The following is a 229,816-nucleotide window of genomic DNA, read 5'->3' as shown; positions in this document are numbered from 1 at the left end:
TTGTACCTGTGCTGACACGTGCATTTCTTGCACATAAATGTTACTCTGGAGTTTGGAAGAGATCAGAGACTGGACTGCTAGGTAATAATTGTAAGGCTCAAGTTCAATTTGCTTAGCGCAGCAGCAGGCAGGGGAGCACAGAACTGCCAGCTAACAACACGGGGCCCAGTGAAATGCTGCACCTGGATGAAACAGAAACTTGACCAGACAGGGGAGTCAGTCATGAAGACACAGGTTCCCGGAAAGCAGTACATCATCAGAAGGTAAAGCACAGCCTGAGGGCCCCACACCGGGCTGCCAGGCAGGCAGGTGCACCTCTGAGTCCTCGAGGGTCCCCCCTCCACCCTGTCCAAGCACTGAAGTATCGATGGAGGCAAGGAGACCTCAGAGTAGGGCACTTCCGCTGGCATTTCTAAGGGAAGTTTTTATGTTACCTGGCGCCGTCTGTGTTCTCCAGTGGACGGAGTCCCACACCTCCAGAACCCCCGCCACCTCAACATTGCAAGCACTCTACCCTCGTTTTAAGTTTAGTAGGTGTGCAAAGGCAGTTCATCCTCTCAGCTCACTACAAAAGTGTAAGACAGTCGAGAACCTTGGAGCTGTACTCAAGATGCCCAGGGATCACTCCCAAGGGCCCATCACTCCCTGAGCACACACACAGATGACGCCTGCCACTGACCCATGTCCTGACTTCAGACAGACCTTGCAAGGGTAAGTTTTCATCATCTGGACATCACAGAGGCAAAGGAAAATATCATTAGAAGTTCTGCTCGGTTAAAAAATTATCTGAACTTGAAATTAGTTCATGTGCCAAATTATTATATGGTAAACATTTTTAAAAGAAAAAAAATTAATCACACTTCCTAACTTCATTTTTTATTTATTGTTATTCCAAAGCAGATATGCTAGGATGAGATAGTTCTAAAAATACAGTTATCTATTCTCAAAACCCTGGTTATGCAGGAGGCTAGAAATCTTGTCAGAAGACATTTATCAACCATTAAAATATAAAGATCAACCTGTATGCCACCAAAGGTTCAAGTGAAATTATGCCTTTACAAAACCTCATATTTTCAAGGAATGTTTTGCAAAGAAGCAGCTTTTTATAATTAGGAAGTAAATAAAAATAATATATTAATGTCTTGCGTTTGCCTACTAACAGTTAATAAATTGAGAAAACTCATAAAATGAATCATTGATCTTTTTTCTTTTTCTTTGACGAAAATAAAGGTAGGCTTTAGATTCACCTGGTAAGGCCTTAAGCAGGCAGTTCACCAATACAGTTCACTGAACTATGCTTTCTGTACAATTAGGAATTAAATAAACCCCTTTTAGAGACTGTCCTGAGAGATGACATTTAATGCTACAACCAAAATAAATAACCTAGCAAGAACAAAATTTTTTAAATTCCAATAATTTCAACTTTGGAGATATCTGTTCACCAAAATTAATCAACATTTCTAAAATATTTTAATACAAAATTATAAAAGAAAAGTGCATTAAAAGCAGAATCTTTAAAACTCTGGCACAATTACAATTATTCGGAATATATGGACTATAGCCAGGTACACACTGACATTCCAGGAAAACCTCAAGATATATAATAAGTCCAGTATCACAAGAATAAGTGAAATAAGGCTTTTTTTTCCTTAAAAAAATATACAATACACAAAGCAGTTTGGAAAAAAAAAGTAATATTATTTAACAGTTTTCTGACTTAAATATTTTCACATAACAAAAGTTTTTATATCACCATCAATATTACTTATGTACAGATGCCAAAAGTGAACAACAAAAAAATCAAAAGATGCCCTTTGAAAAAATAACAGTGAAAATGTCTTTCTTCAGGAATCTGAAATGAGCTCCTCTCTTAATATACAAAGTCCATACAATATTTATAATAAAACTGCTCTCTTCTGAAACCAGGGAGGCCATGAGACAAAATAAAGGCAATTATTTTTCAGGAAAAAAAAAAAAGCAAAACAACCCCACCTTTATGTTACAATGAAAAAGATACCCATTTATTAATATAATGAATACAATACTGATCTGAAGTGCTCGCGGGGAGGTAAAAACTCTGATGCTTACTCTATAATCGGGACTAGTGCTTCTATTTACAAAATATACTGTTCAGCCACACAGAGGCCCATATATCTGTATATGTACATATGTATTTATATATAGAACATATAAATAATTGTGAAGGAGAAATTCACATGAAGTAAAGAACCTTCTGTCTTTGGAATGCTGTAGGAGCAACGCACACTCTGCCCGGCCCGGGCTGGGATTTGGTTTGGGACGTGTTCCATGTGGCACCATTGATGACAGTAAAGAGTTCCCTGAAATCAACCACACACCTGCCTCTGCATGAAGAGAGAATCGTGGGGCTCGGACGGAAACACTGCTTGCTTACCGGGTGGACGGGGCCACGGGTCCCCACTGTGTCCTCAGCGCTAGGACACAGTTCTGCTCTTTCCTGCTCACGATGTATGGCTTGTGCTTTCTGCAACCATCTCACCCGTGGACCTGCATCTGGATTTATGAAGCAAGTGCAGCCCTCCACCCCCATTCCATGGGGACCGTTTCATCCTCATGTGTGTCTGGTTTACAGCCCCCCCATTATGCCCCGATGCTGCATTCTTGTAGCTAATGGTTCAAGAATCGTAATGCAGAGAGAACTGGTCCAGCCATCTCTCCAGGTATTATATTAACTTATGGTAGACTAGAAAGAGTCAATTTCTAATTTCAAAATGCACAGAGAAAAGACATGGAAAACACTTCCCTGTGTGTTTTAACGTTTTTCTGAACTTCATGCACCTATTTTATGTTTGTTTTATAAGCTATGCTTCTTAGAACAGAAAGCATGAAGGAGAACCTACCTTACTTTTTCCATGTTAATGTTGGTCTTTGCTAATACAAAGAGGTCACACTATAGTGATAGTAAGATCCAGTTATTTCTTTTGTAACTAGATGTACTGGCCACCAAGGAGACGGTAGGACTGCTGTAGTACCTGAGTTCAATGATTTGTAGACAAGTGACAACACGTGTTCACACTGCTCCCAGTTCTTTCCTATCAGTCTCTGAAAGACAATGATTCTTTAGATACTTTTATAGCTAAAAAACTAGTGTGGTTAACATTTTAACACTTGAAGCTTCAAGACAGAAATTCTGAGCGCTCCATTCTTCGCAACATCTAATTTCAGAAACAGCCTTGAGGGCAGGATGGGCTGTGTCAGAACACATTGGCCAGCGCTTGCCACTCATTGGCGGACTCCTGCACCACCTCCTCCAGGTGGAGGGTCCGGCTCAGCTCCTCAGCTCCGTGCTCCTGCTGCACCACGGGCTCCTGCAGATTTCCTGCAGCACAAACATCAGGCGGAGTCTCAAACACTCAGCAGCACATGAGTATTCACGTTTAAATAAAGACAATCTAAATCGCAACCAAACATTTCTGAATTGATTTGCTTTCCATCCCCAAGGAAAAAGAATAACTTGAGATGCAGGTTAATAGTGTCGGTAGCAATTCCTGCTTTTTGAACATGAACAGACGCTGCCCTTGTGGTGGGGAACTCCTGCTTACAGCAACACGAGGTCAGCGATAAGCGATTAATTAAGAGTGACAGCCAGACAACACACACAAAACCCCTCCCATGAGAACATCCCCTACAATGAGAACCACCACCACCACCACCACCACGGGTCCCTCCCAGGCTCACGTCACTTGCAGACCACACTGTCCCAAAAACTAGGGAGTCATGCATACAGCAGCGGCTCCACCTGTGACCCCCACCAGCACCCAGTGCCGCCTGGATGAGGCGAGGGGCCTCCCCTGCCCTTCCCACATGGACAGCGGCATCCCGCGATGCTGGGTGGGACATGGGAACCCTGCTCGGCCAGCAACAGTGCTGAGTGGGTGCCGTACCTGCCCTCTGAGCGTTGGGATGCACCGGCTCCACCGTCACCCAGAGCCAGCCCTTGTCCCAAGACCCTGCGGAGGGGCTGCGCCACAGCCCACTCCTAGCACTTGCTCCACCGCCACGACCACCTGAAGGCCTGACCCCTGGCTGCATGGCACACAGCTTACCGGTGTAACTGTGTGCCCGCTTCATGTGGAGCTTCATGTTGCTCTTCTGGGTGAAGCCCATGATGCAGTAGTCACACTTGTAGGGCCGCTCCCCTGTGTGCTTCTTCATGTGCACCTGCAGGGCGCTCTTCTGGTTGAAGGCTTTCTCACAGAGCGTGCAGTGGAACGGCCGCTCTCCTGGGGGTGGGTGGGGGCGGCACTCAGTGTCAGCACAGACCCAGAGCCCTGAGGCACGCACATGAGGTCACCGTCCTTCCGTCCCTCCCACTGCTAACTCATGAGTTTCTAGCAAATCTGCCCCATGGTGAGACATAGAATAAAACCTTAGTCCAGGAGGAGGGGCTCGAGGGCGGAAGAGTAGGGTCCCCACATCACCCGTCCCCAACAAATTACCTAGATAACCTTCAAATCATCCTGAAAATCTACGAATTCGGCCTAAGATTTAAAGAGAGACCAGCTAGAATGCTACAGTGAGAAGAGTTCGGGCTTCTATCAAGGTAGGAAGACGGGGAAAAAGAAATAAAGAAACAAAAGGCCTCCAAGGGGGAGGGGCCCAGCAGGGAGCCGGGCTGAGGCCGGGGCGAGTGTCCCCAGGACAGGAGAGCCCCGTCCCAGAGGAGCAGGAGCTGCACTGACCTTCCCCGCGGAAAGGGGCCCGCAGGGAGTTAGAGCAGGACCCAGGAGGGCGGTGATGCCCTCGGGCTCCCTGGGACACTAACAGGCACCTGTGCCCCGGGAGAGTGCGCCGAGCTCCCTAAGGGCTGCAGCGCTCGGCGGGACCCGGAGCAGCTCGGAGGGGTCGGGCGGCGGCTCCGCGGAGGGGGCTGTGGGGCAGGAGCGAATCCAACAGCGCAGACCCCGGAGCACAGGGCGCCGGGACACAGCCCAGGATCCGGCCTCCCCCGGGACAGGCAGAGGCCGGGAGGGCCCAGGACAGCGAGGACGCTCCTGCCCCGCGCTGAGCAGATCAGCGGCCCCGCCCCGGAGCCCCCAGGCCCTGCAGACGGAGAGCCCCGGAGCTACGGTGGGGGCTGACTCCAGGGCTGCAGAGCTGGCCCCGCCACTGCGGTGGTTCCTCCCGGGGCCTCACGGGGTAAACAACCCCCACCGACCCCTGCACCAGGCAGGGGCTGAGCAGCTCCCCCAAGTGCTAACACGTGAAAATCAGCACAGCAGGCCCCTCCCCCAGAAGACCAGCGACACGGACCAGTTCCAAGGGAAGTCAAGGGACTTAAAGTATACAGAATCGGAAGATACTCCCCCGGGTTTTTTGTTTTTTTTGTTTTGTGTTTTTCTTTTTTCTTTCTTTTTGATTTCTGATTGCTTTCCCCACCCCTTTTTTTTTCCACCTTTCTTTCTTTTTCTTTCTCTTTTTCTTCTCTTTTTTTCCCTTTTTTGCTTCTTTCTCTTTTTTCTTTTTTCTTTTCTTTCCTTCTCTCTTTCTCCTTTTCCCAATACAACTTGTTTTTGGCCACTCTGCACTGAGCAAAATGACTAGAAGGAAAACCTCACCTCAAAAGAAAGAATCAGAAACAGCCCTCTCTCCCACAGAGTTACAAAATCTGGATTACAATTCAATGTCAGAAAGCCAATTCAGAAGCACTATTATACAGCTACTGGTGGCTCTAGAAAAAAGCATAAAGGACTCAAGAGACTTCATGACTGCAGAATTTAGATCCAATCAGGCAGAAATTAAAAATCAATTGAATGAGATGCAATCCAAACTAAAAGTCCTAATGACAAGGGTTAATGAGGTGGAAGAACGAGTGAGTGACATAGAAGACAAGTTGATGGCAAAGAGGGAAACTGAGGAAAAGAGAGACAAGCAATTAAAAGACCATGAGGATAGATTAAGGGAAATAACAGCCTGAGGAAGAAGAACCTACGTTTAATTGGGGTTCCTGAGGGTGCCGAAAAGGGCCAGAGGGCCAGAACATGTATTTGAACAAATCACAGCTGAAAACTTTCCTAATCTGGGAAGGGAAACAGGCATTCAGATCCAGGAAATAGAGAGATCCTCCCCCTAAAATCAATAAAAACCGTTCAACACCTCAACATTTAATAGTGAAGCTTGCAAATTCTAAAGATAAGGAGAAGATCCTTAAAGCAGCAAGAGAAAAAAAAGTCCCTGACTTTTATGGGAAGGAATATTAGGGTAACAGCAGACCTCTCCACAGAGACCTGGCAGGCCAGAAAGGGCTGGCAGGATATATTCAGGGTCCTAAATGAGAAGAACATGCAACCAAGAATACTTTACCCAGCAAGGCTCTCATTAAAAATGGAAGGAGAGATAAAGAGCTTCCAAGACAGGCAGGAACTGAAAGAATATGTGACCTCCAAACCAGCTCTGCAAGAAATTTTAAGGGGGACTCTTAAAATTCCCCTTTAAGAAGAAGTTCAGTGGAACAATCCACAAAAACAAGGACTGAATAGATATCATGATGACACTAAACTCATATCTGTCAATAGTAACTCTGAACGTGAACAGGCTTAATGACCCCATCAAAAGGCGCAGGGTTTCAGACTGGATAAAAAAGCAGGACCCATCTATTTGCTGTCTACAAGAGACTCATTTTAGACAGAAGGACACCTACAACCTGAAAATAAAAGGTTGGAGAACCATTTACCATTCAAATGGTCCTCAAAAGAAAGCAGGGGTAGCCATCCTTATATCAGATAAACTAAAATTTACCCCGAAGACTATAGTGAGAGATGAAGAGGGACACTATCTCATACTCAAAGATCTATCCAACAAGAGGACTTAACAATCCTCAATATATATGCCCCGAATGTGGGAGCTGCCAAATATTTAAACCAATTAATAACCAAACTGAAGAAATACTTAGATAATAATACACTTATACTTGGTGACTTCAATCTAGCTCTTTCTACCCTCGATAGGTCTTCTAAGCACAACATCTCCAAAGAAATGAGAGCTTTAAATGATACACTGGACCAGATGGATTTCACAGATATCTACAGAACTTTACATCCAAACTCAACTGAATACACATTCTTCTCAAGTGCACATGGAACTTTCTCCAGAATAGACCACATACTGGGTCACAAATCGGGTCTGAACCGATACCAAAAGATCGGGATAGTCCCCTGTATATTCTCAGACCATAATGCCTTGAAATTAGAACTTAATCACAACAAGAAGTTTGGAAGGACAACACGTGGAGGTTAAGGACCATCCTGCTAAAAGATGAAAAGGTCAACCAGGAAATTAAGGAAGAATTAAAAAGATTCATGGAAACTAATGAGAATGAAGATACAACCGTTCAAAATCTTTGGGATGCAGCAAAAGCAGTCCTGAGGGGGAATTACATCGCAATACAAGCATCCATTCAAAAGCTGGAAAGAACTCAAATACAAAAGCTCACCTTACACATAAAGGAGCTAGAGAAGAAACAGCAAATGGACCCCACGCCCAGCAGCAGAAGAGAGTTAATTAAAATTCGAGCAGAACTAAATGAAATCGAGACCAAAAGAACTGTGGAACAGATCAACAGAACCAGGAGTTGGTTCTTTGAAAGAATTAATAAGATAGATAAACCATTAGCCAACCTTATTAAAAAGAAGAGAGAGAAGACTCAAATTAATAAAATCATGAATGAGAAAGGAGAGATCACTACCAACACCAAGGAAATATAAACGATTTTAAAAACACATTATGAACAGCTGTACGCCAATAAATTAGGCAATCTAGAAGAAATGGACGCATTCCTGGAAAGCAACAAACTACCAAAACTGGAGCAGGAAGAAATAGAAAACCTGAACAGGCCAATAACCAGGAAGGAAATTGAAGCAGTCATCAAAAACCTCCCAAGACACAAGAGTCCAGGGCCAGATGGCTTCCCAGGGGAATTCTATCAAACGTTTAAAGAAGAAATCATACCTATTCTACTAAAGCTGTTTGGAAAGATAGAAAGAGATGGAGTACTTCCAAATTCGTTCTATGAGGCCAGCATCACCTTAATTCCGAAACCAAAGACCCCACCAAAAAGGAGAATTACAGACCAATATCCCTGATGAACATGGATGCAAAAATTCTCAACAAGATACTAGCCAATAGGATCCAACAACACATTAAGAAAATTATTCACCATGACCAAGTAGGATTTATCCCCGGGACACAAGGCTGGTTCAACACTTGTAAAACAATCAATGTGATTCATCATATCAGCAAGAGAAAAACCAAGAACCATATGATCCTCTCATTAGATGCAGAGAAAGCATTTGACAAAATACAGCATCCATTCCTGATCAAAACCCTTCAGAGTGTTGGGATAGAGGGAACTTTCCTGGACATCTTAAAAGCCATCTACAAAAAGCCCACAGCAAATATCATTCTCAATGGGGAAGCACTGGGAGCCTTTCCCCAAAGATCGAACAAGACAGGGATGTCCACTCTCACCACTGCTGTTCAACATAGTACTGGAAGTCCTCGCCTCAGCAATCAGACAACAAAAAGACATTAAAGGCATTCAAATTGGCAAAGAAGTAGTCAAACTCTCCCTCTTCGCCGATGACATGATACTCTATATAGAAAACCCAAAAGCCTCCACCCCAAGATTGCTAGAACTCATACAGCAATTTGGTAGCGTGGCAGGATACAAAATCAATGCCCAGAAATCAATGGCATTTCTATACACTAACAATGAGACTGAAGAAAGAGAAATTAAGGAGTCAATCCCATTTACAATTGCACCCAAAAGCATAAGATACCTAGGAATAAACCTAACCAAAGAGGTAAAGGATCTATACCCTAAAAACTATAGAACACTTCTGAAAGAAATTGAGGAAGACACAAAGAGATGGAAAAATACTCCATGCTCATGGATTGGCAGAATCAATATTGTGAAAATGTCAATGTTACCCAGGGCAATTTACACGTTTAATGCAATCCCTATCAAAATACCATGGACTTTCTTCAGAGAGTTAGAACAAATTATTTTAAGATTTGTGTGGAATCAGAAAAGACCCCGAATAGCCAGAAGAATTTTAAAAAAGAAAACCATAGCTGGGGGCATCACAATGCCAGATTTCAGGTTGTACTACAAAGCTGTGGTCATCAAGACAGTGTGGTACTGGCACAAAAACAGACACATAGATCAATGGAACAGAATAGAAAATCCAGAAGTGGACCCTGAACTTTATGGTCAACTAATATTCGATAAAGGCGGAAAGACTATCCCCTGGAAGAAAGACAGTCTCTTCAATAAATGGTGTGGGGAAAATTGGACATCCACATGCAGAAGAATGAAACTGGACCACTCTCTTGCACCATACACAAAGATAAACTCCAAATGGATGAAAGATCTAAATGTGAGACAAGATTCCATCAAAATCCTAGAGAAGAACACAGGCAACAAACTTTTTGAACTTGGCCACAGTAACTTCTTGCAAGATACATCCACGAAGGCAAAAGAAACAAAAGCAAAAATGAACTATTGGGACTTCATCAAGATAAGAAGCTTTTGCACAGCAAAGGATACAGTCAACAAAACTAAAAGACAACCTACAGAATGGGAGAAGATATTTGCAAATGACGTGTCAGATAAAGGGCTAGTTTCCAAAATCTATAAAGAACTTATTAAACTCAACACCAAAGAAACAAACAATCCAATCATGAAATGGGCAAAAGACATGAAGAGAAATCTCACAGAGGAAGACATGGACATGGCCAACATGCACATGAGAAAATGCTCTGCATCACTTGCCATCAGGGAAATACAAATCAAAACCACAATGAGATACCACCTCACACCAGTGAGAATGGGGAAAATTAACAAGGCAGGAAACCACAAATGTTGGAGAGGATGCGGAGAAAAGGGAACCCTCTTACACTGTTGGTGGGAATGTGAACTGGTGCAGCCACTCTGGAAAACTGTGTGGAGCTTCCTCAAAGAGTTAAAAATAGACCTGCCCTACGACCCAGCAATTGCACTGTTGGGGATTTACCCCAAAGATTCAGATGCAATGAAACGCCAGGAGACCTGCACCCGATGTTTCTAGCAACAATGTCCACAATAGCCAAACTGTGGAAGGAGCCTCGGTGTCCATCGAAAGATGAATGGATAAAGAAGATGTGGTCTATGTATACAATGGAATATTACTCAGCCATTAGAAACGACAAATACCCACCATTTGCTTCAACGTGGATGGAACTGGAGGGTATTATGCTGAGTGAAATAAGTCAATCGGAGAAGGACAAACATTATATGGTCTCATTCATTTGGGGAATATAAATAATAGTGAAAGGGAATATAAAGGAAGGGAGAAGAAATGTGTGGGAAATATCAGGAAGGGAGACAGAACATAAAGACTCAACTCTGGGAAACGAACTAGGGGTGGTGGAAGGGGGGGGTGGGGGTGAATGGGTGACAGGCACTGAGGGGGGCACTTAAGGGGATGAGCACTGGGTGTTATTCTGTATGTTGGTAAGTTGAACACCAATAAAAATTAATTTATTAAAAAAAAAAAACCTTAATCCACAGCTACCAGAACTCCCAGAAATAAAAGTAGAGCCCCTATGCTTAAAATAGTGTTCCTAAAACACGTTGGGGCAGTAAAGCAAACCCACACCAAGTACATGAGAATGTCAAATCTACCTAATCACAAGTATAATTTATCCAATATTTTCTAAAATGTCATTTTAATTCCTTTGATGTTGATACAGAAACCCAAGAATGGAAGGGATGTTGCCCCTTGACTCCTGCCAGAAGCCCTACTCATCTCCCTGCTGCACACTCCCGGGCCTGCATTCTCTGACTTCCCCACACACTTGTCCCCTACCAAGTCGCCCTGGGCCCAGAAGGTTCTTTCCTGTTGACTCTGGACGGCTGCCGCCTGGCCAGGCACCTGCTCCCTTTTCCCATGTGGCTTCCCCAGACATGTCCGCATGAAGCCCCACGTGGTTGCCCTGAGGACACCTGCTGTGCATCTTTCCCAGGTAAACCCCCTGTCACTCTGTCTGTCCCTCCATCCAGTGGCCAAGACACAGGAGGGCTTCCTACTGTCCCCCAAGGTGGCCCCGACACGTCCTGCCCCAATCCCAGGGCATGAGCACATGATAACAGCACGCCTGCACCTGTGTTCCTGTGCCTGGAGGACAAGGATGTCATAGATGTGGTTATGGCCACTGGTCAGAGAACCTGGGCTGAGTCACAGGGAGACTTTCAGAGCAGAGGGTCCTGTGGCTGAAGGCAGAAGGGGAGCTGCAGGGACCAAAGGCCGTGCAGGGGCCTTTGCAGGCTTGAAGGTGGCATGCACACAGAGGGGGTGCATCCCGGCCAGCAGCAGGCAGGGCCCACAGCCATCTGCCATCTATGGGCTTCTCTAAACCTTCAGAGCACCTAGCTTGTTCTAAAGGCAAACAGGAGTCTCTATCTCTTAAAACCATGTTTTTGAGTAAATATATCAGAAGTACAGCATCGTTATCTTTCACTCAAAAGCTATTTACCAAACACCTGGTTGGTGCTGGGTCTATGCTGACAATACAAGGAGGCCCGTGGGCCAGCCAGGGGCACTGGGGTCACAGAGGCCTCCTGGGGAAGGGGTCCAAGCTGACACCTGCAGGTGAGTCAGAGATAGCCAGGCCAAGGGAGATGGGGCCGAGGGGCCCAGGAGAGAGGATGCTCAGTGAGCAGAGTCAGGACTCCAGAAGGCAGGCAGGTGTGAGACCCTGAGGGTCCCCAAGGCTGGACGCCGCAGGGCAAGGGCCCACTGTGCAGCAGTGGGCGTGACGGCTCAGAGGACACCAGGGTCCCACCCCCAGGTGCTTAGACAGGAATCCGAGGGTCCATCTGCCAACCTCCCGCAGTTTCCGGCTGGCTCTGTGGACATGCAGGGCTGCTGGCTGGAGCGGAGGCAGGTCCCGCAGTGGGTCCTGAGGTGAGAGGCCACCACAGAGCCACAGAATGGGGTTGGGACAGTGGTGTCTCCACGTGAGCCGCAGCACGCCTTGAAGGGTGGCAGGCGTGGAGGGTGCAAGTGAGTTGTCAGGGAGCCGGACCAAGGGCAGATGGGTGAGAGTTTAGGTCTTGGTGATCTTGGTTTGACAACACAACAGACCTGGGCAGGGTTAGGTGGTGACAAGATGTAATAGGAGTAGAGGGACTGGTGTCCCCACAGTAGGAGGAGCTGGCATCTGGATGTGGGGGGGACCCCGATACAGGCAAGGTCCCCAGAAGCCACAGCAACCCTTGCCTAATGGTTCTACTGCCCACGGTCACCAAGGACACTGCAAAATCTTTTACTTGAAAACTCAACATGATAAATTGATGAAAAATTAGGGGAAAAAACAGAATCTGTGGCCCTGGCTTTATAAATAACATATGACATCGTAAAATACGTTTTCTCATCAGCCCACCTCTGCTGCCAAGACCTGAACCTGGGAGCACACAGTTCACGGTTACCTGTGTGGATGCGGCTGTGCCGCTCCAGCTGGCTTGGCTTGGCGAACGCCTTTTCGCAGGTGTCACATTTAAACACTCTTGGCTTCTGGGAGCTCAATGAGGGGCCAGCTTGATGCGTCTGCATATGCTCCTGTTGAAGACCACACACAAAAGGAAGAAATACTCACGACCATGGCAGAGCTCTACAGACTCGCAACAGAGCTGCGACCATGGGAACCCCAGTGAACAGTACGGTTGCTGGGGACCATGTGGGATGAGCATCCTCAGGGATTCAGTCATGGGCGTCAGGCCCCTCACAACCCCGGGTACCAGCTGTGCGGCTCCCTCCCTCATTGCCAACGACCTTGATGGCTTTAGGAACACGGTCAGCTATCTGGTGGGAGGGTCATCAACTGAGTCTGTCTGGGTGCTTCTCATGACGAGAGTGGGCTCTGGGCTGAGGCAGGTAAAGCGCTATTTCCATCCACCCGTGTGGACTGACCTCCAGCACAGGGCGCAGGCTGCACTCCAGGTGGTTCTAAGGTGGCCGCAGTCTCTCTGGCCCCCTCATACACCCTCCACAGGAGGAGGAGATGACTCCGGGGCTCACAGCTAAGGAGGGGACACCTCTGATGGCAGCGTCCACACGGACTGTCGGTCCTCGCTTCCCTATTTACCAATTTCTGCACTCAGTCACACTTCCATCAGGAAGGACTCAATGGTATTTATTTTGTACTGTGGGTTATAATGCAACACCACTTAATACATTTTCCTGCTGGAATTTTTCCAGCTCTGGCCATAGGGAGCTTTTCCCGTCGAGGGCTCTCGTGTGCCTTGGACGTGTCCCTGTCACTGTGAGTGGCACGGACTACCTACTTATCTCCTGACACAACTTCACCTAAGGATGTTCGTGGATAGGAATATATATTATTAAAAACATCTTTAAAATTTTTCTTTAAAAAAAAAAAAAAAAAAATTTTTTCTTTAATCATACAGCCTCTTTGAAAGGTTTCATGCTCTATTAGACAGTATTATCATAGCTATCATCTCAGCCCTCTCCACTGTGAGGGAAGCATTATGCTAAGCACTTTATATTCCTCAAAATAACCATAAAATCTAAGTATTAATATCTTCATTTTACAAATTATAAAACTGAAGCTGTGCAGGTTACGTGACCCAGCCAACGTCACAGAGATTCTAAGTATTAGGGTCAGATTCAGATAGGGACCAGGCAGGGGAAGCCACACACACATCTCCCTTTGCAAGATTTTGCTTCAGTTTGTTTAGAAAACAAACAAGGCATCCTCTTTCCAGAAAACATGGCAGAGAAAGAGGGGAGGCGCAGAAACTGGCCACACATCAGGAGGGCAGAAGTCTAGGTGCTGTTGCACAGGAAGGCTGGGATCCATCATGGGCTACTTAATGGTCAGATGATGACAATTTTGGTTACAAGGCGCACTGGCTGGGGAGCCTTGGGGCCGCCTCCACCAAGCAGGCCACCTGACCACCCTGGAACTCACTTCCCAGGCCCTTCCTCTTCCCCCTCCCTACTGTGTGCACGTCCCGGAGTTCATCTGGCCACTCTCACAGCATGCAGACCTCTGCACCCTATCTCAAGGGGGTGCTGACCCAGCTGGTGAGGTGTCCCCAGACCCCTGTGGGAAGTCCTGCCAAGTGTGGGCCCCAGGGCAAGGGGCATTCCTGCTTCCCCCCAGCCTGGCCTGTAGGTATTTTCACCATCTGCCACTCTGAGGGTGTAAGTCACATGGGACACGCGTCAGAACCGCACATAAACATAACTGCTCACCTGTACACCCAGCAGACCTGTTAAAACTAAAATCTCACTGACCTCCTCCAAACCACAGAAAAATCTGTTACTCTTTCCCTTCTGTGAGCACGACTCAGGACTTCTACCAGATCACACACCCTCCAGCGAAGGTCTCTAACCCTGGAGCCCACTGCCAGGCCAGCACAGAGCTTACCTTGAGGTGCGTGGCACGCTTGAAGGCCTTCCTGCACACAGGACACACATGGATGCGCTCGCGGCCATGCACCTCCTTGCTGTGGTGCAGCAGCAGGGCTGCTGATGCAAACGTGCGGCCGCACTCCAAGCACTGGTGCAGCCGGCCCTCCTTCTCAGGCGGCCCCCCTGGTGCCAGGCTGGCCGATACGTCAGTTACCTGCAGCAGGTTGGAAAGCCCGGACTTTACTCAGTGGCTGCGGTTTGCAAAGGGACAAATGACAAGATGACAGAGACACACCATGCAGGTGCACCCGGTCCATGGCACTTTCATCCCAGGAAAGGCCAGCAGGGTGGGGGCGACGGCCTTGGATCAGATGGGCAGACCCGGTTCTGGCATTACTATCCTGGATGCTCCAGCCCTGTGTCCTCATCTGATAAACAGTCATTGCTGACACCACCTCCCTGTTGGGGCTGGGGTGGGGCTCCAGGAGCTGATGGATACCGGGTGCTGAGAGCGATACCCGGCTCACAGCATGCACTAAGTGCGGTGGGTAGTAGGTTAGCTTAGACAAAAGTAAAGGACATGACCCCCAAAATGCTACTGCTATGGATGAAGATCGTTTCTCAGCAAACTGCGGTATAAATCATACTTAGCAGAAGGTGTGTTACTTCTTGATTGCATGAAAGCATTTCCCCAAACTTTAAATCACAACCAATTACATTTTCAAATCATTTTAATGCGATGCCATTAACACCCTGAAAACAAATAAAGCAGGAGTTTGTGACTGAGCTTTTACAAATAGGAGTCTAGTTTTGCAGATAAAAACTTGTACATGATAACTTAAAGAAAATTATAAATAGTTATAATGAAAATTGATAGGATTTGTCAACATTTTTAACCTAGTTTATGAAGTACTTTCTCATAATTTTATGATACATAGAAAGGGATAAAACTTAAGAATATTTAATAAAATATTTCTACAAAGTGCTCTAAGATCATTAATATATGCTATAATAATAAAAAAAAGGAATTTAATAAAAAAAGGAATAAAACCAAAAAGCTCAGAAGCACAAAAATGATGCAGTCATGTCATATGCCATGAAGTGGGTATTATTCTGTGATGCTTGTGTCAGGTATAGTGTGTCTACATGTGAGGGTCTGTGTGCACAAAGCCAGGAAACAACAAACACATGAAACAAAACTATGTGTTCAGTTCAGCATGTAAAATATACTTCTTGTGAATCAAAAGGAAGTCTGAAAGGCACAGGAACAAATGCATCAGGCTGCTTAATAACTGCAGGTATAAACCACGTGATTAAAGCAGGCAACACACAGCCAGGCGCATGGGCTAAAGCCGGAGGCCGGGGCTAGGGCTCTCCAGGGGTGCTCGCAGCGCCCCCAGCAGCTGCCCTGATGGAACACTGTGAACGCTCGGTGCCCGTGTCCCTCCGCTGTGCCCGCAAGTCCACCAGCTTGCTCCGAGTCCTCTAGGCACTGCCGGGGCTGAGGGTCCCTGAGCCAAGTGTGCTAAAGTGACACAACTGACCTTCCGCTGGATGAGCTTCGGCTGGAGGAGACTCCCTGTGCTGATCTCATTTCTTTATAAGGAAGGAGGCCTCATCCCATGGAAAGACCAGTGAGTAATTTCCCTGAAACTCATTTGCTCAAACTGCACAGAACATAGCACCGCTCAGAGTCAGTAACTATTTATTATCTGTAATTTACTGCTAACTCCGAAAAGCTTTAAGGAAGTTTTTAGACTCTTCTATATTTACAACTATCATTTACTAAATGTTCTAAACCCTCAAAACATGCACCTTAAGGAAAAAGGTAGTCAAATGACAAACAGGCCACACACACACATAAGCATGTATATGAAAAATGTACAACCAGACCTAGAAGAATCAGCAGAGGTATTAAAAGAAAACCCTCAAAAAGAACTAAATGCAAATCAAAGGCCATGTGAAGTCTGATCAGCAGGCAAACAGAAGGAGACACTTGTAACTTTAAAACTAGCCTCACACATGACTGGTTTCTATATCTTATTTTGTGGCATGAAAACCCCATCGCAGCAAACCACAAACCGTGGACTGTCAGAGTCGGTATCCACCATTGGACACAGGCTGTCCCCAGGCCCTGTGCAGCGCAACACCTACTCTTCACCCCCACTGGGCCAGAGATGCCCTCCAGTGGTGGTCCCCAGCTCCCTGAGCCCTCCCTCAACCCATGTTCCCTAAACCCGCAAACCAGTGTGAATGCACATGCACAGCATACCTGGTAGGCGATTTCCTCACACGCAGCAGCGGAGGGCTGTGGAGTGTGGCTCACCAAGATGACCTGCGGCGAACCTGCTCCCCCCTGGCCTGAGAGCGAGGGGTCGGTGAGTAAGGCTGGGAACTGCTGGCCCTGCAAAGACAGACTGCTTCAGAAGGCGTTAACGTTATCAAACCCAGTGGTAACCTCAGGGGTATCTCTTGTGGTGCAGTTACTGTGGACAGTGGGCAGGTCCTCAGGGAAGTTCACCACAGAAACACCCTGTGACCCAGCATGGCATCCCCAGGCACCTGCTCCAGACACATGAAACCCAGACACATGAAAATGCTCAAAAATAATATCCCCTCCAACGCTCGCGCTCTTCACAGTGGCTACAGAGGGGGAAACAACCCAAATATCCATTAGCTGGTGAGGGATGTGCAAAGTGAGGCATGTCTGTGTGGCGGAACACTATTCAGTTGAAGGAAGCACTGGTGTACGGCACGAGCCACAGCACGGACGAGCTCGACGACAGGATGCCAAGTGAGGCGGGCTGGCCACAGACCACATGCTGTGGGCTTCCATGGATGTGAAATGCTCAGGACTGGCGGGTCTACAGACACAGGGTGGCTGTCAGGGGCCTGGGGCTGAGGGACAGACCACTAACCACTCACGGTGCCACGTGTCCTTTAAGGGTGAGGAAATGTTCCAAAACTAGATGTGCTCACGGGTGCACAGCTCTGTAAACAGACTAAAGACCGTTAACTTGTATACTTTCAATAAACGGGTGACCACTACGGTAGGTACAGTATATCTCAACAAAGTTGTAAATGTACATACAAAGAACATTTACTTGTTCAAAAACGCACACTCAGTTTTGCTATGCATACAAACTACTTTGAGTCTTACTCCCACTCCAGCCTACCTCTCACTACTGACCATGAATCTGAGACAAAAAGGGAGAATGAAAGAGTGGGGGGTGGCCAGGGGCATGCACACAGGGACAGCCGGGCCGACCACAGGCCTCAAATGCCAAGCCACACAAACTCAGTAGACATACAATGTGCACTGCAAGCCAGCGCACTTTACACGTGATCAGAACACGCACGTGAAACACAAAGATGTGAAGGGCCAACATCAACGCACAGGTAGGGAGGCAAGGACAGCAAGGATGCTTTGGTCATAAGGCACATGGCCCATGTCACTGGTGCCCCTGGCTGAGAGAGCGGGTGTTCCTCGTGTCTTTGGGGCATGCTGAGCTCGATGGGGCAGATAAGCCTGGAAGGGGTGCAGGACTGAGAGGTATTTAAAGAATTTCAGGTCCACTTCTCATGGGAAAGATACTGTGGTACGCAGACAGGGACAAAGAGGCCATGGGATAGAACACAGGGCACAATATACATTTACAAGGACAGTATCATGGATTCTAGAGAAAAAGAGCCTTTTTTTTTTTTTTAAAGATTTATTTATTCATGAGATACACAAAGAGAGAGAAGCAGAGACACAGGCAGAGGGAGAAGCAGGCTCCACGCAGGAAGCCTGACGCAGGACTCGATCCAGAATCCCGGGATCAGGCCCTGAGCAGACGCTCAACCGCTGAGCCACCCAGGCGTCCCGAAAAAGAGCTTCTTAAATTGATTTGAATTCTCTGCTTTTTATAGGCAGTTTTAAAAAAACTGAAGTGATATTTTAAGGGATCTCCTTAAATTTTTTTACACGGACTTTGGGCAAGTTCCTATCCATATCAACAAAGCTTCCTGTCCACCATCCCCTCACATAGGGGAGTTAGCTGCATATCGCTACCTTCAAACACCAGTCACTGTACTCTTCTGCACTCTTGCTTTTGCCACCACTCTTACCAGACTACACAATTTTGGAAAATTGTGCCAATCAAAAATAATAAATTTGCACTTTCTAATTAATCAGACAAATATGCCTGGCTGCCGGCCAGAAATTCTGGTGCATGTAGGAACCAGTGTTGGCTTAATACACTTACATGTTCTCAAAGGAAAGCTAAGACCTCTGAGACTGTGAGCTTATGCAAGTTTATTGGAGGAAAAGACAAGCTACAGAAGTAAGGAATAGATTAGCAACTGTCAGGGGAAGGGGCAGTAGGTAGTAACATGAGGGACCTCGAGGGATGGAATGTTCTGGGTCTTGACTATAACTACGACAATACCTGGTTGTGATATTGTATCTTCAGTTTTGCAAGATGCTACCACCTGGGGAAGCTGGGTAAAGCGTACCCAAGATCTGTCTGCATCATTTCTTAAAACTCACTGTAAATCAATAATTATCTCAAATAAAAAGTTTAATTTAAAAAACTCACAATATAATGTAATCTACTGGCTTATTATTGGTGTTTCAATTGCTAACATTAAGTATTCTTCACACATACACCTGATTTAAAAATCAAGTGTCTAGTAAAATAAATGCTCAACAATTAGCCACACTCACAGAAGTGGTGACCTGAATCTCAAAGTCCTTTATTTTCGGTTCGTGTTATTACTTGCACTGTTATTTACCTCTTTGCTGTATTTGGTTTACACTGAGATGGGAGCTGCAGGAATTCTCTGAGCCCTGGCAGAGTAAAACAGGCCCCAATGACCAGCTGCACCAGAATCACCGAAGGCGGGCAAGCACTAGCAAATTCCAGCCGCACCCACCGCTGCTGAACCAACCTTGCAGGAGGAACCTGGGTATTGTGATGTGCAACCTGGTTTGGGAAATGCTGAGAAAACATCGCCAAGGGCTCCCATCCAGACGGACGAGGCTCGGCATGACAGCCGACTTGATTCCCTACCACATCCCTGTAAACTGACCTCACTCATTGTGCCCATGTTCTAATCTCGCCAGGATCTGCTCTCAGCAACTCATCATTTCCATGCCCCAGACAACTCCGACTGAACTCAAATGCACACTGTGCCTCTGTGAGAACATCCAGACACTGAGAACCAGCCAGCCTTCACCGGGCACCACAGGAAGGCAGCATGAAGGCTTTGGAAGCCGGGGCCAGGACACCTCCAGTCACTACAGACACGACAGTGACTGCAGAACCGCCCGCTTTTCACACGGAGCGTCTTTAATCACAGCTGCCATGGTCACATGCTGATGTCTTATTGAGACCCCAAAAAACACATTTACATGCCTAACTAGTAAGTTTTAAATATTTTGTACCAGGTCAATAAAGTTAGAAAAAAACAACAAACCTACAAGAATTCATATAAAATAGAATGTGCTTCAAGGATGAGTCAGTTACTTCTTTTTGTTTTCAGAACAAGAACTGAAAAATCACTTTGCTTTCTTGAATAGATTTTTAAGTGCATGCATTTCCTTATAAAATTGTCACATTTAGTAGCCTGATTCCCACTCCCGCCACCAACAGTCCAAAATTTGGAAAGAAAAACTCATTTCAAGTTTGTAGTTGAAAAAGAAATCTCTACAATTCATCAATTTTTCTTTTAATAATTTCCCTAGTAAAGATACTACAAAGTTACCTTTTAAAAAAAAAAAAATTAGACCACTTCTTTTTGTTCTTCCCACCCTCTTCTCTCATGGACCTTATAAAGAAACAAAAAAAAAAAAAAAGAAAAAGAAAAAGAAAAATGATACACAATAAATGGATAGTACTTTCATGTGTTTTTAACATCTACAGTTCACGTCTCTGCAGTTTCCCAGGGAGGGCCTGACTTTCCACGTGCAGACACGGGGGATTGGCTGACGCATCTGCACATTGTTCTCACTTCACTTCCTCACTGAATTTAAGAAGCACATGTTGTGAATGGTTTGAAGGGACTACTGGTAAACCATGGATGCTTGTCTCTTAGTGACTGACTCTTGCCTGTAATGAACAACCATTTCTAGAACAGTTCATTTCTCATAACTGCCTTGGATTTCCAGGTCACACTTTTATGATCATGAACAATCCTAACAGTTTACATATTTATAAACATTTCCATATATGTTCATTAACCTTTTGACAATAAAATGATGGTTCTTTTGTGCAATAAATGACTATGTTTAGAAAAATAGCTCTCATAGGGGATCCCTGGGTGGCACAGCGGTTTAGCGCCTGCCTTTGGCCCAGGGCGCGATCCTGGAGACCCGGGATCGAATCCCACGTCGGGATCCCAGTGCATGGGGCCTGCTTCTCCCTCTGCCTATGTCTCTGCCTCTCTCTCTCTCTGTGACTATCATAAATAAATAAAAATTTTTAAAAAAATTAAAAAAAAAAGAAAAAGAAAAATAGCCCTCATAAAGCTAAGACAGGGTTGATCTGGTTTTTTTTAACTTTTCAGGGTATGAAGTCATTGTGAGTCCAATTAAAGTCCAGCAGCTAACAGAAGAGATTCAAATGAACCTACAGAATTTCAATTGCAGATTTTTTATACTATTGTTTTATACAATGTGTGCTAATTAATCAATTTGGGTTTAATTTTTTTAACTGATAATTTTTGAAAAGTAAACCAGAAATTATGTATCAGTGAGGTAGCCCACAGACATGCAGGAGGAAGCCGCTGTTCATCTGCAGCAATGTTGCTTCCGACCTTGGGCACACCTCATCTGCAGCAACGGTGCCCCCCGACCTTGGGCACACTTCATCTGCAGCAACAGTGCTCCCGACACCGGCCACACCTCATCTGTAGCCAACGGTGCCCCCGGACCTCGGGCACACTTCAGTGCCACCCTTTGCTGCTACTCTCAGACCCAGCTGGCCCAGACAGCAAGGCTGGGGCAGGAGAGAGGGCAGAGCTGACCTGCAGCACACCCCACCGCGGTCTGCCATGGCCTGGTACATGGAACTGGTGCAGCCTGCGATCTATGCTCGGGGTGAGCCAGGAGAAAGGGGCGGGGGCTGTTGCGTATACAGCACAGACTCCTCTAAGCCACTACGGAAATGTGGATGTGGTGCTAACGTAGCAGGGACCACAGAGGGTTTTAGCCAGAGGAGTAGCACATATACACGTGCTTTTTATTAATTCTGGCACCAGGCCAGATCCCATCCCCACCTGTGCATTCACTCTGCATAGGCAGCCTTACTTTGTCCTAGCACTAACATTGTCATATCCAACACTTTAATCTGATGCCCTGTACAGAAACTTCTCGAGGCAGCAACGCCCTCCTTGGCCCCAATCCCTGCACTCTGTGTGAGAGGCTTCAGGGAGCCAGCCTGGGAGCAGGACCGAGGGCCCAATAGCCACCCTGTGCACGAGCAAAGACATCCTCAGAAAATATTTGAATTATTTAAAAACGTAACCTAGAAGAACGAAGAACTCCTCATTGAACTTCACTGCAATTATAACAATAATTCTTGGGGACGCCTGGGTGGCTCAGTCAGTTAAGCATCTGTCTTGGGCTCAAGTCATGATCCCTGGGTCCTGGGATCCAATCCTGAATCGGGCTCCCTGCTCCACGGGGAACTTCTCCTTCTCCCACTCCCCCTGCTTGTGCTCTCTTTCCAATACTTTGAAATAAGTAAATAAAATCTTAAAAAAAAAAATTCTCAAAGTGATATAATTTAACAAACAGAAAATAAACTCATAACCATAGAAATAAATGCCTCTCTGGCTTTTTCTGATCAATCCTGACCCCACTCTGCAAAGTTATTCCAAGCATTAAAGTTGTATTTTAAATGATTTTTACCTCACAACTACTTCTGTAACTACTATAGTTAAAACTGTACCGTGAGAAACCAGCCATGGCCCTGACTGCCAACGAATATACGTGACAGGGCAGGAGCCACGTCCTCACATGTGCCTGCACCTGCCAGTACTGGTCAGCAGCAAGGTGGCACCACACTTATGTATGGCTTTGCTCGGCAACTGGAATATAAGGTTATGTATGACCATCATCGATACTAGAATCACAGGTAGGAAGTGAGGACGCACAGCAATGCATCAAGAATCAATCAAACTCCCTGCATCCTGCCTTGAGAAAGAAAATACATCATTTACCTCTTAGGTTGGCTCCTCCTGTTCCAACTATAATTTTAAGATATAATACTAACTGTTAATATTTAGAAGGGTGATAACATCCTGACAACAGGACAACAGGAATGGAGTAACACATGAGAACAAGTAAATGTTAAAATACGTAAAGAACTCAGTGAGACACTTCTCTCCTTCAGTGGCAGAAAGGCAGGTGCGTGAGGACAGCACAGCAGGATCTGGCCAGGAGCACAGATGCAGCCGCCACATGGAAGCCACCCTCCCCTGCTGTCCTGTGGGAGGGCCGACTCCCCCCAGCGCCCCGAATGGGCTTCTGCCAGCAGCACAAGGGCAGTTCGGGAGCAAGATGATCTGTGCTGGTACAGACCAATTGAGATCTGCTCAACTGGCTCCATGCCGGCCCTGGGGCAGGACAGGGAAGGGTCCCTATTTTACACATGGAAAGGACTGGAATCCAGAATCAAAACAGCCACAGCCGCCGTGTGGCTGTGTGACTGAGCAGCGAGCCTGAGTGGAACGAGCGTGTCACAGAATGTATCCTGTGCTCTGATCCTGTGGCACATTCTGCTGTTCTCAGAGCAGGGACAGGCAGAGAGAAAGGGGAACGACCAGACACGGTTGTTGCAATAGATCTTCATTGTAAGTTATCAAGGTTTCTCTAATTAAACGATTAAAGCTGCCCCGGTGTCTCAGCTCAATGCCTTACTCAGAATGCACACCCTCCGACCCAGCACACCTACCTGCAGGCACTGCCCTGAGACCATAGGTCACTGAAAGCCTGAGAATTTCCTCATTACTGAAACCCTGAGCACCCTGCCCTTCAACAAACTCCTGAAACAAAATGCTGAACAGCCATTAAACCATGTTTGCATTGCTAAAATCTTTGATGGGTGACTCATTCCCTGAAGCATCTGGCTCTGCAGTTCAGGCCAGATCACAATCTTGGGGTCATAGTGTCAGGCCTACGTGTCCCTCTCCCTCTGCATCTCCCCTCTCCGCCCCACCCTGCTCACGAGTGTGCACACACTCTCTTTTTCTAAAATGGATAAAACAAAAATCTTAAAAAATTAAATCACTGGCGGGGAAGGCACACACAGTGTAGCAAGAGGGAGTTCATACTACGTGATGTATACAAGAGCTCATTTCTGTAGAAATGTTAAAACATGTATGTGTGCCCCTGCATATGAAGGTTTGGAAGGATATATACACTAAGAGGTCAATCATAATTCCATTTGGCTAGTGGATTTTTAAATATAGTTTTCTGTCTTTACTGAACTTTCCTGTTCTCTTCTTTTTGCATTTAACATATTACACATGTTTTAATCTGAAAAAAAAAACCACTTCAATTTTCTCTTATTTTACTTATTTGATAGAGAGCGAGTGAGCACAAGCAGGGGGAGGGTCAAAGGGAGAAGCAGACTCTCCGCTAAGCAGGGAGCCTAATGCAGGGCTCCATCCCAGGACCCCAGGATTAAGACCTGAGCCAAAGGCAGACACTTCACGACTGAGCCACCCACATGTTGCAAACCACTTCAAATTTGAAAAAAAAAAAAAAAAAAAAAAAAAACCTTCAGCATATACATACATAGAAAAGAAGAAATTAAAGTGTGCCACAATCCTCCCATGAAGGAAAGGGCAGTGCTCTACCTGAGAAGCAATGTTGAGCGTGACCGTGTCCAGTCCTCCGGAGAGCAAGCCCTGAGTATCGGCCAGAGTCAGCGTGACACTGGCATCTCCTCCCACTCCTGATGAAGACATGACCAGGTTCTGAGCAGATATGGCAGATGGAGACATTGGTGTGGTCGAAGGAAGGCTGCCAGTGGTAGCATTAAGTTCTACAAAAGAGGAAGAACAAGTATATTAATAGCAAAGCTAGGTAAGTCCAACTTTAATTGGATGGGAAGAATGGTTTCTATAAAGGAACTAATCTGTCATAGTCAGCATTTATGTTTACCTAAGCTTTTGAAGTTACATCAAGATAATCATAGAATCTTTCATTCCAATTTTATGGCAAGGCTTTTACAGTTTTTAAATATATTTATGCGTAAATACACTCTGCTTAAGTATAATATCAAGAAAAAAACAGTAAAAGAGTAAAAAATGTGACCCTACAGTCCTAGTCACTACATCTACAGCAGAAGGAAACTGCCAACGATTTCCAGGACACTGTCCCGTCTAGGACCAGAGAGGAACCAAATGGGACCCACTGAGCACCAATCAGCTCCACAGCCTACACTGCACCGTATCTGCTAAGGCCCCCTCACCCTCCTCATGTCTGCTTATTCTGAAATAAACCTCATTCAACCCTTTAAATACTAACTTATCCTGCCAAGACATCCTATTTCTCTTTGGAAAAGACAACAACACATTATAGTATTTTGCCCTGATATCCAATGATAAGAGAAAGGAAGCTATCTGGGACAGAGTCAGGCAAAGAAAGGCCTTTTCTTCTATAAAACAGAAACTCATGCAGCCAGTGAGATGGGCTGAGCACGGGATTCTCAAAGTCCTGTGGCAGGCACCAACAGAATACAGGTTTTTGAGGTTTTACTTGTAAGCATAACACACATGCACATGCGTGTACACACACACACACGCATACACTTCTCACCATCTATCCTTCCATTCATCTAACAAACGTGACTTATCACCCACTGTGTCAGCCGCTGGGCTGGGTGCTACAGACCCCAAGATGGTTAACCAAAGTAAAAGGTGAAAACTCTATTTCCTAATTAGGTTTAAAAACAAAACAAAAAGAGACTCCCGTGGATACTCTGCTGTGACTCGGGCCACATTAGCCCAGAGCCTCTGCACGGAGTCAGGGGCCAACAGGGAAACTAGGTTACTTACTTGTAACTGGAGTCCTCCAAATACAATGCCTCCATAGATCCACACTCTTGGAGTCCCACACTGTGCTGCACAGACCTGGAACCTTCAAAAGCAGTATAACCATTAGGAGGCTAGGAGTCTCTGCTCTGTAGCAGCCACCGGGGCTCCATAGACCACCTCGTCAGACCCCTCCCACCTTGCTGAGCCTCTGCGCAGAGTGGACTGCTAGGACTGCTAGGACCGGAGGAGTGTGGATTTGTGGAGGGTGTATGTTCTAAGCACTCCAGTTACCAGTATATGGTCGGCCTCGGGTTCTCCTGACGCCACCTCCACACACCCTGACTCGCTCTTGCAGACTAGCATGCAGGGATGGTTTTAACGTGAGCAGATGAAGATTAAAAAGAAGAATCCTGAGAATGATGACCAGCTACGTGGATGGATGTTCAATCACCAACACTAGGGAAATCAGGGAGGGGCCATCAAAGGGCCCAGTGAGAGAAGCACCTGCTGAAAGGCTCACCAGAATTATCCTTACAAGGAGAAAAACCAAGCGCTAACAGGGCTGAGTGCTACTCAGATGGCCAGGACCTCAAACCTTCCCCAAACTCCTGAGATAAAGGGATGAGGCCTCTTCTCTGCTCCCCACCAGATCATCCAACTCCCTGATGATCATCAATGCAGCAGGGGGTCAGGACTATATAGCACAAGAAATCCGAAGAGAAAACAGAAGCCTGCATGCTCCTGACACAAAGGTCAGTGGGAACGCTAACCTCAGCCCATGCTGGGTTCACACCTCGACGCCAAAAGTGTATGAATCAATGTTCCACCATGCTCCCCATTCAAGACATTTGCCACCAAGAGGATGACAGCAGTTCAAGTAGAGCTTCTATCCTCAAATAGTCCCAAAACAGGTGATGTGAATAGGAAAGAACAAAGTTTTCTTAAGCATGCAACTGAATAACTAATTAAAAGCTATAATTCCATTTGTTCAAGATATGATTCTTGATTATAGAAAAATATTTACTTAAAGCTCTAGAAACCACAGTTTTAATTCAAACTAAATACTCTCAACCTGGAAATTAAGGCTGAATACTTGAGCACAGACTATAAAATTCTCACTTTCCGTCCTCATTTACTGGCTCTGAACCTATGAGTCCTCCAGAGGCCACATCAGAGAAATCTAAGTCCTACTTTGGTTTATGCTTCTAACTCAAAGTAAGTCATCTCTTATTAAGTCTTATTATTATTACTCATCTTAAGGATGAGTAAATCCCTTATGGTCATCAAACTACCTTAAATATTTGTTGGGAAAAGTTTTCACAGCTTCTGAGAAAACTTAATATGATAATTTTGGAAAGTTTCATAAACAGTTTAAAGGATGTGAGATCAGTTTTTCCTTAGGATAAAGGTAGGGGAGGAGGCCTCAGGAACAGAGAGAAACATTGCCTGGGCATTCATCCCCAAGGAGAAAGTGAGGAGAATGTCCTCCTTCATTATAAAATGTACCCCCACGTGGGAAATGTTAAGACCTCTGAGCTGCTGGGAAGTAAGTAACTGATGATACTTAAATCTAGAAGAAACAAAGGGTAAAATAACCTTACATAGGAAGGAAATAAAGAATTGTGGGTTGTTGTTTTTTTTTTTTTCACTGAAAACATAACTTATTCATCAAAATTCTATTAACAAATGGACAAAGGTAAGAACAAAAAGATAACACCAAAGATAACACCAATTTGAGATAAATTCCTTAAAAGCTGTGCTAAATTGTCAAGCCTCTGTTAGTGACTCCTTCTGCCACTGAAGAGCACTCACATCACATCTGACCAGGTCCTGAGAAGCCACGTGTCCGATCTTGTGGTGGATGCTGTCAGGGTCAGACTGGGGGTGGCCTTACCCCGTGTCCGACAGTGGAACACACACTCATGCTTCTCTCCTGCACATGGAAGTCTGCGGTACTTCCATTAACTTCTAAACCTAAAAGGTAACACCTGAGTTTTCAGGGCTTCCATGGAGATGCAAAGGGCCAGAGCGGTCACAGAGGCTGATACACCTCAACCACATCTGGAGACAGCTCCAGATGACAGCAGCCACGTGCACCTTCGTTGTGCTCTGATCTCAAGCGCCACTTTATGTGACTTTATGTGGCACCTGAGAACACTGGGAGTTTTTATTTTATTGTGTTTCTAAGAAAAGGCACGTGTAATCAATTGCAAGTTCAGTTCAGTTTCGATTTTTACGTGGCGTGGCTTGAAGCCAGGCCTGGGAGTGACTCTGATGCTCAGGAAAACGCTGCCTTTTTATGATGCAACCTCTTGGCCAATGTTATACCCATGGGGTCAGCTCCGTCATTATAACTAGTACCAATGGAACACACAAACCTTGACAATTATCTGCCTCCTATCCATGACTGAGTAGTGCAACATATGAAGACTCTGTTCCCATATCCAGATTAATTCAAAGATGCCAAAGGTATCTGAGGACACATACCACTGACCTGCTCACAGAACATTAACCATGTATATATAATACCTGATATTATGTCATTAAACATTTTTAATTATGAACTCAACTTCTATTTCACTAAATTCTTTAGAAAAAAATGTTAAATAAAAAAAAATGTTAAATAAAGCACCAAGTTACACTAAAGGGAAGACATATAATTGGTTGTCTCTAAGACAGTAAGTCTAAAGGAGAGAAAAAAATTAAATCAGGAAAAATGGGAACGTGTGTTGTTCTTAAGAAACATCAGTGCATCATTCAGAGCAGCCTTTTCTTTTTTTAAATATTTATTCATAAGGCACAGAGAGAGAGAGGCAGAGACATAGGCAGAGGGAGAAGCAGGCTCCCTGCGGGAAGCCTGATGTGTCTCTATCCCAGGACCCCAGGATCACACCCTGAGCCACCCAGGTGTCCCACAGAGCAGCCTGACACAAGCACCGCTATGTGCAGACTCCCCAGCAACGTGAAACTCCATCACTAGGTGTGGAGGTGAGCCACCTTGCGTCCAACCGACAAGAGGATGGCAGTGTAAAGCCCTCAGGGTGCCCATGTCCTCATTTCATCCACTTCTCCATCCCCATCACAACAACTCCCACTTTAAATGACACCATCTGCTGCACGAGCAAACATCCAGGATCACCAAAATAGCACAAAAAACACTCCCTTTAAATTAAAACACCTAAACCCTAGAAGTCTTTCCATCCATCTGCCAAGGACGCAGTAAAGAGGTCAAGCAGAGCTTTCAGGGAGACGCAGGATCCCACCACTGACAGCCAGCGCACTCCCCAGGGAAGCAGCCGGGGAGAACGTGAACTGCTAACCTTCCAGAACAGAGCCCACACCAGAGCACGACAACCACTCATGCTGGCCCACAAAAACACAGAGAGCAGAGACACAACTGAAATATCATGGGCCAGAAATCCAGAGTTTGGATCTGCCAATACGGGATTCAGACAAAGTCTTTAACCACTCAGGCACCAGTGTGTGCTTTTGTGGACAAGAGGGGGGGACAAAAGTTCCTCTTATGTGCTGAACGGCCCATGGCCCCTGGGGATGTCCCATTGAGCCTTACCACATGCCACCCTGCCTGGCTCATGGGTTCCTGTTCAGCACTGCCCTACCTCTCCGGATACACGCCCAGAGCCCCACTTTCACAGAAGCCATCCCCTCCAGGTCACATCCCCCCAGGCCCTATGATCTGCTCTCCTTATTCTTCATTACAGCCATACTTCACAATGTTTTCCAGATTCCTCAGTAATGTCTGTGCTCCATTAGTTCCTAGGAGCCAGATGTGAAGGGACTATGTGTGCCCTGTTCAGGATCATTTCCCAGATTTAGTACAGTACACTTACAGTCTTTTACTGAAGAAATGAATTACTGCGTAAGAAAGCATTTCAAATAAGCATGAAAAAAATAGCCTACCTGTAGCTACATATGTATCTGAAAATTAAATTTTTTCTCAAAAACTAGTATATAGAGTTGGAAAATAAGAGGACTATGAAATTAATAAAATATGAGATACGGAAAACGAGACAGGCATGTCATGGTAAACTGCTAACGAGTCCTTGTGAGTCTGTAACTTATTTTACTGGAGCTCATTTACTTTTATTTGTCAAAGTGTACACTTCAAAACCTCACAGAGATGCCTTCTCGCGCCGGGCACGAAGTGAGAAGCTGGCAGCTCCCCGCATGGAAGGCAGGGGCAGCCTCAATACGGAGTCCTCACAACGTTCACACGCAACAACACACATACCTGTGTACCTGCATACAGTTATTCGCTCATGTTCCTCAGTAAGAAGAGCTACCAACTGGCTGACTAGTCTACAGAATCTGTACTCAGAGATCAGCACGGGTCACCGATGACAGACATGCAGCTGGCACACTGGCCACAAGAGCGAACGGCTGCCTTCCTGGCACTGACGGTGTGCCCTGAGAAGGCCTCTGGAGGCCGAGGCGCTGGCTGCGTACCTGAGGAGTTTAGCGTTGCACCCTGTGAGAGCAGCTGGTCGCTGCTGATGGTCAGGGTGGCACCTGCAGACTGAGTGGCAGCGGGGGCTGACAAGCGTATGCTCCCATTCACTTCACTACTTCCATGAGCATTGTGCTGAATAAGATCTTGACCTAAATGGAAATTCATATTGTGATATCAGAAAGTAACACGTTCATTCATATCCTGGCAAGCAGGTTAAACATTTAACAACATCCCATTAAAATGAAAGCCCTTTCATTTATGATAATATTTACAGAAAAGAACGAAAAGACCATAAGATACATTGTCCCTCAGTGACAGTATTTGTTCACACTCTCTAAGCCATAAAGCATTTTAAGTACTTCTAAAGAGTTCTACTTTAATTCAATATTTAAGCACTCAAAGCTACGCACTTTGTTGAATAAAACTTCAACTGAGTTGCAAAGCTTCCCAACGCAGTGGACCCACCAGGGGTGGTAAACATGTTTAGTGGATGAAAGAGGCTTCATGAGTGGATCCCAGAACCTCCCTTAATGCAGTCAGGCCACCACAGGGGCTCAGGGAAACGGTGAGGCTGGGGCTCTCCCAGGTGAGGGCTCCCCGCACCACAGCCTTCGGGGCTCACTTGCCCACTGGAGGGGACCAGCCCTGGGCTCTCTACACCTGTGCATGCCAGCTGCCACAGCCAGAGGACCACACACTGTGACCAAACTGTACGGAAACAAGCAAGAACGTGAGACCTGGAAAATGTGCTGCCACGTCAGCGAAACCCAACCTGAACGCTTTGGGAAGCCTGGACACAGGCAAGCTAGTTTAAAAACATCTGCTGTCGAGTGAGGCATAAAGCAAGGCAACTAGAAAAGCACTGACAGACAGAAGGACGCCATACTCCGCTCCATCACCATTGGCATCCTCACGCCACTCTAAAGACACAGAAACAGGAAAGCAGCTGTGCGCGGTGGGCATGGGCACAGGCACACTGAGAATTGCAGTACTTTTATCAGCACAGCAGAGCCATCCTCGAAAGGCCTGTGGATGAAAGTTCAGAGTACATGGGTATCACTTTTGCCTCCCTGCTGACACATCAGGTAAGTGGGCATCAGTAGAGAGGTACTAGAGAATTTGGGGAGCTTCAGCACAATCCTTGCCTTTTACTCAAGGTTTAATAATTTCTTTTTCAATGACTTCTAAACTGCCAAAAGTCCACAAAACTTCACTGAAGCAATAACTGTTTTCTAGCAGGGACAGCATTTATAATTATACATGCTAATGGAAAAACAGACTTCCTAAAGAATAACTGAAAATCTCACCATGTCCCAGTCATGAGGGCAAGGCACACCTGTAAAATGTGTTGCGGGCTGACCTAGATCAGGACGTGCTGCGAGAATCAATGACCCAGGAGGACCACCCGATCATGAATGTGACAGCCCCAAAACAGGGATGCCGTAACTTGGTGGCCGACACAACAGGGTTAGTTTGCCAGGTTCAAGTGACTTACACTCCCAGAGGGTATTTTCTACCCGTTTATAGACTTCTCGGTGCCCCTCAGCACATTTCACATTGCTCTACACAATCTGTGCAGAAGTCTGAGAAGGAGGGAAGGCATCCAGAATGTCCTCGTAACACAGGTTATCCCAGTCACACATCTCCAGTTTAAGGGAGCAGGAAAGTGGACAAAAAAGCTACAGCTTCCTGCTCTTCACCAACCAAATCATGACCACACAATATTCACATGGAAATGACATGAGTAACTCTCATTTCTAATTTCTGGTATTAGATTTGAACTGTGACACTGTATCATTAAACTTAAGTTTCCCACACGTATTATAAACGCTTATTGAGCACTGGCTTTATGTAAAACTCAGTGTTGAAAAAAAAAAATATATATATATATATATACCCACACACATGAATAAGATTTACTCAAATTGCAGGGAAAAGGAGGTTTAAAATATGAAGTGACTAACCTGAGATGGTCAAGGTAATTTCCTGGGGAGAGCCTGAGGACGACGCAGCCGTGGGTCCGGCAGCCTGAGCCAACACCTGGCTCAAGCTCGAGTTGTTAATGGTCAGGGTGATCTCGTGGGGGCCACTGGAGGTGGACACCAGGCCTTGCGATGTCATCACCTGAGAGAGGTCTTGTGTCCCTGGTCATCATTATAAAACAAAACAAACCTGGGCTTAAAAAAAATAGTAACTTTTCCTTTTTTATATTAAAAATATTTAATATTTAATGAAATTATTATTTCAAAAGAAGATTCTAAATAAAACATCAGTTATCTCTGATTCCCTCATCCAGAAAGACAAGAGAGTCTTACAAAGAAATCGGCAGCCAACAGGACCACAGGAGCTGCATGTGGGCAGCCATCTGTGTGCATACGGTGAATAAGCACCACTTCTCAGTGGGAAAGCTTATATATGCTTAGGACATTTATTTGTTTGGTGAGCTTTCCAAAGACAAAAGTAGCACCACAGTGTCCTAAGTGCAAACATGTATCTGTCCACAAACAGCTGGGCCTCCCTCCTGCTGGGCCAGCAATGGGCGCCAAGGGCTCTCACTTACCACTGCTGCTGGTGGTCATCACTGGGTCCTGCTCGGACAGCGGGCCAATGGTCAGACTGGCAGAGGTCACTGTGGGCTGTAAGGACAGGCCGGGGATGGGCTGAATGACAACACTGGCTGGGACTGTGTTGTCCTGTGTCTGGAGAGAGCTGTTCTGTGAGGCCAAGCCGGGCTCCCCTGGCAGTGGCTGCGTAAGCAAGTTGCCCTGTTGTAATGTCTGCTGCAAAATACTTGGATCGATCTGAAAGGCAACAGAGATACTTGTCACAGAAAGTTCATGCTTCGGTACAACTCTGACCACATACAAGCCTGGAACACACAGCACTGTCGTACCTGTAACGTTATGTTATTAATGCTGGAGGCATCGATTCCAGAGATCTGGACATTTGGGCCAACTAAGTTAGCGGCCAGCTGTAATTGTATGCCCTCCAGTGTGGTCAGGCTCCCATCCGTCAGAGACACCGTCCAGTCACCACCAGCTGCAGAGACAACGTGGAGGGCTGTATATTGGAAAAACTCCAACAGGAAAAATCCTCATTCTCCTACAGGGCTTGTTATATACCCGTTTGATACATGCATCCATGTGACCTAGTTATCAAACACTAATGCTTACCTCGTACTGCACAGTACCTTATCTAACTCAATACAAAACAAATGCTCTGAAATATATTAATAACATTATCCAATTTAAACACATCCACAAACTCGGCTCCAAGAAAGGATACTGATGAGCCCCAACTAATAATCATGATTTTTCGGGCTTTAATTACTCCACAGGTCACATAAACAGAAAGAAAGCCACACAAGAAGTCTGACAGCCAGTAAGAGTCACTCTGTGTAAGTACACAATACACATAAATGGCTAAAATATAATACTTTTCAATCAGGGCACCCAAGAGCAGGAGAGAATGCCCCTGTGTCCACACACATGTTAATGAAGGGTTATAAATAACATACCTCACTATTAAGTCTGTGAGGATGCAGAGGAAAAGCACATGCAAACCAGTGAGAGAGAGCTGACACAACTGTCAAAGTGTTCTGAAGTAGATGTCGTGAAAGAAGGAACAGGGAACACAAGGGTAACTCATCTGAAAGGTGAGATTATACCTTTCCACTGTCCTCTCTGGAGACCTTCCAAGGAAAGGCTCCACACCCTGCATGCCCCTCCCCGTCTCACCTGACACAGAGGCAGGAAGAAGGGCCTGGCCCACCAGCCCCTGGGGAAGCACGTTCTGATCGAACTGTCCTGTTAGGACAGAGTTGTTCATGATGAACACGTTCGGGTCGGTGGAGGCAGGGCTGAGCAGGTTCACGGGCTGCAGGCCTTCCGATGAGCTTCGCGTCACTGGCTTCCGGGCTTTCTTGGGGTCGGGCTTGTAATGGAACTGCATGTGGGTCTTCCTCCGCCCTGACGTACGGAAACGTAGCTCACAGTGGGGACACTTGAAAGGCTTCGCTCCTGTGTGCAGACGCATGTGTACTTTCAGGCTGCCCTTCGTCGAGAAGGCGTTGCTGCACACGTGACAGCTGAAGAGCTTCTGACCTACAGAAAATCCAGCCAGGGGTCAGCAGGGATATGTCCATGTGCAGCCAGCAGATGCAGGCAGGGGTCCGCGGACCCTGGGGGCCACGGGCTTGCCAAGAGCCCCGCGCTTGCACAGGATGCCCACGAGGGAGGAGGGCTGCTGCAGAGACTCCCAAGTGTGTGTGGGGGCTCCAAAGTGAGTCCAGCGCTGTCACAGCACCCGAGCACTGCTGCCCACCCTGAACCTGGACAGAAGCCAACAGAAGGGTCCCCGAGCAGTTCAGCTCTGCGGTGCTGTCACCCGCACCTCTATGCACAAGGGACACATGCATGTCTTGGCACCTCTCCATCTTCTGCACGGGGGCACCCAGCATGCTGCGCAGGGGGACAGCACCCTAGAGAATGAGCTCTGGGCTCCCAGAGCCACCAGTGTAGGCCACACACTCACCCCTGGTACTCCAGCTCTTTTCTGGTGTTCACGCCATGATGAAGGCCATGGAGGTGACCTGCGTGCCCTGTCACCCGCCTACTCTGCCCTGGAGAGGCTCTGGGAGGACAAAGGCCTCTGGTTTTCTGTTTTCTTCTATGGCTCCCAAAAACCAATACTGACTTTTATTCCCCAAGACGGGCACACCAGGACTCACCCCAGACCAGGGAGGCCAGCTCTCCCAACCTGCTCGGGGGCCACACAGGTCACCCAAGGAGCCCAGAGAGGAGGAGGCAGCCTGAAAGCTGTTTCCCTCACAGAGACTTTTCTTTCTATTCCTCTGCATGGGAACCAACCCTGCATCCCGGCACGTGTGAGTCATCCTGAACACCACTGGCACCACACCTGGGACACAGAACAGGCCCCTCCTGGTCTTCGGCAGCTCACAGTAATCACCCAAGAGGGACCAACACACAGTGCCTAACAAAGCGACAGGAGACACTCCCCACAGAAGACACATCAACTCACATATCCATTTAATTCCAATTGTTAACCTAACAAAAAAATCATAGGCCTTTACATAAATGTGTAAAACTTCCTTTGTATGTTTTTGGTCAGTTCTGCTGGTAACCAAAAATTAAGAACATAAATCAGTTCGAGGACCATAATCCTCTACCATTTCCTGATGTTTGCTACGTGCGTCTTTCTATGCAATACCTGGAGGCTCAGAGAAGTGGCTCAAAGTGGAGACAGACCTCCATCCCGGCAGAGGTGCAGAGCCTACCCCTGCCTCCTTCCCACTGGGACAGCCTGTGCACACCAAGAAGCAAAGCCTCAATACATGTTCATGAGGACAATTCACCTTCAGTTCCCCAAATGAGATGAAGAAAAAAATGGCCACTTAAACTGTACATTGTTTTTCCTTTATGACCTTTCTTCCCCACATAAAAAGAATTATTGCCCGATAACTGCAATCAGATTTGCTCAATTATCAGATCTTGTAAAATCTCAACAAACCAAATCTCTTTGGCCTAAATGAGACTAAGAAGCAATTTTCTTAACAGAAGTGTTCAAGTCTGAATAAGAATAGAAGACAAGCTATAACCTGGCATTGAGACCCAGCTCCATTTCCAGTGTTAACTGGATCATATTCCCCAGGTCAGGAATCAAAAATCCTTCTACACCCACTTCTTCATGATTCATGATTTTTAAGCTTTCTATGATTTTGAAAGTATCTCTTTGGGCAAGATACACAGGAACAAATATAAAGCCATCGTAAGGCCCGTATATAGGATGCAGGTGCTCACCCTTACCTGTGTGCGTCTTCACATGGCAGTCTAGGGTGGACTTAACAGTAAAGCTCTTCCCGCATTCATCACATTTGTATGGCTTTTCTCCGGTGTGGATCCGAACATGCCTAGCCAGAAAGCATTTGCAATTACAAAGCATTTGCGATTAAGTGTTTTTCATTTTAATTTTACATACATTTACAAACAACCTCATAACTACCCTTATAAATGAAAATTATGTATTAGTACAGGCTGAGTAAATTTGGCCAAATAAAACCATTTTTAATCTTCACTCTACACAAAAACACCACAAACAAATCCAGAAGAAAGCAAAAAAAAAAAAAAAAAAAAAAATCTGCAAGGCCAATGAAAACAGTGCTTCCTTTAAAACCAAAGAGAAGAGTGCTGGTCAACCTCAAGATGATGAGAACAGTAGTCTCATCAGTGGAAGAACGGGCAACGCAAGACTCAGAGAAGAAACATGCACGGATAAAAGCTCCACAGAAAGGCTTCACCCAGGCTCAACATTTAAAAAAGAGCAATTTAAAATGGTAAGATATCATTTCCCCCATCAGTCTGATGAGGACCTGGGCAGGGGGCAGTCTGGGATCACTCAGACACAGACTGTCTGGAGGCCAGCTGGTGGCATCTGTCAGCATTGGCCCGACACTCACGCAGGTGCACACTCAACGCAGTACTACTCCTATAGTACTTGTTTAACACTCCTGTAGTGTTTGTGAAGTACTCATGTAGTGCATTTGGAACTCCTGCAGTGCTCACATAGTGCTTGTGTAGTACTTATGAAATACTCATGTAGTACTCATGTAGTGCTCACTCCTGTAGTGCTTGTGAAGTACTTGTGTATGCTCATGTAATACTTATGGAATACTCCTGAGTACTCATGAAGTACTCATGTAGTTCTTATGAAGTACTCATGTAGTGCTCATGAAATACACATGCAGTGCTCTGTAGTGCTCATGAAGTCTGCATGTAGTGCTCATGTAGGACTCCCGTAGTGCTAATGTAGGACTCCCGTAGTGCTCATGAAATACTTGTGTAGTACTCGTGACGTACTCGTGTACTACTAGTGTAGTCATCAAACATGGAAAGCTACATGCTCATACAGGGGTTTACTGGATACACTTTGCTGTCCCTCCACCATAGAACATGATGTCACCATTAACAAGAAAGTAATAAGTGTGCAGGTACTAACAAATATGTCTCAGACCCAATATGTAAAAATGACAAAAAATAAAATTGCAGAACTTAATATTGACATATATGTGGACATTTCTGGAAAAAAGTTCCCAAGAAACCATTGCTGGCTGTCTCTGGGGAGCAGGAAGGACTGTGTCCACTTGAAGGCCCCTGGGCTATGCTTTGGTTTTGTTCTGCTTCCCTGTCATCTCTGCCCGGCACCTTCCCACGATGTTTAAATGCAGGACTGAACAAGATCAATCAGCTGTGAGCTGTCCCACACTTATGGCCGAGCCCCCTCCATGTGGTGAAGCAGACATGTTTCTACGTGCTGACGACCACGCAGTTCCTTGCCTCTGCCTTGTGTCCTGGAGGACATCCCCTGGGTGCCATCCCCAGGCCCGCAGCCTTGCAAGGGTCTGCAGCAGAGCGTGCACTCACGCTGCGCGGCCTCCACCAGCTCCACAGCCCTGGTCCCGGTGCGGTTCTCCTCTGGGATCCCCAGCAGCCCCCACGCTGATCCGGCTCCTCCCACCAGCCGCCCTGGGTGCTCCTCTCCCGGCTCCCCTCCTGCCAGGCTGCACCCAACTCCATCACAGCGCCTGGCCCTCTCCTTGCTGTACACTCTGCTGTGTTACTCCCCGGCCTGGATCACATCCCCTGACCTCTGGGGCATGCCAAGAAGGGATGCTGCCAGCTCCCTGTGGGCTCACTCTAATCCCGCTCACCCACCTCACTCTCACTGGTGTTCTTCCCTTCCCACAAGGGAAGGCATGTGCAGGCTGGCCATCACCTTCCACTCTCACTGGACAGGAACCACTGTGCCACCCACCTCTCCCACCCACTCTGCAGTCAGGAGGGAGGCTCTGGGAGTCGGGAGGAGTCAGATAGCATCCTTGCTCCATCACCCTCCTTGAAATCCTAATTGCCCCTCCCTGCGTTATGCTGCCCTATACCTTCCACCTATTAGCTCTCTCCTCGAGCAAAACCCAAGTATCCTATATGTTGTGCCACAAAACATTCTACCTCCATGTCGTTTCCCCGGGCTGTGCCTCCCCATGGCCCTCAGGGTCCTGAGTCCATTCCTCACCATCCTGCTGCACCTGACCTCATACCAGGCGCTGCTATCGGGCTGACTGGGCTCAATCACGTGCTGTCCCATGACACCATCACCGTCTATCCCGCCAGGTGCTCCCTATGTAGACAGCACTCCTGGGGGTAGCAGGTCCTTGATGCACTCTGCAAACCTGGCACCATGTCATCCTCAATAACTTTTTTTTTTTTTTTACCTCCAGTGGCTGGCCCCCGTAGCTTCAGGAGATACATTATGACATTCCCAGGGGATGCCTGGATGCATGGATGTACCCTATGGATACTGTTTTTTTCTGCACATACATAATACTTATCATAGGGTTTAATTTCTAAAATAGGTGCAGCAAGAGATTAACGATGACTGACAATAAAGTAGAACAATTCTAACACTCGGTAATAAAGGACACATGAACACGCACTAGGCTACCACGGCCTTGTCACAAAGATCAGGAAGCGGGTCGCTCACCCAGGGATCATGGTGACCACAGGGATCTAACAAACCACAGGGGGAGGGGCTGCTGTAGACCACAGTTATGCAGACATGTGCATCTACAGAACACATGGGTTCTTTTTTTTTTTTTTTTTCAGAACACATGGGTTCTAACCAACATTCCAGATGAGCCTGACCAGAAGCCCCAGAATTTACAGTAGCTTACAACCGCCACACCAGGAACAAATCAGCCTCTCGGGAGGCACCAGCTCCCACAGCGGACCTCCCTGGCCATGGCAAAAGGACCGAGGTGCATGCACATGCTTCTTGCAAACCCCAGAATGGCGCTGGCCGGCCTCACCTCACCAGGTCACTGGGTTTCTTGAAGCTCTTGGGGCAGTAGGAGCAGCAGTTGGCATACTTGGGCTCGGCCTCCAGCTCTGCCTGCCTGTCCTTCATCTCACTGATGCGGTCCTTCTCCGCTGCCGACTGCACTAGGACCTGCTCGGACACGGTGGCGCTCTCCTGCGGCCGAATCTTGGCCAACTGTGCTGTCTCCTCCTCGGTAAAAGTGATGACCTCAGGACGAGCTTTTCGGGAGGCGCTCCTTTCAGAATTCTCCTCCTCTTCCTCCATACACACATCTAAACAAAACACAGGAAAAGGATTCAAGCCTAAGAAAAAATTAAGTTTCCACAAAACAAGTAAATTGAAATGAAACAAGTCCGTAGAGTTTAAAATGAATGACTCATGAAGCTCTATTTGGGCCCCTGGGGTTTCCTGCCCTCCACCAGTGGAAAGAAGCAGGGTCACCGGGGCAGCAGCACCGTGCCACCTTGTCACAAAAGCACCTGCCTAAGGACCAGCCCGGCGGAGAGATCCGAAATCGCCCGCATCCACATGTCACCAGCATTCATTAACACACTCACTGATGTGGGCGAAAATGGAATTATCCTCAGATAAAGAAAATCAGCAGCCCAAAACAGAAGACCAAAGTGAAAAATGAGCAAAAAGGCCCTAACGAGTTACCAAAAAAAAAAAAAAAAAACAAACCCTCAAATAAATCTGTGTAAGTATCCTCTCGGGGAGAAGGGAGGATGTATGTGCAGGGATTGAAAACCAGAAGAAGGCCTAACAAACCTGAGGAGGAAGAGAGGCTGCCTGGGAGCAGAGGTCAGAGGCACAGGTGACAAGGAAACAGAAGAATAAACCTCAAGATAAACAGCAGCCAGAGGGACAGGGGCGAGTGCCCCATGAGTGCCAGGAGCCACCTGGATGTCTCTGCTGGGGGAGAGGGACAATGACAGGAGGGAGACGGGCATAGAAGGAGTGAGAAGGAGACAATAAACCCTGGGCAAACCGGGGGGACAGTGGGGTCTGGACGGCGCCACCAGCATGGGTAACATTCAAAGCCCCAAGAGCACCATCAACATGGGGAAGCTGAGGGAGGCCAAGGGCAGTGAAGTGGAGTATGGCACACAGGGGACACTCACGGGGCCATGTTGCCCCTGTCCTCACACACAGGAGACACTCATGGGGACACACAGGCCCTGTCCTCACACACATGCCAAGGTAAAGCCCACAGTGTGAGAGTAGCACAGTGGCTTCCACTCCTCGGTGATCCCAGAGGGCAAATACCAGGACACGCCAAGGTGGCATCAATATATATGTAGCAGAGATGAGGCTGCCATAGGAGCCCCAGCCAATCCTCATGGCAGAGCCACCAGGACATAAGGTGCTGATGATGATGGGGAACAGCTCAGCAGAGTATAGGATGCCGCAACGGCTGGTTCATCACCACCCTCCACCTTGAGGGGTTCCAGAAATAGTATGTGGTGCCCTAGGTTTCACAACTCGCTGCAAGCAGAGAAGTTATTTCTTCTTGTCCTCCATTCATCACAGGACAATGGTGGAAATAAAGGCTTTACAAGGAATGACAAGATTGAGAAGTTGGCGCCACGTGAGGAAGTACTAGAGGTGAGAAACATGGACATTCAAAATTACCTACCAAGGAGGCCAGAGCAGCGGCTCGGTGGTGGAGTCAGAGTTGTTACCACCTTCAGGTAGGTTAGCCACATTTTAAAGACCTTTCCCCCAAAATATAAGATAAAGCTATAGGGCTGTCGCTTCAGCTGAGCACACCAGAGACAACCATGACCTGGAGGCCAGGTGAGCACAGAGCACATGGGGAAGAAGGCAATGAGCCATCAGCCCACCCAACGCTTACACCCTGGCCTCATCACACTCACCCCACAGACATCAAGCGCCAGCCGCATCACAGCGCTAAAACGCTGTGTGGTCAGAACAGACAACTGCACGTTCTTAATCCCAACGTTTCACTTGTGGGACATGCTAAGAAGAAAGGATATTCCTAGGATGACGGCACGTACACAGTGGAAGGTGCGCTAACCTGCCTGTCTTAACACTGCGCTAGCTCCACAGGCGTGTGGAGGGGTACGGCGCTCCCTAACTGCTGCTCTTGCTCAGGGACACACATGGATGGAGAGCACTCATCCATCAACGGGGAATTATGGAACCGAATAGGAAGACTTCCATGTCATCCCTGGAACCAAGGCAGATCTGTGTTTAGTACCATATCCGTCCACGACAAACACCAGCAGAGGGAAAACCAAGTGGACCATGACACTGTGAGGCAAGAGGCCCTGTATGTCAAGAAATTATCATCACAACCTCCACGCATGCCTGGGGTGTGGTGACTACTGAGGTAGCTTCCTTCTCTGCTCCTCCTGCATCTTTTCCCCGAGAGCACATATTGCTGTCATAGTCAGAAAATAAACTAGTTTTAAAAGTGATGTGTACACTCATCTATCAGTCCTCTAGCATCTGGCTATTGAACCTCGAATCAACGATGGGCAGTACCTCCTCCTTCGGCCTCTCCTGTTGCTGACACAGCAGAGGGGACGGCCTGGTGCCTCTTCATGTGCTTCTTACAGTGCACTGTGGTCCGGAAGCCCTGCTCACAAAACGGACACTTGTAAGGCTTCATGCTCATGTGCGTGGCCATGTGCCTGGTGAGGCTGCCATTGGTCGTGAATGAGGCGTTGCAAACACTGCAGCTGAATGCCTTTACTCCTGTGGCAACAGAAACAAGGTTAAAAAAACATATTTCATTACTTTAAAAGCAAAAGTAGTCAAATGCAAACAAAGACATTTTTGATAAGCCACAAAACTGAAGACAGTTTATTGCCCTGGTCTTATTTTAAGAATATGGAAATAGACACAGAGTCTTACTACTAATTCACTAGTGGAATTAAGGCCACGAGAGCATTGCTCTAAACAAGTGCCAGGTTCTCTCTGCCCCTCCATCACTGACACTTCAGCTACATCGCACCACCACGACAATCAGCCACGGCTCCTCATTGAAGCTGTGCAGGCTCCCCTCTGCTGCAGGGAGTTCCAGCTGGCCCTCGCCGCACCTGCCCTCCACCCATCTTCCTGTGCCTGCGACCACCAACTGTGACTAATCCTACAGAGCAGAGCCTGCCCTTGTTCTGTCAGTATGTTTCTATTTTCAAATGAAGCCTTATACGGAATACACAGGTAATGAAACATACATTACCCAATAAACATACTGAATTTAATGAACAGATAAAAGTAACAGATTTAAAACTGCAAATCCTGTATCTGATAATGTATTGAACAAATTCTTTAAACAACTCAACAGTAAGACTGCCAAGAATCTAATGTAAAATGACACAGGATTAGAAGAGCTGCTTCTCAATACACACACTGTAGGAAGTTCCAAATTGTCAGCCCCTAGAGAGGTACTAATGAAACCCATGAGTAGATTCCATGGCACACTAAGGATGGTCATGGGAGAGGGAAAAGCAACACCAAGTGCTGCGCAGAGCATGAGCTGGGAACCCTTGTCCATCACGTGTGGACAAACACAATGGTGCAGCCACTGTGGAAAAGTCGGATCAACTCAAGGGTTTACACTGAGTTACCACAGGACCAAGCCACACATGTTCACAGCAGGATAATTCCCAGGAGCCTAAAGATGGAGACTACTCAAACGTCCAACGACAGATAATGGAGGAATAAAAGGTGGTCCCTCCACACAAAGCTACACGAAGGAACGAGGTGCTGGTTCTGGCTACAGTGTGGAAGAACCCTGCACACATGCTCAGGAAAGGGAGGCCTATCTGCATGTTTCCATTTATATGGCATGTCCAGAACAGACGTTCCACAGAGATGGAAAGCTGCCTAGGGCAGGGCATCGAGGCAAAATGGGGAGTGTACCGCTCACAGGTACAGAGCTTCTTTTGGCTATGATGGAAATGTTCTAGGATGAGGTGGCAGTGATGGCCACAACCCTCCGTGAAAATCCTGGAAACCACAAGGCCCCCGTGCCAGGCAGAAAATGACCTGTGTGTGTCTTCTCGTGAGACTTGAGGACCCCGGAGGAAACAAAGCCGCGTCCACAGAGCTTGCACTTGTAGGGCTTCTCACCAGTGTGGGACCGCACATGCTGCTTCAGGTGGCTAGACTTCTTAAAGCCTTTGTTGCAGTACTCACACCTATTAACACAGCACAATTACAAGGGTGACATCGGAGACTGGAGGAACACAAACAGTCTTCACCAGTGATCACTCCACAATTGGGCCCAAGTGTTACCACAATAGGGTGTACTCGCCAACGTCTAAGAAATTATCAAATACTAGCAATAATAATTTGTTGGATCAAATTCTGCTCAAGGTATCTGTAATCTTACATATATTTTATTATTTCAATATCAGCAAATCCTACAGCAATCCCCCAGCAGGTATTTTATCTGATAATCAGATACTAACAGGAGAAAAGTTTATTATGTACTCATTTCCTTACTAAGCCATACAAAACACTGTGAAATCTTCCATCACCTCACGAGTGCAGACACTTGGAAATGCCAACTCATACACTCTTTAGGTTTATAAAATACTTGACAAAACAGATTCTCCTTTTTTTATGGACATGCACCCTCATGGCTTTAAATATTAGCCTATATACTGAGAGCTCCCAATTGCGTGACTCCAGCCGGACCTCTCCCCTTAATCCCAACCTGGTATAACGAACCTACGTGACCCCTCTTCTCAAATATCAACCCTAACGACACAAAACCAAATCTTGGCCTTAGCGCCAGGCCTGCTCCCCCAAAAGTCTCCCCTCTTTCCAGGGATAGTATTTCTTCCTTCCAGTTGCTTGGGTTGAAGTCTAAGAAGTCATCCTTAAACCTCATGTCTTCTCACACCTCTACCTGTTACAAATCCCGTGGGTCCTACCTTCTGGCCACTCCCCAGGATGGCAACACCTGCCTCTTCCATGAGCAGCTCACATAGTACCTGGCACCTCCTCCTGTTGCCTCTTCCCCCACGGCCCACAGCAATACCACATCTACGGTGCGTCTCCCTTATTCATTTTGTTCATCTCTTTCCACTAGAGTGCAAACTCCTGAGGACAGGGGGTTTTCTTCTGTTTTGCTAATACAGCCCTAGTGGTTGGCATATCATGGACTATCAACAAGTGTTGAATAAATGCATGAATGATGCAAGCCTAGAAGGCCACAAATACCTAAGCAGATGTCACAAAGGAAGAATCCTGAAAAAACATGTGATTAATTGCACTTAAAAGTATCAATGCTAAATCCTAATTAAACATTGGCAGGAGAATACTTGCTCAATAGATGAAAGTGTAAATAAAATATCAGGACAGTCGCAGAAATCCTGAAGTCCAGCTGTGTGTATCTCCCTCAGCATCCATGGATTCCCCCCAAATGAGGAACCGTGGCTCTAACACAGTTATATTTCTGCAAATTCAAGATGATCTCAGGATGACACACTTCCAAAGGTAAGATATCCGCTGCACAAGAACACCAGCCCAAGGTACTCAAGATCTTGCATGAGGGACAAATCCCATGGGCACGTGAGAAGAAGGTGACTCAGCCTCTCAAACACTGTTCTCCTCATGACATTAGCAAACCTCAGCCATTCTCAAAAACCTCAATTGGGACCACCTGTTTGAGGTAAGACAGCTCACCATTTTTAAAGGGTAACTATATAGTATTTTTTTGGTTAAATGGCTTTGGAAAAAAAAATCATTAGACTTTCAGAAGTATTTTACGCAAATAAAAAAATTATTACAATGTTATAGAGCCAAGACTATCTCCATAAAAACTTTTGCTTTTCAGATGATGTGGATGCTCGCATTCAGTTTTGTAAAACCACGTTTGTCTTATTCCCCATGTGTGTTCTGGTCCTGGCGTCCTGAGGCAGCCATCTATCTGTCAGCCATGTCCTTCCAGCGTCCAGATCACACATGGCACCTAGAAGGCACGCAGAACGCAGTGCCGAACAAATGGCTGCTTGAAAGACGAGCAGCTGCGTTTACAAACTGTCATTGCAAGCACTGTGCCTTGTGCTTGTTATGTATAAAGATGACAAAGAACCCTGAATGTGGTTTAACTAAAATATGGTAGCAAAGGCTTCCAAGGTAACAGGAGACCGCCTCGGAAAAGGTGAGTCGCACAGGCTGCGACCTCCTCACCTGGTCCTCTATCAAGCTGTAGAGATCTTGGCAAGCTCACCTCTTTGGTCTCAGATCCCTCAATGATAACAACATGGGAATGATAATGGACCTTGTTCACAGTGCTGCCCAGGCAAGGGGAGGCACACACTGCACACAGCAGTTTGTCCAGCAGCACCCAGCAGCGCCCAGACGCCCTCCTACCTGTAGGAGCGCCGGCTCTGATCCTCCCTGTCCTCCAGGAATTGTGGACGTTGACTCTGCAGCTCCAGTTCCTCCTGGGATGACTCCTGGATCAGACGAGTGGTCTAAAATTTAGCAGAAGTATAAAGCAGACTACCTGAATACCTATAAATAAATGCAAAACAACTAACAACTAAGGACATGAATGTTTATAAATGCAGATTCAAAGGAGAAACTTATTTGGTTAGGTTAATAATAAAAGTCTTTCATACCAATTTTATTATTTTCTATTATTAATTTGCTTTGATACAAAGTTTAACCAAGTATGAAATTGGTCTTTCCTTATTTGTTTATACTTCTTAGTAAGAGATTCCTCACCTGCTCTACTCTTACTGAGAGTGAATCAAAGTCCTACTACCTCACTTGTCAGAAAACCACAGGGAGAGAAAGCATGTTCCCCGCCTCGGGAGAAATAGCATGCCCGTGGGGAGCAGTCCTGTCAGCCCCATCCCTTCCTGACACAGGTATGGCGACCCAGCTGCCCCAGCGGGAGCTGAGTAAAGATCTAGTGCAGGATGTCTGACTCGTCCAGAAAGTACTGATGCTCACAGGACAGAGGGGAGCTGACCTTGAGAACATGTAGAACAGGCCAGGACTGAACAGCAAGAGCCTACCTGTCATGGCAACTTGCTCACCTGACTTCTGCCATGAGCACCCTGGGTGCGTGCACAGCTGTATTCAGAGGCTCTGCAGCGAAGGGCAAGCCACCACCACATGGCATGCTCCCCGCTGCCCAGATTCAGCATCTGAATGACGTGCTTTCTACTCTACGAAAATGTGCTCTGAGGGTCCAGGAGAAGCTACCAACAGTGGCCCTGTTCTCTTTCAATGGTGGCTTGTAAAGAATGAAAACAGTTGATTAGAGGCGCCTGGGGGGCTCAGTTAGTTAACACCTTCAACTCAGTTCATGATCCCAGGCTCCTGGGATCGGGCCCCATATCAAGATCCCTATTCAGCAGGGAGCCTGCTTCTCCTTCTCCCTCTACCTGCTGCTTTGCCATCTTGTGCATGCATGCACGTGCGTGCTCTCGCTAATAAATAAAATTTTTTAAAAAAAGAAAACGATTGTCCAATCATTTCCATGTCTATTGAAACTTTCCCAAAAATTGGAAAATCAAAACCAAAACCAAAATTTAGATGTTTCCAACTAGACTGAGTAGAAATTTTAAATCATGTGTTTGAATATTTATTTTTAGTATGTCAGCATTCTTAGTATTTTCATGCTAAGGTTCCACATATAAGATTCCACCAATAAAACCATTTAGGCCATGTCACTAAAGCAACATAATACCCTTCAATTTATTACATGATGCTTTACTGACTTCCTGACTTATAACCCAAAGGTAAAATCTTATGTCATGGAGTAAGTCTTTAAGTAAAATATAAATGTTTGAAGGGAAAAGACGTGTATGTGAGCATCTCAGCCTCCCAGATGATGCAATCACCGTGGCCACAAGAAGTCAGCACATCCTTCTACATAAGCAGAATGAGCATGAGTACAGTGACAAGTAAAACAGAATGTGCCAGCCAACGACAAGCGCCCCTCCCATGGACACTCACTACGTTCATAGCATCAGAGCTGGGGACCTGCAGTAGGTTCTGCTGATGGAAGCTGGTGGATAGGGCTTGAGATTCCAGTGTGCTGGAGTCCTGCAGCTGCTGGACGGGTGCAAACGGGGTCGGCTGACTATACGTATCAGTCACGGTAAAGCCTGAAACAAAACAAAAAATATGAGTTTGACAAAAAATACAACAGTCACACCAAAAAAAGACTAAAAAGTTGGCTTTACAGATGAAGATTTCTGCCTTCTGACTTAGAATCAGGGTTAGCTTTTCCCAGCAGGCCCTAAGAACGTGTACCCACACCCCTGTTGCACAGGCTCCCAGACGAGCCGGCCATGTGCGGCTTCCCCCACCCCTACTTGTATTCAGTCACTGTCTCAGCCACAAACGACATGCAGATGGTCACTATAGGTACTTCCAGACAACCCAAGCCCACCGCAAACAGCACACGCACATACATATGCACACGCACACATGAGCAATCCAGGCCAAAAGTTATTGGCTGAAATGATCAATTTCAGAAGGGCCTGAAAACAAACATGTAGGCTGCTATAAAATCCAGCCGCCCCTGGAGCAGCTTGCCTCAATGCCCACATGGGACCCGTCACTGACCCTGCGACAAGCCGGCCTGTTCGAAGGACTGCTGTGCTGGCGCCTGCTCCTCAAACTGGTCCATGTGCCCTTGCAGAGTGGGCGGGGCCACGAATCTGTCTGAGATAAAGATGCAGACAGAAGGGGAGTCATCGATTTCCAACACAGTGAGATCTACCACTCTGTCCAAAAGGATATATTAGTGAGTTTTCAAACACTAGCTTCCTCATTTTGAAAAGACAATAGGGTGGCAATTTATATATATATATATATATATATATATATAATTTCATTTTATACATTTATATTTTAATTTATTATTATAAATAATTTACTTACTCATAATAAATTAAATAATATTAAATAATATGACTAATAATGTGTTAAATATATGTCTATATAAAAATAAGTATATAATTTATGTTTTTTATATATGGGGTATACTATAAGGCATTATCTCTGTACTTGGAGAATATCACTTCACAGTTTATAACTTAGACATTTTTCTGTAGGGAAACACACTGAGTACAATTACATTCAAGAACTATTTAAAACCTTGTGGCAACATAGAGGATAAAAAGCACAAAATCCTGCTCACGGACTACACACATTTGGGATTTCCATCACACAAACAGTAAACTGGCCAGCAAATTGTCTGTTAGCAGGCATGTACGAGACAGGGAGCCTGTGCCATACACAAATCACTACGACCCCAGGCTCACTGTCTACACTAGAGCCGATGTCTTTCTCCACAAGATTCCACTGATGAGGACAGCAATGGTTGGATCAGGGCCTGACCCCGCTGCAGACAGTGACAAATGGCTCACACACCCGCACAGGGCTGTGAATCAGACGTGCGGTGTGTGATGACAGAATGCTAGTGACCAGACAGATGTGTACGTACTGAAAACGAAAGCTATTCTCAACATATGAAAGGAGAAGAGTAGCCTACAAAGAAAGCGTGTGTGGAAGGGTCCTATTTCTGTGATTCTCTATCACAGCAAACCCGCGCGGGCGTACACACACGGCACAAACTGTGCTTTAAAGTCAGAGAGATACCAATACAGACTGGAGTGAGCATAATCAGCTGCAAAACCATATGATTGTTGTAAAAGTTAGAACTTCGGAAATATTTGCCTTCATCTGCTTCCAGAGGTTGATGTGTCAACTGCTGACCAAGTCCCGGATCTTCCGTGCGCACGACCTGCTGGGGCTCCAGGTCTAGCATGGCCTCGGGGTCTGTGGTGCCTGCCGCCGCCGCTTGCTGCAGCTCTTCGCTCTCAACCTCCACCTGCATGTGTGTCGAGACGTGCATGCTCTGATGGTCCACAGCACTGTCATCTATCGAGGAGGCTTGCTGATGCTGCTGGAGCTGCTGGGCAAGCTCGTATCTTCAAAACATCAACGACAATCCGCACAGTTAGGTGCTGTCAAAATTTACTCCTAGGAAGTACTGTTGTGCAAGCCGCAATTTATTAGATAACATTTTAAGAAAACTATTTCATTTGAAGCCATGGTGGCAATCCAGTTGAAATTAAATGCTATTAATAACTCTAAAGGAAAATCATGTTCCCTTAAAACAGGGGCTTTCACAGATTATAGGGACATGAAAGCAGCAAAGAGAGGATGAAGGACAACACACAGCAGAATATTTAAAATTTAAAAAGAAAATTAAAAAGATATGTTTCAAAGTAAAGCTGTCCTAGTTCAAAATTAAAACTAAAATTCATTCTGCAATGAGTTAAAGTATACAGAAAAAGCACTGAACAAAGTAAGATAGCACCTTTACAGATGGATTTCAATATTATAAACAAATGTGGTGCATAGATTGGGGGCAGAGTCCTATGACCTGCTGTCCCTCACAGTCTGGGGCCACAGACACCATATTTGACCAACGATCTATTGCATGACAGAACCCTGACTAGGAGGCATATATGTGGCTACTCCTAATTTCTGCAAAACCATTATTCACATTCATTTTTTTTTCATTATTCACATTCATATTGCTGTTACATATAGTAGATATGTCCAGTATATTTCCATTGAGGTCAACAATTTCCCAAAGTGAAAAATGAACAATAAATTCAGTGAATGAATCAAAGAACTTTAAAAAAGCAGCTCAATTACCTGATTAATAGGCTGCACAGTACCTGAGACATCAACGGTCTGTTCCCCTCTTGAAGATACCAGGGTCAGACGCAAATACACTCCACCATCTGCCTGATTCCAGAATCTTATGTCTACTTAGAATTCCATTCTTAGTTCCAAACAAAATCTTTCTTCTTCATTTTCTAATATCAAAAACAGTCACCCCTCAACTACTGTTACTGAGGAAGGGGAAACAAAAATGTAATAAAAATAGCCGAGTATTAAAACATACATCGTGACACCTTTACTATGATGGTGACTGCAGCAGTGCCAAGATGTTCACTCAGGGCTTCTTCATGACTCCCCAAAGGATGGGAGGAGATTGTCTTGTGTGGTAACTGATAGAAGCTTTTTTCCTATACTTGTACTACTTTCTATACTTTTACCTTTTATACTTATTTTTAATATAAGCGTGTATGGTATTTTAGGAATTCCTAACACTTTGAACAAAGGGATGAAACACTGAAGCGCCTCGCTGCTTGCAGGTGGGTTCAAGAACACACAATCTATAGGAGAACACCCAGCAGCAGCCAATGCAACACTTCACCTAATAGAGGTGACCTAGCCAAAAACAGCTGACCTACTTCCCAGAAATTCTACTACTTGGCTGCCAAGTCCATAAACTAGGCCTTCAGCGTGGACTCCCACACTACCACGGCGAGTGCACGGGCTTAAAAAGCCCTGAATTCCTGATAGAGACAAAGTATTACTCACATGCCAATGGGCCAGGTCATGTCCCAGGTCAACCCCTCTCAGCATGTACTACTGCTCTTAGGCACCTAGTATAGCAATCAGGGAGCACAGTACCCCAAACATCTAGGCACCAGGAATTCCCCAGTACAAATGCTTGTGAAGCCATCATTTCCTCCATAAAATGCAGGAAAGTATAAACTGGATATAAAACTGGCAAGAGTCCCCCACAGTGACACCACCAATATCATACTCCAGCAGTTCCACTTCTCAGTGCACGAATCAATTATGCCAAGATCAAAGAAGACAATTCTCTGTCCTAAGTGCTTAGACATCCAGAGGGATAATACCATTCTCACAGTTAGCTTATTCTACCATTTGGGGTTTGGTTTTGTTGGTAATATCAGGCAGAGATATCTGGGTTAAAATAGTGCCTGGAAGTAAATTTTCTGGACCAGAAGGTTTAATATTCTCTTATGGCAGACCTAGTGACTCTTAGTTTCAAAGTTACCTTATCTAGGCTTTCCATTACAATACAGACTCCTGTGGCATCACAGAAACACACATGAACAAGCTCCAGATACAGCCAGTGTCTATAAGGGCTTCTCAGCTCACCTTCATTTAGAGATGAGATGGGCCTTCTAATCAAGTAAAAATGTAACTTAATTTTAACAATGGATTTATGTGATAGCTAAAACATATGTTCTTAGTTAACAACACAGAATGATCATTCAGATATGAATGATTGCCTAGAAATCCCAAGGTTGACTGACTAGGATTTTCCTTTTGGCAGTCTTCATGACCTAATTATCCCAGCCATGGTTTATTTAGCATTTCAGTTACTACTACCTGTTTTAAGAGAACTTAAAAAGCATCTAGCTCAATATAGACTACTTCAATATTATATTAAAAATAAAAGCATTAATGTTCTAGTCTGCAGCTCTTAACAGATTCTTAGACAATGACATGAAAGTTTCCTGAGCCCATACTCCTCAAGCTAGATGGAATAATACAGGAATTAAAGACAATTATTTCTTAAAAACACTGTCTACCACCATCTGGGAATTACAGATTACTAAAAAGTGACCATCAGAATTATACCTACCTATGGGTTTTCATGTGCTTTTTGCAATTTAGTGAGGTCTTAAATGTTTTCTGGCAATAGGGACACATATAGGGACGAAGGTCATTATGGATACCCATATGTCGCCGTAAGCTACCACCAGTAGTGAAAGCTCCATTACATATCAGACACTTGAAAGATTTTAGTCCCGTGTGCGTTCGGACGTGTGCTTTGAGCACTCCTGCAGAAACAAAGCCTCTTCCACACTGAGAACATTTAAAAGGCTTTTCACCTGTATGTGATCTAAAAAGAATAAAAATTTTCATGAATAAGCTTCTTACAACTTTATAATGCTTTATACTCTATTGTGCACTAGTACATTCTTTCACTTGGGCACCACTTTCTGAAGCTAAGCAGTGAGAACACCCGAGATTCAGAGAGCTCGAGTGACTTGCCTGAAGCCACACAGGGAGGGGGCACACAGCAGAGACAAAGCTGTATCGCAAGCCTGCCCCTAAGTTCTAAGCAGTTTCATGACATTTCACCATCTCTTGGGACCGAGTTTTTGCTTTCTTTCCACTGTTGCTAGCACACAGCATTCAACTTAATGCTGATGAACACAACTGAAACACTGCTAAAGTAATTGTAATGCAACAAACCAAGTACTTTTCTGACACGTCCTAGAAACTGCAAACACTGAAATATAAGAGGGGTGTACGTAAAACTCAGTGACAATTTCTGGGTAAAATATTATAATCATGACACTAAAGAATGAAAACATCAGTCACCAATAAATACTTTGGGGTCAAATGAGATATTTTAAATACCAAAAGCTGACACTACCATCGTTTAAATTTCTACAAGTCACCAGCTCACTAAGTCACTGGATTTGCTCTACATTCCCATTTCTGAATCTGTTACCTTACCTGATGTGTTGTTTAAGGTGGCAAGATTTTTTATATGCACGATGACAGTAAAAACACTTGTACGGTCTATCTGCTTCGTTTACAAAATTATTATTAAAATAACTTTGAAAAAACTGGTTTCTTGGAATGGGCTGGATAAGACCTACAAACCAAAAGAAAATCAGGAATAATTCACTGTTAATGCTACTAAAAAAGTTAAATGTCAAAAAGCAACTGCTTTCCCCAGAAGATGAAGGTTTTGAGGAGTTACAGTCTAGATTGCAGTGTTGCCGCTAAGTGCTATCTTAACTGTGTTAGGTATTGGCTATTTTTTAAAAGCCCATTGGGAAACACAGTTAATATAAGACAGATATTTTCCAACACAAGGAGTATCTGTATGCTGCAGCTACTTCCTTTGGTCTTAGAGCCAATTTTTAATGGATTCCTACATTTAATGGCATGGAATCTAAATAAACTATATCCCAAAATGTAGGTTCATCAGGATAGTAAATCCTTTATTTGTTCAGTATACTGTTCCCTAAGCACCATAATAAACTCAAACCACAAATGGTCCTAACATGATCTTTTGTCCTAAAAATGAGTCAGCTTTCCCATAGCCATTTTATTAAAGGATTATCTGTGAACGGCAAAAGTACTAAGTATTAGTATTTAATAGTATTTAAGTATTTCGGGTTTTACATACTTTCAATAAAGGAAGAATCCCCTTAGGTTGCCTATGTAATAAACATGTCTTGATCAAGCTGTTGAGTTCAAAACGCAACTCAGGACAAATGTCCACCTGAGCCATTTGAATTACTTCACATTTACCTGGAGCATTAAGAGGAAGACTTCACCATCAGCTCCCTGACAGCATGCTGCCTGCCAGGATCCAGGCCCACTCCCAACCTCCCTGCTCACTCACTCCCCGTGCCCTTACTCCCAGCAAGGATTCTTAGAGGCCCTCTTAGCATGCTGCCGGCTCTCCCTGATAGCCCAGGCTACAGCTCAATTCTTTGCCCCAAAACCTACTTCTCCCTGAATTCTCCTGTTGTATGTGAAAACAACCCTCCTCCCAGTCATACGGGGCCCGGTGTTCCAAAATTTTCCCCGTCTCATTAAGTAATTTGCCAGTCGAACTTCTCCAATGCCTAGTACACCTGTTTCCCCATCTCTATTCCCACGGCCAATGATCTCAAACAGTGGAGAGCAAAGTCACACAACTGGAGAGGACTCAGTAGCTCCACAAAGTCACCCCCATATCAGACTGAAGTTAACAGACCCACATTTCCTGACACTTGCATCAGAAGCCCATTTGGTTTTCTTTTTTTTTTTTTTTTAATTTATTTATTTATGATAGTCACAAGGAGAGACGGAGAGAGAGGCAGAGACACAGGCAGAGGGAGAAGCAGGCTCCATGCACCGGGAGCCCGACATGGGATTCGATCCCGCGTCTCCAGGATCGTGCCCTAGGCCAAAGGCAAGCGCTAAACCGCTGCGCCACCCAGGGATCCCCCCATTTGATTTTCAACGAGAACTCAGAGCCCTCTCCCTTGGGATCTGTGTTCGATCCACACAACACAAACCCTAAAATTGCCACTTTCCCCATTTCATAAGTGTCCTGGAGCAGTAGGGCTGAATCAACACTGTTCAGAAACGTCCTCTCTCCAGCAGCCCCAACGCCATCCTATGCTGCCCAGCTCCTTCCTAGTGACTCCACTCCCGCTCAAAACAAGCAGCTTGAGTCACCCTTCCCAGAACCCACATACTGAATCTGACAGAGACAAACACCACAATGATGCCAGCCCCCAAATCACTGTTCTGCTCAACCTTCTCCTTACTTATGAACTAAGCCATGTGCTCACACGCCTTCAATGGCTCACAACCACAACTGCTCAGCATGGCATCTGACACCCACTGGCTCTCCATCTCCACCTACCCACCGACCTTTCATCTCCTCCCTATCTCTGTGCTCCTGCTATGTTCTGAACAACCCCAGCACCTGTCGCTGCTCCTTCTCCTGTCCCTTTTCCCCACTCCACTGGCTATAACTTGAGCACGGGATGTGCCTTGAGCCTACAACGCCCGCCAAGGAGGACAGATAATGTGACCAAATAAATAAATGCTCCTACCCTCAGCGTCTAGAAAATTAGGGACTGACGGAAAGCAACACACACAAATCCAGTAGTTATGATCACTGGTCATCTACTGTGTTTAAGGAACTATGTTAAGTTGTAGGAAGAGAACAGAAAGCTAATGTGAGTATTCTCCAAAATGGCAACCAAAGAGAGTGACATCCCAGTCACTACTCGGCTTAAGAAGCTGTGATGTTCATAAGAGGTCTCATTGGTAAAGCACAACGGCAACTCTCAGGCACAATTATTTGGAATTTTATGCAAATAGGCTCAATAACTATTACCTAAAAGCACCACTGAATTAAAATTATAAAGTCCAAATAAATAATATCTGTTAATCCATTTTCTTGCTCTTGATCTTATCGGAATGCATGGTTTCTAAGAAAAACACCAATAAAAAAATTTTAAAGCTCTAAAATGAACTGTACAAATATGTACATTTGAGATTAATTTTATGTGCTTTATTAGATAATATATACATTAAAAAGCAACAAGAAAAATATGGGAAAATGAAAATAATTTTTAGCAACTAGTTATACAAATTACATAAATTTATGGAAATAGGTAAATTAAATGGAATTCAGAGAGTAATTTTCAAAAAGTAAAAGTCCTCCAGTGGTTGTCTTATACCTATTTTATTGGGGAAAAAGTAAGACACTTCACAAATAAGAAAACAAACTACTTCTTTTGCCATTTCGCCTACCAAAAAAGAATATGCCAGTTAATGAAGTCAGAATTTGAGGTGTGTAGAAATGCGAAGCTCACTAGATGGCACGGCTGTGTGGTTCAGCAGGAGCTGTCAGGCCTGTACCTGTGCTTGCTCCATTAGACAGATGAGCCCGTGTGGCTGGCCCACAACATCCAGCCTTCACTGAGCAGCCACCAGATGCCAGAATCTGACCGAGAGCCCTCACACTGGCTCTCTGCACCGGGCCTCAGGGCTCCCAGCCTTTCTGAGGCCCACTCTGGGTGTCACGCCCACTCTGGCACAGGGTCCCCCTCCAGCACCTGCCTCTGCAGCAACACCCCCAAGCTCCCATTGTTCCCCACACAACTCTTTCTCCCATGGCTCCTGGAATCTACATTTTCTGTCATAAACAGCAACTTCACAGAATGTCTAGTTCATCATTTCCTTTCCGTAACAGTGAGTCTAACGGCCAACAGCAAGTCCCTTGAAGCTGGCACTGTCACTCCTAGTGATTGCTTCCCTGCGTTGAAGAGCGCTAGTCCGGCACCCTGGCCTGGCTTGCGCCTCCCACCCTGACATCACTTCCTTCCCAATCCTGCTTGCAACTCCATTAGCTGGGTCCCTTCTTCCAACCGCTTGCCAACCCACTCACATACAGCCTACAAGTCCTCTGGCCCCTTCTCAAATAATTAGGAAGCTCCTAAAAAAAAGAAACAAAAGAACCTGCTCTCAGAGATAACCATAAATAACAGTTGTATATATTCTAACAAAAGAGTTTGTTATAAATACAAGCAGGATCCAGGGCCTAGTTATACCTCATAAATACATTTACCATCCTTCTAAGTCAGTACACAGGACATTATCCTCATCATCCTTCAGATGTCTGCAAGGAATTTCACTAGACCAAGATATCCAGTTCACTGCACACACTTTTGATAAATATTTCTAGTGCTTCTAACTGTCCACTGCCACAACACTGCAATAAACAAACCAGTCTACACAACCGTTTACCTTAGTGATTCCCACCCTCCCCCAACCTGTGGAATTACAAGCTCTAGGGTGGTGTCCAGGCGTAAGTATTAGAAATAGATCCCTAAATGAATTCTGAGCCCTTTGAAAGTTTGGGGGGAGAGGGGGAGGTTGCCTTCGTTTGAGCTAATTAAGGCACTAAAATAACAGGACTCATTTTTTCAGTTATTTTTTCACTTCTAGTAATTTTACAAATACGAAGCTCTGCTACAAAGTTAGCCTACCTATAAGGTCTCAATCTTTGAAGAAAGAAATTAAGGGTGAATTAAACATACATAAATGTCCTATGGTCTTAGTGAGATTATGTCATCTCTACTAGATCATTAGTCTATATATATATATGTGTGTGTGTGTATATATATATATATATATATATATATATATATATATATATATGACATGTTAAGGAAACTACTATTCTCAAAGAAAGTCACAGAACAAATTCTGGTTGATTAATTTTGTGTCTTAAAAACAAACTGGAAATGTCCTTAAAAATTCCAAAATTCCAGGGCACCTGGGTGGCTCAGTCATTTACCTCTGTTGGTTTCAGCTCAAAGTTATGATCCTCAGACCTGTATCAGGCTCTGCCCTCAGCATGCAATCTGTTTGGGATTCTTTCCCCCTAACCCTCTGCCCCTCCCCCTCCTCTCTAAATTAATTAATTGATTATTGACTGATTGAAAAAATCTAAATTCCTTCTATTATAAAAGAAGAGAAAGCTTTATCTTGTTACAGTGTTTATCTCGTTACTTAAGTCTTAGAACTTTCACATATTATAAATAGTAAGAAAATGCAAATACAGTAAAATAACAAAATGATGACAAACATAACACACATTATATGTCCTAACACATAAAATAAATTGTGAGGTTAGACAAATGTGTTTAACAAAAGATAAATGCTCTAATACCAATTTAGTTAAAACACAAATATAAACTTGGAAAATCAATCATTACAGCCCTGAGGTTTAAAATAATAATCAAAGCCTGACTTACTTGCAGAGAGAAGATACTTTAAATATTTATGCTACACAAAATGAAAAACTAGTGATACTATACTCATACACACAGAGACAAGTAGTCATACATATGAGAAAACAGTGACTTCTTTATATCCGTCTCCGATTTGAACACTGAGAACTACAGATCAGAATCTCTTTCCCCCCAGTTTTATTGAGAAATAACTGGCACACATCACTGTAGAAGTTTAAGGCCTGACATCTACTGTGACATGGTTACCACAGCTCAGCAAACATTTATCCTCTCGTAAAAGATCCATAAAAGATCCAATTCAAGGAAAAGAGAGAAGAGAAACAGAAAAAGCATCTCCTTGCAACAAGCACTCTCAGGATGTACTACCTTCCCAAGTTTCCTGTACATCACATGCTGTGTCACCATAGCACACATCCCATCCCTGGCACTTATTTATCTTACAGCTGGAAGTTTGCATCTTTTGACCCCCTGCCTCCAATCCCTCCACTTCCTCCCCTCCTCTGGTAACCACAAGTTTCACCCCTTGTTCTAAGTGTCTCTTTTTGTTTTTTCTTCTTTTTAGAGTCTACATATAAGTGACATCATACATATTTGTCTTTCTCTGACTGGTTGCTCTTAGCAAAATGCCTTCACGGTTCATCCGTGTTGCTGCAAATGGTAGGATTTCCTCATTTTTTAATGGATGAATAGTATTCCAAAATTTCTTTACCCATTCATCCATCAATGAGATTGTTTCCATCTCTTAGCTATTGTAAATAATTCAGCTGTGAACATAGGGGTGTTTCCTTTGGATATATTCCTACAAGGAGAATTGCTACGTCATATGGTAGTTCTATCTTTAATTTTCTGAGAATCCTCTATACTTTTTTTCCATTGTGGTTATGCCTATTAACAATTCCACCAACAGTACACAAACTTTCCCTTTTCTCCACATGCATGTCAACATGTCATCTTTTGTCTTTTTGATAATGGCCATTCTAACAGAGATGAGGTGATGGTATCTCACTGTGGTTCTAATTTGCATTCCCTAATGACTAGTGACGGTGACCATCTTTTCATGTACCTTTTGGCCTTCTGACAATCTTCTTTGGAGAAAACTCTACAGGTCCTTTAGTCATTTTTTTTTTTAATTTTTAATTAATTAATTGTTGCCATTGAGTTACAGGAGTTTTAAAATATATTTTGGATATTAACATTTTATCAGATACACTGATTACAGATGTTTTCTCCCATTCCATAGTCTGTCTTTTCACTTTATCGATGGTTTCTGTTGCTGTGCACAAACTTTTTAGTTTGATATAGTCCTACTTACTTTTTATTTTGTTGCTGTGCTTTAGGTGTCATATACAAAACATCATGATCATGACCTATATCAAGAAGCTTTGTCATTGTTTTCTTCTAGAACTTTTATAGTTTCAAGACTTACATTTAAGTCTAAGGGGTGTAAGATAAGGGTCTAGTTTCATTCTTCTACATGTGAATATCCAGTTATCCCAGCACCATTTATTAAAGAGACTATCTTTTCTCCATTGAATGTTCTTGGCTCTCTTGTCAAATATTAGTTAACCATATATGCTTGGGTTTATGTTTGGGCTCTCCATTTTATTCCATTGGTCTATTTGTTTTTTTGCTAATAACACACTGCATCAATGTCTACAGCTTTACAGCAGTATGTTGAAACCAGGAAGCATGACATAACCTGCTTTCTTCTTCTTTCTCATGACTTTTTGTGGCTATTTAAGTTCTTAATGGTTCCATATCAATTCTAGGAATGTTTTTTTCTACTTCTATAAAAATCATCATTGGAATTCTGATAGGACTGCACTGAATCCACAGATGGCTTTGGCTCTATGACATTTTAACAATGTTAATTCTTCTAGTCCATGAACATGGGATACTTTTCCATTTATTTGTATCTTCTTCAACTTCTTACATTAGTGCCTTTTAGTTTTCAGGTAGAGATTTTTTTCCTCCGTGGCTATATTTATTCCTGAGTATTTTACTGATTTGGATGCTACTCCTCTAGCTGGGACTTCCAGCACTATGTTGAATAGGAGTGGTGAGAACGGGTACCCTTGTCTTGTTTTGATCTTAGAGGAAAAGCCTTTATTTACCCTTTTACCATCAAGAATATTGTTAATGGTAGTCTTATCATATACGGCTTTTATTATGTTGAGACATGTTCCTTCTATGCCTATTTTGTTAACATTTGTTATCATGACTAGATGTCGAATTTTCTCAGATGTTTTCTATTGCGATCATAAGATTCTTTTTATTTCATTCTGTTTATGTAATGTATCACTTGATTGAATTGTGTATGTTAAACCATCCTTGCATCCCTGTGATAAATTCCAACTAATTATGGTGAATCTTCCTTTTAATGTGCTGAATTTGGTTTCACACTATTTTATTGAGAATTTTTGCATTTAAGTTCATCAGGGATATTGGCCTGTAGTTTTCTTTTCTAGTAGTGTCCTTTTCTGGTTTTGGTATGATGACAATGACTTTGGGAATGTTCCTTCGTCTGAATTTTCTGGAAGAGTTTAAGAAAGAACATTGATGTTAATTCTTCTTTAATGTTTGGTAAAATTCACCAGTGAAGTCATCTGATCCTGGGCTTTTCTATGTTGACAGACTTGATTATTACGAATTTGCTAAGATGTTTTGTTGTGGCCTAACATATAGTATATCCTAGAAAATATATGATGTGTACTTGAGAAGAATGTGTGTTCTGCTGTTGTTGGTTAGAATGTCCTGCATATGCCTGTGAGATCCATCTGGTTTATAGTGTTGGTCAAATCTGCTGTTTCCTTACTGATTCTCCATCTGAATAATCTGTCCATTGTTGAGAGTGGAGTATTAGATTCCTCAATGATTACTGTATTACTATTTCTCCTTTTAGCTGTCCTTTCCTGCTTTATATATTTAGGTAGTATTTCCATGTTGAATGCACAAATATTTACAATTATTGTATCTTCTGGATATATTGATCTGTTTATCATTATATAAGGACCTCCTTTGTCTTTTTTTTTTTTTTTTTTACCATTTCTACTTTCAACTCTATTTTGTCTAAAAAATAAAAATAAAGAATTAACAAAGTCTATTTGGTCTGATGCAAGTATAACTATCCCTGCCTTTTTTGGTTACCATTTGCTTGAAATGTTTTTTTCCATCCTTTACTCTCAGACTATGTGTATTTTTTCAAAGCTAACACGAGTCTCTTGTGGGCAGCATTATCACTGGATCCATTTTGCTATCCTCTCAGCCATTCTATGCCCTTTAATTTGAGGATTTAATCCATTTACACTTAATTACTGATAAGTAAGAACTAACTAACGCCATTTTGTTAATTGTTTTCTGGATCCTATGTTCTTTGTTTCCTATTTTGCTGTCCATTTTGTGCTTTAATACCTTTTGGTAACAGTATGTTTTAATTTCTTTATCATGCTCTTTTGTGTAATTCCTATAGGATTTTCCCTTGTGGTTACCATGGGGCTTACACAGACTATCTTAAACTTATAATACCCCATTTTAAATGGATAATAACTCCAACAGAATTCACAAATTTTATATTTTAACTTCTCCTCCCCCCTCACATTTTAGGTTATTGCCACAATTTATGAGTTTTTTATACTATGTAACAAAAGATTACAGTAACTACTTATGGTTATTTTTACTCTCTTCTCTTTTTTTAAACTTTTTTTTTAACTTTTAAACAAGAGTTGTAATTAAGTATGCACAAGTATTACCATATTGCAGAATCTAACTATGACTGCATGTTTATCATTACCAGTGAGATTTAGGTTACTTTTTTATGTTTTTATGATGCTAATTACTGTTCTTTTACTTCCACTCAAAAAAATCCCTTCAGCACTTCTTATAAGGTCTGGTGGTAATGAACTCTCTCAGCTTTTTATGATGGTAATAATGAACTCCCCCTGATTATTATGATCACCTTGACTCTAATACCTCCCCAGTCTACACATTATTGTATTTAAAATTTAGCTCTTAAATTAGAAGAAAAAACATTTAGAGTATAAGACAGCATGTCTAGTAAAATATAATCCCTAACATATAATAAACTTAGCAATATTCAAGTTTAGTAAAAATTGCTGGTACTTGATAACCACGATACAAAGGCTACTTGAAAATCATGGTGTGCTCTTCCACACTTCTGTGCCTGGGCATGCAGTGGTAATGGGTAGGCAGAGGAAGTGAATTTTATTGAACGCAGCCTGGGTCTAGAAGTCAGAAGATCCAGATTCTAGTTCTACCGTGAATACAAAACTTGTTATATAGCCTCAAAGCAACACTATAACTTCTTCTAGAGCCTAGTTTTTACATCTGTACAAATGAGGAATGTGGAAAAGTTTTGGAATGACTCTTTTTAAGTTCCTATACAGCTCTAAAAGTTTTTATGAGCCTATGATACTATACCACTAACAGTACTTCCTTAATATACAGACTAAAAGACTCAGTATAGTTGTATTAATGCATTCTAATACCTTCCTAAGTGACAGTCTTAGTCTAAAAGACATACTGTGTTTTAGGTAACTAGTCTGAACTAGAACAGCTCATCTCCCAATGAAGTCAAATAATTGTAACTAATCTATACTAAAACCCTGTCATGTTTTATCAAAATCTGTCCCCCCCCCCAAAAAAAAAATCTGTCCCCTAAAAATCTGTCCCCATTACTGAAGTCATATCTTTTCTATAAAGCCCCAAGGAGTTCAGAGTCTAAAAGAGACAGACACAAACATAAATAATAATGAAGTTAAGCATAAAAATAACTATTTACAGTATTTTATGTTTTACAATATGAAGCCATCTCTACAACTCATTTCCCTCATGTGTCTCATTCAGCCTAGACCAAAGGAGAATTCTGCTTCCACTAATTTGGTCCAGGTTTGGTTTCCTAGACATCTGTGAAACCAACAAGTAAAATGTACCCCATTTTAACCTTGGAAAAAATCTACAGTACCAGGATTGTAGGGTAACTCAACTAAGGCTTTACAAACTTAAAGTCAAGAAACGAACACCTGGGTGGGTCTGTGGCTGAGCGTTTGCCTTCAGCTCAGGTTGTGATCCCAGGGTCCTGTGATGGAGTCCTGCATCAAGCTCCCTGCAAGAAGCCTGCTTCTCCCTCTGCCTATGTCTCTGTCTGTCTCTGTGTGTCTCCCACGAATAAATGAATAAAATCTTAAAAAAAAAAAAAAAAAAGAAAGAAACAAACAAACCCACAGATATTTAACCTGATTCGCGGCAACCTAAAAAAACTGGGAATTTGAGAGTAACTCTCAAGAATGAAGAATAATTCTAGGGCAACTAAATAAATGTTAAATCTGTCCTGACTTTCAGAGATTTTTCTGCATTTCAAGAATGGCACAAACCACTGAGAACCTAAAGATTATAGTAAAGATTAAATACACATTAAGTGAAATTGGTTTGTTGCTTTGCTTTGTGAGCTACCAAAAGTGGACAAGGACATCAAAGTATTCTAACTTCCCATGGGAGCTTTGATCAGTTTCTAGACTTTGAACTATTAATACCCTAAGAATCACAGTTCCTCAGAAGCCCAGAAGAACTCAGACACAAAATCATTAGAAAATGATACTTTGGGGAGGATGACCTTTTACTTGTTGTCTGTTTTGGGGTTTTCATTTTTTCTATAGCCAATTATGATAAGCATATTATTCTAGGAAAGATCTATTTCATCTAAATTTTCAAATATGCTAGCTATTTGAACTATACCTAACATATTTAGCTATGTTCTGTTATGCTTTCACTGAACTATAATCAAAGATGTGTCCTATACAATACCTACTTTTGAAAATTTAAAGTTTTTCTATATCCTAGGATTTGATCAACTTTGTTTCATGCATATTTAAAAGACTATGTATTATAAAGATTCTATAAAGCTAACCCCTTGTTATATGTGTACTTCAAATTTTCTTTAGTTTCACTATTTAGTTAAAACAATCTAATTGAGTATCTTACACTATACGATTAGAATTTGAATAGTTCTCTTTTCTTCTAATTTGATGCTACGCTCCTAAAGATTCATGATTGTAGCAGATTATAATTTATATTAATCTAAAATATCTCCTTTATACCATTTAACCTTTATTTATATTAAATTATACTTTCTTGTTAATTTTGTTCACAGACTGGATTATCTTGCCTAAGATAATGAAATACAGAAACTGCATGAAAATATAAGTTTCAGTACAGAATTTAATGAAGTTTCTTTAATTTCATTTAGCACTTACAAAAATCATTTTTCTGAAGATTCTTATAAGCAGTGTTTTCTTTTTAGTTAGTTAACAAAATCCTACTTTACCTTGATTACAATAACACTGAGTCTAAAAAAAAAAGGCCTTAAAAGCTGGCAGGTTTTTTTTTCAGTTCAAATATTAAAGCAGTCATGTAATAATCTGTTACACACTACATAGAGATTTTAAGATAAAAATAACAAAGGACACTGCATATTTCACATAAAGAACACCTGTCCACTTTGACAGTTCTATTGAGGAAGAAATTTTTCTTCAACGAGAACTTACAGACATCTTCACTTCTGCACAGCATTTCTACTATAGCGGTAGTTTATACAGAACTAGGATTTTCATTTTGACTGTGGAGCATACTAGGCCATAAGGCAAAAATGCTGAACAAAAACTACACTAATACCATGCTAAAAACTATGTGGACCGTAATATTTGTATAATCTTTCCAAAGTACAAAGGAGAAGAGAATCTTACCTACGTCAGTTATGAGAATCGGCTCTTGCAAAGGAATATCAGGGACTGGAACGCTGGCCTTGCCGACTCGAACCTTTGCAGGTTTACGCTGGTGCCTCATCTTTCTTAACTCCGTGTGTTTAAAGTGAGAAGCAATGTGAGTCTTCCTATGGCCTGAGGTTCGAAACCTTTTGTCACAGTGAGGACAAGCAAAAGGTCTGACCCCTAAAAAAAATGAAAGTAGACTGTATAACTATTTCAAGAAAATACATCGCAACAATTAATGCCAACATAAAATTCTAGTATTTTAATACTGATTTGACTATTCATCATTTCATGCTTATAATCTCAAGGATATTATAAATCAGAGTTATTTTTCCCTTATTTGCACACAGTGCTTACTTAGATGCTAAGGCATGTAATAAGAGCATTTTAAGTAAAAAAGAACATCTGTTAGCTTTGTAGCGTAGAATACTTAAACCTTAAAATATTCAAATATTCAGTCCTTAAGAATAGTAAAGTGTGTGACTCTTCTCTCAAACCATCATCTGTAAACTGAAATTACAGCACCTACCTCTAGCTAGGCTGCTTTCTAGGACCGTACACACTCATGTCTAAATAGCACTTTAGCAGCTCTGAGCATGTAGTAAACAAACAGTAAACAGTAGTTGTTATTAACTGTAAATAGTGCTTGGCTGCTGGTAACAGTGATAGTGATAATTTCCTCTTAACAATTCTCCACTATTAATTCCCTTTCTTGAAGGAAATCTCCTTCACTTATAATTTTATTGGTAAATGAAACTAGAAATTCCAAAGAAGGACATAGTGCAAAATTGACTAATTTCAGTGTTTTCAAATCTTCATCCACATGGTCAGCTCAGCCCAGAAACCCCAGGTGAGTAGTGGAAGTCAATGCTAATGGGTATGGTATATCTTGGGGGGGTGGGGGGGGGGGGAAGAAAAGGATAGAAATGTTGAAAATCCATAGTTGGGTGGGCTGCACAATTTCTGAATAAAGTGAATTCTGAATTCACTTTGAAAGGGTAAATTTTGGGGCACCTGGGTGGCTCAGTGGTTGAGTGTCTGCATTTGGCTCAGAGTGTGATCCCGGGGTCCTAGGATCAAGCCCGCATTGGGTCCCCACAGGGAGCCTGCTTCTCTCTCCGCCTATGTCTCTGCCTCTCTCTCTCTCTCTCTCTCATGAATAAATAAAGTTTTTTTTAAAAAAGTAAATTTTATGATCTGTGAGTTATATCTCAATAAAACTATTACAAAAAAATTACTGCCTAAATATGAACATTTTCATGCCTTAATACTGATTACAAAATATCCAAAAGGTAGAGCAAGAGTCAGGTTTTCCCTCACTGCCCAAGGCCTCAGCACGAACGCCCCACTGAGGCGTCTCTTCCACAGAAAGGCCCATCCCCTCTACACACAAACATGTTTGCCCATAACACCCTTCCCTCAGCTCAGCCCCATAGGTTCATCCCTCAGTAATACTGTTTAATGCTTCCCCCATTAAGCCATCAGCTCCCTGAGAATCGAGGTCACATCAGCTTTCTTTACTAGTTACACTGAGAGCCTAGCCCAGAGAAGGGAATCATTAAGTACATACTAAAGAAAAACAAGCCCTGGAAGTGCTGGACTACTCTCCGCAGATTGCCATGACCTAGTATCCCCGGAGCACCCCTGTAACACCTGTGTGCAGGCGGATGTGCACTTTGAGGCTCCCCGAGGTGGAAAAGCTCTTCAGGCAGTACTGGCACTTGAACGCCTTGATGCCCGTGTGCGTTTTGATGTGAGCAGTCAGGGTGCTCTTCACAGCAAAGGCCCGGAAACACTGTGGACACTTGAAGGGCTTCTCATGGGTGTGAATGCGGATGTGGCGCACCAGGTCACTCGGCTTCCGGAACTCCTTGGTGCAGTAAGGACATACATGCCATCGAACACCGTTCTCCTCACGGATTGAACCTGCGGCCAAATGAAACACAGAAACAGCCCAGCTATTATACCAAATATTGAGGCACTTTAATGTCTTTCTAGGGTTAGATTAAAACAGCACACATACTTCTAAAAAGCTATCTACTTTTTGCCACAGCAGAAGATATATGATCAGTTATGAAAATGTTGAAATTCTCAGAATCACTGAAATTACTGAAGACTATGGCTCAATCTGACAGAAAATCTGAACAGTCACATGAGAACACAAATCACAGCCTGTGGGAAGTAAAAGAGTGCTAACTGGATAGGTGAAATGAAGTCAAAAGTACAATAACTACCTAACAGTCTTATGACAAATCAGAAAAGCAAGGTATAAAAAGGTGGGATAACTACAGTACCTATTAGCTAAACTTGGGAAATCCCTACCCCATCAGTTTTTTTCTAGGCAAAAATGAAAACCTTATTTAATTACCTAAAATGACATAATATAAAACTGTCACCAGGTTCTAATTATTTCTGGGAATGGACTGGCCAGATACAGACTGGCAGCCTGCAGATGTCTTCAAATGTGGCTTGTGTAGGTTTTGTTTGGATCACACACTGTTACAAAAAAAAGTTAAACACAGATTTTTGACCCTTTGACAAATGGAAAGATCTGGAAAACCAGATCTGCATTCCCATATGGCAACTTTCCCTGGTCTCAGAAATTGCTTTTCTCTTCCAACATATTAATAAATTTGAAAAGAAGCATATATTATAATCATCTTTAAGATGAAAAAGCAATTACTAAAATTTATATCTACTCTTAATTTTTAAAAAATTATCGAAAAAGAGGAAGAGCTGAATAAACATATCTCAACACAACCTCTGACATAATAGGAAAATACTAAAAACAATCCTATTACAGTCAGGAAAAAAAAAATCCACTGTCACTGTCATGAATTTATTGTGTTCTAGTGATACAAGCCAACAAAATAAGATAAGATATAGAAATACACAGTATAAACTATAAAGGAAAACGTAAAATCATTATTTACAAATGATATGATTATATGCCTTAAAAAAAACTAAAACTAAGAAAGAGGACCACATTTTAATACATGGAAATCAACATCCTTCATGTTTAACAAAATCCAGAAGAAAATTTTGAACTACTACTAAAATACAAAAAAAAAAAAAAGAAAGAAAAGAAAAAGAAAACACCTGAATAAATGGAAATACACACCCTATTATTTGGTACAAAGACAACAAGTTATAAAGACATCAATACTCACTGGTTAAATCACTTAAATACAAATACCAATAGGATTTTTTAAGAAAACTAGAGCTCTGGAAATTTAGCAGACAATTCCAAAGTACACATGAAAAAATAAGCATGTGAAAATGGTCAAAAATACACTTTAAAAACAGTGTAACTGGGGAGGACTAGGCCTGCCAGTTATGAAAGCATCCTACAGAGCTACAATTGTCTGGCACCAGAACACATGAAAAAAAAGACAGGTTCGTACACAGAACACAGTCAAGACCCATGTAGGTCTGCAGGTATAAAGAACGGAATGGCGGCATGGTGTTTGGACAGCAGGGTGTTCATCTGAAAATAAAAAATAAAACTGAGTCAAAGATTTAGTTTAAAATAGGAAAAGTATGAAAGCAGTGGATAAAAGAGGTTATTTCCCATAACATCAGTGTTGAAGTCTAAGTATTATACCCATCCAAAACCCGTGATACGCTGACAAATCTGGCTATAGAAAAACAAAACATTTCTCCCTTTTCACTCAAAAAGACAAATCAGAGAACATACGCTATCAAATACTGTCATCCTCAACATATTACAGCAAATAAAAGTTGACTCAGTCACATGGAAAAAATGCAGCCCTGGCTCTTTAAACAGGAAAACTTGCTCAACCTTTGATTCCTTACAAGAGAAATGCAATTAAAACAATAAGAAACCATTTTTAACCTATCAGGTGAGTAAAAAGGATCCCCAAATTTTGACAACAATCTCTTCAGAAAGGATAAGGAAACAGGCACTCTGCTATGGTGTCGTTGGGAGTGTAGACAGACACACTACAAAGAAGCAAAATCACCAACATTTACAACTGTAAGTACGAACAAATTCCTTTTCCTTGTTATTAAGCACATTAGCGATACAAATAATGAAATCTGAGTAAGACCTGTGGACTGGATCCATGTTAACACCCTGATGTTGGGCAGCCCTGGTGGCTCAGCGAGTTTAGCGCCGCCTTCAGTCCAGGGCGTGATCCCAGAGACCAGGGATTGAGTCCCACATCAGGTTCCCTGCATGGAGCCTGCTTCTCCCTCTGCCTGTGTCTCTGCATCTCTCTCTCTGTGTGTCTCTATGAATAAATAATTAAATGTTAAAAAAAAAAAAAAGAAGGGTTATAACACCCTGATGTTGACATCTGTCCAATGATTATCTAGGACAGTATATCTTGGCCTTAGGAAATATACACTCAAGTATTTAGAGCCAAAGGGATATTACACAAATTTATATTTATTATTGTTTGTATTAGCAAGATATTGCAAATGACCTAATTAATTATATATCCATAAAATGGAATAATCTCTAGACATTTTGTAAAACATCAGGTGGAAAAAAGTCAACTACAAAAAGATATATAAATATATACAGTATCCCCCCCATTCCTATTTCTGCTATAGAAAAATAAAACATTTCTCCTTTTTCACTCAAAAAGACAAATCAGAGGAGAATATAGGCTATCAAAACAATCTAATACATACAAAAAACAATCTAATACATAATATATAATATGCCCTTGCTTGTTTAAAAGATAGAGAACCCCAGTGGCAGTGGCTGCCCTGGGGTGGGGAGTGGAGGAGCGTGTGAAGGACAAGCATGAACAGAGGACTTTTCATCATACATTATTTTAGATCTTGAAATACGTGGCATGACAAGTTTCATCTATTTAAAAAATAATTTTAAAACATACGTAATTTTATTTTTAAAATAATTTTAAAACATCATATTTCTTTGAGCAGTCAGTTATCACATGTCAGGCACTATCCTACACAGCTTACGTGGATTTTCTCATTTGGTTCTCTCCCATTTATTTTGTCATTGCCCCATTTTAAAGATGATAAAGCAGACATTTTAAGTTTTATTTTATTTTATTTTATTTTTAAGTAATCTCTACACCCAAACAAGGTGCTGGAACTCACAACCCTGAGATCAAGAGTCACACACTCCAGCTCCTGAGCTGGCCAGGCGCCCCTAAAGATGACATCTTGAAGGTTAGCTAACTTGCCCAAGGTCAGCTGCCAGTCAATGGCACAGTCAAGGTACATATTGAAGTCTGTAATTCTAGAGTCTGAGTGCCATTTTCTCAGAAAAGTTTGTCCTCCCAGCTTTACCTCAAGGAGAGCATTCACTATGTGCCAAGTACTACTGAAGGCATGCTCCTGCCTTGGAAGGGACTTAGCTGTGGCAACAAAACCACGCACCTGCAGCAGGGCATCAGTGATGCTGAGATGGCAGCCTGTGCTCGTGCACAGGGCAAGCAGAGACAATGCGGGTTCAGCTCATGGGGACAGGAACACTTGGAAACATCTGCATCCCAGGGGTACCTGGCCGGGTCAGCTGGAAGAGCCCACAACTCTCAACCTCAGGGTTGTGAGTTTGAGCCCCACCTTGGGGGTAGAGATTACACACATACATATATAAAATCAAAAAAAATAATAAGTCTGCACTTGAAAGATAGCAGGACTTGGACTGAAGTACTTTTACAAGGCAGAGAAGCAGCAAAAGCCGGATATGAAGTTCTGGAAACAAAGTTCACAACGGCCAGAGTGTGAGATGCCAGGTGGGCACCAGCAAGAGTCAGAGCTTGCGCCAGCACGTAAGTCGAGGGAAACCTTCAGGCTATGAGAGGTTCGCAGTAGGTTCGTATCCGAGCGCGTCCTCCTCACTCTTCAGTCAGGTTCCACACAAGAGAAGCTACTGGGGACGCAGCCAGCTCCATCTTAGGCACCAGCTGTGGCCACAGTGGAGGACGAGAGTGACGAGGGGACAGGGACCTGGGCATTGCAGGTGGGAGGCAAGGGTGAATGATGCTGGACTCGGAGCACTCCGAGCTCAGCAGCAGGGATGGATGGACAGACAAGCTCTTCTAGGGCGAAATCCAAGTGCTGGCTCCACACAGGCCACAGCGCCCTTGGCTCATCTCTAGCAGTTAAAGATCGCCCCAGAGGCCGCGGGCCTGCAGGAGCTGCAGCCCGGGGATGTGCAGTGAGTAGCAGAACATCAAGTTAGATACAAATACTGAGACCTGACTAGTGCTCAGCAGCAGCTAATCAGGGAGACATCCATGGCTCAGGATTCAAGTTCAGGTGCTGAATCTGCAAACAGGGAAGAGTCTTCCCTTACTTTTTGTCACCAAATATTTCACTAAATGGCCCAGGTTGGGTGGTTGTTGCTATTGCTGTTGGCGACCGGGAGTTGGCCTGCACTTCTGAACCCTCAAGGCCATGGACTCAGCTGGTGGGTCGTGGTGTGACGCACACACACCCGAGGAGGCTGCAAACGTACCCTAATAAAAGCCCCTGCGGAACAGTGCCTTCCAAACCTGGTGGAGTTGTGGTGCCACATCTTACCAAATCACTCAGAAGTGCCATGTCAGTGCCTGACTATGGCATAGCTTACCCTCAGAGCTGGTGATGGGGTCTACAAGCAGCCGGCTAAGCCATATGCCCACGGGACTTCTACAGGAAGAGCCATGAGCCCACTTATTTGAAACTATACACAAACGAAGAGACTCTAATGCACAGAGTAGAAATGTTGTGTCAAGTACCACAGTCTATCGGGCTTTTCGGCATTGATCAAGAGCATGATGTTAACTTCCTAGCTAGATTCCCTAAGCCAGAAATGGAATGGGGTGTCATGGGTAGCTGGCTGGACTAAATTAAGAATGTTGAGATCAAGGATGCTCAAGAGGCAACACTGGGTACTGAAACCAGGAGTGCTACTGTCATCGTGTCATAGCTCCTAACTCATGAGGGTGATGACATCTCCTCTAACATTATTAGGATTTTTATGATTACTTCATATTTTGAAACTGCCTATAATGCTGTCAGGGTAGCAAAGCTGCCAGATCTTATGAAAAACTGACTCGTGCTGAAGAGCATGAGTCTGGAAATGAGGGTGAAGATGGCACTATGTTTGTAAAGAATACAGAAGAGCTAACATCATTGTTGGGCATGGTCACGTTTCCCCAGAGCTACTGCTAGCTTCTGAAGCTGAGCCTCAGTCTGACGCTGAAAATGGATGGGCTCTATGCTGTATGGAAGCGGAGTTGGCAATACGACTGCTCAATAGGTCGCCAGAAGCTCTTCCAGCATCTCACAGTGCTCCCTCCTCAGACGGTGTTTCAAGAGCCAGCGCTCAGCAGAATAGGACCGGAGCTTTGGAAACGTCAGAGTTAGTTCTTCTCAGAGTAGATCCGAGTTCTTCAAACTGTTGCTAGATAGATGTCTTTGCTGCTGATCCCAACGCATCTTCCATGGATCATGAGCATCTGCGGCCTTCGGGTGCAAAAGGACAGAGCAGAACTGCTTACCTGCTTCTAAAATTTGTCAAAACTCTCCACATAAAGGAATCTTTTCATTGAGAATCATCTCAATAGAATATAAGACTCTTTAGAGCTTTCACCACCTCAGAATGGTGACCAGTCCTTATTAAGCAGCTATGATCAATTCCTCATTTATGAGATAGCTGGAATGCTGGTTGTTCACAGTGAACGCCCAGCAAAAAGCAAGCAAGCATTCAGGGAGGGATCTCTTAACGTCCGCCCATGGAGAAGTTACAAATTCTCTTAGAATTGTTTATACCACATATGGTCGGTGCCTCTGCTTCATGAAATTCTGCAAGGGCTGCTCTGAGGAGAAACAACCAATCTGCTTCAGAGTCCGCCAGTGGGATGAACCAAGTCAGAGCAAACATGGCACAGAAGACGTTACTGAGGAGCAGTTCAATATCCAGACCCAATTGCACAGTGGATATGCCCCATCACACTCTCAAAGCTGGTACACCTCCAGGAAAGCAGAGACAGAGTTGTGGGGCTCACTGATTCTGTTCCCCAGCACAGTGCCCCGGCGTGTCTCCCAACACCATCAGGGTGAGCCTCTGACCTGGCAGATGCACACAGCAGAGGCCTCACCTGCGTGTGACCCTGGACACAATCACTCTGGGAGGGAACCCTCAGTGCTGGGTCTTCAGCAAGAACATCTACCCTCCTATGTAGCTCCAGAAATAATTCAGAAGTTTTGGTAAGAGCTCCAGAAGCCTGATGCTAAAGTTCTTAAAAATGACTCAAAGGTGTCCCTCCAGAGAGCAAAGTCCTAACGGCAGCTCTCCCTATGCCCACTTTATTGCTGGGAGCTCCAGCGAGTGATTTATAAAGAAGAAATGTTTCTGTGTCATTCACACTGATCTTTTTAACACTGCTGTGAGCTTACTGCAAAATATGCATTATGATTTCTCTGTAAAGTGAGTGTGATTCTCCCCAAAGACAGCTAGCTAAGTGACAACTAGGGAAGTTGCTTTACATGCCAACTCAAATTGTTGCATATAAAAATACTTGAAAGTATGAAGCAAATACAATAATCAGAAGTAATTTTTTTTCTAGATAGCAATTATATTTAAGTTGTTTTAACATCAATGTACACTCTATAAAAGAGAATGGTTTTATAAATTAACAGATTTAAAAGTAAATGCTGGCATTATCCATTTTTTTAATAAAGAAGTATATATTATTAGGTGAAGTCGAAAAAATATCACTAGCCAAGAAATTTAAAAATGTGCCATAAAGAAAAAACAGAGGGGAAGAAAGAGACAGAGGGAGACAGAAGGGGAAGAGAGAAACCAGAGTAACATGGAAGCCCCGGCAGAAGACATGGTTTGCTTTCCATTAATCAATTACTATGATTTACCACCTCAGAGATTAAAGTAGAAAAACATGTGAACATACCAATAGATAAAAAAGGGCATTTGATAATATTTAACATAAGATAGGGGGGAAAAAACCATCATAGAAAACCAAATACAGAAGACAGCCTCTCAAATCTGAAAGGTCCAATGACAACATTTGTAAAAAGATAAATTCAACGGTGAAACATTAAAACCATCCCCTTTAAAAGTCAGGATGAGGGGCCTTTGGCCCAGGGCATAATCCTGGAGTCCCAGGATCGAGTTCCACATCGGGCTCTCTGCAGGAGCCTGATTCTCTCTCTGCCTGTGTCTCTGCCCCCACCCCCCCACTCCCCGCTCATGGAAAAAAAAAAAAAAAAAAAAAAAGGCAGCATGGAAGAGGACCACTCTCCATACTTCTATACAACCCTGTGGCAGAAGTCCAAGCCAATATACCAAGAAGAGGAAAACTGCTATTATTCATACACAATATAGTATCTACATGAAAAACTCAAAATAATTTTCAAACTGCTACAATTAACAATAGAAGTTGACTGGTTGCTGGATTCATGATTAATATATAAAAGAAAATTTAATGCTAGAACGCTGGCTTTTTTTTTTTAAGATTTTATTTATTTATTCATGAGACACACAGAGAAAAGGGGGGGGGAAGGCAGAGACACAGGCAGAGGGAGAAGCAGGCTCCATTGCAGGGAGCCTGATGTGGGAATCGATCCTGGGACTCCAGGACCACGCCCTGGGCCAAAGGCAGACGCTAAACCACTGAGCCACTCAGGGATCCCCATAGATAGTTTCAAAATTACTTTTAATATAGAAAAATAAATGAGCAGAAACTGTTACTACGATCCTCGATCCTCGGAGCAGAATGCTCTCCTGCCTCACCTGACTCTCACTGATCCCTGTGGGCTTCACTCCATTTTAATGAGGACTTGGTTCTCATCCCTCCAACTCAGTCAAGCTTTTACTTTCTCACTGTGGCCCGCTGATTTCTCCCATCTCTAAACACAGGGCACATCTTTAACCAACAATCTGCCTCTGTGACCTAGAAACTGTTGTTTCTGCTGTGCAAGGCCCATGCACTCACTGTGCACTGCATCACGGACACCTCAGACCTAACTGTCCTTCCCAGTACACCTCATGCTATGATGTGTTATATGTTCTATGTTACAGGCACTCAGCTCAAAGCCAGCTTACCATTTAAAAAAAGTAGAGGTCTTAAAAAAAATAAAAAATAAAAAATAAAAAAAAAATAAAAAAATAAAAATAAAAAAAGTAGAGGTCTTAAGATAATATTTATATCTAATTATAAATGACAACTCAAAACAGAACCTAAACAAAATCTCATAAACTCTGAAAATTGTACACAAATGAGATAAATGATGAGATTTTAAACTAAATTCAACCATGCCCAAATAAATGAGTCTTTTTAAAGTTCTCTATCCTGTATTATATAAAAAGCAGGAAGTAATTCAAGAAAGTAATTCATTTATCTGAACTATGAATAAAAAAATCCTCTTTATTCACAACATAGATCCTCTAAAGGGAAAGAAAAGCATCAATAAAAAGAAAATATCAATCTTTTGAGTTATTCAAAGCAGATATAAAAATCCAAACATGTGCATGCATGTTGTTTTTAGAAAAGAACAACAGTTGCAAAAGTTCTTACCTAGAATGAATTTATACTTAACTCTCTGTCAATGATTCGAGTCATAATTTATCAGAGCTGCATGGACTTGCAGGTAACAAGCAGCAGAAAAAAAAGCAGGAGGAGGGCTGTACAGAGAACTGGAACCCACATGCAAGGAGTAACACACAGTATTTTTGAGGTTGAGAACTATAGCCCCCAGCATCCTGGAGCCCGTGCCCCAAGCCAGCTGCCAGGACACCAGCCTATCACGGCACAGAGTAGGAGTCAAATTCATGACTCAGTCGTCAGGAAGAGGCTAAGGTTTCCGGATCACACTCTGGTCCAAGAAGGTAAAATCTCTGTGGCCTCGAGAAAGATCTCCACCCAGAAGAGTTCTGCCCCTGTCATCCTTAGAGGAGTAAGTTACTGCTTTCCAAACACCTTTTATCGTGATTTCCAGAGAGCCAATGTTTGACCACAATAGATATCAAACTTTGTGAACTTTTAATAATAATTTATATGTCAAGTTTTACGATAAACATAAAAGCGCTTACTAAATTTTTAATCAATATATAAAATACCTCTTAAAATAACAAAACAAATTCTACCAAAAACATTCTCACAGTGATGCCTGGGTGGCTCAGCAGTTGAGCATCTGCCTTTGGCTTGGGGCATGATACCAGGGTCCTGGGATAGAGTCTCATATTGGGCTCCCCACAGGGAGCCTGCTTCTCCCTCTGGCTGTGTCTATGCATCTCTCTGTCTCTCATGAATAAATAAAATCTTAAAAAAAAAAAAAAGAAAAACATTCTCACAGAACTACACTGACAGCTTCAGTTGGCAGAGTGTGTACAACCTGGACATGTGATCCAAGCTAATTTGAAGCTGCTAAGAAGAGGTGATGCTCATGGTCTCCTCAGGGTGCCAAACGGCACTCAACTCCCCCTGCATGGCAAGTTCCAAAAACAGTCACTACAGTAAACGTGTCCTGCTCCCTGAGAAGTTTCAACCAAAGAAATACCTTTCTATGGAAGCATGTCCCCATCTTGCACAATATGTGAGGGATCAACTAAAAAAAAAAAAAAAAAAAAAAATGCTGGCTCTAACTTGTACTGAGGATCACATTTAATCTAAAATTCAGTAGAACTAGGTAAACTTGCTCAGTCATCTACGTGTGTGTTTATTCAGACACTTCACAAATTAGCCAACATGATCTCTGTGAACCCCACAGCAGACTGGTCCATATTCGAGTCATGTGCATGCTTCGTGGAAATCCTGTCCTGCCACCAGCTGAGGCTTGAGGATGCAGAGTGTCCTCCTCCAGTCCTGGAGCCATTCCCTCTCGGGGTCCCCTGGGAGAGCACCTGCCAAGGTCTGAGTGCCGTCTGAGGTATGACAGCAGCCAGCACCCACCCACAGGAGGTTCTACAGGTGGCACGTGTCCACCCTTTATCAGGTGCACAGGAAAAAATGCAAGGTCACTTATTCCAAGAAGATTTTGCACAGCGAATAAAAAATGCGTGGAAATGGTGCTTTTCCCCCCTTCTTTCCTCCCTGGATACCAGGAATCCCTGGATGATAAAGTGCTTCAATTCCATCATCCTGGTTTTCACTTGGGGACACGGGGGGCAGATCAAGGGAAAGAGAAGAGCTACCACATTCTGTGGGTTCACACAACAGCCCACCACATGCCAATGCTGAGAAGACCTGCTCAGAGGGAAGCCCTGCTCAGTGCTCCCAGAGCTGAGTGTTCACTGCTCTGCCTACAAGAGAGGGCTCGCTCCCCAAGACACCATGAGGGTCCCTAAGGAAACACATCTAGGGGACCACTCTCGCCCACAGGATGGAAACCCCTTGCATGGAGGAGGACATAGCTACGGCCGCCCTGGAGCAAGAGTCATCGTGAGGCCCACAGGTGCTCAGGGGCAAACAGAAGGGGTGCGGCCACCCAGCAGCCCACACAAGGGCCTGGAGGCTCAGAAACATCCTGGGCACTGTGGGCACAGGTAGCAGCAGCATGATGCTTGGTGGCCTCTGGAGGAGGTCAGCTGTGTGGCACAACTGACCAGCTGCCAGAGCTCACAGAGACAGTGGGAGGGAGGCAGGGAAAGAGCACCCGATGCAGACCAGCCTGTGGAAAGGATGGGCCTCGAAACCCGTACTGTTCAGGACCCTCCCTGTGCTATCAGTGTGCACCCCGAAGTCCAGGGTGGGGGCAGGTTGTGGGGAGGGCAGCAGCCAGAACACTGGGGAGCTGGAGTTGCAGGGACATGGGGGACACGGCCAAGGGTCCAGCCCAGAGCTGCGCTCACAAGTCTGGCGGCGGCGCTATGGGAAGGGGAGGGCCAGACATGGTCAGCACACGGCTGCAGGGAGCAGCAAAGACGATCCGGGAACAAGCCTGAGGGACTGTCAGGAGAAGACAGCAATCACAGGGAAAGATGTTACAAGTGTCATGGTTTCTAATTTTAAATATAAAACAAATAGTTCGATACTATCAGAACATTCAGCAAACACACCTCCTTCAAGAAAAAAAAAAATAGGCGTATCAACATGCCCTCCAAAACACGCAAACCTTAAAGCATATTAAAATTACCAGGCAGAAATGGTGACTTCTTCTTTATAATTTTTTTTTCTTTTTTATCCAACTTCTCTGGGCTTTCTTGTTCTTTTTCCTGCTCTGCATCTGTGGGGTGGGTCTGTTCACTCGCAGTGTGAGGAGCATCTGGATTTTGGCTCTGCGCAGAGGACGTCCTGGCGTGGCTGGTGTCGTGAGCGTGTGCTGCAGCTGGAATTGAAGACAGCCCACTGTTTTCTAAGGCTTGCTGAGACAGAACAGAACTAACAGGTTAGGAGGTGGGAGGCCCAAATCTGCCTGCCAAAATCAATTACAAAGATGCAATAAGGCTTTACCCAGAGTTCTAACTCCACCCTACCAGCAATGTGAAAACCTGCACTGCCAACAGTTACTTATAAGACAGACTTGCAACTCCTTGAATCTAAAATGTCCCTTCTGATAACTGACGTCTCACCTCCACAAAATGCGGAATGGTAAATCAAAACAAATTGGAATTAAATATTTTGACATCTAGAAATTTTACTTCAGGCTACTTTGCCTAACTCTAAACAGATCTGGGTTTAAGTTATATGGGTTTTAAGTTATAGTAAGTTTGCCCTTAAGACCTCGGCTGCCATGCTCTCTTCCCCCCAACTCATCCCCCCAATAGTACAGATAGGACACAGGTTAGTTTTTATAACTGGTAACTAAATAGGAAGGATAAGGCAGGCCAGCTCTGTTTGCAAACATAGGATCTGAGGATAAAGCTGGGCTGGTGGAGAAAAATTAGAAAAACATGCTTTGCCCCACTGCCTTCTTCTCTCCCATGTGGGCATGGACCATCCACACGCTGATAAGAGAGGTGGAAATGACTCTCTCCAATAGTTACACAGGATATAGGAAAGTTCTGGAAAACCTATTCTTCTCAAGTAAATCACTTACAGAGAAAACTAAGTTTTTAACTTTTGCTAAATTTACAGATTAACCATTTAGAACTCTGCACTGTCCGTAAACACGTCCTGTGTTCCGACAGGATGCTTTAAGTTAGGGCACATATTTAATGATGATTCCCCTTTGACAAGACCTGACGATTTATTTTTCGGTCTTGGACAAGCACGGACAAGAGCACGAAGGTGCACCTCACCTGCAAAATGTCCTGGTTGATGCCCACCGTGATGCTGAGCTGCTGGCCGGGCTGCGGGGGCTGGCTGGACTCTGCCGGCCCCGGCTCCGAGAGCTCCAGGAGCTGCTGGATGACGTCGGTCACGGCCTGTGAATTCTGCTGGCTTGATGCGGACGTGACGTGGACTTCCGTCTGCTGGAGAGGTAACGTCTGGAACAGTGTGGCCTGAAACACAGCAGCAGCATCATTGAAAATGTCAGAAGTATATTCATTTGTACTTCAATTTGAAAAAAAAAAAAAAAAAAAGAAAGACAGGAAGAGGCACATCTTCCTTATGAGCATTAAAATCTAACAATATCCCAATCATAAATTTTAAATAAAATGCCTCATTGATTTTTCCATTAGGCATAATCAGGCCCTTGAAGGAACATGCTGAACAAACTGTCGCACTACTTGTTCCAAGGATTCATTAAGTGGCAGCAGAGGCGATCAGCTCAAGGTGAGGGTTTGAGTTCACAGGCCTCACCTTCGTGCCTTGCCCAGTAAAACACAGAAGCAAACGGGTTACAAAATAAAGAAAATAAGAGAGAAACCACTGTGGCCAAAATAATTCAGGAGATTTCTGAAAGAGGGGCACTAGAGGCAGAAGCGCTCAGGAAAGCCACAGCCACAAAGAGCCAAGGAGAGAGCCACCCTGACTCCCCAGGAACTCAGGAGTCTGAAATGCCACATGGAAGAGATGGTGGGAGCCAGACACAGCATCCCTCTGATCCATGAAGGTGTACCCGGGGCGTAGGGCGGAGTGGACCTAACACCCTGCAGCCCCAGCCAGGGTGCGGCTCAGGAACTGGGGACACAGTGTGCAGGGGGAAGGGGTATAGACTGGGAGTCCTTTTTTCTCTCTGCCAACCTGAAGCTGCTCTAAGAAACAAAGTCTATCAACGATGAAGCTAAAGGTGATGGAAAAATACCTAGGGCTGACCATGAGCCCCTTTCCCCATCCACAGAAGGGATGATGGGCACTTACCCTGAGGCAACAAAAATGGGGGATCACCCCTAGAAGAGATAGAAATGAATTCCTGGGGAGCACCAGGGCACCTTTTGTGGCACTTAGTTCCCCAATGGAACAAAAAGTCCCTACGTGCTGGCACCAGGGCCCCCGAGTTTCAGAGTCGGTTCCCGGCCAAGCACAGGTCATGGAGCCCTGGGCATGCCCCTGCTCCATCTGTGCACGATCGGCTCCCACATGGGCAGCCAGCTGTCCAGAGTCACAAGCCCTACAGAGCAGGGAGGATGCCGGGAGGCCCGAAGCAGATCACGCGAGGCACAGAAGAGAACTTTGAAAAAGGAAACACTAATTAGGTTTCAGGAGAAACTGCACCAAACCAGCAAAGAAAGAAGCGATCAGATCACAAAGGAAGAGTCCTTAAAAGTTAGAAGTATTAGCAGCTTCAAAAAAAATTCAATGGAAGTTTCATAAGACAGAGTAGAGGAAAACCCTCAAAAGTGGAACAAGAATCAGAAACTGTGAGAGGCAGAATAGGACACGGAGCACCGGCCACAGGGCTGCCCAGGGCTGTCCAGGGCTTCCCAGACCAGTGCCTGAGAGAGTGCCCCTGCATGCTCGGACTCGGGAAAAAGGTAGGGCAGACTCCAGGTTTCCAAAGCCTTTTACGTTTTTAATGAAAATATAAAATTTTAAGATGATCTGGATTATTCCAGGCGATTAACCATAGCTACATACTTGATTTGCATAATTGCCAAAGAAAATGGTAAAAACACTAATATTTGATTGATTTACACTTTGAAAATCTTATTTAAAAAACAGTCCCAAATAGGGGGGCAGCCTGGGTGGCTCAGCAGTTTAGCGCCGCCTTCAGCCCAGGGCATGATCCTAGTGACCCGGGATCGAGTCCCACGTCAAGCTCCCTGTATGTAGCCTGCTTCTCCCTCTGCCTGTGTCTCTGCCTCTCTCTGTGTATGTCCCTCATGAATAAATAAATAAAATCTTTAAAAGAAAAAAAAAGACTGTCCAAAATAGGACTTTAAGACTTCACAGGCAACACCCTTTTTGAACTCGGCCACAGTAACTTCTTGCAAGATACATCCACGAAGGCAAAAGAAAGAAAAACAAAAATGAACTATTGGGACTTCATCAAGATAAGAAGCTTTTGCACAGCAAAGGATACAGTCAACAAAACTCAAAGACAACCTACAGAATGGGAGAAGAGATTTGCAAATGACGTATCAGATAAAGGGCTAGTTTCCAAGATCTATAAAGAACTTATTAAACTCAACACCAAAGAAACAAACAATCCAATCATGAAATGGGCGAAAGACATGAACAGAAATCTCACAGAGGAAGACATAGACATGACCAACACGCACATGAGAAAATGCTCTGCATCACTTGCCATCAGGGAAATACAAATCAAAACCACAATGAGATACCACCTCACACCAGTGAGAATGGGGAACATTAACAAGGCAGGAAACCACAAATGTTGGAGAGGATGCGGAGAAAGGGGAACCCTCCTGCACTGTTGGTGGGAATGTGCACTGGTGCAGCCACTCTGGAAAACTGTGTGGAGGTTCCTCAAAGAGTTAAAAATAGACCTGCCCTATGACCCAGCAATTGCACTGTTGGGGGATTTACCCCAAAGATTCAGATGCAGTGAAACGCCGGGACACCTGCACCCCGATGTTTCTATCAGCAATGGCCACAATAGCCAAACTGTGGAAGGAGCCTCGGTGTCCATCGAAAGATGAATGGATAAAGAAGATGTGGTCTATGTATACAATGGAATATTACTCAGCCATTAGAAACGACAAATACCCACCATTTGCTTCAACGTGGATGGAACTGGAGGGTATTATGCTGAGTGAAATAAGTCAATCGGAGAAGGACATCATATGGTCTCATTCATTTGGGGAATATAAATAATAGTGAAAGGGAATAGAAGGGAAGAGAGAAGAAATGGGTAGGAAATATCAGAAAGGGAGACAGAACATAAAGACTCCTAACTCTGGGAAACGAACTAGGGGTGGTGAAGGGGAGGAGGGCAGGGGGTGGGGGTGAATGGGTGACCTAGGGGTGGTGAAGGGGAGGAGGGCAGGGGGTGGGGGTGAATGGGTGACGGGCACTGAGGGGGATGAGCACTGGGTGTTATTCTGTATGTTGGCAAATTGAACACTAATAAAAAATAAATTTATTAAAAAAAAAAGACTTCATTATTAGACTTTAATCATTCTCCAGTTTTAGAACTTATTTATGAAAGGCTCCCTAGTCAGGAGTAAGGCAAGGAATCATGTCAAGCTCCCAATATTGTGAGAAAAGACAACAAAACACAAACCGTAAATGAAAACCTAATGCTTAGGAAGTAAACACTAACAAATTTCCATGCTGGCAGGTGCTGACAACACCAGCAAGCTCACAAGGTCCACAGATGCACCGTCCACAGCGGTGGAGACACATCCTCTACACTCAGGCTCGGCTGCTTCCCACCAACAGAGAGGGTAGGAGAGGTAACAGACCGGGGCGGAGCTGGAGACTCTCCCCAGAACCAGAACACAGGCATGCGAGTGTGTGTCGTACACTCTTACATACGTCTCAGAAAACATGATTTAGTTTCCCAAAAGTCTACAGACTCAGGAAAAAATTACCCCTGTCCCATCAGACATGGAGAAATGTTATCTTAAAAGGATCATTGATTCTTAAATGCTCACAGAGGGATAAAAAATATTCAATAGTAATCATCAATAACACTGCAGGAATTACAGTTTCATAAATTAATGATTACATTTTGTGTGATTTTCATTGGTTTCACATGACAGTCCATAAATAAGGATCATCTGATAACTATTCTAAAGTTTAAAAAGACTGGTTTTCTTTCATTAATTTAAAAATTAAGAAAGTACCCTTACCTCTTTATAAAAAAACTTTCATAGCACGTGTGTGGTACTCAATAATATTCTAAATAATATTCCATTTTAAAGGGTCACAATTAAGACAACAGATTTTGGTAAAAGGTTATCTTCCTACCAAGCAGCTTGCCAGACTCACCGTTAACACGTGAGCAGTCTCTGTAGAGCCTGCTGGATTCTGTGGTCCGCCCATGTGCATCTTGCTGATGTGAGTGTTCAGGCTACCTAGACTTTTAAATACACAACTGCATTCTGTACAATTATACGTAGGGCCATTCTTGACCTTCAAAAACAAAAAAGAAAAATACAACTTTTTACCACTAACTATGAGATAAAAATATTTAAATTACAGCAAATTTTAACATACCATTCCATTAAAAATGACAGAAGTAACCTAACTATTTAACATTACTTTTTCTCTTCAATTGGATAGCTCTAAAATCAATGACCCAAGTCTTGAATCAACACTGCCAGTGTGAGATTAATCAAAACTTCACAGTCTTTTCTATCAATTAGAACAGGTTCAGAAGTAAGAGGACAGACTTTCCAATTATTGTAATTTGGTGAAAATAAGACAGCTGACTTATATTCTCAGTTTCTTCAGTGGTTACATACAGTGTAAAATAATAAGGTCTACGAAGGTGTAAACGGCACTGTAACTAAGCCTTTGGCCGTTCCTATATACATGTTGGGAAGGATGGCCACTGGCTCAAAGTTTTCATTACCAATCCCTATAGTCAACCTGTTACAGCTATGATAAGGCCAACAGTGGTCACCAGAGAGGAGAGAAATGCAGGGGGGCCTGCAGGCACACAGAAAGCACCCAGACTATTCCTTCACCCATTATTCAAGTTCAGCATTAGTTATCCTTATAATTATCAAGGCCAGCCTAAAAACTGACCGGCCTCTTCTATACATAGAAACTGTTCCACTTCTAGCACCTTGTTAAGAACCGAATTTAAGGTGTTAGTTTCATCACAGGACTAGATAACATTTACAAACCAGTCCTCAGAGGTCATTTCTGGAACATGGCCATCCGCCACCACAGGTCCAGGGGGTCTGAGGCCAGGTGCCAGGAGAGCCCCTACCCTTCTGAAGGGGTTTCCTGACCTCAGGGGCAGCAGCAAGCATTTCACAAGCCTGCTCGGAGGTGACGGTGAGGGTTCTCTGGGTGCCACACAAGGAAATAGTCACCTTGAAGCAATCGTCAGCACATAGAGGCAGCTCCCCAAGAATAATTGGTCTAAGCCACTTCTACTCTCCTGAGATCTAAAGGAAATCTCACTCCATATTATCACTGCCTCACTAATATTTATGTGTCCTTCCTCATGTATGTTGGTTTTGGATAATAAAACTTAGTTTGTAAAAGTAACTCATTGTATATGGAAGGTCAAATCTGCTTATAAACTATGTGAAGTATGTATGATCTTTTTATTTCAGTAATACTGAAGGCATTATTCCAGGGAAAACATTTAAAAATACACATTTGCTTTTAAAAAATGAGTCTTCATTCTGCAAAACAGTTACATAAAAGAAAATGATCCGTGATAAAAGTGTCTGTCACTTAGATGTTTATTTATATTCTACAATTAGACTATAAATAAAACACCAAATCATAACAGTAAGTAGGAGCAAAGAATAACCTGCTTACAAGACACACTTCCAGAGGCTTTATAAATCAGTATGATCTGCAGACACAAGAAATGGTGAACATGAGTGTCACTGAAATAGTTAACACAGAGAAAACCAGACCAGGGCTCTGGCTGGTAAAACATGGACAAGGCCACATGTGAGTCTAGCAATAATAATAGGAATAGGAAAAATACTTTGTTCCCTCAATTTATTTTTTCTCTTTCAATTTTTTACACTTGATAGTATCTGTGTTTCAAATTTGCTAAAGGGATGAAGTATGTTAACAATGAGATCAATGGATCATAACTAATAAAGGTATAATTAGTTTCACACATTTATTCATCAAAGCTATAACAGCGTCCATAAGACATGAAAAAATAATTTTATATTTCTGCAATATATAAGCCAAAACGTTTCCACATACAGATCTGTTTCTCTCTCTCTTTCTCTCTCTCTCTCTCTCTCTATATATATATATATATATATATATATATATGTATTTGCTTGCTTGTTTGTTTAAAACAAAGTCTGCTCTGTACAAATTCTAAATCTGCATTTTCAAAGTAGACAGTGATTTCTCAGGCTGACTCTTTCCCTCCAGAGCCATCCACTAAAACCTGTGAGGACCACACACACCCAAGTGTCATGTTTACCTCTGAGTGAACTCTCTGCACATGTGACTGCAGGTTCCCTTTTTGTGAAAAGGCAGCAGGACAAAAGGCACAGGCGTGGGGTTTTTCACCTGTATGTTTAATCATGTGAGTTTGCAGTGCCCCCTTCTGGTTAAAAGCTTTCCCACATTCAGTACATTTAAACGGCCTTTCACCTAGAGAGGGAAAAAAATGATCAAAATGTAATTCCACATTGTATGAGCATCTGATGAATTAAAAGAGAAATGCATTACCCCCAAACTCGAGACCCCAAACCTATCTGTCCAGACAGAACACCGCCTGTACTGTAGACTCGTACATCCCACTGTCTACTCAAAATCTCAAAGTTAGGACCAAGGCCACACAAAGGACAGAAAGGCCAACGTTACCATCCAGGTCTAGCTAGTGCTAAGGCACACGTCCCATCTTTCCCTTTGAGCCATATCCTGAATCACCCAAAAGCAAGTGTATTTCCTACCTGTGTGTATCCTAATGTGCCGAGTTAGCTGACTTGGCTTCTGAAATGTCTTTCCACAGTGTGGGCATGAATATGTGAATCCACTCCTGTCGATGTTCCGATTATAAGACCTTGTACTTGATACCCTAGGATAACACAGGGGGAAATATTCATGAAGTCATCTCTTCTGTATCGCAATTACAAGATTAAAACAATACCAGCGAGTGTGGCTGACCAGTGGTCAGAACATGCTTCAGTGAGAAATCACATTTAAGTGTGTCTCCACAAACACGCACAGTTGTTCTGTGTGTTCATTACCATAAAATTCATTTTACCTATCTGATGAAAAGATAAACTTAGTTTTGCTTTGTTTTCTTGGTGGGGAGAGGTCAGACCGTCCCTTCTGGACATAGCTCTACCTGCGGTGGTCAGACATACAGACATGTGTGGGTATGATCCCTGCACTGCTGAGTCTTGCTTCATTCTCCAGGCTCCTTCCTTACAACACCATCCACAGGCTGCTGATCCCAAAGTTCTCCCTCCAGCAACCCAGACACAGCCCTAGACAACTCCCTGTCCACCTGACATCTCTGCGCTCAGCTACCTGCGAGCTAGTATGAACTGAACAGGATTCTGCTCATCCACCTGCTGTGCTCCCAGGCAGGACACAGCAGCTCCCATCTGGGCAAAGTCAATCCTGAGGGGTCGCCCCAGATTCTTGCTCTCTCTCACCCCTGACTTCAAGTCCATCTCCAAAAGTTACTGGTTTCACTCAAAATACCTGCAAAGATGCTTAGGCCTCTCCACAGTCCAGTCATCAGACCACCATCTGAGAAGTGTCCTCTTTCCACATGAGGATTCACTGGTATCCTTGCCTCAATACCACACACACACACACACACACACACCCCACCCCCAGCAGCCATGCCACAGTTAAGTTGGGGAAGGCTTCCCACTACCTTTGGGATAAAATCCTCATTCCCAGGACGGCCTCGGAGGCCCTTAACCCCTGGGCCCCACCTCCTTCAAACCTCCACAGTGGCTCCCAAGCGCCAGCCTCCTTTCTGTTTTCAAATGCAGAGAAAACTCACCGCAGCTGAGTTGGGGCACTCCCGTCTGCTGCAATCCCCTTCTCAGGACTGGCAGTGCCCTCCTCACTTCAAACATCCTCCCCTCCTCAGCGTGGCCTGCCTAAAACAGTCCACTCGCCAACCTGCCCACCCTTCCAGCACTGCCCCACAGCAACCCAGTTTTATTTCCTTCTCCACACAAGCACTGTCTGAAACTATCTCACTGACTATCTCCCTAATAAATGAGCACTCCATGAGGATGAAGCTGACTGGCTGGCCCATCCCTACATCCCAGAAGAGCCAGAAGCCAATGTGGCCAAGGGCATGCTGGCTGCCTAGACATCATTCATCACCTCTCCAAAACCCTTGGAGATACATCAAAATTGCCTGAGTTAAAACTTCATCAAAATAAAAATCTAGTGTGATAGAGCACAGGCAGTCTGGTCTGGGAGTTTAAAAATCACTGAAGCAGTGACGTCTTTGATGGGCACAATTAGCCAACAACAGGCAAAGTGGGGGGCATAGGAAGGGTAAGGGAGCACTGGCCCTGTGGGGGCTGTGGTCCATGCTTCTAAAACACAGCGCCTAAGAGGATAAATAAATCCTACAGAGCCTTCACACACTTTTGTGGTGGTTGTAGTTGTTCTTTAAAAGCACACATAATTCCTAAACCTCAGAGCTTGGAATGGCGGCGAGCCAAACTGGTAAGAGCAGTTAAAGAAAACTGATACTGGCTTTTATAGTGTGTTGGCAAAATCAGCTCGAGTGTGACAACTGAGCATGGCCATCAGCTAACCAGAGCACAAGGGGCCAGAGGGTGCTTTGTATTTCATTTTGCTAAGAAAATGAAAATTCAATAAAAAGATGCAATTAGGAATAAACCAAATATGAAACCTTGAAAGACATGTTAAGTTTTACTAGAAATAAATGCATGTATGCATTTAAGTACAGTCATATTTGCTACTATTATGAGCTCTAAAACTAGGCAGTAAAAAAATAAAAAATAAAACCAGGCAGTTATTAGGGTTTAAATCCTTGACGCTTGAAATCTTTGAGCTGTAAAACCATGGGAAAGTAACTTATACTCTAGGGCTTCTCATTCACCAAGTGGGGACATTAAAGTATCCTGGTCTGGTAGGGCTGCTAGTCATGATTAAATAAAGTCTTACGGACATATATTAATATACACACCAAGCACCGTGTCAGGAACACGTAAGTTCTAAACAGGTAGTATAAATAAACTAATTCGTTCAAAAGGGTGCTGACCTGGCCTTTGCAGACCTACTTTATACACCTTGTCACTTTGCTATAAAAACGTTTTGCCAATACCTTGTTCTGCAACTTTTAACACTATAATACTAGCTAAAAATTTCTGCTCATGCAGCCTGATGCCTATTTAAAAATTTTTCAGCTTATCTTTCTTACCGGAGACATGACTACACGTTTTAGGATATCCTGACACCACGACAAGATTAGCATCTGTGTAGCCATTTCTAAAGTAGACAGTATTTTTAACTAAACCCAGCAAACTACACCAATCTTTAATATATCGTATAGATTTCTTTTTTTCTACCAAGCCCAAGCAAAGGCTCATACCTAATTTTGTAATGAGTCTTCATGTGCTCCTTCAGCTGTGAGGATGTCTCAAACTCCTTCCTACAGGCCTTGCAGGTGTGAACCCGGTTCCCGGCCAGCTCCTGGCGGTGCTCTTCCATGTGTATGGCCAACTGGCTCTGCAGAGTGAACTCATCCCCACACTCAGAGCAGATGAGATTCTGAAAAAGCAAAGGCCTTCCGTGAGTAGAGTAAATGTTTCAAGACCATGACTTCTTAAAACAACTGGTACTGGAAATGATCAATACACACACTACTCTTTCCTCTAGAACAAACACTATTTTCACTCTCAAAAAATGTGTCAATCTGTCCAAATATGAATATATAAAAATCATCTCCATTGGAAGAAAAAGACAGGCATGGAAACAGGTGAGAGAACAATGCCATTTCTGAGCACAGTGAGCTCTCTAACTGGCTGCTGCGCACCTGCCATTTCATACATCTGTGCTGTGCAAATGTTAGAGAAGCAGAATGACTTCACCACCACAGAAGGGTCAGGAACAGAATTCAAATGAAGATTACAGTTTAATAGACTCCCTTAAAACAAAATGACAGCCGATAAATTTTTAAACGGAAACACTTATCATTGTTTCAATCTGTTTTACAGGCAGCCTCTCACAGAGAACTCTGGGACTCTGTCCAGACACGGCTTGCTCGGCACTGGAAACAGGTGTATATGAACAGCGCCGTGAAAGAAGTGTAAAATACACCAGGTATTTCAAACACTTCTGCAAAAAGCAATAAAACAGCTCAATAACATTTAATATGAATAATATTTTGGATGTATTTTCAAAATAAGACATAGTAAAATAAAATTTATTTAATCTGTTGTATTTGGGTTTTTACTTTTTTAGTATGGCTACTATAAATTTTAAATGACCCCTCTGTCAATTGGGCAACATGGGCCCATATGTTCTAGAGTTGGGTGGTTCCCCACCAGCTATAGCATTTGGGTGTTAACCACCCTACGTCTGTGACACGGGGATGCCAGTAGCATCTGCCCTCACAGGGTTATTAGGAAGTTAAACAAGATGATCCATGCAGGATGCGCAACAGAGAGCATGGCACAGAGGGAGAATTCAGGGACTCTCCTCAATAGGAACTGCTGCCTGACCACAAAGTGTGATTAGCAGATTCATTCAGAGTCCAGCACACAATTTTTTAAAAGATCCTCAAAATAAAGTGTCCAAACACGGAGAAAAAATGAGTGTAATCTGTCAATGAGCATAAACTGTTATTTCCAAATAACAAAACAAAAACAAAAACGGGTAAAAATCAATTTTATTTTAATATATTTTAATTTGAAAATATATCAAAATCTTCACATAGTAAAAGTTATTGAGCTATTGTTCCATCAGACTTTCTTTTCATTCCCGTACACAATAGTCCAGTCAGTGTGAGTATGCCCCACGAAAATGACTATTTCATCAATACCAAGAGCATCCCTGGCAGAAAAAGACTAGCTGAATGGAGTATGTTGAGCGATTCAATAAAGACTTCCACTTAAGTAACTTGTTAGTATTATTATATAATTTAAGGAAATAATGAACTACTAAATTGTCAGCATCTTGATGATAAAATTCTTTTTGGGAAGCTGTCAAAAAGAAAAAAAAAATACCTAACATAATCTGGTGCATCCTTTTAAAAAAAAAAATTAAAAATCACTCCCAAATGTGTAGGGCAAAACTGTCATTTCCACCAAGGACCCCCATAACTGGTGCCCCATCCTGTAACTGGGAAGTAAAATGTAGCTCCCCTGCCCTGGCCCGTCCTCACCCCACTCATCTACTGCTCTGGCTCAGACTCATCCTCTCCTCCTTACTTTTTTGCCAAGTGATAGGATTGGTCTATTTCAGAAGCTACCTACACTTGTCAGGATTCTGAATGAAAGCCCTGTTCACGCCACTTCCGTCGTGGGCAGGAGCCCTGGGGCTGCAGGCAAAGTGCAGCACAGAACAGCGCCGTGAAAGAAGTGTCTTCGGCGTCTCCACTTCACACCTCGAAAGCCCGGGGCACCAGGACAGCCTTCCCCCCTGCCCCCCGCCCGCCGGCAACTGCGAGAAAACCCCAGCAAGGAGCCCACACCCCTGCTACCTCGAGGACTGAGGACCAAGGGCCACTAAGGGACATGCCGTGTCTAGCATCCTCCACGTTCAGAGCTACCGTCATTCCTCAAGCCTACAGTGACCACTTTCTCCCCTAGAAACAGACCCTTCTGGGTAATTCGTCATGGACGAGTGGCAAGCACAGCATTCTGATCAGCCTCCACCCTGCTGAAGATCTAGTTTTTACAGGTCAGAGTACAAAACATGAAACATACTTGCTGCCCTGAGCCCCCCACCCCAGGGCCACGGCCTGATCCTTCCCTGCAGCCCCATCTCCTGGACCTTCACTCACACCCTCTAGATGCCAGCACTGGCTCCCTGCCCTGGGCTTCCTTGGGGACCTCTGGGTTCCCCATCCCACTGCCAAGCCCTTCAACTGAGGTCTTTATAGTCACTGCATCTTTCACTCTAATTTCCCTTTTTTCTCTATTTGTTTTTTCATTTGTTTCAAAAAAACTCACAAGGCAATTTTAGGATGACTGCTTTAAAATCCTTGCCCAATAATTCTGGCATTGGGGTCTTTTCCTGTTAGAGCTGGAACTATCGTAGCTCTTGGTCTGCTGAGTGATTCTCAACCATATCCTGGACATTCTGGGTGTTATACTGTGAGGCTCTAGGTCCTGTTTTAGCAACCAGTCACTCTGCCTGGATGCAGCATGGGACAACGTCAGGGATGGAGGTCACCCTGCAGCGCCCCACTGACCCCAGGGTTGGAAAGCACAGCATGGACTAGGCCATCTGGCACCACCTGGTTAATGTCACTGCTGCCAGGGGCAGTGAGGCTCAACTCCACCCTGACCCACTGACACTCAGAGAATCAGGACCCTGCCTGCTGCTGCCGGGCAAAGTAGGAGAGGTCAACTTCCAGCACGGATGGCTCTGCTAACACCAATGGGTGGGGGACCTGGGTGTCACCCTTATGCCAGGAGAAGGATGCAAAATTAGCCCCCTCCCTAATCCCAGGCAGTCATAGGATCAGAAGGCCATCTGTTTCTGAGGAACAAGGGACACCATGGGCTGGAAGAGGATCACTTGCAGCTTTGTAGTTGGGGATTGGTGGGAGCATCGTCAAAAAGATTTAGTCGGTAAACCACCCTCTTGCCAGTTTTGGCAAAGGGGAACCAAGTTTTCTTGAAGCGTTTTGTCTGTGACTACTGGCAGAAGGCTAGAGGCTTGTCCAGCAACCCATCCAGGTGTGTGGGAGGGAGAAATGCCCCAGAATTCACTGCCACGCTGCTGCCCGGCCCCAAAGCCCGAGTGACCTATCTCCTTCCCACTCCTTCAGGGTTATATCCTCACTACACAGTGGCGGGGGGGGGGGGGGGGGGGGGGCGGACAGATAAGGCTCCTTCATGTTAGCTGGACTCTTACAGGCTATTGACTTCTTCCTGTCCTAACATATCAGATACACTTCAAGTCACTGAGGAATATAAACACACCAAACAGAAAAAGGTGGCCAAAGATGTATGATTTTTAACATCTGTGGGCAAGATTGATAACACTGTTCCAGTATCTTACAGGGTGACACTTCCTCACTGAGCATATGGCATCCAGCCACAAGCTGGACTTCCCAGCCTAAGTGCTCCAGCCCCCTGCATGCCCCTTTCACCCCCTATCCTCGAGCCATGGGAGGTGACCTAGGAGGGGCAGGCGGAGTCCGGACATCTCAGAGGGCACAGGAGCCCCCTGGCTCTGCACTGCACAAGGCTGGCCAGGCGACAAGAGGGCCACTGTGAGCCTGGACCCCACCACAACCAGGTACGGGAAGAGCGCCCTCGTTTTCATGCGCACGGCCAACACACCCACGACCAACACACCCACGACCAACACACCCACACCTGAACCAAGCCCAGCCGAGCCTTGTCTCCTGTGCCCCTCAAGAAGCCCCAGTCACAAGCCCCTGCCTGGCCCAGGATGCCCATGTCGGTTACGGAGGATCCCGCCCCAGCTTCCAACAGCCCCCTCCGCCCTTCTACACTGCTCCACCGTTGCTGCAGGCCCTGCCGGAGCCCCTGCAACTACTCGCCCCTCCGCCACGATCATTCACCGCAGAGACGCATGATCTGTCCTGCTCCAAGAGAATCAAGAGACAGGACAGCAACAGTACTAGGAAGTAAAATCTAATCCTCCTCCCAGGAAGTACGTGTTTCTCAAAGACCTTTTTAGGGAAAAAACCAGCAGTGAGAGACAATGAGACGCTGACCTCCTCACAAGCAGGGCAGCGAAAGGCACAGACAGCTGAGGTCTCAGTGGTGACACCGAGGGTCAGGTGAGGCCAGCTGCCCACACATGTGGCTTCCAGGACAGGACGTCAGAGCACAGCTTAAATTGACAACAAACTGACAGCAGCAAAGAGTTAAAGAGTAGATCATCCTCAGAGGGGCAGGTGGTGAGCCCCACCTGGAGGAACAATGTGGGAAAGAACATGGGCAAAGGGTGTGCAAGAGAAAGTACATCGCAGGGAAGATTCTGAAACTAATGTCCAAGAAACTAAACACCTGGAAATGATAAGTTAGTGACTCCCATTCCCCATCCCAGAGAAAGTCATAGTCGATCTTAGAAGACAGCCCTGAAGAAGAGGTGCCATGAGGCACATGGGTGGCCACGAGGGGACATCAGGGAACGGCTGTGCCCTGGGTGCCACAGCCGTCTTCACCCACCCCGGGTGACCCTGTTGGCTGTCCCAGCCCAGACTGATTCAACACTGTCAACATGTTCACTTTTCCCCTGTAACAATCTAAACGTTTAATTCAGTCAAAATAAAAGTACCAGATGATTTTTAACTAGGCGAAATTCTAAAGTTCACATTAATGGTAAACCAGAAAAGGAAAACAGGAACCCTTCGAACATTTGTTTATCATTACAGAGAAACAGAGCAAAGACAAAGATGACACAAGGTGGAGGTCCCCAGGAAGCCCCGGGAGGACAGGGCAGAGGGTACAGGGGCGGCAGTTCTTCTGATGCTCCTTGTTTGTGCCATTTTGACTTGTAATAGGAAGTGACTATCCACATATTCAAAACTGAAGCCCCCCTCCCTGCCCACCCGGCCCCAGCCCCTACCGGCTGTGTGGTCACACTGACTGGACCTGAGGAAGGGTAGTCAGGAAGAAAAGGGAAAGGGTGTGCCTAAAACAGGAAGCCCTGAATTGACTTCAATCCTAGAGGATTTTTAGTAGGCTTCCTTACGGGGCGGGGGGGGGGGGGGGGGGGGGGGGCGGGGGGGCTGAGCCAGGCTACTGTAAAACTATTTCAGAGGTAATTACAGGATAAAGCAAAAGAGGGAGTGAGTGTGCCACTGCTGGGGCCCAGGTCCCCAAAGCCCCCATGATGGAGGATGGGACACAGGACACAGGAACCTGAGCTGGTGGGAGGCAAAGCAGTCCTGTAAGGAGTGAGTGGAGGTGGAGGGATTGGTGTGAACTCCCGAGCTGTGAGATGTGTGCGTGCTGCACCATACGTGGACCTGTGCTAGGAGATGCAGTGGGGTTTTAAAAAATAATAATTTTAGATTTGGGAAGAATCTGTAACCAAGTTACAAGAACCAGAATCATAAATGAATAGCTTGCCTGCTGTAGCTTTGTTCGTAAAGACAGAGGCTGAAAACCATCGTGTGTCTGCCAGGAGAGACTTGCTGATTGTGACGTATGTGTGCACAATGTAATGCCATGTGCTGTTCACAAGACAGCTCCACAATGCACAGAGGTGTCACAGAGCAAAGGAGCAGGAAACTGAAGACAACAGGCACAGAACGGATGGCTTGTACTCTCGAGGCTGCAGAGGACATCTGTCTGTGCCCAAAATGCCTGGCTAAGGGCACAGAAGCTGCTTCCAGAACTAGAAATCATGTTCCACGCCCTCCTCTACTCTGATTTCTTACTGGGTACATGCACAACTTGGGCCAGAATCCTTTAGTATACCCTTCAACACAGGCACTTTCTGCTTTCCAAAAAAGACAAAAGCAAAAACAAAAAAAACAATGAGTTGAAACAAGGCAGACCTACACTCTGCAGAAGGTGAAAAGCAGCACAGGCTTTCTAGAACATAATGTGGCATTCTATAAAGAACTTGAAAAAATGGTATTAATTCAGTAAATCCAACCATAGGAATCCATCCTAATGAAATAATTAAAGATGTATACAAAGATGTACTATGTATAATATTTTCAAAGTGTAAGTAATTTAAATGTTAAATAACAAAAGAAATGATTGCATATCATTATGCTACATCCAGATGCAGAACACAAATAATGTAATTTAAGATGCTGACATGGAGAAACACTCATAATGTAGTAAGTGAAAATGGGGAAAGATATATTTACAAATATATTAAGGAAAAACAATAGGTTATAAAACAGTAGCATAAATATTTTTAAATTAAACTATTCTTAAATACATAAACTATTATGGAAAGCACATAGAGAAAAAAAAAAAAAAAAGCTGAAAGACTCTGTGTTCACTCTCTCCAAATGCTGTGATTCTCATTTCTTCTAATAATGTTATTACTCTTGTTAATCTTTAGTTTCTCATTTTTTCCAAAATAAACACATATTATTTATACAATTTGCTTTTAAAAAGATAAAAAATAAATTAGTTTATATTAAAAAGTAAAGACATATATGAAAAGAAGAGACAAACGTATAAAGTATGAATTCCATTTTTATATATGCAATTTAAATACTGTATTTGTTTTCCTGTCTCAGGAGGAAAGTATACCAGATAGTTTTCTGTAACCATCCCTCAACAGTAGAATTAAAGGTGACTTTTATTTTCTCCTTTTTACTTTTTGCATTTTCCTAATCCTACACAATAATAATCAGGGATGGGGGGATTAATGTTTTTAAAGCAACAGTCATTTGTACCTCCAATCAGGCCCACACCCCTCGAAGCAATGGGAAGCCCCCGGTTCACACATCAGCAACGCACCCCATTCACCTCAATGCACTCCCAAGACACCTGTGGCCCTTTCAAGATTGTTCACTTTGGTGTATAAACTGCTTTGAGTCACCATGAATGTCTTCTCTTCTCTCAAATTCCCACAGGTTGGGGGATCCAGAAGCTGAGCGAGGAGATACTACTGTCTCCAAAAACAGAACGTTTACTTTGACCACTGAGGAATCCTGCATGGGCATAGCTGGATCTTCTGAATATGCTACACATTGAAGCATCTGCCCTAAGGAGCTGATGTGGCCAGAAAAAAAAAAAGTTTTGTCAGTGAACTAGAGAATTAGGCAAGGCACACTGAATGATTAACTCCTGGAAATCTATAGGAAAGGCTTTTTTAAACTAGTTGATACCTAAAATCCCCCTGACCAAGGATTAGATGCATTTTAAAAATCCATCAACAAAGTATAGGCCAAAATAATTACCTCTTCCTTTTCATGTAGCATAATATGCGCTTTGAGACTAGCCACTCTGGAGAATTTCTTGTTACACACAGGACAGGTAGGATCTTCCCCATTGTGGGTGCATTTATGAAGTGTCAGGTTGAATTCAACATTAAATGTTTGGGGGCACTGGTCACATCGATGTGGCTATTTGGAGAGAAAAGTCAAGAAGCCACTGAAACACAATCTTTCCACAATAAATGCCATTCAAATATTAACAAGTACCATAATCTAAAGACAATCTAAGGAACTGCTGGAGTCTCTTCTGAACCTAAAGTCAATAAATCCAAAATGGACACGGCAAAGCTCCTCACAGAATTTCTCGAAGGATTGACTATAAGGACAAAACATCTGTACAAAAAATATCCTGAACGAGAAACTCTGCATATAAACGTATCAGGATATAGTCTCCATGGAAATAAACATGAAAAACTTCAGCTCACCAGGGTGAATTTTTCCCTTCTTTTCTGACTAACCCCACTGCTCTACATAGAATCACTCCCAGTAAAGTCTGTACTCATAAAAACTTCTACTAGATTTTAAGAGTGTTGCTTAACACAGTCTAAAATTTTCCCCAAATGAAAGGTATTCTCCTTAGTTATAGAAAGATAAAGTAACCACTGGTATTTCTCTCTGAATATCAATATACCAACAAGCCAGTATTTTCACATTTTCAACTTAGGAGGGTAAAACAAGTTATCAGTACTGGTGATGTTATATATTATCCTACGTTATATAAATATTCACGCTGAAAGCAAAACCAGTTGGTGGTATCCTGTTCCCTAAAGAAGAGGTCCCTGGCATTCTCCTGACCATTTCAAACAGCTCACTGGCATCCATTCTCCTAACCTCGGGAAACTCAATGATTATTTTTTAATGGTAGTTTAACTGCTACTTTCTATCTACCAGGCAGATCATTCCATTAAGACACTAACACTTTTAACCTCACCCACACAAGGACTCAAATCTCTAAGAGAGTGTTACTCTCTGCTGAAATGAGATCTGACATTTCTGGAATACCATTTTAAAAGGCACAACCCCTTCAAGATAACACTCCTTGCTGGAGAAAAAAACACATCGAGATATACCAATTCTGCATTCAGTCACACAAAAACCAAACTACTGAAAGTCCTGTTTTGAGGCAATTCCTTTGTCCACTGATACAGAGCTACAACACATAGATTGACTAGACAAGCTCTACTTGATCTCATTAACCAATATAAGGGTCAGGAATATGCCTACAACTGAACACAAAACATCCAGAGACGTGTTCATGTCAGATAAAATGCCCCACAATTTATGGATCTAAATTACAAGAAAAAATTTTATTTGACATGCTGATGTTTTACAATACCTCCAGTTTCAACGCTCACATTTCTGACATCCCTCTTGAGAATACATACCTTGTCATTTCGCTCGTGATCCCTCATGTGGCGTTGAAACTGGGACTCTTTTGGAAAAGATAGCAGACAGATTTCACACTTATGGAAGTTTGGAACTTGATAGGCATAATTAGTGTTCTCCGCATTCAATGTTAAAACTCCATCTATAAAATTGCATAAGTATAGACAATAAATACCAGTTGTTATTCTCATCACATAAATAAAACTAAATTATTTGGTTATTGTTTAGAAACCAAATTATGTCAGAGATTTATAAGAGAATTTAGAAGAAATTAATGATATCTTGAATTTTTCGAATGGACATTTTTAAGTCAGAAAAAATGTTGGGATGACTGGGGCACAGGACAACAGAATTCTACGCACCCGCTAGTAACTGATCTTTAGAAATGTGAAACTAAACTCCTGAGGTTGAGATTCATGCAAAGACACGCAAAAGCCACGACGTCTCTTAGCCTTGCCTTCATGCTTACTATGGTTTCAAAGTCACTGGAAATCACAGAGGCATTTCGCCTTTGTCACTCTTGAGAGTCCATCAGTAACCCACACACTGTTCAACACTGTTCATCTTAAGTCGCTCAGCAAACAAAACTCAAGTAGAAGCATAAATGCTAATTCACTAGTTCAATCTACCTCTGAAAACTGCTGGAGTGCGAGATTAAGTCAAAGAAGAAAAACTTCTATTCTCCCACATGGTTAGGGTTTAGGAAGACCTTTGTCTACAGTGCTTTGGACAATCCTTAGGCTTCACAATGCACTTCTATAGACCCACGCAGGTCAATGGCTATAAACATAAAAGTATTTTCAAATAAAAATATGTAATAATCACAAAAACTTGTCAAGCATCTCAGAAAATAAAAATGTCCTAAACCTCTACTGTTCTTTAAAATAATAAATTCCAAGTCTTATAATTTAGGCACAAATATATAACACACATTAATGATACAAAGACCAGAAGTAATACGTCACGTACAATTCTTTGTATCAATTTGACTCAAAAATTACTGAAATGTAGAAATTTGGAAGTAAAGTAGGGTTGACTTTAAGCCTCGAGGAAGCTCCAGAAAGCCTATATCTCAACTGTCCATGTGGTAAACATGGGCATTCCAAATTCTCAATGGACCTTAAATCCCTCCTTGGAGAAAACAGCCTGCAGTTCCAGCTTTGGCCAGAAGTCCCCCAGTCCCGACAGTGGCCAAAACAGAGCAATTCTCCAGATGGGAGGTGGCAGAGACCAAGAAGGTGGAGTAGAGAGCCATGGAGAAGGCTGGCGACACCTTCAAGAATTCTTACAGCAGATCCTTGAGTAAACCAATTCCAGTTTCAAGAAACACTAATATAATTCAATAGAACAGCTTCATCCAGAAACAGAATGGGTCTACCACAGAAAAGATACACGTAATTTTATTCTACTTATTCTTCACTATACCCACATTCTATTCAAAGACCATGTATTCAAAACTTCTACATTAAATTAGCAACAAAATGTTTTATGCTCTCCAGGCCCAAATACAATAATTGTTGGGACCACATCAATTGATATATTATCCCCTTTGGGAAAGTTTGTATTATAGGAAGAAATAGTTTAGAGATTGAGAATGTTCAAGTAAAATATCTGTTGAAAACTGTGTTTTAAAAGCTCAGTAACGGGGGGATCCCTGGGTGGCTCAGCGGTTTGACGCCTGCCTTCAGCCCAGGGCATGATCCTGGAGTCCCGGGATCGAGTCCCGCATTGGGCTCCCTGCATGGAGCCTGCTTCTCCCTCTGCCTGTTCTCTGCCCCTCTCTCTCTCTCTCTCTCTCTCTCTCTGTTTCTCATGAATAATTTTTTTTAAAAAATTAATTTTAAAAAAAAAAAGCTCAGTAGTGTTTCTACCTAATGGCCAAATATAGTCATGAGAGCGCTCCTCACTGAAAAGCAAAATTAAAAGGCTATTTCAGGATGTAGAATGAAACAATGTTCACAGCCTCTACCTGAAACTGCTTAAATGTTACCCATAATGAGAAAGGATGTAATTAATTACAAATGATAGATAAAATGATAAGAGATCAGAAACTACACATTTAAAACCAAAACTGACATTGTTTTGCCTAGGAATTAAGATTTTTCCAAAATAGATTTTTATCTCAAGAAGCAAGACTTCCCTCTTTAACAGAGCTCAAAACATAATAAAATCATGTTTTCACTAAGCCCCTTCCCCCAGTGATAATACAGTATTAATTTGGTTCAAAAACAAACTTAAAACAACCCTAATTCAAATTAAAGCACAATAAAAGGGGAAAACATGCTTTAGTTTCCACGCTGAGTGTAATTTTAAAATCGACAGCATCTCCAGACTTTTACTTTGCTTTGGGGGAACATACTTGTAAACCTGCCCTTTCTCTACACTGGGAAAGCACAAGCCTTTGTCCCAGGGCTCCCAGGGTGAGGCACGCTCTCTCATGCACACTTTGCTTTCTGTCTAGATGGTGTCTGAGGCCTTAAGATAACCCCCTTCGCCTATCATCTCTCTTCAAGCTCATTTAACTTTCCCCAGCGCATGCATTTTTCAGAAAGAGGTAGACGAAATTGATGTATCCTTAGAACACACTTCAGGAGATCCACAAGCCCTGTGAAAACTTCATGCAAATACCCCATGTCCATGTATTCTCCCATTGTTGGGGAAGGGTTGCAGCTCCGCAGCCACAGAGACCACCAAACTTTTTAAGGGGCTAGGGATCCAGGTAAAGTATGACCAAATCAATGGCAGCCTCTTAATGGTCAACCCTCCTGAGGACAACTGCATTTTTTAGGGGCAGCTGGAGGAACGTCCCATGAGATTTTGGCAACACATATTCCTAAAGTCTCCCAAATCAGAACAGCTATTCTCTAGCCCCCCAACCCCCCACACACATCATAAACATTGAGCTATATGCATTCAACAGTGCTCAAATCTAAGAGTTCATCCAGGTCAGGAGTTTTCACAAGTAGGTCTTTTGGCCCACCCCCTGCCCCCTACCCCCTTCCCCCAGAGGCAGGGGATGGATCACCCTGAGATTTCAAGACCACAGGGAGACTCAGTAGGCTGATTCCAGCTGGTTTACCTGGATAGTCACCTCACACACACACACACACACACACACACACACACAGGCGTCACCACATTCTCTTCAACTGCTCATCCTTCATGATACCAAGAACTCAAATTCACTATCAAACGTAAACACAAAGTGATTGCACAAAGATCAGAAATTGTTTGAGCAGCTTTGTTTTCCTTGAAAGAATGTGAAGATGAGCTTCAAAATCAATTTAACTCTTTACATAAAGATTCTCAATAGTACATAATTATAGCTATTTACCAACCAGCCCCAAAATCATCTCAGATTTGTGCAGATTAAATAAGCCTATCTCAGAGTTGTACAGATTAAAGAAGATAATGCTTCCTGTCCCTACTAGAACAAGAACCCACCCATGATTTAGGAACGTGGCCATCTCTCTAATGCTCATCCGCCCGATGCCCCAGCTGGCCCTCTGCCACAGCTGTAGTCAGGCCTGGTCTGTAATGGGGACTAGACAAGCTACCCTACAAATTGCTCTTCCCACACCAGACAGAGCAAATCAGCCCCGTCAGCCAAATCTTAATGGCAAAGGTCTGTTCTTATCTCCCATCTAAAGAACTAAATTGATCTCTTCTTTGTTGTTTTATAAAGATTTTAAGTGATCTCTAACCCAGGGTGGGGCTCGAGCTCACAACTCCGAGATCCAGTCACCTGCTGCACTGACTGAGCCAGCGGGGTGCCCTGCTAAGTGACCTCTTATACAAAATGCCTCTCTATGATAGGACAGTTCAACAAAATCTATTGCATTTATAACATTTCAATGACTTTCCAATTTGCATCTCCTGACCTAAACCCTCAAGCACTAGGCACTGAAGATCTCATCTCTCCATAAATCCTGCTGAGGCATTTTTTATATTAAAATGAGACACACCAGTTCTGTTTCTAAACCAACTGAACTAACTGCCAAACTTTGCATCTATTTTTGTTTTGAATAAAAAGTTTCCAAAAAGTGGTTGACATCTCTACTGCTCTCAGCAGGCCCATCTTTTCTTCCAACATCTTGTCCCCGAGAACTAGGCTCTCCAACTATGGATGTGTTTTCTCTCACTTTTCCATCCTGACACCAGGATGCTTTCTGAGGCCACCAAAAGGCCCTTGGAGAGTATGACAGCTATCACCCCCACTTCCAGTAGGGTCCCACCTCAGCTACCATACCTCCTCCTTTTTGTTGTTGTTGTTATTATTTGTATTGGTCTCTAGTTTCTTCTCCTTTCTCCTGTTTTCTCCTGCTCCTCCCACACTGGTCAGCATCCAGGTCTGAGCACGCCAGGACTTTTCCAGGTAAAACTCTGCAGTGCGTGGGCCTGTGAACCCTTCCTACTGGGTCACTGTATCTCCAAAGCCTTGCACAAAACCTGGCACATCCTGAGTGCCTAGCAAACATTTGCTCAATAGTCAGAGATAAGATGAAAGCTAATGACTCTTTGGTCTCTACCCAGTTGTCTAAAGCTCCCAAGACCAGCATATCTAATTTCCACTTGTAGTCTGACTCATGCCCCGCACCTCAATTACCTTAGTATTCTTCCAGCTTATTATGCGTCCACTAACTATTCTTATTTTGTACATACATTCCTTAGCCATTTGCTTGTTCCTAGGAGCTAGCGGAAACGCACCGACATTATTTTCTCCATAGAATCTCTGTCAGAAAAGTGCATGCTCTCGAGTAAACAGCACCAGCCGTAAAGCACCTGCTTTCCTCTTCTTGGAACAAACATCTGTCCGCTCAAAAGCACCTGCACTGAGAGAGGTAGGTACTATGAGGGAAGACTCCTGCACTTTTTGAATTTCACCCATTATTTATCAACAGTATTTACTATTAAATAAATATTCATTTGGAAATGAAATGTACTCATATAAAAACATAATCCTAAAAGTATAGCTAATGAAAAAAGCAGTATGTTCTAGATGCTATCACTCCTTTAAAAAAGGAAGGGGGAGGTAAATATACCATGTATTTGCTTGTTTGTGCATAAAACATCCCTGCAAAACTACAGAAAAGAATAACAGCATTATGGGGCAGCCCCGGTGGTGCAGCAGTTTAGCGCCACCTGCAGCCCAGGGCATGATCCTGGAGACGCAGGATAGATTCCCACAACAGGCTCTCTGCATGGAGCCTGCTTCTCCCTCTGCCTGTGTGTGTCTCTGCCTCTCTCTCTCTCTCTCTCTCTCTCTGTGTGTGTGTGTGTGTGTGTGTGTGTGTGTCTATGAATAAATAAAAAATCTTTAAAAAAAAAAAAGAAAAAGAATAGCATTGGTTACCGGTAAGAAAAGGCAACTCTCGGAGATCCCTGGGTGGCTCAGGGGTTTAGTGCCTGCCTTTGGCCCAGGGCACGATCCTGGAGTCCCGGCATGGAGTCCCACGTCAGGCTCCTGGCATGGAGCCTGCTTCTCCCTCCTCCTGTGTCTCTGCCTCTCTCTCTCTCTCTCTCTCTCTCTCTCTCTATGTCTATCATAAATAATAAATAAATATATATTAAAAAAAAAAAAGAAAGAAAAAAGGCAACTCTCTGGGGGAGTAGGGCTCTGAAAGGGACTTTCATTTTTTAAAGTTCTGAGCCATTATAACATATTATACGCTCAAAAAGAATTAAATTAAAAAGTGAGAAATAAAATTTACTTGGGGGGAAAAGAGTTATACACTCCATACCCTTGTTGGATTAACTAAGGAAACTAAGACCCCAGAGAAACTTAGCCACTTGGTCAAAATCACACAATCAACCATGGCAGAATGGAGGGTAATTTTCAACTCATAATTCAAGACTCTCCTAAGCAGTCAGGCTTCTGTGTCTCTTAGGGTCATGATTTCTGACATGAGACCCCAACTTCAACCTTGTGCCTACTGTAAAACAGCAGATGTACCTGAATTTTATCAACAGTATTTTATGTTAACTGTAAGCCTGTTTATGCTCTTTCCGTATAAAAAATATTCAATTGAGAGTCAAGCCAAAGTACCCTGCTTGTCAAAACCATGGTAGTTTCCATGAGACAACTAGAGTCTGAAACGCTGGTACTGGTTTCTTGATAAATGGTAAGAAATATACCTGTGACACAGAGCTAAAGATAAATACCTGGTCAGAGACTCATTAAATGGTCCCTAACAGGGTCAGGCCACTCATGTTCCCACAGTAAAATTCACCTCTACCCAGGTGTGCTTTCAATGTGCCCATTTTGTCAGTATTTGTATTTGTGTGCAGTTTCCCTTTCACACCTTGGATTACCACACTGTCTCTATTTTTAAAAGGAATATCAATCCTCTTTCAAATATTTGCTTTTATTACCTGTACATCTTTATATCTAAAGACTTTAAACTCAGGTGGACGTATATTTAGACACCACACACATTATCCAAGTTTAACAAAACTACAGTGTGTTAAAATTATAACATAATAATACCTCCAGTATCTATAGCCTCCCCATCCAGCTAAAACAATTCTAGGCCCAGGGACTAAAATTAACAGAGTCTTTCTGAGAATGACCCAGAGGTGTACTGCTGAGAATAATGCATCCTTTGACAATACAAACGAATTTTCTATATGTGATAGAATAATTCCTTGCTGATTTGCTGCCATTACTCTGTTTCTCATCTCCACAAACATACAATTGACATTAGCACTTTAGCACAGCAACAACAATCAAGTAAAGCTAAAGGGTGCCACAGAAAATCATGGACAGCCTGGTCCAAGATTCTGTCCCAATTTCCAATGAAGCATGTATGCACAGTACACACAATTTTAATGCACATTATCTTAAAAAATGGGTATCTATAGATTAAAATATGGGTTACTGGTCACAGACTAGGGGGACAGTGATGAAAGTAGGACTGAGCGCCATAAGATTTAAGAACCTCAGTCCTGCCTGGTGGTTTGTAAGGTCTCCGCAAACCAAAGAATCTGTCACTCAGCTGGATTCCTCATCCAAAGATGAGGCCGTTTTCCATCCTGCAAACATACAGGGTTGTTGCAAAAATCCAAGGTATGAAAAATATGAAACAAAAAGTACTTTTTTAGAAAAGTAAAATGCCCACCTACTTGGAGGGCTAAAATTAAAAAGGCAGACAAAAACAAGGATTGATAAGGATCTGGAGCAACTGGAAATCTCGTCACCACTAGAAAAAATGAAAATCACTATAACCACTCAAAAACCATTTGGCAGCATCGACCAAAGTCAAACACACACAAACCCTGTAGTCCAGCAATTCCACTCCTACATAGATCCCCACAGAAATGTGTACATAGGTGCACCAAAAACACATGTTTAAAAACACAAAAGCATTATTTATAATAGCCAGCAAATAAAAACAAAGCAATTATTCTTCAAAAGCAAATGATGAATTATTCATCTAAAAGTGAAAAGAAGAACAATAAAGCTTCAAGATGAAAATATAGGAAAAGGGCTTCATGATCTTAAAATTGCCGAAGATTCCTTACACGGGTCCCAAAAGTACTAAACAAGAAAGGACTGATAAATAAGACAATATTAAGAACAGGAACTTCTTTCATGAAAAGATATCCTTCAAAGAGTGAACAAAAAAAAACTAGAAGAGCTCATATACAGTATGTATGAAGAACTCCTATACATCAATAACAAAAAGACAGAAGTCTTTGCCAAAGATATAGAGATGGCAAGGAAGCATACAAATATATGGCTTTACACTATATCTCATAAAGGAACTGCAATTCAAACAACGAAATACCACTACATGTCTATTAGAAGGACTAAAATTTAAAAAAAAAAAAAAACCTCAATAATACCAAATGCTGACAAGGATGTGGAGCAATAGGATCTCTCATTCATTGGCTCAGCCACTTTGGAAGAATCCGCCAACTTCTTGTAAAGCTAAACAGTCTCACCATAGCATTCAGCCCAGTGGTCATCAACATTTACCCAAATGAGGGCTGCCTGGGTGGCTCAGCGGTTGAGCATCTGCCTTTGCCTCAGGGAATGATCCTAGGGTCTGGGATTGAATCCCACATCGGGCTCCTTGTGGGGAACCTGCTTCTTGCTCTGCCTATGTCTCTACCTCTTTCTGTCTCTCATGAATAAATAAGTAAAATCTTAAAAAAAAAATTTACCCAAATGAACTGAAAACTAATATCCACACAAAAACCTGCACACAAATGTTTACAGCAAGTTATAATGGCCAAAATCTGGAAGCAACCGAGATATCCTTCAAAATATAAACAAACTCTGCTGCATCCAGACAATGGAATATTACTCAGCAATAAGAAGAAATGAGCCATCAAGCCATGAAGAAAGGAATCATAAATGCATATTGCTTAGACAGAGAAGGCAGTGTGCAAAGGCTACATATTGCATGATTCCAGCTATAGATACTAGAGAGAACAAGCAGAGCTGTGGAGACAGGAACCCCAATGTAAACTATGGACTCTATTAAGTAATAATGTATCAAAATTGGTTCATTAATTGTTACACATGTACCACACTAATACAAGATGTTAATAACAGGGGAAAGTCTGTGGGGAGAATAAGCAGTATGCAGGAACTAGGTACCATCTGCTCAACTGAATGTAAACCTAAAACTACTATAAAAAGTAAAGTCTATTAACTAAAAAAATAATAAAATATTCAACCCAGTAGCGGAAAATGGGAAAAGACCTATATGAGAGCCTCATGAAAGAGAACAGATGGCTAAGAAAGTCTATTAGCACAGAACTGCAAGTTAAAAACCCAAACACTATGCATACCAGAATAGCTAAAATAGTAAAAGGACAGAGCAAGTGCAACTCTCTCCAACACTGCTTGTAGGAGAGCAAACTAGTACAATCACTGGAAAACTGTTTGACAGTGTCTACCATGACCCAGAAATGCATAAAAGTGCATAGCAGCATGCATTTATAATAGCCCCCAACTGGAAACAACCCAAGTACCCAGAGTAGAAATGATAAATTGACAATGTGCTACATAACAGAATAATATACAACCTTGTAAATGAACCTATTTCTGCCAAATAATAAGAAGGATAATCTCATAAAAGCAAATACTGAATGAATGAAGCCAGAAACAAAAAGGCATATACTGTAAATTCAACTGAGTCTGCAAACAGGTAAAACTAACCTGTAGAGTCAGAAGAGGGCAGTGGAGCACAAAGAGGGAAGGCAGTTGTAACAGGGAAGAAACACCAGGAGCTTGTGAGGTCCTGCCAATGTTCTAGGTGCTGGTTACATATGGAGTTCATGAAGCTCTTTGCATTCTCTATGTAGATGTTTGGTTCAATTAACATAATTACTAAAATACAGTAATAAAGGTTTCAAAAAAATACACACATCTGGCCTCCTCCTGAAAAATGCTTAAGACACAGCAATACTTAAATGGAGCAGAGCAGGAGCTTGCCCCTGTAAACCAAGTGAGAGCTTGGCAATTCTCCCAGAATTGGCTCCCCGGAACTGGCTATTACCTGAGGTCACCTAGTACCTTTAACTAGCTTGCTTTAGCTGTCGGAGCCATGAACAATTAAGTTTTTCACTTCTGTATTAAGAGCACACTGTCCACTCATGCTGCTTATTACCTAAATTATTAATTTAATCCACTAAGGTAAGTTTTCAACTCTGCTGAAATTTTAGGGGAAGACACCGCAGAGCTGTGGGCTGTCTCTGAATCTCTCAATCTCCCACCTTTACCCAGAACAGCTCTGCTGGAGACCACTGGTGTTCAGCCTTGACCACACAGTGGAACTATTGGGGAGCCTGCAGAGCAGTGATGCCTGGCTCCCCCTCACAGGTTCACACATAACTGCACTCGAGGCCTGGTCATCAATATCTTTAAAAGCTCCCCAGGTGATTCCATAATGTTTCGCCAAGGGTGAAAACCACCACTTGAGATCCTGACACATTTCATGTAAAAAAGTTCTACAACTAAAAAGTAGCTTGAAAAACACTAATCGCTTGACCCTGACTTTGTATACAGAGAAAATATAAAGACCCTGGTACAGGATAAGCATTATTTTAAAAACTGCTGAGTTGCCTTTATCTCACAAAGAATTATGGTTTAGTATGGTTTTCCCAGGCTGTATTTGGGTCAAAGACCAAGATTTTTTTTTTTTAAATAAATCTTTACAATCAAATATTTTTCCTTTATTGTGGGAAATATTCTGAACTGCTGTTAACTCACTACTTGATTCTAGGATCATAAAATCTTTAAACTTGATGTGTTTACCCAACACACTTTTCTCAAAATATTAAAAATTCTGCCTGCGTAGGAAGCTCAGTGGTGGAGAATGAAGGCTGCTCCTTTACGAAGAAACTTTTTCATTCTCAGATGCCCGATATTGTCAGAGAGTTATTACTTTAAGCAGAACCTGCCCTCCCCTCAGCCCCACCAGGAGTACCTAGTTGAGTCTGAAGCAGAGAAGTCACCTCTAAACCTGTCAGCACCACATCTGCTGCCTTGTGCGCTGAATCCTACTGCTCTTAGCTCAACCCGGTCGTCTCATCCCCTTAGAGAGAAGAGGAGAGCCCCTGAGTTCATCCAAGAACAGCTAAAATGGCCTAAACTAATCATCTGAGCAAGAGGGGACTAGTTTATACATTTGGCTCAACGTCTGCTGGCCTCAGCTCTCTGGAAATGAAGTATTACAAATATTCCTCCCACAGAAAACGGAAACGGAGCAGGAGGCCAAAATACAGGTACAAGCTGGGGTGAAAAGGTCTGTACCACTGCAGTGGAAAAAATGGAAGCCATACAAGTCCCCAAAGTGTGGTTTCCACCAAGGTCATGTTATTACTTAAACTAAACTAAGCACAATAAAGAAAAAACTCTACCTCGATCATCCTTCTATCCCCAAGATAGTGCCAGGCACCAAACAAGTACTCAACACACACCACCCCCTCGAGGCTTCCTTTGCCACAGCAGCCCCCCATCCACAGGTAGGTATACTGCAAGGCACCCCTCCACCCTATGCCTGAAACCAGAGCGCAGAACCCCGTCTATTTGATTTTTCCTGTGCTAAAGTATCTATCACTGAGCTTGACTGACAAATCCATAACAGATTCACAATAGTAGTGACATAGACAACACTAGTACACTTGTGCAGATGCGGTCTCTGGTCTCTCTGGTCTCTCTCTCTCTCAGTATCTTACTGGGCCACACTCACCCTTCTTCTTGGGACATGAAGTGAGGTAAGTGACCTCTGGCACCATGACCTTCTGATGATGTCACTAAGACCACCGTCTGACCGAAACTGCAGGTAAGGCGGCGGGGGGGGGGGGGGGGGGGGGGGGAGGTAGGACACCACTACTGTACTTCTGTCCTAAGCTAATTATGACTCCAAGCAATGTTTTCTTAACATCTCCATTCTGACATCCTTTTCTCTGGGAACCCTAGACTACAAGTGTCTGCTATCTGCTGCCATAAACATGTTCCCCCATCACAGGACATACATAGTCTTCAAGAGCCGTGGCAGAGATCCTGTGTTAGGTGAACTCTGTGACCCAGTCCCTAGCCGTGCACACCCACCACAGGAAGTGCTTTAAAATATTTGTTGAAATACCCACCATTTGCTTCAACGTGGATGGAACTGGAGGGTATTATGCTGAGTGAAATAAGTCAATCAGAGAAGGACAAACATTATATGTTCTCATTCATTCGGGGAATATAAATAATAGTGAAAGGGAATACAAGGGAAGGGAGAAGAAATGGGTAGGAAATATCAAAAAGGGAGACAGAACATGAAGACTCCTAACTCTGGGAAACGAACTAGGGGTGGTGGAAGGGGAGGAGAGCGGGAGGTGGGGGTGAATGGGTGATGGGCACTGAGGGGTGCACTTGACGGGATGAGCACTGGGTATTATTCTGTATGTTGGCAAATTGAACACCAATAAAAAATAAATTATTAAAAAATTAAAATATTTGTTGAATATATTAATTAACCCATATGTAGGGCTTTATATATATCAAGGCAAAATAGTAAAATGCACACTTTGGACTCAAAGGCAGACTCAAATCCCAACTCTGCCACCAGCTGGGTAGACCTACCGACTCACTTTAACCTCTCTGAGCTTTATTATTCCCTCTATCTGTAAAATTCCCCACGCACCTTCCAGGTTTTTCTAAAAATAAAATTCATAATGGTAACATACAAAACGAATTTCCGATAATGAGAAAACATTCTTAAGACAGTGAACTGACAGAACAATAATCCTCAAACATTTTGATCTCAGGATTTTTACATTTTTAAATATTGAGGACCCCAAAAACCTTAGGTTTATACAGATTATATTGTTACTTGCCCTATCAGAAATTAAAACTGAGCACTTATTAAAATATTTATTCATTTAAAAACAAACCTACTATATGTTAACACAAATACACATTTTTATGAAAAATATATTCTCCACAAAAGCAGTAACAAGAGTTTTCACTTTTACAAATCTTTTTAATGTCTGGCTGAATAGAAGGTAAGTAGATCCTCGTATCTGCCTCTGACATTTTCTCTGTTGCAGTAAGTTATGTTTTGTTTTCCTGCAAATCATTTTATTTGGAATAGATTCAGTATGTTGTTTTTGAGTGAAATACATGAAGATACCGCAGCTTCGCAGTCTGTGCAAAGGCGCCAGCAATGCTACCCCCATAGTTTTTGTACCATTAGTGCAAATGTTCAGCAAGTGAAACAACCAAACAGTAGCACTATGAAAATATTTACCCTGCAGACCCCTGAGAGTGTCTCCAGGGCCTACATTCTGAGAAGAACTGTGGTGTCAAGTTATTTTCAGACAGCTTTGAGGAAGCCTCTGCTGGGAAGCTGAAGCACTGGGACCTAAGAAATTGAGCAAGAGCAGGTGGATTCTCAGAATAGGTAACAGCAAAGGCCCCACCCGACCACAAGTGTGGCCTCTGCCAGAACCCAGAGAACTGAATGCTAGAGCACAGGAGGAGGGAAATGAGCCCTCCAGAGGCTGGATCAATTAGGATCCTGCAGGATGTGGATTTTACCCCAAGGAATCAGAAATCCTTAAGAGTTTTTACCAGGGTGTGGCCATTTTATCTACATTTTAAACTGCTCCTCCAGGTGATGAACTTAAGGTAGCGTGAGACTACCTGGGACCAGTCAGAGGCTCCCACAGAAGTCCATGTGCACGCACGCAGGTGGACTGGGCCAGCCAGGGACACCAGGTGGAAAGGGGGAGGGCTGACTGAAAAGACATTTTTGAGGTAGAAGCTACAAGACTTAATTATGAATAGCCTTGAGGAATAAGAGAGAATTATTCTTCTGTTTGGGGCTTGAAAATCCAGGTCCAAAAGGATGCCATTTGGGAAGACGGGGGATTGCAAGTGGATGCAAATTTTCCACGCTCTGGCCTAGCCTTCTTCCAAGCAACCGAGACGCACTGCACCTTCCCTTATTTTTGGCAGAAGGCTTCTTAACAAAAATAAAAACAGTGAGCGAACTAGAGCCGAAGCCAGAGCACGCAGAGGCCTTTCGGGCCTCCTCGCAGCCTCCAGCAGTCCCGGTGCAACCTCGAGCCCGCAGCCCTGCATTTCCCCCGCCAACACCCCGGCTCCCGGACAGCCGGGCGGGCTGCGCTGGGCTGTGCGAGGCTCGCCGGGGCGCACCTGCACCACTTCGGCGGCGGCGCGTCGGCCCGCGGGTCCCCGGCTGCGGCACCACCGCGGCTGGCTGGGTACGTCCCGTGCCGAGCTCACACCACTTCCTCGTCCGCACCGCTTCCTAGATGCGACGAGGGGCGCACTGCGGCTTCCAGGCCCCAGCCCCCCGCCGAGCCCCCTGACTCCTCCCCGGGGAAGGGGACCCCGAGTCCCAGCCAGCGAGGGAACGAGTACCTGGAGGCCCCCTCCCCCACACCCGGCCCGGCTCCCACGCAGCCGCCTCCGCGGTCTCGGGCCTCGGCCCCCGACCCCGGCCCCGGCCCCGGCCCCGGCCCCGCGGAGGCCCCCAGCCCGCCCCGCGGACCGCGCGCCCCGGAGCCTCCCCGGGCCCCCCGGGCCCCCTCGGGCCTCGGCAGTCGGGGCGGCCCGGCCCGCCGCCCGCCCACGCGGCCCCGGAGCCCCGCGGGGAGGCCGCCTCGGTCCGGGACGGCGGGCCGCGGAGGCCGGGTCCCCGCGGAGGGCGGGGGCGGGGGGCGGGGGGCGGCGCGCACCTCGCCCCGGCCCCGCCGCCGCCGCCGCCGCCGCCGCCGCCCGCCCGGCCCAGGAAAGTAGGCCCAGCCCCGCGGAGGGGCCGCCGCGCCGCGCCGGTATCATTCCGCCCGCGCCCTGCGGCCCCAGGCGGCGGCGGCGGCGGCGGCGGCGGCGGTGGAGGCGGCGGACCCCCGCCCGGCCCCGGCCCCCGCCCCCGCCCCCGGCCCGGCCCGCCCGGGCCCCCGCCGCCCCCGGCCCGCCGCCCCCGGCCCGGCCCGCTCCCGGCGCCCCTCGCGCCGCATCCGGGGACTATATTCGCGCGGAGCGGCACAGCGCGGCCGGGCCGGAGCCGCTTACCGGTGTCGCCGCGCGCCTTGCTCTCCTTGGGCTTCGGGGGGCGGCCCCGCGGCATCGTCGGCGGCGGCGGCGGCCCACCCCTCGGCCGCACACACACTCACACACATACGCCCGGCGGAGCGCGCACGCGCGGGGACCGGCCTCGGGGCGAGGCGCGCGCACGGCCGAGCGGCGGAGGCGGGCGGAGCGGCCCCGGGGCGCGCGGGCGGCCGCCCAGCCGGGTCTGAGCGCCCGTGGGCCTCACGGGGGGAAGGCGCCCGAGCGAGCGAACGCGAGGGCTCGACCCGCGCCAACTTCGGCGGGTTCCATGGCCCGGCGGGCCGCGTTAGGGGCGTTGGGCGCGGGCGCGGGCGCGCGGTGGGGGCGGGGAGCGGCGCCTGCGCATGCGCGTTCCGCCGGTCGGGCCTGGTGCGGAGCGCGAGCGGGTGGTGGTCACCTGGGTCCCCGTCGGCCCCGATGGGCTGAGCGGGGTGGGCTAGGGCCTCCCTGGGTCGCCCCTCGGTCCTGATGGGCTGAGCGGGACGGGCCGGGGTCACTTGGGTCACCCCTCGGTCCTGATGGGCTGAGCGGGGCGGGCTGGGGTCACCTGGGTCCCCCTCGGTCCCGATGGGCTGAGCGGGGCGGGCCGGGGTCACCTGGGCCCCCCTCAGTCCTGATGGGCTGAGCGGGGCGGGCCGGGGTCACCTGGGTCACTCCTCAGTCCTGATGGGCTGAGCGGGGCGGGCCGGGGTCACCTGGGCCCCCCTCGGCCCCGATGGGCTGAGCGGCGTGGGCCGGGGTCACCTGGGCCCCCCTCGGTCCTGATGGGCTGAGCGGGGCGGGCCGGGGTCACCTGGGCCCCCCTTGGCCCCGATGGGCTGAGCGGGGCGGGCCGGGGTCACCTGGGCCCCCCTCAGTCCTGATGGGCTGAGCGGGGCGGGCCGGGGTCACCTGGGTCACTCCTCAGTCCTGATGGGCTGAGCGGGGCGGGCCGGGGTCACCTGGGCCCCCCTCGGCCCCGATGGGCTGAGCGGGGCGGGCCGGGGTCACCTGGGTCACCCCTGGGTCCTGATGGGCTGAGCGGGGCGGGCTGGAGTCACCTGGCTCCCCCCTCGGCCCTGATGGGCTGAGCAGGGCTGGCCGGGGTCCCCTGGGTCACTCCTCAGTCCTCATGGCCTGAGCAGGAAGAGCAGGCTGTCATCCTAGATCATCACCCCTGGGTCGTCATGGCCTCAGTAGGGCAGCTGTCCCAGTGTGTGTCCAGCCAAAGCCACCGCCTGGGACAGCCATGAGGAAAAGAAGAAAGATGCCCTTTAAACTGGTACAGGTGGTGAAAAAGCTTTGCTGGTGGAAGAGGAGGGGCGAGCAAGGGTCCCCGATGTGCTAGGTGCTTCAGATGTGCTCACCTATGTTTACTGTGTTCATTTAATTGCAGGAAACACGGGGAACGTGGTCCTCCAAGATCCCCCTGAGAGCATCCCCATGGCACACTCTCAAGGGGCAGACAGTAACAGATCAGGGACTTGGATGAGGAAGACCTGTCATCTGATGTAATACATTAAAATGTAGTTTTATATTGTATTCATCTTTTATTTCTGTTGTTTGCTCATAATAACTTCCACAAAATTGTGACACAGTAACAAGAGGACAGAATTGGGTGAGGCAACATTATCAATCAAGGAAGGAGTCTAACAGTCTTAGTATCCTCAGGAAAATTAATTCAAAGTAGTAAATAATGGTTACCAATTGCATCCAAAGTATTAGGAGGGAATACAAAGGGAAAACAATGTCTTCCCCACCAAAACAACTTGGTGCTATAGGACAAGAAAGACAAAAGCAGTCAATATATTATAAATAGAGATTTTAAAAGTGGATGGAGAAATTTGAGGACCATATAAATTACAGTTGGAAAAATAAATAGGAAAGACACTCAACTGAAACTTAGTAGATGCTTGTATTCTAACAGATGGTAACAAGTAGGGCTTCCCAGGTAGAGGTAACGGTAAAGGGGAAAAACTAGAGTATTTTGTTAGGTGCTTTATATATGTTCTTTTGTTTCCATACATTCATCCAGATCCTGAAAAAACTAGGCAGATAATCCTATTTGAAAAGAGGTTATTTAACCGTCAACAGCTAACCAAGGAGTGACAACTGGTAATTAACATCTGCTGTTTTTAACTGCTAACATTTTAGTGTTTTACGTAATCCTGCAAGTACCATTTTACAGATGATGGTGCTGAGGTTCAGAGGGGCTAAATAGTCTGATTAAGGGTACATAGCCTGTAAGCAAGTCCAAGGTGCAAACCAAATCTGCTTACCTTTCATCCCATGTACCCAGTTGCATCAAAGCAGAAATATATATAAATTTAGACAAAATGTGACTATTAACATACATATATCAGGACTAGCATAGGTATAAGGCTGAGAAAAAAGATTGGAGGCAGATCATAAGAAGCTTGAGCCACTTGTAAATCTGTTTGGAAATGTATATACCCTATTCTGATCGGCAAAGGATTTGAAGCAATTTCTATCAGTAAAATATAAGTGAAATCAGGATAAAGGAAGAAAGTAGAAATTAAAGGAATAAGTACCTAAACTAGTAAAGTCCTATGTAGTTATAAAAGGTGAATATGAAAGTCAACTCCAGGTTTTTTAGCCCAAGAAGTAGTTGTGATCCATTAGAAGATTCTCACAAAAGACAGCTGTATGCCTATGTAACTTCATAGGATTGTTTCTTTTTTTACTGTCCATACTAGTAGCATCTGTAAACAGACAATTTTACTTCCCTTATGATTTGGTTGCCTTTTATTTCTTTTTCTTGTCTAATTGCTCTGGCTAGGACTTCCAGTGCAATGTTGAATAGGAGTGGCAAGAGCAGACACCCTTGTCTTATTCGTGGTCTTGGAAAGCTTTGAACCTCTCACCATTGAGTATGATGTTAGCTGTGGGTTTGTCATAGATGCCCTTTATTATGGTAAGATACACTATTTCTATACCCAATTTGTTGAGATGTTGAATTTTTTGAAAGGGTGTTGAATTTTGTCCGATGTTTTTTCTGCATCTGTTGAGATGAACATCTTTTATTAATGTGGTGTATCACATTAATTTGCATTGCTTTCCAATGATAAATTATACTTGATCATGGTGTGTGATTCTTTTAACGTGCTGTTGAATTCAGTTTGCTAGCATTTTATTGAAAACTTTTGCATATATTCATCATGGATCATGGCCTATAGTTTTGGGGTTCTTTCCTTGTATCCTTACCTGGCTTCAATATCAGGGTACTCCTGGCCTCCTAAAATTGAGAGTATTCTCTCTCCTAAGTTTTTTGGAAGAGTTTGAGAAGGATCGTGTTATTCTTTAATGTTTGCTAGAATTCACTGGTGAAATCATCTGCTACTGGGCTTTTCTTTGTTGGGATATTTTTTCTATTACTGTTTTAATTGCCTCACTCATTGGTCTGTTCACATTTTCTGTCTTCCTGATCCAGTCTTCGTAGTTTATAGGTAGGTTGCTTTCTAGACTCCTCTTCCTAGGATGTCTCAGAGGGTTCCGTGGAGGGCTGTTCTGTTCTTCCATCTCATTTTTAAGCTGATTACCATAGCAGACATAAAAAGGGTGACAAAAAACATGCTCCCCAGAACCACCACACAAGGCACAGCTAGAAAACAGGGCCAGCACCCTGGAAGACCCATATATGCCTCTCCCTAAAGTGTCTTTTCCTAGAGGTATCTGCTCTCCTGATCCCCTTCCCTTGCTTTTATGGTTGTATAGACTTTGTAGATGTCTTTAAATAAATGAAATATTGGTCAGTTGGTCCAACTTTTTCAGCTTTCTCAAAGTTTTTCCAAATTCTTCTGTGGCCTCTTTGCTTCTATCATATCTGAGATTCATTGATGCTGATGCATTATAGCTACAGTTCATTTGTTTTTACTGTTGTACAGCACTTCATTGTAAGACTGTGCCACAGTTTATTCATTCAATACACTGTTGACAGACTTCTGAGTTATGTCGAGTTGTTTTTTGTTTTTTTATGAACATGCTGCTATGACTATTCTTGCACTTGCCTTCTGGTGTTGATTTTAATACAAGATGAGAAATATTTTTTGCTTTCAATGTGTCCCATGTCAGCTAAGTTTACACCACTTTCTTTCCTTTTTTTTTGGATTGACTTTTTCTTTTTTCTCATTCTCCTTTTTCCCTCTGAAAGTTATATACTCTATTCTGTTAAAGGTAACCTAGAAACTTTTAGATGATATTTATGAAACTAGAATGTTAACGTCTTTACCCTCCTCCTAATTTATAAATTATTGTTTGGTGTTTTAATTCTACTTTAAACTGCAGAAGACATTACTGTTTTATGTAGTCTAATTTACATAGATATTCTAATATTCCAATTTTGTCCTCTACATTCTTCTTATGTCTCCAGACTTCATCTCCTGTCTCATATACACACTTTATAATTTCACTCAGTGAACATGACTAGCAGCGAGCATTCTATCATTTTTTGTTTACCTGAAAACGTCTTTATTTTGCCCTTATTCTTAAAAGGTACTTTCCTGGTTAAATAATTCTAGGTTAACAATTATTTTCTTTCAATCCACTGAAAATATTCCACTTTTAGCTTAGTTTCTGTTGTAAATGATGACCAGTCGGTTATCCTTCTTTCTTTTGCAGGTCACTTTTCTTCACTGGAAGCTTTTACAACCTTCTCAGCCATGAGTGACTCGCAGATTCATCATGGTGTGCCTAAGCGTGGATGCTTTTCATTTATGTGCTCAGGGATTCAGTGGGGATTCTCAGGGATTATGTCTACAAAGGTGGCCTTAGCCCCATTCCTTCTCTTTCTCTTGGAGTTCCAGCGAGATTAATGATAGGCTTGCTCATTTTATTCTCCATTTTTCTTAACTTACTTTCATATTTTCTCTTTTCCTCTGTACTGCATCTTGGATATTGTAAGATTCATTTTGGAATTCATCAACTTTATCTTCTGCCCTGACTTTAGTTAAACCTATCAATTGAGTTTAATAATTCAATTATATTTTATCTTTATAATTTGGTTCTTTTTCAAATCTACTTGGTAAACTTTTCCAGTTTTTTAATGACAAAATTATCCAACATACAAAATAATTGAAAAAATAGTATAATGAACTCCTATATTCCAAAACTTAGATTCAACAGTCTTAATATTTTTGTCATATTTGCTTTATCTATTTATTTTCCTGTTGCCTTTTGTTTTTCTGTGGGTGTGGGTTTTGTTTCTTGTTATTTTGTTTTTGCCAAGCTATTTGAAATAAGCTGCAAACATCACGCTTTACCCCTAACTACGTCAGCATGAATCTCTTAAGAATACGTGCCTTTCCCTACATATCCATGATATCGTTACTATACCTAAGAAAAGTATCAATAATCTCCTAATATATTTAATATCTAGTCCATATTCAAATACTCCCAATTGTCTCTAAAGATTCTTACTTTCCCAATCAGGATCCAATAAGGACTCATGACTTAAATTCTTATTGGCTCATTTTATTTTAACAGCTTTGTTGAAATATAATTGATATACAGCAAACACATATTTAAGGGTGAAGTTTGATCAGTTTTGACACATGTATACATGTGAAGCCATCAATACAATCAAGGTATGAACATATCCTACCACCCTACCACCCTTATTTCCTTATTTCCCTGTGTACTAATCCCCTCCCTGATCCCCAATTCCCAGGCAACTACTAATCTTTTTGTCACTATAGATTAGATTACAATTTCCAGAACTTTATATAAATGGAATCATATATATTATTTTTGCCTTTTTTCACTCAGAATAATTATCTTGAGCTTGAGCTGTACCCATGTTGTTGAAGTAATCATTAGTTCATTCCTTTTTATTGCTGAATAGTATTTATTTTCTTTTTTAAGGTACAATTTACATATAACACTAGTTTCCGGTGTATAGCGCAATTATGTATAATTGCATATATTGCAAAATTATCTCAATAAGTCTAGTTAATATCCATTACCACACAGAGTTACAATTTTTTCCTTGTGGTGAGAACTTTTAAGATCTGCTCTCTTAGTAACTTTCAAATATACAATACAGTGCTATTAACTATAGTCACATTACGTTTTTAGGACTCATTTTATAAAGATATGGAATGCTTCACCAATTTGAGTGTCCTGCTTGCATAGGGGCCATACTCATTTTCTCTGTATGATTCCAATTTTATGATAAGCTGCCAAAGAGAGCACTGAATAGTATTTCATTTTATGGATATACCACAGTTCCTCTATCCATCTACCTGTTGATGGACATTGGGTTTGTTTTCAGTTTTTAACTAGTATTAACAGACCCAGACTAGGGTGACAGAACAAAGCACCTGGTGCTCACTCTCAGGTTTGTACACGTTTCATTTGTCTCACCTTGTACAAGCCATGATTATAGACGAAACTGCTATCAACATTTGCATCAGGTCTTGGCCTGGCTGCATTTCTGTTTTAGTTTCTCTTAAGTAATTACCTAGGAGTGGCGTGGCAGGGTCAAATGGTAGCTATTCCTTTAACTGTTTTAGAAGCTGCTAAACTGCTTTCCAAAGTAGTTATGCCATCTTACCTTTTTACCAGCAATGTATGACATTCTGGTTGCTCCACTGACTTACCATTGCTTGGTATAGTTAACCTTCTGAATTTCAGTCTTTCTAGGAAATAGTTAATGGTATCTCACTGTGGTTTTTATTTGCCTTTCTCTAATAACTAATGATACTGAATTTTTTTTAGATTTTATTTGAGAGAGTGTGTGCATGTGCATGCACATAAATGGGGGAGGGGCAGAGGGAGAAGCAGACTCCCTGGTGAGCAGGGAGCCCTATGCAATAAGACACTCAGTCACGGGACCCAGGGATCATGACCTGAACTGAAGGTAGATACTTAACCAACTGAACCACCCAGGCACGCCATTGAGCAACTTTTCATCTGCTTATTTGCTGTCCACATAATATCGTCCTTGATATAGTGTGTTCAAATTTTTGCCCATTTTTAATTGGATTGTTTGTCATCTCATTGAGATATAGAGTTATTTGCATACCCCAAGTATAATTTCTTTATCAAGTATATGGGTATTTTTGTTTTTTTAAAAGATTTTATTTATTTATTCATGAGAGACACAGAGAGGCAGAGACACAGGCAGAGGGAGAGGCAGGCTCCCAGCAGGACTGGATCCCAGGACCTCGGGATCATGACCTGAGCCAAAGGCAGATGCTCAACCCCTGAGCCACCCAGGTGCCCCTATTAGGTATATGTTTGTAATACCCTCATAGGTGGCTTGCCTTTTCATTTCCATAACATTGTCTTTTGAATGGCATAAGTTTTGGGGTTTTTTTGAAGTTCACATTATGATCAATTGTTCCATGCTTTTTGTGTCGTTTCAAGGAAACTTTGCCAAACCCAAAGTGATTAGATTTCCTGTGTTTTCTCTTGGACATTTTAGCTCTTATATTTTGGTCTTTCTCTATGATGGTTAATTTTAAATGTGGTATGAAGTAAGGGTTGTTTCATTTTCTCAACATGATATCCAATTGCTCCAGTGCTATTTGATAAAAAGATGATTATTTTTCCATTGAATTGCCTTGTCAACACTGTTTAAAATTAATTGATCACATACGTACAGGCCTATCTTGGACTCTATTCTGTCCTATTTATGTGTTTCTCTTCTCTCCAATGCCACACACATTTTCTGAATTTTAAAATCAGCTTGTCAATTTTTTAAAAAAATTTAAAAGTCAGCTGAGATTCTGAATAGAACTGCTTAGAATCCATACATTGATTTGGGAGAAATTCACACCATAACTATACGGAGTCACCCAGCCTAGGAACACAATTTCTCTTCCAGTTTACTCAAATCTCTTCCCATTCCTCTCAGCTGTGCTTTGCAGTTTTCAGGGCTTGGGTCTTGTCGATCTTTTGTCAAATAGATTCTTCCCAAGTAGCTCATATATTTTTTAAGGTTTATTTATTTATTCATGAGAGACACAGAGAGAGACACAGAGACATAGGCAGAGGGAGAAGCAAGCTCCATGTGGGGAACCCAATGTGGGACTCAATCCTGGAACTCCAGGATCACAACCTGAGCCAAAGGCAGATGCTCAACCGCTGAGCCACCTAGATGCCCCTGTAGCTCATTCTTTTGCTGCCATGTTAGACATAATTGTTTATCTAGTGTCAAAATGATTGCTCTATTTTTTTACATTGGTTGTTTATCCTGAAACCTTGCTAAACTTACAAGTTATAGTAGCTTTTGCTATGGGTTCCAAGAGAGGTTTTTTAAATAAATGCTTATAATTTCTGAAAATAAACTGTTTTACTTCTTTTCCAATATGAAGCCTTTTTTTTCCCTTTTTCCAGCTTTATTGCACTGCCCAGAACTTGTAATACTAGTTCTAGTACCATTGGGTAGACCTAGTAACAGCAACTATCTTTCCCCTCACTGATAAGGGAGGGAAAGGATTCAGTCTGTCGCTATTAATTAGGATACTAGCTACAGATTTTCTATAGTTGCCCTTTATCATATTGAGGACATTCCCTTCTTTTCCTACACTGTAAGAATTTCTGTCATGAGTGAATGCACTTGCTAACATTTTCTTATGAATTTTTGTATCTGTGTTCATAAGGGACATCAGTCTGTAGTTCTTTTTTTTTTTTTTTTTTTTATTCCTGTAATGTGTTTTTCTGGTCTTTGTATGGGGTTAGTCTCCTAGACTGAATTGTGAAGTATTCCTTTCTCTTGAATTTTATGGAAGAGTTTAGCACTAGCACACTTTCCAAGACTTAAAATTTTGGGGCTTTTCAATTTGTTGTCATTGTTTGGTTCTCAGGTTCCAAGAATTAAATACCAGCACATAGGATCCAAGCTAAGGGTAATGAAGAGGAAAACAAGAACACTGTATATCAATCATTTGCTGCCAGGCACATTTACATATTTAATCTCTATTAGTTATGCCAGGACTAGAAGTATGCACTATATTCCATTTTACATGTTTGTTGGAAGAGGTTAAATAACTTGCATAAGATGACACAGTAAGTCTTGGAGTTCAGATCAGAAAGCAGGCCTCTAAGTCTCCAGAACCTGTATACTCTTTCCTTCACCAGATGAGCAAATTAAATTATATTCCTAGTAGTTTGAGAACCTAAGATCTGAGATTGCAAATTTCATTTCACTCCAGAGTCATTTAAATTCACAAGCTGCATATTGAACTAGACACTGAAATCCACCTGACATTGATGCTGCCTGGAGTAGTTTCAGAGATAAAATGACTTAGTTTGACACCAAAGAAAATGGAAATAACATGATAATTGAAAAGCACAGCAATGGTAATAAAAAGATACAATAAATAGATGAATAAAATGATTGCTGAGTCCAAGCAGGAATTCATAGTGATGCCAATGGGTCCTGACTCTTGACTCTCTTAGAAGCTCTCAGGAGCCCGGGAAAATGGGCACAGTCTATGTGGAAGGGGTGGCATGAGGACTGGCAGAGCTGACTGCAGGGCACAAGAGTGGTGTGGGATCTCCCACCTGACAGCATGATTTCAGAAAGCACAATCAGCTGATACGAAATAAGGAATGATGTTCAAATATTCCTATAAGAAAGTAAATGATGTGTGAATGTCTTGAATGATAAGGAAAGAATGAGGCTTAATGAGGATACAGGACATGCTCAGTAGCAGTGATGGAGTAGAATGGGTAGGAAAAAGTTTGCCCCTAGGGGCGGAGAGACTCTAAAGAATACCAGAGGACAGAATAACTGTGAGTGATAAGTTCAGATATGTGATCATGGAAGAGATCACTTTGGCTCATCTGTCTATCCTGCTTCTGTTATCTATCTTCTTAACCATTCCCTGACTGCTTACTACGTGCCAGGCACTATGCCACCCCCTTCAGGACACAGCTCTTTCACTTCTGCATCTACCAAACTATTGAGTAGAGGAACTGGAGAACACTGGGGTTTCATCTATCAGAAAGTTAAAACGGTGTTGCAAAGAGAATGCAGATTTCAGGATCTTTATGCCAAAGACTAGTTATTACAGAGATAGAATGTCCACGCTCTTAAAACTGTATGAATAGATTCAGTCCTGAAACATTAAAGAAAGAATAGGCAAAACATCAACAGTCTGAATAAAATTTTCATATTATTCTAATAATAGGGACAATGACTCATTTAAATTCAATTTTGGGGCATTCTGAAATCTTGCAGTCTTCCTGAATAATGCTTATTTATCCTCTTTCTATAACATGCTTTGTCTGTGCTATCACTTGATCCATAAAATTCAATTGGAGGTAGACAAGGAGTGTTATTCCTCTCTATACACGAGGGTGCTGAGGTCCAGGGGGTGAAGTGACTCTCTTGCTCAAGATTCATGGAAAGAAACAGTAGAGCTGTTTTCCAGACACCTTCCAATCTGCACCCATAGCAGCTCCATCTGTTGCCCACGTGTGTGCCCACATCCCACACCAGCACCTCCCAGCCCGTTGGCCTCTTACATGACACTCTGTCCTTTATTCACTTGCACCGGGGGGGAGGCTGAAATATCCATATATTTCGACTGTGAATCCCATTTCCTACCCTAGAATGCAGTAGGATGTATAACATGCTCACTCTTCACACACTGATCATGGACCCGCAATTCTGCAACGAACTTCTTCATGTTACTGTCTAGTGCCTCACGGTGCTGGGAATCCATGTTAGGTCATGGAAAGAAGCGGCACTAGCCGCCACTTCCTGGGGAAAGGTGACAAACCTTCTGGGGAAGGGCCACTGAATCTATCCAGACTCTTTCCAAAATCTGCAGCCATCCTTCCCAGTTAGCGCAATAAAATATAGACTATGTTGTTCAATTGCACTCAATAAATCTGAATTTCTGTTTCCAGAAAACGTCCCAAGCAGCGTACAACATGAACATAAGTGACATAAGCTGTCATTCCCAGAGTACAATCCGTGTGTACACTTCTATTCCTCCCATGGAATTCCGTAGGGATGCTGTCTGCAGTGATTGCTCAGACTCACTAGTGTTATGTCTCATATTTGGGGGCATCTGTTCAATTCTTCCCTAAAAATGAGAGGTGTTATGTGAATGGCACCTATCTGCCAGCCGATTAACCTCAGATCACCCCCAGTACCCCTTGCCCAGGTAGGTTGGAGCTGAGGTTCTGTGAACTCGTTTTACACACAGCCCACAGGAACGTTCTATAGTCCACGCTTTGTGACCATCGCTCTGTGAAGCTTACAAATTTCCATCACATTTTCCCCTCCAGCATGCTCATGGCGGCTGACAGTAACGTTTTTGTTCCAGATGTCAGGCTGCATGACCCCAGGACATCATTTTACTTTGCTAGGTTTCAAACGGGAAAATTAGAAAGTTCAACAAGTGGCTCTCCAAGGTCCCCAGGCGGTTTTGATATTCTAGCACTGCTCTGTGCTTCAACCACAAAACTTCAAACACTATTTTTTTAGAGAGAAACTGCTGGGATAATGGAGAAGGATCCTTGAACATGTACATTCCCAGGGCTCACAGGTGTGAGGGTCACACTTTGCTGTAATAAAAACAAAAATGTGCTAACAATTCACTAGTAGACCCCAGCTTCATTTATGCAGCTCAGTGATGCCAGCACCCCTCTCTGGGGATGTCGAGGGTACACAGGCAGCCACATGGAGCCACACTGAAAGAAGGCACAGCATCCTACCCCATTCCTCTTGAATCCTAAACACAACGAGTCCGTTGCCTGAGAAGGTGCCAAGTAACAGACGGAGGAAAGGATCCAACGCCCCACCACCGCTGACCCTTTCTGTGCCTCTCCTGGTGTCTTTGAGGACCTCAGGCCCACAGCAGCTCACACTCCCCATTACGCCTCACCTCCCCTGCAGAACTTACGTGGGATCCTCCAAACCACTCTCAGCTGGTCTTCCCTTCTCTGGTCCCCCAGGACTCCCCGGTTGGACCCACGCCTCTCCTCTCTCTTCACCTGTTCCCCACGCTCTCCTTGAGGCCTGGTCCCCATGGGGCCAGTCACCTGCTCAGTTTACTCCCCAGTTCCCACAGTTGCTTCCTACCTCTGTCTGATATCTCGGCCGGCAACCCTGTGCGATGCCCTCTCCACCTCCCAAGCTGCTCGGGCTGTGCCCCCCTCCCAGTAAGTGGAGGCCTGGAGACCCTCCAGCACCTGCCTGGTCTTCCCACATCCACGTGCCAGCACTGCTTCGAAGCCATCCCACCCACACCTGTACCGGCCTTCCTCCAGCCAAGCTTGCCACTCAGTTAACGGTCTCTTCAGTTCAGTTCTTCAGACATGATTTGCGGGCTTTCCTGCACTGGCCCTGCTGTCCCCACAGTGACATCTCAGGCATTCCTCGCAGCTTGCCACCAGGTTCCTCTAACCTTGGCACCATCCCTTCTTCCCCAGCCTGGCTGCCAGGGCCTCACCTTGCCCTGCAGGTTCCCGTCTTCAGGCTAGGCTCCCCCATCACCTCTGCTTCCAACATGCCTCTCGCTTTCATCCCCCACCCCGCCAGCAGAGCAAGCTTTCCAAAATTTAAACCTGACCTTTTCACTCCTGAGCTGAAATGTTCAGAGGCTCTGCCAATTCCTGCACTCTGGATTTTAAAATCTGTTTTAAAATATATTCTGCAACGCTAAACTGCACAGAAGCACATAAATACTGCTTCTAATACCTGCACACCCATCACCCCACCAGCCCCGACATCACAGTTGGAGGCCTGTGTCCTCACAGCCACCGTTTTGCACAACTTGAGGGGACCACGCACCCTCCGGGCTGTGAGAGCAGTCCTACCTGCCCCCTGGGCCCCTCCAAGCAGTGACCCCCAGACGCGGCGCTAATCTTCATGTGTCCGCTTCCTCTGTATCTCTAGGTTGTAGGCTGTACCGTTCTGCACACTTTATACAAGTGGCAGCCTGCTGTATACACTGAGGCATCTGGTTTTTTTGCTCCATATTGTACTCATGTATGGATTGTCCTCATTTTCACAGCTGCGAACAGTTGCATTCTATGACTATACTGCAATCTTCTTAATCTCTTCTGGTGATGAAATTTAAGCTATTTTCTATTTTTTCTTTGCTACTACAAATAATATTGCTCTGAACATCCTTCTATATGACTCCCCGTGGATATAAATATTCTGGGCTGTAGGAGTGGAGCTGCTGGGGTTTAACATGGTGATTGCAAGAATTGACATTCTCAACAGCAATGTCTGAAAATTCCTGGTGTTCTATGTCCTTGCGCCCACCTAGGACTACCAGACTTCTCAATTTTTGCTAACCTGTGAGGTTTTGAGTTTTTTTAATTTCCAGTGAGGTTGAATCTGTCCTTTGCTTTTCTTCTTCGTGATTTGCCTGTTGTTTTGTTTTGGTTTTTGCCTGTTTTAATAATTCGGTTTTATGTATTTTCATTGATCTATTATAATTCTTTGCATATTCCAAATTAAAATATTTTATCTGATAAATACAGGTATTTTATCAAATAGATACCAATATTTTATCATAAAATCTAAGTATTAATTGCAATTAATTAGTTGCAATTAGTTGAAATTAGTTGCAATTTCACGTACCACCTTTTCCCCAAACCAAGGAGATGTCAGGTTTTTCTACCATGACATTCACGGATCCTTCCTACCTCACCTGGCTACTGTAACCTGAGTCCCCCCTGCCACCTGCGCCCCCACAGCAGTGACATTCATGGCCTCCTGTGCTCCTGTCAGATCCAGCTTTCCCCGTGACCTCCTCTGAATGAGGAATCCCCCATCCTGCAGCCAAATCGCTCCTGGCCATTGTTTTAGTAATAGCTTGCCCTGGTTATCTGAGTGACTGTTTCCCCCACTGGATTTTGGGATTTTGATCCCTTTGTTCAGACACTGGGATTTGTCAGTGGCCACCAGGCCCTTCAGACTCAGGATCAGCATGGGGCTGAGGAGGTGGTCTGGGTAGGAACACACCCCTGTCTGGGCTGGGGAGCCAAAAGCAAAACCAGGTATCAGGAGTGTGTCTCTGGATACACTTGGTCCATCCCCCAGCCAGGGGCCAGGGTGTGGATCAGAATCCTGGGGAGCAATAGAGAAAAGTACCAGGACAGTGGGGTGAGGCCCAGGGGCTGCAGGGGGAAGGGGCCCAGGGGCAGCTAAGAGCTCACCCACCGGTGGGACTGCCCTCCCTTTAGTTTGTGTGTGTGGGGATGGGGGGTGGTTCCCAGGACAGCTGCTCCCAGCCAGAGCAGCCTTATGCTGTCACCCAGCACGCTGTGCAATCCCCATGGCCTTCCCGGTGCCAGGCCCCACTAGGTGCAGGAGTGTGGCTCTGGCCTAATGCCAATCAGTGCCCCTTTCTGTGTGCCCTGCCACCCCACCCCCCCTTGGCCCATGCTCCTCCAAAGGAATAGGGCTGGGCTCCGCCTTCACATTACTAGATATCGTATGACAGTTCACACACAGAAATGGGAAAAGGGAGAGACAGCAACAGAACTGAGAAAACGAAGAAATGGGGGAGAGGGAGGAAGGGAGGAGGAAGGAAGGGGAATGAAAGGAGGGGGAGGGAGGGAGGAGGGAGGGAGAGAAGGAGGGAAGGGAAAGGGAGAAGAGATAAGGGAGGTAGGAGACACTAGAGGGAGGGGAAGGAGGGGCAGGGGAGGGGAGAAGAGAGAGAGGGAGGGAGGGAGGGGGAGCAGGGAGGGAGGGGAAGGGAGGGAGGAGCCACAGGAGGGAGAGAGGAGGAAGGGGGAGGGAGCGCCACCTAGTGGCAGGTCATCCCCCTAGCAGGTTCCCCGCCACCCCTTAGTCCCCAGGCCTGAAGCCCAGATCCAGAGCAGGGACGGGCACCTACCTGCTGGCTGCTCCTAACAACAGGTAACCGCTATTGAGCAACAACTCGGAGAGGTTTTTTAATTGCTAGATTCTTTTTACAGCTTTAGCCTTACGGGAGAACTGAGCAGCCGGCTGGTGCTCCCCCGCGCCCTCCCGTCAACAGGCTCTCTCCCATCAACCCCGTGTCGCGTTAGGAGGCACCTTTGCTACAACGAACGAAGCCACATGGATACGTGGGCACTAGCTAGACCGCGCCTTACTCTGAGGTCCACTCTTGGGCGGTCCATCCTGGGGGTTTGACATGTGCCTGTCACTGCCCACGGCCCCAGACTGCTCTGTGCGGCGCCTGTTGGCCCTGCCCTGCTCCTGAGCCCCGGGCAGCGGCTCTCCCGCCCCGTCCACAGCTCGGCCTTTCTCGGGCGTCGCGGAGCTGCAGTCACGCAGCTCGTGGCCGTGGCCGGGGCGTGGCCGGGGCGGGCTGGCTTCCTCCACCCCGCCGTGCACTCCAGGCTCCTCCGTGGATGCTCCCTTCACCCCACTTCCTCCACCCCGCCGTGCACTCCAGGCTCCTCCGTGGATGCTCCCGGCTTGGCACCTCGTTTCTCTCTAGTACTGAATAATACCCCACGGCCTGCACAGACCGTTTATTGCCCCATCGCCTGTGGAGGGCGTCTTGGTCATTCCCAGGCTTGGACGAGGATGAATACACCTGCTCTAAAGATGCATGTGCAGGTTTTTTCGTGGACATAATCTTCAAGTCCTTTGGGTAAATACCCGGGAGAGTGACTGCTGGATCCTGTGGAAAGAGTGTGTAGCTTTTGTAAAAAGCCCAGCAAACCATCTTCCACAGCAGCTGCCCCGTGCCACGTCCCTACTGCTGGCGGTGAGTGCAAGTTCCTGCTGCTCCCCTGTCCCTGTTGCACATGGTGTCCTCAGCTTGGCCCTTCCGACGCTGTGCGGTGGTGTCTCAGCATTCATTTGGGTGCGTGTCTCCCTGCTGACAAATGATGGAGAGCATCCTCTCATAAGCTTGCTTCCCATCTGTGTGTCTCCTTTGAAGAGATATCGGTTCGGGTCTTTGCCCATTTTTTTACCTGGGTTGTTTGCTTGTTGTTGAGTTTTAACTTTGTATATTCTGGGTGCCAGTGCATTATCAAATATGCGTTTGGCAAAATATTTTAATACAAATGGGATAAATGCACAGATGTTTAAATGAAATGTATTTGCTGGGCTGTCCCTTGAAATAATCTCCTATAGGGATCCCTGGGTGGCGCAGCGGTTTAGCGCCTGCCTTTGGCCCAGGGCGTGATCCTGGAGACCCGGGATCGAATCCCACGTCGGGCTCCCAGTGCATGGAGACTGCTTCTCCCTCTGCCTATGTCTCTGCCTCTCTCTCTCTCTGTGACTATCATAAATAAATAAAAGTTAACAAAAAAATTTAAAAAACATTTGTGTCGATCATTATAAAAAAAAAAAAGAAATAATCTCCTATACCATCTGTGGTATGTGTACAACATTTTTGGAAATATTACTTAAATCTGCCAATCAAGGTGCACGAGCATTAATAACAGCTCAGTTACGTTTCCATATTCATGTAATTAAAGCAAATAACCATCATTGCATCATGGAAACATTTCTCTCAGGCTGCAGCCTCGACCAGACATCCCTATCTTAAAACCGTGGACCATTAGGACCCGTGGCGCTCAAGGCTGAACACATACTAACATCCACTCAACAACATAGGCCTTGGGGATTCACTTCCATGCAGATTTAAATTATATTTATTTCAAAATTTTCTAGATACCTGCTTTAATTATTTTTAAAGATTTTGTTTATTCATGAGAGACACACAGAGAGAGGCAGAGACACAGGCAGAGGGAAAAGCAGGCTCCCTGCAGGGAGCCTGATGTAGGACTCGATCTCAGGACCCCGGGGTCACAACCTGAGCTGAAGGCAGAGACTCAACCACTGAGCCCCCCAGGTGCCCCAGGATACGTGTTTTAGTCTATTTGCTGCTATAGCAAGTACCACAGTCTGGGCGGCTTATACACAACGGAAATTGATTTCTCCCCATTCTGGAGGCTGGAAGTCCATGACCCCGGTGCCCACACGGTCGAGTTCTGGGGAGGGTGCTGGTCTAAGTGGGGACGGCTGTGTTCTCACTGTGGGTCCCCGTGCGGTGAAAGGCCACCCTTCGAAGGCCCCGATCCCATTCCTGAGGGCTCCACCTTCATGATCTAATCATTCCCAAAGGCCCCAGCTCCTAATACCCTGGGGGGGCTGGGTTTCAACACATAGATCTCAGAGAAGGTGGGCAACAGGGACGTTCACTCCCTGACAATACCTTACTATCATCACTGCTCTCAAAGGTAGGCCTTGGCAGTAGCATCAGTTTAGACTTGCTGTCTATACCAAGGGGGAGTTTTAATTTCAAATGTTGTGTAGCAAACATCTTGCAACTTTCTGTGGCACACCGACCTCTGCAGGACATGTTTTGATTTGGGATGCCACAGAGAGAGGCCTGGGGAGAGGGCAGGAAGCCAGAGTTCTTAGGGAGATTCATCGTGCATGAGTCGTGTGTTCAGTTTCCTCACTTCTCTGAGTCTCAGTTTATGAATTTAAGGGAAGTGACTGCTAAAAGTGTAGCTTTTACACTTTCATGATTCGATGATCTTTGAAGCTTACCTTGAAAACACAGGAAATTGCTACAGAAGTAGCAGGATGAGTCTGACGTCCGGCCACAAGAGGAAGGAGACTGAAGCTTTTACATTCTCCTGGGCCGAGATCTGAAGCACTCAGCACGGCTGGAGGGAGACAATCTCGGACCTGTCTGAGGTTACTGTGATGACTGTGTGAGGAATACGACGCTGTGCTGAGCCACAGCCTGAGCAGCAGAAATGAAGACACGTAAAAGCCAATAAAAACCTCCCATGGAAATTTCAGCCTAAAATACAACAGTTGCCATCACTGTGGGGCATTTAACACCAGCGGTCCCACTCCTTCTGAAAGCCCAGCCTCAGGAGCTGGACCCACCAGCTCTGGGTACTGAGAAGGCCAACGGGTAGAAGACTCACCCTTGCCTTGTTCCTCATATGAGGAATGCAGAGGGTCTTCAGGCCTCCCTCAGAGGCTGTTATGAACTGTAAATGGTGTGTGGAGGGTATTTACAGCAGCCCGACAGCCTCTACGAAGGCCCAGCTGCTATCATGCCCGCCAGGCCCACTCTCCAAGCCCTGGCTTCTGTGGCACAGTACCTGCGGTGCAGCTGAGTCCTGAAGCCCCAGCCCTGTTCGTTCAGCCTCCTCGCCAGCTGCGTCCCATCTCCGGGGCTTAATGCTCACTCTTCAACCCTCCAAGGGACCTCATCCCATCAGCCGCTAACAACTTCTCAGGAGGTAAAAGGAGAAAGTCAAAAAAAATTAGGTGAGACACAAACTATGTCATAGTTGTTGATATTTCATGTAAGGCTCAGAATGGATCATGACAGAATTTGTTTTCCTCCATCAATGAAACACAAAAGAACACCGTCGCTCACTCCCTCGTTTCCTATATAATGAGAATTTCAGTAGCAGAGGTGCCTTAGCCTGGTTCAACCTAAAGTGGAGCCTGCAGCGGAGGCTGCTGTGCAGTGCTATACTCAGGAGTGCGGCTCTAGGGAACGTAAATCAGGAAAGAAGCCGAATGCAGTGCACTCTCCAACTGGGGCCACCATGCACCCCATGGGGGACCTTCTTAGGAACATCATGAAATGAACCCCAGGACTGTCCGCTTTTGATGGAAAGAAAGTCAAGCCATGACCTTCCCACTTTGGGGTGTTTTGTAACTGAGGCTTGGCATGAACGACATACAGCATGGTTCTACTTCTGCTGACTGTGGTCATTAGAAATGGGACTTCAAACCCAGAAATGAAAATAAAGTCCCCCAGGGCACCTGGGTGGCTCAGTTGGTGAAGCATCTGCCTTTGGCTCAAGGCATAATCCCGGGGTCCTGGGATTGAGTCCCACATCCAGCTCCCGCAGCTGCCTATGTCTCTGTCTCTGTCTCTCTCTTTCATGCATAAATAAATACATAAATAAAATAAATCTTTTTAAAAAGTCCCCCAATAACAACAAAGCAGCCACCCACATCCTTCCATCAACCCGGTTTGTTCTCTGTCCTTAAGAGTCTCTTATGGTTTGCTTCCCTCTCCCTGTTTCTCCCCCTTCCTCTATGCTCATGTTTTGTTTCTTAAATTCCATACATGAGTGAGGTCATGTGATAATCATCTTTCTCTAATGGACTTATTTCGCTCAGCATACTACCCTCCAGTTCCATCCACGTTGTTGCAAATGGCAAGATTTCATTTATTGATGGTTGAGGAGTGTTCCATTGTGTGTAGACCACACCTTCATCCATTCATCTGTTGATGCACATCTGGGCTCCTTCCATTGTTTGGCTCCAGTGGACATGGCTGCTCTGAACACCAACAACCCCTTCTCTAGCTCACCTGCCTTCCCTCCCTTCATCTTTAACCCCTGACAACTGCCAGTAGGTTTTCCATTTCTAAAATTCTGTCATCTCAAACATGTAATATAAATGAGATCATCAGTCACCAGGAAGCACCATGAGAGAGGCAAGGAAGGATCCTTCCCCTAGAGCACAGCCCTGCCTTGACTTCAGGCGTCTGCCTACCAGACGGTGAGAGGATGGGTCCTGTGGCTTTACATCATCTGACTAGGACAGCCCCAGAAAACATCACCAAGGAAAACTGCAAACGTACACCAGCAGATGTATATGGGACTGTCCTATGCATTCTTTTTTTAAAATTATTTATTCATGACAGACACAGAGAGAGAGGCAGAGACACAGGCAGAGGGAGAAGAGGCTCCCTGCAGGGAACCCAATGTGGGACTTCATCCCAGGACCCCGGGATCACGCCCTGAGCCAAAGGCAGACGCTCAACCACTGAACTACTCAGGTGCCCCTATCCTATGGGCTCTTGATCAGCAGCTCAGGAGAAAAAAACCTGGAAATTTTTCAGGTATTCATCGGTACGAACGTGAATTAGTACATTATGATGTAATCAGAAAGTAGAGGCAGTCAAAATGCAGTGATTACGGCAATATACCATAATATGAAAATAAGCCTCAAAGATGACAGCATGCTACTTCTTTTGCAAAGTTAAAAATCAATTAGAAATCCCCTTCCTGCAGTATACACACACATATATATAATATGACTTGATGTAATGTAAAAAGAAACACCAGGGAGAGAACAGCCCCGAGTCCCCTCAGCCGGGATGAGTTATCATCAAGGTTCTAGCTTTTGCGCTGACTGGTGGGCTCACGGGCACAGATCATGTTGCTATAGAGACACAAATTCATAAAAACGCCCATGACAATTTTTCATGAACCCAGGATTCCTATGATTTCAACTTGGTGCACATGAATCCAATAAGAAAAAATAAATATAAACACGGCCAAGTCCTATCACAGTGGGAGGAAGGGAGAATCGAGATGCCGCATGCCTGTCACTTAATACATGGGTTCTTTCTGTGTCTTCATCTTGTGGAAAGCTTGCTGATGGAGTTGCAGCCATGTGCTCACCCCCGGCTCCTCCGGGGGTCCTCCTGGGGGAGGACAGTATGAGCAGGGATGCGATGCTGCTGGAGCTGGGCCTGTCTGTGCACCAAGCATGAATCCCCTCCAGGCAGAGATACCCATGTGTGCTCCCGCTGGCACCCCACGGTGGGCCCCCGTCCCAGACCTTCAGTATCACTGGGCATCATCACGTATAGGGAAAGGCCTGCTATCTTTGGAGCCCAAAAAGGTGTCTATCACCATATTTTTGTTTTGCCTTTTTTTTTTTTTTTTTTTGCAGCTTGTGAATTTGGGTATTTTCCATTTATTCGCAGACCTTGTCAATTCTTTCTTTTGTGAATACCTATTCAGATCTTTGACCACTTTTCCTTTTTTTAAGATGTTATTTACTTATTTGACACAGAGAGAGAGAGTGAGTGCACCAGGAGTGTGAGCAACAGGCAGAGGCAGAGGGTAAAGCAGATTCCCCGCTGACCAGGGAGCCCGACTCTGGACTCGATCCCAGGACCCCGGAATCATGACCCGAACAGAAGGCAGATGCTACACCGACGGAGCCACCCAGGAACCCTGACCATTTTTCTTCTGGAGTGAAGTCATTGGTTGCCTTTTTCTTATTGGTCTGTAAGAGTATTTTATGTATTAATCACTAGGAGCATGGCTGTAGTGATGAATTAGCAATTCAGGCGAACTTCACTGTCTCCAATGGTGAAGTTGGTAGAACCTTTCCAACTGTGAGGATGCTGGGCCCCATTTCCCTTATTCACCACTGCACCAGAGGGTGCTCGTGTGTGCCCAGCATGCTCTGGGCACCACAGGGCACACAGGGGAGGCAGGGGGTCTGGGCGAGTGTCCCCTTCTCACTCCACCCTGTTCCCAGTCTGTCTTCTCCACCACACAAAGGGCATGAGGACTTCTGCAGGGATTAACAAGCCACACATTATGCTTTAAGAATTATTTGACATTTCAGTTGCCCTAAAGTGTGAATGAGCTCTATTGTGTACAGATTCAAATTCATCACGAGCTCTCATGATGTCCTGGTTAGAAGCCTGTTCTCCATTTTCATGTACACATCCTAAGCAATTTCCTCTTGCAGTTTGAAGACAATGTTCCAGTGTTACATCCAGAAAAAAAAACAATTTGTGCACAGTAACCACATCGATGACTCGCTCGTCCTCCTGAAGCCAGACCTTGTGCGGATATAAAGATCCCTCACAGGTGTTTTTTCCCCACAATATTTACCTGCAGTCTCCATTAATAGTCGGCACCAGGCCCAGTGCGCGGAGGGAAGGGGTGGGCAGATTCAGCAGAGAACAGGACAGGAGAGAAAGGAAGGTTTGGAAGCACAGGTGAAAAGGTCTCGCCTTCCTTGGAGGTCAGCACGGGACCCCTTTTAATAGAGAAAGCCAGGGACACCTGGGTGGCCCAGCAGTTGAGCACTTGCCTTTAGCCTAGGGCTAATCCTGGAGTCCGAGGGTCAGGTCCCACATTGGGCTCCCTGCGAGGAACCTGCTTCTCCCTCTGCCTGTGTCTCTGCCTATCTGTCTCTCTCACGAATAAATAAAATCTTGAAAAAAATAAAATAAAAGAGAAAGCCATACATTTTCATTTCTTGCCAGATCACTTTTAGCATCCTCTGAAAGAGATATTTGGTTAAAACGCTATTTTTCAAGTAAAAACGAGGTATGTTTGTAACTAGGGGAGAGATTCCCAACTATTGATGCAATAAACACGAGAACTTCACCCCTGAAATGTCCTCTGTGTGGAAGCCTGTGGGCAGGGTTGAGTGAGATGCAACTGTCCTAGGTAGCTTGTTCCTTCCCCTGTTGAATCAAAATATACTCTCTGTTTTATTTATTCATTTTTAAAAGATCTTAATTATTCATTCGACAGAGAGTGAGAGCGAGTGCACAAGCAGGGGAAGCCGCAGGCAGAGGGAGAGGGAGGAGCAGGCTTCATGGAACGGGGCCCCATCCCAGGACCCTGAGCTCATGACCTGAACCAAAGGCAGATGCTTCACCGACAGGCCCCTGGGCACCCCTACACTCTCCATCTTACTCTTTCTTCTTGTTTCCACCAAGTCACTGAGCAAAAGAGTAAAGAAAAGGGTTTTTTGAAGTTCTGCAGATCCAGCCCTGAGTGAGAGACCCCCTGAAGCAGATGCCTGGGGTACAGGCAGCGGTGGGAAGGGAGCTGCTGGGCAGGTTGCAGGGCAAGGGCAGGGAGCACATGGGAGACAGTGAGAGGTGGCACTTCTCCATAACTCTACAAGTCCACCCCCAAAGGTAAGACAAATGTAAGAAAGGCCAGGGCGCACTGCTCTCCCCACAATACACTCCCCTTTGACAGACTTATTAGGACTCGTGCTGACCTTTCAGATTTACTACAAGCATCTTAGGAGCGTGTGTTTGGCTGTCTGCTGTCACTGAAAAATCAGATTTGGCTGGCACCCACGTGCTTCGGCATCTCTCCAGTTCTAGAAGTAGTCACGTATTTAATCTTCCCTTCCAAGCAAGACTCAACCCGAGCAGAGAGGACCAGGACTCAGACGTTCACCAACATCACTCTCATCCATCTGCTGCGTCTTTCCCAGTGGGATCCCCAGCACTTGCCTCTTTCTTCCTCCGTTTGTCAGATCCCTTCTCTTCTGGGGTGCAAGATAAACACCCATTTCTTTGGCTTCTGTGAGTCTGGCAGCGCCTGGCCCCTGCTGTGCTGCTAACGTGCGTTCTGCTGGGATATCCTGCCTCTTGCCCACAGATTCGGGTCCAGATTCATTCACCCCGAGTGCACTCAGGCCATTACAGGCCTCTCTGGTGGCCTGTTCTGTTGCCTGCAGCCGTGATCTGCCTCCTACTTGACCTTGTCCCTGTGCTGGTGGAGTGTCTGAGAGGGAAGAAGTGCTGTTGGTGAGTAGGTGTTTGATACACGGACACCAGGACACTGGAACGTGCTGGGGGCAGGGAGGATGGGGAGGGACTGCGGGGCAGGTGGTCCTGATAGTCCTATGCCATCCTTGGAAAGAGGACAGGGATGCTTTGGTTATAGGGATGCTCATCATCCCACAGGAATTACACAAGAGATGAAGGAGAAAACACACTCTTCATTTGGCTGTTAGTAGTATCAATTGGTGGATGGATAATACATAACTTAGAACAAACTGGAAAGAAACATAAACATCAAGAACAAGTAGGTTTCTTTTGTGAATTCTTAACTAGGAAAACCAATTCCTACCTATTTTCTTATATCTAATGCTTGAAGGTGAACCCTCATTTAATGAGTTTGGCTCTACGAGACAGATAAGGCTTGTTGCAGCGTCTGCCCTTTGGGAGCACAAAATCCCCTAATCGTCAGAGAGTTCAACTCCAGCTCTGCTCCCTGGCAGACATGTGCTCTTCCCCTAGCTAGAGTTTGTTCATCCATCATTACACACACTGAGTACCTACTGGGTGCCAGCAGGACTCCAGATGCTGGGATAAATTAGCAAACAAGCAGCCATGCCCCTGCTACCGAGCAGCTGACATTCTGTGGATGGAGACTGAAGAGAAGCAAGCAACCAGACAAGTAAACAAGTGCTTCACGGTGGGGGTGTGTGTGTGTGGGGGGGGAGTAAGCACAGAACTGAAATGGAAGGAGATAGCAAAGCTGACATCTAAGTGAAGAGGGTAATCTGACATTGGGAAAACCCCAGAAAACTGCACCTGTGAGAAAGGCAGGACCATCACTGGCTGATGCACTAGGCCCTCACCGTGGCTGCCCTGGCCGTGTGGCCTGGGGGGGCGGGCATGGAGGCATGGGCCTGATGGTGGCAGGACCTGCAGGTGGCTAGGCTCAGAGCCAAGGTCGTGAGGGCAGACACATACGGGCACTTTCTGGATATTTAGGGCTGAGGGCAATAGGGTTTACAGGACCTGGTGATGTCCTGAGCGCAGGGCTAAAGGAAGGAGACCGATGGTTTGCTGAGCTGCTGGAATCAGGCATAATACTAAGTGTATTTGTGAATGCAAAGTGGAAATGTCCCTGGAACTTACATTGCTTGGCCACTGACAGTGTTTTCCTTCTTACAACAGAAGCTTGTTCTTGTTCATAGAAAATAATTTCCAGGAACAACAGATCACAACCAAGTCTATAGATAAGCATCTGAATTACAGATTTTGAAAGTCAGAAGGAGCCCTAGAGATTATGTGGTCCACTCTCCTCACGTTGCAGACAAGGCCACAGACCCAGAAGGTCAGGTGACTTTCCAGGGACACGCAGTAGTTTAGGGGCTCAGATGAAGAGCCTGTGGCCAGGCCCCACTACTGAGGTCTTCGGGTCCCAGGAGGTGTCAGCTCGGCACCAGTGGATGTTCTCCCTCTCACTGCCGCCTTCATTCTCAGCCCTGGGGGAAGCTGAGGCTTCTTGGTCCCCTGCCTCTGACCCATGACACCTGCACCCACAGCCCCATGGGGGATGACCAGACTCCTAACCCACCTACCTGGGCTCAGATGCTGGCTCCAACTCTTTCACCTTGGGCAAGTTGCTGACCTTATTTGCAGTGAGTTCATCTAATAAACAGGGAGTTGGTTAGGGTCTGCATTTGGGATTAAACGAGTTTGTCCTTGCCTTAAAATCCCCGAGGTCAGACTGAACTCCCTAGCTCACACCCAAGGAACGGAGGTAGAGTGTAACCACAGGAGGGAGCCGGCAGTGGCAGACCTTCCTACTCAGCTATCCTTGCTCACCCTTGTTCACATTGAGAAGTTGATGGGGTCCAGGGCACCTAGGCTCCGACGTTCTTCCACAGTCCACATTCAGATGCATTACAATTCTAAGTTAAACTATAAATCAGATAAGAGAAATCTGTACGAGGGAAAAAACAGCAAGTTTGGGGTGTGCATGTGTATGCATTTGCACCTGCATGTACATGCATGTACATGTGTGCTATGTGCACCTGCATGTGCTCATGTGTGTATACCTGTGTGTGCACGTGCATGCAGTATGTGTGTGCATGCCTGCGTGTACATGTGATGCATGGAACACAGGAGGTGGAGGTGGTGTGACACGATGCTTTTGTTTAGAGAACGTTACTATTTTCTCCCCTTTCTCAAAGGACGGCACTTCAAGACTCAATTATTTAATCCTGAGAGCGCCCCATGACATTTTAGCTGCATAAAATTAGTCACAGTGACATTACATCCCGATCCAGGAGCCCTCGGATAGCGGCACTGCGCTCCCTCTGAATGGCTGGAATGACAGGACACCTTGGCAGACAACCATGGTGATTAACACCTACGTCATCCCGAAGCAATGATTACTTTACATCTGATCTCAGTATGACTCCTGCCTTAAAATTTCCTGGGGAAGGAAGAAAAGGCTGCAATATTGTCAGAAATAATACTATTCTCAGAAGTAATGGTCTCTGAAAGTCATATTTCATGTTTAGTACAATTTTTTTTGGCTTCCCCTGAATGCGAACATGGAGAAAGGGAGCTGGAGAAACCTCTCAGTGTTTCAGCTCCAGTCTCTAAGGCAAACTGTACCTCTCAGTGCTATTTATTATTTTATTTCTTCCTGGTTATTATTTTTTTAATGTTGAGAGAATGAAGACTTAAGTAAAAGAGGCTTTAACATTTCACTGCCCCGTGTTTAGTGGAAAGAAACCCAAAAATCAAATGTTTTACTTCCTGGCCTCCATCCTCTCTTCTTTCCCATTTTGTTTTCTTTTTAGATTTTTCTTCCCCTGACTTCATCCTCCGCATGACCTTTGTCAACATGTCGACTTCCCCAGAGGACCCTGCTTAAACATGGCAGATCAGATGCGTAGGATATTCTGGTATCCTCCTGAGGTTGGGCCAAAATGACGGCAAGGGAAAAACAGTTACGAATGCCTAAGAAAAAAGGCAAACAAACAGAAGTGATAAATTGGGGAGTTTGGGGAGATGGAGAGTAGATGGACATGCGGCACACGACTTAGCAACTGGGGGAAGCTCATGCCACATTAGCTTCACGGGAGCCAACCAGAGGCGCGCTGAGGTGTGAACACCTTGGGATCTTCCTGCTGCCCCTGGAAGGAGGCTTTAAAGGGAAAACCTGCAAGCAGGCTTGGTGTCTGCAGGAACTCCCAGTTCTGCGTCCTCAGCCTGCATGTACTGGCGACTACTCAACCCAACACACCCACACCCATACCAGAGACTGGAGAAACCTGTTCAGGAAGGCTCTGGTCCCAGGGATGCTAGGGAAAGCTGAGGGCAAGGGGGAGGAGGCACCCTGCCAGGAGATCTGCCCACTGCTCCCTTTTGTAAATAAATTGGAACACAGCCCTTCGCATTCATTTTCGTGTTGTCTGTGGCTTCATTCGTGTTACAACACACCACCACAGCAGAGTGAGGGTGGAGGGGTGGCAACAGACACTATATATCCCCCACAGCCTAAAATATGTGCTACCTGCTCCCTTACAGAAAACATCTGCTGACTGCTGCTCTAGAGTGAGGACCACCAGGCAACTACAGGACTCCCCATCAGCTTTAAGTCACTCTTGAATAGTGACTTATGCATGCTAATGTGGACAAGTAAACACTGACACACATTTGGGGAGATATTCCAGCACGGAAAACAGAGACAAAACAAACAGAGCAAAAGAACTCAGGGAAAAGAAAAGACAGTGCAGGGAGCAAAAGAAAACTTCGAAAATATTTCTGTCCTTAACGTCCTTGCAAAGGTAAGAGAATGCAGTTTATCCAACACACATGAGCAAGAATTCTTTTTATATAGCATGGAAGAATAAAAAAAGAGTTCTTGCAGATTAAAGTATGAAAACAGAAACAGGGGATCCCTGGGTGGCTCAGCGGTTTGGCGCCTGCCTTTGGCCCAGGGCGTGATCCTAGAGTCCCGGGATCGAGTCCCACATCAGGCTCCCTGCATGGAGCCTGCTTCTCCCTCTGTCTGTGTGTCTCTGTCTCTGTTTCTCTCTGTATCTCATGAATAAATAAATAAAATCTTAAAAAAAAAAAAACCAAACAGAAACAAAGTAACAACAGAAACATTACAGATGTAACTGAAGAAATCTCCCAGAAAGTAGAAAAAGAAAACAGACATCAAAATATAAGATAAGGGATCCCTGGGTGGCGCAGTGGTTTGGCGCTTGCCTTTGGCCCAGGGCGCAATCCTGGAGACCCGGGATCGAATCCCACATCAGGCTCCCGGTGCATGGAGCCTGCTTCTCCCTCTGCCTATGTCTCTGCCTCTCTCTCTCTCTTTCTGTGACTATCATGAATAAATAAAAATTAAAAAAATATATAAGATAAAATTAGAAGATAAATTCAAGGTGTCCAACTGGTGATAAACAGAAGTTAACAAAACCTGAACACCATGGAGGAGTAAATAACAAAAGAAGTAACTCCAGGAGGCTCCTAGTGGCTCAGTCAGTTAAGTGTCTGCCTTTCCTCAGGTCATGACCTCAGGGTCTTTGAATCCAGCCCAGTGTCTGGGTCCCTGCTTGGCAGGGAGTCTGCTGCTCCCTCTCCTTCTGCCCATCCCTGCCACTCATGCCCTCTCTCTCACCTACTCTCTCAAATAAATAAGTAAATAGATAAAATATTGAAAAAAAAACTCAGAAAATTTCCCCAAATTAAAGAACATGAAGTTCCACATTGAAAGAACCCACCAAATATCTGCCCAATGAACAGACTTCCATCAAGTACCTAACCGTGCAATTTAAGAATGGTGCTGATAAAGGCAGGATCCCAGGATTTCCTCCAGGGGAAAGAGAAAGGAAAAAATATAGGCCACTCTTAGCTTTTAAAAAGTTCCAAAATCAAAATGGCATTGGACTTCTCAAAGACAAAAATGGACCAGTGTCCAAATTCTGAGGGGAAACAATTCACATCCAGCACTGGATTTCTGGGTGAACTGTTGTTGGGTGTGACAGAGCAGACACTTGAACATGCCAGTCTCCTAGTGTCTGCAAGTCTCTCTCTCTCTCTCTCTCTTTTTTTTTTCTGCCAGTCTCTCAAAGATGTGCTCTGGCAAAACAGAAAAATAAACAGTTAAAATCACAGGAAGAAGGAAAAAAGTAATTGTGAAAAGGGATGACTTTAAGAAATAGTGGCATAAATATCAGAAGAAATGGCTAATTGCCACACTTGGCTCACACGCAGCCTCTCATTCACTCTCATATACGTTCTCACACTCACATGCATATTGTTACACACATTCACCCATGTGTTCTCCCTCACACATAATCTCACAAACACACTTAAACTCACAACCACTCACTCACACACAGCCCACTCTCCATATTCTCTCACACAACTTTCACACTCATCCTCTTACATTCTTACATATTTTCACACACTCTAACATGTTCTCACACACATTCGCTCCACACATTTGCTCGCACTCTTTCACACGCTTGCCCACACACTCTCTCATGCTCACATACATTCACATTCTTGTACTCTTTCACACACATTCTAACAAGCACATTCTTTCAAATACATGCTGTTATACAGATTTTCACTTCTACATTCTTTTCCATAATCACAAATGTGTACTCTCATACAATACACATCCTCACACTTACACTCAAGTACTCTTTCATACATGCATTCTCACATATTTCAACACATACACTCATACGCAATCCTCACATTCACTCTTGCAACCACTCACAGACACCCTCACACACATATGCTCTCACAACTCTCTCCTACATTCTCATTCACGTGCTTGCACACACTCACAATCCCATGCTCACAACCTATTTCACATGTTACCACACACACGTTCACATACTCACACACACGCAGACAGTATCTCACATCTTCTCACAACATTCTCATACACACTCTCTCACATTCAACACATGATTTTCTCATGCACACACCACCTGTCACATGCACGGTTCCTGTTATCACGCACGCACACCCCAGTCTCTCATACATGCATTCTCACAAATATTTTAATACTTCCACTCACACATACTCTCAGATATACACCATCTCACAAATACATTCTCTTATACAACTCTCACACTCACAATTCCCTTTTACACACAGAGTTCTCACGCACATTCTCACACCTTCACACTCCTACATACATGCACTCTTATTTTTTTATATGCACTCTTATACACACACTCTCACACATTTTATTACACATACATTTGCCAACAGACTCTCAAGTACATTCTTTCTTCTTTTCTTAATGTGTATTTTTTTAATGCATTCATTTGTGAGAGAGAGAGTGCACAAGCAGGGGGAGCTGTGACAGGGGGAGCCGGAGAAGCAGACTCCCCACTGAGCCCAGATCCCCATTGGGGGCTCAATCCTGGGACCTCGAGATCATGACCTGAGCCCAAAGCATATGTTTAATCATCTGAGCCATCCAGGCACCCCTCAAATACATCCTCACACACACATTGTCTCACACGCACGTTCTTTCTTTCTCTTTCATCTCATCACAGAGTCTCATCTATCTGAAGTCTAGGGACTCCACAGCATTTCAGTTCAATGTTACATTTCCCATCACATACTGAAATAAGTTAGACTGTCCCAAACTGAGGCCTTGAAAAGTGACCGTTATTGGTCCTGGTTGGTCAGGGACCCAGTACTGACCCAGTCAGTGACAACCTGGGAGTTGTGGTCAAGTTTAATACACAGGGACTCTGCACCTGAGGAAGCTGAAAAGCTGAGTGCTCAGCAGACATCCACAAAGATGCATCTGATAGCCATCAGATATCACTGGAGTTCCCATTACAAATGGGACGCGTGCTGGGATCTGTGTACACTCTTTTCTGTTCTCAAAGGATTAACAGTCTATTTGGCAAGACGAAGTAGAACGAAAGAAATTATTCATACAACAAGATAGCAAGAATCTCAGTTCGGGATAATGAAAAAGTTCTGGAGATGGACAGTGGTGACGGCTGCACATTCATGTGAATGTAACGCCCTTCAACTCTATACTTAAACAGTGGTTGCCATAGTAATTTGTGTGTATTTTATCATCGTCATCACCATCGTCATCAAGACCACTAATGAAAATGTGAGTAGATGCTGAAGCTACCAGTGCTACTGGCATTTAGAGGCCAAAGTAACCACCCAGGGTTTAGGTGGGGAGGGCATCTTGCTCCATTGCCAGTATGAGAATTAAGATCTAGCCTGTTTTCTGAGATGTTAGGAGTCACATCCAGGAAAGGGAACATGTGAAAATACTGCTTACAACCCTGTGGCTCACACCATGAAGCTTCTAGAAACTGGATGCAGCTGCCACGTATGGTCCTTCAAGGCATCAGCAGTTGGGTCAGCCCAGCCCAACTCACCTCACTAGGCCAAGTCATGATTAGGCCAAGTCATGATTAGGGGCCTTGAACAAGGCAGAGCAACTAGAGTGCCTTCCCTCTTGGGGTGATTTCTAGAGCAGTTTCTAGAAGGTGTCTTGTTGCTGTCAGCCTGATGTCTGGCCAGCTTGCAGCTCCTCCCAGGCCCTGTCAGCACCAGCTGCAGGCCCCCAGAGCTCTGCTAGGTTGTCCAGATGCTGGACACCGAGGCTGCCTAGGGCCTCCGGTCCTCCAGGTCCCTTACACACTGGGAGCCCTACACTGACCCTCACCCCCTGGGTGGGTGCAGATAGCACCTCGCAGTCTCCTCCTCCACAGGAAGACTCTCAGCAGTGGAGGGGAGAAGAACCCTATGTAGGAGCAGCCCTTACCTACCCCCCCCCCACCCCCGGCTGAGAGAGGGTAAAGAGCAAATAAAGGAATAGCCAGGTACACTAGTCCAGTCATGCCAAGTCCACACCTTTGACCTCCATTCCTTAATCTCATCTTATGGACATAGATGATTCAGTTTCTTTGATGATATAACTAAAGATATTTGGTCCCCTTGTGCCACCACAGCAGAGTGTACCCCAAGAGGATTTTGGTTGGCATGTTTCACGTACCATGTAGTGAACCAGATAGCTCCCTCTCACAGCAAGTTGCTCTCTGAAGTAACACCTGATGACTACCACTAAATGCAATGCTTGAAGATTAAAAACATTTCTTTTCATAGGAAGGCCTAAAATCTATTTCAAGTGCAAAAAGAAAGAAAAAAAGGGAAGATCCTACTAGAAGTGCAGAAGTATGTAGAGCAATGCTTTCTTGGAGTCAAGGTGGAATAAGCATTATATTGAGAACGAGAGCTTCATTTTGAGAAATATGCAGCAAGAAACTGGACTCGACATTAAAGCAAGAGATTTACTTCACATTCCTTCACTTTGTGAAGGTCTTCATCCACGATGCACAACACTTACAGCAAATAAACAATGCTTTTGGCAGGAGTACTGCTGGGATGCATATAAGCTGCCGTGGCATTTCCCAGAAAAATTCTTTTTAAGAATCTCAATAGTCCATGGGTAAAATGGGATGCTCATTAAAATGTGGCATAGCATATTCCATAGGATCTAAAGGACTGTCTAGAAGAGGAAGTTATTTTGATTAAATACCTTTAAAAAGTAGAATTAGAACATTTTTTTAAAAACCATTTTTGTCTTACAGGATGTTTTTTCAAATCCAGGAAGCTTTTGTTGGGGTTTTAAAATGGCCATCATGACAATTAAGCTTCCCAGTGAACCAGGGTTCCCCGAAGTTGGTGGTTGGATGATCCCACCTGGGGACAGAAGTGAGCAGCACTTGCAGGATGAAGCAGAGGACAGCCATTTTCCTTCTGTCCTTGAACGTGGAGAAGCAGCAGAGGCAATGCCTCAAACACCTGGCCATGGACTGGAGAGAAGGACGTCAGAAAACATGGCCCGTGGGGGGTGCTGGGATTTAGAAGGGTCACCCAGCCTGTCTGGGTGTTCTGAAAAGTAATAGAGCCTGTCTACTCTGCTGTTCTGAAAGGTCACTTCTAAGCTGCTGGTCTCCTTTGGGTAACCATCTTTCATGGGATTTTGATTTTATTTATTTGTTTGTTTATTTATTTATTTATTGAAGGTGTGGAGGGGCAGAGGGAGAGAATCTTTTTTTTAAAAAAATTGGAGTTCGATTTGCCAACATGTAGTATAACTCCCAGTGCTTATCCTGTCAAGTGCCCCCCTCAGTGCCTATCACCCAGTCGCCCCGTCTTCCCGCCCACCTCCCTTTCCACTACTCATTGTTCATTTCCCAGAGTTAGGAGTCTTTCATGTCCTGTCACCCTCTCTGATATTTCCCACTCATTTTCTCTCCTTTCCCCTTTAATCCCTTTCACTATTTTTTATATTCTCCGAATGAATGAAACCATATAATGTTTGTCCTTCTCCGATTGACTTATTTCACTCAGCATAATACCCTCCAGTTCCATCCACATTGAAGCAAATGGTGGGTATTTGTCATTTCTAATGGCTGAGGAATATTCCATTGTATATATAGACCACATCTTCTTTATCCGTTCATCTGTTGAAGAACATCGAGGCTCCTTCCATAGTTTGGCTACTGTGGACATTGCTGCTATAAACATCGGGGTGCAGGTGTCCCGACGTTTCATTGCATCTGTATCTTTGGGGTAAATCCCCAGCAGTGCAATTGCTGGGTCGTAGGGCAGGTCTATTTTTAACTCTTTGAGGAACTTCCACACAGTTTTCCAGAGTGGCTGCACCACTTCACATTCCCACCAACAGTGCAAGAGGGTTCCCCTTTCTCCACATCCTCTCCAACATTTGTTGTTTCCTGTCTTATTAATTTTCCCGATTCTCACTGGTGTGAAGAGAGAGAATCTTAAGCAAGCACCGCACCCTGCGGAGAGCCCAATGTGGAGCTCAATCTCACCACCCTGAGATCATAACCTGAGCTAAAATCGAGAGTAAGACACTTAACCCACTAAGCAACCCAGACACCCCTGATTTTATTCTTGGTGCCCATTCTGTATTCTCTGAATGTTCTGTAATGAGAAGTGTCTAATTTTTAATCAGAAAAAAAAAATCAATGAAACATGAAAGCAAACCTGGCAACATGGACATGGTCAATGAGCTGTCACTAGCCTGTGTTGTCTCTCTCCTTTCCCATGTGTCCCCTATAAAATGACAGGAGGGTAGGATGACTGCTGGTCCCTTTGTCCCATCCCCTGTGATTCTGGGTACAGCCTTCCTTTGCAACACAGAGCAGTGGTGCCTTCACCCAGGTCACCAAATTCCCTCCTGGCTTCTGAGAGGCTCACCTCCATCTCCCCTTCCCCCAAGACCAGGATTCCTCGGTGTTTCATACCCAACAAAATGTACAAGTCTGCGTCAACACCATCCCCAGAGAACTGACATTCTGAAAAGCAGTCTGCCAAGTCATGCCATGGTAGCAACAATGTTGATGACAGTATGACAATCAGCCCTTTACAGACACTTGCATTTTGAAAAGGAGATCCGGGGCATTCCCCAAAAGAAGGACCAGCAGTAGAATGTATGCCGCACGAGGAAGGTGTCTCCCATGGGTGTGGATCGGCTGTTCTGAGTTGACAGGACATCACCATGCAGGCAGCCCCTTGGAGGCAGACTGTGTATAGACCTCTCACCACGCATGTTTTATGTGCTAAAAACATTTTCAACCCGAATTTCAAATTAGAAAAGGGAAATGAAATAATTTTATTATTAATGTTCATACCAACCTAGAGAACATCTAATTTATTCAAAAGCTGTATCACTTAAGATTCTGTTGGAACCTTCTCCCTCCTCTTAATGACTTCTGCCCAACCCTCTCACATACTGACATCCCTGGCTCATCAAGAGACAGCTGGACATTTAGGTAAGCTATCTGAGCTAGCTCAGCCTTTGATGAGTGCCACGTTAGTGACAGCGTTAGTCACTGTCAACAAACAGAACAGGAACTATGCGGTCAGCAGAGCTGGACTGCTGAGGGCTGCTGCGCTTACACATTCGGAAGAAGGTGGACCTGATTTCTGAAGGCTGTGTGAGAGCCATAACCACCCAACCACAAAAGAAGCCATCAGGCAGGTGCCCAGCTGGCTGCTCTGCCGGCGTCTCCTGGGAGCCCACTCGTGGCCTCGGGGAAGGAGGCCCCAGAAGAAGGGCACCATCTGCTGGCCTGGGTCTCCCCTGTAGGTGGAACTAATTCAGCTGCACACTGCACTACTTGGTGTTTTGCTTTTGTTTAGGGATTAGTTTTCACAGGAAGTTAAACCTTCTTCTAAATACAGAAGATGAATGCCTGTTTAAATAGTCTGAAAAATTGGGATCCCTGGGTGGCGCAGCGGTTTGGCGCCTGCCTTTGGCCCAGGGCGCGATCCTGGAGGCCCGGGATCGAATCCCACGTCGGGCTCCCGGTGCGTGGAGCCTGCTTCTCCCTCTGCCTGTGTCTCTGCCTCTCTCTCTCTCTCTCTGTGACTATCATAAATAAAAATTAAAAAAAAAAATAGTCTGAAAAATTTACAATGAAATGATATCTTGAAGTACAAGAGGTTAACAAACATTTCTAGTGTTTGTTTTGTCCATAATATTTTCAAGTGGAGAAGAAATAATGTCTATGAAACCCTAAACTCTAAGTAAACTTATCATGGAGCATGATCCCACATGTGGTCCTGGAGAAAGTGATGTAGATGTCACCCTGTGTCTGAACCCCTGCCATAGCTCCCAGTGGTTTTGCGCACAGGTGCCTGTGATGGAGCAGTGTGCCCCCAAATGCCCCTGGTGGAGAGCTGTGCCCAAAGGTGCCTATGATGGAGAGATGTGCCCACAGGTGCCTGTGTGCCCCCAAGTGCCCCTGGTGGAGAGATGTGCCCCCAGTGGAGGGCTCTGTGTGCAGGTGACCCTGATGGAGACCTTCCCTGCAGATGCCCCAGGCCGTCGGTGCCTTCAGCTCATGCTACCACCATGTCACCTCCACCTCCACTGGCACCAGGACCTCAGTGGAGAAAGCCTGGTAGAAGGACTCCTGTTCACACGACTCCTCTCAGGACTACCTGTTACCTCTTAGAGGTTAAAAATCTCTCATGGATTTTCAGATCCTACAAGCTGAGTCCAGTAAAGCCCAAGAGTACTCTGTGGATGGCTGGACTTTGCTCATCTTCTCTTGCACCACTGCCCTGCAGGGTGAGGGGGACTTTGCTGATTGACAACCCACAGACCGATAGCTAGGGCAGGACAGAGGGCATGAATGGGAGGGGGCGGGGGCAGGGTCCCCAGGACTCTGTTTATTGCCCATCAGAGCAACATTCTTGCAGAACCTGCGAGGTGCCGGCCACACCCCACACATGTGCAAATGCATTTAATAAAGAGGCAGGAGTGCTGCATGCCAAGGCTCAATGAGGGTGACAATCAGTGACAAAAAGTACCGAGAAGGGGCCATGCCTCTTGATTCAGGTTCCACTGCATGTGGGCCAGGGCATGAATGTCATGCAGAAAGGCTGGGGGCTCATGGCAAGCCTTCTTGGAGGCCGGGGTATCTGCATTTTTAATTCTGCTCTCATATTTGAAACACTCCTTCATATATTCATGGTGAAAAAATAAAACTGGTTATAGTGATACTAGAAGCCTTACCTCAAACCGTAAACCATTGTAGGTGCCAGCTAGGTGTCCCTGACCCAATGCTGGGCCACCGAGCCGTGGCACACTGAAATTCTGATACAGACCGATCCATAACAGGGACACTTCCAGAATCAGGATTTCAGAGTTGCAAGTCATGATGGGCCTCCTTCTGAGATTCAGAAGTGGTTATGTGTTTATGCATGATATTCTCCATTTTACGTGAGTTCCTTTCTAATGCTGAGCATGTTGAAACATAAATGCTTCAAGCTTCTGTAAAAAACTTTAGCATTTACCTTTCAGAAGGTTGTAAATTTTTCCTTATTACAAATTAATACAATTCATTGAAGAAAGTTCACATGAGCAAAGATGAAGAAATAAATAATCCCTGGGATCTCACCATTCATAAATGGATGTCTATGACTCTATATGCACTGCTGAGCATGACAATTTTTATTTTTTATTTTATTTTTTTATTTTTATTTATTTATTTATTTTTGAGCACGACAATTTTTAAAAATTCAGGTCTTACTGCCTACACCATCACCACACACACTTGACTTGACTGAATATTTTGCCAGATTACTACTTGACTGAATATTTTGCCAGATTTCCACTTACTACTTGACTGAATATTTTGCCAGATTTCCCCAGCTTTTTCTAAACTATCAGTAATTTAAAAACAAAATAAAGCAAATTAATCATCATTACCCTCGGAAGTATTAAGAATTCTAACTTGTCTAGTAGCTTCCTTGCACCATTACAGTTGGTGCCAGTTACCTCAGAACCAAGCAAAATGGGGAGAGCCAGCTGGCAAAGGTCACGTCTGGTCCTCACAGTTTCCTGGACTGAGGGAGAGCATGTTTTAAAACCTCAGAAGATGGGAATGAAGGAGGGCACGTGATGAAATGAGCACTGGATGTTATAGAAGAAGGATGAATCCCTGAAACTCCGAAACATCTGAAACTAAAAATACATTATACATTAATTGAATTTAGATGAAAAAATAAATAAAATAAAAACAAAACCTCAGAAGACAGCGTACCCTCCTGTTCCCACCTCCAGCATCTCTGTCCACTCTTCCCGATGGCTGGGTCCAGGAGGTATTTTTATGGCACTGTGCATGCACTTCACTGTCCTGGTTAGGTGTCTTATTAGTTAGGCCCGCTGCTGCTTCGGTGTAACCGTGTCCTCTCCCAACTGAGATACCTGCCACTGGTCCTCGTTCTGAAGTCCTCTCCTTAGAGATTCAATGAGACGAGCTGAACACCATGCCCACTCGCTGCACTCTGCCTACTTCTCAGGACAAGCACAGGCTAAAGACAGCAGCTTGACACGCAGGCACTTGGTCAACTCTGCCTTAGGTGACTGAGCAACTCAAGTGCTTGGAAAACACAGATCCTTCACCTCAACAAGAAGGTGTCATGGGCAATGCTGGGCTCCCCTCTCCCCGGGGTCCTGGGCCTCTGCCGAGGGAACATCCATGAGCTGCAGGAAAGCAAAGGAGACGTGATAAGTGTTATTTCTTGGTGCTACAAAGTCCTAACACCCAAAACGTATTTTCAATGTATTGTTTTTTTGTGTTTTTTTTTATTATTTTTATTTTTTTTAATTTTAATTTTTATTATTTATTTATGATAGTCACAGAGAGAGAGAGAGAGGCAGAGACACAGGCAGAGGGAGAAGCAGGCTCCATGCACCGGGAGCCCGATGTGGGACTCCATCCCGGGTCTCCAGGATCGCGCCCTGGGCCAAAGGCAGGCACCGAACCGCTGCGCCACCCAGGGATCCCCTTGTTTTTTTTTTTAATGTTGCTTTTTAAAAACTTTCAATCCATGTTCTCATTTTGGGCTGAGGGAACAGCACTACATTTAGAACCAACCAAGGTGATGTGTGTATTAGGGCTCTCCAGGATGTGTGTGTATACAGCTAGTGATCTAAGTGATGATCCTGACGCTGGTAAGTACAGCATCTGCAATCGGATGGCAGGCTGGACACCCAGCACAAGTTGGTGTTGCAGGTGAGTCCGACAGCTGGCGGAATTTCTTCTTTTCAGAAGGTCAGTCCTTTTCCATTAAGGCCTTTAACTGATTAGATAAGACCCATCACATAATGCAGGGAAATCTGCTTTTCTCAGTCTGTTAAATGTTAAATGATTTAAATGTTAATCTTATTCAAAAAACACCTGCACAGGACATTCAGAAAAATGTTGGACCAAATACTTGGGCACCACGGCCCAGCCACGTTGACATATAAGATTAACCCTTGCAATGTGCTTCTGATGCTCTTGGGTCATGCCTTGTGTGACTTTCAAAAAGTGGCCTAAAAACACAACACTTCCAGGGACATCAGAATAAGTCTGTGAGTGTGCCCCTGTCTGAGTATACACACTTCATGTGGCCCCTTCTCTAGTAGGAGCATGTGAGACAGAGGTCCAACTAGGACCCCCTGGTTTGTTCTTTACCTCCCGTTACAGCCCTTCCAGGTGGACACAGTGATCCTGCTGTTTCCCATCCTCCATCTATAGGTTGTACTCACTCACGTGTCCTGGCTGTCTTCTCCACCTGTCTTACCTATGTCCCACGGTGTGTATTTGGAATTGTACTTCAAGGCCGCCACCATCCCTCCCTGGGAACACCTAGAAGCCTCCACCCTGGATTAACTACCTTCCCATCCCTGGCCTCTCAGACACCAAGACAGGTACTTTAATACCTCTGTGAATTCATTTGATGGGTTACCACGCTTTTAAAATGTCTCTCACAATATATGCCCTATTCCTACTACTACTCCTACTAATACTGCCCATGCCCAGGCCCAGAGCAGTGGGGCCTACACAGTGATGTAGCTTCTGATCTGCCATCCCTGCTCCAGCCTCACCTGCTCAGGACAGGGCTGTTCTCTAAAACACAATTTTGTCATTCTTCTAGTGAAAGGCTTTCAGGGGTTTCAGGAGCCTTCACCGTGAGCCCTAAGCTTCTCGGCCTAGTATATGAAACCACAACACCAGTATTTTCTTTTACATCCCAAACGTTTCTTATATTCCCATTATGAGTTGAATTGTGTCTCCCCACCACACCAAACAAGATACGTTGATGGCCTAACTCCCAGGACCTCTATTTGGACATAGGATCTTTGTAGAGGTGACCATGTTTAAATGAGACCACTAGGGTGGGTCCCAATCCACCATAACTGGTATCTGCACAAAAAGGGGAAATCTGGACACAGAGATAGATGCACACAGTGAAGATGGTGTGAAGAAGGCAGAGGTCAGGGAGAAACGTCAATAAGCCAAGGATCACCAGAGATTGTCAGAGGCTAGGAAAGAGGCATAAGACATAAGACAGGCTGCTTCCACAAGTCCAGAGAACAGCCAACCCCGCCAGCACCTGGACCCTGATTTCTAGCCTCCAGACCGCAAGAGGATGTGTAAGCTGGTCAGTCTGTGGTTGTCACAGGAGCCCCAGCACCCGGAAACCACTCCCCACGTGCTGGCCACTGGTTCATTTCTCATGTGCCCAGACGAGGCCACAGCAGCATGGGTACTCATACCACTTCCTGTGCTGGATGTCTTTCCCTCCCTCGACCCCCTGGCAAACTTCTACTCTTTCGGTCTTGATTCCCTACACTGCTCCCTCATAAGAGGGAACACTTGAGCTCTTTCTCCAACCACCAATTTTAGGCTGGCCTCTGCCAATCCACAGAGAAGGGCTGTCCATCAGGGTGATCAGGGTGCCCCGAGCTGCATCTATGAGAAGGCCAGGTTTGGGATGCTAGGAGGCACCACGATGCTCTGCCACCTGTCCCTTTACCCAAGTGGAAGAGTCGGTGGACCTGGAGCCCCCTGCCGGCTTCCTCTCTCCATGTATGCCTCAAACTGCTGGCCAACACCCAGGGCTCCATGTGGCTAACTGGGCTCCAGCCAGATGTCAAGATTTGGATACAGACCCCTGGGAAAGGTTGACTCCTTGGCTTTGTTTGAGCCCCACATGGGGCTTCACACGCAGCTAGGAACATGGGTCATTCTATAATTCTCCCAGAAGACCACAGATGACTGGTACAGTCAGATTCAAGCACTCTTAGGTTTTGGTCTGGACTGCTGCTAAATCCGCAGGCCCCTCTCTAAATAAGGCCTGGCATGCATGTCCTCCCCAGAATGTTTCACTCCTTTTTTTGTGTTCTATCACTTTGCACGTGTGTCTTCTGTAAGATCCTATTAGTCTGGTTAGTTATTTACTTGAATCTTTACTTTTGTTTCTTTGCCTCCCCCCCTCCAAAAAAAACCTCACTCCCCATGGCTGGACTCTGAGCCTTTCAAAGACAGAGCCATTCTGTGCTTACCTTGCCACCTCTTCAGCCAAGCTCCCTACCTGGCTCATGCAAGTCCTCACAGCAGAGCTCAGAAGCAGTTTGTACGAGGCAGAATTGAGCAGAACCACAGCAAGGTAACCAGAAGGAGTGAAAGAGAGCCACTGTAACATGGATGATCCTGAGTGGATCAAGGATGGAAACTGGTGAAGCAGCTTCTCTTGTGATAGAGCAAGGGTCACCAGATACACCCTCCCCCTTTAACTTGGACAAGACACAAGAAACAAGGGTTTTCAGACACTGGATGATAAGCACAACAGGGTAGTGATTCCTGTGTGAAGGGAAACAAGCAAGTTGGTCCCCACGACTGCCCCCAGCTCACTGGGCAGGTTGCAATGCCCAGAGGGAGAGCCCAAGCAGCACCCAGTGGTCTCCCTGAGGACCACACGCATTGCGAAATTGGGGAGGCTAAGGCCTAGAACTCCCAGGGCAACGTACCAGAGAGGAGAGAGGCACAGAAGTCAGTAGAAGCTCCGTCTCGGTCTCAGCTGTGTACTGATCAGCACATGCATGTAATGCCAGGAAAGAACCACCAGAAAGATCCATCAGAAAAATTCTCAGCATTCACCGACCATGAAGTAACTCATGTTAACGAGGCATGGAGCACTGAGTGGACTCACAGGCTAGTCTCTCAGAAGTGAGGCCCATTGGCCCTGAACCAGGCATGGTTTGGGTTCTGCCTGACGCAGCTTCAAAGCAAGACCCAAAAGGATCAAATGTTTCCAAGTAATTTAATTTTGTCCCAGAATAAGGTTAAAAAATATTTAAAGGAACAAAAAATATCCAGCACCTAAACTTCAAAATAAAGTCTTTTTTACTTCACTTTTTACCATTTAAATATCCCATTCGCCCACTTGTTATTGCAAACTTCTCTCTTACATGAGCAGATGGCATCATGGATGCACCATGAAGTTGTAAGGACAGACTTGTTTTGATCTGTCTATACTCTCTCATCACGCTTCTTGACTAAAGGCCTAACATACCTCTTTGCCAGGGACACACCCTTAGAGAAGATGTCCTATAACAAAAGGAGACTCACGACCTGGCAAACTTGAATGGATAAAAATAACAAAACAGAGTCTCTGAAATTACAACTCTCCCAGAAAATATGAGACATGTAGTTGCATAAAAGTTCCATCCCCGGGGTCTTGGCCCCATGAGTACTCAATCCGAAGCAGATGAAAGGGACGAATTTTGATGACTTGTTCCTACTGCAGCAGCCAAGAATGGCCCAGACTTACTATTGGAATAGTATGAGGAAAAGCAAAATAATAATTAACTGTGTGTGTTTATAGCCATTTGCAAATTGCATCAACTATAACAACTATAACATAGTAGTCACTTGATTGTTAATATGAAGAAAAAATCCTAAAGAAATATAAAAGACACTATCACTGTACTGAAAGGGAAGGGATCTGTCATCAAACAGATTATTTTAAATTTTCAGTGCTTAAGTATTGCCCTATCACTTGGACTTAAAATGTCACAGGCTGTAAATGCTGCCAGCAGCTTAAATGCACCACTGCAGAGGGCCTGGCCCTTGAGAGCACAACCTAAGCAGCCAAGAAGCAAACCAAGTGGTGAGTCAGTAGAGACTCACGTCGAAGTCCTGGTGGTCACATTGTGCAGTTCACGGATACACACCCTCATCCGCAACAGTTTACTGGATTTTTCAGTCTTTCTTCTTTTTCCCTACATGACTTTATCATGAATGATGGTGGGTGGTGGGCTTTCAAACAGAGAAACTCCTGATCCTAAAGAACAAGATGTCTCATTAACTTCTCAAATATCCTTTGTATGCCTTGGCAGTGGTTCAATTAGACATTTATTGGTCCCAGGAAGCGATCAGGGAATGGTTATAATCACAGCAATGGGAAGTACATGGATGGAGCCCACCAATCCGCTGGTAGTATGTGAATTCAGAGAATACTCTAGGGTCTCCATCCAGAGTTCTGTGAAGGCCTTGTTTTGTAGCTGTTCATTTCACCCCCTTGGCCAGTCACCTGTTGGATTCCTAATGTGGAAAGAAGTAAATCCAGCCAGGATGCTCCCTCCAGAGGCTACCTCTTCCCTGCCCTCACATCTCCCCTTGCCTACTACCTCCTTGGTATCTTCTCCCTGAAAGGAAAGGAACAACATTTGAACATCACAAGGGTGCTGGTGAGTGTGGGGGGGGGAGGGACGGGGCGGGGCGGAGTCTCATCAAGAAATCCCTGTCTTTGCTCTCTGTGTGGGCCACTCAGAGGAGCTTGTCAAGGATGCAGATTCCCAGGCTTGCACCAGAGCTACTGAGACAAGATCTGCATTTCCACAAGACTCACAGTTCATTTGTGGGCATGCTGACATTTCAGAAGCACTGGGCTAGTGACGCTCCCACCCCGAGTTAGCTGTGGGACCAAGAAATGTTAATGACTACAGAAAACTGGCTGGGCCTAAGGGCAATTGTGGGAAAGAAGGCAAAGTGAACAAAAATACAATTGAGAGAAAAGTAGGAAGGAAGGAAGGAAAGCAGATGGGAAAAGAGAAAGAAAACAGGAATGGACAGAGAGAATGCACATGAATTGGATTTGTATTAATTTATTGATATGGATATGACTCTGAATGATCAAGGGCTGTGAACAATGGCCAAGACTTCGGGTCTAATCAAAAAATGCAATTAGCATTAACTTGTTCTCTGGTTATTCAATTTAATAAGAAGCTTAATAACTGAGTTTCTATTGATAGGTATTTCCTTGCTGCCTCTTTGTAAGAATTCAGGGAACTACCGAAACAATGGGCCATTACCCTGATTCTTTGTGCTATTTTCAGAGCCTAGGTTTCCCCTTACATTACTTCAGGTTTGTAACCTTTCCTTTTCCTTTGTATTTGAACAGAATGAGGGGTGGGCTATCTCAAAACACTGTATTGTGTTTAGAAATACTGCCTCCCCATCATCTCCCTCCAAGTATTTTGAGACAAAAGGACCAATCAGAAATTCATGGAGGCTCAGCCTTTCATGCTCAGAGCTGCTATTTCCACGGGCCCAGGATCTGCAGAGAAACCTTTTATATTTCTGATGACATGGACACTTTAAAAATTATTAATTTAGAGAATTGTTGTGTGTGTGTGTGGCTACAGGGAACCAAATAACAAATGTCAGTAATTGGAAGAACTGTCAAAGAATGCCTCTCCTCACTGCTGGTTTTACAATGAATAGTCAATGAAGCTCATTAGGGAAAATAGTGAAAGCCCACTGAGGCCAAAGGCTGTGTTTCACACACTGCCACACCCTCCATGTTGCTTAGCAAAATGACAGGCATGTAGTAAACTCTTGATAAGTGTTTATATAAGGAGTCTGCACAATATTTAGCACCAAAAACTATTCTGTGCCTCAACCAAAGGTAGGAATGCAAAGTCCAAGACTGCACTTGCTGCATCATGAGTGACATAAGGCAGGAGGGGCTGAGCCTGCTGGCCCTCGTTGTGCTTGGGGGCATGTGTGCTGGGTTGAATGGTGTCCCCCCAAATTGATACCATCCACAACCTCAGAATAAGCCTTATTTGGAAATAGGGTCTCTGTAGATATAATTAAGTGAAGCTGATGTCTCAGTGGAGTAGAGTGGGCTCTAAATCCCATTACTGGTAAACTTATAAGAGGGGAATTTGAACAAAGACACTGGGAGAATGCCATGTGAAGACACAAACACACACAGTGTCCACATGGAGAGGAAGATGGAGATTGTGCTGATGCAGCCATGTGCCATGAGATGCCTAGGACAAGGCCAGAGGGCATCCTCCCCTAGAGCCTTTGCGGAGAGCATGGCCCTGCGGACACCTTGGTTTGGGGCCTCCAGCCTCCAGAGCTGTTTCACATCATCTAGTTTGTGTAATTTGTTCCAACAGCTGTAAGGAATGTATGCCCTGGTGACCTTTGTTCTGGAAGGCTCAGTGCTAGTAGGTCTTTATATGAAAGGCCTGTGGCTCATGCACTTAATTGTGAGGGCTGCCCACACTTCCATACTTGGGAAGTTTGTTGCACCATTCCAAACGAGAGCACCACTTGCTGGCCCGGCAGCAGGGGGCACCTCACACTCTCGGAGAATGGCTAATAAAAATGGTCAGCGGAGCTGACCATTCAGCAGGAGCTCCAAGGACTTTCAGAAAAGGTGGTTTGCTTCCTTTGTAAAGATTGATATGATTTCTGGATTTTTTTACCCCAACGGTTTGTGGGAGAGGAAAGGAAATAAATTGTCAGATCTTCTCAACTGTGCAGGGCCACAGGACTCAGTAAGTTAAAAATATTAAGGTGCTATCATCCATCGTGAGGCCAGGCTCTCAGGCTACAAACATGTCCGTTAAGGAAACACATAGAAGACGTGTGACCCAACATGAGTGTCAGCCACCGGGCCCTGGTGCCCTCAGGAGGAAGATATCTCATTCCTAGTGGAAATGGAATGATTTATTCTCAAGTAAATGGAAGACATCCTCAGGTTTGGGGGAGATGATGGGCATATCCTGGGCAGTATTTTAACACTTCAGAAGTACTTACTTTTCACTTCAGTGTGGCAGGACTCACAAATTCACTGCGGAATGAGAAACCTGAGAGGCTGACTACACTCTTGAGGCCTCAGTAAAAAGCCAGCTTCTGGGCTGATAGCGGGTTGATAGTGACAGAAAGAAGATTTTCTAGTCCAGGTGTAAATAAACATATTTTACAGCGAACTCTCCAAACTGACCTTATGCCTATATTTGCCTCCTGAAAGTTTGAAACAAGGTCTGCCTGGGGACAGGGCCGGGTCTCCTGGGATCAGTGCAGATTTCAACACGACTCTGATCTCACACACACAGATTTATGTAAGCAAATTACTATTAGTTGCAGCTTCAGCTGGACAACTTCCAAGAAGCACACCAACAGCACTGCGATGTGTCTGTTCAGTTCATAACTACCACCATGTCCCCACTGGCTGCTCTGATGCCCAGCAGAGGTCACACTGTTCCCATTTGTAGTGAGAAAACTGAAGACTCAAGAGGATCAGGTGATGAAGCAAGTATGGAGCCGGTTTTCCTTCCCCGTCCTCCCTCCATATTGACCACACCATCCTCTTCCTCGAAAAGGTGGTGCCTTGCGGGTGCTGAGAAGGATGCTGTCCATCCTGAAAGACACCCTCATCACCCTCTCCATACCGGAGAGAAATGTAAGGGCTTGGTGTTAACTGCTTTCTTGTCAATGGTGCTACCCTGGTGTATTTCCCACAAACCACACTTTATTTCTATCTCCAAACAGAAAGGGAATAAAATACTTTTTTTTGTTCTATGCTGTTGTTTGCAGCTGCTTCCAAACAATTCTATAGAACTGGCTGATAAGGGTGGAATCTTTTCTTGCGCCAATCCAAACATGAGCATCACTTGTCAGATGCAGCACATCAGGGTGAGTAAGCTGTGAATAAGACACTTGATCCCTTCACAATGTTCTTACTTCCTCTCAAAACAGAATTATTGTAAAGCTATCATTCTCCAGGTTACTCCCATTAATTTCTGTTCCTGTTATCTGCCTCTTTCATGTGTGCCTTTGACTTTCCTCTTCAAATACCACCACCATTTTCATTCATTAAAAAAAAAAAAAAATCCAGAGAGGTTCTTTCTCTTCCACCCTCACCATGAAATCCTTGGCTCACATTTTCAACATGTACCTTTTTTTTTTTTTTAATTGCTTGACCTTCTCTTCTTGGAGGGCATTTCTAATAATCTTCTCCCCAGACCTCCCGGAAAACAAGAGGACTGGAGGCCTTCTGACACCTTTCAGTGAACTTCTACAAACAAATGCATTTCTATGGTTTAGCCTCAGCTTTAACACAAGTTCACTGACAGAATTATGGTTTAACTAATATTTTACAGGACAACAGCATACAAGATAAATGTCTCTTAATAAGCCAATAAAGAAATAGCATTCTCCAAACCAATGACAGATTAATTACACTACTGTTCCAGGCAAAGGAGAAATAAAAGAAAGTCCACATTTAGTTAAGGTGTATCTTTCTATGAGTTGGATCTCAGAAGAGTCAGCTTTGCCAACTAAGAGCTGACATTCAGCTGCCTACGCAAAGCAAAAGTCCCCTATCTCTAGAGCACAATGCTCAGGGAACAAAGGCACTGCTGTTGGTGGGCCAGATGATCTTCACGCGGCCACTGCAGAGGGCAGCCTTGCTGTAACAGGAGTGAATGCCCTAAGATCCTTGGAGATCTATTTAGATCAGCAAAAGATAGCCTTGCCCAGACCAAACACACTTGGTAAATTCTCACAAATTCTCAGGATTTAAAGTTTTAATGTCCGTTATGTTACAGCTGGTCTTCCATATGTTCTTATAGATAAGTCCCTAGCAGCACCCGTCAACAGTTGAGTTACTGAGCGCTTACCAACAACAACAGATGTCGATGACAACATCCTGACACAGCTTCTTCACTGTCAACAAATCTACCCTTATATCAAAACAACTTCACTTAAGTTATAAACAATCAAACTTAAAATTACAATAATCCAAAAGATAAGAGATTACCTATAAATCTGGGAACAGTGGTATGCACTCATAGGCTCATCCACCCTTCTGGAGAATGGGCCATGACCTACCATGCTGCACGGGGCTGCAGTTTAACTGAGGTAAGCACCTCTGGTCACTTCATCTTCTGTCCTCTCTTCCCTTTCAACCCATGTTGTCTATGCCCTCGCAATCACCTATCCTGTCCTCTAGGGAACCTATCCCAGGGTAAGCCACACTCACTTACATTTCCCTTATAGCATCCTTCTCTTAACTAAACCTGTTTCCACTTTATAACTTAAAGGCCTGGATGATCCTTGGAAACTGTTTCTCCCTCAACACCTTCAAGGCACTTTTGGTAAAAATTTTGGTAACAACAACAACAAAAAAACTTTGGTAACACAACCCCACAGCCTGATTGATGAACCCTTATTAGGCTCTATCATACGAGCTTCCATTAAACATAAGTGACCTGAATATACCAATTAAAAGACAGAGATTATGAGAGTGGGTTAAAAAAATGTGACTCAACTATACAAAAGGGCATTATACTAATATAAAAAACAATGTCAAAAATTCACTTATGATTCCATTTATACATGACATGATGAAAGTACAGAGACAGAGAATAAATCACTGGTTGCCAGGGGTAAGAAATGGTGGGGAGTGGGGGCACAATAATGAGTCTAAGAGAACATGAAAAAAGAGGCCTCTGTGTAATGGAATAGTTCTGTATCTTGATTTGTGGTGGTGCTTATATGAACCTACACAGAATAAAATGGGCTAGCTCTCTACACTCACATCTTACAACTATCAGTCTCCTGGCTTTGTTAAGGTATAATAGTTACATATGATATAACCACTGGGGAAAACTGGGGGAAGGTACATAGGTACAACCTCCTATTAATTGCAAATTATTTAAAAATAAAAATCTTTTTTAAAGATTTCATTTATTTATTCATGAGAGACACAGAGAGAGAAGCAGAGAGAGACACAGGCAGAGGAGAAGCAGGCTCCATGCAGGGAGCCCGATGCGTGACTTGATCCAGGGACCCCAGGATCATGCCCCAAGCTGAAGGCAGACAGACACCCAACCGCTGAGCCACTCAGGCGTCCCATAAAAATAAAAATCTTAAAAACAGTACAGAATTTTACATATGGCACGAGCTCAACCACACAATTGCATTTTGACCGAACAAAATACATTAAATACATACTTTATATGAAAATAACCTACCAAGAAAATGTAAATTATTAGTAAGTAGCAAAGCTACAGAAAATGCTTACACTCTAGTTTGGTAAATTATTTCTGTTTTTCTTTTTTTTTGTTTTTCTTAAATAAAACATTTATCCTTATTTTAAAGCATGTCTTGATGCACAGCTGGACTAACACAGACATGCATTTCTTGCCTGGTACAGTTCATTTTCCATAGAAGCGGTAGTATAGAATCAGATAAAAAGTAGGTCAGTTTTACCCAGAAGGCTATAACTCTATAGAGTGAAGAAAGATTTCCATCAGATTTGTTTCTTACAGAGGAAAGTATAACAAGTACATCTTGGAGGATATGAAACTTCAGATTTGCCAAAAGAAGTGATTTTTTTTCTCCTTGTGCCACAGACACTTCTTCTCTGGATCATATGATTAACAAGACTGTAATGTATGATAGCTCACAGCATGGGTTCAGCCTAATTCTCTGGCTGGTATCTTAATGGCATTCATACTAAGTATTAAATATTACTCTAATGTGCTATTTGTTTATCCGTATTGTGTTTTTTTTTTCTAATTTGAAGCTCAATATACATAAAATCATAACCCTGTATATAAAAGTCAGCTTTTCTGGAAATACTGCCTTTAAGTTTAGCACTTTATTTTCAAGTTGGTATTTGTAATGCATCATGAAGTCAGCCAACTTGAAGAGATCCAAGCAGGAACTTGGCCCCAGTTCATATTCTAAACAACTAAGTATTGACCAGTGTGAGAGTTCAGAGTTCTACCCGTCTGAATCCTATCTAATTTTTTCCAAGTTCTCATTTCTCTGATCAGTGACATCTTCCAAACACAGATATTTTAGTGAAAGGTTGAGCCATAAATTCAGTCAGTTCTGTTTCAGTTATCGGTGCCTTCCAAATTTTCTTTGACACAAATTGCCAAAATTGCAGTGTTTAGAACACGCTGGGATCTTTTATTGCCTGGCTCTTATCACAAATGTCTGCCCAAAAACGTGCTTATGAAGGGCATTCCCAAGGAACAAATTAATGTTGCTCTAGTCCTCCCTAGATTTGGTACATCTGTTTTGCATTCCATTATAATTTAAAAATTTCAGGGTAGGCAATGTTCTGGTGCAGTGAAATTGCCAGGGGACTCCACAAAGCCCTAAATGCTGCCAGACAGTTTGAAATAACATGTCAGTGAGTTTGGAAAGACCTACTTTTAGAATACAAATGGGGTGAAAGAGGCTTCATTTACTCTTGAGTCAGGTCTAACAAATGAGGCAAAAGACGCCTATCAAAGACTATGAAAGCAATGGCACATTAAGGCACCTACGGTGAATCAACCCCAAAAACTAAAGGTGTTTTGACGGAAAGCCCTATATTTATTGTATACCTACTCTTTGCCATATGGTATGCTAAGAGCTCTACATACATTACATACATTACCAGAAATCTAAAAGGTAGATATTGTGAACTCCATTTTACTAACGAGAAAACAAGCTCAGAGATAAGGAATTATCTGAGGTCACAGATCTGGTGCATAACAGAATAGGGATTAGGTTTTGCTCCTTCTCTATCCCAGGGATCAGCAAAGTAAGTCTGAGGGCCAAATCCCACCTATTATGCCTTTTGGTAAATAAAGTTTTGCTGAAAAACAGTGAGGCCCACTCACTCAGGCACAGTGTGCGTGGCAACTTCTGTGCCACAGAGGAGCTGAGTAGTTGAAATAGGCTATATGCAAAGTAAAAATATTCGCTACCTGGTCCTTTTCAGAAAAAAATTTGCAGGCCCTGCTCTATAAAACAGACCTTTTCTTTTGAGGTTCTCCTCCATATACCATGTCCCCGTGCAGTAAAAATCCTAGACAAGTCTGCAGTATGTCCTAAGACAGTGGACATACTTGCACATTCCCAATGCCAACAGAGACTCCGGAGGGCCTTTTCTTCATAGTTAAATCACCATCAATGAGCAAGAGCCCAGCACACAGCCAATCTTCATTTCCCCTTGAGGCTGTTGCCCAGAGAACCCAACCTCAGAGAGCCACCCCCAGATGACCTGTGTCAGGGGTCAGACTGTTGCACTGTGGAAGCATCCAGACAAGGGCAGGCCTGCAGGAGTACCTTTCCATTGGGCCTCCCTTTCTGCCAGTCTCCACTGCCAGAAAATGTGGCCATCCGCCTTGGATGCCCAGGGCCCTTCCTGTGTCTGGATGGACAGTGGACCTGAATAGCTGAGGACCATACGTGAGCCTTATTCATGGATCACTCACTCCCTGGCTTTGTTTTGGTGGCCAGTGGCTGCTGATGTATAGGACCATTTACATGTGAGTCTGGAGACTGGCAGTCTGGAGATTTATGGCCCTTAGAAGAGGAAGCTGTAAAGTGCCTGACAGAGCAGCTCTAAAAATTAAGACTTCTGTTTCCTGAATCCACAGGCTGAAAATCCTTAAATCCTGCTGCCTGGCTTAGCATTCCTCCTTCTGCACTGAGCTTATTCATGCATAATATGGGGAAAAGAGGACAAGATTAATTTAGTGCAATCTTGTCTGTAAACCTTCCTTACTCTTAGTTCCTGAGATGAAGTAGAATATTCCAGTTTCATGGGAAGTTCATCATGAAGCCATATGAGAAGGGTAAGAGTCACGTGTCCTGACAGCAGCCTACAGTCTCAACAGGCTTGGATATTCTTGCTAAGCCTCTGCTCTTTGCATTCAGAGAGATCCAGGGTCACATTTTGTCCTTACCATGTACTTACTGTCTAACTTGGGCCATGAATAAATTCTCTGCGTCTTGGTTTTTCACTCCGCAGCAGTTAATGAAGCAACTTTTGTAGATTGTAGAGCACTGAACCAAACCTACAATAGTTCCCTTTCTTTCCCTTGCCTCTCTCTTCCTCTAAACTAGCTTAGCCAAGGGTAAGACCAAAGGCCTCCAGACATCTGAAGTAATAAAATATAAAATGGGGAGCATAGGGCTCTAAAGAGCAAAAGGACATTTATTTAGGGACATCATTAGCTATTCGGCTTCATTAATCATTGTCTAACCCGATCTTCTGAAGCCTGGAAGACACTGGCTTGGGGGACCGTTGCTTTCTGGAGTGGGAGGAAGTATTCTATTCTTTGCTGGGTTCTTTCTGCTCAGAGTCAGGCCCCCTCCAGACTTGTCCAGGGCAAAGGCCAGAGTTCGAGGGTGGAAGTACCAAATCCGGTCAGTGTCATCTGCATTTCAGTTTAGACCTAAGAAACTGGCTCAAAGAAACTTGACATCCGAATGGAGAGAAACAGTAAGAGAGACAATCCCAAACGACAGATAATACAAATAAGTGACACCTTGTCTTTGGCATATTTATTTTGGGTGCATTTGATATTGCAGGAACTCCAAACATTTCTAAGTGGCTAAAGTCCCATGAGGCCCACGATCAGGTAGCCTCAGAAATAATCCAACTTCCCGACCCTGAGCTGACCCTCACGAATTCCTTTCCCCTGTCATGCGTGTTTTAATGCTACGTAACTCAAGACTCACACCCCCCAACTTTTAGAAGAGATTCTTCCTTCAAAAAACTAGAGCCATAAAAATAAACCCTGAGTTCTCCTTCGGGCGTGCGGCCACCAGGTGGCAGTGGTGTCTAAATCGCAGGCCCCGGCCGCCGCGAAGTCCTGCAGCGTGGGCGTGGGCGTGGGCGTGGGCGTGGGCAGGGCGGCGGCAGCGCCCCGGGCAGTCCGTCCAGCTGGTCGGGACTAACCCACAGACTTGGGCGGAGGCCGGGGCCCAGGACTGCAAGTCCTTCATTCGACGCGCGGCGGTGCGGCGGTGACGGCTGGATGCGGCCCTGCCACGCGCGACGGAGGGCCGCTGGGTTCCGCCCCGGGTCGGGTCGGGTCGGGTCGGGCGGGCCGCTCTGGGCCAGCCTGTGCCCTCCCCGCAGGGCGCCTGCCCCACCGCGGCCCTCGGTCCCCGCGGTCGGTCTGCGGGGCTGCTCAGGACCCGGCCTCGGCAGCGGGGAGGCGCGAGGACCGGCCCCGCCGCCCCAGGGAGACGGCGGGTGCTCAGCCCTGCTCCCGCCGAGGCCACCTCCCCTTCAGGCCAGAGCCAAGCCCTCCAGGGAGGACGGCGGCTCGGGCCACCGGGGCGAATCCCCGCGGTGGCCGCGCTCCCTGGGCCCTGGGCCGCCCGACCCGCTGCGAGCCTGGGCTCGGGAAAGGCCCGAGGATCGGGTGCGCCCTGTCCGGCCTGCAGCGCCCCGAGCCCGCCCGTACCTGTTGGGGGAGGCACGGCCTTCTCCGCGCGGGCTGCACCGGGGCCGACACCGGGCCGGGGTGTGCATCCGTCCCCCACGCCGCAGAGCCGCCGAGATCCGCCGCCGGCTCCCGCGCCTCGTCCTCGCCCGCCCGGGGCCAGCCAGCCGGCTCCCGCCCGCCTTCCCGCCTCCGGGGCCCCGCCCCGCCCCGCCCCGCCCCGCCCCGCCCCGCGCAGCCGCAGACCGGAGCAGCGCGCGGCCTCGGCGCCCCGCGTCACGTGGCCGAGGCCCGCCAGGCCCTGGCCGCCCGGAGCGTGGCGTGGCGGCGAGTCCGTTCGTCTGTTGGTCTGTGTGTCAAAGAATGTTCCCGCCTGCCCGCCTTGGGCCGCCGGGGGAACCTCCCCGGCCTGCTGCAGCTCGCGGCCCCCGGGCACAGACTCCCCGGCCTGCTGCAGCTCGCGGCCCTCGCGCCCGGGGGGAACCTCCCCGGCCTGCTGCAGCTCGTGGCCCCCGGGCACAGACTCCCCGGCCTGCTGCAGCTCGTGGCCCCCGGGCACAGACTCCCCGGCCTGCTGCAGCTCGCGGCCCCCGGGCACAGACTCCCCGGCCTGCTGCAGCTCGCGGCCCTCGCGCCCGGGGGGAACCTCCCCGGCCTGCTGCAGCTCGTGGCCCCCGGGCACAGACTCCCCGGCCTGCTGCAGCTCGTGGCCCCCGGGCACAGACTCCCCGGCCTGCTGCAGCTCGCGGCCCCCGGGCACAGACTCCCCGGCCTGCTGCAGCTCGCGGCCCCCGGGCACAGACTCCCCGGCCTGCTGCAGCTCGCGGCCCTCGCGCCTGGGGGGAACCTCCCCGGCCTGCTGCAGCTCGCGGCCCTCGAGCCCGAAGCGCCGTCAGCCGTGGCGGCCGCTCGAGTTCCCCTCGCCATCCTACATCGACAGCAGTGCCTGAAGAGGGGGCGGGCGGAGACTTCCGCAAGGTCAGTTTCATCTCCGATTTCTTGCGCACAGGAACAGGGGAAATGGGCCCCCTTAACGGGCAGGAGCTGACTGTGACTTATTTTAGTTAAGTCCGGGATGCACTTTGCCAGGTGAGCCCGCAGCTCGGAGTTTTAGGAGGGAGCGAGGGCGAGGGGCTGTGATGGATCTAAACACTGGAGCTCGCGTCCTTAGCCCCAGACCTCCGAGTGCCCTGCGGGGGATGGTTCCTTAAACACAAGGCGGGGTTTGCTAAGAGCGAAGGCCCATCAAGAGGTCTCAAGCCAGGAAGGAAATTTAAATTCCGGTCCCCTAAGCGACCTTTTGCAAAGAAGCCCTCTGTCCCAGGCTGCATCGTTGTCAGGAGCACGTTCCTCTGGTCTTCTGAAGGCCCGTCTGTCTCTCACCTTCTTGCTGGAGGTGCCGCCCCCCCCCCACGGCTCCCCCCTTCACTGCTCTGGGAGGGCCCAGTCGTGCTCACCGAGAATGTTGAAGTTGTAAAAGTAAGATTTTGTGTGTGTGCTCTCTTTCTTCAGGAGTTTTCTCCCCTCAGAAGTTGTAACAGTCCCAAGTTCCACAAAACTTGGATCTGAGCCTGCTCTTGTTTTAAATAAGGCATCCAGAGCCGTGAGTACACCCCCGTGATAATTAACTGGGGTTCAGGAAGAGACCACGACAACTCTTTTATTGCTGTCTTTAATCAAAGAAGAGAATCAAACTTTATTAACACTGTACAGGGATCCCTGGGTGGCGCAGCGGTTCGGCGCCTGCCTTTGGCCCAGGGCGCGATCCTGGAGACCCGGGATCGAATCCCACATCGGGCTCCCGGTGCATGGAGCCTGCTTCTCCCTCTGCCTGTGTCTCTGTCTCTCTCTCTCTCTCTGTCTGTGACTATCATAAATAAAAAAAAATAAAAAAAAAAACAAAAAAAACCACTGTACAGAGTGATCCCCTCACCCATCTTGCCCCCCCTTCCCTTTGTACATCTGACAGGCACAGACCATGGTGAAAAGACCTGAGTGCCCCCAGTGAAGCGTGGAGGTAGGAGGCACTCACCGGCTGTTTTCTTTCAGCATTTGGTATACGTGTGTAATTTACATGTGAGAAGTATATTCATTCTTACCACTTACACTCAAAACAAGTTGGAGTGAGAACAAAAATGTGTGCTTTTAAAATTAAGATAAAATACAGTGAAAGTATTATTTATTTTTATCACACCCTTTAAAATGTGTATGTTTATAATAAAGCATTATCAGTGCAGTAATTGGACATGTATATATGAATTCAGTACGTCATTTGGGTAAGTGTCCTTTTTTTTTTAAAAAAAATCTAACAGAGGTTTACCTTCAGAAGTTTGGAAATTATAACTTTAAAGTGTCCTATTAACAATACCATATCCATACAGAAGAAGGGGAACTGGTGTAGAAAAATATGCTTTCTAACTTGTCCATAGACTTGCCTAAATAATATAATTCCTTAACTCTGAACTTAAGATCCTGTTTGGATTCACTAGCTACTCTTTCAGAATTTAAAGTTGCCTGGGAAGGGGATCACAGGCTGAGTCAGCAACGGGCCATTCACGCCTTCATATGAATTATTCCAGTCACTTCCTTGTCTACCAGCAGTCAGGCCACATCAGAAATGAAAGATGGAAAGAATGAAAGAAAAGGAATCAGAATTACTAATTTTGAATGATGAGGATTTGATCTGAAAGTGCAGGTTTCATAGGACATTTGACTGAAGGAGCTGGTTGGCACCAAATGAGAAAATTGAAGAAAAAGATGGGAGCAAGAACTCTAAAGACCAAGGCTCTTCTTAACTTTCCTTATTGTCCACACTGTACTCACCCCAGACCATCTGAGGCATCCCATTATATAATAATCTATTTCAGTTATTTTCCATAAACAGATGAAATACACTGGAAATGTCAGTACTTGGGCTTCACCTTCTAGATGAATGTATGTTTCTGGAAGTAGCACAGAAGTCCTATATCAGACTGAACACCCTGACTCTTAAATTTGCAATTATGACTGCCTCGCTCATGGGGTTTTTGGAGCTTCAGATGAGAGCAAATCTTAAATCAGAAAGTTCCAGAATATTAGAGCTGGAAAGATACTTAGAGGATGTGTAAAGCTTCATTTCACAGACATGAAGAGTGGGTCAGAAAGACTGCAGGGAGTGAGGATGGGCCTGAGGACAAACTGTTACTAGACTTGCATGTCATCCTTTACTTTCAGCCAGGGTCTCGGAGCCTTAGCTTCCCCCCAAGCCTGTTTCCCCACAGAATCCTGTTTTGGGATTGCATGTATTACTTGAGATAACCCATGTGCAAACATTTGCCCCAGTGTGCCACACATAATCATATTAGCACTGAATAAATTTTTTCTCTGCTACTCTTTGTCTCAAATCACAAGCTAATTGGGTATAGTCCTAACCTTAAAAGAAGTGCAAGGTATATAGGCTTGTATGGGTTGGTTGTAGAGTCTCATTATAATAAAAGCAGACTCCACTCTTTTCCTTAGAAGCAGGAATGGATATAACCTTTAGTTTTCCCCTCTTTTAAAGTTTCAAATATTTAAAGGTTTTGGAATAAGAGACAAATTTATCCAAAGGTGGCCCTTTAAGCCAGGCCTTTTTTATAAGTCGCTGCACTTAAAAGGAAATGGAGCTTTTTACTTTGCTATAGAAAAAGTCAGCTGTGCCAGGGATATGGTGGACACAGGACCCCTCCGGGGGGGGGAATCTCACCCCTGCCTTCCAGGTGAGGCTGCTGGAGTCCACCCTCCAGAGTGGGGTCAACTTCGATTGAAATGGACATGCACAACTTTAAAATAGGGCCAAGTCTTAGTCTATTGTTGCAACAGCGTTATATTTATTTTGGTGTGATTTTTTTTTTTCTGCCTGAATTTAACTTTAGCAGTGCAGATAAATGTTCCTTGTTACCTTTCTGTTGTGGATTCTGCTAGGTATCACTTTTAAACATATGGCACTTTTTTTTTTTCCTTCTTATGTGAGACCACCAAGATTTGTTTGGTTTGCTTTCAGTAAAATATGTCATGTCATCATGGAGTCCTGGTTGCTTTCCTTGGGGACTGGCTTTGGAAACCAAGATCTGCACTGGGTGTGTTCTTTCATTGCTACCAGAATCTCATCATTATTTTAATATACATTTCCCTGGTCAGAGAATTCAAAATTGCCTTATATTTATTGACTTTTTCCCCTTCTATATGTTTTTTAGGATATTTGCCTGTTTTTTTTTTTCAAAGTGGGATGTTTGTCATTCTTAATTTGTAAGGAAATATAATATTAACATTGATATAATTTTAGTACATAGTTATCCTTTTTGGCATTTACACTTATATGACTTTTTGGCATATAGAAATTTAAGATTTTTAGAAGTCAACTATCTTTCCTTTTACTGTGTATTTTAATTTTGCTGTTAACAGCAACCATAGATACTATTCATCTAAATACTCATTTCCCTGTTTTATGCATTGTCTTTTTTCATTGCTTCTTCTCAAGTTTATCTCTGACTATTCTTGAATTTATTTTACGAAATAGTACTTCAAATTTATTTTACTTAATTGCACAATAGTTACCGTGCCACTGATTTAAAATGTTATTTTTGTCTTTTTTTTTTTTTTTTAAAGATTTTATTTATTTATTTATTTATTCATGAGAGACACAGAGAGAGGGGCAGAGACACAGGCAGAGGGAGAAGCAGGCTCCATGCAGGGAACCTGACATGGGACTCCATCCTGGGTCTTCAGGATCATACCCTGGGCTGAAGGCAGCGCTAAACCGCTGAGCCACCCGGGCTGCCCTGTCTTTATTTTTTGTAAAAACTCAAAGCTGTCTCTTTTGTCCCAGTAATAGGCCTACCTATTCCTGCACTCTGTAGCCCACCACAAACTTCTCTTTTAGGTCTTGAAGTGTATCTTTTTGTACTTTTAATCACAGTAGTGCAGACATAGATTAACTAAAGATTTGGGGTTTCTGTGGACAATAGTAGCCTCTGTTTCTCTCCTCTCCCACTCCATCCTTATCCATCAGAAGAAATCATTTTAGTGGATTTTTCTTCTTGCCAATTTTCTTGGGTATTATTAAACATTATTTCCTCAAGTAAACTTCAGAATTATTTTAACCAAAAAATCCCTTTAAAATTTTTATTGAGGGGCACCAGCATGGCTCAGGGATTAAGCGTCTGCCTTTGGCTCAGGGCGTGATCCTGGGGTCCTGGGATCAAGTCCGACATCAGGCTTCCCTTAAGAAGCCTGCTTCTCCCTCTGCCTGTGTCTCTGCCTCTCTCTGTGTTTCTCATGAATAAGTAAATAAAATCTTTTAAAAAATTTATTAGAATTTGTTAAAATTGTGAAATAGTCTTGAGATCAATAATTTTTTTTTATAATACTGTTTCTTTTCTGAAGTGTCTTTCCATTTATTATAATCTTTTCTGTTCAGTTAATTTGTGGAGTCCGCTGACTCCATCCAGGTCCACTTTGATAATTCTTTAGTGTATCCCTGAGTTGTGTGTGTGTGTTCTTCACATTGCAAAGATACACACCCACCCACATATCTTTGCTGTTTTAACATTATGTTTTTCTTCATGTGTTTTAAATAATAATATGTTTCTTCTAGTTATTTCTTTCATAGCCACTCACCTTAGGTGATAGAGTAAAAAGTTAATAATAGCACAGTTCTGAGGTCGACATTGTTTCCAGGCCTACCTTCCCAGCAGCACTAGTCAGAGTCATTGGCACCAATGATATAACACATTGGTGTTGGCATCCAAAATATAGAATCTTGAGTAACGTTTTATTTTTAATATATCAAAATCTTATAAACATGATTCCTTCGAATCATTGCAGTCCAGTAATTCCACATTAGGATGCTGTCTTTACAGGATAACCGGAAAAGTGGGAAAAGATTTAGGCATATGGGTTTTCATGAGGGGATGATGATCTGTAACTGCCCCTGGCCTTCTGTCTCATGCTTCCTGCCAATCCCAGCACACAGACGTATCCACCCACAGGTCATACACCCTTCTTGTATCTTTGAATCCAGACTGAATGCCTCTCCTCCTGGTGGAGGTCTTCCCTACCTCATGTGACTATTTCCTGCCTCCTGGGGATCTCAGCATTTTATCCCCTGCTTAGTCTCTGTGACTTCATGGTACATGTCACAAGGGTGATCATATGATTGTGTAGTTTTTGCTTTTTATTTAATATTCTGGGAAGAATACAATCTTGTCTCTTTACTGTTATACTTTCTACACCTAATATGAGCATGTAACATGTAGCAGGTGCCCACTGAACAAAATAGAGTGAAACCTTGGAACTACCTAAATGCCCAACAATTGGAGCACAGGCTGGAATGCTTTTCTATCACTTACAATTTTTATTTTTATAGAATTTAATGCCAAGGCGAATTGCCCCTTGCAATAGGACTAGGTTTGTGCAAGCCAAAACCAAAACATGAAAATTGCTGGAAAGAAATACACCAAAATGTTCACAGTGATTATTGCTAAAGTGGAGAACTATACTTTTGTGTGTTTACTTTAAAATGGGTGTGTATTAGTTTTATAGTCACAAAAATAGTTTTCGTTTTGTTTTTAAGTGATTTAGAATATTTAAGCCTGCTACTGGAAAGAGTACCTCCGAGGACTAGGAAAGTTGCAAGTAGAACCAGGTCTAAAATCAGAGATTTTAAGAAAATATTTTAAATGCTCTGTTCACAGAGAAGCCCGATCAGAACCTCTGTTTGGATAGTAAATAATCTGTGGTATCTGCCCAAAGGACCACCATCCAGCAGAGAACTGAGCAAAGTACAGCAACGCATAAAATTAAACAACAGATAAAACCTGCGAGAAAATCCATGATGCCATGGATAAGATAAAATCAGTCAGTATATAATATCAACCCTACAGATATTTAACATACATAAAAATAGGATTAAGTGCTTAGGATCCATGAATACATTGTAAAAGGATAAAGAAATCTACAAAGGTGACACTAAGTTCACAAGAATGATCAACTTGTTGGGAGAGGGGGATGACTCTTTTAAGCAAGTGGTGGAAATGTGGTATTACATAATTCTCTGTATCTTTGTGTCTCTGTAATATTTTATAATAAAATTCTGAAATTTCATAACCTTTTGAAATGAAACAAAAGCAAAAATGAATCCTGTGGTTAATTCTTTCATGAATAAAGATTCTTCTGTGAATAGGAATAGTTCACTCTCACCAGTTTATAAATTCAGATTGTCAAAGAGAGCCTCCATATCACTCTCCCTCCTTCCTTGCTTCCTTCCCAGCCTCTCCCCACCCTCCTTTCTTCTTTTGGCTTTCTTTTAAAGTAGTTTACTCTTTTTAACAGAGATGTCTTTATTAAGAAACGTGGAAATAACATGAAAACCAACAGATAGCTATTATTTTGTCACTTGCATTGTAGTCCTGCCTTGTGTGATTGTGAGAACTTTTAGAATTTGTCTAGTGCTTTAAGTTGGTAGTAATTTATATTTCATTTATGTAGATTTCTAACTTGGCAGGTACTCCCAGAGAGCAAACAAGAAAAAGAAACATGCTTCCCTAGCTCTGTTGGGTTATCATTTTTCAGGATCAGCTATTTGAGAAAAAGAGATGAACTGCTGTGGCTTACAACTTTCTAATAACTTAAACTGTGTCTACGAGATTCCTATGTGTTTATGAAAGGGGGAGGAGGCTATCCTCAGAACATGACCATGCAGTTTGGAAGCACTCCAAAGAGAATAAAGTGCAGTGCTTTCCCTCTGGTGCCATAACATAAAAGCTACCCTGCAGGTGATTGGTCTGCATTCTTGAAAATAGATGATTAGCTTTACAGTGCAATAGGTCAGAGTTCTTATTTTGCAAAGTGCTATTCCATTACAGTCTCCTCATCTCCCATGAGCCCTGGGATTAATGTTTGTTATGCTAGGAGAAAGTAATAATTGCTTAAATATAGAAAAAATATATTTGACAAACATTCATGCTAGAGAAAAATGGGAAAGATGGGGTCCCTGACCTAGTGCAGAACTGCAGCCAGTCACTTAAGCTCCTTCCTTTTATGCTGATCTACTGATTATCTTCTCACCTAATTTTAGCCCAAAGGTTCAGCTTCCACTACCTCCCATCTTAGTCAAGAAATCATTTCCTTCTTTTTTCTCCACTATTGACCTACCTGCAAAGATAGCAAATAGAAGCAAAATTGATGAAAGGCAGATAGAGCAGAAGAATGATCCTGGGTTATTTGGTAACTGGGGAAGTCAAGACCCTGACAACTAAGGGTTAATGTTAGCAGAGGAAATCACTCACATCATAGATTGTGCCACAGGCCACGCTCCTGTCTTGCACACATAATCACATGCATTCATATACACATACTCATGCATACACTGACACATGCATACACCAAAGACACACTCTCACACCTGCACTGTCCTACCCTGCACACCACAGCCTCCTCCTGCCACTGCCCCAGGAGTGGAACACGTGGTGAGACTCCATGTCCACATCCCTCGGCTGAGAACTGACCCACTTTCACTGTGTTGACAAAGATGAAGAGATGAGCCGTGGAAGTGGTCCAGACAGAAGACCTGCAACTGGAACAAAATCTTTCTGACCCAGATTCCCCGACAGCGGGCCTCCATGGCCAGAATGGGCCGAGCACTTGTTTGTTTCCTTTCACCTTGACTAGGAACCTGGATCCACACATGCCCACTGAACTGGCGCCATGTAGCTGATTGGGACATTTCGGCTGTCTTGAAAATTGGTATTGATCACTTCAGAGGACGTCCACAGGCAACGATTCATTGTGATGGTTAAATGGCCAAAGTGATTGGACTCCCCAGCACACAGCTGTATTCCACACTCTGCACTTGAGCTGGCTCTTGGCTAGAAAGGTCAAATTAAAACTGGTCATCCAGGAGTGCAGCTTAAGTACTCGCGTTTATTACCAACTCTTGTCATGTGGCTGCAGAGGTCACCAACAGCAAAGAACTATCCTTTATAGTTTGGGGTAAAGCAAGAATAGATCATTACTTTAAGAACTAGTGTTAAATTGCAACTGCCCAGAACACAATTCCTATACTTAAAAACATGTTCTGTTTATAGCCACAAACTGCTATGAGACAAACTTGGATTATTCTAAGTTTTTTAAAAGTCTCATTCTCAAGTAGCAAAAGGTCATTATTGTGAAAGATAACTTGGTCTTCTTGTTTATATTCAAGAACCAACTCAGATTCAAGTGATCTTTTAAAAGGGCTTGAATAGGAGAATAAATCAGTATTGGTGTCAGTTTGTCTTATTTCAATAATAGTCACTATGGAAACGAATCACTGACCTATTTCTTTTCATACCTCCAAGTAAACAATAAAGTTTCCACTTTTCTGTGTATCCTGTTTCCTTTGGAATAGGGATCTCTGGTATAGAATGTCCCAAAACACTTTTTTTATTGAAACCTATGGTTCTTTCCTACATGCTTATTTTAGTTGTTTTAAATACTCTCAGCCTCATTGTGGAATTCTACCGTGAAAGGCACATGGCATGCTCAGCTCCGTCCTTCAGAAAACTGGGCGCTTTTGGCAGCCACTCACCCGGCTTTTGCTCGGAACTGGAGAACCAAATTGCTGCTGGATGCACATGTGGGGCCAGCGTACGCTCAGACACGTCCCAAGGTGCCCAGTGTAAAACGTCAGCAGAGTTCTGCTTTAGTTTCTTTTTGTTCCTCACCAAACCGTAATTACGGACAAACAGGAATGTCACAGAAGAGCACTTTCCACGCTAAGCTGCTGATTCAAGAAAGAACAAATGAAATATTAGCATGTGTGTGTTCCCTTCCTGTCCTCAACCCACATCCTAAATCCATTTTATATCTGACTGAAGCCAGAAGTTCTAAATATAGAGGATGTTCCCTCCCCAGCACTCAGGAGTCACCCTGCAGGGCTGTCTGCGCATCCACAGGCTGCGTTCACCAGAGCCCCAGCAAACAGCAAGTGTAGCCCCTCAGCCCTGCTTCTCCTCTCCAAGGACACACTCCTGTTGTGATATCAAAAGGAAGCTGACCATGTTTAACTTTATTTATTGCCTGCTATTTTTATGACCTGCAAAGTCCTCTTCGTTTATTGTGTGAGATGCAAAATTACAGAAATACGTATTTTTTAAAGTCATATACACACAAAAAGACTACAGAAGACCAAACCCCAAACAGTGCTTTCTACAGCTGCAGTGCCCTTCAGTCAAGGAATAAAGGGAAAATACATCAGCAGTGCTGTATATGGCATATTACAAGAACAGAGTAAAACGGCCATAGCGCTTAATTTTTCTTTCATTTATTATTTTTAAAATATTTTATTTATTCACAAGAGACACAGAGAGAGGCAAAGACAGGCAGAGGGAGGAGAACCAGGCTCCATGCAGGGAACCCGATGTGGGACTTGATCCTGGGATTCCGGGACCACGCCCTGAGCTGAAGGCAGCTGCTTAACCACTGAGCCACCCAGGCATCCCAGTGCTTAATTTTTCTTATCTGACAAACCTATTTTTAAAAATGGAAGGAGATCTGACCAAATATGGTAATGCCCCAGATGTACTGCAGGTATCTTGGGAGAACTGTTTGAGATTTCACTACAAATATTACTACCTTTATGCTCTTAGAAAGCCATGATTTTCTAAACAAGCCACATCAAGAAGATAAAGCAATTGTTTGGAAAGTGGAAAAAACTTAATCCACCTGAGAACGTGGAGGATTGCTTGCTAGCATGGGTCCTGCTCTCCACACTTTCCTTTGCCCAAGCCCTTTGCAGTGTCCTTCCACTAGAGGCAGTGTGTCTCATCATCCTTCAGATCTGCGGGGCTGGCCCTGCGGCTCTCTGACCATCGAATGTGGCAGGCGTGAGAATGTGCAAACCCTGGGCGTAAGCCTCAGGAGGCCTCAAACACATACACTCTTTTTGACGACTGCCACAAGAACAAGCCTGGGAAGTATACTGCAGGATGGGGGAGCACAGAAGAACCAAGGCAGCCCAGCTGACCCACTGCTGACCACGTAGACCTGAGGGGGCCAGCTTAGACACAGGGCCCCCCAGCAAAGCCCAGCCCACATTGCTGACCCATAAAGTCATAACTAAATACGTGACTCTTATTTTAAACTACTAAGTTTTGGGGCAGTTTGTTACACAGCAATAGCTAAATGTGATAACGTATTTTCTTTCTTGTACCAACCCCCCATCCCCAATAAATATTTGCTGTTATACAGAAAGTCTTTGTCAGACAATAAGGAGGTATAGGTGCTAGTCCTGATTCTGAAATATTTACCTGCGTGACCTTGAACATGCCTCGTACCTTTCTGAGCATCACTTTCCTTGTGTGGATGTTTACATCCAAGGTATTTCTAGCTAGAGCATCTGTATGAAGGAAACTGACAGAGCAGCTTGCATTTTTCCACACGCTGATGTGAATGCCTTTAAGAGGTGTGCATGACACATTTATTCACATTACAGATGTGTCGTCTGACTCAGCAATCCCACTTCTTTGTCATTATGCTGTTGGAGTACACCTGACTATACTAGCAGTTACGTTGTAGGATGTCGAGGGCAGGATTCTTTGTATGGCAAACATCAAGGAATGTCTGAATAACTATCAAAGGAAAATGGCTGGACAAATAGTGGCATATACGTACTGTAAATTATTATGCAACTATTGAAAGAATTCCCTGGGGGGATCCCTGGGTGGCTCAGCGGTTTCGCGCCTGCCTTTGGCCCAGGGCATGATCCTGGAGTCCCGGGATCGAGTCCCGCATCGGGCTTCCGGCATGGAGCCTGCTTCTCCCTGTGTCTCTGCCTCCCTCTCTCTCTATATATATATATGTCTATCATAAATAAATAAAAATAAATTAAAAAAAAAGAAAATTCCCTGGAAGAACATTCATGATACTTTTTTTTTTCTAATGTGGACGAAGTGAGGTTTGGGGTATAGTTCCATTTTTGTAAACAAAACCAAACCTCTGTATCATGGTTTCATATATTTGGCCACTGAGAAGGTTCAGAAGGATACAGAACATGCTGATTTCCTGGGCTGGAGGCAGAGCTCTGTAACAGCAAAAATGTTGAAACAGCCTCAGTGTTTAGGTGGAAGAATTTAATTTTATTTATATCACTTCCATATAGTGAAGTAATATTTAGCTGTTAAGAATAATGGCATATAATGCATGAAAAAGATTATATAGAATATATCTAAAATAATGATATAAGTGAACATGAAACAATATTAAAGGAAATAAAAATGTACGATCACATGCATTTAGAAAATCTTCAGGATAAAAACACACCAAATATCCATGGTAATTTTTAATAATTATGAGCTTATGTGTGGCTTACCCTTACTTTATGTATCGGCGTTTTCTAATTTTGCTAGATTAACATGTATAAAAGGGGGAAGAGGTGGGGCACAGGCAGAAATAGTTAGTAATTCAAAGGTATTGAGAAAGAACCAAAGGGGACTGGATCTTTCATAAGTGCAATCACATCTCTGAATAAGAGGGAGGTGAGCATGTTTTGAATTGGAAATCACATTCTGTGAAAGACAGCTTGAGATATTTAGCCTAGTGGGCTAGGCAGTTGGCCATCTATAATGTCTTTGGTTCATACAGTGTGATAAGAATGGACGAGATAATTAATATTTATAAAGTGCTTTAATATCCTGCAGAAAAAGCTGTTGTAGTAGATAATACTGTCTTCTTCTACTGTGTCTTTCTTCAGACGGGCCCTGAGCAACTAGCCACCTGTTTCTGATTCCCCCTTGGAAGATCACCTGCTTATCTCCTAGTCAGTGTGCTCTTTGGTTTTCTTAAACAAGAAAACCTTGATTGGAGAAAGATGTTACATTCCATTTTACTGTAAATTATATAAATTTAAACAAGAAACTCTTTTTGCCTCCTGAGACTTCATTTGTTCTTGGATAGATACTAAATGATGAAAATACTAGCCTTGAATAAACTCTTTCTCCACCTAGTTAAAAAAAAAAAAACCAGACACAATAGGAACTTATAATTAGGAGTAATGATTTAGCATAGATTTAGACAGAAAGCACGTTAGATCAGGTGTGCACCATGCAGACTGGAAGGGGATGGATTATTTCCGTGGTGCGGCTTCTCGTCTCTCACAGCTTATTGCCAACCACCAAGCAACTCTCCCCCAGCCTGAGTTCACACAAAGAACAAGTCTCAGTATGGGAAATTCAGGAATACACTGCCTGAGTCAATCACTGGGCCAGTCACAATGAAAAGGAGCATCTTGAGAGGGCCTGGCCTGGTCTCTGGTGAACTCGCCTTTCTCTGAGGACGGCATCTTGCCCATTCTTTAGCCTTTGGTGGATTGTGTAAGGACTTGTGAGTGGATGATGTATCCCACTGTCCAACTCAGGGCATCCTTTTCACTTTGGTTTTTGCTCTGGGTAAGAAGCCCATTATTTCTTCTACCCAGATGCATCACAAGCACAGGTGAAAACATTCCAACCAGAAAACATGTCACTTCAGGACATAAAGCCATTGGATCCAACGCGTGGCATGTTTCCTTTGTCACTACTGGGTGATGGCATAGCGATGGGCTGTGTAGGTCTCTTCGTGGGCTCCCATCCACCCACCTAGTCACACACATTCCTTTCTCAAGGATCTTCAGCATGTGATTTCCTCAGAACAAAGAGTAGACACATAAAGTTACTTCCTTTTTCCTCATGATAAAACTTGCTTCTCAGTCGCCCACTCTTGCCCATTTGGTCACTGATCCTGGCTCTCTTGTGTTAATTTTTTGAACATGTATTTTGCCAGCGTGAGTAGCAGGGCACTGTGACTATTTGCATCATAGGAATGAATTCCTGACACAAGAGTAATGCCTCAGAAACTACTCTTTAAGACGGCACTCCATTAAAGCAGTTGTTTGGGGAACAGTGTGTGTCCAGGATTGAAAAATTCCCCCCAAAAAATTACATTCCAAAAACAAAACCATCCCAGAGTCGGGCAGTATTACCTTTATTCAACTGCAAGTACTCACAATTCTGCAACTGTGAATGTTCCCTTTTTCTGGGTGTAAAGTATCTGGGTCAGTGGAAAAATTAGTCCTGGGCTGCATCGGGAGAGGACATTTGTTATTGGAAGCAGCATCTTCCCTGCTAGTAGGCTAGTGGGGGAACTGACAGTTCACAAAGCCTCTGGTGTGATAGTATAAAATAGTCATCAAATTAGAAAAAATAACTCTCATGAAATAGGCTGTGTGCTGTATCACATCTTGATATTAGCAAAGTGAGTAAAAGTACACTTTCTAAGAAGTCAAACTTAACACAAATGAGAGAATTACGTCAACATCATTCCCTGAAAGCTTGGTGCCCAGCACCTGTGACAGCTGATTGAATGCCACTGCCGAGGGGGTCGGGGTGGGTGCCCCCAGGAGTCAGATATGCTACACTCAAGGTCAGCTTAGAAGCAAACAATACAATGTCTGTTTTGAGGGTGAACTGCCAAGAAGCACTTGCTGACCAATGTTTAAATTTGAAGGACAGAAACCCGTCATTCAGGGCTCATAAGTTAGATGTGTTAGTGTTTCTCCGCGATGTGGTGTGTCGCCGCCTCCCTGGGCCCTTCATCCAGGAGACATCTCGGAGGACCTCCACGTGCTTGAGTGCTGTGTATGTGCTAGTGAGGAGAGAGCAGAGAAATCCCCAGCTCTGGAGTTGGGCAGCTACTGGGGAGGCAGATGTGCACTGATGTGGATACTCACAGACTCACCACGGTGCTGGGATGTGTGCAGTGCTGCGAAGGAAGGTTACAGAGGCTGAGAACCAGTGTGACAAGTGGGCCTCTGTCCCACAGGACAGGAGACCAGGAAGGCCAGGTCAGTGATAAGAGAGCTGAGATGCAAGCCAGGGACCCCTCTGGCCACATCAGTACATTCCACCTGCCCATCCTTTCTTGTTTGGAGGTCACATGGGCCCGTTGGATAGTTGTCATCAAACACAGTTGCCCATAGAGGCCGGTGCAGCCTGCGTGTTTTCTCTCTCCAGACGCGGCCGCCACAGATTGGCCACTGAGCTCTGTCAGCCGAAGTCCGCGGAGACCAGGGTGCCCGCCCACGAAGTCCCCTGTCCAGTGTTGGTTTGCAATAAATCTGTATTTAAGCAAAAAAAAAAAAAAAAAGGGATCCCTGGGTGGCGCAGCGGTTTGGCGCCTGCCTTTGGCCCAGGGCGCGATCCTGGAGACCCGGGATCGAATCCCACGTCGGGCTCCCGGTGCATGGAGCCTGCTTCTCCCTCTGCCTGTGTCTCTGCCTCTCTCTCTCTCTCTCTCTGTGTGACTATCATAAATAAATAAAAATTAAAAAAAAAAAAAAAAAGGCCCTGCGGACCAGGGCCCTCACCCAGGTGTGGTTTGAGCATGGCAGCCAATGGTGCAAGACGGCAGTGAGTGATAAAGTAACCTGTCTCTGTTTCCACACCTCACCAGACTTGTCGGCAGCATGGCTGGCACAGAACACACGGCGTCCGGGGTATGCTGGGCTCGCTCCGCATGGGAGTTCCCTTACAGACAGAAACCCCACCGCGGGTCGGCCGCCGCAGAGGAGTCCCGTCACAGGGAGCCCTGCTCAGCTGTAATGTCTCCGCACCACTCAAGGAGCTTATGCTGTTTTTTAAGGAAATGGAATTCAAGGCACATGGATTCCACACTTTTGGTTTATTATTTTCTCCAATCTGTTGCCACTAAGCTTCTAAGTAGCAGGTGTATTCCAGGTAGTGGCAGCAGGTGGTGCTCCAGGCGAGTGAGCAGTTTATCCAGGGGTTGTGTCTGGAGTGGGGACTGGCGCTCCCCAAGCACCAACTGGTCAGTTACCACCGGCTGTGGGCTGATGGCAGCACAGTGCTTGGGTGACTCCAGCGTCTACCGCGAGACCTCTGCTTTGTCAGCTGGTGTTTGAGAAAGATTTGATGGTAATCACACACCTTTTCAAACATTCCACTGTAAAACTGGACTTTTTAATGCACGGAAAATGAATCGGCACTTTTGCATTATTCTAAGACAAATTTTGTGTGAGAAATACAAAGATTTGACATTTAAATTTAGCTTCTTATAACCAACCATGTTTTCCCCACCCTTGCCTGTTGGCTGTCTTCTACCCTTCTTTTTTTTTTTTAAGATTTTATTTATTTATTTATTTATTTATTTATTTATTTATTTATTTATTTATTTATGAGAGAGAGAGAGAGAGAATGAACAGTGGGGAGGAGCAGACGGAGAGGAGAAGCAGACTTCCTGCTGAGCAAGGAGCCCGATGTGGGGCTCGAATCCATGACCTTGGGATCATGACCTGAGCCGAAGGCAGATAGATACTCCACCGACTGAGCCATCAGGGCACCCCTAATCCAGATTTCTTTAAGGTAGCCCTCCAGCACGGCATGAATATCAGTGAAATAACCACGTAATTCCCACATTATACACATTTCTGTTTTACATCTGCTACGGTGAAGTGTGTCCTTGGTGACAGGTGTTTGGAATTCAGTCATCTCATTAGTAGAGCACAAAGAGTGTGCATTTCCTCCACCAGGTCTTTTTTTTTTTTTTTTAAGATTTTATTTACTTATTCATGAGAGACACACAGAGAGAGGCAGAGACACAGGCAGAGAGAGAGAGGTGGGCTCCATGCAGGAAGCCTGATGTGGGACTCCATCCTGGGACTCCAGGATCATGCCCTGAGCCAAAGGCAGATACTCAAACCCCTGAGCCACCCAGGCATCCCTTCTACCAGGTCTTTGTGAAGGTGCGAGTAAACATGCAAAGGATGTGCACCTGAGAAATTTCCCAAAGAAGGAGCCCCTGTGCAGGAGCAAGAGGACTTCCTATGGAGGGAAGGCCTGGACACTGGGGCTTCTGGAGGACGGGGGAGTGGGAAGGCCTTTTCAGCCAGTCCCATGGTGGGGCCAATCTCCATGTGGTGGGAGGTTGGGGGCCAAGGAACTAAGGAATAATTGTTATGTGTGCGTGTGCAGACATAAACAAGCCCCTGCAGCCGGGGAAGGGAATACAAGGCACCATCCCAGAGCATCAGCACCAGGGTGGACTCAGGGCCTCTGCTCACACCAGCTTGGAGCTGGAGCAGGAATGGGGAGCCGACAGAGATGGGAGCCTCAGACTTAGACAGAGGCTCCTGGGGATTACTCAATCTCTGCAGCTTTCTACCTCCCTCCTTTGCTAACCCACAGCCTGAAACCCTCCAAATTTCCCTGGCAATGTCACTCCTCCCAGACCCTGACACCATCCCACCACCTTCTCCCTGAAGATGCCCTTCTGCAGGTGCTAGGAGAAAATGGTGACTCTGTGGGAATTAGGTTTTCCTGGCAATCTGTCCTGTTGGTCACACTCCCTCCACACTGCCCTAGCCCTGCATCCCCTAGTTGAGGGGGACCCAGGACAGGACCTCATGGTCCTGTGGTTTGGGGGAGAATGGGCCTGAGCACCAGGCCACTGGATGGAGGTGGACAGACAGAGGGTTGCATTTCAGTTCTGGGGTGTGGGGGCAGTGAAGTGGCAAGCAGACATTTCCTACATCCCATTGTCTGTGAAAACCACAACACTCCCTACAGCATCACTAGCAATGTGCTAGGAATGTAGGAAGGCGAACAACTCAACTTCAATGATGCCCGAGGTCACCAGGACGTCGCCAGGCTGCCCTTCCGGGCCCCGTGACACGCCTGCTCTTCTAATGACATGACAAAATACCAGTGTTCTGTCCCCACCCAGCACCCCTGACTTTGTCAGCTCCTTCCTACTTTGTCCAGGTCTGCCAACCACACTTTGCAACAATGGCCATTCAGAATTCCCTTCCTGGGCACTGGATATCCCCTCGAATACCCTTTTTAAAAAGTAAGAATACCCTTCTGATATCTACCTAACCATCCAAAAGTCAGAGACTACATTGTCCGTGGACCTTCGTCCCTCAGATGTGGGTACACCAAGCCCCAGGAAATGGCCAGCTCTACTCTGGTAGATCACAAAGGCTGTGATGGGATGTGGCCACCCCCTTATTGTCCTGCTGAGCTGCTGTTGTAACGCCGTCGATGCCACCTGCCCTGTGTGCGTGTGTGCCCACACGCATGTGCAAAACACCCATCATATTTTCTGATAATATCTCTGAGCAGACATGGTATCTGTGGCCAATAAAATAGGGCCTCTGTGGAAAGCCCCTGAGAGCTGTACAAATAACAAGCAGTGAGCACCATATTAGATGAAAGCTAATTAAAAATGACTTATTAAAGATGGTGCTGCAGACCGATGAGCACCGGAGTTTCATCTCCGCTTCCTCAAAGAGCTGCCCCCCATGCTCGTTCTCTGGCGAGTCATTATTTACCTGCCTGAAAGATCAGCAGGACCTCGGTCCCTTCCTGCCACTCGCCCTCCCCACTCACCTGCTGAAAACCCTCATACTGAAGTCATCCTATTTCCTTTAAGCGACAGGCATTTAGAAAGGCAATGGAATTATGCAATTTCATGTCAAGGGCTTATTCTCAGAAAAATGACTCAGGTTACGTAAAGGGTCTGTGTATTCAAATGAGAAATGAGTCATTCCTACCTGTCTGTACCCTCTTCCTGGTTGGTGTTTGGGGGAAGGGAGAGGCGAGCAGGAAACGAGAGCCAAGCACCTGCTGTCCTTGGAGCCCCACGTGCTGAGCCAGCCCCCAAAGCTATGTTGTAATGGACTTGACCTAAACCAAGTTTTTAAAAGTACCTTTTCCTTGGCTTCTCCACGTTTCCACTTTTATTTAGGACAAGGAAATCACAGTCACAACAGCAGTAGGAGCGAGGGAGGGCTGATGGGCAACTTTGACACAATCTATGGCCCTAAAATCTGCATCCCTGTAACACAATAACCTATCCTGGCAAATGTCTGCTGGTGCCAGTTCCTTCTATAACTTACTTGTTGGCCAAAGGAGGGGCACACCTCGGCGTTACCGCCATTCTGTGAGCACGGGATCTGGGTCAGCCCGCCTTCAAACTGCTAGGTGGCCCTGGGATCATACGCCCGTGTGAAGAGGGGGAATGGAAGGAAGGGCTCTGGAGGCTTTGCGTGGCACCGGCATCATGTACTTTCACCGGCTCCCAGGAGATGGCATCCACTTTTTGGAAAAATATCTCCCAGCAACCCGTTTCCTTTTCCTGAGGCACATGGTGTGAGCAGCTTGCCCTCCGTGAGGCCACTGATGGAAGGAAGTAGGAAATGCTGGATAAGCGTGGTCATTTCTTGAAAGCAGAGTGTTGCTTGGTGACCCCTCTGAGATGCCATGAGGACCGTGTTGGCCCAGGAGAGGACACAAAGGGTTAGAGCATAGCACTCCACCTGGCTGTGGGCAGGAGCCATGTGAGATTAAAACATGTACATGTGTGTGTGTGGGGGGGGAGAGTCATCACAGTCTCTTTGTTTTTAGTTAATTAATTTCTTAATATATCTAGTCTGAGAGTAGGGGCAGGTAGGGCAGAGGGAGAGGGAGAGGGAGAAGCAGACTCCTGCTGAGCATGGAGCCACACATGGGGCTCGACCCTGTGACCCCGAGATCATGACCTGAGCTGAAACCAAGGGTCAGACACTTAACCAACTGAACCACCCAGGTGCCTCAATTTGTTTTATGTTTTTAGAGGGATAGAGAGAGAGAGCATGTGGGGAAGGGCAGGGGGAGAAGGAGAATCTGCAGCAGACTCCACCTCCACCACAGAGCCTGACCTGGGGCTCGATCTCACGACCCGGAGGTCATGACCTGAACTGAACTCAATAGTCAGACACTCAACCAACAGAGCCCCCCAGGCGCTCCCATCACAGTCTTGATAAGGGTGAAAACATATTGAGGGTCATATGAACCCCCAACATAATGTTTAACCCTCATTAGCCACCATAAGAACAAAAAACCAACAACCCAAAGGACCAAATTCAAAAATAAAAGTGCAAAGTAGGCTGTCTGTGTTTGGATGTCTGACACGTTTGGGAAGCCCCAGCACTTCACCCACAAGCGAGGTTGTGGGGACAGCGAGGCTCCCGTTTCCTGAGGGCTCGCAAAGGGCACGCCTGCTCTGCTGCGTTCAATCTGTGTCAGATGATGGTTGGGAAAGGATTGTGTGTGCAAGGTGTACGTACAAAGTTACGAGGATGAAATCACAGGGCAGCATCTGCCAGCAAGTGTCCCAGAGCTGCCCTGGGAGCAGAGGTGGTGCTCTCATCTAGATAGGTCCCAGGGCTGTCCGTCCTGCCTCTCTCTGCTTTCGCAACACAACCCTTCTGGAAAATTAGCACAATCATAAGGGGCTTGAAATCTTACTCTCTCCAAGTTTTATTTCTATTAGAGAAAACAGTCCGGTGTTGAACATCCAAGTTTACAGTTGGTTGTTGGGTTCTAGAACCATAGCCTAGTCTAACCCTGAAAACTGGAGGTGGGCCTCTGCTCTCAAACAGAGGTCTGTGGTCACTGCCCTCTTGGGAGCAACATGGCCAGCCAGTAAGGTCAAGGGTGGGACCCAGAGCAACACAAAGGCAACCGTGTCATTTGTGTGGTGGTCACAGCAGGTGTGGGTACGATGCCCACGGGAGCCTGTGAGTGTGGGACCAGATGGGCGTGTATGGGCAACAGGGCTACTACTCGGGTATCTGGGGTATCTGAACAGTCCCAGCAAAACCCCAAGGGCTCGGTAGAAAAAGAAAAGCCTGCCAGGTCGGCACCCTCTACTCACGTGCAGGTTATTTTTATAAGTCCAACATCAGAAGGAATTATACATACTGTGCAAATCACTGTCAAGTTGACACAGAGCAAATGCTTTCTGTGGATATGAGTGAGTCAGCAAAGTGCTGCTGTGCCTTGGCCCCTGAGGAATCAAGCCCCGATAGGTGGCAGCTTCCCAGCCACATGCAGAGCGCCTTCTCTTCCTCCTCGCCCTGTGGAGGTGTGCTCGCCCCCCACGGAGTGGATGGCCAGGTGCAGACACACCGAGAGCTTGGCGGGTGTGCACACTCAGGAAGCGGCCTCTCGCTTATCTCACAGAGTGCTGGGAAGACAGCTGTTGGACTCAGGCAGCTCCCCTGTCGGAGGGGGAAAGCTGATCTGAGGCATCACAGAGCTCAGGTGGAGCAGTGGGGACCACTCTGTGTAGTCAAGCAGTCACTAAGTGTTCAGCAGATGCCAGGTGGATGGAGGGAAAAACACGGGTTCCAGGCAAGTCCACCCTGCCCTAAGATCTCCTGCCCTGGGTGGAGCTGGGATGGTCTAGAGCCTGAGAGTCACCGTGTCACAAGCCACCTGCCAGTCCTGCCTCTTTAGATGTGCCTAAGCCACCTTGCACACCTGACTGTCCCTCCGCGGGGAGCACGGTGCCTGCTGGCAGGGAGGGACAAGGGTGGAGCGTGAGAGCCGGGAGAAGGGAGAGGATGCCAGGAGGCCTCACTAGATCGCGGTGCTCAGCCCCAGTGGGCCAGTCGGCTGGCCTTCCGGGCAGGCCCCCCTCGTCACTGTCGGGGTGTGACGATGTGTGGGAGCCGCTGGGAGGGCCGCAGTGTGGGCCCGGAGAGGCGCGTCCGCGGCGGCCTCCCGGGAGAGCGCGGCCCCGCCAACGCGTCCCAGGGATCCTAGCAGGAGAGCCACTGTCTGACCTGTGGCTAGCGGTCACCAAACACAACCTCTCCTGCCGGCTGTTTCCTGAGTCAGGGCCGTAAATGTGGACGGAGGACAGGTAAGGAGACGGGCTAGAAAGGAGAGGAAAGACGGGGGAGGCACGAAGCAGAGGCAGAAGCAAGAACACCGCCAGGTGCCGCCGGCCGGGGGAGCGAGATGCTGCTGGGCAGGGCCTCCCCAGGGGCGGCCTCGGGCGGCGGATCCACACGAAGCCTCAGGGTGGGAGCAAGAATGACTCAGAAAGTGCCGTTCTCTGTGGCTGGTCACGAGGGGACCCCGAGCTTCGACTCCTGCTCCTCCCGAGAACTCTAAGCTTCTGAGTCCATGGCCACCCCAGCGGGGCAGAGAATTTACTGGCAGCCTCTTGAGGCCTCCCTGTGTCTTAGAAAGAGCCAGGGTGGCAGCAAAGAGGAGCCATGGAACAGGTTAACACCTGGATGAGGAGTTCAGCCGCTAAGGTCAGGGATGGCTCAGGTGCCCTTCTGCTCATCTGGCCTGATAATGCATATCAACAACCAATTGGCCAGTAAGCCACTGACCGGACAGTGCTGAGGCTCTGTTTGGGACTTATAAAGTAAGAATGACATGATTTGCCTATGGATAACAGTTGTGCCTCTGGCCAGAGCCCAGGCTGAGATGCAGCATCCGCAGCCGTGCCTACTGCTGGTGACGTGCTGCTCAGCTGGGCTGCCCGAATGCTGGCCGGGCACAGACTTCCAGGTGGTGTCCTGCAGCCCCAGCTGGGGAATAATACAGTTTGGTTACTGTATATTTGCATTTCCTTACATTTTTGATTTGTTGGATTTATAATCAGGGACACCCGGGTGGCTCAGTGGTCCAGCATCTGTCTTGGGCTCAGGGCGTGAGCTGGGGTCCTGGGATTGAATCCCACATCTGGCTCCCCTCAGGGAGCCTGCTTCTCCCTCTGCCTGTGTCTTTGGCTCTCTCTGTGTGTCTCTCATGAATTAATGAATAAAACATTTTTTTAAAAATTAGGGAGCTAGTTGTCTGCTTCATAGGTAGTACAAGAAAGTAGAAAAATAGTTATACACAATCTGACTACTCAGACACCCCTATTAACGTTTTAGCATGTTTCCTCCCAGGGCTTGATTACTGTTTTATTTTCTTTAAAGAGAGAAAAAGAGTGAGAGAGTACCCATGGAAGTGGGAAGAGGGACAAAGGGGGGGTGGAGAGAGAGAGAGAGAGAGTGAGAGAGAGAATGAGAATCCCAAGCAGACTCCCTACTGGCTGTGGAGCCCGACCTGAGGCTGGATCCCGCAGGCCTGAGATCATGACCTGAGCCAAAACCAAGACTCAATACTCAACCAACGGAGCCACCCAGACACTCTCTTTATTACTATTTTTAAAGCACAATGGAAATTATATAGTATATATAATTTTGTATACTTAAAAAAACTTAACATAGTATAAAAATTTCCACAAGCATTAAACAAGTTTATAAACACAGAACATAAACACAATTTTTTCATGACAGCCTAAAACTAGCATTTATGGATGAACCACACTTTAAAATTTCCCCTTAAATTACAATTCTAACAATATTAATATCAGCTCCTACTTATGGAGCTGATATTAATATTTCTAGACATTTCAAAGCATTTAGCACCATATATAGATTATCTGGTTTTAATTGTCAAATCAACCGTACAGAACAAACACCATTGTTTTACCAATATTAGAGATAAGGAAACCAGGACAGACAGGGATTAACTGTCCTGGCAGGTGAGCCAGCACAGCAGGATTTGCGCTTCCATCTGGGGTCCCCATGCCCTATGCGCAGATGTCTCAAAGCCTTCCCCTGGGGCCGGCTGTGTGTAGGTGCCAGGAGCAAGAAGCTGGGGGAAGGACAAACAGCTGGGTCTGATTACAGGGTCTCACCATCTGGCAGGGCAATCAGACAGACACTGACCACCTGCTTCATTTTGGGGACATTACCGGACATTTCCAATATGTCTCCCCTTTTGTCAAATGGTAACAGTAAGACCTGTCATAAGCATCATGAGGAATAGTGAGAAGGGAAAAGAGAGGTGAGTCCTTCTCCCCACTGCACCAAGAGCCCAGCAGCTCCTTCCCGGGTGGAGAGGAGGACGCAGGAGGAGGGACCAGCACCGTAGGTGAGGCCATGCACTGCCAACTGTTTCAGCAGCCACCCTTGCCCCAGCGGTTCACAAACCTTCCAGTCTAAGGACCAACTGAACAATGGAGTATTACTCAGCCTTAACAAGGAGGGAGATTCTGTCCCCTGCCATAGCGTGGGTAAACCTGAAGGATGTTATGCTCAGTGAAATAAGGCGGAGACAAATGGACAAATTCGGCATCATTCCACTCGTAGGAGGTAAAGAGAGTCGTTGGATTCGTAGAGATAGAAAGTGGGGCTGGGAGAGGGGAACAGCAAGGTAGTGCTCATGGGACTAGTTTAGCTTTACGAGATGGAAAGTTCTGGAGATGATGGTAGGGGTGGCTGTCCAACAACTTGAAGGTGCTTACTATCCCTGAGCTAGACACCAAGAAATGATTCAGTGGTAGCTTTCACACTGCATGCATTTTATCATAAGAAAACAAGCACCAGAGTTATTCTCTACCATGCGGGGCTGTGGCCTCTCCCTGTAAGGGCTAGAAGGGTGGTCTCCTCGCCTGAGGAGGAAGGGTGGTCTCCTCGCCTCTTACAGCAGGCAGCCTGTGGGACTCCCACCCGCCTGAGGGGAGGAAATGATGAGGGCTGAGACCCAGGGTCAGAAAAGAGAGAGCTGGCCTGGACAGCAACATGAACTATGTCAGAGGGCACAAGCTAAAACCCAGGCTTCGCCACCTCGCATGTGCTGGTGGCATTCTTGGTGGCATCAGCATGACCCAGACTAGAACCTCGGGACCCATGCCTCAGAAAAATCCAACCATGCTTATGCAGCACCCTCAGGTTTCTCTTTAGTACCAGGTTCCAGAAATGTATGACCTCTGGAAACCACTGACTCAAAGGGAAACATGGAATTTGAAGTGAACACAGTGAGTGATTTGGAGGTGGGGGTCCCCTGACTGCAGGAAATGATCATCAGCTCCAAGGTGCACTGAGTAGTGCTGGGTGCGGCGAGTGCTGGGGGGTGGCATGTGGAAGCCGAGAAAGGTGGGTCCTGGAGTCTTTGGCACCACACGGCCGCAGGAGTGGAGGCTGCAGTGTGCTTGAATGGCCCAAGTTGCGGGGGGCAGCTGTGGTCCCCAGGGGTAACACATCACACAACCGCATTCCACAGGACCAGAATCTGGGGTCAGGAAGCCATGTTTTAGAGGTCTGTGAACAGTCAAATTAAGCATTTCCAAGTATATGCACTAAATCTTGTGCTTTTTGCTGATGATAGAGCCCTGGGGCCATCACTTGCAACCTAACTCGCTTGTACAGACAATTCACCCAAGCCTGGCTGCATGATTTTGCAGCTCACAGCATTTCAGATATGGAAGACTCACAGGAGGGATGCAGGGAGCTGCCTGAGGTAGGTGGAAACAACACTGAGGCCCTGACAACAAAAGAGGGACATGAAACACGGCACCAGATTAAAAATAATTAAATAGCTTTGTGGGCCAAGTCATTCATCTATGGCCAAACCACATCATGTCACTATTAAGAGGGGTGCAAGAGAAAATTCCAAATGGTGCCTGAAATGTTTGGCCCCATACAGAAACAAAATTTCCTTCTCATTAGAACTGCTGTGACAAAGATGAAGGACTTCGCTCCTCTGGAGGGTAGCCCTACTTCTCTGTTCTTGTTTCTGGAAGACAGGTGGAGGGGCAGGTGAGCACTGAGATGAGTCCTGGTCCCGACGCCCCCAGGTGTTGGGGCTGGAAATGGTGTTTCCCCATTGTAGGAGTTTCCCAGGGGCTGCTATAACAAGTACCACCAACTACGTGGCTGGAAACAATGGGAATGTATTCTCCCGTGGCTCTGGGGCTCGATGTCCAAAATCAAGGTGTCTGCAGGGTCTCACTCCCTCTGAAGACTCTAGGGGAGGACCCTTCCCTGCTCTCAGGCCCTAGTGGGTCCTGGTGTCCCTTGGCTTTCTTTGGCTTCTAGATGCTTCACTCCAGTCCCTGTCTCCCTCTTCATACAGCGTTCTCTCTCTGTCCAGATTTCCCTCCTCTCATAGGGACACCAGACGATATAGTAGGGCCCACCCTTGTCCAGTGTGACTTCATCATAACTAATTATATCTGAAAAGATCCTTTTTGTACATGCTGAGGCTCTGGGTGGAGAGGATTGGGAGTGCACTGTGATCCAGTACACCTAGCCTCTACCCATCCTCTTTTCCTCCTTCCTGCTCCCAAGCTCTTCCTCTGGAGACTCACCCAGCTCCACTGGTCTCCTGCTGCTGAGATGTGTTCAACCAACCAGAGCACAGCCAGTATGGGAGGAGACAGCCCCACCATCCTTGGCTAAGGGCGAGGCAACACCAGGTGGAGGTCAGCCTGCAGGCCAACAGGGGTTGGTTGGACCGGAGCCAACTGCTGGACTCCCAGACACTGTAGCAGAACAGTTTTTCAATGTACTCAGTGCCCACGGTAGCTGCACCAGAGGTGGCCAGTAGGCGCCCTTTCCCATTTCCCTAGCTCCACTTGGCTTCTCTTTACAGCCACAGTGTCCGGGTCAGTTCTCCAGAGTTCCACTGAGAATAAGTTGGCCCCCATCTGGCTTCCAAATCATGCAAACATACAAACAAAACCAAACAATTTCTGCTTTGGAAAGAAGTGAGAAAGGCACTTGGTTGCATGGTCAACCCATCAGTCATCTGTTTGTCCCCTGAGATGTGAGGCCAGTGAACTATGGAGCCCTTACCTCTTGAACAATTGAGGATTCCTATCGCCATGCAGACAGCTGGCAGAAGTTTCAGGAATGAAGAAATTTTGCTGGCAGTACACGACATGTGAGACCCCTGACAAGCCCCAATCCCTGAAAGTCTTGAAAGAGTCAACAAAATGAAAATAATCCAAGTAAGTTCTGATGTAGAGAGAGGAGGCATCCCTAAATTGGGCAGATCCTAGAATAAATCTACAGTAGTTCTGGTGATGTGAATGTGTGGATATAATATAACAAGGAGGTATGGTAATCATAACAATAAATCACTAAAATCATTAGAAGCAATGTGCCTTAGAATATAAGCATCTATTTATTTTTATGGAAAAAATCATAAAAATTTAAAAGGTAGAGACATCAATTATCTGAAAATGTATTCTTAGAAAATTTCTTGACAATGTCAGATAAATAAAAAAATCACTTAATAGCACCTCTATAAATGTATGCATTTGTTTGAAAGCAGAGAAGAATCTGTTTGTGCTATTTCAAATAAAGGAGAATGTATGTTCGCTGAGATCTTTATTCAATGCTTAAATGCCTATTATTTTCCCCACTTCTCCAATAAAGAAACAAGAATGAAGAATGAAAGGTTGCTTACTGCTAACCTACAAGTTTGCATGACTGTCTAGATGAAGTTCTTCTCACTAATTATAATTCTTTACTCATCAATGTATGTCCAAGAGACATGAACGCATACGTCCCCACAAGGACTTGTACACGAATGCTCAGAGTAGCACTAGTCGTGACAGCCAACAAGTGGAAACCACCCAAACGTCTGTGAGTGGACGAACGGATAAGCCAACTGTGTTATGGCTGCACAACGGACCATCACATGGCCATAAAAAAGGAGTGAAGTATGACACATGCAGCACCATGAATGAGCCTTGCCAACATTGTGCTAAGTGACCATGTGTTATAGGATCACATTTACATGAAAGGTCTAGAATGGGCAAGTCCACAGAGAGGGAAAGTGGGTGGACGGGTGCTGGGGGTGGGTGAGGCAATGGAGCATGGTATGAATGGGAGCAGGGTTTCTTTTAGAAGGACAAACATGTCCCAAAATCAGATAGTGGTGATGTTTGCACAATCCTGTAAATAATATTAAGAACCACTGAATTGTATACTTTAAGTGGGAGAATTCAACGGAATGTGAATTATGTGTCAATGAAGCTGTTAAACACCACATTTTCTACCCAAAAAGAACTCAGAATCACTGCATTCAAGATATTTCCATGTTATTTGTCCAATAATTATCAAAATTAATTGGGCCTTGGACTCTGGTAATTTAGGACGTTTTTTCCTTTTTTACAAATTCAGACAGCAACTTCTGCTATTGTTAGAATAAGAAAGTATTTCCAGTTTCCAAAACAGCCTTGCTTAAAGTCATCCTAAGATATGAACAGTCATCCTGAGAAGTGAATAGTCATCCTGAGGTGTGAAGAGTCATTCTGAGGTATGAACAGTCTTCCTGAGGCATGAACAGTCTTCCTGAGGTATAGAAGTCATCCTGAGGTATGTACCTTAAGTGACTCTGCTGACTTCTTACCCTCACCCACAGGTATAAAAATTATGCTACCACACTGACAATGCTTTTTAAATTCTCCTGAGTTAGGAAACACTATTTGTGGCCCTGTGGGACTATGATGTTGACACTGTTAAATGGATACAGATGGATAGGGGGATACAGTAATTGTGAACATTTTAGATGTTAGGTAGCAGAGATCCCTTACTTTCAAATTTCATGAATGCAAAATATGCTATACCTTCTAGCAATTTGGACACTAATTGTAAAAATTGAGGGAGGAAAATATCTCTATTATGTGCAAGTCACATTATCCCAAATTGGTTCTTTGAACTACTTATGGTAAAAAGAACATTTTGTCACACACAGCTCAGATGAGCTGCCCACGAAGACAAACCATAGGATCCCCCATTCCAACCACAGCACTGCAGGGCAGGGGGTATAGGACACTCGTGTCAGAGAAATACTATCTGATCCGACACTTTCCTCACCACTGTACCCAGAGGGACATTCACCTACACCATGGGGCTGGCTTCAGAATTACTGAGCTAAGGTACATAGGTTGTTTGGGACCATGTCTGGGATACAAAAGCACTCAATGCTTCAGCTGTCATTATCACTGTCATTGTCATAGTCATTATCTGCTCACTGAATAGCTCTTACAGGAGTCCTGGAACTGAGTCTCCTGACCATCACTGGCTTGTCTGAGTTTTGTGTCTACCCTTAGGGTGGGCCCATCTCTGGTTGGGGAATGAATGGCCCAGGTTACCAGCTTGGGTCTCGAGTCTCCCCTGGAGGCTAGTGGGCCTCAGTTCTATCAGAACAGGGCAGGGAGGATGAATTCCATAAAGGGAATCAGGAAAAGTTGTCATCAGCAGTGATATGATGTTGGGTGGCCCCAACCAACACGTTCCATTAAAAGAAACGCCTCTAGTGGGGGGAGTTGGTCGGGGTGGAGGTGGCAAGCCAATGACACCTGCTACCCTGGGAGACCAGGCCGGAGGCAGTGTGTCCGGACAGTTGTATTGTAGCTACGAATTCCGAGAATAGAACTGTCAAAGAGTGGATAAGACCCATTGCTCCCTCCTCTCTGGGGTCCCCTGCATGCCACACCCAGCCCTTGTATCTGGGCACCATTTGAGGCGCTGGAGGAGCTGAGGTGGGTCTTCGGGCCAGACCTGGACTCTACCCCAGCTCCGTGCTGGCGCAGGGATCGGGTCTGGGGGGCTGACTCAGCCTTGCTCTCTCCACCTCCTCATGAAATGCTCTTCCTCCCGACCACATCTGCACCCTTGCCATTGGCGACTGGCCTCACAAATCAAGTCCCCGGCTGGTTGTTGGAAAGGACTGGGGGCACGGCCTCTGCCAGATTGTCGATGGCAAGGCTCATCCTGAAGGGGACAGGTGGAGAGTGCTCCTGTGTTTCCCAGAAGACAGTCCTTGGGGAAACACGGTGTTAAGTCTGCCACCCAATTATATTTCTTTCTTTTTAAAGATTTTTAGTTTATTTTTGAGAAAGAGGTGAGCAAGTGAGCAGAGTTAGCAAGAGAGAACATGAGTGGGGCAAGGACCAGAGGGAGAGGGAGAAGCAGACTCCCCACTGAGCAGGGAGACTGACACGGACTCGACCCCAGAACCCCAAGATCATGACCTGAGCCAAAGGCAGATGCTTAACCACCTGAGCCACCCACGAGCCGCCAATTATATTTCAATAGATTCAATTTTTTCTCTGGTGCTCTTAGGCTCTGACTGTGCCCTCGGACCCTTGGCAAATTCTCTTTGCCTGCTCAGTCTTGTTTATATAATAAAGGAGGGAGGGCCCAGACCTCTTTACTTCAGGAAGGTCAGGTGACCTTTTGGAGCTTCCCTATTGGCTGCCGATAAAAGCCTCAAGCTCACCACCCTGATAGACAAGGAGCTCAATGGACACTATCCTAGAGCCAATTGTACCCCAACACACGATACCCTAATCCCAGTGCCCCGATGTGTGGCTGACTTGAGATGGGTCCCCACAGATGTAAGATGAGGTCGTACAATGACTGGCGTCTTTAGGAGAGAGATTTGTACACTCAAACACTCACGGGTGCACACACATGCACATATACATGCAGGGAGACGGAAGCAGAGACTGGAGCGACATAGACATCCGAGTGACGTGTCTACATGCATGGGAGCCCTGGTAGTTGCCAACCATCCCCAGAAACTGGGAGAGACCAGGGACAGATCCTCCCGCAAAGCCCACCCTGCTGACACCTTCGCCTCAGATGCCTGTCCTCCAGAACTAGCGACAGGCCAGCTTTCTGTGGTGTAAGCCACCCAGTTCCTGGCACTTTACAATGCCAGCCCTCAGAGGCAAATGCAGGCAGCTTTGACGGGTGTTTCTCCAGCTCACCATGCTAGGAATGTAACCCGGGCATCTGCAAAAGGCTGGCAACGTAAGAGACAACAGAAACAAATTTTCCTTTATCTGTAGGATGATGAATATCTTTTAGCTTTTTTTTTTTTAAAGAAAGTAAATGTTTATATTGTCATGTTCGAAAATATTTGAAAAGAGAAGCAGCTCCTGCTCAGAAAGCAGTTGTGTTTGGGGGTGAGTGCCCACGGAGGGGAGCCCAGTGTTGCAGGGCTGTGCTGTGGGTTAGGAGCAGGGTGGGCACCCAGGTCCTATCCCATGGGTGAGTATGCTGCACATCTCTAGATAAAGGGGTCAGGACTTGATTTTGAGCTGGCACAGCCCGAGTTCACGAGCTGCTTCACAGGCCGGGGAGCTGGGCCTCAGCAGGCCTGGGCTGTCACAAGTGGAGCCTCGGGGGAGGCTGGTTCTCCGAGCTTTGGGTTCTTCCAGCTTTGACTCTTTCCAGCTGCTGTGCCTGCCTCCCAGCTTGCCACCACGAGGAAAGAGTGTATGCACACCGGAAAGACAGCCCAAAGATCACGACTCACTGACAGCATTGACATGGAAGGGGGCCCCAGAGCACCAGGAATTATGTACCTTAAAATAAGTAGAAACAAACAAAAGTGCTCTTTAGAATTCGTTTCCCCTGAGCAAGCAAATAAATATGTCTTCACCATTTCCATGGTTTCTCAAATGGATCAGCCAAGTTTAAAACCTGCAGACTCTCCAAGCGTAGGTCTATGACGGCATGAAATTGTAAATGCAAATAGAGACAGAAATTGGAGGAGGGGGTGGCTTGTTTCTGGACAAGGAGCAGGAGGAGGAGACACAGCCTAATTTTAGCCATCAGCAGGATGAGGGTTTTCCTTTCACCTTGGATTACTTGGATATTTTTCAAAAATTTAAGTAGCATATGTTTTCAAAGTTAATAAAAACATTTTGCATTTCAGTGGCAAGCTTAGCAATGCAAACATGCAGTCCGGAGCTCTCTGGAAGCTCCTGAAGGTGCCCCCGCCCCTTCCCCAGGGGACAGGGGTGGGAAGAAAACCGTGGAAACCCCATTTCAGTTCCAGAACCACTCCAAGTAATGGGGAGAGGCTACGGCATCGAAGGGAATTTTGGCAGGACCAGTGGGAAATGTTCCTTTGAACACAGCATTTCTGGAGAGGGTGGTCCCCGCCCTGTCCCCACCCGACCCTGCTTTTAGCATTAACCTTTTTGTAATTGGAAATTCTGATGGTGAACAAAATTTATTAGGACATTCAGAGGCCAGAGGAGTTGAAAATCCAGACGAAGCCTTGAGCAGACAGATAAGAAGGGATCGTCAAGTGCCCAGTGCTTCACTGAGGTTTAGCCAGGAGGGCAGCTAGGGAACAGCAAGGAAGCTTGTTGTGTCTGGAGAAGAGGCGGAGGACCTGTGTAGAACATGGAGAGGTGGATGAGGGCAGAAGCCGCCAATCATTCTGCCAACTGCCCTGGCGGCCTGGGGTTCCCTGCTGCTCCTGCCCGTGGATCCCCGTGGGGGCCCCACTTCATGCTGGAGCCCTGGGCTCGCAGGTTCCCCCCCGGGGACACACGTGTCTCACAGCCGCCTGTGACTGACACCCTTGGCCAAGTGACCGTTGTGTCCTCCTGCAGCCCTGCTTTGGGGGCCTCTTCTCCTCCAGATACATTCTGGGTTTTCCCGGGACACTCACTCTGTGTGTGGAAGAGCAGAGGGATCCGCAGGCAGAGGAGGCAGGAAGCCCAAGGCTGGAGTCCAGGGAAAACTGAACCCATGCAGAACTTGTGAGAAACCACCCAGGACCGATGGCAGACACCCCAGTCTCCTAGTGTCCCTGCCAGGACTGCATCGGGGTCTGCGGGTGGGCCTCACTTGGGCCACGGGGCAGCCGCTGTTCTGGGGATGTCACAGATACTGACTTCTTTGGATGAAGGCAAGTACTTGCCACCCCGCCTGAGAGGGACACGGGGCCAACAGGACATGCAAGTCACCAGCACCAACACAGGGATGGCCCATCTCTGCTCCACTGCTGCTCACGGTGCTGTCGGATGGGATGACATCGATTTCGGCAAAGGTGAGAGGTAGTAGCCTCCCGTGTCTGTGCGTGAGGTCCCTGCCCCCCGTGTGCATGCCCACCTGTGAGTCCCCCCGCCTGGCCCTGTGTGCGTGCCCGCCTGCAGCCCCGACGGCCCTGGGAGTCCCCGCAGTGGATGCTCACCACCGCCTGAGCCTCAGTCAAGCCCTGGCAGTGCCCATGCAATGGCTGCATTTTTTATGCTCTGAGATTCCTGCTTCTCCAGACCGTGGCTTTGACATCTCTGGATGCCAGGGTACCGTTGCAGAGGTCACCCCCTCCTTTCTGCGCTTCCTCCTCCCCAGTCTTGAAGCTCCTTGTCACCACAGTCAAGATGAACCTACTGTTTTCTCGGGCTGGGGTGAATTCTGGAAGGCAGGAAGGCCAAAACCCAAAGTGAGCACCCTGATTGACTTACTGAGCGCTCCTGGTGGAGCAACATCTCCAGCTCACAGCGAGGAGATGGCGAGCCACAGCATCTCTGTGACTGGGGACACACGAAGGGGCCTGTCGTGAAACGGGATGTGCACAGGTTCCCAACCTTGGAGGTGGCAGCCCTCTGGGCCGGTAAGGTGTGATCTCTGGAATCCGGGGAGAATTTGTCCCATCATGCAGTCATTGTCACATGATACATAACGAGGAAGCAATTTTAAGAAGCGTTTCTCGATCAGTATGTCATTAAAGATTACACTTTAGCATTCATCTTTAACACAAACCATCATCATTTTTATGTCTAAAGATGCACTTTGACTATCCCCGTCAAACAGTGATATTCCCCATATAACTTATTTCAGAATGATTACTTGATAAAAGCATATTTTGTTGACTGAACACGTTTTTAAACGAGATACCGTATCCTGTCTGGTTTTGGCTCATCACACATACTAAGATATAGACGTGCAATTAGCATCACGTTATTCTCAGGAAAACAGACAAAAAGCACAGTTATGGTCTATTTGGAATTCTTGCATGCTGTTTATTAAAAATGAACTGATTTGTTTTTATAATATTTATATTTTTATGTGGTTACGAAGTGTCACGTTTAGTTAATATGTTTTCAGATATGTCATAGAAAATCATTCCATCTTAAATGGAGAGTACTTAGCCATTATTTCATTCTTTGATAGAAAAACACTGAAACGTTATTACCACATAGCAATACGAAGCCGCTGGCGGTGTGCTGGGCGTTTAAGTGACACATCTTGGCTATGGTCTTCAGATCTACACTGTTCAGGGTTCACTCTGCTTCTTGAGTTTGTAGATTTATATTTTTTGGTAAATTTGGGAAATTTAGCATCCTTAAATTTTTAGCATCCCAAATTTTCATCTGTATTTCTTTGAATACTTTTTCAGCTTCCCCTTCCCCCCTCCCTCTGGGAACCTGAGGATGGGAATGTGATATCTTTGCTCTGGCCCAGGTCCCTGAGGTTCTGGTCTGCATTTTCTTTCCAGTCAGCCTTCTTTCTGCAGCTCAGACTGGGGAACGTCTATCATCCCACCTTCAGGCTCACTGGTTCTTTCTCTGTTCTCTCCATTCTGATGTCGAGGCCCCCACTGAGCCTTTCATTTCAATGATCATCTGTCTCAATTCCAACATTCTGACATGGCTCTTCCTTGTATCTCCTTGTTCTTTGCTCAGAGTTTCTTTTTGCTTATTTGTCCCAAGTGTATTTGTGATTATTCATTGAATCGGGGTTTTTGTTTTTGTGTTTGATGGCTGCTTTAAAATCTTTACCAGGTAATCCTAATGTCTCTGTCATCTTCATGTTGGCATCTGTTGGGTCTTCTCATTCAAATGGAGATATTTCTGGTCTTTGATATGATGAGTAATTTATTATGACCTGGATATTTTGACTATTTATTATAACCTGGATGTACTGACTACATGGGGCTCTGGGTCCCCTTGGCTTATAGTCTCCCTCCTGGCCATTACTATTTCACACACTGAGTTACAGTAAGAGTCTCATCACTGCCAGGTAAAGGTGAAGGGCCGGTGTCCCCAAGGAGGGGTTCGAGGGTGGTGGGCCCCATCTGCAGCTGGGCCTCCTCTCACCACCTGCCGTGGTGATGTGGTCAGGCCTTCTTCCTCTAGGCAGCAGTGAACTTTCTGATTCCAGGCTAGCTGGTGCAGATGGGGGTGAGGCTGTGGTTTCTGCATGGAGTCTGGGTGGCACGTAGGGCAGCTAGTGTGTCAAAGTCCCCTGTCTTGCTAGCTTGTCCCTTTGACCAGAGAGTAGGCTCTTGTTGGGACTTTTTTGTCTGAGCCCTTGGCATTCCTGGGTTGCTGGCTTCTCCAGTAACCAGTTCAAGATATACAAACTCATCACCACGTCTAGCTGGCCTGGCTTTTCTTTTTGCCTTTCAGATTCTTTTTGTCTTTGTTTCACATGTAACGTCCAGAGATTCTGCTGTACTTCCTAGGAGTAATACGGAGATCCATGTCAAGTCCTGAACTGGTGATCTCCTGTAGTGTCTCATAAGTCATTTTCTTGGACTTTGTCAAAAATTGTTCTTTCTCTGTCTTCCCATTTTTCAGAGCTTAGCAAATCCTGTGTGAGATCTTCCGCAGTGGGGAATACCAGAACAAGTGTGGGTTTTGCAAGTAGAGGGACTCACCTTCTACTCCAGCTCTGTGACATAGATGCTGTGTGATCCGGGCAAACTACTGACCTTATCCAGCTGCTTCCTCTGTAAAATGAGTCTAACACTCCTTGTCTTACGTGGTTACAAGCGCTCACAACCATGCCCAGTGCCTGGAACCTGAGATGCTCAGGAACTGGGAAAGCTACCAATTTTCTGTATTATCAGGACTTTTCCTTATGTTGTTATCAAATTTCAGTTTAATATCAGGTCTGGAAATAAAAAGCACACACATTATATTCAAAGGACAGTCACTCATGATTTGATATCCTTGGCACACATTACATGCAGCCTGCGCTGTGCCAACAGGCCCTCTCACCCCACTACCTCGTCATCCCAGGTGAGGCAAGCTGGCTGTGGGCAGCCCCAGGGTGCCAGGATTTCACAGTGGACTCTTCCAGCCTCTGTCTTCTTCTAGCTGTAGCCGCTCTGCATGTTCTGGAAGCTTCCCTTCAGGACTGAGCCTTGTGGAAGCATGGTGTTGATCAAGGTGAGCGCCATCTTTGTCTCACATCTAATTTCTTGTAAAATGTAACCAACACAAAGGAGCAAAATCTTGTCCAGGTGTGGTCTTCTGCCTGGGGCCCCAGAATAGCGCCTGCAGGTGTCATGCTCACTCATCACTCCCTTTCCCAGCCTGGAGAACACCCACAGGGGCTCCACTTAAAAGAACACTGGAAGCACTGGGTGTGCCTTGAAGCCCTGGTGGGGTGGCTCATCTACCCCACTGGCTTCCAGCCTCAGTGGGCATACAAGCACACGGACCATGCATACCACACACGCGAGGAGCCCCTGCGCCAGAGGACAGGGTGAGATGCTCGAAGTTCCAGTGGACCTGCCTTCTCTTGCTGCTCCCAGGTCTCCTGTCTGCCTCTGTCTGCACTTCCTGCCAGCAGCCTGCGCCAGACCCCAATTTCTTGGTCACCAGAGATTATGAGCTGCAGAACCATGTCAGTCTCCATCCCCAAGTTCAGATCTTAAAAGCTGTGTTTGTAGGCACCACTTTAATGGTATGAAGCCCCACTTGGGGGTGATCAGTCAGTCCTGCTGCAATTGGAGTTGGCTGGATGTCCCCACGAGCGGGAGGGGGAAACCCAAAGATTTGAATGTCTTTAATTTTTGTGTCTTTCTCCTATAAAAATGCCTTTTAACTTTCTTTGAAACCCGTTGCCTTTTCTTTTTTTTTTTTTTTTTTTTTTTGCCTTTTCACACTAGAAGTAAGAGCAACTATATACCATTTGATCTAGCACAAAGCATCACATATAATTATATTTAGTTGGACATATTAATGGTTCATATGAATAAGTTTCAGACACATTAAAGAACAGAAATTTCCTTTGTGTTCTTGATTTTTAGCTAACGGTGGCCCCGTTGAGTTACGCACTAGCTGTGTGGTCTTGGGCAACTCACTTTACTTCTCAGGGGCCTCAGATGCCCCATTTGTAAAATGGGGTCATAAGAGTCCCACCTTCAGAGGGCTGTGATCCGGATTACAGATCTTAGGACATTATTTGGTGGGCAACAATTTCACGTCATGTTAACCATTTTCTCACTATGATTAAATGGAATAGTCATCAAGCCGCAGGGGCGATTCCTCTCACACATCCACCTCACACCTTGCCCTGCCTCCTCTTGTCGGCTGGAGCAATCGATGCTTGCATCTGGATCTGTGGGCCCCTCCGGACTCGGGCAAAAAACATGCAGCCCCGAGTCTGGACCTGGGGACCTCCTGTGGCCCTGGGGTCTGCCTTGCTCCAGCTGCCCAGGGGCAGTCCTGCACAGTCCCGCTGGGGTTTCCCTGTTTCCATTCCACGCCCTTTTATACATGGGCATAATTTATCCTGCACACTTGGAGACTGGCCTGCACAGGTATTGTGTCTAAATCTAGTTACACTAAGAGCTACAAAGAACCTGCTTCTCCTCCCTCTATCTGCGTCTCTGCCTCTCTCTGTGTCTCTCATGAATAAATAAATAAAATCTTTAAAAAAAAATTTATTTACACCAAGCGATGTATTATCCTACTCCACAGTAGTTGTGTTAGCAAATCCCTGGTAACCAAACTCATGACCCGCAGGCCCCATCTCTTTGCAGGCTTAACTGGGAGCAAGGCCTTCAATTATGACAATTCAGCCTTTCCTCTCAGAAATGTTTGCCAGTCCCTTCCTAGTGTGTCCCGCCCTCCCAGCTGACAGCCAATTGATTATTCAATGGTTTGTGCCAGGTATTGATTCCAAGATGAGCGGCCTGTAATTAGGGATTAGGTCATCCCTTTTAAAAGATGGCCATACTCTTGCTTTTGAAGACCCTCAAGAGATTTTCTTTGCCTCCCACATGATGGCCTGACTCCCCTTGCGATGGCTGCTACCACCCCAAGTGGCCCAGAGAGCACAGCCCCAACTCCACTAGAAGAGCATCCTGCCCAGAGTGATAGGCCATGATTTGCTTTCCTCCATGACTTTGTCTTCCTCTGTGCATCTCATCGGCTTGGTGTGCACAGAAGTTTCCTTCAGCAAAAATGATGAAGTCAAACATTAAAAAAAAAAAAAAATCACTCTGTTCTTTAGGTTTCCTCTTTAGGGGATGGGATTTTCCTTTATTTTTGCCTCCATTTAATGGATTTGAAAAATACTAATAGTTCTTACGTTTTGATCGTGAAATTATGAGGAAGAGATTTTTATTTTTTTTTAAGATTTTATTTATTTATTCATGAGAGACATAGAGAGAGAGACAGAGACACAGGCAGAGGGAGAAGCAGGCTCCCCACGGGGTGCCTGATGTGGGACTTGATCCCAGGACCCTGGCATCACAACTTGAGCTGATGGCAGACGTTTGACCACTGAGCCACCCAGGCTAGTGGGTGGAAGCACTTTTATGAGGAAGCATTTTTATATTCAGTTGGGTGCTGCCATTCTTCTGACTAACACAGGGAATATTCCATTTGGGCATCTAAATTCTGGTCCTCCGCAGGCACCCCCCACTTTCCGCTATTTCTTTGGCGTTGACCAGGGATTCCACATTTTTCAATAAAATTGTGTATACTCTTATCTTAATTCATCAACTCTCTCTTCTTCTTGTCCTGGTGAGCATCACCTCTCCTTGTGCCCGGGTGGGGGTGGGGAGGGTCCCTACTGACCGGCTGGGAACAGGTGACAGTAAAGGGTTTTTTCCAGCGTCTCCTGTGGGAGCCCCCTCCCCACGCCAGCCTTTGCCACGTCCAGAACATCTCCTGTTCATTTTCTCCATCGAATCGGCCCCAGGGTCCTCACCGGCTGTCTAGCGAGCCAAGGGGCCCTACCTGGGGGCTCTGTGGGGTGAGCTGGCCCTGCTCCCATCCACGCGGCCATCCGCAGGCCGTCGTCCAGCACTTCTCCATCTGCTCCCCGCCTTCCACGCACTTGTCCGAGTATCTCACCCGCAGCTGTCTTCCCCCTTCCTCTCTGTGGTCATGAGAACAGCTTCGAACACTCTGCAGAGATTTGGGTAAAAGAAAGCGCATCAGGCTGACCCACCACGTTCTCAGAACAGATGCCTGGTCCCTAAAGCTCTTTCTTGGCTTTTCAACTTGACTCTCGCCTTCCCGGCAAACACGGCATCTGGGTGTGCGCCACGGCCTCCGCCAGGCCAGCTCGCTCGGCGGCTGCTCTTCCGACTCCCCCCGTTTGGTCCTGCGAGGGAGCAGGTGCGCTCCGGCGTGGACTGGGAGGACCTTCCCCCCGCGTGGTCCAGGAGCCACCTGCGGTCTGTGGCCGGCTGAACTGTTTCCAGGAGAGCCCTTAGGCGCCCCATGGAAGCTGGGTCCCCTGGAAGCTCTGGCAAGGGGACCAAAAAAGGCTTCCTCCGCCTCTTCTTCACGGGCGCCTATAACTAGCCGCCACCAGGACGCTGCCCGCACCTTAATCCCTGGCTGACGGCTCCGGGTTTCCCGAGGGACTTTCCTCAGCGGGCCCAGGCGGGCGCGGCAGGCTCGGCCTTCCTTGGGCCGCCGGCAGAGACCCCGAGTCAGGGCCGAGCTCCCCATTAACCCGAGGACGCTCCTAGGATCGTAGAACCGTCCAGGCCCGGTTGTCTCGGAAGCCGACCACAGGGAGGGGGACACGGGGCAACACAATGGCCTCTCGGTCATAGGTGGTGTTTCCACGCACGTTTTCAACGTGGTTTTTTCAAAGAGCAGGGAGGACACTGCCAGCCCCAGCAGCGTGCCCGGCCCGGCTCTGCGCTCGGCCCAGGGGCCCGGGGGCCGCCTCCGGCCCGAGGGGAGCCGTGGGCTGTGTGGGGTGCAGGGCCCCTTGAGGACTCGGGCAGAAGCCGGGCCGAGGGCCGAGGTCGCCGCTCCCTGTGCTGCCCTGCTCCTCCTCCTCGGCTCTGGGGAGGACGTTTCCCAGGCTGTGCTCCCTGGGGGCCGGGGCCATGACCTTGCCCTTCGTGCGCCCAGAGGCCGCTGGTGCTCCCCACCCAGGGGCTGCTCGCTGGGCCTTCCAGCCCGACTCCCATGACACGAATGGCTGGTGACTCAGGTGGCAAAGTCCTGGGAGTGGTGAGGGGAGGTGCAGTTAGAGTAAGACATCTGGGACGATGCCCGGGTGGCCTGGTTGGTCGAGTGTCCAGCTGTTCGTTTGGATTCAGATCATGATCTGGGGGTCGTGGGATCGCGCCCCGCATTGGGCTCCACGCTCAGCCGGGAATCTACTGGAGATTCTCTTTCTTCCCTCTGCCCCCCCCCACCCCGCCGGGCTCTCCTATGTGTGCACACTCATGCTTTCTCTCTCTAATATAAATAAATAAATCTTAATTTTTTTTTTTAAGAGCAAGACTTTTGGGATGCCCGGGTGGCTCAGCGGTTGGGTGCCTGCCTTTGGCTCAGGTCATGATCCCGGTATCTGGGATCAAGTCCCACACCAGCTCCCCATGAGGAGCCTGCTTCTCCCTCTGTCTGTCTCTGCTCCCTCTGTCTCTCATGAATAAATAAATAAATCTTTTTTTGAAAATTAAAAGAGTAAGACTTTTAATCTTTTGGAATAAAAAAATAAACATTCCTTCCCCTACTTAATTTTAGGACATAAATTTAGAACATGGAAGAGCAGTTGACACACATCTTTATACACATGTGTGGATCTGTGCTATCCTGTGACATTGACTTTGTGCTCGACTCAATTGTAACACAGAGTATCGTTGGTTTAATTTGAAAAGTGAGAACCGAGTGGTATTTATTTTTATTTTTTTTAAGATTTTATCTATTTATTTATTCATGAGAGACAGAGAGAGAGAGAGAGAGAGAGAGAGAGGCAGAGACACAGGCAGAGGGAGAAGCAGGCTCCATGCAGGGAGCCTGACATGGGACTCAATCCCGGGTCTCCAGGATCACGCCCTGGGCTGACGGCGGCGCTAAACCACTGAGCCACCAGGGCTGCCCCCCAGTGGTGTTTAGAGAAGCAGAGGGATGTGAGGAGATGTCTAAGGAGCAGGAGAGTCCAACACAGAGGTCTCGGGACAGTCCCTCTCCTGCCCGTAGTGGCAAGGATCCGGGACAAATCCTGAGTGCTCCACACTACAAGGAACACCACTGAAGTCCCATGTGCTTATAAAACTGCACTCCTAGAGCTAATCCAATCCCCAGCAGACATCCCTTTGCAGTAGCAGTACACCCAAAGTTTTAGTAAATGGTTTGTTTTTACACACAATGTATAATCAGTTGCTTCTGAAAATATATTATTGTGAGCAAGCAGATGAGGGAGACAAAGTTCATTTTTCCCAAAGGAATGTTAAAGGATCGACTACATTTAGGAGAAATAGGGCATCATCATGCCTTGCTTGGAGCTGGAGATGGTGCTGGTATAATCAGGGGTCTTTTCCTGGACATCCGGGTATAGATTATTAGTTAGATAAAAGCTATGCCCTGTCAATATCCAAACTTTTTAGTGTTTTGAAACACAGGTGTTTCTGTCCTATTGGTAAATGAATATTGAACGTTACACTTATCCCCACTTTTACTGACGAGTGTCTCAGTCAGTATCTCACTGCACACCGGGGGTTTTCCATGCCAGCCCGGGATTGGCCCAGGGCCTCCCCAGAGCACAAGGCAGATGTTGCAGCAGCAGGATGTGTCTTTCAAACCCTGGCCCCTCGTCTCCTGGCTGTGATGTGAGGTGTGCGGTGCAGCTTGTCTATCACAGAGTTTAATGTAGGATGGAGATAGTCCCTCCACACTATGGTTGTTGTGTGGATTCAGTGACTGAATATGTGGAAAGTCACTTAGAGCAGGGACAGGTCCTCCTTAAGGGGAAACATTGACTTATCCACATGGTTGGGTCTTTCCTATTAGGACCAAACACCCGAAACTCCTTTCTGCTTCAAAAAATAAAGATATTTATCCCATTATCTGGAACATGGACTTCAACATCTGATGTGAATAACAGCATTTATTCCCAGATTTTACTCAGGTATTATGGGCAAGGGGGCTTAAAAAACATAATTTATGGATGGCACGTGACCGTGTCTTCTCAAAGAAAGTCCTTGCTAGTTACTGATGCCACTGGTCAGCACCGAGATTCTTTTCCTTTTAAAGAAGTTGGAGACACTAGATGAAAGATATTAAGAAGCTATAAAAGTAGATTTAGTGCTGAGTAGATTCCAACATTCTCCATTAATTGGGTGGTTTCAAATAGTGGAGATCCATGTCTCCTTGCAGGCAACAACTTGAGGGAAGATAGAGGGAAGAGGCGGTTTGTGGAAGCAATAGGACCAAGGAGACATGTCCTCCCAGGGGAGAAGCCCATGGAAAGGCTGCCCAGCAGACTCCAAACCTCCCTCGTTCCTTTAGCTGCCTCATCCCCTCAACCTGTGGCTGCCGAACCCCTGGCAAAGGGTGAGCCTGCATAGCCTAAGTCCCTGACACACAAGTGGACCAAAGCTAAGCCTTCCTGGGGGAGTGTCACAGGGGGTGTGGCAGCAGCGAGAGGTTGCTGAGTGCTGCCTCTCAGGCCTTCCTCTTGCCCTACACGGTGGCTGCCCTCCACTTCATAGATCGGGACTTTGAAGCACCAAGAGGTGAAGAACTTGCCTGACATCACGCAGCAGGTGGACCCTATGAGGCCACAGTCCACCCTCCTGACTACCGCCCTTTGCCCCGCTCTGGGTCAGTTGAGTCCCAGACAGACAGAGATGAGCGGAATGTGTGAGGGGCCCGTCAGGAAGAGCACACAGTAGAGGCACTCCTTGGCCCCAGGGCCACCTTCTTCCATCTACAAAGTGACAGCTCTGCAGCACTGAGGGTATTCTGCTCATTTCTTCATTCACCCATGAAAAAGCATGTCTTGAGTATCTTTGGTGAGCCAGGCCCTGGAGACACCACGTCCCCTCAAGGAACCCAGAGTCCTATGTACCGGGGAACAGAGTCACAACCTGGTGTGGGTGCTGCTGGTCATTCCTTGACACGCGCAATGACAGATTGTGAGGTTGCTGTTATGTGTCAGTACAGGCAACCCTGGGGAGTCAGGCTACTGGGGGATTGTATCCATGTCAACATCCTGATTGGGATATTTCGTACCACAGTTTGGCAAGTGGCTACACTGGGAAAAAAAACTAGGTAAAAAGTGCCTACACCCTTTCTGTATTATTCCCTGTAACTGCATGGGGGATTTTAATGATCTCAATACAAAAAATTTAATTAGAAAGGGGCTGTCCAGGGTGGAGTAATACCCATTCTTGCCCTGGGATGTCATGTGGGAAGACGTCATTGGAGCTGCTTGTGACTGGTGAAGGGAGGCCAAGAGAACTGCAGAGGGAGGACCCAGAACCGGGCATTGCCGAGCTATGTGTCTACCCAACCATGAGCCACCCCTTCTTGATTTCTTATTCCGCGGGACAGTAACAATTTCTCCCTGCTTAAAACACTTAGACCTGGGTATTCTGTTATTTGTGACCAAAACATCCCAATTGATGCAGTCTTGAAATTTCACACTATTGCAGATAAAAGAATTACTGGAACAGGCTCACCAGATAAAATGTAGGACAACCAGTTACATTTAAATTTCAGATAAATGACAACAAAAAATTCAGATAACGAATAATATTTTACACAACTACGCCTCAAATATTGCATGAGAGATACTTATACTAAAAATTATTTGTTGTTTATTCAAAGTTCAAATTTTACCAGGTGTCCTCTATTTTTATTTGCTAAATCTGGCACCCCTGTATCAGAATAGGAATCGATGTGTAGGGTAACTGAAAATTAGATTTTTTATATGTCTCATTCGATTCAGCTCCCAATAGAAGAGGTGAAATTCAGGATTTATCATTTAAGGAAAATATATTTTCCTAGTCCTAATGCCATACTTGTTGCAGGGAGGATGACGGTAAGGATGGGATTCTCCCTCCATCAGTTTCAGCCAACGCCTCAGGACAAGAGGGCTCGGCTACACCCACGGTCCACACAGGGAGCACGGCCCGTGGGTGCTTCAAGGGGATGTGCTAGAAGTCATTTGCATGATTCTTGCCCCTCATCCACCTTCTCAGCAAAAGCTACACATTGACTCTCACATCAGTGTAACCTGGAGGAAGAGAGGCCCTTTAATTTTAAGCAAAGTTTGGTACATTATTGTATGGGACTGGGCACTTTGGTTTCTGAAATAAGGCCGTTATTGCTTTGAGAAGTAACTAATATTCTGGTATCATTCAAGAGTGATTGGAAGAGTTATGAGGACCAGTCTGAGAATTCACCCACCGGGCAGGACAGAAGTAGCTCCCAGAAGAGACTGAGAAGGGTGTCAGCATGCAGAGCATGTGGCTGTTTCCTGCCAGGGTCACAGGGCCCCTGCTTTTCAGTGTGAGGCTCTATGTTCCCTTGCCACCAGGCACTGGTGGCACCAGGCACCACCAGGTGCCACCAGGCACAAATAATTTGGGCATTCAGTGCTCTCACAGCCCATTGAGAGGTGTATTATTATCAACTCCTCCTAAGAAGGAAATCCAGACAGGGAGAGAGGTTGAGTAAGTCACCCAAGAATATTATGAGGCAATTATGAGGCAAGGTGAAGATTTGAACCCAGGGCCACCCTCTGTAACCATGAGGCTGCACTGCCTCTCTCATCCAGTGGAGCAAAGCAACCAAAACTACAATAAAGGCTCTATATTTTTAATCCACCACCACCATCAGTTCTAAATCCCCACCAAACTCGTGCTGCACACCAACACACTTTGCACTGTTTGTAGCAAAGAAATGATGACTTTTCAAAATAATAGTGCCGAGAATAGCAATTATCATTTATTGAGTGCATAATATGTACTGTACTAAATCCTCTACTAATCTCATTTAATCCTCTCGGCAAACCCCTGAGAGTTACTTCTTTCCCAGATAAGGCAACTGCAGTTAAGAGAGAATAAATTATCCTTGGCCTGTAAGAAAAAGATTTCCGTCCACATCTTTCGGATCTGCTGCCTGGCCCTTGCCCATCAGAGCACAGGGCCTCCCTGACAGGTTTCCCTCTCCGAGGACAGAGGTGGGCTAATGGACTCAGCCTGGCCAAGAGCAAACTCACCCAGGGCATCGTGGCAATTGCTGACACTCTCTGCCTCCCAATCCTTTCCCTCAGTATTTCCATTTATTAGGGGATAATGCTTCAATATTTGTAATTTATAGCACAAATATCCTTTACCTTGCTCCCTGCGAATACCTGAATCAAATTAGAATTGCCAGCCAGTATACACGCAGGAGGGCACCCACCTTTCTAATGTTTGGATAGTGTTAAAGAGGTCTACAAATTTGGAAAATGATATAGCCACTACCGGGCAGCCAGCGTGCCCCTCCTGATGCATTGTGGGTCAGGAAGAGCACAGTGTTTTGTAACCATGGAAACAAACTGAGTTTGAGAAGCCCAAGCATCCAGATTACCTTTCAAAGATGGCAAAGGGAAAAAAAAGAAAGCTCTAAAATCACTCAGTGCATAGGAATTAGTTCTCAAATATCTAGACCTTAATGAAAGCAATTATTCTGGCCGACTCAGGAAACAAGGAGAGCTTTTACCTACAGAAGTGTCAATAAGTCAGCCACCAATCCCTAAGGAGACTGGAGCAACAAGGAAGGCCTCCCCCCCCACCCCAGGCCTTCACCAGTGCTCTTGCATCCACTCTGTGTCTCTTTCCAGAAGGACACCCCCCTGGACAACCCAGAGGGAACAATCTGCCATCCTCAGCAGCTGCACCCTGGCTGTCTTCTCACCCTTGGAGAAGACATCCCCTGACCTGGGAGCATCAAGCCAGTGGCCACATCGTCAAGGTGGGGAATGCCAGGGCATTTCCCTAGAAAACATCTTTCCTTCTCACACTGGCATTTTCCCAAGTGTTTCTGGGATTATTATTGACAGTTACGCTTCCCATCATGGTCAAATCCAATGGCCTGGGAGTCATTTCCCGCCTCTGTACCCTAAGGAAACAGGGCTGGGTCACATCTCCTTTGTGTCCATTTCCAAAAGTAACTTGGGACATGTCATATTTTTTTTTTTTTGTGGCTTTTACAGACTCCCCAAGGCCAAGGGAACCACAGTCCTCCTCTGCATTCTCGACTGTGGCCTTGGAGGGAGATGGACAATGTCACTGCCACATTCACAGCCTCACGGGCTGCAATGGTTGCTGCTGTGTGTCCATCCAGATGAGAACATTGGGGCAACAGGTATTTTCTTAAGAAAAATTTGGGTGAATTGATGAACTGACTTGGGGTACAGGGTGCCCCAAAGTGCCACAACTCAGCCTGTACTGAGGAGATGGCTGGGAATGAGCTGGCAGGAAGCCCAGAGGATGGAAAGGAGAGCGCACACTCACATTTCCTCCTGGGCCCAGCAGCCAAGCCCCCCACCCTGCAAGGCTCTGCACACCATGGTCACGGATGGTGGCAGCCAGGCCTGACCCAGGCTCCTCCCGCAGACACTGCATGAGCTTTGATTGCAGGAGAGCGTAGCTGGGGAGGTAGCCGGTAACGCAGCAATTATTGTTCATTTGTTGCTATGGTTTTTCTGGGGCCTGTTTGGATCCGTGGATGTCTTGATTATTTTCAATACTCATTTATAAAATGTACTGTTCATCACCAAGTGCTGTGAAACCATCCTCACAGGCTCCCCCAAAAGGAGCCACGTTGGGAAGGGCACTGCCATTTCACGAATGAGCACGGGGAGTGTGGTGTGGTTTTAATAACTGAAGTCAAGGGACAGTGAGAGAAAAGACAGGAAAAGTGGCATTATCGTTCTAACAAAGGAAACTCAGCTTCAGGTTGGATTACATTTGACTTAAAGGTCAAAGGATATCATTTGATATCATGAAGGCTTTGACATCTAGTTGGTGTCACAGTTGGGAGGAAATAATATTTGAAGAACAGAGTTTTTTTTTTTTTTTTTTTTAAGGGAGGGGTGATGAGGCTGGAGGAGGAGACTGGCAACAATGTTGGTTCTCAGATCTTTGGTTTCCAAAGAAACTATGTAGGAAATTAACCAAGCCACAGTCCAATATTTTATGCACTGGAGCCTCTATTCAGAGGATGTTTATAATATATGAATAATCGTTATGTATGCATAAATAATATTAAAATAATATAATAGGTGTGAGCAGTTTAAACAGAGATATCATATCCTCTCTGAGTAAATAAATCATGATGTATTCATGCAACAGAATTCTCTATCACTGTGAAAATGAATGACTTAGAGCCTTGAATATCAGCACACATGGGTTACTTCACAAGCAAACTTGAACAAAAAATAGATTTCCTACCACAGTGGCCCACTTATGGAGACTTCAAATGTGTGTGGTGTAAACATGGCTTAGGTATACATGGCTACGTGGGGAAAATGTGAAGGACATAATTAAGTAAATAATGAGCACACAGTTAGGATGCAGTGATCTCCAGGAGAAGGAGGGGTGACATCGGGAAGATGTATAAAGGTCTCGGCAATACTGGTCCATTCTAATGCTTAAGCTGAGCAGCTGATCTGAGCATATTTGTAATATTATTCCTTCTATCTGTGGGTTCTTTCAAATCTCTTCTTTTGTGTTTATGAGGCATAGTTTTGATTGGCTTTGGGGTTTTTTCCCTCTACTTGAGATCCTTGATTTTTCCCATTGTCCAGGAAGGCTGACCCAGCCTTTGCCCCTGCCAAACAGGGGTGTTCACTTCTAGCTTCACAGAAAATAACTTGCTTGGGTCGGGGGTACACTCTCTACTGTTTTGTATGATAGGATTATAAATTATTTCAAACCCTAATGATTATGATCAACAATAATGAGCAGAGCCAAGACCAGTGGCTTAATTATCCAATTATCAAATATGTGAGTTTCTATTAAAATTAAGTAATTGTGAACCAGGACGACAATAAGAATTTTTTAATTTTTTCAACAGAATGAGTTGGCAAAAATTGTACAAGATAAAGTAAATGATCTATTTTCACTTTCTTCCTTTGTATGATTTTCCTGGAACACAAGCTCACATTAGAGATTACCCTACAACGTCCCTTCCCTCTCTCTCCAACTCACAGAGAGAGAGTTATTTAAACTCACAAACACTTAGTCCCCAGGGCCTCATCCAGGCCCAAACCCCAGCGTGGGGGGGAGGGCAGCCTACACCTCCCATACCTTCCTATTCCCTCTGATGAGTCCCTGTTGAGAGGATGAGCAAGCTCCAAGTCTGGCGATCTGTTCTAAGACAAAGAGCACAGACTTGGGACGGAAGAGAGGCTTTCATTTGACAGCTATAATCTACAATCCAAGCCACCTACTATGTGAGAACATTCTCCATGTTTTAAAACCCTGGTGAGCAGGTACGATTCCTAACTGGATGCAGTAACAAATATAAAGATTCGTGTGCAAAATGGGATCTGACAGCACTCTAGCACAATATACAATGGCAGATGCTTGTTTGCTGGTTTTCTCCAAAGGCACTGCTTTTTATCATGACACTCTTGTAATTTCTCTGGTATCGTTGAGAGGAGGGCACTCTAGTAAGTGGCAATCCTTCTACTGACACCTTCTAGCTTTTGGTTGTCCAGGTGAGCAGGTTTTGAATAGGCAGCAAGGGCAGCAGTACCACTGGGCACACCCTTGGCACAGGAAAAAAGCAAGTTGGGGGGGTAAGGGCACCCCCAAATCCTTAGAACGAGGATGTAAAATAAGCCACCACTACATTTCTTTGGGTTTTGTCTTGGAAGTAGAAGAGCCAGATCATTTCCAGGAAGGAGGCACACACCTTCTCCAGGCTGCCTTCCCTCGTGGTCAAACCACCTTGCTCTGGAGCCTGGGTGCTCCCGCCTTGGGACCACGGTGCCACCAGCACTCTGGCTGCGGCCAAAGCCACCTCTGGGCATCTCCGGCTGACTCAGCATGAGAAATTCACTGCATGACTTCAAGGGGAAGGGGAAGGTCACAGAACCGACTCAGGACACAGAGGGCTGCCAGGAACTCCGGAATTCTGGAAGGTCAAAGAGCAGGAAGCAGCATGGCTCTCTCTTTGCATGAAAAGTCTGGCAGAGATTCTAGCACTGGGCAACAATGCAGTGACTGTGAGCAGACTCCCAGTGTCACTTCCTGTCAATGAGTCAAGGCTCCGCGCAGGAGCCTCCTGCAGGTGCCTCCTCAGGTGTCCACGTTCGGGTCTCAAGGAGCAGAGAGAGGCAGGGTCACTGCATGTCCCTGGACCCACTGACACAGCCCACCTCGGGCCTTCTGCCAAGACACAAGGGGATGATGAACGCCCATTGAATCTACTCCGTTAGCCTCACTAGATTTACACATGCATGCGCGGGCACACACACACACACACACACACACTGTCTCTGCCCCTGACATCCGTTTCCAAGAGTAAAAACAACTATAACACAGTGCCATTCTCCTTATTCCAAGCAAAAAATGCACTCACTCCCTCCCCAGCAGGCGACAGCCCAAAGCCCCAACGGTGGCCCACCGTGGGGCCCTCGACACTGCGATGCTGCTGCTTCATCCTCAGGTCCCACTCGGGTGCACCCCCGCTGTTCTGACACCTGCGGACTACACCGTGGTCAGTACTGGCCAACACAGCGACCGAGGGGAGAGAGGAAGGACCGTGGATTTATTAGCTCACACACATCTCTGTGACATCAAGAAAGGAAACATCCACAGAGGCTACAGTCACAATTTATGCAGCTGCTTTATGCGAGGCCAAAGCTGATGCTTATGACGTCTTTCTACTGTCGTGTTTGTTTTGCCTTCTGCCAGCATCTCAAATGGTGAGATGGCCTACATGGGGGCTTCCCAAATATTTGCTCTTGAGGAATCTGAGGGCTTATTGGTCCTATTAGTAGAGGATTGTTTTAGCGTTCTTCACAGAAATGGAAATGATAAGGCTATATTATTGATACATAGGTTATACGTTCTATATATAGATAGATTTATTTTAAAATATTGGGGCACAGAATTGTGGAGGTTGGCGAGTCCAACATTTATAGAGTGGACCATTAGGGTATAGACCCAGGGAACTGCTGATGTTTTGGCTCAAATCAGAAAGCTGTTTTGTGGCAGATTTCCTTTTTCAGAGGAGGTCAGGCTTCATTGTATTCAGGCCGTCAACTGATTGGACGAGACCCCCCTGCCCACATTATGGAAGGTAATCTCAAAGCCTACTGATTTAAATATTAACCTCGTCTCAACACACCCTCACAGAAACATCCAGAATTATGGTTGCTCACAGATCTGGGCTCCATGGCCCAGTCAAGGTGACTTATAAAATTATCACAAGGGTCATATTAGCCTTGTGTCTTTTATCAACTGCCAACAACAATTTCTTCCATTTTCCCCTTTGTTTCAGTCACACAAGAAATGGGAAATGGCCAGCTGGCAACCTCTGTTTCCACACCGGAGGACCCACGGACTTGGCTGCACATTAAAATCCCTAAACCACAAGCATCCATCAGAGTTTCAGGAATGGGAAGCAAACACACAATAAAAGAATAAAGCTTGAGTGGCTCTGGATGGCTTTTGGACACACCACTAAGCCAGGCTACCGTCCTCAGGTACTCAAGCCAGGACCAAGTGCCGCTGGGGACAGACCCCATAGAAGAAACAGAAGCCCTTGACGCTGACTTGATGTACAGATGTTTGTCTGGGATGATCTGAGTGAGCCTGACAAAGACTTTCAGAGCAGAGCTGAGGGGCTGCTGGAGAGAGGAGCTCTGCTTGCATGGCAGTGCCTGGGAGCCCCATCTTCCTTCCGTGATGGCCAGTTCACTTACTGTTTTTGAGGCACAGATCAGTACTTTATGCCTCTTATGGCCAAACACCATTCCAGTGTATGGATATACCACATCTATTCACGTGGTCTTCAGCAGCTGGACATTTGGGCTGTTTTGATTTTGGTTATTATGAACAATGCCACTATGAATATCTGGACACGCTTTTGTGTGGACACGCCTTCAACTGAAGTCAAGATAGGTATAGATCTAGGAGATGAATTGCTGACCCTCATGTTTAACTTCTTGAGTTTCCGTGTTCCCAGCACCTTGAAAAGCTCCACATAAAATGAATATGTATGGAAGCAAAAAAGAGGATAATCACAATCCTCCTTGTTTATGAGGTGGATGTAATTACCATCCCCATTGTACAAACAGGCAAAGGGAATCTGCAAGAGTGAAATCATTTACTAAAGTTCACATAAAAAGTAAATGACAAGGTCGGGGCTTACATTCGAGTTACCAGGCCCCCAAACCCACACTTCTGTGCATCAGTTGTACCCAGATAGTATGGAGGATGGGTGATTGGCCTTTACTGTCTGTATCAGTCTCCTGTGGCTGCTGTAACAAAATACCACACCCTGCATGACTTAAGACAGCAGAAGTTTATTCTCTCGCAGCCCCAGAGGCCAGGAGTCCAAAATCAAGGTGTCAACAGCACTGGTTCCTTCTAAAACCCTAAAGGAGGGTATGTTCTCTCTCCAGGCTCCTGGTGGCTATGGGGCAAACCCTGGTATCCCTGGGCCTATAGACGCATCTCCTGTTCCAGCTGCTATCACTACCTGGCCTTCTCTCAGGATCTCTGGCTCTCTTCTTCCCTATTTATAAGAACACTGGTCATTGGGGGCACCTGGGTGGCTAAGCATCTGATTCTTGGTTTCAGCTCAGGTCATGACCTCAGGGTCATGATCTCAGGGTTGTGAGATCAAGCCCACATCAGGCTCCATGCTCAGCAGGGAGTCTGCTTGTGGATTCTCTCTCTCTCTCCCTCTCCCCCTCCCCCACCTCTCAAAATAAATAAATAAATAAAATCTTTTAAAAAAAAGAACACTGGTCATTGGATGTAGGGCTGCCCCCTAATCCAGTATGACTTATTTTGAGTAATCACATCTTCAAACACCCTATTTCAAATAAGACCACATTCTGGGGTTTTGAGTGGATGAACTTAAGGGGTCACTCTTCAACCCAGTTCAGAGTCACACATGCCTGAACAGGGGTCTTGGCCTCTCCCCGGCTGCATCACCTCCTGGCCCCGATGCCACTGGAAGGAGTGCAACAGGATATACCAGCTTCCTCTGGCAGGCCCTGTTGCCCTGATGTAATTTTGATACTGTCCCCAATTGACTCAAAGTGTTTCAGCTTGAACAACAGACCACACGGGCTCACTGTGTGTAATGTGCATGAATTGCCTAACACACAGGAAGCCCTAAATAAATGGCAACTTCTATTATTAAAAGAAGCAGTGGTCAGTAATGGGGCCACATGTTTTGGGCAAAGGGTTTCTGTAAGCTGGAACTGAAGGCCAAGCCCACAAATAGTTCACAGCTACAGCTACTAACTAAATGAGACCCCGTGTGCATGTGTGTGTGTCTGTGTGCACGTATGCGGGGTGTGGGAGGGAGGGTAAGTCAGGCCCTGGTTGGAACCTGCAGCAACCACCTCTGGGGTAGCACATCTTAAGTAGCCACGATGTTCACTACAGAGCAACACAGTGTGTTCATGATTGCAGTTGAAGGTTGGGGCTACATCTCGTCACCAACTGCTCCCGTGGCCTAGCACAACCTGACAAACAGCACGACTGCTAAAGTTTGTCGAACTCATGAAAGGGTTACAAAGATACTTCCCAAATCAAGGGTTTTACACTCAGTAGTGGTGACTCCAGCTTCTTGAGATGGACAAATGAACTCTAAATCACTTCCATGTCTTGTTTGGAAAATGACAGGGTTAGACTTACCCTCACCAGTTGCCAGGGATCCTGGAATCTGTGGCATCACACCCAGCATGTTTGCCAAATTGCAGTTTCTGGGGTCCCAGCCCAGACCTGCTGGATCCAAGCCTCTGGGGGTAGAGCTCAGCAAACTCATTTTTAAATACTGACCCTTGTGATCCTTGTGCATTCTTAGAAGCCAGAAAGGCTGCTGCCAGGAATTTGGGTCTGATGGGAGGAGCTAGCAGGGAGGTCTAGGGCCCCACACAGTTTTTATCAACTTATCACCAAATGTGGATTTAAAAATAATCCCAGAACTCTTCAATATGTTCTTTCCTATCTCCTTAAATCTGTAACTCAGTGAGGCCTTTGCATTTTCCATTCAGTTACAGGGAAAGTCTGACATTTCCCTGCAGCTCTAGGACTTCTGTCCAGGGCAGTTGCCACCAGCCACGTGTAGCTATTTAGGCTTAAATGAATCAAAATTCAATCGAATGTAACACTCTGCCCCGCAGCAGTTGCACTAGTCACACTGCCAGTGCTCAGGGGCCACAAGGTTGGCTCCCCTGGCAGTCGGTGCCTAGGGACTTCTCATCCCTGCAGAAAGTTCTTTTGAACAGCATGGCTCTGGGGGAGTGTTTGTCAACCTTGGCTGCACTCGAGAGCCGCCGGGGGAGCTTTCAAAACCCCAGCGCCCGGGCTATACGTAGGCCAATTTAATCACAACCTCTAGGGATGGGACTCAGCAATTTCTACAGGTAGCTTGCACCAGAATCACTGGCAGGATTATTAAAGCAGAGATTGCTTGGAGTGGGGGGTGTGGGGAGCAGGAGGTTCCACCCCCAGAATTTCCAATTCAGTAAGTCTAGGTTGAGATGAGAGACAATGCATTTCTAACAAGTTCCGAGGGAGCACGCTTCGCAATCTACGCCTCAAAAGGAAGGTGACTCAGGAGAGCACCTGCCTGCCCACAGAGCGCCACCCTGTGCCCCGGGAAGGGTTCCCATCACCTTATCCTGCAAGTAGCAGCGGAGAGCAAGAGGTACAACCCTGTCCCTGAACCAGAACACTGTGGCCGTCAGGAGAAAGGCTTTGGAAGGTGCTAGAACCATCTGAGGCAGAGACCCAACATGCAGCTCAAAAGGAAACTTCTCTTTTTCTCCCAACTCTTCTCAATTGTGTGTTTTGTTTTGTTTTGTTTTGTTTCTTTTTCATCCTCATTCCCAAGCCCCCGAGGCTGAGAGCTGCCGCTCTGGCCCTACTGGGCTCTTGAGATGAATAAGCCAGGGGCCCCTTCCAAAGGCTCCTGCCACTGCTGGGAGGGGAAATCTGGGTGAGAGTCTCCAGGTCCTGGGATCCGTCTGCCTCCTCCCGAACAAAAGCAAAGATCAAAATGTGTTCTACCTTCGAGGATGGTGGCCCCCGCTCTGTGCAGCCTGAAACTTCTGGAAGCCAGAGCCCCATGTGTAATATTTCAGGCTCACACTGAGACTTGCAACGAGTCCAGGCCCAAAGGGACAAGACCCAGACAGCCTGCAACAGCCTGGGTCATGAGCCAGGCGTCACCTCGGTACCGGTCAAAGGATCATCCTGCAGTATTAACAGTCACGACACATGAATTTCCTCGTTCTTGCTCTACTTTCATCCCTCTCATTTCTAATTTGGGGCTTCTCTTCATTCCAATGTATAAAAGCATTTATAAGGTATGAGAGTCCATTCCTTGCTTAGCCAGTATTTCCCTCTTAAAAAACAATACAGTTGCTCTAACCCAGTGTCAATCTCTGCACCTTGAAGAAATGAAATATTTTTGCTTCTTTCAATTGCATAATTTCACTCACTTCAAATCTTAAATGCTATTTTGAGGCAAAGAAAGAAAGAAAGAAAGAAAGAAAGAAAGAAAGAAATCTGTTTCTTAATCCTTTTTTTTTTTCCAATTGTATCTTAGGATGCAACATGAGGAAATCGGACCTACCTTGAGCCAAAAGAGAATGTGACAACTGGAAGCGCGACGCCACTCGGACCCTGGCAGCACCAAGGAGCAGAGGATTGGCTCAGAGGATCTGCTAATTTGTCTTGTTCTGATGACTTTCAGACTCATCATTGTTAAAGACATAAAGAACAAAATTATAAAAGCACAACAACCCCGTCTTGCAGGCTTACCGACAGACGTGCATGTCAATGGATTATCCTTGAAGTTTAGACCCGAACTGCATTCATTTCACAGAATAAGACAAAATGTGTTTTGACCCCTCCTCTGCCCCGCCCCCACCCGCCTTCCTCTCCCAAGGATTCAAGTTTCAAATCAGATGGTGCTTTCTTAGGCACACTTGAAGCCAAGCAGGAAGAGATTCCTTCTACCCTGGAAAGGAATCCAGGGACTCGGGCATATTGTAGTTCATTCTTCATTTCCAAGCCCTACTGTGACATTTCTAAATGTAATCCCCTAATTTGGTGAAGAAACCCAGTCCCCCCCCCCCCTTCTAAGGCTCTGCCTTTAGTGCAACAAAGCCAGTAGGTCATACCAGAACTAGGGGCGGGGGTCCTGACTCCCTAGACCTTTGACCATCCTCTTTACCCTGGGCTTCAGCTTTTCAGTTAGGAAGTTAAAGAGAAGAAAAGAAAAATATTTAAAATTCAATCACAAGTGTGTCTATGCATCATTATAAAGAACAGACCTTTGTCCTGTTGCTTTCTAAACTTTCAATGTGAATTCTTCTTTTGGAGATTACTGTTGTACTTTGTTCTTCTGGAAAAAAAGAAAAAGCTTTAAGCACCCTAAAATGAGGTTTTCACCTGATACTAATTTTCTTCTTAGTTATAAAGGCTATTGTTTGTTTGAACAAAGAGGAATAGGAGCTATTAGTAGCTGTTTACATTATAGGAATGAGGGCACTCAGGGAGGAGGGGAGAGAATCTTCATTAATGAGCCAGGGACGTTGATTAAGGCAGACCAACAAAAACTGAGTCGAAAGGGGACACCCGGATTTTTTTATTCTTTCCCTGCAACCAAGACACTAGATTTATCATCTGGTAAATGCCAATAACATATTTTAGACAGCACTAGGTGGGCAGGCATTTAAATTTCTATTAAGCAGTTGGAGTCTGATTAAAAAAAAAAAAAAAAAAAGCCCTCCCTAGAAGTCTAAGCCAGGCGTGTGTAGTCACACCACCATCTTGCAGGAACCAGGGGCGTCCACACCGCATGCACAGGCCGGCCTGCAGACTTGCATGTGGGTCTGATGCACCCAGGGAATCTTGGCCTCTTTGGAGGTGGCAGCGCCTTAAACAAAATAGGCTTTCAATAAATATTTACGGAACCAAGGAGGGAATGAACTTCATTTGCATTAAACCTGACTCATTTATACCTGCATAATTCACTGTTCTCCCTGTGACTTGAACTTTTGCTCAAAGTGCTGTGAAAACTCAGAGCAGAAAAGTTTCCAATGCTTCAAAGCTCCCTGGAAACCCCTCCAACCTGCGCAGGCAGCACAGTGAAGCCCTACGTTCCTGGCCTTAGGATATTTTTATTTTTTTAAGATTATTTATTTATTTATTCATGAGAGACACACACACACACACACACACACACACACACAGAGGGAGAGAGCCAGCGACAGAGACACAGGCAGAGAGAAAAGCAGACTCCATGCAGAGAGCCCGATGCGGGACTCGAAGCCCTGGACTGAAGGCAGTGCTAAACTGCTGAACCACCTGGGGTGCCCGGATACTTTTATTTTTTAAAAAAACCCAAGCCTCTGTAGGAATAAAGATCTGTGATATCATGTGATAAGTATTCTCCTGCTGCCTGGTATTTTGACATGAGACCTGATCCTGTGTTTGATTCAAATCCAGAGCACAGGAGACACACGTCCAAAGTGTGTTTTTAATCTTTGGGTAACAAACTCAGAGATAGGAGAGCAAGAGTAACCAATGCAGATTAAACGCATGGCAGGTTCCCGACTTTTAATAGGATTGTTTTTTAACGTAACACATAATCAAAGCATTCAATGAAGGCATCATTTGTGGGCCAGAGGTCACTCTATTGTCTCCTGAACCAGCAAAGGGGGCCGTGGTGCTAATTCAATTCCCCAGGGAACCCGTGTTTACCAGCGATGAGTCCTAATGGAAAGGCACACGATTTTCAAACTGGATAAATTACCAGGGCACTGCGCCCTGAAGCCTCCGCACCTTGCTGTATTTCTGTCTCCAAAAGAACAAGCCACAGTTCAAAGGACCATTTTCTTCCATGTGGAAATATTTATTTGCTAGCTACCGAAGGGCTGCCAGGAAGTACTAAAGCATTTCATGTTTAGAGTTTCAGGAGCAAATTGCTTCTGCACACGTTGTCTTGAGTCGGTGCATTCTGCTGTGTTCTCTGCCTCTCCATCATGACTTTATATTAATCCCCCCCCTCCCCAAGACTCTTTTATTTATTGCTGCTGGAAAGCCAGGTGCAATGCAGTGGAGCTCCTGGGCAGGCTGGCTGCTTCCTGGGAATGCACACTGCTTGCTCCTGAGCACCTAGGGGTGCTGGCCCCGGGCAGAGCCTTCCCCGGGGGTCTGCGGGAGGCCGGCCACTGCCCGGGGACCCACGGTCACCAACCCGGACCCCTGGAGCCGGGAGGGCGTGAGCTTTCCCACGACACACGCTGCCTCCCTGCGGTCCGCGAGCCCGCGCTTCCACACAGCCCGCCGGGGAGAGCACGTTCCGGGGGGCGGGGGGACCCGGGCTGGGGCGCCCACCAGGGCCCGCTCTGCACCCATTTACCAAAGCGCTCAGGTTGCGTTTACACGTTGCGCCTTTAACAGCGAAATGCTGCCCTTTTGCGCTCAATTCCGACCTACGCTCCACGGACTTGGGAGGATTCTCCGTCGCCAAGACCCTGCGGCTCGGAGACGTCCTGGCAGAGGTGACGCGGCTCGGCGTCCCCGCCGCGGAGGCCACGAGGCCACGAGGACACGGTGGCGCGCGCGCCGGGGGGAGCGGGGCGGAGGCGGTGCCGGGCCGGTGCCCCCCGCGCCCCGCGCCCCCGCGCCCCGCACACCCGCCGGCAGGGGGCGCCCCGGCCCCCCGCGGAGACAAAGGCCCGCCGCGCCGCGGGGCGTGGAGGCGGAGGGGCCCCTCCCGGCACCGCCCCGCGCGCCCGAGCGGCCGGAGAGGGCGGGCCTCCTGCCGGCGCCACCTCCTTCCGCGGGGAGGAGCCGCCCCGCGCGGCTCCCATTTTCTGCATTGTCCCGGCAACGTGTCCCGGCGCCGCGCGCCGCTCTCCTCGGGGCCCGCGCTCGGCCAGCCTGCGCCCCCCCCCCCCCGCCGGGAACACAGCGGAACGGCCCGACCCCGGCGCCTCCCCCTGCCCCGCCTCCCCCTGCCCCGCCTCCGCCCTGCCGGCCCGGCCGGCGACCCCATTCCCAGCACCCCGAGGTGCGCCGGGTGCGCTGCGCCCCGGGCCCGCGCAGGGCGAGCTCCCCGCTGCCCCCGGCCCCGGCCCCGGCCCCGGCCCCGGCCCACCGCGCAGGGCGAGCTCCCCGCGGCCCCCGGCCCCGGCCCCGGCCCACCGCGCAGGGCGAGCTCCCCCGGGCCCCGGCCCCGGCCCCGGCCCACCGCGCAGGGCGAGCTCCCCGCGGCCCCCGGCCCCGGCCCCGGCCCCGGCCCACCGCGCAGGGCGAGCTCCCCGCGGCCCCCGGCCCCGGCCCCGGCCCCGGCCCACCGCGCAGGGCGAGCTCCCCGCGGCCCCCGGCCCCGGCCCCGGCCCCGGCCCCGGCCCACCGCGCAGGGCGAGCTCCCCGCGGCCCCGGCCCCGGCCCACCGCGCAGGGCGAGCTCCCCGCGGCCCCCGGCCCCGGCCCCGGCCCACCGCGCGGGGCGAGCTCCCCGCGGCCCCGGCCCCGGCCCACCGCGCAGGGCGAGCTCCCCGCGGCCCCGGCCCCGGCCCACCGCGCAGGGCGAGCTCCCCGCGGCCCCCGGCCCCGGCCCCGGCCCCGGCCCACCGCGCAGGGCGAGCTCCCCGCGGCCCCCGGCCCCGGCCCCGGCCCCGGCCCACCGCGCAGGGCGAGCTCCCCGCGGCCCCCGGCCCCGGCCCCGGCCCCGGCCCACCGCGCAGGGCGAGCTCCCCCCGGCCCCGGCCCCGGCCCACCGCGCAGGGCGAGCTCCCCCCGGCCCCGGCCCCGGCCCACCGCGCAGGGCGAGCTCCCCCCGGCCCCGGCCCCGGCCCACCGCGCAGGGCGAGCTCCCCGCGGCCCCCGGCCCCGGCCCCGGCCCACCGCGCGGGGCGTCCCGTTTGTGTTTGAGCCACAGCACGGCCGCCGCGTCGCCCCGCTTCAGAGCTCTGCAAACTTCGCGGGGCAACCCGCTGGGACCTGGGGCCGGCCTCCCCCGCGGCCGCGGGCCCTGATCGCCGTGCCCTGGGTGCCCTGGCGCCCACAGCCGCAGCCCGCGCGCGGCTGTCCCCAGGCTCCCACCCGTAGGAGCGCCAGTGGGTCACGAGGACCTGGGTCGCCCTGCCGAGGGGGTCCGAGAGCCTGGTTAACGTCACAGAGCCGCCAGGGGACCGAGGGTCAGCCCAGCCCTGGCCCGGTTCACAGGCTGAAAGGCGGCTTCTCCCCGCAGGCCCGCAGGCCCACCCACACCCGTGCCTAAGGTCGGGGGCCCCAGGCCCTTGGTCATGCCGCCTCAGACCTCTGCAGACTTCATCAAATTTCAGTCTCCCTGGCCACTCAGGTCTTTCCAAACAGTTAAAGGGTGAGGGGGGAAACAAGAAACGCCAAGTTTGGGAATTAAATTTCCTGTATCTTCACTGCATCACAACGGAACCCGGAAGGGGGAAGACTCAATTAGGAGCCAGGCCTCTGGTGGCCCCAGGGCACGGTGGCTGCCTCCTCCTCCCCACCAGCGCTGGGAAGATCTGAGCCCTGGGATGATGACATATGGCACTGGATACATTTTCTCTTTCTTTTTGGATAAAAGTTTTATTTCAGACAGAAGCACAAAGCCACCACTGTCTTGAAAAGCCCAGGGCTTCGCCAGGACTCAAGGACCTTCCAGAAGGAAACAAAAAGACATTAGCTCTTGATTAAGACAAGTCAGTGCCCCTGGCTGGGCCTCTGGAGCCCTAGCACCCCCTTCTTTGGGGCACCCCAGCGCGGGGAGCTCCATCACCACAGGGAGTCTCTCTCTGTCTCTGTCTCTCTCTCCCTGTTACTCATTAAATAAACCCCAGACCTGAGCCTGCCCCTCCCCCAGCCTATCAGCCAGGACTCAGTTTACCTCCTGGATTCCCATGTAAAGCCACAGTGATGGCTGTTCTTACGCACTTTGACATGCTCACTCACTGAGCTCACATCGACTGAGCCCCTCCAAGTGCCAGGTGCATGCCAAGTGCTGTCCTAAGCACCGGGAGTTCGGGAGTTCGTCAGGTCCTGTGGCTTCCACATGTCCTCCAGCTCAAATCGCAAAGCCTCGTGCATTGGGGCTCTGCTGTGGCCCAGCTGTCCCATTCAAGTAAGCTTCCCACTGTGGCCCACGGAGCCCTCCCTCCCTCGCCTGTGGGCTCTGCCGTCTGACACCTATTCTTCCCAGTTCTCTCTGAGCTACTTGGTCCTGGACAAATGAGCAGGAGCAGGGAAGTGGCTGGGGTCTAGCCCCAAGGGCCTTCTCTTTTTACACCCCCCACCCGCTCTCCTCTAGAGCTTACATTTTTAATTTCATCCCAAGCACTTATTCCTCCTCCTCCTGCAAAGTAAACTCGCATCTATGTGTCTTCATAAGCAAACAGCAAAGAACCAACAACCCCTCTCCCGTCTTTTACCACCAACAACTTGAAAGGGATAGTTTCCACCCTTCTTCAGCTCTACTGACTCTTAGATCCAGAGAATCTGGCTTTGAAATCCTTCTATCACTGTAGGACATTGCTCTCTCAAAGACCACGGTGACTACATAACCAGGGTCTGACTTTACTGTGGCTTTCGTGTCCTGCTTTACCAGCTCCAGTCTGCTTCCAGGATGTGGCTGAGTCACAGCCATATTGTCAAAACGGCCAAGTGTCCCAAACTAACAAAATACACTAACAGCCTCCAGTGGGGGCAGACTCAAAGGTGGGGTTTAAGTCCAGAGATGAGACCAGAAATTTAGAATTGAAGACCCTATACCACAGAATTCCAGGTGTATTATCTATTACCACATAATGAATTACCACCCCCCTCCTCCCTGTTTGGAGGCACCGGACAAGAAACAGTACTGCACACAGCTTCCCTTGGTCAGGAGTTCAGGAGAAGCTTAGCTGGGGGTCTGGCCCAGGGTCCTGACCCCGCAGGCCATGTAGGCTGGAGCTGCAGTCTTCTGAAGGCTTCATGACTTCATGCCTAAGTCTCTGTAGGCTGCTCGTCTGTCCTCATCACACGGTGGCCGTCTCCCTTCAGAACGGGTGATCAAGAAGTGTAAGGCGGAGGTGCAATGTCATTAAATACCACAGCTTGGAAGGCGCACGGTGTCAGCTCTGCGTGGTCCTGTTGGTCACACAACTATGCAGTACGGGACGGGACTACACAGGTCATGGACTCCTGGGGGCAAGGCTGGGTGGGGGCCATTTGGAGACCACAGCAGGGCAGAGTGAGACTGGAAGCAGGAAGGAACCCGGCATATATGACGACCTATGGTGCTTTTCAGATTTTTTTCTTTATCTTGTTTTTTGTTTTTGACCAGTACCCTTTTAACAAAAAGCCTTTTATTAGAATGAGAATTGATGAACAAACAAAAATGGAACTGTCCTAGTTCAATCCATGCTGGGCTAGTAGCTCCCCTCCTGGTGCCCCGGCTCCTAACTCCGCTTGCACTCAGTGATCCTCCAAAGGGCAAGACCCAAATCCAGGAGGTGTGAGAACATGGGCACTGTCACACACTGCTGGGTGCCCTGGATATTAGGAACACTTGATGGAAAGCAGTTAGAACTAGCTATCAGAATTTGAACACGCATGTCCTCGGGCCTATAAATTTTACTTCTAGGAATCTATCCCGTACGTATGCTTATGTAAGTACATTTGTATGAATGTAGACGTAATCACATTCAGTACAGGGTCTCAGAGCAACATTTGGGAAATGGTTTGGGTTTTTTTTTCTTTAAGATTTTATTTATTTATTCATGAGAGAGAGAGAGAGAGAGAGAGAGAGAGAGAGAGAGAGAGAGGCAGAGAGAGAAGCAGGCTCCAAGCAGGGAGCCTGACGTGGGACTCGATTCCGGGTCTCCAGGATCACACCCTGGGCTGAAGGTGGCGCTAAACCGCTGAGCTACCCGGGCTGCCCAACATTTGGGAAATGGTTAAGTGCCCTTGGGTGACAAAGGACTGCTTCAACCAGTAACAGAGCTGCCGTGCAATGGGATGCTCAGCACCTAGTGAAAAATTGGGTATGTTTATTTGTATTGATACGAAAATATTTATTGTCACATTAAAAAAGCCAGCTACAAAATACTACTTATGGTTGGATCCTATTTTTGTAGAAAATATATGCACATACATACTTTTATAGTCACAAAGAATTTCTGAAAGGTGTTAACATGGTTTTCTTCAGGGAGGTAGGAATGAGGAATGTGTAGGTCAAGGAAGAGATGAAGAGATTTCCATTTTTAAATTTACACCGTTTAATTTTTTTTACATTGCTTTCAACCCGTTTGTGATGAATCATTCTTTTATTGAGACACAATTCATCTACCGTAAAATTTACCATTTGGAAGGGTGTAATTTGGAGGTTTTAGTATAGTGACAAGGTCATACAGCCATCGGGGCTAATTCCAGAGTAGGATGGATCACTCCGATAATAGATATTTGGGAAGTGAAATAGGAAAGCTGACTCAGATTACTGTTTCTTGGTGTTCAAGCTCGCTTTGAGGGACAGGTCACGGGAGACTTCTGGATCCCCCATAACTATGCCCCACTCACTGCACACCCCGTCCATAAGTACTCCTGTTGTGTATTTTTGTTTGCCGGGTACTTTGCTGACTCTGGGCTTCTCGCCACCAACCGCCTTCATCTCCTCCATTCTGGATGGTCACAGGCAGTGATTTTGACCAACCTCCACCACTGACCATCCTTCAGCATTGTATGTTGCTGGATATTTCTGATCCTCTTAGACACACGGCCCCATGGGCTTGGACGCACCAAGTGCGGGGAAGCAGGATACTCCATAGGTCCATCCCAGGAGGAAGGAGGAGGGTCTCCCACACGGGAGCTTGGCCCCTGCCCTTCCTGCGTCTTGCTATGACAGGCAAAACAACGCTCTTCTCCTGTTTGCTCCTTTCTCCAGGTCACATAACCAACCTTGCTTTGCAAGCTCGGCCCTGCTACCGCTGGCGACAGTCCTGTATTAGGGAAGGAGGAAGACCAGAAACCCACAATCTTCACTTAGAAGCAGGCATACGCTGAGCTTCTCTGACCCTGCGTGGTGTAGTGAGTGGCCTTTTCTGTTAGGGGTGAGTCAGCACTTGGTGTCTGGATTCTCCCCAGTGATGGGCTCCCAACGTGCAGCTCCAAACCCTCCTGCCTGAGCCTTGATCCTGGGTGCCCAGTCCCACCAGACAGCATCCTGGGGTTCCCCAGAGCCTGGACACCTTTGGTTTCCTTTGCTGGGCTCAGAGCCAACGAGCACCCAACCCAGGCTCAAGGCCTGCAACTGATTGCATTTCCTTCATATACTTTCACACCTGACCCTGACCCCCTGGTTTGGGGACTATTTGGGGGATCAAGCCTCTCCCTGGAATAACCAAATCCCTGTCTTTGCACATTCCTCCGGCAAGTAAGTCAACATGTTTGGATTCTTCATCCTGCTGCATCCAGAGGCCAGCCGGAAGTGCCACCACACAAACCCAGAGAGACAGCACCCCCTGCCCGGTGTGTATCTGACGCACACAGAGATTCTACGCTATTTATAAACCCCATGAAACACGTAATTAAATCGCCAAACCTGTGAGGCTCAATACATTTAAATGGGTTCTGACTCATCCTGATGTCTGTTTGCAGAATCTTAGCAGAAAATGTACTTGAGGAGCCAGAGAAGAGGACTTAGAACAAAATAAAATGTCAGTGAAACGAAATGTCACGGGCTCCTTTTCTTATTCATCTTCCAACCAGAAAGACCCGGCAGGGCTAACTGATTTCTCATGGTTTTGAAGAGTTTTTGTACAAACGCAAGGGTAGAGATCACTGCGGACAAATTTGTTTCTGGGAGGCAGAGAATTTTCCCTTTTGTTTTAATGCAGTCAGAAGAGAAACTAGCATATGTAATGAATGTTTGAATAATGTCAAATTGGGGTGCCTATAGGGGCTCGGTTGGTGAAGCGTCTGCCTTCCGCTCAGGTCGTGATCCCGGGCCCTGGGATGGAGCCTCTAGAGGCAAGGAGTCTGTTTCTCCCTCTGCCTCTGCTGTTCCCCCTGCTTCTTTTCTCTCTCTCTCTGTCTCTCTCTTTCTGTCTCACAAATAAATAAATAAAATCTCTTAAGAAAAATAAATAATATCAAATTAATCTTGAATTGTTTGGTCAGTTTACTTCCTTATCTTTGCACGTGGGGGAGGTCTGAACATGTGGGTTCCCCAGGACAATGTCAGAGTGGTTGCTTGTTTTGCGGCCTTCCTTTCTGAGATTGCTCTTGCCCATCACTGCACTTTTTCTTTTAACCTAAGAAGGTACAGGTTCTCTCTGCTCCTACACATACAGGATGTGAGCTGGCTCAACCAGGTGACCTTTTAAAATTAGTCTATTTTCCTAAATAAATATATTTCCTAAATAAAAAACAAATGGTGGGCAGCCCGGGTGGCTCAGCGGTTTAGCGCCGCCTTTGGCCTAGGGCGTGATCCTGAAGACTCGGGATCGAGTCCCACGTCAGGCTCGCTGCATGGAGCCTGCTTTTTCTCTCTGCCTGTGTCTGTGCCTCTGTGTGTGTGTGTGTGTGTCTCTCTCGTGAATAAATAGATAAAATCTTTTTTTAAAAAATGGAGAAAACAGGGATCCAGACAACTATAAGAAGGGAAACCCTCAAAGCTGTGGTTTGGTTCCACAGGCCCTCCTTTGCAGGTTCTGACTACACACGTTGGTCTCAGGAAGGAGAGCTCTCCAAAGCCACACGTTCACCCCGTTGTACGGTTCTGCTCCCACTCTTCTCAGCATCCCTCATATGTAAAACAAGCCTTTGTTTACAAGCCTTTACTGTGTGCAAAAGTCACATTCGGCGTTTAACCTGGAATGTGGTCCAGTACTGTGATCAAGATACAAAATCCCGAATGTCTTTTGTATGGCTTCTCCATCCCCTGCTCCCCTGATTCCTCCCAACTCCTTACCTTCTCCTTTCCTGTCCTGGGGTCTCTGCACCCTTCTGCATGCCTGAACACGTGCCACAATGAGCAGCACGCACCTGCTCCCCACAGCCCTCTGGGGTGGGTTGCTGAGCACTTACTGCCGTGTCCCCCACATAGTGTCCCCCCTCCACGGGCCAGACCTGGAGTCTCCCTGAGCACCCCAGGGCCTGGCCAGATTTGTGCCGCCCACCTGTGGGGCTCTGCATGGCCTATAGCAACAGCCCAGCAAGGTAGTGAGCAATCCCTGTGCATCAGGCCCTGTCCTCGGAACATCTCAGAGGGGACTGTCGCCTTCATCTCCCTTTAACGGATGAGAAGGCAGTCTGCGTGCCCTGCCCAAGGCAACCCTGCGGCCAGAGGGAGAGGCAGGATGGTGCCAGACAGCCCAGGGCTCTGCGTCTCTCTGCCCCGAGCAAAATCCCATTGCTCAACATGGTGAACGGGCCACCAGGCCATAGTAGAAAGAGGTCATAGGTTCGGCCTGGGCTCTCACCAAACCACCTCCTACATCCTGATTTCTTCGGCAGCAGAAGAGGACGGATGGCTGAGCCCGTCTTGCCGAGTCGCTGCGCCATCCCACCGGCTCGTTCATGGTGCTTCGAAGACACTCTATGGATGTCGACTCTTGTCATCGCCGCCTCTCACCCCCCTCAGTCCCAGTCTCTTATTGTCTCACTCTTTAGGTCTCCTACCCACATTACTTCTCCCAGCACAACTTGAAATGTTTGGGTCGCGGCCGGGTGGGGTGGGGAGCATAGAGGGTCGAGGGGGAACACTGTCGTAGCCAGAAACAGAGCATGTCCTCCTGAGCCTTGGCGGCTGCAGGCCACCATCAAGTCCCCTGGGTGCTCCCACTGCTCTCTTCTACCCTCTGTGACCCGCTGGCTGTTCCACTTTCCCTGGGCCTGCAGGACCAGTGCCTTCCTCCTGCAGCCGGCTCCCAGCCCGGCCCACCCTTCCTTCTGCAGCGACATCAGCGTGTGCTCTCGGGCTCTCACAGGGCCAGGTTACGCATGCATCCAGGGGGCTGTGCTGATTCATCGTGAATATTTGGACGGGACTAGATGGCCTGCTTTTCCTGCCCATGTAGCTTAGTAGGTGCACTTCAACCTGAGGCCCCGGTCCCTGTCTCTTTATTGGAAATGTAGCTCAGTATGGAGGAATTCATGTCTAGACTTTGCCTCATTTGAAAAGAGTTTGGTCTCCCTCGGTCACTGGTTCAGGACCTGAGTGGGCAGTTCAGGGAAGCTGGGGTTGGTGTGGACGCCACAGGGGCGAGGAGGGGCTCTAGCTGCACCACTGGGGGTGCTACCTGGTCCTGTGGTCTTCATGTCCTTCCGGGCACTTCCCTCCTCACCACTCCCACGTGTGTCTGTGTTGTACACTCTGGTCCAAATGCACCAATATCAACATTTCCCTCCTCCTACATGGAGGGAAGGGCTCCAGTTCAGATCCTTGCCCCCGTCTGCGAAAATCCACGCAGGCAGAGACTGGCCCAGATGCAAGAAACCCGCTGCCAGGGACACCCGCCACCAACTCTGCTGGTCAGACCGGAGCCCCCCACCCTGTGCTGCCTGTCCCTGCTTCCAGTGCTGTGGTAAGGTGGGCATGAAACACCAGGCCCTTTGGATCTACCATTGTCCCAGGCTGTGATGGTGAGAACCACTCACCCCCCCGCCCACTCACACACTCACACACTCACATACTCACACACTCACACAACACTTTTCTTGCATATTTACTCTTTCCCATGACTCACAGCATTTTTCCCTCGTGCGTAACTGAAACCAAACACCTCCCATTACACACCCTGGAAGCACATAACTCCTAAACAGAGTCGCCTGACTGTTTACACGGTAAAAATACGTATTCGTTAAAAATAACATTGAAAGCCAGAAATAACTTATGCATTGACAGTTTACAAGGGGAGATTTGAACACCTTTTTTTTTTCTAGTTATTCACAAAGAAAAAGAAATCTTGCTGTTACCATAGATACAGCTGTACCGACAACAGCGTAGTCCCTCTTGGAGAAATCCCCTCCATCAGCCCTGGATTATGCTGGTAGTGGAAGGGCATGTGGAAGGGGGAGCCAGGGCCACTGGCAACCCATCCAGCCAGGATCCTTCTCCGGGAGTCACAGTGGGGCGCCAGGGACTTGACCTGTGGGC

At 45.8% G+C, this 229,816-nt stretch overlaps 2 protein-coding genes, 1 long non-coding RNA gene and 1 other non-coding gene across 16 annotated transcripts; 1 reads left to right on the top strand and 3 right to left on the bottom strand.

Moving 5' to 3' along the window:
* Positions 1 to 854: 854 nt before the first annotated feature.
* ZNF236 (zinc finger protein 236) lies at positions 855 to 111,391 on the bottom strand. 13 transcript variants are annotated; one of them, XM_041739524.1, is made up of 33 exons: positions 108,979 to 110,237; positions 100,934 to 101,058; positions 96,226 to 96,368; positions 94,805 to 94,969; positions 87,317 to 87,495; positions 84,672 to 84,796; positions 84,197 to 84,369; positions 82,051 to 82,194; positions 78,009 to 78,212; positions 76,904 to 77,132; positions 65,474 to 65,746; positions 63,797 to 64,000; positions 52,219 to 52,360; positions 51,335 to 51,595; positions 48,529 to 48,782; positions 47,413 to 47,511; positions 46,798 to 46,949; positions 45,199 to 45,302; positions 42,862 to 43,013; positions 41,353 to 41,565; positions 38,834 to 39,116; positions 35,778 to 35,881; positions 33,690 to 34,055; positions 32,846 to 32,991; positions 32,513 to 32,753; positions 31,917 to 32,096; positions 29,949 to 30,101; positions 24,300 to 24,487; positions 16,726 to 16,857; positions 14,470 to 14,667; positions 12,509 to 12,638; positions 4,086 to 4,262; positions 855 to 3,358 (listed from the first exon to the last, which is right to left on the bottom strand). In XM_041739524.1, the coding sequence occupies exons 3-33, from the start codon at positions 96,250 to 96,252 to the stop codon at positions 3,234 to 3,236; spliced, it is 5,523 nt and encodes a 1,840-aa protein (XP_041595458.1). In that variant the 5' UTR covers positions 96,253 to 96,368; positions 100,934 to 101,058; positions 108,979 to 110,237; the 3' UTR covers positions 855 to 3,233. The 13 variants fall into 13 exon arrangements, with proteins under 13 accessions (XP_041595458.1, XP_041595457.1, XP_041595456.1 ...); XM_041739523.1 differs by lacking the exon at positions 100,934 to 101,058 and adding an exon at positions 96,856 to 97,006; XM_041739522.1 differs by lacking the exon at positions 100,934 to 101,058 and having other exon boundaries at positions 108,979 to 109,092; positions 109,374 to 110,237.
* A 5,503-nt stretch (positions 111,392 to 116,894) lies between these two features.
* Positions 116,895 to 116,997, bottom strand: LOC121482199. The gene has a single exon (XR_005985554.1). It is a non-coding gene; the product is annotated as a U6 spliceosomal RNA (small nuclear RNA).
* Positions 116,998 to 147,166: 30,169 nt separating this feature from the next.
* LOC121482082 lies at positions 147,167 to 163,108 on the bottom strand. Its single transcript, XR_005985514.1, has 3 exons — positions 162,993 to 163,108; positions 147,708 to 148,136; positions 147,167 to 147,614 (listed from the first exon to the last, which is right to left on the bottom strand). It is a non-coding gene; the product is annotated as an uncharacterized LOC121482082 (long non-coding RNA).
* A 39,444-nt stretch (positions 163,109 to 202,552) lies between these two features.
* Positions 202,553 to 221,944, top strand: LOC121481907 (basic proline-rich protein-like). Its single transcript, XM_041739493.1, has 3 exons — positions 202,553 to 202,586; positions 220,118 to 220,305; positions 220,364 to 221,944. The coding sequence occupies exons 1-3, from the start codon at positions 202,553 to 202,555 to the stop codon at positions 221,942 to 221,944; spliced, it is 1,803 nt and encodes a 600-aa protein (XP_041595427.1).
* Positions 221,945 to 229,816: the final 7,872 nt, after the last annotated feature.

The sequence above is a fragment of the Vulpes lagopus genome, chromosome 24, assembly GCF_018345385.1.
Source record: "Vulpes lagopus strain Blue_001 chromosome 24, ASM1834538v1, whole genome shotgun sequence".
In the NCBI taxonomy this organism is placed as follows: domain Eukaryota; kingdom Metazoa; phylum Chordata; class Mammalia; order Carnivora; family Canidae; genus Vulpes; species Vulpes lagopus.
The sequence above is the reverse complement of the archived record's forward strand: the minus strand, read 5'-3'. Positions and strand labels throughout refer to the sequence as shown.

Bases quoted from the DNA above. Each gene is read 5' to 3' on its own strand.
- ZNF236 (XM_041739518.1), bottom strand. From the start codon at position 110,826: ATGCCGCGGGGCCGCCCCCCGAAGCCCAAGGAGAGCAAGGCGCGCGGC. The intron at 65,747-76,903 runs GTAATTTTAATA...ATTTGGCCGCAG, and splicing joins GAAGTCACCATTTCTGCCTG to GTTCAATCCGTGAGGAGAAC. The intron at 64,001-65,473 runs GTGTTACAGGGG...CATTTTTTTTAG, and splicing joins GCACATCCGCCTGCACACAG to GGGTCAGACCTTTTGCTTGT.
- LOC121481907 (XM_041739493.1), top strand. From the start codon at position 202,553: ATGACCTTGCCCTTCGTGCGCCCAGAGGCCGCTG. The intron at 202,587-220,117 runs GTGCTCCCCACC...CGCCTTTAACAG, and splicing joins CGTGCGCCCAGAGGCCGCTG to CGAAATGCTGCCCTTTTGCG. The intron at 220,306-220,363 runs GTGCCGGGCCGG...ACCCGCCGGCAG, and splicing joins GGGGGAGCGGGGCGGAGGCG to GGGGCGCCCCGGCCCCCCGC.